Raw genomic sequence first — 288,358 nt, forward strand, 5'->3', positions numbered from 1 at the left:
AATAGGCAATTTGTCATAGAGATTAACCCTCCCCGGAAGTCCCGAAGGCCTGTCTGAAAAGCCAGGTCTTCAAGGCCTGGCGGAATACATTCAGGGAAGGGGCATGCGGAAGATCATACGGGAGGGAGTTCCAGAGAGTGGGGGCCACCACTGAGAATGCCCTCTCTCTAGTCCCCACCAACCTAGCTGTTTTAGTTGGCGGGACTGAGAGAAGGCCCTGTGTGGCTGATCTTGTCGGGCGGCATAATTGGTGGCGTTGGAGGCGCTCCATCAGATAAACTGGGCCGAGACCGTGTAGGGATTTAAAGGTTAATACCAACACCTTGAATTGGGCCCGGAAAACAACTGGAAGCCAGTGCAGGTCGAACAGCACTGGGGTGATATGCTCCCGGCGGCGACAGTTTGTAAGTAGTCGAGCCGCCGCATTTTGTATAAGTTGTAATTTCCGGACTGTTTTCAAGGGTAGCCCCACGTAGAGCGCATTACAGTAATCCAAACGAGAGGTGACCAGGGCATGTACCACCAATGGGAGCTGATGAACAGGAAGGTATGGTTGCAGTCTACGTATGAGGTGTAATTGATACCAAGCTGCCCGACTCACTGCCGAGATCTGAGCCTCCATGGACAGCTTGGAATCAAGAACAACCCCAAGGCTGCGGACCTGGTCCTTTAGGGGCAATCTCACCCCATCGAACATCAAGTCAATATCTCCCAACCTTCCTCTGTCCCCCATGAGTAGCACCTCGGTCTTATCGGGATTCAGCTTCAACCTGTTCCTTCCCATCCATCCACTCACGGATTCCAGGCACTTGGACATGGTCTCCACAGCCAACTCTGGTGAGGATTTAAATGAGAGATAGAGCTGAGTGTCATCCGCATATTGGTGACACTGCAGCCCAAATCTCCTAATGATTGTCCCCAGCGGCTTCATATAGATATTAAATAGCATGGGAGAGAGGATAGAGCCCTGTGGCACACCACAATTGAGAGGCCAAGGGTCTGAAACCTCTTCCCCCAATGCTACCTGTTGATGCCTATCGGAGAGAAAGGAACGGAACCACTACAGTACAGTGCCTCCTATTCCCAATCCCTCCAGGCGATGTAAAAGGATACTGTAGTCAACAGTATCAAAAGCCGCTGAGAGATCGAGGAGGACAAGAAAGGTGAATTCTCCCCTATCTAATGCCCTCCTCATATCATCCACCAGAGCGACCAAGGCTGTTTCAGTTCCATGTCCAGTCCTGAAACCCGATTGGTATGGATCCAAATAATCCGTTTCATCCAAGTGTGTCGACAGATGGACATTAAAAATGGAATACATACATACATTTATTTCTTTTTGAATAACTCTGTTAGGAATCTGGTATGCGTGCATTTTCTTTTTCTAAGCCACCAAGGAAAGCATAAAGCTAGAGAAATGAGTTCACATCAGGCTCCCTCTTTAAGAAAGATGTGGCCACTTATGCATTATTCATCACTTCATTTTAATGACTTGCCTAAGGCAAGGAAGTATCCTTGTTGAAAGATCTGCCTACAAGACCTTTGAGCATCACACTTACCGCAGCCACAGCAGCCACACATTTGATTAACCCCTCTTTATGCTAGGTGCTGCATAAGCACATATCAAAGCAAGCAAAGAAAAGATGATCAGAGGAGTTGCAAATCTAAGTGGAGAGCACCAGAAAAGGTAAGGAGGACAGAGTAATAAACTGGCGTGCTCAAGGTCATATATAGCAGTGTAGTTGCAGAACCAAGGTCAAATTCTAAGCACCATCATAGTAACCCAGTGCTAAATTAGCCTAGAAAATGTAAGCAAATTAAAAAACACAAGCCAAAACAAACATATTTCACAGCTAGTTTTCATTGACATATTTTTGAAAAATCACTCTGGGAATGCCAGCTGAAAGATGATGTAAAGCATGGGAAGCAGATTTGAGCCAGTGGCTACACACAAATACTAATTTAGTCTGCAATATTCTTTTAACAATTAGTAGACTCGAACAGTGGGCCTTGAGTGCGACAGACAACATCCAGTGGGGCCCCTTTGCAGCCACCTTACAGACGGGATTCCAATCAGCGCTGCCCCTAGAAACAGCTGCTCAGATTAATCTGTGAATTGATCTGTGAATCCCAACAAAATCTTGGTTGGTGACCCCTAGATCCAATGTTTCAGCATGCCTTGCAAGCCTGGTATTCTGTGTTTGTACAACAAAAGGCTCCCAATTCACACCGTTTTTATATATTGGCAGAAAGATCAGTTATACACCATCCAGGCCTGTGGTGCAAAATCAAGCTAAGTGAGTAGATTCAGTCCTTCAGGATATGCTGAGATTTGTTGATAGCAAATCCCTCAGTGACAACACGCTGTGGTCATCCATGTGTCTATATATATGCCAGAGGGTGTTTGCATCCTGTCCTGTTTTCTCAAAATTAAAAAATAAATAAATGCTGCTTGCAGCCTGATTGGATCTGGCAGGCTGTGGCTGCCCTCGCACTCAGGGTGGGAGGAGACTCTGGCCTGAGAATATGCCACGCTGCTTCCAGCGTGCAGGCAGGAGAGACTACCCTGCTGGAGAACAAGGTTGAAGGACAGGGATCACTTCTGCAATAGGGGAAGAATCTAAAAGGCTTCCTCAGTTTAGTTTTTACAAGGTTCTCCGACAAAAAACCATATTACCACATTTTCTGGAGATAACAAATCACAGACAAGCTGTCACACAAACAGCTGTATGTGTGCATGAGAGAGGGAGGATGAACTGGTTTTGATACAACCAGGAAGCTCTGAGGCAGAGATCCTCCTGAGCATCATTATGCTAAAAAACATGTTTACCCACCAACAAAGCGGGATATGCAACAAAGAGTTATCATGTTTCACTGGGTTGCAGCAAAGTAATGTTACTTTAAATGTGCACTGAGTTTCCAGGGTCACTGGCAACATTGTTAAGGTTAAACCCTCTCAAATGCTAAAACACATGAAACAAAAAGTCATGCCATCCAGGGTGAGGGCATAGGATGAAGAGGTGAAAGGTCAAAAGGCTGCTTTGGCGGCAGTCCTGTGCGCTTTACCTTGAGAGTAAGCCTCGCTGGGCTCACTCCAAAGATTTCCGAGTAAGCACACGTGGGAGCGGAGCGTCAAGCATCGCGTGCAACCCTAGGAATCCGGAGGACTGTGGCGAACGATTGCCCTCTGTGTTCCCCCTATTTACTCCACACCCTCCAGTATGAAGCTTGACATTTACCAGCCAGCACAGTGCTCAAAAATAAGGATATAAACATCATACCAAAAATGAAATACAACCAGTTATGCGGAGTACACAGGAAGGGGTTCGTTGCAATGCTCTTGAGGAGGAGGAGGACTCTCAGCTAGTTGCCCATATGGTCGAGGAGGAAACGGGGCTCCATTCAAACTTTGCTGCTGTTACAGGCAAGCCCCTTTTTATTTTTAAGGTGAAGATGTAGTAAAGATAAAGGGGCGTTTTCATCTCGAGATTCTCCCTTCTAGGGGAAGGGGGCATGATGCAACAGACCGAGAAAGGGGGGCGGGAGGAGAGAAAAAGAAGGACCTCTCGGATGCAGTTAGGCGAGGATACGTCCTCCACCCCCCTTCCCCAGTACTAACAGCGGAGTTCACTGTGGGCACCGATATTTAATCCTGCCGTTTCGCTCTGCTTTTCAGGAGGAGAGGGGGGGAAAGGACACTCGTGCTCTATGTGGGAGGCTAATCCCCGCCGCGTTGCAACCAAACGAGCCGCAAGCTCATGCAACAGAGGGAGCGGTCAGGGCAGGGTTGCAAACCCTGCTGCATTTGCAAATCATTTCTAATAACGCTCAGCGGAACGATTTCAGGCGCTCCTCCACCCGTTCTTGGGCTGAAGTAGGGAAGCTTGCAAGAAGACCTCCGCGGATGAGCTTCGCTACACCTCGACAGCCCATCTGGCATCACAGAGCAAAGCCACAGGGGGTTAAAAGAAACAAATAGCACTCACCGAGCTATTAGGGCGCTGGGGTGATTCTCTTTGCTCCGCCTCTGTCGGGAAATAGCCAGGAAAACACCGATCTCCCTGGGTATGTGCCTCACTCGCTCTCCCCTCCCTCTACTCTGGCTTTTCCTTTAAGTGGTACAAACCAGGATGTCCGTGCAGTTTCTTTGCCAGTTCCAGCTCGGCACCGCCGCCTCTGGCCGCTGAGTGCAATTGCTTCCACTTTCTCCGTCACTCTCTCGCCTCGACACAATAGTTTCCAGCCCCAGGAGGGCTCACGTGAAACCGCTCGCGTCAAAACTCTCCCTGGCTTACTCACTCCTCCCATCACCGGTGCATTGCTGTTGCTGTCAGAAGCAGGAGGAGGGCTGCTTACGTCGCAGCACACTCGCTCTCGGATGAAGTCAGATTCTACTCCCTCCCAAAATCACACAAACACATAAAAAACTCATCTGGAAGGGGCGGGGAGAGAGAGAACATAATTAAGTAGAAACTTTGGACTTCATCATCAGCTCTCTGAAAGAGCACTGTGCATAAACAACGTTTTTTTTAATTTCCCTGAACTGTTTTGTTATGTTTCGTTGAGGACGTTGACAAGGTGCTTGGACGGGTGCGAGCAACCACTTCTGTGTTGGATCCTTGCCCCTCTTGGCTAATAAAAGCCAGCAGGGATAGCAGCGCCAGTTGGGCCAGGGAAGTGATTAATGCCTCACTGCGTGAGGGAGTGGTCCCTGGCTGCCTGAAGGCGGCAGTAGTGAGACCACTTTTGAAGAAATCTTCCCTGGACCCAGAAAACCTTAGCAATTACAGGCCAGTAGCAAACGTCCCATTCTTGGGCAAGGTCCTTGAAAAAGTGGTTGCAGACCAGCTCCAGACACTCTTGGATGAGACCGATTATCTGGATCCATTTCAATCGGGTTTCAGGCCCGGTTTTGGCACGGAGATGGCCTTGGTCGCCCTGTATGATGACCTTTGTCGGGAGAAAGACAGGGGGAGTGTAACTCTGTTGGTTCTCCTTGACCTCTCAGCGGCTTTCAATACCATCGACCATGGTATTCTTCTGGGGAGACTTGCGGATTTGGGAGTTGGAGGTACTGCTTGGCAGTGGTTCTGCTCCTACCTGGCGGGTCGTCTCCAGAAGGTAGTGCTTGGGGAGCATCGCTCGGCACCCTGGGCTCTCCAATATGGAATTCCGCAGGGGTCAGTTCTGTCCCCCATGCTCTTTAACATCTATATGAAGCCGCTGGGTGCCGTCATCAGGAGTTTTGGAGTGCGTTGCCACCAGTATGCTGATGACACGCAGCTCTACTTCTCCTTTTCATCTTGTTCAGGTGAGGCTATCAAGGTGCTGAACCGATGTCTGGCTGCGATAATGGACTGGATGAGAGTGAATAAATTGAAGCTCAATCCAGACAAGACTGAGACGCTGTTAATAGCTGGTTCTTCTGACCAGATGGTGGATGTTCAACCTGTTCTGGATGGGGTTGCACTCCCCCTGAAGGAGCAGGTTCGTAGCTTGGGAGTTCTTTAAGAACCATCCCTGTCACTGGAGGCCCAGGTAGCCTCGGTGGCACGGAGTGCTTTCTACCAACTTCAGCTGGTGGCCCAGCTACGCCCCTATCTGGACAGGGAAAACCTTGCTTCAGTTGTTCATGCTCTGCTAACCTCTAAATTAGACTACTGCAATGCACTCTACGTGGGGCTGCCCTTGAAGACGGTTCGGAAACTACAGCTCGTGCAGAATGCAGTGGCCATACTGATAACTGGGACCAGGCGGTCCAAACATATAACACCGATTCTGGCCCGCTTGCACTGGTTGCCTGTATGTTTCCGGGCTCGATTCAAGGTGCTGGTTTCAACCTATAAAGCCTTGCACGGCACGGGGCCACAATACCTGATGGAATGTCTCTCCCAATACGAACCTACCCGTACACTCCGCTCAACATCGAAGGCCCTCCTCCAGGTGCCTACTCAGAGAGAAGCCCAGAAGGTGACAACAAGAAAAAGGGCCTTCTCAGTGGTGGCCCCCGAACTATGGAATATTCTTCCTGATAAGGTACGCCTGGCGCCAACATTACTATCTTTTCGGCGCCAGGTAAAAACCTTCCTCTTCTCCCAGGCATTTTAGTTTTAGTTTTTTAGCTTTTAGCATTTTAGTATTTTAGTATTTCAGCTTTTAATATTTAATATGCATTTGTATGTGTATACATATGCTTTAATTTTTGATGTCATTAATGTATGTTTAAATTGCTTGATATGTGGTTTTAATTGTATATCAGATGTTTTACTTGTTGTGAACCGCCCAGAGAGCTTCGGCTATGGGGCGGTATATAAATTGAATAAATAAATAAATAAATTTCCCTTGTAAATCAACTATGAAAGCAATAAGAAAAGAAAACGTACTTTGCAAACAGGTAGAGACAGATGAGAAATTCCCGTGGTACTGAAGGTTGCAATCACCTGCATGCTCATTTGGGACGAAGTCCCCTTGAAATCAATGGAAATAACTGCTGAGTAAATATGCTTAGGATTGGTTTGCATGTATCAACCTCAGCTCCTGAAGAATCCAAAGGTCAGTTAACAGTGCCATCTAACTGTGCCATTCTTAGGCAAGGCAGTTGAGCGGGTGGTGGCTAAACAGTTGCAAGCACACTTGGAAGAAGCGGATTATCTGGATCCATTTCAGTCGTGCTTCAGACCGGGACATGGGACTGAAACAGCCTTGGTCGCCTTGGTAGATGGTATGAGAAAGGTGTTGGATAAAGGTGAAGGCACCTTCCTTGTCCTCCTCGATCTCTCAGCGGCTTTTGATACCGTCGACCACGCTATCCTCTTGGATCGCCTGCAGAGGTTAGGTATTGGGGGCACTGTATTGCAGTGGTTCCATTCCTTCCTCTCTGGGAGATACCAAAGAGTAGCATTGGAGGAAGAGGTTTCAGATCCCTGGCCCCTCACTTGTGGGGTGCCACAGGGTTCTATCCTTTCTCCAATGCTCTTTAACGTCTATATAAAGCCGCTGGGAGCAATCATCAGGAGATTTGGGCTGCAAAGTCATCAGTATGTGGATGACACGCAGCTCTATCTCTCATTTAAATCTTCACCAAGGTTGGCTGTGGAAACCCTGTCCAAGTGTCTGGAGTCGGTGAGTGGCTGGATGGGAAGGAATAAGTTGAAGCTGAATCCTGACAAAACCGAGGTGCTGTTTGTGGGAGACAAGGGAAGGCTGGGAGATATAGACCTGGTGCTTAACGGGGTACGATTGCCCTTGAAAGACCAGGTCCGTAGCCTGGGGGTCATTCTTGACTCCCAGCTGTCTATGGAGGCTCAAGTGTCAGCTGTGAGCCGGGCAGCTCTGTATCAACTCTATCTGATACGGAGGCTATGCCCCTACCTTCCCAATCATCTGCTCCCACCGGTGGTACATGCCCTGATCACCACTCGCCTAGACTACTGCAATGCGCTCTACGTGGGGTTACCCTTGAAAACGGTTCGGAAATTACAGCTGGTACAGAATGCAGCGGCGCGTCTGATTGCAGGCAGCCACTGTAGAGATCACATCACTCCTGTGTTGAAGGAGTTGCATTGGTTACCGGTTGTGTACCGAACCCAATTCAAGGTGTTGGTTTTAACCTTTAAAACCCTATACGGTTGTGGCCCAGCCTATCTGAAGGAGCGCCTCCAGCATCGACAGGGATGCCGCTCAACAAGATCGACCTCAGAGGGCCTTCTCTGGGTCCCACCAGTCAAAATAGCTAGGCTGGTGAGGACTCGAGAGAGGGCCTTCTCAATAGTGGCCCCCACCCTCTGGAACTCTCTCCCAGGTGATATACGCCATGCCCCGTCTATAATGAGCTTCCGCAGGACCCTGAAGACTTGGCTTTTTAGGCGGGCATTTGAGATGGGCTAGTTTTTACTGTTTTCAAATTTTAATTGTTTTATATACTGTTTTATCTTGTATGTCACCCAGAGTGGCTGGACATCCAGCCAGATGGGCGACTAACAAATTTAATAATAAATAAATAAATAAAATGTCTACTCAGAAGTAAATCCTGTTGAATTCATTAGCGCTTACTCTGAGGTAAATGGTGTTAGGATTGCAGCCTAAATAGCATACTTTGGCCAGTGACCTTTATTTCTTTGATAGCTCTCCATTCCTCCCCCCCATCACAGAACCATTACTTCAATGACTGAAATTAAGACACACATCAGTTTTTATTGGATTGAAGATTAACTGCAGGTAAGTATTAGATACTCTGTTCATAGGGTTTTAGAGTATCTAACTTACCTGCAGTTAATTTTCAATCCAATAAAAATAATAATCCAATAAACAGAAGATTTATGTAATGTTCAAGTTGACAATGAGGACATTGAACTTGTCAAGGATTATCAGTACCTCAGCACAGTCATTAACCAAACTGGAGACAATAGTCAAGAAATCAGAAGAAGGCTAGGACTGGGGAGGGCAGCTGTCAGAGAACTAGAAAAGGTCCTCAAATGCAATGACATATCACTGAAAACCAAAGTCAGGATCATTCAGACCATGGTATTTTCAATCTCTATGTATGGATGTGAAAGCTGGACAGTGAAAAAGGTGGATAAGAGAAAAATCAACTCATTTGAAATGTGGTGTTAGAGGAGAGTTTTGTGCATACCATGGACTGTGAAAAAGACAAATGATTGGGTGTTAGAACAAATTAAACCAGAACTGTCACTAGAAGCTAAAATGATGAAACTGAGGTTATCATACTTTGGACACATCATGAGAAGACATGATTCACTAGAAAAGACAATGCTGGGAAAAACAGAAGGGAGTAGAAAAAGAGGAAGGCCAAACAAGAGATGGATTGATTCCATAAAGGAAGCCACAGACCTGAATTTACAAGGTCTGAACAGGGTGGTTCATGACAGATGCTCTTGGAGGTCGCTGATTCATAGGGTCGCCATAAGTCGTAATTGACGAAGGCACATAACAACAAGTATCAGAACTATGTGAAAAAGAAAGTGATACAGCTACAAAAATCAGAATTTGAACTCTGACCTTCTGCTTCATCTAACACAGGAAAGTAGTCACATTGTTAATGGGGCTGCTTTGGAATCCATAGATTTACTTGCTACTTCTGTTTTCTGGCTGTTTTGGAGACTATCATATTAGCCTTCTGGAAGGTGAAGGTCAAGGATGTGCCATCAGAAAAGGACTTTAGGGAGGGGGAATAGAGAAGCATGCCCACCAACCCAACCACTACATAATACTGGCCAATTTTGCTTCTGCTGTGTCATCCAATTAATGTGTTATCCAACAATTAATGTCTGCCTTGGATAATATAAGAGCTATCATGTTTTCCCTTTACTTCTTTTTTGTACCTTACAATGTATCTGTAAGTTTCAGTCAGCTCTAGCAACAAATTTGAACTGCTGCATTTTATGTTTGGAAGTGAGATAGGCCACATCTGTGCGCTAAATACGATATTAATTTTGGGGCCTGGTATTGCCGTCCACTGTAATTATTCTGTGGAGGAGTCTGCTCCATCTGAGAGTTCTAGTTTGTTTAATGCTACACCTTCCTGGATTGACAGAGCAACACCACCTCCAGTACCACCTTCCCTGACCTCACTGCAGAGTATGCATCCACAGATAACGGGATCCCACTGGTTTCTCTCCATTCCACCAGGTTTCCATTTTGTCCATTATTTCTGTGTTTTCCTTTAAAACCCAGCCCTGCCATCTTGGCTTGGAGGTGTCTAGCATTAGCATATAAACACCTGTCTGTTGTGTTCTTTCCCAAATGTCTCTGGCAGGTGCACGTCCCATCATTCTCCAGAGCTGGATTATTTATTATTCTATTTGTTAAATATACAACCCTAAAAGTTGCCTAAAAGCAGTGAAATACAAATATGAAGCCACATGAAAAACACATCATGAAAATACAGAAAACTGTTAAAAACAGCCACTTGAATAAATTGCAACATGTCTACAGTGGCCATAACAGGTCAGCTAATGGTCTGCCTGTGTGAAAAAAAAAATGTATTTGCCTGCTGGTGGAAGAACATCTGAGATGGAGCTAGATGGACCTTCCTTGGCAAGAACTTCCAGCAGAGCCTGGGGAGAACTACTAAGAAGGCCCCCTCTCAAGTTTCCACCAAACATGCTTCAGAACGTAGCAAGACAGAAAAAGGGTATCTCCAGAAGATCTTAAACCTAGGCAAGCTCACAGGGAATATGATCTTTCTGGTAACCTGTCTTCAAGTCATGGAGGGTGTGCCCAGAAACAAAGCACTAGCCAGTGATGCTGTTGCAGTTTGGAAGTCACATGCTCCCTATAGCTATAGTCCAGCTGCATCTGTACCAACTGATATTTTCCAGCATACTGCAGCAGCACTTTTACATCAGTTAAAGGGGAAAATGTAAACATAATGTCCTTAGCCGCATAAAAAGCAGTAAATTTTGTATCCTTTACTCAGTAAAAGCTGTGTACAACTGTCTGTAAATTCTACTGCCAGTGGGACTAATAACCTGTTCTGCTGTCGTGGCATGGAGAGAGAGAAAGAATTTTTCCCCTCCCACAATCCTATTGAAAATTTGCCCCATGCTGATATTAAACTTAGGAAAAAGCTTAATATTAGGAAAGAATCAATCATCATTGGGATCACAGGGGAGGGAAGAGTTAACCATCTGAGGAAGGGTTACCCAGCAAGGAAAAGAGGGTTGGGAGAGAACGAATGTGAAGTACCTCTGGTCCCACCCACTGCCCTTTTCCGGCCTCACCCACTGCTGACTGGGGGACATCTGAGAGTGGGGGAAAGGAGGCTAGACCAGCAGGGGGGGAAGTTAATCTTTATCTGGAGCTCCACCCCTTCCCCCCACTGCTTGGCTGATCAGTGGGAAGGTATGTTGTGGGCCACCTAAGAGAAGGCAGTGGGCAAGAAGCAGCCCAGGGATGCACATTGCACCCTTTTGAACTAAGATAGAAAACAAGGGCATGTTTCCTGGAGACTATGTATACTGACCAGAGAACGTGCGTATTGGTCAGAGTATGCACAAAATTCAGTCAATATACGTACATGTGCAGTTTTAATTCTTCACGAACAGATTATGTGCAAATTCTCTATGAGGCCTAGCAGATGTGCAGAAATGGGCAACTGCCATGCATATTAATCAACTTACATTGCCTCCAACATATACACAGCATCTCAAATGGTAACTTGGAGAGTAGCATTTCTCACAGCAACATACACACAATGGGAATTTCTCATAACTCAGATTTCAAAAGAGCATGGAGAGGCAAGGGAGGAACCACTGTTTCACCATGTGATTTGCCATTCATCAAATGCCTGTGACATCAAAGCACAGTCAACTTCCACAGCCTCACTTCCTGCGACTATCGTTGTGGTTTTCTAGGAATGTGTGTTAGCAGTCTGAGTGCTGGTAAAGAACAAAGATGTCTGGATTGTGCAGTAACATGCCATCTTTCCTAGATATGCCACAGCATCTGGAAAGCCCCTCACCTTGTGAAGAACAGAGGAGAAACAGGCCAAGGGGAAACAACAGTGCTACTTAGAATGTGGACGCTTTCCAAAAGCAGAGTCTAATCTGCTTTTCATCAATCTGACATTTTTAGATTGATAGGGAGATTCAAAAGCATCGAAATATTCATAAATATTAGTCTCATTTTGTTTGGTTTTGTTGACCATGAGCTAGCAAAAACTGAGGGCAGGGGAAAGGAAGGACTGACTTCTAAGCATTCAACAAGGTATCATGGATATGGTATCAAAATATTATTTTCAAAGACATAAACAAAATTCTGGACAAGACCATTCTAAACACCTTGCGTCTCTCACTGTTCAGCCCCCCCCGAAGATCAAAGTCATACAGACTCCAGCTTGAAAATGGTCTTTCTGTTTCAAAGGAAGCCTTACAAAGAGACCCACTTCCTCTTTCCCAAATAAGCCTGATTGCTCAGGGCAACATGTATGACAATTCCTTAAATGGCTGTGGGGAGTCATACACACTTGTGAGGGAGAGAAGCAAATATTTTGGCTGCTTTAATATATTTTAAAAAAGGTGAAAGAGCTGGGATTTGGGGGTGGAGCTATACAAATTGTAGATATGGATACAACAGCCTTGAACGTGTTGCCAGCATTCTCTCCTAATGAGTTATCTTCCTGTCTTCCTGCCATAAAGCATCCTTCTTGGCAGCAAAAGTGTGCAGGAACATGATAGGAATGGGCCTGCAGTTGTTTGGCAGCCTAGCAATCTCTGTTTCATCCTCCTGGAAAGAGGGAGTAGGAGTTTATCAGCCATCTAACTATTAATTCTGGATTGCATGGTATTTTGCTTGGGTACCGTCTCAGAACAGAAACATATTGTTGCGCACCTCCCCAATCTCCAAGCAATGAGATTTCCGGGTTCCCTGCACTTATCCAGGGTTTGGTTTCCTTTGGGAAGAAGGTCAGCGGAGACTGCGGTGTCTTTATGAAATATGGTTTATTTATTTACACACATTCCAACCTGAGCTTAGGATGGAGGGGTTCAAGGCATCAGCAGTCCAATTTCCAGCTTTTCCATCTGGGTTGCAGGAGACATCCCAAATGCCATGGTGCAGAGAGCCAGTTCCTCTGCCTGCCTCCAGTTCCCAGCAATTCTTGCTCACACTAAAAACACAAGCCTCTCCTAGCAGCCAGGAGGGGGAGAAGGCTCTCCTGAAGGGTTTCAATGACAAAAGGGTCTTCCTGGCCTATTCACCAGTTGCTGGGCAACTGATAGACCCATTATCCTACCTGGCCACTCTATTAGCTTAACAAAAGAAATTCATCTGGCCAGCAGAGCCAGCCCCAAGGCACAGGATTCCAAATCAGAGGCTGGAAGGGGACCCATAGGGACCATCCATTCCAACCCCAAACTCATAACACTATACAACTCCCTGCCCTTTCTCACCCTTTGGCAACTAGTAACTCCGTAACCCAAACCCCTTCCTCTATAATTCTAGTACAATGTTAAAAGGAGGGAAAGGGAGAGGGCCTGAACATGGACAGCATCATCCTGTGGGAGATCATTGTAACTCTTCCAGCTTTCTCCAGGTTGCCCAGATGCGATTCAGAAACGGAAGATTTGTATGAAGATGGAATTGTATATAAATTATTGCAAATATAACAGAAAGAAACAGCACCAGCTCACATTAATATTAAGAATGACCTCTCTCAATATAAGCAGCCCATATGTCCAAACAGATATCCAAATGAGACTGATGGTTATAAGATGTAGAAAGGGCAGTAAGACCTTCAGACCACAGAGTAATGGATGGGCGGTGTTTATCCTTCCAACCTTGAAGTATAAGTCTCTTTGCAACCATAACAGCATGGAATTGTGAACAGATGGTAAAAGAATTCAGGATACTAAACAAGATTTGCAACTTGTACATGTAAAACAATGTTCAGTTAAAAAGGCACATAAAGGCATGGAAGCAGGCTAAAGGAAATGGCAAATAATTTCCATTGACTCAGGAAGGAGCCCTGAAATGGGATTTTAAAAAAAAATATCCTCTGGATTGGAGGACAACGACGGTTGATGAGAAGTGGTCACTAGTAATCAGCTTTAGCCCCATTTCTGGGGATGGTATGTACAACAGTTGGTTGATACACCTATAATTGTGCAAGGAATCAGAGAACTGGAAAATCTCCCTACTTTCTCTTGTTTGGATTTAATTGCAGTTGTTATTGTCAACCAACAAATATTTGGAATTGAGCTGCAGGGTATATTTAGGATAGATAACACCATATGATGGGCAAGATTGAAATCTGCTTAAAATCTTTCAGGAAAATGCTGAGGAGAGTAAAAATTCATGCTGGTTGACTATGAGAGAAAATCATTCCTTTTTAGACCTTTCCCCTAGCACCTCTACACTGCTGACTCAGCTGCTCTCTTTACCACTTGCTGGTATAGTAGGAACATCGCCATTTGCAGGTGATAAATCACATTTCAAGTAATGTAGGAAAACACATTTCTGCTGAGTCTTGGCAATTATTTCTGCAGAAAGTAGGATTCTAGTTCAGTTGCTTGAGAACCATGTCTCTGTGTTATGTGCCTTCAAGTCTTATGGCGACCCTATGAATCAGCAACCTCCAATAGCATTTGTTATAAATCACCCTGTTCAGATCTTGTAAGTTCAGGTCTGTGGCTTCCTTGATGGAATCAATCCATCTCTTGTTTGGCCTTCCTCTTTTTCTACTCCTGTTTTTCCCAGCATTATTATCTTTTCTAATAAATCATGTCGTCTCATGATGTGTCCAAAGTATGATAACCTCAGTTTCATCATTTTAGCTTCCAGTGATAGTTCTGGTTTAATTTGTTCTAACACCCAATTATTTGTCTTTTTTGCAGTCCATGGTATCTGCAAAGCTCTCCTCCAACACCACATTTCAAATGAGTTGATTTTTCTCTTATCCACTTTTTTCACTGTCCAACTTTCACATCCATACATAGAGATTGGGACACCAAGAGTGTAGCATGCACTCTGTTTCCTTTGAATGAGGCAACTGGAGTCTGACATGTTTTATGGTATAAGGTGTATTTACATATAAACATAAAGATACAGATTAACTCCCACTGCTGTCCCAAATGCACTGCTCCCCATCAGATTTCCAGGAGAACTGCCAGCATCATCAGATCCTTACAGAGAACAACTCAGTTCTGACTCTTTTTTCACAGCCTCAGTTCTCACAGACCCAGCTGGATGACTTAACCTCCAGCCATGAGAGGGAAAAGAAGACATGCCCTCTCTTGCTTTACTGCAGATGTGGGAAGCCTTTGGCCTTCCAGATGTTGCTGAACTACAATTTCCATCAGCCCTGGCAAATGTGGCCAATGGCCAGGGATGATGGGAGTTGCAGTTCAGCTACATCTGAAGGACCAAAGCTTCCCCACACCTTCCATACTGGCTTTTATTTTATTTTTGATGCAATTTCCCTGGCAATGTATTGCCCCTAGTTTTCATAAGAACAAGGTATGCTTAACCACCTGGTCAGGGCAAAAAAAAGCTGCTTTGACCCTTTTAGCTGTTCTCCTCTTCTCAAGACCTCAAACTTACAGCTAGAAGCACAGGGTTGGAGAGACTTTGGGATGTAATTGACCTCAGTCTACAACAGTATGTTTGCTGGAGTAAGGAACGAATACTGATGAAAGAAAAATCATTTATAGAAGATGTTGTTAAAATACCAGGCTTTTCTTCTTTCCTTTTCAAAGGCCTACATCAGTACTTGTGTCATGTGCTTTCAAAACACAAACCTTTAAAACAGTTGCAAAAGTGCTCCATGCCATGTATGCATGTTATTAATTTTGGGAACATAGGAAGCTGCTGTATACCATGTCAGGCTATTTGTCCATCTAGTGCAACATGCTCTTATCTGATTAGCAGTGTTCTCCAGCACGGAGAGTTCTTTCCCATTGCCTGCTATCTGATCCTTTGACTCATGGATGGGGAACCTTTGGCCCTCCAGATGCTGGTGAACCATAACTTCCATCAACCCCAGCAAGTATGGCCAATGTTCAGGGATGATAGTTGTAATTCAGCAACATCTGGAGGGCAAAAGGTTCCCCATACCTGCTTTAACTGGAAATATTTTTATTTATTTATTATTTGATTTATATCCCACCCTTCCTCCCAGCAGGAGCCCAGAGGATATCAGAGACTGTATAGGGGATTTTCTGCACAGAAAGCATGTGCTCTGCCAATGAGCTATAGTCATCCCCCACCCCACTGCCCCAGATCATGGGTCCTATCCAACAGGTAAGCATCAGCTTTGTGTACTTTGATTGCTATAATGGACTCACACATACAGAGAGAGTTATGCACTTCTTTGTACTATTCAGTCTGCACTGCTTGTGCTTCTGAGGCTGTGTAAACATGCTAGTTGCCAGATTAAAGCGTTTCCATTAGCCACACCTGGAGGAAGAAGAGGTTGATTGCTGATCAATTGCAAAATCTATTTGAAGCTGAATTTTAAAAAACCGCAATGAAGCGGCTCCCACCAGGTTTTACAGTACACAGGGGCAGGGTTTCATTAATATTGTGCGCCCCCGTTCTCAGAAAAGAGAGGTGGAAACCGCACTGGAACCGGCAGAACATTGAGTGTGTCTCTGCCCTGCGTCCTAGTTTCAGCTTTGCTAGGAGGCACCTTAAAGCTGTACCAAAACCTGCAGAACTGGATTTGACCAGAGCCCATGATGAGGCAGAAAGAATGAACTAATGTATTATTTTTATTATTATGTATTAAAGTTATATCCCGCCTTTCCTACCAGTAGGAGCCCAGGGCGGCAAACAAAAACATTAAAACACTCTAAAACATCATAAAAACAGACATTAAAATATATTAAAACAAAACATGTTTAAAAACATTTAAACAAAACATATTTAAAAAGCTTTAAAAACACCTTAAAAAGCAATTCCAACACAGATGCAGACTGGATAAGGTTTCTACATAAAAGGCTTGTTGAAAGAGGAAGGTCTCCAATAGGTGCCAAAAAGATAATAGAGACGGTGCCTGTCTAATATTTAAAGGGGAGGGAATTCCAAAGGGTAGGTGGCACTACACTAAATGTCTGCTCCTTATGTTGTGCGGAACGGACCTCCTGATAAGATGGTATCTGCAGGAGGCCCTCACCTGCAGAGCATAGTGATTGACTGAGTAAGTAAGGAGTAAGATTATCTTTCAGGTATCCTGGTCCCAAGATGTATAGGGCTTTGTACACCAAAACCAGAACCTTGAACTTAGCTCAGTAGCTAATGGGCAGCCAGTGAAATACTTTCAGCAATGGGGTGACACGTTGGTGATACCCTGCCCCAGTGAGCAGCCTTACTGCCGCATTTTGCACCAGCTGCAGTTTCCAAACCAGCCTCAAGGGCAGCCACACATAGAGTGCATTACAGTAATCCAGACTGGAGATTACCAGTGCAAGGACAACAGTGGACAGGCTATCCCGGTCCAGAAAAGGCTGCAGCTTTCTTACCAGCTGAAGCTGGTAAAAGGCACTCCAAGCCACTGAGGTCACCTGGGCCTCTATTGACAAAGATGGATCCAGGAGCACCCCCAGACTGTGAGCCCGCTCTTTCAGAGGGAGTACAACCCCATTCAAAGCAGGCAACTGTCCTGCCCAGAGTGTGAGGCATGAGACCGAGACGAGGATGAAAGCAATTCTGGTTTTATTAGGGTAATTGAAACATCAAAGGCAGAATGCCTCATTAACTCGACTAAACTAACTCACTGCAATCCCTAACTAAGCTCCTAAGCATACTCTGCAGCATATGAAGGAAGTTGACTCAGCACCCCAGTCAGGGGGGTGCAATCTTAAACAGGAAAGATCTTCGCATGTAATCTCTCACTCCTTCGAAGAACCTCCCTCTGACTGGTGCGATTCTCATGACGTCTGGCACAGTGTGAAGGAGGGTGTGCCTCTGACGGCTCATCTGACAATACCAACTGGATAGGTGCAGGCTGGAGGTCAGGAGGCAGGGAAGCATTTGAAGTCAAGAGGGGGATCCAGGGGGGTTGGAATTGGCACATGCGCCAGAGATTCCCCAATGGTTCTGTTGGCGCATCTTCTTCAGCAGGAGGACTGTCCGTGGGAACTGGCACAGTGTCAAGCACACTCCCTCCCCCAGTGTCCTCGAAAGTCTCAAATTCCTCTGGCTCTGCCCCTTGCTGCTCTAGCTGAGGGGGCTGAAGCTCCTCCAGCCCCCTCCTTTGATTCCCCTGAAAGACCTGGGGCTCAACAGCAACTGACCAATTATCCGAACTCGGAAACCACCAACCCACAGCACCTGCGTCTTGCTAGGATTCAGACTTAATTAATTGGCCCTCATCCAGCCCACCACTAAGTCCAGATACCAGTCCAGGGCTTGCATGGCCTCTCCTGATTCAGAAGTTACAGAGAAATATAGCTGGGTATCATCAGTGTACTGCTGACCCCTCGCCCCAAATCTCCTGATGATCACTCCTAAGGGCTCCCTTATAGATGTTAAATAGCATTGGGGACAAGATGGTATCCTGTGGCACCTGGAACACAACTGCCAGGGGATCAAAAGACAATCACCTAATGCTATTCCCTGAAAACAACCCTGGAGGTAGGATCGGAACCACTGTAAAACAGTTCCTCTGATACCCATCTCACCAAGTTGGTTCAGAATGATACCATGGTCAATAGTATCAAAGCTGCCGAGAGATCAAGTAAGAATAACATGGTTGCACTCCCCTTATCCTTCTCCCGATAAAGGTCATCCATCAGGGTGACCAAAGCTGATTCAGTACCATAACCAGGCCTGAACCCGGACTGGAATGGGTCAAGATAATGTGTTTCATCCAAGAGTACTGGCAATTGCTGCACCACAACCTTCTCAGTCACCTTCCTTAAAAAGGAAGCATTTGTGATCAGGCAATAGTTGTCACAAACCAATATGTCCAGAGAGGTTTTTTTCAGGATTGGTTGAATCACCACTTCTTTCAGGGTGGCTGGAACCACTCCCTCCCACAACAACACATGGACCACACCCTGGATCCACTCAGTCAAACCCCCTCGGCAAGCATCAATAAGCCAAGAAGCGCAAGAGTTGAGAAGACATATTGCTGGCCACATTGTTGCAAACACTTTGTCCACGTCATTAGGCTGCATTAACTGAAACCAATCGCAAGAAGTTAAGCAGATGTTGCGCTGGACACCTCACTGGGGACTACAGTAGATGTGGATGGGGCATCAAGACTGCTATGGAGGTAAGCAACTTTACCCTCAAAGTGCCTTGCGAACAACTCACACTGGGCCTCTGAAGGGTCTAAAACTCCATTTCGTGGAGTTGATGTCAACAGACCCGACAATATGGAAAAGCTGCACTGGACAGTTACTTGAGGATGTATTGCACATGACATCTTGCCAATATTGCCTTGCACTCTCTGCCTTTTGAAATTATTATCCAACAGCACAACTTTAACCACATCTACTTAGAATTAAGTCCTATTGAATTCAGTTGAGTTTGCTCTTGGGTTAGTGGGATTAGGATGGCAGTCCAGATTGTTAAAAGCAGCTAGCTCTCAAAACCGCATGTATGAAAGAAGTTTCACTCCTTTTTTAATTTTTTTTTTTACAGGGAAGAATTCATGTTCAGCCAACAGCAGGCTGTTACCAAGGTTTCCTGTTCAAAGCAAAAATGAATTCTCTTTTTTTAGACAAGGGGGAGAGAGCATGCATGCTGGGAAGCCAGTCCAGACAAAAAGGAAGATGAAAATGAATGAATTTCATAAATTAAAAAAACCATAACCAGCAACTGTGTTTAAAATAATCAATGCAGTAGAAAAATACCAGTCTCCCCTCTGCCCTGCCATCACACCAGTGGACTCTCTGGATTTTGAAGAGCATGTTATCAATATCGGTGTGGAACAAGAAAGAATGCAGTGGACCCATTTTATTTTGCATTGGCTTTATGCTTAGAATGGCTTCTTCAAAAGTGACGTGTTTAAGGCATGTTTTGCTGTTAACTTCCCCATCTTTTCTTCTTCCCCATTTTACACATGGGGAACAAAAGTGGAGAGCATTCTCCATTGGCTCAGTGCACAGGGTGTTGGGCTGGAAAGCTGGAGCTCCATCAGGGAGAAAGTGGTAGAATGCTCCCACTCACCTTGTTGGGATGGTTTAAGCTCTGCATTTAGTGCACAGAGAAAGGAGCTATACTAGACTACAGGGATAGCCAATGAGATACCCTCCAGATGCTGTCGGACTCCTCAGTACTAGGCAGCATGACTAACAGTCAAGGATGATGGGTGTTGTAATCCAGCAACATTCAGAGGGCACCATGTTGGCTACCTCTGGCCTGCAAGGATACTCCAGCTCTTTGACCCTACAAGACTGTCATACGATGATCGCTAAAGTGAGTCCATAACCAGAACAACAGATGACAATAAGTAAAATGTTCAGCTGGGAAGGGAGCAGATCCTCATCTGTCAGGGGTAGGGATGGAAAGATCTGTCAGTTTCGGTTCTCTCCGTTTATCACTTTTCTAATGTTAAATTCAGTTCTCTACATATCTGCAGCAATCTGCAATTTTTTTTAAAAATCCTCATGAAAATTCCCCACCATTTTAGTGCGATTTTCTCCAAATAAACACATTTTGTAGGCAGTTTTGACAAAGGTACACATTTATGCACACCATTTCTCATCACATCATGCCTTTTGTATGTTATATATTCATTTTATGCACATTTCCCCCTAATATATGCATTTTATAAGTATTTTTTAGTTTGCGAACTGCATCCCAAAATTCTAATAAATGCAAATTTTGAAGGATGGCTGTCGGTTCTCATACTGTTTCAGAAATTGTGAATTTGATAAATTCTGCTTGAAATGTGAACTGAATCAAAATTCTCACCCATCCCTAGTCGGGGGTTAGGAACCTTTTGCCCGAGAGCCAAATTTGCCCCTCCAGTCTCTCTGTCTGGCCTACGGGACTCTTCCCCAGGCTACACTTCTTCCTCAGCCACATCCTTCTTCCCAAGCTCTTTGCACTCTCATTGAGTGGTTTTTTTTGGGGGGGGGATCTGTCTAGAATGAGTCACTAAACCCTGCTAACGTTTCTTGCCCTGGATGGGGGATAGAGATGGGACTATGTGTACAAACCTAGCCTACTATATAATGGTAAAATTTACATTTGTGGCCCACCCACCACTTGGATGCGGCCCCCAAGAGGGAATTATGGCCCTCAGTCTGAAAAAGGTTCTCCTGTCATTTGCAGAGATCATGCATACATGGATTTCTGAATTAAGGTCTCCGTATCTGTAGGGAACACACTCTACACAGCTCTGCCCCTGCCTGGAAAAGCCCTGACAATGCAAGAAAAGCCAACTACCACAACAGTAGAGAATTATTTGGGTTCCTGAGTAAATGAGGACATACATTATTTTCCTGTCAATACATCATTGTATGTATTACTTTATTCATAAAATTTCCATACTGCTTTTCAGCAGACCTTCCCGAAACGGCAACACAAACCCCTCATTTCAAAAAGCAGATTAAAATCTCACTATTAAAACAAGTATAAAGACGAAATATGATCATGATTAAAACATCCACAATCAACAGCAGTGAAACTTTAGTAGAGGGTTTTTGGAGCCATACTAACCCTGGAAGGGAAGGAACTATCCATCTTCCATCCTGGAGACCCTCAGTACTTCAAACAGTAGGGGTTGGCGTAGGACACTCTGTGGGTGGCCTTGAATCCACCAGATCCAAAGCCCCCTTGTTCCCGACCCACCTTGAGATTAGGCCACTGACTGACACCAGCCTGGAGCTGACATAGATGTGTTCCCTCCCATTGATGTCAGTAAGAGGAAAAATAGTAGTTTTCTTAAAAAAAGAATTGGGGGGGTAGGAAGATGCCACCCCAGGTTCAGCCCTGACCACAGTAAGCTGGCAGGGTTCCAGATGTGATGCTAGCTTCTCTGTGGATGTCTGACCTTCTCCCCCCCGACCATTCCAGAGCAATAAGTATAACCAAGTTACAGTTTTAAGCATCACAAAAACACCCAATTATTACTTGAACGTATAGCTGTGGCATGTAAACGATTAGATTTTTTGAAAAATCAGCCACAGGAATTTTGCATGCTCAGCTTCATCAGTTACAGTAGCAAAAGGGTTAATTAACACCCACCCATAGGTGTTATTTGGTAGTTTTTTCTTATGTGGCAATTTTGGAAGCAGTTGTCAATGCAGTTTAACCTGCAAGTTAGAGGAGATAGTCTAATCTGCGCTGGTCTTATCTGTGTGCTAAAATACTTTACATTCTTTATTGCATGCTGATTGATAGGGTTCTCTTGGCCAAGTAACTAGCCTGACTCAGGCAGGTTTCCATTTTCTTTGCATATGTATGAAGTTTGGAGCCGTGCTCTCCCACCTAGCGGACATAAGATTGTAGTACAATCCCAGCTTTTTGCCTTTAGATTTTCATGATTAACCTAAGTTAATTTAGTTCACATGCACTACCTATAGCCCTTCTGGACTGGGACAGCTTAGTAAGAGCTATCTATGCTCTGCTAATCTTGATTACTGTAATGTGCTCAATATTGAGCTACCCTGAGAAGACGATCTGGAAGCTGCAGCTAGGGCAGAACATGACCCCAGAGTAGTCAGCAGTGCCCCTGTTCACTATGCTCAGGATCATATAACACTGGTCCTGTGCAAACTGATTGGCTGCCTAGCCTAAATAAAGCTTGTGTTGCTAAGTTATGAAGCCCTGAATGATTTTGGTCCCAAGTACTTGAAGGAGCATCAGTCCTTGCCTTAAGATCTGCTGGGGAGGCTCTCCTTGCAATCCTGCCACTAAGCATAGTGCATAGGGCAACAGCACAGGGACAAGCCTTCTCAGTTGTGGCACCCCATCTGTGGAACTCTCTCCCTGTAGAGCAGGAGCGGAGAACCTGAGCATGAGGGCTTCATTCAGGACAGAGGCAAAAGTAGGTACAGCAACAAGTATAAATTTTACATTTGTACTGTAACTAGTTTCTACACACACTCACACAAACCTCTCTATCCTTCATCTAGGCAAGCAAGAAGCCTTATCAGAGTTCAAGGATATATTTGAGTCAGGCAAAAACACTCAAGGTGCAAAGGAAGGCAGGGGAGGGTAGGTGGCTTTGGGAGAGTCAAGGGTCAAATACAGAGGCATGTGGCCCTCCAGGCCTGAGGTGATCCATCTCTGGCCTAGAGGTACAGTTGGCTCCTTATTTAAGTTTAGGTGGGGCATGAAGAGACACTTTTTAAATCATGGTAGAGTGAAGCTGTTTGGCTTACAATCATTCTTGTTTTTATGCTTTTTAAAAAAAATGTTGATGTTTGTATTGAAAATGTTGCACTGTTATGATTTTGATTGAGAGCTGCCTTGAAAGGCAACATAAAAAAGGTTTAAATAAATAAAATAAATAATAGTGGCCAATGGAGATGTGCAAATTGAAACATCTTGGTGAGTGTATATAACTGAATTTAAGCATGTAGTAAAACATGAAAACCAAAGATACTCTGCATGTTATACACATATGCCATTTTACCACATTGGGTCCAGTTTAATTTCATGTGAACAACCTTGGCTTTCATTTTTTTTCTTTTAAATGATGAGACTTCAAGACTGAAAAGGGTCTGAGCATGCCCAGCTCATCAGTGCCTTGCAGAGCCCTTACCCTTTCTTTGTTGTTATATGCCTTCCAGTCGATTATGACTTATGGCAACCCTATGAACCTTTTTTTTTATTCATAGGGTTTTCAGAGGTGATTTACCATTGCCTTCCTCTAAGCCTACAGCACGCTGTATTCCCAGGCAGTCTCCCATCCAAGCACTAACCAGGCCCGACCCAGCTTAGCTTACAAGATCAAGGGCAGTATTGCTGTAGGCTACCCCTTCCTAAAAGTAACCAAAAGCATAACCAATTAGGTTAAAAAGACTCCAGTATATACAAATATGCTTTGCATATCTATGTAGGTGGCAGAATCCAGCTTTTCTTGGCACAGATGGCAAGTGTCCAGAATGATGGAACAGAAAGTGGGAAACTACTATGTAAAGTGAGATGATTGATGGGAATCCCAGTAAGTGTCTTCACAGTGGCAGTCAAATCACTACCCAGAAAGTTCAGGAGCTACCTTAAGCAGGACATAGTTACTTTACTGATATATAGATGGATGTGCAAGTCTCCGGTGTTAAACTGGAGCCAAGGATCACTAGTGCACAGAGGGACCACCCAACAGTTATAAGCACAGAAAAGGAAAGCAATACAATTAAGGTAGCCCAGTTGAGCCTCTTAACAAATGTGTTTGTGTGGGAGAGGTGTGTCCACATTCTGTCAAGAGTTCAGACCACCATGGAACACAAATATTCCAGGGCCCACAAAGAGTTTTATTTGCTGCCTTGGAGATATGTTTAGCCTAAAAGAAGAGTAAAAAGAAGCAGGTTGTGTAAATCTTTCCTGTCTGATTGCCTGGGCATGATTTTAACTCACCAGAGGTGACCTGGCAAATGACTACTTACACACGTTCTATGAAACACACCAATAATACAGGAACAAAATGGGGAGATGGGCAGCAGCTGCTGCTATCACCAAGGCCTAAATGAAGGGCTCAGGAGCTTAAACAGGCCAGAAGAAGCATGTCTGAGAGGGGAGGAAAGTGGCTTACTGGAGAGAAGCAGAAACCATCATCTCTTGGCTCTGCTAGTTGTCTAGTTGCAGGGAGGCAGAGGGAGCCCTGAGAGAAGACCTCCCAAGTTTCTCTAGTCCTATTGGTCTAGGATTTGGGAGGACCTAGCCACTGCGAGTGGCCTCAGGTTAGCTTAAGAAGGGGTCAGTAGCAGAGCCCCTGGATCTTTTGCTCCCCAAACACAGAAGCCTTGGAGAAAGTGCTATTGTGATGCACCAACTAGGAAGTGGCGATTGTACTGCTTGGGAAGGGTAGGGAGAGTTGGAAGCCTGATTCTCTATCAACTAGAAAACCTTAATAAATTGGCTTCTTTAGTTCTCATTTAGGCCTTGATTTGAACTTATTCCCCTGGGAAGATCATGGACCTTATAGCCTTTAATGTGCCTCTACCACAGAATGCCCCCCCCAAGCAGAAGAAAAACTGTCAGTGTTCAGGACCCCTCCCTCAAAAAACAAGAGGCAAAACACCAATAACCCCCCCAAAACCAAATAAAAATGGAGACAAAAAAGTAGGCAACACCCTCAAACAGCCAAACAAAAGCAGCCGTTCCTTCCAAACAAAGTCTAGGGTCAGGCAAAAACACACACCAAACATCCATCAAACAAAAAAGTAGAGCAAGCACTAGAGGCATTCTGGGGAAAAGGAGGTAAGAGGGTAGAGTGTCCAGACAGCCCTGACCCATCCATGGTAAAGAAGAGAACAAAGAAAAAAGCTGAAGGGGCAGGAGACCTTGCCAAGCACCAATCGGGATATTTGAGGACGTGGTGGTGCCCACAGACACCAAGTAGGGAGACCCCCAGTCTTAATGCCCTACTCTCTCTTTAGTGAACATCCCTACCTCTTTCATTATCTTGAATTTAACGAGTCACAAGGTCACAAATGGTTTTTTTTCTTATAAGAGTAGAGATGGACACAAAATAAATAAGTCACCAGACCAGCAAATGTAAGAGTCTAGAATGTCTCTGTGTCACTGATGTTTAGCAGGTCGTTCTTGTTCCAGCTGTCCCAAGTGAGCACAACCAAACATTAGTACTAAGAGCTAGAAGCAGGTTGGCCACAGCCCTCAGTATCAGCTCTTTCTGTGACCGGTAACACACCAATCCACCGTCCGTCCTTTGTCTGTCCCAGCATTTCCATTGTAGGCCACGGCAAGGCAAAGAAGACCTCTTGGTGGCAGCTACACCATGGCAATGGCAGAATCTTCAGTGCTGCTTTCCTGGTCTAGGCCCACCCTCCGGATGGACTCCCTGTACTTTTGTCTTCCCAGTGCAATAATGGCTGTGATCTCATCCGCTATGTCTTGGCGGCCGCTCTCCTTCATGGCACTGATCAGCTTGTCTACACAATCGGAGCTCTTTTCGTTTTGCTGAGCCCAAGAGAAGAGCATATGCAGGATCTGAGTATTGAGGTCTTCTCTGGGAAAAAAATTATATATGGATATATATGGGGGGAAAGCAGAGTAGCGTCACACACCCATCACTGGTAAGCCTTATTTACTTTAAACATTTATAGTATGCTGTTTTGTTTGCTCTAGACAGCTTACAATGGTTTTAAAAACACGAAGCAAATAACAATAAGACCATAGGATGTGTTTCATTAGCAACAGTTGCAAAAATAAGTTTCAGATTAAGCAGCAACACAGGTTCTCCTGAAGCCCACCAATGGCCTTCTCAAAACAGGGAAATCATTCTCATGACATGGCAACAACAATGCTGGCATTGTTTCTTATGCCTAATCTAGCAGCATCTGAGAAATCACATGCGCGTTAAAAATAAGTTCCAGTCCTTATACTCATGGGTGGGTGGGTTGGGGGGGGAAGAGGCCATGGAAACCCACAGCAACTGTGGTTATGAATTTTGCACTGAATAATACTTATAGTTCCTCATTTTTTTCACTCTTTGCCTCCACACAGCTATTACCAGCCACCCAAATATTTTGCAAATCCTGTATTTTTTCCAGCTGTTCACAGAGTTTTGGGGTGGACCCAATCAAACTTCTGCAAAAAAAAAAAAAAAAGCAAAGAAATACTTGCATGCATATAAGACCTGTAACAGTTTGCAGTTTTTCCTTACTTGCTAGGAGAAGTGCTCTTGTTCAGGGTGCCAGCCAGTCATGCCCTCCCTCCCAGACACAATAAGCTAGGCCGGGGTGGGGAAGCTGGTGTCTTCCAGATGTTGCTAGACTAACTCCCATCATCCCTGACCATTGGCCACACTGCCTGGAGCTGAGGAGAGTTGAAGACCAGCAACATCTGGAGTTTCTCACTCATGTTATATACTGTAAGGAGCTCAAGCAGATTATTCTACTCCCCCCCCACAAAAAAAGAATCAGTGCTTCATTTTTCTTTTTCAAGTGACACTCAATATTTTGAGGCTATAGAGCTTCCTCCATCATTAAGCTTTGGAGGTATTTTTGCATACTTAATTTAAAAAAAAAATTCTGGTACTTCTGCAACTCAGGGTTATCCCAAACTTGCCAATCCTTTTCTCTTGTTTCTGAGTGGCCCCATTTTGGCTAAACCCCATCAGCACTCACCCCCTGAATTTGCTATTGGGGGAGGCAAACTTCAGACACAATAATTGGGCTATTGTATAAACTGGGATTATTTAGCATAAAATCTTAAAACACTCCCTTCCCCCAAAGCCTTGTAGTTTACTGCTCACAGAGCAACAGTTCCCAGGGTTGTTTTTTTTTGTGGGGGGAGGGAGACACCTAGTCTGAGTTACCTGTGGAAACCTTGATGCTCGACGGTGTTCAGTCCCTGAACAAGCAGGCCTGGGATTGGGAGGAAGAAGGCAGCAGAAAGTTCCAACCTCATGGCTATAGCACTAACAATGCAATGGGTGGTGTGGATGCAACCTCTGTCACACTCCCTCTATTAATTACTAGCTTCCTCTCTCACCTGTTGTTGTATCGTATCCGCTCTATCTCCTGATAAGAGAACCCCAGGTTTAAGCCAATAGTTTGCCAATCAGCTCCAATGCGCCCAGCAATGACAAGTAGATTGGCTTGTGTTAAGTAGCCAGTTTCAGCGTTCCCCAAATTCAGAGGGGGGAGAGAAAAGCAATTTTGGGTTGGAGGCTGATCATTCTCCTGGGATTTCAATTTCTGGCAGAACAGAAGAAAAAAAAAATCTGTCTTTTACTCATGGTATGACCACATTACATAAAAGTGCAAGACTTCAGAGTCCCAGATTTACAGCACAGGTCAGCTCAAAACTACCCCCAGATAAGCATATGCAGGATTGAAGCCTTAATGTTATTAAGAAAACTATTGACTGCCAACTTTCCTGCCAAGTGAGTGACTGTTACCTTCTATATGGCATTGTGACTCATGGAAAAAACTCTTGCAGCTTTCTGTGTTTTGGATACTTTTGCCCTAAGAACCACAAGGGAGAGATTAAGATTGCAGTCCTATGTACACTTAACCTGGAAGCAAGTCTTACCAAAGTCTGAAGCAAGCCCCACCAAGTAGATGTGCGTAGGATTGTACTGTAAATGATTTGGAATGCATTATGGATACGGCATAGCACTAATGATACGTAGAATCACTCCTAGCTCTTCCAGTCCTATACATGTGGGGGTTCCTCCCCGAGTTCAGCAAGACTTGTGTCCAGGTACAGCTGCAAAAGACCGCAGTCTTAATCTCTCCCTTGCTGTTCCAATTCTGGAAAGAGGAAAATAGTAATCATTCTTTCCTCTCTTCATTACCAACCTGTTAGTTCTTCAGAGACTGCATAATGTGCTCTCCCACAGCTCTCCGAACGCTCAGCAGTTGTTTTGCAATTGGACAGTAATTCAATGGGACTTGACTACTACGTAAGTGTGCCTAAGCCATATATTTTATTTATTTATTATTTGGTTTATATCCCGCCCTTCCTCCCAGTAAGAGCCCAGGGTGGCAAAAATATGGCAGAAATGGGGAGCTTGTGGCCCTCCAGATGTTGCTGAACTACAACTCCCATCTTCACTAGGCGTTGGCCATGCTGGCTGGGGCTGATGGGAGTTGTAATTCCACACTATCTGGAAAGCCACAGGTTTGCCACCCCCTACCATTACATTAAGAATCTGCATAGGCATCCTCCCTCCCTGCTTATCTTATCTTAATCTATAAAAAATAATTCTACATCTCCTCCGATATACCCTCCGGCCTCCAGTAGCATTATCAAGTGGATTTAGGTGGGGAAGAGATGGGAAATATTTCTCATTTTAAAAATGTATTTACTTAAATAATATATCCCTGGAGACAAAGGGTTGCATATCCACCTAAACTTTACTCAGAATTGTTGCCGTTATGTGCCTTCAAGTCGATTACGACTTATGGCAACCCCATGAATCAGCAACCTCCAATAGCATCTGTTATAAACCACCCTGTTCAGGTCTGTGGCTTCCTTTATGGAATCAATCCATCGCTTGTTTGGTCTACCTCTTTTTCTACTCCCTTCTGTTTTTCCCACCATTCTTGTCTTTTCTAGTGAATCATGTCTTCTCATTATGTGCCCAAAGTATGATAACCTGTTTCATCATTTTAGCTTCTAATGATAGTTCTGGTTTAATTTGTTTTCATTCCCAATTACTTGTCTTTTTCACAGTCCATGGTATGTGCAAAGCTCTCCTCCAACACTACATTTCAAATGAGTGGATTTTTCTCTTATCCGCTTTTCTCACTGTCCAATTTTCACATACATACATAGAGATCAGGAATACCATGGTCTGAATGATCCTGACTTTAGTGATCAGTGATACATCTTTGCATTTGAGGACCTTTTCTATGTGTTTTCTGATAGCTGCCCTCCTCAGTCCTAGCCTTCTTCTAATTTCTTGACTATTGTCTCCATTATGGAGAATGACTGTGCCAAGGTACTGATAATCCTCAACAGGTTCAGTGTCCTCTTTGTCAACTTTAAAGTTACATAAATCTTCTGTTGTCATTACTTTAGTCTTCTTGATGTTCAGCTGCAGTCTTGCTTTTGTGCTTTCCTCTAACTTTCATCAGCATTCATTTCAAATCATTACTGGTTTCTGCTGGTAGTATGGTATCATCTGTATATCTTAAATTATTGATATTCCTCTAGTTTTCACACCTCCTTCATCTTGGTCTAATCCCGCTTTCTGTATGATATGTTCAGCGTATAGATTAAACAAATAGGGTGATAAAGTACACCCGTCTCATAGTCCTTCCTATTGGGAACCAATTGGTTTCTCCATATTCTGTCCTTATAGTAGCCTCTTGTCCAGAGTACAGGTTGTGCATCAGGACAATCAGATACTGTGGCACCCCCATTTCTTTTAAAGCATTCCATAATTTTTCATGATCTACACAATCTGTAATTTATAATGCACAGGGTGATTTTCTTCTAAAATCCCTTGGTCCTTTTGATTATCTAACATATGTTTGCTATATGATCTCTGGAACCTCTTCCTTTTCTAAATCCAGGTTGGACATCTAGCATTTCTCGCTCCATATATGGTAGGAGCCTTTGTTGTAGAATCTTGAGTATTACTTTACTTGAGTGGGATATTAAGGCAATTGTTCGATAATTACTGCATTCCCTGGGATTCCTTTTTTTTTTGGAATTGGGATATATATTGAATGCTTCCAGTTTGTGGGCCATTGTTTAGTTTCCATATCTGACGACACATTTTTGTCAAAATTGGGACAGATTCATTCTCAGTAGCTTGTAGCAACTCTATTGGTATGACATCTGTTCCTGGTGATTTGTTTCTTCCAAGTATTTTAACAGTAGCTTTCACCTCACATTCTAAAATTTCTGGTTCTTCATCATATGGTTCCTCTGTGAATGAATGTCATCTTTGCATTTCATTTATATAGTTCTGCAGTGTATTGCTTCAAACTTCCTTTTGTTTCATCTCAGTCAGTCAGTGCCTTCCCCTGTTGATTATTCAACATTCCTACTCTTGGTTTAAATTTCCCTTTAATTTCTCTAATCTTTTGGAATAAGGCTCTTGTTCTACCTTTTTGATGTCCTATTTCTATACAATAATTATTGTAATAGTTCTCTTTGTCCCTACGTACTAGTTGTTATTAGGGTTCTGAGCATGTTTCTGTCTCCTTTTCCTTTTCTTTAACCATTTTAAGAATTTCTTCAGTCATCCATTGAGGCCTTTCTCTCTTTTTAACTAGAGGTATTGTTGTCTTTTTGCATTCTTCCCTGATAATGTCTCTGACTTCAGTCCATAGTTCTTCTGGTTCTCTATCAACTAAGTTTAAAGCCTCAAATCTGTTCCTTATTTGGTCTTTATATGCTTCTGGGATGTTATTAAAATTGAATTTTGGTATTATGATTGCTTTGTTCTTCTTCTTTAGCTTTACTCTGATTTTCGATATTACCAGTTCATGATCTGCACCGCAGTCTGCTCTTGGCTTTGTTTTTGCAGGAAGTATGGAATTTCATCTTTTGCTACCAATTATATAATCAATTTGATTCCTATATTGACCATTTGGTGATGTCCACATGTAGTCTTCTGTTTGGTTGCTCAAAAAATTATTGGCTTCACAGAATTCAACATTCTCCTGCTTCATTTCTGTCTCCTAAGCCCCATTTCCCCACAATTTGTAGTTCTTCTCTGTTCCCTAATTGTGCATTCCAGTCCCCCATGATTATCAAAACATCTTTTTTTGGTGTGTGATCAATTTCTTACTGTACTTCTACGTAAAATCTCTCAAATTCCTCTTCTTCTGTGTTTGCCATTGGAACGTAGACTTGGATGATGGTTATGTTAATAGGTTTCCTGTTTAATCTCATTGATATCACTCAGACCTTGAGTTATAGCTCTAAATTGCTTTTGCTACATCACTTCTCACTATTAAAGCAACCCCCTGCTTCTTCTTAATTTCTCATTTCCTGAATAAAATATTTTGTAGTTGCCCAATTGAAAATGTACCATTCCCATCCAGTTTAATTCACTTATGCCAAGTACTGCACTGCTGGTGTGGTCCGTTTCTTGCTTGACAATTTCTAACTTTCCCTGGTTCATGCTTCTCACATTCCATGTTCCTATTGTGTACGTTGTACAACTCCGGACTCTCCTTTCACATCTGTGCACATCAGCCTCTGGGCTTCCTTTCGGCTTTCATTAATCACAGTGCTGCTCGCCCATTGTTCTTCCCCAGTAGCTCACTGAGTGCCATCTGACCTGGGGGTCTCATCTTCCAGCACTATCTCGTGTTGCATTTTGGATACTCTGTTCATAGGTTTTTTGTGCTAAGAGGTATTCAGAGGTGGTTCACCATTGCCTTCCTCTGAGTTTGGATGCACGTTAGTCTGGTGTCTCAGCTTTGACCATTCCGCCTTGGGTGCCCCTGCTAGGAGTCTAGCCTCTTGGTCTAGACTCCTGACGGCATTGCTCTTAGCTTCTTCAACACTCTCAAACCCTCACCACGTCAAGGTGTGCATCCTAGAGGTGTTTACTCAGAATAGACCCACTGAAATTAGACCCAAGTTAGTCATGGTCATTAATTTCAATGGGTCGACTTTGCATACAACTAGCATTGGATACAACCCCAAATCATTACAGTTACAGAGGTATGCAAATGATTTCAGTGAATGAGTATGTATATATAGTATGTATGCAATACTGGTAGTGAACTAATCATGTGGGTTTGTCTTTGTCACACAGACATAGACCACATTCATACCATACATTTATTCCACTTTAAATAGTCATGGCTTCACCTAAAGAGTCCTGGGAATTGTAGTTTCTGGTACTGAGAGTTGCTAGGAGATCTCTATTCCCCTCACAGAGCTACAATTCCTAGGAAAGAGGGATTAGCTGTTAAATCACTTTGAGAATTGTGGCTCTGCGAGAGGAATAGGGGGTCTCCTAACAACTCTCACCACCCTTCACAAACTACCCTTCCCAGGATTCTTTGGAAGAAGACATGACTATTTAAAGTGTGATAATAGTGGAATAAATGTACGGTGTGAATGTGGAAATACTCTTGCTGATGTCCAGCATTTTCCCTGCTGTGCTATAAAACAAAAAGAATTGAAGGCTGGGTTACAGGAGTCAATGATGCAAACTGAACCTTTAGTAGGGGATTTAGATGTACAGCCTGGTAGACAGCGTTATACTGAGTGGCCAACAAGGAACAGGCATCAGGAAATATGAGTGTATGTCCAAGACTAAACCTTTCTGTGCTGTGTCTTGCCACGTACCAGTACTGTAGGTAAATACAAAGGCCGTACAGTAGGGCCCCACTCATATGGTGGGTTACGTTCTGGACCCCCACCGAAAAGCAAAACATTGAAAAGTGGAAGTCATTGAATAGAATGGTGTGTGACGCCCAAAAACCGCCGTAAAAGCGGAACAAGCACCGTATGAGTGGAACTTTCGTTTAATTGCGTCTAATTGAGACTGCTGCATTAGCGAAGTGCGGTAAAGCAAGGCCCTACTCGTACAATCTAGAAGCTACCACTGAACTATAACACAACTCTAGAAAAACAGTTCTACATACTATTGGCTGGGGATGCTAGAGGGGTACAAATGTACCAATATAATGGAATACAATTATCTAGCTCCCAATACAGCCCTGTACTCGTCCTATTTTTTTTTTAAAAAAAAGATAGAAAGGAATTTCTCACTTTCCCTGCTGAATGATTTGGCAAAAGCTCTTTGTCCTGTTCTGCCACATTGCCAAATGCATTTTACTCCAGCAAGAAAGGCAACAGTCCTAATGTGCTCATTACATGGTCTTTTTCCCCCGTGGCTTCAATAGCAGACTGATATCCAGAGACTAAGCAGATATGCAGGACTGGATCCAGACTAATACGAGAACTCTGATCATACAGCTGTTCCTCCCACCCCCATGCACCCCCTTCTGGAACAGCAGGGCATGGTGGGAGTGGGGATCTAGTGGGAAAGGGAAAGTTAGCAGAATTGGAGGGGGTTGCCTTGTGCGGGTGAAAGTGTAAGACACCTTTGGATGCAAGCCAGTGTTTGCTTTCTGGCATTCATAATGGTAAAAACCTCACAAGCAGGGCCAGGAAACAGAATATGGCAGTCCTACTTACCACAGCTCTCTCTCCACTTAGAACACAGAAGCTGCCTTACAATGAGAGAAGACCATTGGTCCATCTAGCTCACACTGAGTGGCAGCAGTTCTCCAAGATTTCAGAAAGGAATCTCTCCAGCCCACCTGGAGAGGACATGGATTGAACCTGAGACCTTCTGCATGCAAAGCAGATGCTCTGCCTTTTAGCAACAACTCCTATCCCTAGTGTTTAGGCAACTTGTGTTTAGCAACTTACAGGCAGCCTGATAGGCAAAGTGGCCAGCCAATGGGAATTGGGGCCTTTCCTCCTCTTGGTAATCTCTTCAGGCACGTTCTCTGGAACAGCACCTCGGTAAAAGGAAACCTTGGGGGAGAAAAACACCACAAGACATGTACAGATAAATAACAACCAATTTGGCTGAGTGTTAATTTTCTGTCTCTTAACCCCCCCGCCGGTCATCCCAGATGCTATTCCTTCAAAGGCTTATTACGTAGTCCACACTCTAGATACAAGCAACAGTACATCACAAGCTCTAACACTTCACCTTGTTTGTGCTAGCATATCCATGCATGTGAAGGGCACTAACTAAGAACATAAGAAGAGCCTGCTGGATCAGGCCAGTGGCCCATCTAGTCCAGCATCCTGTTCTCACAGTGGCCAACCAGGTGCCTGGGGGAAGCCTGCAAGCAGGACCCGAGTGCAAGAACACTCTCCCCTCCTGAGGCTTCCCGCAACTGGTTTTCAGAAGCATGCTGCCTCTGACTAGGGTAGCAGAGCACAGCCATCACGGCTAGTAGCCATTGATAGCCCTGTCCTCCACAAATTTGTCTAATCTTCTTCTAAAGCAATCCAAGTTGGTGGCCATTACTGCCTCTTGTGGGAGCAAATTCCATAATTTAACTATTTGCTGTGTGAAGAAATAGTTAAGAACATAAGAAGAGCCTGCTGGATCAGGCCAGTGGCCCATTTAGTCCAGCATCCTGTTCTCACAGTGGCCAACCAGGTGCCTGAGGGAAGCCTGCAAGCAGGACCCGAGTGCAAGAACACTCTCCCCTCCTGAGGCTTCCGGCAACTGGTTTTCAGAAGCATGCTGCCTCTGACTAGGGTGGCAGAGCACAGCCATCATGGCTAGTAGCCATTGATAGCCCTGTCCTCCATGAATTTGTCTAATCTTCTTTTAAAGCCATCCAAGCTGGTAGCCATTACTGCATCTTGAGGGAGCAAATTCCATAGTTTAACTATGCACTGAGTAAAGAAGTACTTCCTTTTGTCTGTCCTGAATCTTCCAACATTCAGCTTCTTTGAACGTCCACGAGTTCTAGTATTATGAGAGAGGGAGAAGAACTTTTCTCTATCCACTTTCTCAATGCCATGCATAATTTTATACACTTCTATCATGTCTCCTCTGACCCGCCTTTTCACTAAACTAAAAAGCCCCATATGCTGCAACCTTTCCTTGTAAGGGAGTCGCTCCATCCCCTTGATCATTCTGGTTGCCCTCTTCTGAACCTTTTCCAACTCTATAATATCCTTTTTGAGAGGAGGCGACCAGAACTGTACACAGTATTCCAAATGCAGCCGCACCATAGATTAATACAATGGCATTATGATATCAGCTGTTTTATTTTCAATACCTTTCCTAATTATCCCTAGCATAGAATTTACCTTTTTCACAGCTACCACACACTGGGTCGACGTTTTCATCGTGCTGTCCACTACAACCCCGAGGCCTCTCTCCTGGTCAGTCACCGCCAGTTCAGACCCCATGAGCGTATATGCGAAATTCAGATTTTTTGCTCCAAGATGCATAATTTTACACTTGTTTATATTGAATTGCATTTGCCATTTTTCCACCCATTCACTCAGTTTGGAGAGGTCTTTTTGGAGCTCTTCACAATCCCTGTTTGTTTTAACAACCCTGAACAATTTAGTGTCGTCAGCAAACTTGGCCACTTCACTGCTCACTCCTAATTCTAGGTCATTAATGAACAAGTTGAAAAGTACAGGCCCCAATACCGATCCTTGAGGGACTCCACTTTCCACAGCCCTCCATTGGGAGAACTGTCCATTTATTCCTACTCTCTGCTTTCTGCTTCTTAACCAATTCCTTATCCACAAGAGGACCTCTCCTCTTATTCTATGACTGCTAAGCTTCCTCAGAAGTCTTTGGTGAGGTACCTTGTCAAAAGCTTTTTGAAAGTCTAAGTACACTATGTCCACTGGATCACCTCTATCTATATGCTTATTGACACTCTCAAAGAATTCTAATAGGTTACTGAGACAGGACTATCCCTTGCAGAAGCTCTGCTTCAGCAAGGCTTGTTCTTCTATGTGTTTAGTTAATCTAGCTTTAATAATACTTTCTACCAGTTTTCCAGGGACAGAAGTTAAGCTAACTGGCCTGTAATTTCCGGGATCCCCCCATGATCCCTTTTTGAAGATTGGCGTTACATTTGCCACTTTCCAGTCCTCAGGCACTGAGGAGGACCCGAGGGACAAGTTACATATTTTAGTTAGCAGATCAGCAATTTCCCATTTGAGTTCTTTGAGAACTCTCGGGTGGATGCCATCCGGGCCCGGTGATTTGTCAGTTTTTATATTGTCTATTAAGCCTAGAGCTTCCTCTCGTTACCACTATTTTTCTGTTCCTCAGAATCCCTTCCTGCAAATGTTAGTTCAGGTTCAGGGATCTGCTCTATATCTTCCACTGTGAAGACAGATGAAAAAAATTCATTTAGCTTCTCCGCAATCTCCTTATCGTTCTTTAGTACACCTTTGACTCCCTTATCATCCAAGAGTCCAATCCCCTTCCTAGATGGTCTCCTGCTTTGAATGTATTTAAAGACTTTTTTGTTGTTGGTTTTTATGTTTTTGGCAATGTACTCCTCAAATTCTTTTTTGGCATCCCTTATTGTTTTCTTGCATTTCTTTTGCCAGAGTTTGTGTTCCTTTTTATTTTCTTCATCTGGACAAGAGTTCCATTTTCTGAAGGAAGACTTTTTGCCTCTAAGAGCTTCCTTGACTTTGCTCGTTAACCATGCTGGCATCTTCTTGGCCCTGGCGGTATCTTTTCTGATCTGCGGTATGCACTCCAGTTGAGCTTCTAATATAGTTTTTTAAACAACTTCCAAGCATTTTCAAGTGATGTGACCCTCTGTATTTTGTTTTTCAGCTTTCTTTTTACCAATCCCCTCATTTTTGTGACATTTCCTCTTTTGAAGTCAAATGTGACTGTGTTGGATTTTCTTGGCAATTGGCCATTTACATGTATGTTTAATTTAATAGCACTATGGTCACTGCTCCCAATCGGTTCAACAACACTTACATCTCGCACAAGGTCCCGGTCCCCACTGAGGATTAAGTCCAGGGTTGCCGTCCCTCTGGTCGGTTCCATGACCAACCGGTCTGGGGCATAGTCATTTAGAATATCTAGAAATTTTGCTTCTTTGTCATGACTGACTGGAACACACATATGCGGCCAGTCTATGTCCGGGTAGTTGAAGTCACCCATTACTACCACATTTCCTAGTTTGGATGCTTCCTCAATTTCATATCTCATCTCAAGGTCTCCCTGAACATTTTGATCCAGGGGGATGATAGATTGTTCCCAGTATTAAATCCCTCCTGGGGCATGGTATCACCACCCACAATGATTCTGTGGAGGAGTCCGCCTCTTTTGGGGTTTCGAGCTTGCTGGATTCAATGCCTTCTTTCACGTATAGAGCGACTCCGCCACCAATACGTCCTTCCCTGTCCTTCCGATATAGTTGATATCCAGGGATAACCATATCCCACTGGTTTTCTCCATTCCACCAGGTCTCCGTTATGCTCACTATATCAATGCTCTTCTCTAAGACCAAGCACTCCAGTTCTCCCACCTTGGTTCGGAGACTCCTAGCATACAGACACTTGTAAGCAGTGTCTCAAGTATCTTTGGCACTTTTGGTTTGGCCTGTGGTAATTTTGCCCTTCTGAATTGATATCCTGTGCCCCTGCTCTCACAATGCCTACTTCTAGGCCTACCCCTTTTAAAATTTCATCATTTCTTTGGTCTTTATCCCAGGGGGGAGGTTTATTCCAAACCGGACCTTCCTCGGCTCCTGTCGGGTTTCCCCCCTCAGTCAGTTTAAAAGCTGCTCTGCCACCTTTTTAATTTTAAGTACCAGCAGTCTGGTTCCATTCTGGTTCAAGTGGATCCTGTCCCTTTTGTACAGGCCCAGCTTGTCCCAAAATGTTCCCCAGTGCCTAACAAATCCAAACCCCTCCTCCCGACACCATCATCTCATCCGAGCATTGAGACTACAAAGCTGTGCCTGTCTGGCTGGTCCTGCCCATGGAACCGGTAGCATTTCAGAGAAAGCCACCTTGGAGGTCCTGGCTTTCAGCATCCTACCTAGCAACCTAAATTTTGCTTCCAGGACCTCATGGCTGCATTTCCCCATGTCACTGGTGCCAACGTGCACCACAACCACTGACTCCTCCCCAGCACTGTCTACCAAACTATCTAAACGACGGACAATATCTGCAACCTTCACACCAGGCAGGCAAATCACCTTGCGGTCTGCATGCCCATCACACACCCCACTGTCTATGTTCCTAATGATCGAATCGCCCACTACAAGGATTCCTCCACCCCCCGGAGATATATCCTCGGCACGAGAGGATAGCTGCTCATCTCCCAAAGAATGGGTCCCTTCTAAGGGATTGTTTCCCTCTTCCTCGGCTGGATGCTCTCCTTCCCCGAGACTATCATTCTCCATGATAGCAGGAGAGCTATCATCCTTGGAGTGGGACACAGCTATAAGTGTCCCTGAAGACTTCATCCACACACCTCTCTGCCTCTCTCAGCTTTTCCAGGTCAGCCACCTTGGCCTCAAGGAAATGAAGTCGTTCCTGGACAGCCAGGAGCTCATTGCACCAAGAGCACACCCACGACTTCTGTCCAACAAGCAGATAGTCGTACATGCTGCAGGCAGTGCAAAACTACACCCCTTACGGATTACAAAGGAGTCATCCTATGTTCTCCTCAGTCAGTAAGCCAGGGCTGGCATATTCTTTCCTTCCCTCTGCTCTGGCTCACCAAAGCCACGGATTTGTATTCCAGAAAAGCCCACGATTCTATCCATGCAGAAAATTATGCAACTATATGAGCCAGTGTGGTGTAGTGGTTAAGGTACTGGATTACGACCTGGGAGACCAGCGTTCGAATCCCCAGACAGCCATGAAGTGCACTAGGTGACCTTGAGCCAGTCACTGCCTCTCAGCCTCATGAAAACCCTATTCATAGGGTCAACATAAGTCAGAATCGACTTGAAGGCAGTACATACATACATATATGTAACGTACACCTATGATCTTAGAACAAGTTACAAAAAGTCCACCCTTGACCCATTGGTTTGTGATAACTATCGCCCGGTCACAAATACCCCCTTTTTAGGGAAGGTGATTGAGAGCGTTGTGGCGCAACAATTTCAAGTAGTCTTGGATGAAACAGATTATCTTGACCCATTCCAATCTGGGTTCAGGCTTGGTTATGGGACTGAATTGGCCTTGGTTGCCCTGACCATTATCAGAAGGACAGGGGAGTGCAACCCTGTTATTCTTACGTGATCTCTTGGCGGCTTTTGATACCATTGACCATGGTATCATTCAGAGATGACTTCGTGAGATGGTATCAGGAGCTGTTTTACAGTGGTTCCAATCCTATCTCCAGGGTCGTTTTCAGAGAGTAGCATTGGGCAATTGTGTTTCAGCCCCCTGGCAGTTGTGCTGTGGGGTGCTGCAGTATCATCTTGTCCCCCATGGTGGTTAACATCTATATGAAGCCTTTGGGAGTGGTCATCAGGAGATCTGGGGTGAGATGTCAGCAGTATGCTGATGATATCCAGCTCTATTTCTCTGTAACATCTGAATCGAGAGAGGCTGTGCAAGCCATGGACCACTGTCTGGACTTGGAGGAGGGCCAATAATCTGACTCTGAATCTTAGCAAGATGGAGGCGCTGTGGGTTGCTGGCTCCCGTGTTCGGATAATTTGTCAGTTGCCTGCTTTGAATGGGGTTGTATTCCCTCTGAAAGAGCAGTTTTGTAGTCTGGGGGTGCTCCTAGATCCATCTTTGTTACTAGAGGCCCAGGTGACCTCAGTGGCTACGAGTGTCTTTTACTAGGTTTGGCTGGTAAGACAGCAGTGGCCGTTTCTGAACCGGAATAGCCTGATTACTGTCCATGCAGTGATAATCTCCAGGCTGGATTACTACAATGTGCTCTATATGGGGCTGCCCTTGAGGTTGATCCGGAAGCTGCAGCTGGTGCAAAATGCAGCAGTGAGACCGCTTACTGGGCCAGGGTATCGCCAACATCTTACCCTGCTGCTGAAAGAATTGCACTGGCTATTGGGCTAAGTTCAGGGTTCTGGTTTTAGTGTATAAAGCCCTATACAGATTGGGACCAGGATATCTGAAATACCCCTCATATACCCCGTCAATTACTACGCTCTGCAGGTGAGGGCCTCCTGCAGATACCATCTTATAAGGAGGTCCATTCCGCACAACATAGAAAGCAAACCTTTAGTGTAGTGGCACCTACCCTTTGGAATTCCCTCCCCTTAAATATTAGACAGGTGCCATCTGTGTTATCTTTTCAGCACCTACTGAAGACCTTGCTCTTTCAACTAGCCTTTTTAAGTAGAGACCTTATCCCAGTCTGCATCTGTGCTTTTTAATATATTTTTAACCTTTTTTTTTTTTAAAGATGTTTTTAAAGATGTTTTGTTTAAATATGGTTTAAGGATATTTTATTGTAATATATTTTAAAGTCCATTTTTATGATGTTTTAGGGTTTTTCGTGCTTTCATTTGCTGCCCTGGGCTCCTACTGGGAGGAAGGCTGGGATATAAATCTAATAAATAAAATAATAAAAAGATGTACTAAAATGTATGATCTGCCAACTTGCTCGGAAGAGCTTTCCTGGAAAATACAGCTAGCGAAATCTGCATGGCTTATTCTGGAACAAAGATTTGAGGTTTTACAGAAGTTTGATGTTTGGGCAAGTGAAAGTATTTTGGCATATCTAGGTATCCTGAAGAAAGGCCTCCTCAAGCATTGAAACCTTTTGCAAATACTGCCTGCACATTTTGAAATGTATCTCCACAACTTTTGCATTAAAAAATGAGACTCTGGCTTAGGTGCCAGATTCTATACTTTTCCACATACAGATAAGTACAACCCAGAGGAGTAGTGTGACTGAACCAATTAACTCTAATTTATTTTAGTAGGATTTATGCACGTGTATCTCTTGGATGTTGCCCATGGATTCTGAGAAGATAAATAACCCTGTTTACAGATTGTTGAATGATTAGGGAAAAACTACAGTGAAGAAAAATAAATTTATTAATATGAAGGAATGCATCCGTTTATTAAGCTACCTGTTAAAGATTTATATATCATGGGACACTTTGATGAGGGCTAGGAGGGGAAACCAACATACCTGCCCTTTTACAGATTTGCTTTTTCTGTCTACTTCAGAGGTGATGAAGACTTCCTTCACATTTTTCAAGTGAGAAAAAAAGTTGAATGAAATCCTTCCATCAGTGCAGTCTGGGCGGTCTAAGTTGGAGACAACGTACATAAAGTAACAGTGTGCATTAAACCATAGCACTGTAAAGACTAAAAGGGGTGGGGAGAAGAGAACTTTGCTGGGAAACGGTTAAGACCCCGGAAAATCAACTGCCAGCTGAAGATTGTAACACTGCAGTATATTGGACAATCATTTGACAGTATAAGGCAGCTTCATCCACATAGTCAGTGACAACAGCCTATTATTACTTTTCTGAATGTAAGATCTTGAAATCCCTGGTTCTTCACCACCTCCAGTCAGACTGTTGTGCCACATTTACATGTTTTGGCAGTAGACAGGGTTTGGTAAACAGACTGCACAAGAACAGTAGGGAGATGGCCACCTGGGCGAGAGCAAGTCTCAGTTATTGGATACCAACAAGTTTCTACTATCCGTTATCTTAAAATACGCAGGTAGGAAAGACAGATGCAGGATGTGTTGCATCACAGTCCCATTAGCAGGGTCAGACAACAGCAGCCCAGTGTTAGATGATAATCTAAACCAGTCTTTTCAATCCTAGTACTCTCCAGATTTTGTCGGGACTACAGTGCCCATCATCTCTGACCACTAGTCATGCTGACTGGGGCTGATGAGAGTCCAACAACATCGGAGCACATCAGGCTGGAGAAGGCTAAGCCAAATCAAGGGTCTTCAAAAGGAAGCTGCTGTAACTGATGACCAGCTGATCAGTGGTTATAGTGACCTTTGAACTTTGGCAGGTGTCAATCATTAGGCATCATTATGACTGGAATATTGATCTCACGCACCTGTCAAAATTGGCCTGTGGGGGAGATAAGGATTTGGCCCACTGACCAGATCCAGTTCACCACTCCAATCTAAATCATTAGTCAGCCAAAATAAGACAGAAGAACATAAGAAGAGCCTTCTGGATCAGGCCAGTGGCCCATTTAATCCAGCATCCTGTTCTCACACAGCAGCCAACCAGATGACCAAGGGAAGCCTGCAAGCAGGATCTGAGTGCAAGAGCACTCTCCCCACCTGCCGACTGGTTTTCAGGAGAACACTGCATCTGACTGTAACGGCAGAGTACAGCCATCATGGCCAGTAGCCACTGACAGCCTTATCCACCATGAATTTGTCTAATCCTCTTTTAAAGCCATCCAAATTGGTGGCCTCTTACGGAAGCATATTCCATAGTTTAACTATGCTCTGTGTGAAGAAGTGTGTTCTTTTGTCTATCCTGAATCTTCCAACGTTCAGCTTCATTGGATGTCCATGAGTTGTAGTGTCATGAGAGAGGGTGAAGAACGTTTCTCTATCCACTTTCTCCATGCCATGCATAATTTTATACACTTCCATCATGTAGTCTCTTACATGCCTCTCCTCTAAAGTAAAAAGCCCCCAATGCTGCAGCCTTTCCTCATAGGGGAGTTGCTCCATCCCACTGATAATTCTGGTTGCCCTTTTCTGCACCTTTTCTAGTTCTAAAATATCCTTTTTGAGGTAAGTCAATCAGATATTCCAAATGCGGCCAACACCATAGATTTATACAACGGCACTGATGAAATAAATGCATTTTTGTGAACATCATTTATTTATTTGATTTATATCCCACCTTTCCTCCCAGTAGGAGCCCACTGATAGATGGTCTTTGGCATGAAAGTTGTCCTCACTGACTAGACTCCACTGGTGAATGATTCCCCCACCTAGTTTTGGGTAGTTCCCCTCATCCACTATAGCCCAGCACAGAAGAACTTCACATCTGATACTGTGCAGACATTACTGCCTTCACTGCAGCCCCCTTTCACCATGCAATGGCCAGAAAAATTGTGTAGTCTTAAGACAGCTTTGTATATAAAGCCAGAAGGGGCTAGTCCACTTGGTTTCTGTGCTACATGCACAGGAAAAAAAGTCTCTTCTTCCACAACCTGCATGGAAATGCAGTGGTCTGGCCTATGGGGGTTGCATCATTCCCTCCTTCCGTTCCTCCCCCATCAGTCCACTTGGTAGAAGGCACTTAAAAAAAGAGAAGTCTTCTAAGCAGTTAGTAGCCTGTATTTCAATGCTACCTGTGAAGGGGGCAGCTTCCCCTCTTCAGTGGCCGGCACAAAAACTAAAAGGCACTACTATTAGGTTGGAAACACACTAGTCGCCAAAACAAAGCGTTTCCATTAGCCACACCTGGAGGGGGAATGGGTTGATCTGCCAAATAGTTGAAAAATCTTTCTGAAGCTGAGTTTAAAAAAACAACAGTCAAGTTGATCCCACCAGGTTTTACAATAAAAGGGGACTGGGTTTGATTACCCTTGTTTTCAGAAGACGAGAAAAAGAGAGAAGAAGATGCACTGGAACCAGCAGAACAGTGAGTGTGTTTCTACTCTTAGTCTTTTAGCAGGCTCGTAAAAAAAAAGTGCAGGCTGGTAACTGCTGTGGGCTTATTTATAAGGCTGACTTAGTACACAGCTTGTGGCTGCACTACCACTTTTGATCCCTGAAAAGCCGCCTTTCAGAAGCCCTGATTTGGCAGGCAAGAGCCAAGTCCATTTGTTGCTCAGGGGCATTTATACAAGCAGGCTCCCCTGCACTTTACCTGCTTCAACGCTGATGCCTTGTTCAAAGGCTGCAAAGAACTGCTCCCCTTCAAACATCTCCACCATGTCCGATGGCTCAGGCCCTCGGTATCTGTCATGGAGCCTTTTCAAAACAGGATCAACCTACAAGACATTCCAAGAAGGGTTAAACAGATTTTGTGGGGTTCACAGTGCCAGTTCATGTTATTACCCCGAGTGGTTTCAATGGGAGGATTCAGGTTTCCGAGGAAGAAGCCTCCTAAAAGCAGGAGCAGCTGGTGGTGCTCCAGGTCACTTGTGCTTTCTATGACAGCATGAGGCAGGCAAGCGGCAAGATCAGGGCTGGGTGGGCGTACTGGCAAGAGTCCCAGATTGGCTCCACTGGTGCATTGATGCAGCCCTGCCCTTGCTGCCACCCTGCTCTCTCTTGCTAGTGGCAGCCACAGCGTCACCAGGGTTGCAAGGGTAGCTTCACACCACCCCAGCTGTTCTTGCTATTTGCTTTGCTTCCGTAACCCTTACTATGAGGGCTCCTGCCAAAAAGGACACCAAAGCTGAGTTTGTTCATATATGCACCATGTTGCAGCAAATCAGAGATTGCCTCAGTGTATGTTTTCCCCCCCACCATGCTTGCTACTCTTTACTTCTGCTAAAACCTGCTGTAAATTAACGCACAAAACCAACCCCATGTAGGAACCAGGAGCAGTCTCTATTCACAACCAGCTGGTTCCCCCCTTCAAAGTCAGAAATCTCTCTCTAGCTTTCATGGATTATATAGATTGTGCTCCTGTTCCAGCCCTGCACAGCTTGAGGCCCACTCAGCTGAACACAGTCCACCAGCCATTTATCGTGGCCTGCCAGGTATTTATAGTGCTCATGTTTTTCAATCCAGACAAAGAGCAACACCAAGAGGCTTATTGATCCTCCTATTGACTAGAAGGTTGTGTTTCGTATGGCAGGTCACAGGTCTGGAACTGCATTTCCAGTGGCAACCAGGGACATGTCTTTCCTTGCAGGACACAAACTGTTGTGCACTACCGCATGTGTATGTACTCACACAAAACCAGGACAGTAAACACTTTACCTTGTGCTTTGGGACACACTGCAGCAAGACTTGTTCAGGATCTTTCTTCCTCTGTAGAGCTATGAAGTTCACCTGGTACAAGCGCAGCCTTTTATAAACATATTTGGCAAAGCCACCAATATACGTCTTGGTGGTGCACCATAACCAGTACCTGGGAAAGAGTAGGCATTTGCAAAACAATTTTAATTGGTTTGCCTCTTTAGCTTGCGAATGCATATATCTGCAAATATGAGTGGCATAACTGTATAATTCTGTTTCTTTACGCCAGAAAAAAATATGGACATCTACAAGTGCACTATGTCAAAGGAAAAGTGCATCAAAGATTCAGAAAACAGACCTTCCCGACCCCAATATCAATGATTTAGGAAAAGGAATATCAGGAATCTCATTCTTGAATACACATGGAAAATAGAGCCTGATCTTTCCACAAGATGCAACTCAAATACAACACTCTTCTTCCCCTTGGATTGCTGGCTCAGGAGATGTACAAACTGGGACTCAGAGAAAGAGATGGATTATGCTCTCAGGCCAACTCACCAGGAGAAGTGCGTGACTTCAAACAAAGCGTAGAGGTGGGTGAACTCCAGCACCACCTGATTGGTGATGTCATTCCAATGCTGAGCATTCCAGTCACTGTGCAACAGATGGACCCTGGAGCGATCCAAGGTAAGACCTGTGAACCAATGAAAAGATGTTCTCTGTAAACCTCAAGGATTAACTATTTTCAGTTCATAATCAGGATGGATGAGGTTTTGCTCCCATTATCAATAGGACATGTGAAACTGTGAAATGATTGGGGCAATATGACCAAATGTAAACACTGAGTTCTTTGCAGTTCAGTGCTATAGTGCAATTATACTTGCACAACTCAATTTCCTCAAAAGATTAACTGTTCCAACTCAAAAGTGCATTTAGTTGTACCGATATTCTGCACGTTTAATTCTCCTGTGAAATTCAGGTGTAGTAATTCTAAGGAAGTATTATAGTTCCATTAAAAACCTCTGTTGTGGAATTTCTAGATCAAACTGACCTGTGATTCCTGGAGGCAGCGGGAGCTGAATTTTTACAGGCTGAAGGAAGTCGACATTGGAATTCTGGGAGAGGCAGAGAAGGGGGCTAGCAAGAGTTTCAGGATCATCAGTGATCTCCTGTAGCTCCTCTGCAGATACAGGCAGCACCTGAACATTTTTTTTTTTAAAAAAAGGATCCATCAGGTAGCGTGTGGGCTTCCTACACAAGCAATAGACTTTTCAGGTCTCCCCTTCCCACAGCAATACTCAACCCCTTGAAGATGGCTCTGAAAGTGAAGGGACCCACCAAAGAGGGATCTGACACAATGTGGGGGGGCTGCAGCCAGAAGTGATACTGGGAAAGCTCTTTTAGATTCCAACCATTGGTGTTAATAGTTTTATCTCTAAAAGGGACCACCTTTATTGATTTGGACAAAGGGCCAAACGGTACTGGTCCTCAAGCCTGTCTCAATAATTTAAGTCAGAGAATCTGCAGTCCTCTCAGTCTTGGATTCTAGCTCCCATTAGTCCCAGCCAGCATGGCCAATAGGCAGGGGTGATGGGACTGGTAGTCAGAAACATCTAGAGGGCCATAGGTTCTTCACCCTCAATCTAAACACAGGCAGATATTAGCCCAGAAGCCTCTCTGGCTGGGCAAGATTATCAAGATCTTCTAGATGGCAAGAGGTGGCCGTGTTTGGCTCCTAAGTATTATTCTAATAAATTTAAATTAAATACAAATTAAAACAAAGTTATAACAAGTTTATGCAATTTTTCTAGTTCTGATTGTTTTGAACACCATTTAGTCTTTTAACAACAAACCCCAGGATCCTTTTTTTTAAAAAAAGGGAACATGAAAACGTTTAATCTATAAAATATGCACAAATCCATTTTTGTACACATGGTTTCAGTTCGCATGCGTTACTCTGAACCTTTTCGCTTTTGTAGAATGTGGATGTTTGGGTTGTGGTTTTTTTGCCATATGAAGGTATGGTGGTAAGAAGAGGATGGATAAGTGACAGCAGATAAAAGTATAATGTTATTTCTGAGGATGGGGGACAGGGAAAAGATGGAAGAGTATGCAGGAAGGGGATGGAGCTCATGAAGAAAGGACATGTAGTCATTGTAATGTATATACTATGTATTATAGTTATGATTTTGATGTATTTTGTAAAATGTGCTAATGAATAAAACAATAAAAAAGTTAAGAGTATGCAGTCATACAAGGCCAACACTGAGCCAACAGTGTGATGTGGCTGCAAAAAAGGCAAATGCTATATTAGGCTGCATTAACAGAAGTCTAGTTTCCAAATCACATGAAGTACTAGTTCCCCTCTATTCAGCACTGGTTAGGCCTCATCTTGAATACTGCGTCCAGTTCTGGTCTCCGCACTTCAAGAAGGATAATAAATAATAACAATAAATTTAATTTCTGTGTCGCCTATCTGGCCAAAGGCCACTCTAGGCGACGTACAAAACAGTTAAAACACAATGAGATAAAATACAATAATACAATAAAAAACAGTATGAGAATAATACAGCAGCAACAATATTAAAACAGGGTAGGAGGCATTTCAGTCACAGTAATTAACCCTCCCCGGAGATCCCAAAGGCCTGTTGAAAGAGCCAGGTCTTTAAGGCTTTACGGAATACATTTAGGGAAGAGGCGTGCCGGAGATCTTGTGGGAGGGAGTTCCAGAGAGTGGGGGCCGCCCCTGAGAATGCCCTCTCTCTTGTACCCGCCAATCTAGCTGTTTTTGTCGGCGGGATTGAGAGAAGGCCTTGAGTGGCTGATCTTGTCGGGCGGCATAATTGGTGGCGTTGAAGGCGCTCCGTAAGATAAACTGGGCCGAGACCGTATAGGGATTTAAAGGTTAATACCAACACCTTGAATTGGGCCCGGAAAACAACTGGAAGCCAGTGTAGATCGAACAACACTGGTGTGATGTGATCCCGGCGGCGACTATTCGGAAGTAGTCGAGCCGCCGCATTTTGTATAAGTTGTAATTTCCGGACCGTTTTCAAGGGTAACCCCACGTAGAACGCATTACAGTAGTCCAAACGAGAGGTGACCAGGGCGTGTACTACCAGGGGGAGCTGATGAGCAGGAAGGTAGGGTTGCAGCCTTCGTATGAGGTGTAGTTGATACCAGGCTGCCCAGCTCACCGCCGAAATCTGAGCCTCCATGGACAGCCTGGAGTCAAGTACAACCCCAAGGCTGCGGACCTGGTCCTTCAGGGGTAAACTCACCCCATTGAACTTCAGGTCAACATCTCCCAACCTTCTTTTGTCCCCCACAAGTAGCACCTCGATCTTATCGGGGTTCAGCTTCAGCTTGTTCCCATCCATCCACTCACGGATTCCAGGCACTTGGACAAGGTCTCCACAGCCAACACTGGTGAAGATTTAAACGAAAGATAGAGCTGAGTGTCATCTGCATATTGGTGACACTGCAGCCCAAATCTCCTGATGATTGTACCCAGCGGCTTCATATAAATATTAAATAGCATGGGAGAGAGGATAGAGCCCTGTGGCACACCACAATTGAGAGGCCAAGGGTCTGAAACCTCCTCCCCCAATGCTACTTGTTGGTACCTATCGGAGAGAAAGGAACGGAACCACTGTAATACAGTGCCTCCAATTCCCAATCCCTCCAGGCGATGTAAAAGGATACCGTGGTCGACAGTATCAAAAGCCGCTGAGAGATCGAGGAGGACAAGAAAGGTGAATTCTCCCCTATCTAATCAAATCATCTACCAGAGCGACCAAGGCTGTTTCAGTTCCGTGACCAGTCCTGAAACCCTATTGGTATGGATCCAAGTAATCCGTTTCATCCAAGTATGTTGACAACTGGTTGGCCACCACTCGCTCAATGACCTTGCCCAAAAATGGTAGGTTCGAAATTGGGCAGAAGTTATTGAAAACTTGGGGATCCAAGGAGGGCTTCTTCAGGATGGGCTTTACAATTGCCTCCTTGAAGGCTGATGGCATCACACCCTCTTTCAAGGAAGTGTTTACCACCGCCTTGATCCCCTCGCCCAATTTCTCTCTGCAGCTCATAAGGAGCCACGATGGGCAAGGATCAGTTAGACAAGTGGTAGGCTTAACAGATGAAAGCACCTTGTCCACATCCTCAGAAGGGAGAAGCTGAAACCAATCCCAACTTACCGGCATGCAACTGGCCAACTCTGGTTCATCCACTGTATCCACGGCGCACGGGATCGAGCTCCGTAAGTGTTCGATTTTGTCAGCGAAGTGCTTTGCTAATATATCACAGGAGGCCTTTGACTGTTCCAAGGGTTACTGAGCAACTGGACCGACCAGGCTTCGGACCACCTGGAACAGCCTCCTGGGACAGCACTCCGCAGACGCAATAGAGGCAGCAAAGAAAGCCTTCTTTCCTGCCTTTATTGCCACTTGGTAGGCAGCTACTGCTGGTCTAACCTGTGTCCGGACATCTTCGGAGCGAGATTTCAGCCACCGGCGCTCTAGTCGTCTCACCTCCTGTCTCAAACTACGCAACCGCGGTGTATACCATGGTGCTAGTTGAGTTCTATTCAGGGGGAGAGGACGTTTCGGAGCCACCCGGTCTAATGCCCTGGTGATCCCATCATTCCACTCCTTCACCAGGGTTTCGACCAGGCGACCTTCAGCAGGTTCCAATTCCCCTAGCGCAGTCAGGAATCCATCCGGATCCATCAGGCGCATGGGGCGGACCATTCTAATAGGTCCTTCACCCCTGCGGAGGGGGCATGGCATCGAGAAGTCCATGTTTACCAGGTAGTGATCTGACCATGACATAGGGGTGGAATGAACCACTCCCAACTTCAGACCACTTCTCTCCTCTCCCAGGACAAATACAAGGTCGAGAGCATGACCGGCTACATGGGTGGGCCCAGTATTACTAAGGTGCAGTTCCCAGGAAGCCATGGTTTCCAGGAAATCCCGAGGGGCTCCAGTGAGAGTGGCCTCGGCATGCACGTTAAAGTTACCCAGCACTAACAATTCTGGGGACAATGCCCGTACAGCCGAGACCACCTCCAGCACCTCGGCCAGGGAGTCTGCTGTGCAGCGGGGTGGGCGGTACACCAGCAGGATACCTAAACTGCCCTTCGGGCCCAACCTCCAGTACATACAATCAACAAATTGAGTCCTATGGAGAGGAGGTCTGGCAAAAACGAAGGACTCTCGGTAGATGACTGCCACGCCCCCTCCCCGCCTTCCTACCCTCGGCTGCTGTGCATAACGGAAACCTGGTGGACACATGGCCTCAAGAATGGGAGCAGAGGCTTCGTCCAACCAAGTTTCCGTAATGCATGCCAGGTCTGCCCGCCCATCCAAGATCGTATCATGAATGAGTGAGGTTTTCTGAGCCACAGACCTGGCATTACATAACAGCAGTCGAAGGTCGGTAGGAACCTTGCGTCCCCCAGTTTTCGTCTGGTTCTGAGCAGACCCGGAACATGGGATGGATATAATGCATCTATCCCGTGTTCCCCTATTCCGGCATGGTCTGCCAATAGCACCCTTCCAGCGCCTGCCGCCCAAACTTCCTATAACTTGGCCCCCCACTTCCCTCCCTGGCTTGCACATGCCTCTATCCCTATCTGCCAGTCAACAGGTCACCCACCCTAACAATTTTGTCCGGAGACCCGCCTCCGTACCCTGTAACAGCTGTAATTAGTTAAAATAAATTAATTTACATTAAACTAAATCAATATAATTCCCCCACTTTCACATTCACACATTCATACACACACACAACACACTCCCTTCTATTTGCCAACAGGCAGGCCTACTCCCTAAAAGCAATAAAAAATAAAAATACAAATAATAAAATAAAAATACAATACAATAAAAATAAAATAAAATAAATAAAAAGAAAGCAGCAGCAAGAGCAGCAGGCTCTCCTTTCCTGGGTGGCGATGTTCTCCTTCTCCCTGCAGGCACTGGGTCTCCCAGGCCACCTCAGCCAGCCGGCTTATGTATCCCTCCCAAGAGGGACAGGTGATGGCAGTTAGTCACAGCTGGCTGGGTACCTGGGACCTGGTCCTGCAGGAGGCACATCTGCCAGGCAGCAGTCCCACTGGGAAGGGTGGTGGAGGTGGTGTTCCAACAGCAGCAGCAACAGCAGGCTCTCCTTCCCTGGGTGGCGATGTTCTCCTTCTTCCTGCAGGCACTGGGTCTCCCAGGCCACCTCAGCCAGCCGGCTTATGTATCCCTCCCAAGAGGGACAGGTGATGGCAGTTAGTCACAGCTGGCTGGGTACCTGGGACCTGGTCCTGCAGGAGGCACGTCATGCAGACAAACTGGAACGGGTTCAGAGGAGGGCAACAAAGATGATCAGGGGACTGGAAACAAAGCCCTATGAGGAGAGACTGAAAGAACTGGGCGTGTTTAGCCTGGAGAAGAGAAGACTGAGGGGAGATATGATAGTACTCTTCAAGTACATGAAAGGTTGTCACATAGAGGAGGGCCGGGATCTCTTCTCGATCGTCCCAGAGTGCAGGACACGGAATAATGGGCTCAAGTTGCAGGAAGCCAGATTTCGACTGGACATCAGGAAAAACTTCCTAACTGTTAGAGCCATACAACAATGGAACCAATTACCTAGAGAGGTAGTGGGGTCTCCGACACTGGAGGCCTTCAAGAGGCAGCTGGACAGCCATCTGTTGGGAATGCTTTGATTTGGATTCCTGCATTGCACAGGGGGTTGGACTCGATGGCCTTATAGGTCCCTTCCAACTCTACTATTCTATGATTCTATAAGGCACACAAAACTTCCATGCCACCGGCAGTCTGTAGATACTATGAGTTTTACATTTGTCTCTGAAACCTAAGGACCATAATCTTAGTTTTTAAAAAACAAAAGCCAACTTTCTCAGGATTTTGCCGAAAGTGTCCAGAAACTTTTTCCCAATAAAAGCGTTTGATGGGAAATTCTGCACGTACAGAATTACTGAAGGTATTCAGGCCCAACAATTACTCTTGAGCCCACATCCCAAAAAGGACCTAAATGCTATCAGACATGGAACAGCGAGCCTGCAGGGTTGGCTGTTCCAAGACAAGAACTTATGAGCCACAACTATACAGAGCAAATTAGAGATTAAGAAATGCATTCAGGAGATGGCTTTTTGACTTTAAAACATCAGAACAACATTAAGGCATCTAAACTGTGCTGAACAGAACTTTTTAAAAAAAGTCTCCAACCTCTGAATATATTTACACCTTTCCATTTGTTGCTGGAGTGTTAGGGTTCTTGGTTTACCTGGAGCTTCACTGTCCTTGTCTCCTCAGTCACACCAGGAGGAAAGGTCACTTTGATGTTGGGATCCACAGTTGAAAAAAGTAGTGCCCCCTCTTGAGGGACTCTGCATTCATTCTCCACAAGTCGAGAGACAACTAAGAACCAGGAGAAGTGAGGGACGCTGCAGCATGCCAAATGTTTCTGTTAGAGGATGTGGAAGGACACACCTTTGTAACATGTGACAATATATAAAGGAACGGGGGGGTCGGCACTCAACATGAGTGTAGCACAGAACAAGGTCAAACAGCTTGCAGTGCTTTACACCAGCAGTCTACAAATATTGACAGCTTGGCTTGGTTCAGATATAACAAGGCCACTTCCAACAACCACCACAACTTGTTGGAGTAATAAGCTTGAGTGCTTCCTTCATCCTCATCTCACACATCCAACTGCAGAGAAGACTTCCTGGTTTCTTATACCAGAGTTCCTTGTAACACCTGAACTGGAAAACCCTGGCTTAAAAAACTAGGAAGTCTCCTCTGCAGTTGGGCATGTGAAAAGGGGGAAGAAAGAGATCAACCTTGCTGCTCATTACATCTGAACATGTCCAGTAAGTTTTTCATAGGTATACAGACATGCTGAACTTTCCTTTGAAAGCTCTGTCTTTGATGACTTAAATAACAGACATGCCAACAAAATAAAGTGTAATTCCTACTAGTACAACATTTATATCCCACCTTCCCTTCAAGGAGTTCTCAATGGCATATGTAGTTCTCTATCTCTCCATGTTATTCTCACAACAATCTTGTGAAGTAGGTTAGCCTAAGAGACAGTGACTGGCCGATGAGCTTCATGGCCAAGTTGTTGTTATGTGCCTTCAAGTTGATTACGACTAGTTTCTTGACTATTGTCTTCATTTTGGTTAATGACTGTGCCAAGGTATTGATAATCCTTGACAAGTTCAATGTCCTCATTGTCAACTTTAAAGTTACATAAATCTTCTGTTGTCACTACTTCAGTCTTCTTGATGTTCAGCTGTAGTCCTGTTTTTGTGCTTTCCTCTAACTTACAACAGCACTGTTTTCAAATCATTACTGGTTTCTGCTAGTAGTATGGTATCTTAAATTATTGATATTTCTCCCTCCAATTTTCACACCTCCTTCATCTTGGTCCAGTCCCACTGTCCATATGATATGTTCTGCATATAGATTAAACAAATGGGGTGATAAAATACACCCGTTTCACACGCTTTCCGCTTGGGAACCAATCGGTTTCTCCATATTCTGTCCTTACAGTAGCCTCTTGTCTAGAGTATAGGTTGAGCATCAGGACAATCAGATTCTGTGGCACCCCCATTTCTTTTAAAGCCTTCCATAGTTTTTCATGATCTACACAATCTGTAATCTATAAAGCACAGGGTGATTTCCTTCTGAAATTCTTTGGTCCGTTCCATTATCCAACATAAGTTGCAGTATGATCTCTTCCTTTTCTAAATCCAGCTTGGACATCTGGCATTTCTCACTCCATATATGGTAAGAGCCTTTGTTGTAGAATCTTGGGATTACTTTACTTGCATGGGATATTAAGGCAATAACGATAATTACTACATTCCCTGGCATCCCCTTTCTTTGGAATTGGGATATATATTGAACGCTTCCAGTCTGTGGGCCATTGTTTAGTTTTCCATATTTGTTGACACATTTTTGTCAAAATTGGGACAGATTCAGTCTCAGTAACTTGTAGCAACTCTATTGGTATGTCATCTGTTCCTGGCGATTTGTTTCTTCCAAATATTTTAAGAGCAGCTTTGACCTCACATTCTAAAACTTCTGGTTCTTCATTATATTGGCTTCCCTGGAACTAGTCCAACCACTACATGCTGGTTCTTTATGAAAGACTACCCAACCCAGATATAACTATGTAACACCAAGTAGAAGACTAACTTAGCATGCTTAAGAGCAGGACATTAAGATATGATTGACTGCGCATTACAGTCTTCAGAAACAACATGACAATACAGAGAAGAAAGCTGCTGCACGTGACAGCTCCATGCTTCCTTCAAACTTCTAGCAAGCACTCAACATCACTCGTTTGATGCAAGGAAGAATGCACCAACGAGCAAAGTAAATGGTATGTTTTACGACATAGTGCAGGTCCTGCTTGTGGGTTTCCCATGGGTATCTGATTAGCTACTGCGAGAACAGGACGCTGGACTAGGTGGATCACTGGTCTAATCTATTCTCTTATGTTATGATCTAGTTCTTCTCATCTTACCTTTGGCTTCCCCTTCCACTCCACTCTGGTTCTCAAGTCACTCCAGTTTTGCCCACTGAAGGTTCGAACTATGATCTCACGGTCATGCAGGTGCCGAGGAGAGGCATACGGCATCCAGATCACCACTTCCTAGCACACAAGACAGAGCAAGATGGTTTCCATGAGTGAACCATACAGAAGGCAAGCCCACCATAGCTCTGCAGTACACAGAGCAAGAGAAGGACCTCCAGGGCAAAGTGCCATTGGGGAAGATGTGGAGAGCCAGCAAAGAGAGTGATTTAATTTCTCTGTGGGAGGGCCACAGCATGGAAGCTTGCATATTGCACCATCAAGACTGGGAAAAACGCTGCAGTTCCTATGCAAGTGCTATAAGTAAGAGGTAAGTTTTATCTTATGATGAACTGAAAGAGGATGTATACACCCCTCCAACCTTCAGTCCTACAATGGTCTTGTAACTGGGTACGCTGCATGCAACAATGCTTGTGAGGCTAGCTCAGATTGTGCAATGCATATAGTAGCTATCATGCTAGAACACCATGGCTGTTTTTCAGGGGTCACAGCTAAACTGCCAGAGAGATGGGTCCGAGGTCTGCAGCCTCGGGGTGATCCTTGATTCCAAGCTGTCCATGGAGGCTCAGGTTTCATCGGTGTGCCGGGCAGCTTGGGGTCAATTGCATCTCATACGAAGACTGCAACCCTACCTTCCTGTCCACCAGCTCCCACTCGTAGTGCACGCTCTGGTCACCTCTCGTTTAGACTACTGCAATGCGCTCTACATGGGGTTGCCCTTGAAAACAGTCCGGAAACTACAGCTGGTACAAAATACGGCGGCTCGTCTACTTACGAACACCCGCCGTTATGATCATATTACCCCAGTGCTGTACAATCTACACTGGCTTCCAGTTATTTTCCAGGCTCAATTCAAGGTGTTGGTATTAACCTATAAATCCCTGTACGGTTTCGGCCCAGTATACCTGATGGAGCGCCTCCAACGTCATAAATTGTACTGCCCTACAAGATCTGCCACTCAGGGCCTCCTCTCAGTCCCATCAACTAAAGTGATTGGGTTGGTGAGGACTCGGGAGAGGGCCTTCTCTGTGGCGGCCCCCACGATTTGGAACTCCCTCCCAATAGATCTTCGACATGCCCCTTCCTTATATATATTTCGCCGAGGCCTGAAGACTTGGCTTTTCCATCAGGCCTTTATGAACTTGAGACTTCTAAGGTGAACTAGCTTCAGAATTGTATTACTGACAACTCTACTAAATATTGTAATTTTGCATTGTGCTGTACTGGTTATATTGTTTTTATTGTATCATATTTTACCATGTATTTTATCGTGCTTTATTGTACGCCGCCTAGAGTGGCCATTGGCCAGATAGGCGGCCTATAAATTAAAGTTTATTTATTAGTTTATTTAGCACAATTCACCTTTTTTAAAATGCCTGTAACTCATTAGTCACCCTCAGCCTTCAGGGTATAAATCTAGAACGAACAAACATGCCATGACTTACTGTAATGTTTTGAGATGTCAGTTATATTTGCATGCAAGTGTTTTATGTGCTTAATTGTTTCATTGTTCTTAAAATGGATTGCAGAAAGGAAGAGTTTATATTATTACATGAAATACAATTTCGGCAAAGTGGAAGAGGTCTGGTCAAGCTCATCAAAACTGGAAATCCATTTACCTTATTCCAACACTCTATGTATCTGGCAAGCAGAATTGCTGCCTTGGGGCATTTGTCTTGATGAAACCTGCATCCAATTAAGCTGAGCCTCTTTAGTAGCACCCTAAATGCCACAAATGGTTATTGGCAAACCCAGCTATTCTCACATTTAGCACACAGGTAATCCGTGGCTAATTTTTTCAGACTATCATCCAAGATGAAAGACTTCTGTGAATTAGCACAGTTCTAACCTAAATTCCTTTATGACATCACAAGCTCTTACCTCTTGGAAATCAATCCCGTGAGGCTGCAACTCCAGGACTTCACTCAGCAGGATGTCATGATGCTTCAGCTTCACCCACTGAGGATCAGGGGAGTGCTTTTGGAAGTGGATAGTGACTGAACTAGTGGTGGCACCCCGGGGGAAACAAAACTGCACACCGCAAGCTAGAAAAACTCTGCATCCTTCAGGGGTCACGGTAAAGCTTAGAAGATACAAACAGAAGCAGTGATGTTTTCACAAAAGTACAATTCTCTTCACTCCGAAGTTCAGAGGTGCAATACTTAAAATTCTAGATTGTCAGGATTCTAGATGCAGTTATAAGACTGTGTTTATATATAATATAAAGGAGAGGGCAATTTCATCACCTTCAGCTACATCTGGGTCTCATTTCTGAAATATTTTGAGGATAACTGAATGGCCATCAGCTATGGCCATTCCTGGACAGCTTGACCTCAGTCCCCCATTGGCAAAAAAGCTCCAAACAGATCACTGCACTGCACTGCACTTGGGGCTTCCCTCAGTCCCTTTTGGAAGGGCAGAATATAAGTTTAATAAAGGCTGCAGGCTGCAGTTGCCTGGCTATTATCTGGGGCAGGTGTGTGTGGGAAAATCACATTACCCCAATCCTCAAATCCTTACACTAGTTAACCATAACCTTTTAGGCTCAATTCAAGGTGCTGGTGTTAGTACATCAAGCCCTAAACAATTTGGGATCCCTGTACCCAAAAGTGAGTGCCTTCTTCAGTACTACCCTACCTATCTGTTCTGATCTGCTAGGGATGCTCTGCTGGTTATTCCAGTTTTATGGCACTCCCTACCAAATGGCATTCAGTCGTTCCCTACATCGGCCTCATTTAGAAACAAGGCAAAACCCTTTTTGTTTACCCAGACTTTGGAATGTCATCAGCCACATAGCTACTTTGTTGTTATATGTTATTTTTAAAAACATTGTGCCATATTGTTAGCCACTCTCTGCTCCCATTGGGATGATGGTTGGGATATAAGAATGTCAAAATAACATAAGTAACTTAGCTTATCCTTGCTATTCTCAGACATGCTCCCTTGCTTTTCTCTGTTTCAGGGCAGGCATGAAGAGCCCCCCCCCTTGCAGGCTTTAGGTGTGAGGGGGGCATTGGCCCCCAAATGCTCCCAACAGTAGACCCCCTTCAAGCTTATCTGGTGAGGCACTGGACAAGTAACAGAGGACCAGAGCAATGATGGTGCTCCAACTGTCACAAGGACAGACAGCAGCAATGAAAATGGTAAACCTGGCCACTGTTCGGCATTCAAAAGCACCAGAAGAATTTGTTTTTAACCAGGACCCATGGCAAGTGTTTACATGGGTCCTGCAAGCACCCTGGTAGCTGCCTGGAGATACTATGAGGTGGCGTGTGGGCTGTTTTCTTTCATGAGTTTTGCCATTAATAATTGTCCTGCAACCACGCAACTGAACAAGGCATCAGAGTATAATGTGGATATTATAACAATAGTGAGTTAAGAGGACACTGTGACATGATCAGCATAGCACCAAAAGACACCAGCCAAAAGAACTATGTGAAATACCTATCCTCACCAGCTTCAAGGAACAGTCTTCTTAATTTTTCTGAACTTGAGCTTGAGTCTGTAAGAAGTCAGAAAAAGTTCACGTGAATATAAACAAAAAGTGTTAGGTGCTTCTGTACAAATTCAGTCCAGTAGTCATCAACTCTTTCAGATCCAGGACCTATGTTTAACCCAAACATGCATTTTGGGGGCTCATTTCATAATTTTTTTTACCCTCTATTTGTATGGTGCTAGTGCTGCTGTTGTGATCCACCTTAGATCAGGCTGCAACCTGGTAGTCGGTCCTGACCCACCAGTTGAAGACCAATGGATTAGTCAGACATGTATGCCTTATTTCTGCAGGGCTGGCATCAGATATTTCACCACTTACAAGTGGAACATAATGCCTCCCACCAGAATTTCACAATAAACCCTATGAGAATGTGAAATTAAAACATTTCGACCCCTGCCTAGGGGCAATTTTCATTTAACAGCAATTGTGAATAAAGTCACCGAGTGAATGGACCTATTTGCTTAAAAAGTCACCCATTACACACCTGGCTTTGGACTGATCAGGGAAAACACTGGCTGCATTCTAAGTGGTTTCTCTTTGGGCTCTAAGATCTGTCTATCCTTCTCGGCATCCTTCACCCCCAATGTTTTGCTTTCAGTAAGGCCTAATTTCTGGCTGAATCTGAGCCCCCTTTTGTTGTTTCCTTCTGCAATTATAATCATGCAAGGGAAGAGTCACACCTGCTGGCCCCAATTGGCCTTCCAATGCACTTGGCAGGGCAGGGGTAGGGGAGAAGGCCTGAAGTGGGAAGCCTACTATACGCTCCCCATGATTTACTCCCTGATTACATGTGGTTCTGAATCACATGTGGAGCTCACATACATATAGTTACAGTGGGCTCCCTGCTTCAGACTTATCTCCCTCTTCCCCCTCCCCCATGCATTGATGGTGGGGGTGGGCCAGCAGGGGACACCGCAGAAGGGTGGAGTCTGCAGGCTTTTTCCGACCTGCAATTTTGATAATATGGAGTGAAATGATTCAAGAGGGCTCTGATGCCTGTGAAATCTAACTCGGCTTTGGTGGTTTTTCAGCCAGTCCTTAGTAATGTTAAGGGCTGTATTTTCAGTTTTGCCTGAACACATCTCACAAAAAACAGAGCCGCCTCCTGCATCAGCCACACAGCAGATACAACAACTTCTGACTGTCACCAGAGAGGACAGCCATTCAACAGACAAGTCAAGCAGAATAAAAACAATTAACCTGATTGCAGCGGCACCTCTGGTTCTCCTAGAGGATTACCATGGAGAAGCACAAAGGGGAAGCTCTGGATCTCTGGAGGGATGGTGCGTAGCCTATTGTTTTGCAGATCAAGCCTGGACAAGTTGGGAAGGCAGGCCAAGGATGCAGGAACTGTCACCAGGAGATTGCTGTGAAGATGTAGCTGCCACAGAGATTGCAAATTGCCTGCAAGCCAGGACAGGAATGGAAAAGGGAGTTCAACCTACCCTTAGTAAATCCCTATACGTAAACAACTCTCCCTCATTCACAATTTGCAAATCCCTTTCAATAAAAACATAACCTGCGATCTTCCTTAAATCCCCCACAATCAAATCAGATCTCAATTATACACACAGACAGCTATATTATATTACATTAATTATACCATACCATAAATGTTTCACTATAGAGAGGTGCTTACACTAGTCCAAAGGAATATGTCCGTATATGAGAAACACAACATAATTAAGAAAGGGAGAGGGGAGTCAGGCCTAATCTTTGTATGTATCTGGTGATGTAGCTGACCTCTCCCCCTCAAGAAGTGGAGAGACACACGTAGGGATGCATGTAGAGACCTCTGACTTTTGCAAGGCTAGAATACAGCTTACTGTACAAAGATTCACACCAGTTGCTCCACCCACTTTGCCTCTGGACTCGCTCACCAATGTCATGTCGTCCCTGGAATGTTGCCCAGAAGGGAATGCGGCTCCCAGGCTGAAAAAGCTTCTCCACTTTTGCTCTATAGTGTACTTACAACCTGATGTGTGGGTGCCATGATATTAGAAATAAACTGGCCACCAAAGGGCAGAAGAGCCTTTTGGTGGCAGTCCTGCAACTATCAAACATCACCAGTTAGAGACTCACCAGATCTGAACCAGCGGCTTTTTTTAAAGAAGAAGAAGGCCATAACAGCTTTTCAGTTTAGACAGAACTTTGGCTATCAATAGCATGCAAGTGTTGTTGTAAAGATTGTATCTTGTTTTACACTGAATGAGGGATGGGGTTCGCTCTTTGGTTCCGGTCCGTGTTTTGGTTTTTGCAACTGGCTTGTGGTGCCCCATCCACAACATCTCCTCCTCCACCACCACATTTTTTTTTGCTATTTCCCTAATGAAACTGCTAATGCTGTTGGTGATCTTTCTACTGATGGTTTCTTGGGTTTTCTATTTAAATTTAAATTAGGCAGATCCTTGCCTGTCAATTCTGCCTCTTCCCTCAGGTTACTGCAGTGCTGACCAAAGATGTTAATGGTGATTGTTATCACCTTATTGAGACACAACTTCAAAGGAATACAGATTGCAGCACTTCAGAGCAAAGCTGTTTAGTTTAATAATTATGTCAAATTAGCCACGGATTTGTTTTTAAAAAAAGCCGGTCACAAGCAGTAGTAAAACCCAATTCAAAGACATATAGGATTTACAGATTCTGACAGAATTCAGTAACAAATCCAAAAATGCAGAAATTCACCCCCATCTCTACATTTGCAGAAAAGCAGGCTATATAAGCTTAATTAAATATTTGCATTTTTTGTATACCTGTTTCTGTAAAAAATGACCTAATTTAAATAAACTTGTCCTTTATTCCTTTATGTAAATTATATTCAAAAAACTCTTTTAATTTCTTCTTACATTCTTGTACTACTTTGTCATTCTGTAATAAAGATTCATTTAGTCTCCATCTAAATCCAAGATTTTTTTAAAAAAAAGTTAATATCACAGGATTGTGGTCCGAAAAAGTTGAAAATATTGTTTGGGATACAAGTAAGGCATTTATGAGGGGATATTTTATTAAATGTAACTCTGAATTAAAAAAAAAGAAACAACAGAAAATGCAAATTTTGGAAGAAATAAAACAAAAAGAGGAAGAATTGAAAGAATCCAACTAAAGTTTCTATTGTAAATCAAATTAAAATGTTACAGAATCAAGTATCAATGCTGACAGTTAGAGAAATTGAAAGGAAACTAAATTTTGCTAAACGAAGGACTTTTGAATTTGCAAATAAACCGGGGAAATTGTTAGCATATAAATTAAGAAAAGAACGTCAAAAAATATTATTTTAAAGATACAAGAAGGAGATGAGATGCTGACAGATAATGTAAAAATCAAAAAGATTTTTCATCAATATTATTCAACATTGTACAAGTGTCAGGAAATCCCATCTGAAAAAATAGAAGAGTATACATCTAAACAGAATTTGCCTAAAATTACAGACTTTCAGAGACAAGCTATTAATGGCCCTATCACGTCAAGAGAGATATCTGAAGCTATAAACAAAATTAAATTAGGAAAGGCGCCAGGACCAGATGGGTTATCTGCAATGTACTATAAATGTTTGGAGGAAGAACTCTTGCTACCTTTACAGTATACAATGAATTCTATTTTGCAAGAGGGAAAGATACCGGATAGTTGGAAAAATGCTAACATAACATTAATACCTAAAGAGGAGCAAGATTTAACTAAAACAAAAAATTATCGGCCGACATCTCTATTGAATAATGACTATAAAATTTTTACAATGATCTTGGCAGAAAGAATGAAAATAATATTGCAACAATTTATCCAGGAAGATCAATCGGGGTTTTTACCTAAAAGACAATTACGTGACAACGTCAGGAATGTCTTGAATGTGTTGGAATATTTAGAACAACGAAATGATAAACAAGCAGCTTTGATTTTTTTAGATGCTGAGAAAGCATTTGATAATTTGAATTGGAAATTTATGTTTCAGGTTTTGGAGCAAATGGATTTTGGAGACAATTTTATAAAATGGATTAGATCGATTTATACATCTCAGAAGGCTCAGATAATTGTTAACGGAGATTTAATGGATTCATGTGAAATACAAAAGGGTACAAGACAGGGATGTCCATTATCTCCCCTTCTATTTATTCTGGTCTTAGAAGTGCTGCTTAGAGATATAAGGCAAGATAAAAGGATTTCGGGATTAAAGATAAAAAAAGAAGAATATAAATTGAGAGCATTTGCTGATGATTTGATAATTGTATTAGAAAACCCTTTGGAAGGAATTAATGTATTGATGGACAAATTAAAAGAATTTGGACCGTTAGCAGGATTTAAGATCAACAATCAAAAAACAAAGATGTTGGTGAAAAATTTAACTTTAAGGGAACAGAAAGAGTTAATGGACAAGACAGATTTTACAATAGAGAAAAAGTTGAAATATTTAGGTATCATTATGACAAATAAAAATTCAAAGTTGTTTCATAATAATTATGAAAAATTATGGACAGAGATTAAGAAAGATCTGCTAAGATGGGATAAACTACAATTGTCATTAATGGGTAGAATATCTGTGATAAAAATGAATGTATTACCGAGAATGATGTTTTTGTTTCAAACAATACCTGTAATATCCTCTGATTTACCTTTTAAACAATGGCAAAAAGATATCTCTAAATTTGTATGGCAAGGAAAAAAACCAAGAGTTAAATTTAAATTACTACAAGATGCCAAAGAAAGAGGAGGACTGGGATTACCAAATCTGAGACTTTATTTTGCTGCCTGCTGTTTAGTCTGGATAAAGGAATGGATTTTATTGAGGAATAAAAGACTATTGGATTTGGAGGGCCATAACCTGAAGTGGGGATGGCATGGATATCTATGGTATGACAAAGTAAAAGTAAATGTAGACTTTAATAATCATTTTATAAGACGTCCTCTGTTGAAAATATGGAATAGATATAAACCAAGGTTCTATTCGAAAATACCATTATGTGTCTCAAGTCAAGAAGCGTTTTACAGAAGAGAAATGGCTGGAAAAGAGAAATGGTTAACTTATCAAGAACTATTAGAAAATGTACATGGAGAATATATAATGAAAGAGAGAGAACAACTGATAAAGGAAGGATATAGTTCTCAATGGTTTGCCTATTTACAATTGTTAGAAAGATATAAAATGGACAAGAAAATGTATGGGTTTGAAATAAGTAAATCTGATTTTGAAATAGGTTTGTGTACAAATGATGAAAATATAATTGCGAAAATGTATAAACTCTTACTGAAAATGGATATGGAGGAAGAACAAGTAAAAGAGTGTATGGTAAAGTGGGCAAAATTTTTTGGTTATAACATACAAATGGATCAATGAGAAAATATGTGGAAAAAAGGCTTGAGATTTACATTATGCTATAATCTTAAAGAAAATTTCTATAAAATGATGTACCGTTGGTACATGACTCCAGAAAAGTTGTCAAAAATGTATAGTAATGTTTCTAATGTTTGTTGGAAATGTAAACAACAAGAAGGATCATTTTATCATATGTGGTGGCTGTGTAAAAAGGCAAAATCATTTTGGGCACAGATAGGTAGGATGATGCAAAAAATTCTAAAGATAAATATTCAGTCAAAACCAGAATTTTTTTTATTGGGTTTAATGGATAAACAAATAGAAAAGAAATATGGAAGAATAATATTATATATGATTACAGCAGCAAGATTATTATATGCACAAAAGTGGAAAATGGAATCAACACCAACAACGGAAGAATGGCTATTGAAATTAATGGACCTAGTAGAGATGGATAAATTGACATGTCTACTTAGAGAAAAATCGACAGACACATTTCTTAAGGAATGGAAGCCTCTCTTAGACTTTTTGTTGAAAGATCAAAATAAAATGATGATATTGGGATTTGACGATTAACTAAGATAGCCTATGGAGAAAAGTGATCCTGTATGTATATATTAAGGGACAGGTTTGATGTATATTATATACTTATAGCTGATCTACGACAAATCGGAAGTCAACTATTTTATTTTTATTTTTTGTTGTTGTATTGTTATGTTTTTTGACTTTGTTTTGTTTGTCTTTTGAAAAATTTGAATAAAAATTATTAAATAAATAAATAAATAAACTTGTCCTATGAAAGCAACCCCTACTAAGCTAAATGGGACTTAATTCCTAGTAACAGCACAGAAAACTGCAGCTGTACCATGTGATCTTAAGTATGTGTTTAGATTGCAGCTTTAATCTCCCCAGTCTCAAATTGCATCTTAAGGGCTACCAAGGTATTCAGACCCTTTCACATATATATATGTGAACATCTTACCAAGAGAGCTAGGGATTCCTGTTAATAGATTCCCTGAGAGATCCAGGTCTGTGCAACTGTGCAGGTTTCCAATCTCTTTGGGAAGTGATTCCAGTGCATTTTCAGAGAGGTCCAGTGTTTGCAGTGCTGCCAGCTTCCCTATGCTCTGTGGTAGACTTCGGAGCTGGTTCTTCATGGCAGAAAAGAAAGTGAGGTTGGTGAGCTGGCCAAAGTCCTCAGGCAGCCCCTGCAGGCTGTTGTGGCTCACCAAAAGGCTCCTGAGGCTGGCCAGCTTGGTGATGCAGGGAGGCAGAGCACTGAAGCTGTTGAAGCTGAGATCCAGATGTGCAAGACAGGTTAACTTCCCGAACTCTTGCGGCAAGAATGCCAGCAACCCTCTCTGGCAGGCACCAATTTCATCCCTGCTGTGCCCACCTGCAGGCCAGGAAAAGGCAAGAAGAGAAATACTCATTGCAAGGATCACCATTAATTAGCCTTGCGTAAGCGCATGGCTATCCTATGAAACAACATGGAAGACTAAATCAAGTTAACTGGAAAAATACAAGAAGTTTAAAGGTTTGGGTGCATGAAGGGACTAAAGGAATCAGATACTTCTGAAGTCAGGGATTGATCAATGGAAATGGGTCTGGTATTTCAGGGCTAAAACAGGAGCGGTTAAGATGCTACATTCACACAGAACCTCCCTTTTTGTCACCTTAGCTTTTAGTTCAATATATGTGGCTCTCCTATAACAAATAATAAAATAATCAGATCAAGAGGTTGTTGCTGCACATGAGGCACACACAGCTATTTTTGTTTATATCCAATGTAAACAAATTATTATAATGAAACCTAGTTTAATAGATTGGCCAGCTAATTTAATTTACTTGTATTAATGAAAGCTGGGGGGGGGGTTGGCTACAAATAATTGCAACACTTAAATAAAATAGAATTAGAAGATTTGAAACATCACACACACACACACTTACTACTAAACCGAGTGTCACATCAATTCCAATAGGCAGAGAGGTAGCTGGGTTAGTCTGATGTAAGCAAAAATGAGTCTTGTGGTACCTTAAAGACTAATTGATGCAGTGGACTCTAGTCTACAAAAGCTTATGTCATACTAAACTTCTCAGTCTTTATAAGGTACCATGCTACATTTTGTTGATTTTACCGGTTATCAATTTGGCCTTTTTCACATTTGTACAGAAATAACCATGCAAGCCTATGTAGGTATACTCAAAAGTAAGTACCACGAATGCAATGGAACTTGCTTTTGAATAAAAACAATTAGGATTTCAGGCCAAATGCTATCTCTGTTACAGATGGGGGGGGAGAACTATTAGGCAGAGGAAGGTGAAGACGCACAGTACATCAAGCCTCCTCTGTTGTGCTTTTGACAAAACATATTTTAAAATTCACACAAGACGTTCTCTCACCTTCCCCATTTCAATCCCAACACGGGGCAATGGGCCAGACCTTTGGATTTATGGGAAGGTGCTATGAGAATAAAGAGGCAGGTGAAGAGGAGGGAAACACAGGAAGAAAAGGGGGGAGGAAGACACTCCCTATTTTAAACTGTGTGTATAAAATCAGGGTATATATCCATCTAGTTTTTTTCAATACGCTACACACACAAACATGTCATCAGAGCAACTGTAATATAATCATTATGAGCAGCGAGGCTACTGTCCCGATTCATCATTTCCTGCCTTCTAGCAGATATGGGACTACCTGCATTTGCCAAACTGTCGTGTCTGCAAGCCCCATTCCCCAACTAAAGATCAGAAAGTAGTCTCATTTCAGTCCCTGTTAAAACAAACATCCATTCCAAGCTAACTACCAGAGAGAATCCAGCAGGAGACCTGACTTTTGATTCAACTGAAGAAAAAGGTTTCAAAAGCCCAATGCAGACTCCTTCAAGAGAAAACCCTGTTGAAAACAGTGTATACATCCTAGGAAAGACAAGCACACCCATTCTCAAATGAGGTGCGGAGGGCTGCATCAGTGCAGCCCCAATCCTTTGCATATTTCTTAAGAAGTAAATCCCACCATGCACAATTCCTGGGTAAGCATGTAGAGGATTGAAGCCCTAGACTGCACCCTGCACCTCCCTGGGAGTAAGTAAGCCCCACTGAACAGAGTGGAACTTCCTTGTGAGAAAAAAATGTGTATGATTGCGGAATCAGTCTGTCATGCACCTTTGCAAGGTGGTCCAATACCATTAACAGTGACCCAAGACCATTTCGATGGGCTTAGTTGCAAAAGGAAAACTAAAAGCTTATCTAGATAGAAAGAAGAAATACAATTGGAAAATGAAACAGTTGGATAAAAAGAAATGACGAACATGTGGTTTACCTTTGAGTACAAGGGATTTTAAGCCTTTCAGGGCTGGAACAGTGCTCAGTGTGGAAGTAATAAGGTCCTCATTGCAGCTCAGCCTCAAGAATTCCACCTGCTCCACTTCTTCTCTTCTGGTATCATACAGCTCAAGGAACTGGCGACAGCCCTCTGCGTAGACATCTAAGTTGAGCCTATTGCCAGCCAAGCAGGACCTAGCAGTTGCCTCAGCCTGCAAAGCACCTTCCCCCAAAGGGTCCCCAAGCTCCTGCGGCCCTGCCATCTTCTGGTGTCACATTGCCGGGGGCTGCGCATGTTTTGACTTGCCAGCCAAACAAGTGCTGGTGGCACAACAAATAATTAAAATGAAAGATGGAGGAGAGAGGCAGCCCCTGTGGAGAAAGGGAGGGAAAAGGACAAAATGTTGAAGAATCTGTGTACATTCACAATTTGCCTAGATGAAGAAAATAGAAGTTGTGCTTGATACATCAAATACAGTATAAAAGACTGTACTGTAACACATTGTCTAGCTGAGTGACATAATAATCGGGTGCAAAGACATTGTGGAGAAACTTGTTACATTTTGAGGTTTCTAGCTCTTTTATTTATTAGATATTTTACCCACTCTTTACCACAAGGTCTCGGGGCAGGTCACAACAATAAGATATACAACTATAAAATGAACAGCTATAATCACAAGACAAGTATAAAAACAATTAAAGATCTTGCAGTACTAAAATCCCCATCACCAACATGCAAGCAATACTATATATCGGTGAAGGGCGGGTAATAAATTCTAATAAAAATAATATACAAAGCCCTCTTTTACCAATGGGAAATTGATGGGATGACCAGCAGTGCAAAATGGAGATTTTTTTTACAGGTGCAGCTTTTCTCATGCCAACACAAAATGCTTCCCTTCTACACAACTATGAATCTACAGGAGACTGAAGCATTGTTCTCCAGTCACATTCCCTTAGGAGAGGTATGAGGAACCTTTGACCCTCCAGATGTTGCTGAACTACAACTACTATCAGCCCTGGCCACTGGCCAAGAATGCCAGGATGAGCATAGTACTTACACAGCTCAATCCTATGCACTTTTACTCAAAAGCAAGTCCCATAGAGCTCAATGGGACTTGCTCCTAAATCTGCATAGGACTGCAGCTCGAATACTTTTCCATGTTATTTCCCTCCTCAAGTATAACCTATCCTTATTATTCATCAGTCATTACAATCCTAAAAAAGAGGGAAATACTTATTTTGGCAAAAAGATTAGAAAATATTTTGAATTTATCTCCTCCAAGAGTGGTTGCACTATTCACTCTCTCTTTTTTACTTCCAATAATTTCCTCAGAGAGATTTTGACTCTAGTTGTGTGGAAGTGAGAAATTTAACAAATGTTGCAGTGCAGTGACCAACGAAGCTATACCTGTTGAACTTTTCCCTTATAATTTGCAGGGCATCTTTCAAGGGCAGGTGCTGGCACATCTAGAAATAAATCTAGATAGAGAAAAGTTTTTCTCCCTCTCTCATAATACTGGTGGACATTCAAAGAAGCTGAATGTTGGAAGATTCAGGACAGACAAAAGTAAGTACTTCTTTACTCAGTGCATAGTTAAACTATGGAATTTGCTCCCACAAGAGGCAGTAATGGCCACCAGCTTGGATGGCTTTAAAAGAAGATTAGACAAATTCATGGAGGACAGGGCTATCAATGGCTACTAGCCATGATGGCTGTGCTCTGCCACCCTAGTCAGAGGCAGCATGCTTCTGAAAACCAGTTGCCGGAAGCCTCAGGAGGGGAGAGTGTTCTTGCACTCAGGTCCTGCTTGCGGGCTTCCCCCAGGCACCTGGTTGGCCACTGTGCGAACAGGATGCTGGACTAGATGGGCCACTGGCCTGATCCAGGAGGCTCTTCTTATGTTCTTATCTCTCCCACTCCCTGCAGGATCTGAATTAGAGCCCAATTTGTGAATAAGCTGAATTTGTGAACCACAGAAAACCACATTCTAGTCTGAAAAGAAAGCCCCAAACTAGACTGCTTTTTAATTTGCTTGACAGCCCTTTCCAAGACTCTTGCTTGTTCACTAAATAACAATATCCTTCAGTAGCACGAATTTATACCCAATGACTATCTTCTCCATAGTAGGAACAGAAATTTGACAGGAGAGATGATCTACATGTTTTAATGTATATACACATTCTGATTTATCTAATTATATTCCCTGTTGTGACCTGAGATTCTGCAGGTACTGTATTTGGACTGCATTTTGCATTGATATTTTACTTTTGTTCTGGCTTGTGGCCAAGCAACTAGAAAGACCTGACCTCTATTTTCTCCCTATAACCACTCTCCCCCCTTCAGAAATCCTGTGTGCCTTTAAGAACTGCATTCCAAACTGAAAGTTTGGAAGTGACACTTTCCCCTTCACTAAATCCCCAGGCCATTGTGAATCACAGGCATATAGCTTGAGAAGTGGCCCTATTTAAAAAAGCTGCATGTACCCATTCCATTCCTGTTCTGCTTCTCCTAATGGAGGGACCCCCAAACTGTGGCCCATGGACCACCTGTGGTCTGTAAGCTTCATTCACAGCACCTGAACATGCAATTAAAATCACACAGCACCTAGCACATTACTACTACAACACCACGCAGAAAAATGATTAAGCGGTCCTCCAAGACCCTCAGCAATTTTCAAGTGGTCCATGAGGAGAAATGCCCTAACACTTTTAAAGACTATTCATCAGAAGTAAAGGGGGAATGGGAGCCTGTTATTGGACTCAAACTCCTATCAGCCCCAGCCAGCATAATCAGCTGTCAGGAATTATGGGAACTGTAGTGCAGCAACACCTGGGGAGCCACAGGTTCCCCATCCCAAAAGCACCTGAGAGGGGTAGAATGTTTGTTTCATTATAGCATTAAATAGGTTGGAGGAGATCTTGCAAATAATGTCAGGAGTTACATTAGCCCCACCAATGAACACTAGGTAGAGAAGCAACGTGAATGGTTTCCAAGAGGGTGCAGGGCACAGTTGTAAGACAAAGTTAATTGTAGCAAGTTTCAGGCCAAACGATGAAGACAAAAAACGCTGTCGTTATGCAGTGACAGTGCTTAACTCCCAAAACGAGAGGGAGTAAACTCAGGACAAATTTCCCCTAATCCCCGGGTGGATAAGGATTAGCTGCAATTTTTCAGTAAGGAGAAATAAGGCTGTCTATACATGCTCATTAGTACACATTTCCCAGGAAAGATCTCAGGCACTGAAAAGGTTTCAAAGCAAAGTACACACTTACTGCTAAAGAAGTCTGCATAAGATTGCGGTCTTGTGTTGCAATCCTAACCATACTTAACCAGGAAGTAATCCCCACTGAACTCAGCGGGGCTTGTTTTCGAGTATCCGCTTGTTAGCACCCCTAACAGTAGAAAAAAGCTGTATAATAAGTTTTCAGGAAAGGAGTAAAGAAATTGCCCGGATAAAGCCCGGCCCAGCAGATGCAAAACAGCCTTAAAACAAGTTTCGGCGCCATCCGGCCGGAGAGCTTGGAAAAGTTACTTTTTTGAACTACAGCTCCCATCAGCCTAATCCAGTGACCATGTTGCCTAGGGCTGATGGGAGTTGTAGTTCAAAAAAGTAACTTTTCCAAGCTCTAAACCTGCATCAGCCCACGCTTTCCCCCGTTTCCACACAAGAAAATAGTATAATCTGAGTCGGGCGAGCACAGCCTGTCTCTTGCCGGTCGTTTCGGTTACTCCGATCCACGCTTACTGGAAAGTTTATAAAGTTCACTCACTTCAGTGGCAGCGTCAATTCAAATAAGTGTGCTCAGGATCGCAGGCCCCGGGTCCGCTGGTTGATCTGCTAACGGCTTGCACCGTACGGATCCCCCGCTGTTTGCACATTGTCGCTGCAAAAACCAAATTCTCCCAGACGCTCCTTTCTCTTAAAGAGGCCGCTCCCTCCTGCCTCCCTCCACAACTTCCCGGGTTCCCCACCTTGGCCAGCTCAGAGTTACAGCGTTTCGCGTGGAGAGCTAAAGACAGCTGTAGTTTGCTGGGGACGACCTGGGAAACTGTGTCCATTGTGATCTGCTGTATCCTAACAAATGCACGGTGCTGCTCCTGCTGTGATCCTTAAGGGCTAGTTTTAGTACTGTGATTTGTAGACCAAAGAGAGTTCTTAGACCAAGTTCTTCTCTGAAACGTACATTTTCCTGGGTGCACAAAACATAATCAGAAATCCAGTTACACCACAGCATCAGTTCAAGTTACTTCCGGGGCTTTGAATATATCTTAAATAAGTACTGATGTGACATCTGTGCATTGCCAGCCACAAAACTGAGAAGAGCCACCTGAGCAGCATGAGACTTAAACTATTAGAATTAAAATAATCTATTTTTTCTTTCCCCCAAAGTCATTCATGTGAGCAGCTTTATCTTTAAGGAGACCTTGTTGTGCAACATTTATGCAAGCATAAATTTGCTTACTATTACTAAGACTGAGGCTCCAATTTGATGACAGTATGATTACCTAATCATAACAAAGCACACACTTTTCTTTACTTGTTTTGCAAATATAAAAGCTATATAGACAGAAACAAGTGGGACCTGCAGTAAAATGTTACAGTGTATGCTCAACCATAACAGAAGTATTCCTATTCAGCTTAGTTTAGCTGTTTAGCTAGCTAGACAGCCATGCTTTCCTTCATACAGCATATAACGTCTATCCCCCCCTTCTATGGCTTTGGGGTTTATTTATTTTTAATTTCTGCCTGCTTCAGAGTTCATTACCCAAGTATGCTAACACCTCCTTCTTGTTTCTCACAATGGCCCTTTTTTGCATCCATCCTATTGGCACTCAACCACACCAGTTGGCTATTAAAGGAAATTATATGCAAATGAAAGTCCTGATTCTGTAAACATGTATGTCAAGGTACAAACGTTTTGTATGCTGCATTAAGAGTGCACCCTAAACACTTAAAAGGGAGTAAGCCTCATTGAATACAGTGGGTCTTAATTCTGAATGCCCATGCATAGCATTGTGCTATAACTATCTATTCAATAAAATTATTGTGTATGTAGTCAGGAAATACCAAAAAGCTTTTTGTTCTTGCAAATAGTATCTTTTTTCTCTGATGTAAGCTTATGTTATGTTTAAAAACTATCCCAAGCCTCAGCCCAAATTTGCAGTATGTTATCAAACTGCAGTTTCCCAAAGATTATCAGAGGATGAAACTTGGTTGCAGATTTATTGTATGCGGCTAGAACAAATCTTTTTGATTATATCCTAGGCTTTCAGTGTTGTGGCTTTCATAACTGTTCCTGTTTTCATGCTATTGGTAAGTTTTCCCTCTGATTTATGCATGGAAGTCTTATTCTGTTGCCTAATGAGAAATTATCGGTCACCTGGGATAGAGGCACAGCATATGGTTTCCACCTTCTGTTCAGTATTAAATAAGATCTCTCTGGAGGATGCAGAATTAAGCACATAACAATTGCTTGCTTATTTATTTATTCATTCATCTTTTAGCTGTTTAGATTGTATGTACAGATCAACTTTTCTTTTTTAGATATGGCTGTCCACTTTCAATATAAAGAAGATAATTACCCAAACATGGATTTATGCATTTTGAAACATGAAGTCTTTTTATCTAATGAAGAATCTTTAGGAAAGAGTTTTTTAGCCCGTTATACTTTAATTTTATTGGCTCACACTTTTGGTTCTAGCATCATAACATTCCTAGTCAGAAACCCAGTTCACAGATAATGCTAAGCCAAACCATGTCTTAGTGCAAATGTGTAGAGATCTCCTGGAGAGATCATGGCCACTTTGCTCTTACTTCAGTCCTACTGCTGCTTCACTCCTGCGGACCAAGCCATGGCTTTGCTTGTGTTGTCCAAACCTGGGTTTGTAATTTGTCTCACTCCAAACCGTGGGCTGTAATAAAGTTGTTTTATAGTAGTACAGCAGCAGCAAGAAAAGGATCAAAGCTGCTGTTATCTCCTCTCAAAGCCTGCACACTCATATGTTCATGTTAAGCTGTGGTTTGCCTTAGTGTTACGTGAAAACTGAGCCAAAGGTAACAGGAAGCTAGTGTGATGTAACTCACTTCTAGTATGGCTGCTGCCTCTAGTGGCTCCTCTCACCATCTCCCTCCTTTCTGCTTCCTTCATGCATTGCTATTACATAAGAACCTAAGAGGAGCCTGCTGGATCAGGCCAGTGATCCATCTAGTCCAGCATTCTGTTCTCATAATGGCCAACAAATGGCTATGGGAAGCAAGCAAGTAAGACCTGAGCGCAATAGCACATTCCCCCTTCCCTGCTGTTTCCAGCAACTGGTATTCAGAAGCATTCTGCCTCCAACATTGGAGGCAGAGCATGGCCATTACTAGTAGCCATTGCTAGTCTTATCCTCTCTGAATTTGTCTAATCCTCTTTTAAAGCCACCTAAATTGGTGACCATTTGTGAAAGCAAATCCCATAGTTTAATTCTGTGCTGCATGAAGTAGTACTTTCTTTTATCTGTCCTGAATCTTCCAACATTCAGCTTCATTGGATATTCCCAAGTTCTAATGTTGAGAGGGATCACTAGCCATGATCAGAGAATGATGGGAGCTGGGAGTCCAACATCTGAAGGGCCACAGGTTCCCCATCCTTATCATTTTTTTAGTCTGATCCTATGCATGTTTTTTCAGAAGTAAATCTCACCGAGTAGGGAACAAAGGAAGCTGCCTTATAGTGAGTCCGAGCAAATCATTCATCCATCTAGCTCAGTATAGTCTATGTTGAATGGCAGCAGCTATTCAGGATTTCAGAGGGTGGACATTCCCAGCCCTCCTGGAGATGCTGAGGATTGAACTTGGGACCTTCTGCATACAACTCATATGCTCTACCACTGAGCTATGGCCCTGCACAGGCAGGGCTGCTTACGACAGGTAAAAAGGGTTAATTTCTTACAGGCCTGGGGCCACTGGAGGCCCCAGACTCTTAGCTTTCACTTAAAAATAAGTCCTCAAGTGCTCTGGATCAAGAGATGTACAGTACACCAAAATGTCAACTGCCCCCCAACTTCTGTTAAAAAAATGAGCTAGTAGCCAGCTGCTGTAATCCCCAACCTTTCAGGTTTTTCACCAATAAGTGAAGTTAGTGATTGATGAAGGATTTATTGATCTCCAGGCAATACTGTAGCTAGAACCCCTTGCAAGTTCTGAGAACAGCTGCCCTTTCCTGCTTGTCTCCGCATCACATGAGTTGAGTAAGCTTATAGCAGCATATGTACAGTAGGGCCCCAGTTTACGGCGGCTTTCAATTGGGAAATTCCCTGTTTTAAAGCCCATTTTGCCGTTTTGCAGCATTTTCGCGCTACATGACCCATTAAAGTCAATGGGTTCCGCTTTACGGCGATTTCCGCTTTACAGTGGGGGCCTGGTTCCTAACCCACCGTATAAGCAGGGCCCTACTGTACCTGTCCACACCCAGTTTTCTCTCTGCACACATCCAACACAAGGTCCAGAACAGAAGATCACCGCAGGATCTGGTAGGCATTCACAGTACACAATTTCAGTAATGATTATAATGAAAGTGCAATGCAGGTTTTTTAATTACTTGTAAAAAAATTGGCATATTAAACATTTTATGAAATATTTTTTGAACAGAAATAAAAAGAATACATGCATCTTATGATGCCATTATAATGCATTATCATTTTCTAAATATAAGGAGACAAAACAAGTTTACATTTTCCTCAGCTACTGAAGAAGGCAGTTTATTTGTCTAATTCACAGCCGGTTTTGAAAACCTTCCAAATATTAAGCTTTAATCTATACTCACTTTTCTGGGAGTAAAACTGCAATTCTAATCCCACATTTCTGAGAGTAAGCCCCACTGAATTCAATAGGACACTCTGAATAGACATGGTTAGGACTGTGCTGTAAATCAATGGGACTTTTAAGCAGACATAGCAAAGGATTATGTTGTAAATCTTTCCCCCTCCAATCCTATTTTTAAAACAATTAGACTTACTTAGGTAACACTGCTGTTGTGTGGCAGGAAATGAAAACCGATTTTAAAAAAAAGTTCTGCAATGACTAACTGGTTTTGACATAGATTATAATAGTGTAGTTTTACATCTTCAGTGTGTATGTATATGAAGTCTTTCCAATAACCCTGTGAGGTAGGTTAGGCCTGAGAGCTGGTTCACTCAAGCTGCATATGTTCAGAGTATTTGCCGGTTTTTGTTGTTGTTGGAATTTTGTTGTAAAATATCAGAACTGTGGAATGTTGCAGTTAAAGAAATGGGGGGGGGGTTCCTTTGTACACGTTTTTCCCTCTTCACTGCATGATTTGTGAATATGACATATATTTGCACCTCACATTTCTTCCTGGGTTCTCTCTCACTTTTATCCTTGCAACAACCTTGCAAGGTAGGTTAGCCTGAGATTTGATTCATTCAAGCTGCACAAGTTTTTGCTTTAGCTGCTCCTATCTTTTCAATGTTATTTTAATGTTTAAATGTTGTTTAATAATTATATGATCACGGTTTTTGAAATTTTGAACTCAATGGGACTTACTTCTGAGTAGATATATCTAGGATTTTACTACTGAGTTTGTGAAGCTCGCAGGGCAATCCTTCAATGAGGCTTGCCCCCCAGGTAAGCAGCCATAGGATCGCAGCCTTAAAGGGCTTCTTCTCTCAGGTACAGAAACCATAATACAATCTGAATTCACAGATGTATCAACAGTGCAGAATTCAAACCCCTTTCTTCCCCCACCCCGATCATATAAAACATATTCCTTTCTCCTTCCATAGCAAGCTCGCTGATGCCTCTAATCCTGATACAGCCAGCGTAGATGGTGTTGCCTTCCAATCAGTATTGCTGATGCCTCTAGTGACATGGCGGTTATGCAACCTGGTGTGAAACAGTTCACTTCCGTTTGTAGTGGTATCATAGAGTAGTTACTAATTATACGGCTCCTGATTGGTTATCCCTTCGGGCCAATACTAAATCCGCTTGTTGGAGAGTACAGGGAAGAACCCCGCATTGTAGGCTCCTCCCTTTCCTTTTTGCTATCGCCGTCGTAGAGAGCGCACGTCCCCTTTGCCCCACGAACATTTTAAAGTAAGTGGGATTGGGGGCTTCTTCATCGCTCCTCCTTTTCTGTTACAACAGATGCGTCTAGAACACACGTAGTTTCCTTCCCCTCCGTTGTGCCTGTATACATACCGGAGAGAAGGACTGGGCGATACCATGTGGGCCGGGGTGGAGGGGTGACATGGCGGCCATGTGCTTCCTTAACTAGAGAACAGAAGGCCCATTTGGGATGAGAGGAGCCTGTAATAGTGACGGTCTGTGAAGAAAAGGTGCAGTGGGCATATTGTAGCCCAGAAACTGTAAGGGGGAGGAGAGTGCTTTGGAAGCCCCCCCCCCAAGTAAAGGGCAAATAGAAATGGTGGGGAGCGGCCCCTCATTCTGATTTAAAACAATGTCGCTTATTTTAAGAAATTAGGATGCGGGAGAATGCCTTTTGACCTAATAAGCAATCTTAATGCGTTATCTTTTTTTCCTGGCTTGGCGATGGGAAGTTGAAACTTAAGGTTTAAATGGCATGTAGCTTTGTCCAACGTGAAGGTGAGAGTTTCTGAAACGAAGCAACTTCGTACATCACTGCATAAAGGCTTAGTATGGTTTGGACCATAATGAAGATGTGATGGCAGCACGTGGCTTCCATGAGGGTTTGTTTAGAAGTGAAATTTTGAACTGAGCAAAAAAAGTGCATAATTATTCTCTTTGCCCCTTGCCCTAATTGGACATTTAACTTGCAGATGAGAGAATGTATTGAGTGTTGTAATATAAGTGGCAGCCTTATGCCAAGTTGTGCTGTTTGTTCATGTAGCCCAACATAGTCTATTCTGACTGGCACTGGCACGCCAGTATCTCTGAAAAAAGCTTCACATCACCTACTACCAGATCCTTTTTAAATAACAGCAGTGATCTCAGGAATTGAACCTGGTACTTTCCATGATCTGCCAAGGAGTTATGGTCCCTCCTTATAATGCTTTGGAGTATATTCACTTGCAGTGCCCAACATGGAACACGTAAGGGTAGTTGTTAAGTAGAGATATGTTCAAAAGTTCAAGGGTAGGTGTGTGTCCTCCCCTGGAAGTTGAGGCAGTATAATTGATTTTTAAACCCACTTGTCTTATGTGTTATCTGTAGGGGAAGAAAACCCGTTGGTGTTCAAAAAAGTAAGCACAGACCAAATGTTTTAAATCCTGCCTTCCTTTTTTTTCAGAATGCGCTACGTTGCAGCTTACCTTCTTGCTGTCCTTGGGGGCAATGAGTCCCCAAGCTCAAAAGACTTAAAGAAAATCCTTGACAGTGTAGGCATTGAGACGGACGATGAACGTGTGAATAAGGTGAGCGCAAAGTGAAACTGATGGTCCCTGTCCAAGGAGAGATGGGGTTGGTTCTTCTGTCTGGCACAATGAAAGGCCACCCCCTTTCTCTGAGGTCTTGGGCTGAGGGTACCTTTGGCCTGTGGTAACTGCCAGTGGCAACCTGTTTTGTGGTCTTCAGGTTAAATGAAATATTTTAATGAGGGTAAAACCATTTTTTTCAATTCATACCACATGGAGTTTGTTTGATATGTTGAAATGACTGATATTTAACAATGACGTGTATGTGAAATTGGAAAATAAGTAGTGAGGCAAATCTTCCTAACATTTAGAACTGGACAAAAACATCTTTCAGCTCTACTGTGAAATTTTTCAAATGGCTAGTAGAACATTTTTTTTTCATTGTGCTTTATATAAAAAGTTTATTGGAATGCTTGACTCAAATGAGATTCCAGGTTAACATGTTATGAGATGCTTGGTAAGAGGTTACTTTATCCCCACTTGGAAGCTAATCTGCTTGACTCTAGTTAAGAAAAGTGCCTTGGGATCACTAGATTCTTTAAGCACAATTTCAGTAATGCGTATGAGGAGGTGGTAATCTCTTTCTGAGTTCATTGTAGCACAGTGCAGTTTCCCTGGAGCAGCTCTAGACATGACCACCTGTATTTTTTAAAGTGCTTTGAGCTGCCTGAGTTTGTTTTTTGGCCCTAGATCTTAGTTCTGCTCTGGGAAGAATTTTTTAGGTAACACTTTCAATTTGCTTCTCACAGGTCATTAGTGAGCTGAATGGAAAAAACATTGAAGATGTCATTGCCCAAGGTGAGTTAAGTATGAGAGTGGGGTTTGGAAGGGAGCATAACGAGTTCCTCTTTGGCATTTGCAGTGTATAGTCTGAGAACTTACTACTTCAGAGGTTTTTGAATATTTTAGTTTGCAGCACCCCAAGGCAAAGTGTGTTAGCTTTAGAACTCTCAGAAACCCTTTTTGTAGCCAAGTGGGTTATTAGGAGTGAAATTGCCAATGAAAATGTGTAATGTGGTTCATCCTTGAAATGCTCAACTGGCCAAACTTTATCACTCTGAATGGGGAATGGCCAGCTAGGGCATTATCAATAAATATATGTGGTATTAATGGAATATGCTGGGAAACGTAGTGGGTCCATCCTAATTCCCACAGGCTCATGCTGGTACTTGCTGGGTTTCGCTGGTGGACCACATTAATTTGGGGAAACCCTCGTAAAAACAGGTACTTGCTGGTTGCCTGTTCATGTAGAGGATGTTCTCAACAAATTGCTGCTAAAAGGAAGTAGTGATTTTTGAAAAGGAAACTAACGTTTAATTGCTGGTGCATGAGCTGAATAGTTTTCTTGAAGGAATATTTTCTGTCCTGCCAGTTTGCTCTACTGAAATGTTCGCTCTGCTGCCCTCTACCTTGCCTTCTTCAGTGATAAAATAATGAAGGTATCTGTCATAGCCCCAACTTCATTTTTTCTCTTCTGTCCCCCTCAAACTTATCTCACTTAGTAAGATCACCCTATTAGCTTCTAATCTTTCCCTGTGCTTCCTTAATCCTATCCCCTCTCACCTCCTGGTTTCAGCCTTCTCCCTGCATCTCAATACTTGGAATTTAAAGGTTGCATTTCAAGTATCTCTTGACATCCTGCTTTGCTGCTCGACTTTTTTGCCCTCTGCCTGTAGACTCCTGGAACGTGCTGTTTATTCCCATTGTTTCTCTCTTCCAACTTCTTTTCCCCACATAATCTAGCTTCTATACACCACTCAAACAGCTCTCACTTACACCATCTTTGATATTTATTAATTAAAATATTTATAAGCTGCACGTTTCATAAAGTATATCAAGGCGGTATTACAACATACAAAAGCATGAAAGAATTAAAAAAACAATAAAACATAGTTAAAACAATAAGAGCTGTATTGGTTGGAAAAGAAAATTCATATTAAAAGACCTGATTAAAAAAATCAGTTTTCAGGAGACACCTGAAAGAAGGGATGGTTCCTGCCAAACTTCTATTGGTAGAGAGTTCCACAGGGCAGGGCCTGCCACACTAAAGGCTTGGTTCCTGGTGGAGGCATCCGAACCTCAGAGGTGTGAGGAACCACTAAGAGTGCCCCATCAGAAGATGTCAGTAATCCAGATGGAACATAAGGTGCCAGCTGGTCCTTAAGGTATTTTGGGCCCAAGTTGTTTAGGGCTTTGTGAATGAACACAAGTGCCTTGAACCTGGTCCAGTAGCAAATTGGCAACCAGTGCAGCTCTTTCAGCAGAGGGGTAACATGTTGCCAGTAGTCTGCTCCTGTGAGCAGTCTGGCTGCTGCATTCTGCACTAGTTGCAGCTTCTGGACCAGATTCAAGGGCAACTCCACATAAAGCACATTACAATAATCGAGGCTACCAGTGCATGGACCACTGATCATCCCCTTCTCCAGACCTTAGGTACAACTGTTCTTTTCCTACTTGTCTTAATTCTCTCTCTCTCTCTTTGTCTCTCCCCCCCCCCGTTTCCATTGTGGCCAGTGCCTTCTTGACATGCTGAGAATCCTACAGGCTTGTTCTTTGGTCCCATGTTACATGTCTACCTGCACAACTTGTTGCCATAAATAGAGCATGTCCAAGCCTGCACTACCTATCTTCCCTCCTAAGCCTTGTCTGCTCTTTGTATCAGTCGCCTTTTGATCAGCAGTAAACACTTGGCTTTATTTCGGATTACTCTCTCTTCCCCCATATTCAAGCGCTGATTCAACTGTCTAATTCAGCACTGCAAAATGCTCTGGTTTAGCCTCCCAGCCTGATTTGAGCAAGGAAATCTTTGTAGATTTCCTTGTCACTGCAATCCTTTTCATTCTATCCAGAATTCACTGTCAAAGCAATTTGGTCTGCTTGGCCTTCCTCAAATCCCTGTTGTCTTTGCCTTTAAGGCTGCCCTATTCTCTTTGCATCCTGTCTTTCTGCCCTTATTTTTTGTTATGTCCCTGCCTGTGTTCTGCTAAAGAGGGTCTGCTCGCTTAAATGATAGCATTCATTCTCCCTTGATACCCTTTATACCTGGATCTCTCTCTGAATGCTTGCATGACGACACTATATGGTGACTTCTCCTCTCCCCTGCCTCCTTTCTGCCTTCACTGTCAAACATCCGGTTGGAACCTCCTTTCAGCAGGGACTTTTGTTGACTAAAATGTGCCATGTAAATTGCTGGTGCTGAATAACTAGTCATAGTAGCTAGAATTATATGGCTGTTATAGTAGCAGTTTTATCATTTATTATATGATGATGTTAATGCAGCTAGACTCCTGCAGGAGGACTGGTACAGCAAACTATCAGGGCTGGTTCATGTTTAATCGATGCCCTTTGTATTTGTTCTAAGTAAGTGTTTTAGTACACTTAAATGACTTCTTGGCTCTGACATGAAGCATACTGTTTCTGAGAATATGCTGAATGGTTATAAAACATGTTTACTCTTGTAGCTCCAGGAATACCATGTAATTTTTAGATTTGTATTCCTAGAAACAAAGAACAAGCTTTTTGCCCCTACTGACGTGCTTGAGTTCACAAGGGAAATGGTATATTGCAAACTTCCCTGAAACTGTTGGCATTAATTGGTACCAAGTCTTTAAATCTCCAAGGCCCGTCTGTCATGTAACTTGTGCAGTTGCATAGTACTCCTTTCCACAGTTCTAAGTTTGGCCTTGTGCTGCTAGTGGAGACAAATCAGTGCTACAGGCTGCATGGGGGGATGGGCATCACAGGTCTGACTTGCTTGGCCTATAAAGCTAGGCTTATGGAATATTGAGGTTTTTCTGGTGTGGACTTAGTGGTCAGTTTAAAATGTTCACTAGAGCTGTTTCTATTGCTTTTGGAACTGTTTTGGTAGCCTGTGGTACCTGATATATTGGAGGCCAGCAACTTGAGAACTTGGGACAAAACTGATTTCAAATCCTAGTCAGAAGTTCATCTTCCTCTTCCTGCCCTTATCAGAAATGGACTGGGGTGCATGGAGGATGGGGAAGGCTGTGGTACTGGGGAACAGTGCAGAGCTTGGTCTTTATTCTCTGGTTTCTTGTTAGCAAGGCACTCTCTGTGTGTTTGTGTGTGTGTGTATATATGGTTCATTTTCCTTGTTAATCTTCCCCAGGTAACAGCAAGCTTGCCAGCATGCCAGTTGGCGGGACTGTAGCAGTCTCTGCTGGAGTTTCCACTGCTCCTGCTGCAGGTGCTGCACCAGCTGCTGGTGAGTGTAATTGATCATGAAAAGGAGTGTTGAAGAGACAAACATCAAGCCACAAACAGGAGTACAAAAACTTGATAATCTCATGGAACACAGCAGCATGAAATTAACTGAACAACCCATATGCTAAGAGTATGTTTTGAGGAGAAAGCTCACTGCTGGATTAATTGGCCAAGTTCTATTAGCAATTGGTCTTGCAGTTTGTAAGGAAAACATTATTGAAAAGTAATGTTCTAGTTCAATGTTTAGACACATTTTTTCAGCTCTGTCACTCCATACTTGGCTGGATGTCAGTATCCATATCAAAGCAATCTTCTCTACTTTCTTTTCACTTCTCCTTACTGCTTTGTAGGTAGTGTTGGCATACTGTATGTAAAATGGGGTTACAAGGTGCAGTGAGACATACATTCAGCATGTGTGCTGAATATAATACAACTTGATGATGCACAATATCTGCCTTCAGCAGTTTATGCCATGGCTTTGTGTGGACTAACTCCTAATTGGTTGATCCTCACACCTCATCTTTAAGGCAATTGTATCTATAGCAGTGGTGGGGTACCTGTGGCCCTCCAGATGTTGCTGGGCTACAACTCCCATCATTCATTGCCATTGGCTATGCTGGCTGAGGCTGATGGGAGTTGGAATCCCACAATATCTGAGGGCCATATGCTCCCTGCTACTGGTCTATGGAATGAGCATGCAAGAATGCTCCTTTAAGAGTTGTCAGCTAAGTGTCTAAAATCTGCTTATGTTTTCAGCTGAGGAGAAGAAAGAAGAAAAGAAAGAAGAGTCTGAAGAATCTGATGATGATATGGGATTTGGGCTGTTTGATTAAACTTAAGGGCTAATCTGTAATAAACCTTTGTTAAAACATGGTTTTGGTGTGACCTACTTCATAGGCATGACTTCCTAGCTTTTCTCTATGTACAATGTTCTGAATCAGATGGTATTGCTTTAGAAGTGGCATCCTGTAGAACTCTTGTCATGGTTGCATTTCCCCTGTAAGCTGAACCTTTCCAGTCCTGGAATTAAGAGCTTGACTAGAAGGTGAAATGTTTGATGGTATTTAACTGTGTTAATCTCTTATTACAAAATACTTGGGGGGGGGTTTGGGGGGCAGGCAAGAGCTAAACATTTGGAAGATATATAGATGCAGGCAAAACCATTTATAAACCAGCAGATAGCTTTTTAAGCCATTACACCTTAAATGTTTCTTAGTTTGGTACATGATGCAGACATACCTGAGCTGCTGCCTAATACACAAATTTTGGTTCACTTGCAACTCTTTACAGAAGCTTAATAAGAGTAGATTACTTCAAAACATGCATCAGAATAAGAATTTTTAAGTGAAATTTTTGTAATTTTTTTTTAACCTTTTAGAACTATTAATACCGAATCATAGGCATATCAAAGAGCAATAGACAACTGAAGAGCCACCATGCTGGCTGATGAGACTTCGCTAAGCATTATTTATTTATTTAATTTGTATCCCGCCCTTCCTCCCAGCAGCAGCCCAGGGTGGCAAACAAAACGCTAAAAACACTTTCAAACATCATAAAAACAGATCTTAAAATACATTAAAACAAAACAGCATTAAAAACTTTAAAAAAAACTTTTAAAAGGTTAAAACATTAAAAAATATAAAAAAGCATTACCCATTTTGAGCAAAAGTTTTTTTTAAAAAAGTTCTGCACTTGTTACAATAGACTATATTCTTCTGTGGTAGTATGAAAGTAATTTATGTAATGTGCATACACTTCCTATTATGCCTGCCATTAACTCTTAAACACATCATACAGAAAATAGATATTTTGGCCCACCCAAAGTAACATAATCTCATTAATTGATGCAAGCAAATTGAATTTTGAATCCAGATTGGTGCTGTCTGCGACCTGGCCTTAATTCATGAAGCAAAATACTTATGCTATACTTCCACAAGTGATACTCTTACATATGCATACAAGCTGAAAATCATTTAGGTGTCAAGTGGCCCTGAATATTTCATGCAAGCTGCTCCAGGTAAATAGAAGACAATTTTTATTTATTTATTTATTTCATTTAATTTATAAACCGCCCGTAGCTAATAGCTCTCTGGGCGGTATACAAGGTTAAAATACAATATTACAATAAAATCAATAACAAATAGCAAGATTTTAAAACTAGAACATTAAACATGAACATTAAACGTTAACATTAAACATTAAAATGCCTGGGAGCATAGCCAGGTCTTAACCTGGCGCCTGAAAGAAAGTACCTAATTTTATTAGACATAGATTCCTTTTTTTATCATTAATTTTTATTCAAATTTTCAAAGACAAAAAAAACAAAACAATAATTAAACAATAAAATAAAATGTTGACTTCCGATTTGTCGCAGATCAGTTATAGGTCTACAACATATAACAATCCTGTCTCTTAAATTATATTATAAAATCACTTTCCTCCAGTAGTTAATCATCAAATCTCATAAACATTACTTTATTCTTTCCACAAAAAGTCAAAGAGAGGTTTCAATTCCTTGAGAGAGATATCTTTCAATTTTTCTCCAAATAAACATGTCGATTAATCCATCTTGTTCAAATCTGTTAGGTCCAATAATTTCAATAGCCATTCTTCCATTATCAATGTTAATTCCATCTTCAATAATCCTGTTCAATCCAGTAATTTCAGTAGCCATTCTTCCATTATCAGTATCCCATATTAATCTTGCTGTCATAGCCATAGTCATATAATAAGAGTCTGATGGGAATTTCCTTTATCACAAATATTTCCTTGCCATCAATTCTGAATATGTTGCTGAAATATTGTGTAAAGTCATATCTCTGTTCTTCTTTTTTACAAAATGCACTGGCTCATCTCTTGAGAATTTTTCCATTGTCACATATCTGTAGTCAATTCCATAGATTTTTTCTATGTCAAGCTCCATCACATCATTCCAGTCCAGAAAATTATCCAAGACATTGATAACTTTATCTCTAATATCTTCATTAATTTCTTCAGAGACAACGTTGAATTCCAAACAGTAAACTTTGTTTCTAATATCCATAAACTCCAGATCTTTTTCCAATTCCACATTTGTTCCAATCTCCAGGGCTTGTATCTTCCCTTTAATTTTTCTTTTCTCATCTCTAATCTCATCAATCTCCTCTCTCACAAGATCCCCTATTTCTTTAAGCTCCTGCGTCATTTTGCCTAATTCAATTTTCATCTCCTGTCTACCCTGTCTCAGGGTTTGTTTCGTTATCTCAATCTCATCCATTATTTTCTGAAACATAATTTCTTCCATGGTCTCAGCCACTTTCCTGATTGCCATTCTTAAAACCACGAAAACAAAAATTATTTCAGCCACAATTGGGTTAATATTCCAGGCTTGATGACATCACAGTGTAGACAGTACAGCCTGCCTTATCTCTTATTTATTCAGGAATACAAAACAAATTTAGTTCCCAGCTTCAAAACAGTTAGTGGCGTCATGAACAAGTAGATTCGTCAAAATGAAATAGACCAAAAAGAAAATAGTCCCGGACATATAATACTCCAAAGTTCATAAATCAAAAATTTTTTTTTTTTCCTCCTCGAAATAGAAATCCCTCTTCCGTTTGTATCTTTAGAATGCACTTCCAGGCCAGCTTTTTGCAATAAAAACAAAGATAAGCTTTTTCAATTTCTTTCCTCCTTAATTTCGTGAATAAAAGAGAAGAGTTATAACTCACCCAGAAATTCTTTATAGCTGATTCATTGACAAATCTCTTTTTGCTGCAACGATTTAAACCAAGTGAAAAAAAAATAGAAAGAAGGATGCTTGCCTGTTAAAGTCCATTTTTCTTTGAAGAAAAGATAAATGTGTCGCTTAATCAGTTAAAGCTTGTTGGAAGTCCGTCCAGCATTTGCTGGCTGAACCTTCTCTCATAAATTAATGAAATCCAGTCCTCCCAACAAAAACAGGCTTTTGTGGTTAATCTCTACGTTTCTCCCTGCCCGGGAGAAAATCTTTACCAGTCAAAAAGAACGTTCTGACTGGTTTTAAAACTGAAAAAGCTTCTTCTGAGACGAGAGCTCGTATCAAAAAGCAGGCACAAGCGAAGTCACCCTTCCCGGAAGTCATTAGACATAGCTTCCTAAAGCTATTTTCAACAGTGGTTTGTGGATTGTATATTTTCCTTCCTAGGGAATCTGTAAAATTTGAAATGTTTTCTCTACTGTAATATGCCTCAATGCACTTAATTGTGTTGGATTTAAAAAAAAATTGCTATAATTATGCATGCTGCAGTTTTTCAATATAAAAATACAACCTTGCTGCTCAGAACATGGAAAGTATTCTAGCCATTTTGATGGAAAGTTTGCATAAGAATTACACAAGTCCCTAGCAAACAGTCATCCTTAAAATTTGTTTTCCCCCAAATAAGGAAGCAACTTAGAGAAGTACAGTAATGTTTTCTTCCACATTCCTAACTTGCCAAATAATGTTATAATTTCTCATTGTAGCAAACAAACCTTAAAGTGACTCCATGCTGCACTGGAAAAAAAGGGTTGTGATTTCTGACATGCAAAGAATTTCATCTTCAACCTGTGGCATCTCCTGTTAAAGGATCTCCTAAAGGAGGTTTGGGAAGGGATTCTGCCGTGGCGAGCAGCAGTAGGTAGTACTGAACTAGATGGAGCAATGGTCTGATTTAGAAAAGCAACTACATAAGATTTAATACTATACAGCAGAGGTTCCCAAACTGGTCTGTGAGCTTCATTCAGGTAATCTGCAGCATGGCCATATTAAATACCCATATTTAAATTGTATTTTTATTGCTTTTATTTCTTGTATTATCTTGAATCTATGGAATGCAAATTGTTATACAATAAAAGCAACAAAAAGCAGTATACATATAATGAAACAATACAGCGCCTAAAATTGCTACAACAGCCCAAAAAATCATTACTTAGACCACCAAGACTGTTAGCAATTTTCAGGTGGTCTGTAGGGAAAAAAACATTTGGAAACCATTCCTATATAAGTAATAAAAACTAGTAAAAATTGCCCAATGAGTGTGCTTGGTAGGTGTCTCCCTGCCCCATCCCTCCCCTCTATGGACCAGTTTAAGGCCTGTCCCTCCCACACCCCTGTGGAGAGCTACAGGAGCCAGTGTGGTGTAGTAGTTAGAATGCTGGACTACAGTCTGGTTCAAATCCCTCTACTTGGGGAGACCCTGGGCAAGTCACTGCCTTTTAGCCTAGCCTACCTCACAGGCTTGTGAAGATGCAGGAGTAGACAAGTTTTTCTATCATAACACCAGAACATATGGATATCCAATGAAGCTGAATGCTGGAAGATTCAGGAGAGAGAAAAAAAGTACTACTTTACACAGTGCATAAGTATGGAACTTATTCCTGGAGGAGGCACTGATGGCCACTAACTTAGATGGCTTTAAAAGATTAGACATCCCAATAATAAGGGTATCAAAGGCTACTAGCCACACGCTGTGCTCTGCCCTCACAGATAGAGGCAGTATGCTTCTGAATGCCAGTTGCTGGAAACCAGGAGGAGAGTGCGCTGCTGTGCTCAGGTAGTGCTTGCAGGTTTCCCATAGGCATCTGGCCACTGAGAACAGGATGCTGGATTAGATGGGTCATTGGCCTGATCCAGAAGGCTCTTAAGTTCTTAAAATAAAAAGAGATCCATCTATACCAACTTGAGCTCCTTGGAGGAAAGGGGATAGAAAATAATGAACTAGCTATAAGCTCAAGTCTGGCCATAAAGATCAGGGCACTTCTGGCTGCACTGTGCTTAGAATACATACCAATTTTACACCTGCATCGATGGTTTACACAGGTGAGTGGGGGAGCAAAATCCAGGATGAATTCACTTCATTTAGCAAAGCACATTCAAAATATGCATAATGTGTATAGATGGCTTGCCAAGTTACAGATATATCTCAACCATTTTATGCTCTACTGTATTTTGTTCAAGTAGCTTCAGCTGCAACCCAGTGGGGGGAAAGCACCAAAGATCTCCATAAAATCTTCCATGTCCACGAAGCTGAGTAATCAGGATGTAGCTGACTTGGTCCACTTATCTCGGAAACAATTAGTATGTTTTAGTATGAAATGATATGAATATGGGTCATTTCTTAAAGACTTTTATAAAACTTTTTGAGAGTTGCATCCAGTAACACAACATGCTTAAGTTGGCTTCTTCAGTACATTGATAATGTACCTTGTTACAGTTTATATAAAATACAGCAATTGTATATTCAGCATATTAGATACATTGTTTTTCTACATGAAGCTACAGACTAATTGGCTGAGGAGAGATGCAAGGCACTGCACAAAGGAAACTGCTGCCATAAACTCATTAGAACATGAGGTTTAAAAATTGGCATAGAGAAACAAAACAGCTGTTAAGTGCTTTGGGCAAAGTGCAAAGGGAAACCTATAATGAACTATGGACTTAGTTCTTCTCTGGAATAAAAGATTCCAATTCACAATGAAGCTGGGATTTTTGCATCATGTTTGTAATAGGGTGAGAAAACACTGTGACCAAATGGTAATGTTTTCATATGCATGAAATGAGCTGTAGCTCTTTACATTATTTTCAATGAGTCTGGGCGTGAAGCGTGCTTCCACTGAGTAAGAAAGAGTTATTTTAAGCTCTGCCATCAGTTGCCAGATATTTAGCCCATGAATAAGCGTGTGACTTTGGGAATAATACACTGCGAGAGAGGCAGTAATGTAAATACTGCTGGCACAACCTTTAGAGAACACTGATGTAGTTTCTGACTGTGAAAGAACTAACCGGGAGTTAATCATTGGGGAGAACACACACACTCTGTTACTGTTTGCCAATACTTCCTCTTGCCTCATTAGAACAATGCCACAAGTGGTTTCTATTCATATTTCCTGTGCTCCTCTACAATCCCATGTAATAAAAGAAAAAAGTGAAATCTTCATACACGTACACAGGACAAAAAAATCCAGCACTGAGTTGTTTTAACAATAACAAGGATTTCAGAGGATCAGGGTTTAATCTGAGAGATTTACCAAAAGCCCTAGGTACATTAATTTAGTCCTCACATTAATTTGGTCTCGGTGTAAAGGGCAGGACCAAGAAAATGGGGTCGGAAGCTACAGCATACTGAATTATTACGGGAATCAGTTTTAGTGCTACAAGGTACCATTTCTCATCTACGCTTACAAAGATGGCCAGACAAAGGCAACAGCACATATCACAATCCATCTGCCATATCTAATCGCCTTCAAAAGTCAAGGCCTTTTGCTGAAAGAGCATTCATGCTGGTACAGCTACCAGTTCCATAAATTTTCTGCCTCCACTTTCTAACTAACCTGACTGAAAACAAAAAGGTGGTTAAAACACACTGAGAAGTAGAATAACCTGTGGCCCTCTAGATGTTGGGCTACAACTCCCATTAACTGAGATGGTTTCATCTGCTAATTTCTAGTTGCGATGCAACTTAAGACACATTCACATTGCTTCCCCTACCACTCACTAATGGGACAAACAGAATGGCTGAGGAATTATTTTCAAGCCTTCCTCTATTCCATGTAATGTTATAATGAAACAACATTCCCTCTACTCCTGACACAAGCTTTATTATATTAGGAATGGGGAACCTGGTTTCCACCAGATGTTGCTAGGCTACCACTCTTATCATCTCTAATTACTGGCCATGGTGGCTGGGGCTGATGGGAGCTGGAGTACAACAAAATGTGCAGGGCCACAGCTTAGCTACCCCAGATTTAAGTAGTCAGTGTTTAAGTCACCCATTAGTAACGGGACTGAGAAGCATACAATTTAAAAACAAATACAATCAAATTGTTTTTTGAATTGCACATCTTCTCCCTGATAGCTGATGTCCTAAATTCTCAAACATTTAAAAAAATATCTTGAAACACCAAACTCAGAAGGTACAATCGCATTCCTACAAAATGCTATGTGGGGAATACACTTGGGAGTAGAAAAGGAAAAGTCCACATCATGTAATTAATAGATCATCTATTCAAATTGCTTAATAGCAAATCTCTCTATGAAAGATCCAATTAGTATCAGTTCGTATAAACTGGATCATTGCCCAGCTGAATTATCATGTGATAATTTATTGAAAAGATTAGTGTTTATGCTGAATAATTAATAGAACTAATTTGGTGGGTAAGATCACAGTGGCTTTCAGTATTCTAATTTAAGCTGGAGGCTCTCCAAAGGTCAAGTCTGAGCATCTTTCAGAACTGCCAGGTATTCTTCCAATTTCAGTTGATGTAGATTAAGCTGGCATGGGTTGGTGTCCTCATGCAATCGTTTATGTTTTAGAGAAGCAGTTATTCTGTAGCTGATATTTGATTTTCACTTTAAACCTTCAGTTACTTCCCCCAAAATCTTGGAATGAGACTAATTAAAAGTATTTTAAAAATTGCTGTGGTGATATGCTAGCAAATGTGCACCTCTTGCTACCAGAATATGAGTTTCAGATCTGCCAAATTATGCCATTATAAAAAGTTATGCAATTCTTTATTGCATTACTTTGGCTAAACTAAATGTATTAATGCCATGATTGGGTCCACTTTCTCACAGGCAGGGAGTAAGGAAAGAATGCAAATTGGATCAGGGCATTACTAATGGGGTAGAAATGCCAAGATATGGAAGACATATCCCCCTTACTGCTAAGTAGTGCTTGTGACAGATAATAAGATTCCAGCCCCCAGACCACTGTCTGGAATATAGAGCAGTCTGGAGAACACAGGAACTGGACATTATTTACATTAGCCCCAAAAGTCCCAACTTAAAAGGGAAATGGTTAACACCTGAAGAAGTAATTTTGCACTCAGGCAACATCATGAGCATTTTGCTGCAATTAACAGCTGTTAATTTAATTAATTTTATTCTGCTTAGAGGTTTGATTAACATGGTAAACTCCAGGCTGGTAACCTCCAAACTGGATTACTGTAATGCACTCTATGTGGGGCTCCCCTTGTGGTTGGTTTGGAAACTGCAGCGGGTGCAAAATATGGTGGCACGACTGCTCACTGGGGCAGGGTATCACCATCATGTCACCACCCTGCTGAAAGAATTGCACTGGCTGCCCATTAGCTACCAGGCAAGTTCAAGGTTCTGGTTTTGGTGTACAAAGCCCTATACAGCTTGGGACCAGCCTTATATACCCAGTTGATCACTGCTTTCTGCAAGCGAGGGCCTCCTTATCAGGAGGTCCATTCCGCACAACATAGGGAGTGAACCTTTAGTGTTGTGGTACCTACCCTTTGGAATTCCTTCCCCTTAAATATTAGACAGGCACTATCTCCATTATCTTTTCGGCACATACTGAAGACCTTCCCTTTTCAATAAGCCTTATCCCAGCCTGCATCTATGTTGGAATTGCTTTTTAAGATGTTTTTAAAGCTTTTTTTTTTTTAGAAAAGATGTTTTAAAAATGTTCTGTTTTAATATGTTTTTAAAGATGTTTTGGGGATGTTTTAGAGTATTTTCAGTATTTTGTTTGCTGCCCTGGGCTCCTACTGGGAGAAAGGGCAGGATATAAATTTAATAAATAATAAAAATAACAACATACACAAGTGAAGAATTGCCTTTACATGGAAGTTACAGAAGTCCATTTCACTCTACTGCCAAGAAACAACACGAGGAAGGCTATGTATGACCCTAAAGGATAGATCCTAGCTTTTCCACTGAGCACTGAACAGCGGTTCTCTCTTGATAGATCCACCACCCTCAAAGGTGCAAAGAAGGACAGTCCAGGAGAGGGCTTTCTCTGTGACAGCCTCTGAATTGGGGAACTCCCCCCACAGATAGATGCACCTTCATTGTACAGATTTCGTCATATGCTGAACACACACCACTTTACCCTGGCCTGTGACAGTTAAGGTATTTTTGTTTTGGGAGACCAACCTCTTTTGCTGAATTGATACTGTTCTGTTCCGTTTGGTACAGTTTTATGTGTTTTATCCTAATAGTGTTATTTGTTTTTATAATTGTACATTTTACTGTTCCCCTCCCCACCCTGGCCCAGCCAGGACCTTATGGTGAAGAAATCTTATCAACAATCAATCTGTTAGCTATTAAGGTGTTAGCAACAAGGCACTTTTCTTACAAGGTTTTTGCTGAAACAGGCATGCAGAGCAATCCTATGTGTTGACTCTGACCTACCATATTGTAGGACACTCCCTAGTAGGTTTGCACCCAACCACGCTGGAGGAAAGTAGCGGTGCAGTCTGGCAATTTTAGACTCCGGGCTTACTGGTTTTATAGCCCCCCGCTTCATTCATTGACTTCAAAATGCAACAAGCCAACCCTACTGCTTTGGGGGGCCCTCCTACTGTGCTGAAGAGGGCCCTGGCCTTCTGCTCCAAAGTCCTGCCCTGAGGGCACTGCCCGGAAGAAAGGCTAACTTTTACTTCTCACAACAATCTCTTAACGCCTCAATCTCAGGTACATGTACTACTACTACTCCTGGGACTTGTTTGCAAAACAGCAGACACAAGGAGGATCTGCATATCAACCTGTTCTGAACCTCGTCCTCCAAATCGCAGACGCACTTGCAAACGCGACAGTTCTGCCGCCGTACACCACAAACATACCCTTTAACCTCCAGTGTGTACACACGCACACGCGTCATAATAATACGCTTGAGGCAAAAGCAATGCGAGACCTTCAAACTTGGCTCCCTTAGAACGACAGGATCTCCCTCAAAACAAGCGTATCTAGGTCGAAAGCTAGAGCAGCAGCTCCGAGGCGCGTTCCGCCGCGGTGCTCTGTGCATACCCCCTATTGGATGCCGCCTCGGAACGCCTCCGAGCTTTCTGAGAAATACGCCTCAGCGGGTGTTGCTGGACGCTGTTGGCGAAGCCCGCCTAGGTGCCCGCGCCTTTCTCCTCCCGAGGGCTTTTCCTGCCCTCCGACTCCGCCCTTCGGGGGGTGGTGTCGCCTCTGCGCAGCAGCCATTAGCCGCGGCTAGAGCCATCGGTTTGTGTCGTCGGATTGTGACACGACGGAGCTCCTCCCCGCTGCGGGCAGGCACCCGATATAACGCTTCCCTTCGAGCTGTCGCCTCTCAGGTGTAGGCAGCTGTAGTGAGGGCGAAGCGGAAGAAGCCCGGTGGTGGAGAGCGACGGTCAAGAGAAATTCCTTTCAAAAGGCCCGGCGCTGAAAAGAAGGCGGTGAGAGCGCAGCCGGGCGACAGAAAGTGCTCGGCGCGGTCAGATTTCTCGCGCTGCTCTAGGTTTCCTGCAAAGCGCTGGGAGTGCTGCTGTGAAGAGCCCCGCTCTTTCCATCTTCCGATCTTCTTGTCCCCCGCCTCGCCCCGCATCCCCAAGGGCGTGCGAGGAAGAGGAGGTGGTGGGGAGGCAATGTACCCGCTGGGTTCCACCTGGAATATCTCCTTCGCGGGCTGTGGGTTTTTAGGGGTGTACCACATCGGGGTCGCCAGCTGCCTCCGAGAGCACGCTCCTTTCCTGGTAGCGAATGCCAAAACCATTTATGGAGCCTCGGCCGGAGCCCTGACGGCTACAGCTCTCGTAACTGGAGCCTGCCTAGGTAAGGAAACCCGGGTCATCTCTCTTTTTGCTCCTCTTCTGCAGGGTTCGTGAAAAGTTAGAACAGCCCATTGTTGGAGGGGCAATTTCGGCCTCTGGCTCTTGACAGTCATATAGTTTTCCCTTTCCTACTGAAAGGGAAATCCATATAATAATCTGTTTCATAATATAATTCCCCTTCCAAATCCAATTGGTATGAGCTTTTCTTCACCTGTGACACACGCGCAAAACCGGAAAAAACAAATACTGGTTATTTGACCCAAGGCTAGCACTGAGTCAGACTTGAGTACTGTATGCAAAATATATGGCTGAGCGATGACTCCGTCCGATGCTATTGTTAGTGTGTCATTTGGGAGTGTGTAGGTTTATATTTTATTTAAAAGATGTGTAGGTTGCCTTTCAGCAGAGCTTCTAGAGTTGTTTACAAAAACAAGATAAAATACAAATAAATGTTGTATCTAATGTATTAATTATTTTTAAGTATAACATAAAACCCTGGGAAAATAAATTCCTTTACTTGGCACCAAAAAGATAACAATGTTGGCACCAGCTCAGGCCTCTGGGGAGGGAATTCTACAGAAGAGGTGCTGCTATTCCAAAGGCTGTCATTCCTTGGTTTTCACCTGCTTTACCTTACTTGGATGGTGGAAGAGATCCTCCAGATATGATCTCCATACATATACAAGTTGATATGGGAGTATATGTTTTTTCAGGTAATGGGCTCCTAAGCCATATGGGGTTTTGAAGTGTGCTTCAAAATTGACTGGAAACCAGCGAAGTTGTTTCTGTACTGGCAGGCTATGTTCTCACTGATCAGACCCAGACAATAACTGAAGTTTTCTGAACTGTCTTCAAAGGCAGCCCCATGTACAATGCATTACAATAATCAATCCAAGAGGGGTGTTTGTGTATGCATTTTGCACTGAAGTAACTCCCAAGTGTAAAAATGGACTCTCTCAGGATAGTCTCTGAAAGCTTTTTATAAAATACTCTTATAAAATATTCAATCATAGTGTTTAGGCTTCATGGAACCAGAGTCATACTTTCTATTATACCTTATATGTGTTGTTGTTCTGCTCAGTCTTGATTTTATTGTACACTGTTCTCTCCTGGGACCTAGAACACAATAAGGTTACATGCCTCTAAATTAGATCATCTGTTTGTTTTCAAGCCATACAGGCGCAAGCACACACACACACACACACTCTCTAAAAGGGAGGGTGGTGTGCAGTAGGGACACCACCTGTCCTTTAAAAAGATAATTATAATTTGTTTTTACCTTCAGAATTGTCTCTTATGGGATTTCTCATACAACTCCAAAGGCTTCTTAACTGTGTTTTTAAAAAGATTTCTAAGGCTCCAAACCTGTGTATACTTACTCACTGGGACTTAATTCTGAGTAAATTTGCTTAGGATTGGGCAGCAAGAATCCTTCCTGAAACATGAGCGTAGTCTGTGCTGAGCTGAGGGAAGCAAGATTTGGGTTGCCAGCTGTCATCTCTGGACCAGATGATCTCCAAGATCTCTTCCAACCCTAAACATTCTGTGATCATTTCCTACGTTGTTACTGTGATCTTGTGTTCTTAAGATATTAACAAACAGACATCCAACAGATGAAACACTGCATTTGCTTGTTGGGAAAATCTTTTTTAATTTGTCTTGCAGCGATTAAAGGCACAACAGCTGTGCCTGGATAGGGTGTGTGTGAAGCCTGGTTATTATAGCAGTATTTATTTATTTATTATTAGTATCCAGTCATAACACTGGCTATCCTAATTCTTGATGGGTTTTTCCCTCTTAGTAATTCCTGAGCTACTTGAGCTGCAATCCTATGTAGTCTTATCATCACAGTGACATAAAGTAATGTAATGCCAAGTCAGCACGCATAGGAGTGGGCTGTTAATATGAGGGCCAATCTAGACATGATATAGGAAATCTGGGTCCAGGTTCTCCCATTTTTAATTAATTTGTGAGTAGGGTGGGTGGGGAGAGAATCTGAATAGGACCCATGATGCAATGGGAAGAAGATTAAACTCTTTTCCCTACACAATTTTCTTAGATAAGTGCTTTATAACAAGTCACACTATTTGTCCATTCTGGCCCAGTTCTGTCTACTCTGACAACAGCAACTCTCAGACAGGAGCCATTCCCATCACCTATCTAATTCTTTTTAACTGGAGATGTTGAGGACTGAAACCAGGATCTTCTGTGGGTAAAGAATGTGATCTCCCACAGAACTATGGTACCTTCCCCAAAGCTGCTATTTCCTCAATTGCAGAAAACCCACGGGTACCCCTCTTAGCTGTATCTGTTTCCCAGTGTGGATAAAGACAACTAGGAAGGGAAGGGAACTGGGACTTGGAAAGAAAATAGCATGAGGGGGGAAGTTCAAGAAGTACTTATCCATCCCATACTTGGTTTACCCTTCAAATTACAACTTCAGTGACTGTATAAAAGAAAAGTCTCTAGAAAGAATTAAGGAAACTATATGTAACCTGTATCTAACTTCCTCAGTTATTTTTTGAGCACATAGACTCCTCGAACCATTGGCTTGGTTCATTGAAAATCAGTAAGAGTTTACATCCAAGTAAATGGCCTTAGGATCAAGACTAAAATCTAAGCCGCTGCTGACACGATGGTTTTGTTTTTGAAAAATTTTTCTGTGTGTAAATTAACATATCAAATGGGGACATGAAGATTGTCTACAACTAGAAAAGCTGCAACTTGCATTTATTGTCTAGCCATGAAAGTAGCAACTGTGAACTTCCGACTCTAAATGCTTCCACTGTTCATGTATGCCACTGATTACTGAAGTTAGCTTGTTATTGTAACATCTGTACCACCAGTCTGATAAGCTTGTCTGTATTTGAGACTTCTTTTTTCTTTTGTATGCAAACGACGACCTTGTTTGGATGCAACACTGGTTTACCATTATGTGGACAAGCCTTGGGATTGTGTGATTCCTCCTCAGGGCCAGCGCCAGAGAGCAGCTAGCTCCGGCCCTGGGAGAGGGCCCCTGAAGGGCCCCTCTTTAGGGTGAGAGGGTAGCTCTCCCATTCTACGATCTGTGGCAGTGTTGGCTCCCGACTCTGCTGCAGATTGCAGAGAGGGAGGTCCCAGGCAGGCCCCGTACAACCAGGCAGGCCCGTGACACCCATCTGCATGCCCCACCTCTCTCTCCCATTGCGGTGAATGCTGTGTGTGCTGCGCACCCGTACCTGCCATCAACAAAGATGGCGACTGAGGCTTCTCTAGGGGACTAATGCCCCTGCCACCATCTTGGCTGATGGCAGGCATGTGCTTGCATGTGTGCCATTAGCCCCTTAGGGAAGCCCCTGCCGCCATCTTGGTTGATGGCAGGCGTGCGTGCACAGCGCGCACAGCATTCACCACAGCAGGAGAGGTAGGTGGTACATGCGGGCGGATGCTGCGGGCCTGGGACAGGCTGGTGCCAGCCCTGTTCCTCCTCCGGTGCTGCTGTGAGGAGGAGAATTGGAATCTTACTTCTGTTTCCAATTAATCATATAGCATTATGCCTGCATCTGGACAAACTGTGGTTAGTTTTAAAAGTTTTAACAATGGCCTATTGAAAGAAGTTTAATTCATAAACCACAGTTTAGACTATGTGCAGTTTGTCTGGATCCAATTATAACACTGAGCTTAATTAACTGAAAACAGAAACAAAAACGTCCTATCTTGACCTCATTAGAAGGAGAGAATATGACTTCTAGCACTGTGTCTGAATGAAGCCAGTGACTGGGTATATCAGCCTCATCAGACTAGTTTTACAAGGATCTGGTTGTAAATGTGCATGTTTAACTATTATTCTCATTTAATAGAAGGATGAATGTAAGGAGGGTCAAGCATCTTTGCCAAGGACTCGTCCTTACTTGTTTCTGATGCATTGGGAAGTATTAGCACGGAATCACTACCTAGATTTTGCGGAGATGTTCGATAACTCCATTCCCACATAGTCCTTCCCCTGCTACATCTGAACTCTTTTCTCTGTCTTCCACAGTCACTGCTATGTTTTGGGAACACTTGATGCACTTGTCGCGTGTTTTGATGCAGTTAACTTCCAAGCAGCATGAAGCATTGCTCATCTATTATTATAAGGTGCTCTAGAATGCTGGGAGATGGTGTGGGATCCTTTTCCTTTTTTGTAAAGTGATATAAATGTGGAAGGAGAAATTTCATCATAGGTGGTATGCCCCACTTTCAGACTGGTCACTGGCTGCTGCCATTTTCCCATCCACCCCACTGTGCCTAATCTGGGGAGATTCATGGACGATAAGGCTATGTTCTGCCTCCACTGTCGGAGGCAGTGTGCTTCTGAATACCAGTTGCTGGAAATTGCAGGAGCAGTGAGTGCTGTTGCACTCGGCTTCTGTTTGTGGGCTTTCCATGGGCGTGTGGTTGAACCCAATGAGAACAGAATGCTGGATTAGATGGGGCATTGGCCTTCTTATGTTAACTGTGTGAAGGCAGAACTTCCATATCACTGGCTTCTACTGCATGTTTAGTTTGGCTTGTTCTAGTGCTTCTTGTTGAAGATATAATGTCTCAAGAGACCAATGTAAACACCCCCAATTTTCAGACTCTTCTAATGGCCAGAATGTCATAGGCTCCATGTGACCAAATGTTATTTTTCTATTTATTATGAAAAGTCCTATATCTTTGATATTGTTGCCAATTACTATGTGGATATTCAAAAGTATTTAGAAGGTGGATTTATTGAGATGCATAATGTATGAGGAGGGTTAGGCTGTGTTGAGATGAAACCTTATTGACAGCGAAGAAAGAAGATAATGGGATGATCGTATAATGCCTAAAAATTTAGTTGAGGGGGTTATTATTGAGGATTTCTTTGGCGGTGGGCTTTTCTTTTCACTCTTGGCATCTTTAACTAGGATGGAGATCATGATGATGACTAGTTTACCCAGAATCTGCTTGAAGGAAGCATGAAACTCACAATTTTCAGACTCTGTGAATTGGTCCCCAGTTGCAGCACAGTGGCTCCTGTGCTGCCGTTTGAGTGGGAGGGGATAAGAGCGACTAGCTATTTATCATTTATTTATGAAAATATTGTATACCGCTATTTTGTTAAAAACATCAAAGCAGTATACAACATGTTTTAAACAATAACAATCATAGAATAATTTTTTTAAAAAAAACAATAAAAGTAAAGGTCAATTGTTGCAAAATTGACACAGTTTAGGTTTTTCATAGCCTTGAGCAAGTTACTTAGCCTAACTACTGCCATTGTTTAATATGCAGCACCCATCCTGTTGGGTGCCACCTGTACATACAGTTCCTACTTACAGCAGTCTTCATCCTAAAATGTAGGGTGTGGTTATGGGGGTTTTCTGCCTGTCTTCCTTCTGAACTAAAGGAGTAAGAGGTAAAAGGGAACATTTCAAGGCATTTTACATCCAAAACCCCAGGAGGAGTGTGTTTGCATCAATTGATCTGCTGCCACTGGCATGGAAAACATAAGATGTTGCATCAGTCCTGAGCCAACTTTCCTTGTTAGGTGAGGCAGTCAAATTTCAAGCTGGGGCATTTGGGGAGTGCAGCTAAATTCCCTTCCTTCACTCACCAGTGGAGAGGATGTGAAGGCTGGAGAAAGGGAAAGGCAATGGCCTTCTCCCTTACTCCTCTTCCATCTAGAGTGTGTCAACTTAACCTTTACATAGCCCATTATGTAAGTTTACAGAAAATATAGTATGAACACCAGAAATTAAATGACTGGCATTTTTTTTTGTTTCATAAGAAAAAAGATGTTAAGGATACACTGAACAAGGGGATACCAAAAGGTGCAAAACAAACAAAATCATTTATGCAATAAGTAAGAATTTGAGTTGTCTCAGTAATACTAGACTCAAAAGCTTGACTTTGCTTATAGCCGTAGTCCTCTTTCACCTGTGGTCTATCCCTGTGTTCTGATTCTTCATGAACTGAACAACTTTGATAACGACAATGAGCTCATGAGCTTGGCTTTGATGTGGGATTAGGTATCTCAGTTTTAAATTCCATAAAAAAAAAACCTTGTCCATACTACAAGTTTAGGGAAGGGCAATGAGAAAATAAATACTTTAGGGTGTGTTTGTTAGCTCCTCCTTGAGAGTCCCTCCTTTTAGTCTTGTTCCTGATCTTTATATTTTCTTTCCTGTTGGATAATCAAGGGAAAACTGGTTGCTATATAAAGGATTAACTAAGTGATTGGAAACTAAATGTGGAAAGCATTTGGATTTTTTTTACTGGTTGCTAGGTTGACTTTTTTTCTGCCCAGAAACGCTGAAAAGGCCTCATGCTGAGCTGCACACACTGGTGAAAATCAGAATTAGGCCTGAGTTACTGCCTAGGTGGCCAGCCAGCCAACTAACTGTAGTGTGCATAGCAGTGTTTCTATTGCTCTTGGGCTGTTTTCATCCTTTGTCATCAATTATTCAAGAAAAAGAAATAAAAATAGCCACTATGATTGTGAGCATAGCGAGTGCTTTAAAAGGGTAAAGGTTAACTTAGGGTAGATGTTTTTCTCAGATCATCTTAAGACATCTCTTTCTTTCACTCTTTAGCAATAAGCACCCAATCTTGCTGTATACATTATAATAACTGCAGAATAAACAAACCATTACATCTTACTGCAGGCAAACAAATGTGAAAAATCCACCCTCAGTCAGGGAAAGTCTTACATGAACAGACTTTTGGGGGCTCTTCCAGGCTTGTTGTGCATTCACCCTGCCTTACTCATCAAATTTTTCAGAGGGTCCTGTTCTTTAATCGCTCCTCTTTTAAAAAACAATCTGCCATTATTTAAATTGTTTTGGTCTATGACCGTAATAAATATATTTGATATTTGATTTGATTATTTAAATTGAGTCTGTCTTTATCTGTCATGACAAATTAAAAAGGCAATTAAACAAATAAATCTGGGGGGGGCAAAGATCAGCTCTGTGTGCATGTGCACCCATTTGCCCCACCCTGGCTACAGGGCTGGATTGCATAGGTGTTCAGTGCAAGTGACAATGAAAAATCATGGACTTTCATACACTATATAGCAGTAAACCTGTGTTTGCCATGAGCGCATGCTTGCCAGTGAGCAGCAGTCAGTCCTGGCCAGGGCTGTGGAGTCGGAGTCGTGGAGTCGGAGTTGGAAGCAATTTTGGGTGGAGTCGGAGTCAGAGTCAGTAGAAATGTACCGACTCCGGCTTCAAAATAAATTTTGATTGACAATTTTTTAAAAAATATAAATTCAAAATGTCAAAGAAGCTTCCCATGAAGTTAGTTGTAGCTGAACATTTCACCATAACTCAAGATGGAAAACATTTTGTGTGTTGGTGTATGACACAGGACCAAGATGAAGACAAATGTTGTGATGCCAAGATCAGCACATATTCAGGCAGCAATAAAAATTCTCCTACGAGAGCTTCCAATTTAAAAAGACATTTACAGCCCTTTCCAGGGCTGTGGAGTCGGAAGCAATTTTGGGTGGAGTTGGAGTCGGACAGTAGAAAAATAGAGGAGTTGGAGTCGGAGTCGAAAGTTTGGCATACTGACTCCACAGCCCTGGTCCTGGCTCCCTGATTAGCATTTCCTGCATGTTTTACATGTGCTTGCAAATTTGCTGCTTACATTCATCTATAGAAATATGTACGCTTTATATATTTATATGCATTCTTCTAAACAGGGATAGCTAACCTTTTTGGGGCTAATGGCCATATTGACCCATAGCTAGCTCCCCTGGGAGCAGAAGTGGAAAAGTAGGCATGGCCAACTTTTATTTTTTTTCATTCAAAAGAAGTAGGGGGGTCATTTGTCATCAGAGCAGGGGACCCAAGGGAATGGTTTTTTTTTTGTTCTCATGACAAATTTTGAAGGGTTGGGGTATATGGATAACCCTGGGAGGGGGTGGCTGAATGTGGGCTGCAAGTTAACCACCCTGCTTTAAAAGCTTAGGTGTAGACTTAAAGCATTAAATGTGTGTTGACTCTTTGGTATAACTCATATGCATTGTAGGGCAGGAGGTTGTTCACAGCCAAGCCCTACTGAAGCCAAAACCATATTACTGAACGTTTGTTGTAAATTGATGATGAGATGCTCAATAGCTGGGGAGCAGTGCAGTAAGATATTTTTGAAATATGTGTTGGCTTTTAATTGTGTCATTTTAAAGTGAGTGATACTAATGAGAATGGGGAAGCTTGGTAAGAACTGTATCTATTTTAATCTTTGGTAGACAGATAATTCTGTCATGCAGATTGTACCTCGGTGCTTTAATTGTCAATTCAGTAAGTTATATTAAACATGCTGGTGATAAAGAATGAACATATTCTTGTACTTTATGCCTTGAAAGATTCCTTTTTTATTTCATTGGTGATTAAATTGCTCTGGTAACCTCGCGTCTGGACTACTGCAACGCGCTTTACGTAGGGCTACCTTTGAAGACGGTTCGGAAGCTACAGCTAGTGCAAAGTGCGGCAGCCAGACTGCTAACAAGAACCAAGTGGTCGGAGCATATAACACCTGTTCTGGCTCGCCTGCACTGGCTCCCAATATGCTTCCGGGCCAGATTCAAAGTGTTGGTACTAACCTATAAAGCCTTATACGGCGCGGGACCACGATACCTGTTGGAACGCCTCTCCCGATATGCACCGGCCCGTACACTACGGTCTACTACGAAGGCCCTCCTCCGGGTCCCGACCCATAGGGAGGCCCGGAGAGTGGTGACAGGATCTAGGGCCTTCTCAGTGGTGGCCCCTGAACTATGGAATAGTCTCCCCGAGGAGGTGTGCTTGGCGCCGACATTATCATCTTTTCGGCGCCAAGTTAAAACCTTCCTCTTCTCTGAGGCATTTTAATTTAAGTCGACTTAATTTTAAACTGTTGTATCTGATTTTAGAGTGTACAGTTTTTATATACTTTGTTCTATTAGATTGTGTAATTTTATTGTATTTTTTTGATGTTCACCGCCCAGAGAGCTATTGCTAGTCGGGCGGTATATAAGTTTAATTAATAAATAAATAAATAATAAATCAGTTTTAAACAAGAATAGTTTACAGCAGTCTTCACCAACCTGATGGCCTCCAGATGTTTTGGATTAGAACTCCCATCAGCCCCTGCCAGCATGCTAATGAGTTGTAGTCCAAAACGTCTGGAAGGCACCAGGTTGGTAAAGGCCATTTTATACACTGTTGCACCAGTAATCTAATCTTCATTTACTTGTTGCCCAGTTTCTATGCACTACCTAAGCTAGGAGACATATATGTGCATACATCCCATAGGTTCTGGACCCAACACCTTTTTAAAAAGCAAAAGACATCTGAAACATAAGAGCCTAATGAGATCTAAAGTGTAACTATACATTTTGATTTAAAGCAATGAGGACAGGAACCCAGGCTTGAGCTAATTAAAATTACTCCCCTTTATAAAGTGAGTTATACTAATGAGAATCAGGAAGCTTCCTTTAGTTAACTCATTAAACTGCTCATGTGGGAGGTATGTGTTGTTCCCCAAGGAGTAACAAGTCATACTGGTTATAGGATATAGTCTTGAAATGCTTTAAAGATGAATTTATATGCTTCTGAGCTCCAATTAAATTGGAAATATTGTTTGTGCATCTCTATTTTAATTGTGGCTCAGGGAAGAAAATCCATAATTAAACTGGAAGCACAAATTTTACTTAAAACAGAGGCCTTGTAGAGCCTCTGCTGTAGCCCTTGGTATTGCTCTGCGTGTTTTATTTAATAAAGTGTACTTTATCCTTGAATACAAAACAGCTAGGGAAAAGCCCTGGAAGTTGTTTTCAAAATTCACAAGTAGGTGATTGGATTCTTGCTATCTCCTTCTCAAAAATCTCTCTTGCAAAATCCATATGAGTTGCATTATATGGACATGACTTCTCATCGTCATGTTTTTGTGAAGGAAGCACACACTGGAATTTGCCCTTAGAAAGCTGTTTTTGAGAGAGAGAGAGAGATTAGGTGGGTGATCTGCCTTTGGAAGCCTTGCAGGTACTATCAGTAGAATTAGCATAGATATTGCTGGTAGTAAGTTCTTAAAATGTGGTCTTCATATCATTTACGTATTCAAGAAAATAGCAATCGTTTAATCATCATTAATTTTTATTGATTTGTTTTCCACTTGTAGAGTTTCAGGATGGGGAAAAACAACATTACAGCCTGTAAGCAATATTTAAAGACCAATTGCTAGAGTAGACAACATTGCTAATTCTGGTTTCTAGGAACAGTCCAGCACCTATGCAAATATTATCCTGTACGCTAAAACTTCAATGAATATTGACCAGGGAGCCACATTGATTTTCTCACTGGGAATGAGTTACCAGCTGTCTCCTCAACTGATACCTACATCTTTTCTCTGTGCAATGGAAAGGAAAATGAACTTTCAAATATCTGTGTGCTTTTGGATGTTGAACATGTGGCTTCAAAACCATATACCCTAAAGTACCATATTGTGGACCAACTCTCAGATACGTGCATTGCTACTTTTTTTTTTTAATGTAGCTTACCCAGAACTTGAATCCATAGCTGTAGAGAAAGATCTTATTTTCCTAACCAACCAGGCCTTTCCAGGTAGAATTACCTGTGAGAGTTGATGGTCTATCTCACAGAGCTTGGAAAAGTTACTTTTTTAAACTACAACTCCCATCAGCTTCAGCCAGCATGGCCACTGGATTGGGCTGATGGGAGCTGTAGTTCAAACAAATAACTTTTCCAAGCTCTGCTATCTCACCAGAGTTCAGTTTCTGCTCCCTTTGCCCCCCTTTTTTGAGCCTTCTGTGCTCTTTTTTCTTGCTGGGAAACTAGCAGCACATTTGCAGAAGTACCAGGGATACAGTGGTGGGTCAGAAGAATCCCTTTTGTGATGGATCACGTGTACAAACCCATATCTTTAAGGAAAAGGCAAGTAACTCTATTAACTACTACCAGAAATTGACATCAACAAGGAGTTATTTGAGGGAATCTCACTAGCTTTCTGAAGTATCGCTAATCTTTGGTACAATCAGCAAAACCATTAAATCATATGAGGACATTCTCAGTAGTGAGAATTCATGCACATATATCCTCTGCTTCTGCAGTCGAGAAGGTTGCATATTTGTTTGGTGTGATAAAGATGTTTGACATTCCACAGAGGTTTGCTTAAGATGATATAAGAAGGGTTTTATTAGTGTCTTCCTTAAGACCTTTTGTTCCAGCCTTGATCTAGGACTGATGCTGGCTACTTTGTGATCAGGCCTATCGTGTGATAAGGAAGCAAGTTTCCATGTGACTACAAAGAAAAGAACATGGCTTCACAGGAGACCTTCTTGCAAGAGTGGTGTCAGCAGTGCTTCTTTCCCGGTTAACTGAGGCTACTCAATAACAACCCCCTCCTTAAGAGGATATTATTGGCACCGTTAATGGAGCTCTCAAAGAGATGCAGTCCTAAATGTGTTTATTCAGAAATAACTCCCATTGAGTTCAATTGGGTCTAGTAAGTGTGTTAAGGATTGACTCCTTCATTAAAGGCCCTTTCTGAGTGTATGTGGAATGTAACCTCTAACATGGCCCTGTTGACTGTGAGCAGACCATGTCGTTCAGTCTTATATGAAATCAGAGTTTCATTTACAAAAAATATGTGCATTCTTCCTCTTGGGTTTTAGAAATATTGACAAATGAAGATGAAAGAGTGAAAGAAATACACTGGTAGTAAAGCACTAAGACAGAGATGGGGAACCTGTGGCCCTCCACATAATTGCTGAACTACCAATTCCCATCATCCCTGAGAACTGGCCCTGCTGATTTGGGCAGATGAGAGCTACAGGTTCCTCATCCATGCTCTTAGATATCAAGGAGTCTTTTGCAGTGTGGGCACTGTTCTCATGTATTTGTGGCTGGGAAGGAATTTTCCACCAGCTCATATTTTTAAATTTATAATTTTATTTTTTGCTTTCTTTTGTAGCATATGGTAATTTGTTCCTTGGCCCATCTTAGTGTGTTGTCTTTAGACTTAGTCATTACCCTGCAGGAAGCACTGACATGGTAAATGTTAGTTTAGATAATAACTGAATACAACACATTCATCTTTCCACTGAAAATGGTCCCCAATGTGGTTTTCTACAACAATAAAACCAACATATAACTAATAGCAGTATTCAAAGGTAAAATACAATGAAATGAAAAATCATAACACCTTCAAAAGCTGTGTCTGAAAAGTTTTTCCCTAAAAATACCAGTAGAGAGGATCTCTATTTAGACAAAGTTCCATTGTGCTAGAGCTGTCACTGAAAATGCACTCTCCCTGATCAAGAAAATCTTATAACTGTCAGTGGTGGCATCTGCAACAGCAACTGTCCATTCATCCTTGGGCAAAGGAGTGTTTCTGCAAAAGAAGGCACTCCCTAAGGTTTCCCAAGCAGTTTGGGGCTCTAAAGCCCCCAAACAGTACCTTGGGTGGTTCCGAAACAAACTAGTACACAGTGCAGATTAAATAAAGTCAGTGTCGTATGCACTGTGTGGCCTCTTGTGGAGAATAGCCAGGCTGCTGTGTTTTGTGCCAGTTGGAAGTTTCTGAATTTACTTTTCAAAAGTAGCCCCACATAAGTGCATTGCAGTAGAAGAGCTGAGAAGTTACCAGAATGTACATGATGGTGGCCAAATCCTTTTTCCTCCAAAAGGGGGCACAGCTGAAAATGGTACACCTAGCTATGACTGTTAGTTGGGGATCTAAAAATGTCAGAACCAGTAACATTCCTGAGCTGTTTTGGCTTATTACATGTTTTGTTTCAAACCCTTGACCAACTCCTCCGAGTGTCTTCATGTGGATGTTAAAAAGCTTGGGAGATGAAATGGAAGCCTGGAAGCCCACAGGACAATATCTACAGAGAAGATCAGTAGCCTTTATCACATTTTGCAACTGTCCCAAAAGTTAGGAGTGGACTGTAAGGCGTCCTTCCCTGGCTCTCCCTGTCAGGTTCCTACCTGCTCGTGGTTACTGCCTGTCTCTAGGCACCACCAGGGACTCCACCAGTCCGGACCGCTCTCTCTTATGATTTCTCTCCCCGCTCTAGCACAGATCTCAACAGATCCCCCTGCTAGGCAACCACCAGTAACGTCCCAATACTAGTATTCCCAGAGACTCTGAATACTGGTATTGTTATTCTCTTCACCGCTGCCACCATTTGTTACAGTTTCCCTTCAGCCTTGGTCATTACCTTACCCTCCCTTCTGGTCTGTGAAACCCCAGCCAAGGATCAGGCCTTTGGTAAACCAAATTAAGTATTTATTACAGATAACAAAGCTAACAAGATTAACAAGATTTCTTCTTAAGGCACATAAGCATATGGTTTTACTCAATACTAATCCGAACTCCACCTCCCTCCTTCTTCACACTCTCCTGGCAAACAACTCTCTAAACCCCACCAAGCAATCCACTCTTTCTCTTCTCCCCCCAGATTCCACAATTCACCACCTCACATTCCCCCAGATTTACCTGTCATCCTTTCATTTATACTGTCAGCCATTTTAAACATTCAGCCAATCATCAAGCATTCTATTGCCCATTCACTCCCCCTCCTCTTTCACTACTTACCATGTATACTCTAAACAACCAGCACTTACCATATATACACTAATATATAGGAACATCACATGGACCCATCATAGAGCAGTGTATTCTACTCTCGAACCATGTGGACTTGTCCAGAGGGATAATGGTACCAAATGGTTTTGATGGTACCAAAAGCTGCTGAGAGATCCTGGAGAAACAAGATTATACTGTCATCTCTCTCTCTCCCTGTGTAGGTTTCCTATCAAAGTGGTCAACGCAGTTTCTGTTCCAATCGCCAGACAGAAAACAAAATGATTAAAATGGATCATTTTCATCCAGGAGCGCCTGGAGTTGACGGTCCATCTCTTAATTACCTTGGCTAAGAATGGAACATTGGGAGTTGGACTGTGCTTTGCCAATATGTGAAATTTGCTAGATTCCTTCTTAATCAGCAGTGTTATGATGCTTCTTTAAAGACGGTTAAAATCAGCTGTTCTTACAATAATGCATTAATAATAATCAAGATGGGAGTTCACCAGTCTCTTTCAACAAGCTTTACATGTGTGCCCTGGCTTTTGTGTATTTTTGTTGTTCTGGGCAGAGAACATGCATTCTGTGGCTCTCCGTGTCACAAGTTATACTTAATACTTGTGTCTGGGAGAAGTGCTGTTTACAGTACATCATGTTAGGAACGGCTGTGCCTAATGTTCCTCATAATCAAACAAAGGAGATGATCATGTGATTCCAGAAAAGAACAATTGTTACAGGTAATTTGCTATTCAGCTTTCAGAGCCTTTGGATATTGGTTAAGGATATATTGGGAACAAGCTGGTTACTATTGAGTTTGTTCAACTATTTGAGCATTATGCAACTACCTTGAGTAATATTAAATTTCGGACCATTTTTTTGGTGAGAGACAGTAAATCCTTTTTATTATTATTATGAATGGGAGATCAGGGGATAGCAGCATGAGTTGCAGTGTTAAGGGGCCATCCCATTGAATTCTTACCTACTACATTAGTAGATCTTGCAACATTACATTATTTGATTGCTAGATGATAAACCTCTTTGTCTCACTATAACTTAGAGGTTCAGAACCTCAGAAGGTTCAAAACTTCTTAGAGGTGTTGTGACCACAAACCATATCATTTTTCACTCTCTAAAGAGTTACCTTGTAGTCTACGATTAGTACAGTCAAATTGTTACTAGAGTAAAGAAAGGGAGGGGGGAAGCTCAGCTCCAGTTGTGGGCTTGCTTGTGCTGTCTTTGTTCCTTGTATGACTCAATATGGATGCAGCATGCTTCAGGAAATGGGTAGTGTTGTATAGCCTCGCTCGCTTCCCAGATTTAGATTCTGTAACAGGGCATGAGTAATTTGATTTTCTTAATTGAAATGACTTCTCCAATCTCTGACCATTCCTCATTCTATTAAAGGACTAAAGGCTCTGAACCATTTATAAGGGCCAATTGCTTGGAAATGTCAACTGGTATAGAACACAACTGCAAGAACATTGACTGGGGTGAATTATAGCTCCAGTTTTGTAATGTCTACACTGGTTACCAGTTTTGTTTCTGGGCTCAGTTTAAACTCTTCTTGATGCCACCATTGGAATCAGAAACCTGTTTTCCAAATAAAATAAAATCTCCATTTGGATTCTGTGGCCACTGCTATGGTTTGGTGCATGCAGTCCCATTTCTGGTCAGATGAGCATATGTTAATGGGATTTCCTTGCACATTCTTCTTTGCATACAATGTAAGCCTGACTTGTGCAACTTCTCTACCAGGAGGAGACTTGTGGAAAGCTGAAGAATCCATGGGTAGTCTGCTGATGGGAAGGCTGCTTTTCTGCCATCAGATATTGCAGCACCAAGACTCCCATGAGGATGCAGTATGCCAATAGCTTAACCAAGTGTATCTGGAAAACTTTAGTCTTTGGACCACACATTGCTGCTGTTGCTCATGAATTATATTACCCAAGGGAGGACAGTCCATTGGAATAAATTCTTTATGACTTCATCATTGGCAGCTCGCCTTGAGCAACCCAACACTAGTGGGGCAAAGTTAAATGGTAAACTATAAGGCTTAATACGTAAGCATTATATGGAAGGGCAAAGAGGACAGAGTTACTGAGAATGGGAAAGCTGGTATATGAAGCAAACAAGCCAAGTTAATCCTTGGCTTACTAAGGGTACTTTTATGGAAGAGGATTTTGAAAGGGCATGAAGGACCTCCCTAGTGCTGGATCTACCCTCCCTAAGGTCTGAATTTTCAAGGCAGGCTCTTGTCCCCTCTTATTTTTATTTATTTATTTATATAATATCCCACCCTTCCTCCCAGTAGGAGCCCAGGGTGGCAAACAAAACATTAAAAACATTCTAAAACATCACAAAAACAGACTTTGAAATATATTAAAACAAAACATCTTTAAAAACTTATCTGGGCAGGTTGGATATCTTCTAATGGCTAGAACTCTCAAGTATGAGAATAACTCAAAGCTTGATGACATTTCAAAATTTCCCTCACCTCAGAGAGATTCTACTCGCCCTATATTGCCATGTTCCCTGAAAGTTCTAGTCCGTCTGTCTGTCTGTAAATAAAAATAAACCCTTAAGGATTATGGAAAGGAACACTGCAAACATGCTCAAGAGTTTTGATATATAATTAATTGAATGCTGAACTGGGCCTTACTGACTGAAAAGTGGTGCAGAAAGAGGAAAATGTCAGGCACATCTAGGAAGAGTCTTGCTGGAACAGACCAAAGGTCCATCTGGCCTGGCAGATTATCTCCAGGCAGCTGACAAGCAGAATATTAGGGCAATAGACATCTTCCACTGTTGCTCCCCAGCAACTGATATTATGTAGAACAAGTGGTGCCTGCAACAACGTTTTGCACTCCATGCCTTATGTACAGTGGAGGCAGATCAGTTTGCCACTTGACACACTGGATAATTTTAATCTTCCAGTAGAACAATGAGGAAAATTTATCTAAAACTGAGAGAGAATAGACCTTTCTGAATTTCTGGAAGCAGAAATTCTGCAGTACATTTTTTAAAAGCATGCATTTTCCACTTGCATGAACCCTGTACACTGGGCCAGTAACATAATTTTATCAGAAAGTGATGTATGACTCAACATTCTGGGTGTCTCCATTCTTCTGCAGGATGATGTGGCATGGCAAAAGGAAGGTTTCCCTTCCAGAGACAGGAATTCTGTCTCAGTAGCAAGGACTACACAGTCTGTTTGGAGTGTGTAGTTACTGAGAAATGAAGAGGATTGTGCTCTGTATAGGTGACTTACGAGGCAAGCTGTGGACATCAGGTTTGTGATATAAGCAGAGGTTAGGAATCCTTCATTTCTTAACGGCAGGAGAGGCATACTTATTACATTTCTATACCATCTTTCCTCTAATGAACGAGGAAGGCAGCGTATATGGTACTTCTCCTCGCCCCTTTATTCTCACAACAATCCTGTGTGAGATAGGTTAGGCTGAGAAGTAGGGCCTGACCCAAGATCAGCCAGTGAGAACTGTGGCTCACTGGGGAGGTGAAACTGGGCCTCCCCAGTACAAGTCCAACACCACACTGACTCTTCCTACAAGTCTGGCCATTGGGTAAAACCTATTCGCACTCCCCCTGGAATGGTGTTAATTTTAGTAATGGAACTTGGGAATGGGCACTGGATATGTAGATCCTTCCCTGTAACATAGTGTTCTTAAATCTAAAGACAGCTAAGACCATTGTGATTATTGGCTGCTTTTGAAGAAGCTGTGCAAAGCTAGAACATTTTACCCAAGGGAAATTGGTGCATACTTGGGGGGATTTCCCTATATCCCCCCATCATATAGAACAGGGGTACGGAACAGGATCAGGGTGGCTAGCCAGATCATTATCTCACCCATCCCTACCCCCTTTTCGATTGCCTGCCATCACAATGATGTCAGGTGACCCTTTTTTGCCCATACAGTTTGAAAAATCAAACCATACGGTTAAAAGCATAGCTTGCAAAGTGCTGTCAATCAGCTGATTGCAGTCCTGCAGAGTGGTTTGCAAGGGGCTTCACAAGACCTGACTATATTTCTTATTAAATGAATCTTTGTGTAAATTCTAACGCACAGTAGCATAAGTGTGCAGAAGCAGGAAGTGGGGCTCCAACATGGGGTTGCACCTTTTCACTCAGTGTGTTCCCCTGGTTGACTTGAATGTTTTCTACAGTTAGGTACCTTCCCCACTTCGATGTTACATTTTTGTGCTCCTAGGAATTATTTATTGCAGTTGGAAATCCCATCCTTCATGGGGTTCCGGATGATAAAGTAAAAAGCTCGCATCTTCACAACAGTATGGTGTTCCAGAGTTAGGTTAGAAAGAGAGAATAACTGGGCCACAAGCCCATCCAATGAGCATTGCAGCTAAGCAGAGATCTGAACCCTATATGCTTCAATATTCTATCTGTGACATTGTTGATTCATTCAATTAGGATTCATTCAAACCCTGCCAAGCTAGTCATGAAGCATGATGAGATATCGCACAGGACAAGAGAGGCTTCTGCTCCTCTCACCCACGTATGCGTGTCTTATACTACTTCCCTGCTTTAGAGGTCAACAGTAGAGATGCATGAAAAACAAATGTAGCTCCCTAATCCCACCATGTCTAGATAATGACAAAAGAGGGGAGGAGAGGGTGTGGTTGTAGAATGAAGGATTTCAGGAAAGTGAAAGTAAGGTAGCACAAATGTTCTTTATCCCCTCTTGGCGAGCTGGCTGTATAGAAAAAAAATTGGTGGAGATGTTAATTCTGCATTTCAGATGAAGCAGTCTGGTTTTCTCCTGTCTGTAATTAGAAAAGCTTTGGAGATAAGGGTGGAGTCTGTTAACTATGGGGGAGAAATGACCTTTGTTCTTGCAGCAATAAGCGCTCAAGAAGTGGTTTGGAGGAGCACCAGCATACTGTTTCTCAGCATAGCTTTGTCCCCACGCATCTGATAAAATAATATTGCATCTGAAAACCATTTTATCTTGGTCAAATGTTACATAAACGAACTTGCTGTTTCTGTGTTTCAAGACTTTTTCTTTTCTTGTAAAAATAAAAATATGACAGAAAAGGAACTGTCATCTGTTGTTTTTAAAGGTCATCTTTTTCTTTTTTCTTCAGAAACACAGTGAAGAAGGACAAATATTGGTAATGTAGGCAGCTGAACTGGGCTTCAGGCTATTGGCATTTGTCCAGTGGTAGAAGTATACTGGTGGTGGCCAACACTTTTTTTGGCAAGTGTTGCTATTGTCACTCCTATTTATATCCTACTTTTCCTCCAAGGAGTTCAAGGCATGACACGTGGTTCCTCCACGAGCACCCTTTCATGAGGTAGGTTAGGTTGAGAGTGAGTGTGATTGGCCCAAGGTCACCCAGGGAGAATTCGAACTTGGGTCTCCCCAGTTCTACTTGGAGACTCTTAGCTATTGGCCATGCTGGCTCTTGTGAGCACTGCAGTACACATGCATCTTTTCCCCAGCCCCTCTGCCTTGAATTTTGTCATCTTTCCTCCAGTCTTCTGAACTTGGGAGCAGACAACCATGTGCCCTTCTCTGAAGCAAGGTGCAGCTCACGCTGGGTGCAGGAGATAGTAAGGCGAGGCTCAGGTTGTGTTATGGAGACTCAGATCTCTTAGAGTTGCTTCAGCAACAAACAAACTGAGACTGAGTGCTGTATAGTGGCAGCAGCTGCATCCCAGTTGTTAGCCTCACCTACAGTGGGAGGTGCTTTGTCAGTTGAAGGACCCCAACCTGCTCCATTAGTCTTCTACTGCGGGGAAACATCTGGTCTCACTGAGGCTTTTGCAGTGGAGTCCCAGGATGGCAGTGCTGCACCCTTGAGTCAGAGGAGCACTACCCTCACAGGCTTATCTGGTGGAAGCACTTCTTGGCTTGGCCCTGTGTGCCCTTCTCCTTCTGGTGTAGTCTTCAACGTCATCCACTTAAGAAAGAGAATCTGACTCCAGGGTGATGACACCATGCAGTGCTAGAGAGGCAAGCAAGAGTGTAGGCCTGATACCCAAGCCAAGACACAAAACCACCTTAAACTTGTGCAGGGCTGCTGCAAACCCTCACTGTGTCTGTGCTGCTTTGGCACCTGCTCTCTCATGAAGCACAATGAAGCTAGATAGAAGCTTCAGGCCACAAATATTCTCTAGGCTTTTAGTTAGGTCACCTTAGCTGTTGGCCTGGTGTTCTGCTGTTATTCCTTGTACAAGAACTACAATTTTTCTCCATCACCTCTTCTATTAAAGGCACCCATTAGTGCACACAATACGTGTGTGTGTATGGTAACCTCTGTTTAAATTCAAACCTTTGAACTTTCTCTTCCCTTCTCTTCTTTTCCCACACTCCGCTTAGAACCAGTGGCTAGAGCTCAAATCCCTGCTCAGTTGTTGGGTAAACTTGAGCCAGTTTCTCTCTTAACAAACCTTGCAAAGTTGTCAGGATGAAGGTCTGCTGGCTGAGCTCCTTAGAGAAAGGGTAGGATAAAAATAAGGGTGACTGCTAGGAGGTGCCAAACCTGCAACTGAGGGTTGCTGAATTCATAGTTTGAACAGCAGATGTCAAGATGGTGACATTTCTGCTCTAAAGGACTCATCATGGGCTGACTTCTTATTTGCTAATTGTAAGATGCAAAACTCTGTTGCATCTTGATAATCCTGGTTGCTTTAAACTCTGTTTATAGCCACCCACTTCTGTCTTGCAAAAGAGAATGTTCAGGTGCAGAGTATCTTCTCATACATTGTTATTGAGACTCCAGTTTAAATTGAGGCTTTTCTTACATTCATGCGGTGCAGCATGTTAAGTATACAACACGCTTACCAACAACACACGCACCTTGCAACAACCCTTCAGGAAAGATTGCAGGTCTTTTTGTGGAATGGTTTACAGCAAGTCTGTAGCTGAAGGGAAGTTGTCAGTAAGCAAGTGCCTTCATTGTGTGCATGTTAACTGTATAAACTTATGGAACTGGGATCAGTTTGTACTTAATACTCTTGAATCACTTAATTATAAGTGATTACTTGTGCATGGACAGGGATTTTTCCTGGAAGTGAGGTGGTTTTTTATCTTGATCCGGTCATAAAGATGAACTGTTTGTTGTTGTTATTGATCATGGCAACACTGTGTTAAAGAATGCTGAGGGTTATAATTGGCCTTTGGGGATTTATGGTGCTTTATAAATGTAGCATTAGTGATTATTGATTGAATTGAGCAAATCTGATCTTTCTTGTTCCCCTTCCCAATAACAGTACATTTTATTGAAACAGCTCACCTAGATCCAAGTCAGAAATTGAAAAATTGCTTACAAAATGGAAAAAACATGTTCTTGAACATGCTGGGTTCAATAATCATGATTCTTCCAAACATTAACTATTGCTACTACACAGTAGTTGAAACTACTCCATGCTCTAAAGCAGTGGTTCCCAACCTGGGGGCCGGGACCCCCAGGGGCCCCGCGAAGTAATCCAGAGGGGGCCGTGAACAGTAAAGAAATGAATCATTTATTATTATTTTTTTTAAAAGTCTTCACTCCCTCGACACTGTCTGCTTTCCACTGGCGCTGCAGATGACACCTCCCCCTTGCTCCAAACGAGAGGGGAGGCCTTTTGCTGAAGCGCCAGAGCATCTTTCAGGCTCACTAAGGACAGGCATCTGCCTATAAAATACATGGCAGATGCCAAAGGAGGCTGAGGGTGGAGCTACCAGGAAGAAGAGGGGATTACTAGCACTGATCCCTGTCTCCTTGCACTGCCGCTACTGGCAACGCCCTTACTTAGAATGAGAGGAGAGGGCTTTTTGTGAAGCAAAAAGAAGCAAGGCTGCAAAGAAAGGCTGCTTTCCCCCTTCCTTCTTGGCAGCCAGCCTGCCTCCCTGGGGGGAGGGGGTCACAAAAAAAATTCAGCTTATAAAGTGGGTCCCGTGCTCATAAAGGTTGGGAACCACTGCTCTAAAGTGAAGAAGTTGCTGATAGATTTCTGTTCTCAAGGGGTCAAAGTGGGATCTTTTGCCTTCATGATGGTTTTCATCTTGCATGGCTGTGTAAGGTCAAACCGTTGCACTACTTGTGCAGTGTGTGTTTGCTGAGATTTCCATATTAAAAAACAGCAGGATAACATCCCATTCTTCAGGGCCATGTCTATATTGTACTAAAGCAATGCTACTGATATACAATGCTGAACACTGTAAATGGTGAATAAGGCTAATAATGAATAAGGCTAGCTTTAATTGCTCTAATCCCAATAAGGCCCCAAACAGAAGAATTCTGATGCCAGTCAGTGCTAAGCTCCACATGCCATTATTTACTTGGCTTGTGTTATACGGGCATTTCTGTTGCAGAAGGTTCACCACAGGAAAGAGTCTCCATAGCAAGCCCATTGAGCTTGTTTAGGCAGCACCAGAATTGCACCACATGGGAATGGGGAACTGCTTTCTTATGTTCCCCCCGCTCCCTCGTCCTGTAATGACAATGACATCAGTGCAAAATGGGAAGATGATACATGTTGCCTAAGTCTCCAGCTTGGGTCCCATGCCATTATTGCCTGCTCAGTCTCATGGGCTGGGCTACACTTGCCCAGAATCAGCCTGACTTTGGGGGTGAGGAGGCACAGCATCTGAAGCCTTTGGTTAGGGATTCTGAGATATGATTCCCTTGGCCCTAACAAAGACCCCCACCCAAGATTTTTCACATTTGAATAAAGCAACGGGAGCACACACAGGGTGAAACCTTGATGCCACAAATTGTTGGCATATTGCAATCTACCAAAAATGTTCAATTGTGTCTACCTTGGATTTTCCACATGTTAACTCCATGATGGAAAAATACATATCTAGGCAGCTGTGTTTGCATGATGCATTTGACAAAGAAAGATTAAATTGATTAAAAGGCACATGTTCCCCACTTTTATGGGTAGCTGCCCGGTTAAAAGTTGCTTTGCGCAAATGAACTTGTTCTTGCAGAAACTGGAAGCTTAAGAAACTTGAACCATGGCTCTTGGCCAGGTTTTCTAAGAACTCTCTTTCGCAGAAAGTGCTGTTTCTCAAATATTTGTGCAGGATCCTTTTTGATATAAAGTGACAGCTCATTGTTTAGGAAGGATGACCCATGTGCAATATTTAAAGAGCATGGCATTCACCATAGGCTGCTGCAGTTCAGGGCAGTCTCCTTGCCTCTTTTGTGCTGCATCCCAAACAAAGAGGAGGGTGCAGAAGATGTATGGACAACTGCCCTGCCACCACCCCAGAAGTACAGAAAAACCCCAAATGGGAAAACATCAGAAGAACAAATTGTGCTAATACACATTACAGACCATTTCTCAACACTCCTGAGGAAACAAGCCTTGGAGAGAGTCATGTGAGTGTCTTAAGGCCTGCAAGGGAGCTTTGTGTCCCACGTAACATTATAAGCTTCTGGGTTCTTTTCCCAACAATTTTAATTTCACAGTTTTTTTCTCTCTCTGTATGTTTGCTTTTCAGATTGTGGCAAAACGTTCTCAGGAGTTGCAGACTGTTGACAGCAACATTTCCAGCTGTCCCCCTGGAGATCATGTCTGCCATTTTTTTTGTAAATGAATTGAAGCAGCAAAGGAAGACGCATCCTCTCATGCTCTCCTGCTCCACTAGTGGCTTTGCCCACCCTTCTTTCCACTTGCCATAGTAGAAAGGGGGGCTCTCTGATATCACAGAAAGGAGGGCGGGCAAAAGGAACAGTGGAGGAGCAAGGCAGGAAGGGCAGCTACTGCTGCAGTGTCTGCTGAGGCTTCCAGAGCTTTTAAAGGGCTGGTAGGCAACCTTGGTCTACAGGGAAGGCACAAAGTTTTAGTTGTACATAGCAAACATTTCATAGTGGCCCAAAAGGCCACTGTATCCTTTTCCTGATACAAGCAGCTCAAAAGGGCGCTATTCCTCACTCCTTATCACTTGACTGTAAGAGGTAGGTATCATTGTAACTGCTCCCCTTTTAGTAGATTTTTAGTTACAGAGAAACGTCTGTGATATATATATCTGTCTTTAATAGCTGAAATTAGTGGCCACATGTTTGTTGCCCTTGTTACTGCTCCTTCCGTATCTCTGCCAAGACACCACTTTGCTATTTTACCATCTCCCCGAGGTGTGCTTGCAGTGAGGCCTTTGTGTTGGATCCCAAAGTCAAAGTTGCTCCACCTCTTTCTTTCCTCCCCCTCCACCCAGCCTCAGTTCTTATAGAGATAAACAGTTGATTCTCCTCAAAGGGCTAGCATCGCAAAGCAGTTCGTAAAAGTGGTATTTTTCAACAGTATTTGCAGGCTAATTAGGAAGTTGTAATTGCCACTTCTTCCTGGAAATGGCAAATGAATTCTAAATACCTGTTGCTTAACAATGATGACTGGCCTGAGCAGGGCTGCACTGCATCAGATTGTTTGTCCTGAAAGAACTGTGCTTGCTTTTTGCAATTTAAAAAAAAGGCATTTGAGGAGTCTTCCTATCTGGGACAGGAACCCTAGGGAAGTGTTGTTAATAGTGTGTGAATGTTGTATCTATGCTACTAGATCTACATGTTTCCATGGGGATTGTTTCCTCTTTCAGTGAAGCTAAATGCAATTAAATGGTGTTGTCTGTGAAGCTCACTGGGTGACCTTGGGCCAGTCACTGCCTCTCAGCCTCAGAAGAAGGCAATGGTAAACCACCTCTGGATACTGCTTACCATGAAAATGCTATTCGTAGGGTCGCCATAACTCGGAATCAACTTGAAGGCAGTCCATTTCCATTTCCATTTCATGATACCATATAGGAGCCAGAATCTTCTTTGTGGCTTGAATGACCACAATGGCTGGTGAAGTTGGAGACCCCTGGGGGGCAGGGGATGTGCCATTTTAGGTGGACAAATCAGACCCTAATAAATGTGTGACGTTAACTTTGGAAGTGTCTGTTTAGTGTTATCTAGCTCAATGTGGTATCCCCACTCCCCAGCCAAAATGAATTTTGGTTAGACTTTGCTGAGTGGAGTGGTAAGCTCAGAGCCTGGCTTCTTTTCTTGCTGAGTAGAATATAGCTGAAACTGCTTAGTTCCTGGTCTTTACTCCACACAAGGCTTGTTGGCTCCCTGTGGCTCAAAGGGACTACTGCGGTTTTAGGAAAGGGTTATTCTTGATAATGAATTGCCAGGATAGCTGGCTTTGGGAAGAGGACAGGAAAGCCTAGATCTCGGTTGGTAGGGCCAGACTGGCAGGCAAGTATGTGAACAGATTCTGTGCTATGTTTGTGATGTTCTGACGTCTTAAGTGCCTTTTAGAAAGTGGATAGGCTCTGACTTGAAGGTCATCCCCTTAATACAGAAGTGATATCTCATCTGATTGATGCTCAGAGCAATGTCCCTCTTCTACAGCTTTTACCAGCTTCAGTTGGTGAGACAGCTGCGGCTGTTCCTGGACTGAGGTAGCTTGTGGTCTTGGCATTGTTAACCCCACGGCTGGATTACTGCAATGTACTCTCTATTGGGCTCCCCTTGGGGTTAACCCAGAAGCCGTAGCTGGTGCAAAATGCAGCAGCTAGGTTGTTGACTAGGGTAACCCATTAACCACATATAACACCTTTGCTGAGGGTGCTGCACTGGCTCCCAGTCTGCTACTGGGAGCAGGTCAAGGTTTTGCTTTTATCATTTAAAGCTCTAAACAACTTGGGACCAGGTTACTTAAGGGGCTGTGTCACTCTGTAGATCCCTGCCCAGCAACTGCACTTCTCAGATTGGGTACTGCTGAGGGTATTGCATGCCCCAGAGGGTCACTTAGTCTGTTCTAGGAACTGGGCTTTTAGTGTTGCAGCTCCAGGCCTCTGGAATCAATTACCAGCTGAAATTAGACAGACGCGTGGCATTATGATGTTTAGAAGCTTACTGAAGATATTTTTAAGAAGGCTTTCCTTGAGGTGAGACCCAGTCATTTGTGGAATATTAATTGTACATCTGTAGGAATAGTTTTATTGGTTTTAGAGTTTGTAGAAATTGTTGATTTTCCCCCCAGAACTTGTGCCTTTTTATATTTCATTTTTATCTTGTACTCCACTTTGATGGCTTCAGACTATGATGCGGTTTATAAATTTAAATCGTCATCATCATCTAGTTATGCTTCTTCTGGTTGCTTCCAGATTATCTGTTGAGCATGCATTCATTCTCATTTATTTGTACAAATCTTGCAAACAAATTAAATCCCATCCACAAAATAGCAACAGTCTGGAAGATGACTTCATTTTAAATGTCATTACACACCCCTCTAGCTAGAACATATTTCATCATGTGTATACTCCAAATGCTGGCCAAAAAGTCCCTGTGATTACTTGGTTGGGCTCTCATAATATTTCACAGATACCTTTCTAGCTAGCAAGAAGTGTTAACTTTTTAAATTGTGTGCAGTGCATTGTGGGATTTATTTTCCAAGATGCGTGCACTCTGGAGAGGGACAGAGAAAAGATCCTGTCACAACCCGCTGCTGCTTAAGTACCATCTTCTTATGCTTCAGTGCAAATCCTTGCTCCAACCCATCTAACCAATCTCATCTTCTCAAAGATTGAGATTGTTTCCCCAGTTCTAACATCTGCAGTATTGTCCACAGTCATTCCTTAAAGTCAGTCTGTTCTGCTAAACTTTCAGCCCCAAAGTTAGCAAGAAATTGGGCAGGCATTGGAAACTGGAGGACACCGGAACTGCCGGATTGAGAAAATAGAACCTTTGGAAGGAAAGAAGCCCCTTCCCCAACTTCTGAAGTGTCCCTGCTACAGGGGTAAAAACCAAATCTGCAAAAAACAAAACAAAAATGAAAATGCCAGTGTTATGTGAGACCATGTGTTATGTTATGATCAGAACTAACATGGAATGTGTGAAAACAAGAAGACTGTAATGTAAAGCAAATTTCCAAGTGGTGGAGAGAGACAAAGCGCAACTAGTGTGTCATGGTAGCCTTGTAGTAAAATACCAGACAGCTGGCACAGTCCTGGCTGGAATAAGATGATGCACAACTGGAAGAAGCAGAAGGCAGCTCTGGAGGTAGAGTGTTGGATAAACCTGTGCATTCTCCACACTGTTTGGGAGCAGTTGATTCCCCAGATGAGCAGAGTAGGGTGACCTCCATAGAAAAAGGCATACAAGTTCTGTTCCAGTGTTCCACAGCTGTGGCTTCTCCCATCACAGTGTTACAATGGGAGAAAATTGTACTTGCTGAGTGATGGAATCTGTGCCTGTCTAGCCTGATGCCAGAGTAGCCATTTCTATCTGACATGGTCCCTCTTCCACCACATCTCCATCACCATGTTTGCTCCCCTTTGAGTTTGTCCATTTTAAAAATGTAGCTTGGCATACCTTGGAGATGAAGAGCTGGCTATACAGTAGGCCATTTTATGGCCCTCCTAGCATAGTGAGGCCTTGCTGTTGTGCAATGTCAATCTCCAGTATCTCAAACTACACCTTTTTTTGAAGGACAAGCATTTGTTCTGTACAGCTTCCCACACCCAGAATCCATTAGAGGTATAACTCCCATCTGTTCCTCTTTTCTTACTCACTGGGGCCAGCACCGACTTTCTCAGTCAAGGCTTGCCATTTTGCCAGTGCCAAGTTCAGGGTGTCTTCTGTCACATCATGCAAAACATACTCTTGGGTCCTTTCTCATGCTGCATGCCTTTATATTCTTTTTTTTTTATTCCCTCATCTGTAATTTTGAATGTAAAACTAACATTGTAGAAGTGTTTCATTAAAGATGTAGCTCTCCTCCATTTCCAGTATTTATAAACACACTCTCATAGAAAATATAAAAAGGTGGTGTACACCATAAAAACCCAGTACTATAATAGCAGTAAAAACATTCCATGTTAAGGTTCAGAAGAAACTCCCCTTGAGTTGAAAGGAGGTTTTTAGTGTCTGTTATGAAAGCACTCTCTTTGTTTACTTTTGTTGTGCAGATAAGTATTGCATTCTGATTAGACATGGAAAATGCAAATAGTGTGTTGAGAACACAGCCAGTTTTGGGGTTTTTCAAGCCCTTTGTGCCATGTTGGAATGTAGCAAACTGGAGAAAGAAAGTGGGAAGAGAACCATTTTCCCCCCAAGTAGGTGTGCATTCTGTACAATATAGCTTTGCATTCTTGTTAGAATGCTTTTAAGCCTCACATGTCAAAATGTCCTCTGTGTGTGGTGTGCTGGAATACCTAATGAAGCTGGAATGTCCCTGGCTTGAGCTAATGCCCTTTACTCTGAAATGGAGCTTCTCCAAGAAGAGCCATGGCTTATAGAATGAATGTTGTCATTAACTGCCCAGTCTCTTGCCTGTGGACAAATCTTATCTGCTGTTGATTTAAATTCCTTTGTTTTGTTAGTTAAATATTTTTACAGATCAAATTGAGCATTGCTGGGAAGAGAGATGGTGGTGCTTCTGATTATTTTGTTTCTCTCTCTCTCTTGGGAGATTGTGAGAAGTTAAGGGTTTTCCCCCAGTTGGAGGTCTGAGCCCCTGCGGGAGGGCATGTGAAAGAGAAGGAGGGGAGATGAGTTTGGTGGGAGCCAGGGCTGCATCTGTGTGGTGATCATGTAGCACTACAAATAAACATGATGGCCCCACACAATTTGGGGTGGGGATACCAGAAAGAGAGCCTCCTTCCATGCAGACCTGCCTGGCTGTTGAGATTTGCCAGGGAGGCTGTCTTGGCTATAATTTCTCTATTGAAAGCTGCTTATATGGTGACATAAGATAAAGCCTTCTCAGTGGTGGTAGCTTTGGGACTTCCTCTCTTCTGAGATACGGCTTACGGCACTTGATTTTCCAGCAGTGATGCTGGGTTTTCTGGATTTTTTCCAGAATTAAAATACAATTAGGGTAAATCGTATTGGAAAATTTTCTGATGCTCTGGAGTGATCTAATTTAGCATGTTATTTTTACTTGTAGTTAGTGGTTAAGGTGTTGGACTACGATCTGGGAGACCAGGGTTCAAATCCTCACACAGCCATGAAGCTCACTGGGTGAGCCTCTCAGCCTCAGAGGAAGGCAATGGTAAACCCCCTCTGAATACCGCTTACCATGAAAACCCAAGTCGGAATCAACTTAAGGCAGTACATTTACATTTAGTGAACAAACCTAAAAAATTTGAAATCACCAAGCTTGTTTAATAGTGTTTGCAATTGGCATCCGTTCATTGTTACATATGAACTTTGAAACAAAAAACTTTCTGTAGAAAATAAAGCCCCACATAGCTGATTCAGCTGGTGTGGAAAATCTGTCTATTTACCCAGGCCTTTGCTGGATATTACTGCCAGCACTGATGTGCTTTTATTATTTTTCTGGTTGTAATTATCTGCCTTCATTTATAAGGCAGTTTTCTTGATTTATTTTAATCGGAACCCACTCTGGAACTGCATCGCAGTGAACAGTGTATCAGAAATATTATTCATAAACAAACAAACATATAGATGGAAATAATAAAAATATATTGGGCAGGGGAGATGGAACATTGGGCATGCACACAAATTGAGAGCATCCATTCTTTATACTCTCAACCAGCCTTATGCTAGGAATTGGAAACAATTTTAACGATTTTTTTTACTATGATTCCTTAATGAGTTCTCTTCCCTCTGTTCTCCCACTTTAGTATGACTTCTCAAATTCCCATTGATAATCCACTGTAGCATTCCCAAAGCTCAATGTGCTGGCTGACTTTTTCTGCCAAGGTTTGTTTGTGTGTGTATTCATAGCATCTCAGGAGGTGACAACACATGCTCATTTATCTTCTCTGCTGACATCTCTGCTGGAGTCCATTCGCATAAATCCACTCCCTTTCTGGCAGTGCATCCAAGCTGGACTTCTCTTCTAGGAAGTTTGCTCTGTCCATGTCCTCCCTAAAGGTTATTTGGCACTGCCAAGTTGCCGAACTTTGGACTTGCTTAAAATGAGTAAAAGGCATATCTTATGCATAAAAACCAGGGCTGTGGAGTCGGAGTCATGGAGTCAGAGTTGGAAGCAATTTGGGGTGGAGTCGGAGTCGGTAGAAATGTCGGCTTCAAAATAAATTTTGATTGACAAATTTTAAAAAATATAAATTCACAATGTCAGGGAAGCTTCCCATGATGTCATCTATATTTGAGCATTTCACCATAACTCAAGATGGAAAACATTCTGTGTGTCAGTGTATGACACAGGACCCAGATGAAGACAAATGCTGTGATGCCAAGATCAGCGCATATTCAGGCAGCGATAAAAATGCTCCTACGAGAGCTTCCAATTTAAAAAGACATTTACAGCCCTTTCCAGGGCTGTGGAGTTGGAAGCAATTTTGGGTGGAGTCGGAGTTGGACAGTAGAAAAATAGAGGAGTCGGAGTCGAAGGTTTGGCGTACCGACTCCACAGCACTTATAAAAACTGTGCTGATGTATTTTGCAAGAACCCCCCTCCAGAAGACTTAAATGTCAAAACAGTTGAAGAGGAACTATTCCTTTCCTTTCTGGTTTGCCCTAATTTGGGGAAAGGATTGCCTTTCTTCCCCTGAAGCCCAGTGTTTAGGGTGCAAAGTGTCCAGTAGTAGCCAAGCTCCACAGGCCTGGGGAGTTAAATTATTACAGTCCCAGCCTCAGTGACATACTACCATGTCAGTGTTTCTAAATGTTACATGTGGTGCTGCCAACATGAGCCCAGCAGATGTAATAACCTAGGGGCTCTGTCACTGAAAACAGCTATGACTTTTTGGACTGCAAATATGGAGAAAATAAGCTTGGATAGATTGCAGTCTTGGAGATTGATTCTTCTCCCCAAAAATCCAGGGCAGCAAAGACAAAGTAGCACCATAGCTCTGTGCAGCCATTCTGACTAAAGAAACTCACCATGATTTATTTTGTGTCCCTCTTTCCCTTTTTATACCTGAAATTTAAAAAAGGTAGCTTTTAAAAGCAGCTCTTCACTGCTAGCCTTCTGTTCCGTTTTCATGTGGAGGAGGTATGTGTGTAATACTCAAACCCATAAATGCTAATAGTAAACTCAGTTCTCCAAGCGTGGATCCTTATGTAACCAAAGAGCGCTAGCATCCTTCTTATGCATGGAATCAGCAGGCTTTGGGGAACCCAAAGATTTGGAGAACAGCAACAAAACTTTAGAAAAGTTTAATGAGCCCCAAAAACAGCCCAGTGAGGACTGAACATGCTCAGTGACCATGGAATGCTGACTTCTTGGGGAGAGGGGATAGAATGAAGTATCCTGTAAGAAGACATAGCTGTGCCTATAAACAGAAGCACTCCATGTGCAGCATTATGTTGTCTTACGTATTTGGGCAGGGCAAGAATGGCTTGTTGGCAGCATCATGAAAAGCAGAATGCAATCCAGTGGGTTTTATATGCTCTTGGTGTTGATTTACGTAGTCTGCTAATGCTGGATATTGGGTGGATGCACCCAAACCTATTATTGTGAAAAGTGCTCCTATTATCTGGTTTAATTTCTGTTCTGCAGCATCAACACTCCTACGTTGCTGTGCACTGCAGTTCTGTACTGCTGCTTTGTTCTGACATCGGTGGTTCTTGTGGTTTTTATTTTGTGGCTTTAATTGTACATTGTACTTACTTAAATTAGATTTTTGTAACCTGCCCTGAGACTATTTGGTGAAGTTAGGGATGGGAGGATCTGTCAGTTTCAGTTCTCCATGTTTCTCATTTTTCCATTCTTTCATTCAATTCTTCACCTTCCTGCAACAATTTGCAAACTTTGTTTTTAAAAATCCTCATGAACATTTTCCAGCATTTTAGTGAGAATTTTCCTACTGAACACATTTTTGAATGCAGTTTTGACTAATGTACATTGTTTACAAGCAGTATCTCCTAATATAATGCATTTTGGTATGCTATTTTCATGTGTGTTCATTTTTATACACACTTTTCCCTAATATGCATATATGCAAAGATTGCTTAGATAGAGAACTGCATCACAAAAGTTGAGTAAGTGTGAATTTTGAAGGACGGTTATGTTTCGGTTCTCGTGGTGTTTCAGAAAGTGCGGGTTTGATATTTTTGTCTTTAAATACGAACTGAATTGAATTTCTCCCTCATCCCTACTAGAAGTACAAGTAATAAATAAATTAAAATACATCAGCAAATTGATTTAGTGTATGGTTCTGATTTAATGTATGGTTTGTTTGGTCTCTGAAACTTGCAAACTAAATCCATCACAAAACAAGACAGGAGGGATGCCAAGACAACCTCTCCATTACATGAATCCACAGAGGACAAGACTATCGGAGCCATCATAAGTAGTAGTCATTATTACCTCCAGAGGTTGTTCTTCGCTTAGGAGAAAAGCAGGGTCAGGAGGAACATAATAAAATAATACATAGTATGCAGACGTTACATAGAAGTTTTTCTTTTTCAAAATGCTGGAAGCAGCAGTGATCCATTGAAGCTAAATGATGGGACATTCAGGACAGACAAGAGGTACTTTCACACAGCACATAGTTGATCAAGGAATTTGCCACCACAATGTGAGGTGATGGCCACCAACCTGGGCAGCTTTAAAAGGGGATGAGACAAATTAATGGTCTATCGACATCTGCTAGTCATGATGGGTATGTGCCAATTGCTGGGGATCACTAGCAGGAAGAGTGCTGTTGTGCTCATGTTGTTCTCTGGGCTTCCAGTAGCCCACTGAGAACAGAATGCTGGGCTAGATGGGCCTTTTGTGTGATGCAGCAAGGCTCCTCTTATGCCTGTGGGCAGAGCTAATTTATATTAGCTGTGGTCACATAAAGGATCGCCACACATCCTGCACAGCCCCATTTTAATGTCTGTCCTTACCATGTGCCCACTGGTGAGCAAATGGTATACACTGCAGAAACGGACTACAAAACAAAAATGATCTCAGAACTAGCTAAGCTGGTAACGTTCAGATCAAGTATAGTGTTGATGTGCTTACTGTATGCAAGAGGCTTCTAGCTATGGTGTGTGTGTAGCTTGTATTAATTGCTAATTATGTCATTTGCTTTTTGACAGAGACCAGAAATAGAAGAATTAACATACTAAATTAGGGCATTCGTTCTGAGTAATCAAATAATGGAGATTTTTTTAGTGTCAGTGGTTAAGCATTTTTTTGGATGACAGTATTGTAATCCTAGTTCTCTTTATTTACATTGGATACCAACATTTAGATTTTGAAATGGATGTTTACATTTAAATATGCATTTAAAGTATATCTCATTTATTGAACCTGAAGGAGAGGCAAAACTTCTCAGCTGGCCTAGCTCAAAGCCACAGTACTTTACAGCATCCTTATCAATATGCACTCCTTTGTTTTCCATTACTTGGGCAAGTGTGCGAAATAAGTGAGCAAAAGTAGGGTGGTGGTTTCAGTTTATGATCCCTTATATTTTTAGTAGCAACACTACCTCGGTTAGATTCTCTGCATTTCAGAATGGCTGCTGTACCAGATGTGATGTTATCATGCTTGTCCCAATTCTTATTGAATAAAGCTTATGAGGATGGCAGATAGGTGAATTTAAAGCCTGACTGGTCAGGCTAAGTTGGTTGAGTTCTGGCCATTTGAATCTGGCTGCTTTTCCTCTCCACTACTATTTCTTTTCCTTTTCTTTAGTGAGTTTTTCTGGCTGGCATGCCCCAGAGGAACTTCGAAAATTGGCTTTTTGATTTTAAACCAAATCAGGTCTCTGACCCACTCCAGATCACTGGGGCAGTTTAGAATGAGTCAGCTGAGCTCTGCTTCCCACAACTGTAGTATTTCTGGAGGTGCATGATAGGGCAGTGGAACCATCACAGCAGGAAAAGAGTTGCTGCATTTTTTTACCCAGTTCACTCCTGTCCAGCATTACTCCAAAGGCTGAGTCAAAACCTATCTTGCGACCAATTTAAGTTTTCTCTGGGAAGAAAACCTGTCTGTCTTTGTGGGGATCAGTGTATGAAGCTGGTGACAGTATCTGTCAGATGTGATTTTTTTTTTACAGTATCTGACAAGCACTTAAGCCTGCGCTAGATCCTGGAAGGATGTATTTAATCACTAAAATAATGTATTTATTATAGTGATTAACAAAACAGATTAAAGTCTTACTGCAAAACATTTTGGGTTCCACCTTCTTCGGTTGCTCTGATGGAAGTCAAAGCATCCTATAGCCAAGCTGCCAGTTTTAGAACACAGAAGATGGAATATTCAGAAGTGCTGCATTTGCTGGAGCTGGGAGAGGCTGCAGCATCATTTAATTTATATCAGAGCAATGGAGGAAGGTGGAAGCCCAAACATTTAGCTATAAATTCAATTTATATTTTTATTTATTTACAGTAGGGCCCCGCTTTACAGCGCTTTGCTTTAAGGCGCTTCGCTAATGCGGCGGTCTCAATTAGACGCAATTAGACTAAAGCCCCACTCATCCAGCGCTTGTTCTGCTTTTACGGCATTTTTTGGGCGTCGCGCACCATTCTATTCAATGAGTTCTGCTTTTCAGCGGTTTTTGCTTTACGGCGGGGGTCCGGAACGTAATCTGCCGTATGAGTGGGGCCCTACTGTATTTATTTATTTATTTATTAGATTTATATCCTGCACCTTCCTCCAAAAGGGGAGAGCTACTTCTAGGCTTGTTAGTATGAATTATTGGGGGCCAACACTCAAAACAATCTTGGAATCCTAACTTGGTGCAGGATCTGCAATGCAGGATGCAACTGCTTCATCCCTAGCTGTCAAGCCTGTGCTTAAATACCTCCAGCAAAAAGAGCCCATCACCTTCCAAGACAGTCATAATTATGCACCATGTGAAGAACGTGGATAGAGAGGTCTCTCCCCCCCCCAAATAATCCTAAAATCTGGATTTATACAGTGAAGCTGAATGGTGGGATATTCAGGACAGACAAAAGGAAGTACCTCTTTACAGAGAGTACACAATTGAACTGTGGAATTTACTACCACAAGATGTAGTATTGGCTAGCAACAGTTTAGACAGATTCATGGAAGATGAAGGCTATTGATGGCTAGTAGTCATGATAACTGGGTTTCTGGATACCTCCACTATTGGAGGCAGAATGCATTCAATACCAGTTGCTGGGGAACATGAGTAGAGAGAGGGCTGTTGTACTCATGCCCTGCATGTGGGCTTCTCATAAGCTTCTAGTTGATTACTGTGAGAGCAGGGTGTTGGGTTGGAATGGTATTTGGTCTAATCCAGCAGGACTTTTGTTTATTTTTGATGCTTACCGTTCATCTACCACCAGTAAGGTGTTATAGAATCCTATTATCTTACATCTGAAATACCGAGCTCTCCAGAGATGCATTGGGCCATTTCAGATGCTTTGAAATATTCAATGTGAGCATCCTTCTAGATGCAGGTGCATAGCAGAAGAAATGTCTTACTCTCCACAACCAAACTGACATTTATCACTTCCTGGTGGTAATTTATGTGAGCTTGAATGCTACTCAACTAAGCAACTTGTGTATTTATGGATAGTAAATATGGTGAAGTAGGGCTTGTGGTACAATAACAAACAGACTAAATTGCATGTATTTGACTAATACTGATTTAATGATGGGATCATGTTTCAAGAAGTGAAACATAGTTAAGCTATGCAGTTCCTGCTGACTGCTTTATTAGATGGTATCTTATAGATATGCCACATACAAACTTGAAAGATCATTTCCCCAGTGCAGCTCTAGACTGTTAGAGCAGTAGAAGTTCCTGTACACCGTAAAAATACAATATTTGGAACATGGGTATGTACTGCAACAAACTGTTTAGGAGCTGTGCTTTGTTGTGGTGTGCAACTTATTTGGGGAACCATGTATTTCCCCCTTAATCATAAGACCACTTAATTGCATGACTCTTGCAGCTAATGGCACAAAGGGAACTGCCATACTCTGATTTTAAAACCACTATTAACATGACAGTGTTTGCTGGCAGAATAAAGCAGAGCTGAAACCAAATTCTAATTGCTCTCCACAAGTTTCATTTGTCTGTTTAAGCAATGCCACAGTTTTGTGATTCTAGAACTCGGTCGTGATGCCTTCATTTCAGAGGCATCTGCTGTCCTGTCTCTTTCAGTGTCTCTTAAGTCTGTGCGTAGTCTGCCAGCTTAGTATCATGCAGCAGCATCCCTCTAACTTGCATTGTCCTCTTGTGTCTTAGGTGAGGCTGGGGCAAATATCATTCATGTCTCTAAAGAAGCTCGGAAGAGGTTTCTCGGCCCCTTGCACCCATCCTTCAACTTAGTGAAAATCATCCGTGCCTGCCTGTATAAGACCTTACCAGAAAACGGGCATGAGCTGGCCAGTGGGCGCTTGGGTATCTCGCTGACACGAGTCTCAGATGGAGAGAATGTCATCTTATCGGAGTTCAGCTCCAAAGAAGAGCTTATCCAGGCAAGTAGTAACATAATGATTCCCTAGTAGCTTTGGGTGGGAAGTTGTAGGTTTCCACCCACCAGAGACTGGTAGCTATCATTTGTACCATCAGGCACTCTTTACCTGGAGTTCTGGACATATAAATCCTTCCCTGCACATTATTCAGGTTTCATAGGGTGTGTTTCTTTTCTTTCTCTCTCAGGCATGTGTCTGCAGCACGTTCATCCCAGTGTACTGCGGCCTCATCCCTCCAAGTCTTCAAGGAGTGGTGAGTAGGCCATTGCAGACTTCGCCTTCCAAAATTTGTTCAGTGCTAATGAAGGCCATTGGGGTGGGTGGGAAAGAAATAGCAAAGCTGTGACAAGGGGATTGGTTGAAATGGGATGTTAAGCCTGCTTCATCAGCACAAACACAATGGCCAGGATGCTGTGTTTCGTTGCCCTCCAGTCCCTCTGCTTCCACTGCGAGATGAACTGTTTCTGTGGTTTGTGCAGCTTGTAGCTGAGTGAGGATTGTTTGCTGCATGGGCATTTCCATGCAGGAGAAACAAGTGTTGGCCTGTGAGAAGGGGTGGCAGTTGGATTTTGGCAAATACAACCTTTGGCCCTCTAAATTTTAGAAGGGCTTTAATGTGCTCTTAACCCCTTTTAGACAGTAGGCATTTGGGAGGTCTGACACTTTCAGGGAATCTGAGTAAGGATAATTGATGTCCCTGTTTATAGGCAGTACTATCAATTGCCTCTGGAAATTGATGACCAAAATGTGCACGCTGTAGTCTTAATGTCATGAGTACCTGGATTCCAGGGACACATTAGGTTGGATATTAAGTAAAACGGGGTGGGGGGTGGGGGGATAATCTGGCTTGATGTTGAAGCCACAAAGTCTGTTAGTCATAACATGGAGCATAGAAGGATTTCTCTTCCCCACTTCCTCCTGCAGCTACAGAGTTGGTAGTTCATCTGTGTCTATGGCCGACTTGTGTTAACATGTAGTTGAGGCTGCCTGATTTCTGCAACTGTATTTTATTCAATGTCCAGCAAGGAAGGTAATAATACTGCTGATTTAAAAATAAAAACTAATGTGTATAGCACAGGGCAGTAATTGATGTCAGGGTCCCTGGATAATTATTGCATAAGTTTTCCTTTCTCTTGTTTTTCCTTCTGAATTCTTTCTCTCCAAGCATGGGATTATTTGTTTTCATGCAGTCACGTTCTGGGCATCAGGAGGTTTTCCAGCAGCAAATAAGTCAACATGTTAGCTAATGGTGCTGTAATGGAGGGCACTGCACACACAGTCTGTCAGTACAACAGCAGCCTCTCCTAGAACTTTTATGCTTTAGTGTCATTGGAACTGGAGGTTGCTCAACATCAGCCACCCAGGCCGAAGGACAAAAAATCTGGGGAGGACAGGCAAAACCCTCTGGTCCAGCTATCTCTGAGAAGCCCAGTGTGACCCAGATGTAACAACAATCCACAGCCTCCCCTCTTCTCTGCCAGCTTGGCTGCAGGAGCAGTTCAGAAGTCCGTTTTAAACTAACTGCAGTAAAACATTTTGTCTGAACCCAGACAATCTGTAGTTAAGATTAACTATGCTCTGTGGAAACAAACCAAGTTCGAACCATAATTTTATTAAGCTGGCTTGTTTCAACTAGCCATAATTTAATATTAACCACAATTTAGGGTTTTGAGGCTAAGCTAAACTGTGATTAATTGCAATTGAAAGTGAAAGATTCTGATATCTTTGCACCCATGCTGGAAGAGAAGGAGGAACTTCATGCAGCTGAAGCTCACTGCAACTTATTCCTGTAGCAAACCATGGATTACAATCATGTTGGCAGAAGCCAAGTAGGGCCTCTTGAAGATAGCTGCGCCAGAGACTTTTCCTTCCCTTCTTAGATTTATTGGTCTCTGGCCTGGTTGGGTGGTGGTGAGCAATCCCCTATTGCAATGGCACTAAACCAAACTGGGGGCGGAGGGTGAAATTCTGCCTCAGGGAGTGTACAACAGAGAGGAGTAGGGGGACATGCAGTTGAACTTCATTGCTGGGGTCTGGCTGTGAGCTTGTAGAGAAGGTCAGCATAAACAGTTTGTTCCTAACTGGAAAGTAGGTGAAAGGCCATGGATAGAAGGCTAGTTTTATTTACTTATTGCTCCTTGTTACATAATGATGTTAACAATAACAGCTGTGAGGGGGCTGTGCCTTGTTTCGGAGAAGTGTCTGCTTCATCACCTCTCTCTGGGATTATTTTAGTCTTGGATCAAAACTCAAAGCATTCCATCTTGCACCCTCCCCACTAGACTAAACATATTTAGCTCTGCCTTGGCATACGGATTAGGGTAGAGTCAACTGAGTCGTCCTCTGCGTAGCCAATCTCATTGAAACACAGAATCTCCCAAATACCTCCCAGCAAGAAGTCAGCAGTCTGAAGTAGGAAACCTTGTTGGGCCAGATACACCGAACTGTAACACAGTATTTGAGAAGTGCTTGCCTTCTAGCTCATGTAGGTGGGTAGTAGAGATGTTAATAGAAGATCAAGAAAACTTTACTAGTTGCAGTCACACTATAGATCTCATTTATTTAGATATTTTGATACTACTCTTTGTCATAAAGTCACAAGATGGTATACCGAAACATCAATATAAAATAATCTCAGTATAAACTGAAATAATGGAGGATAACATAAGGTAACAATGGGTACCTTACCCTGACCTCCAAAAATCTGGTGCAAGAGGTATATCTTTACCTACCTCTTGAAAGGTAAGACGCTTCTCAGTAGGGAGATAGCTCCAGTGTTTTGGAGCTACCACTGAAAAGACCTTACTACAGGCCCCTGTGCTTGTCCATTGCAGGGACCACCAAGAGGACCTTGTTAGCTGATCTTAAAGACTGGGCAATTTGGTATGGCAGAAGATGTTCTCTCATTTTAATGTCAACATAAGCACCTTGAACTGGGCTGTGAAGACAATTGGCGAACAATGTAGCTGTTTTAAAATGGGAGTGATATGTGAGAAGCCTGCTTCTCCCGCAAGCACTCTAATCACTGTATTTTGCATTAGTTGCAACTTCCAAACCATCTTCAAGGGCAGCCCCATTTAGAGTGCATTATTGGAGTCCATTCTGAAAGGTATTGGAGCCCGGATAATGGTGGCCGGGCTATCCCTACCTAGGAAAGCCTATCCCTATCATCTTCATGGAGGATAAAGCTATCAGCAGCTACTAGCCATGATGGCTGTGTTCTACCTTCACTATCAGAGGTAATACGCCCCTGAATATTGGTTGCTGGGAATCACAAGTGGGTAGAGTGCTGTTCCACTCAGGTCCTGCTTGCAGACTTCCCATGGGCATCTGGTTGGCCACTGGGAGAACAGGCCTAAACGGACCTTTGGTCTGATCCAGGAGGCTCATCTTATGAAAGAGCTCAAGGGAGTGCAGCCCCTTCCATAACAGGCTGTACTGCCAGCTCCTGGACTCGGGAGTCCCCACACAAAACACCTCTCTCTTATTTAGATCCAGCTTCAGTTTCTTGGCCCACATCCGTTACTGCCTCACAACAATAATTCAAGGCCTAGATTTCCTCTCCTGACACCAATGAAACAGATGGAGCTAGGTGTCATCGCATATTGATGGCACCTTGCCCCACATCACCTGATGACTGACCAAGTGGCTTCATATAGTTGTTAAAACGCATAGGCAACACTAATCGCTCAGTGGTTGGAAGACTTATCTATTCCTGCAGCATATGAAAAAGCTACCTTTAGCAGGTGACACAAAGAGAACAAACTCTCAGATATTTGGGTTCCGTACTTTGAATTGTGTGTGTGAAGTACATGCCCAGCAGGCTCCGCCAGAGCCTATCCTCCCCACTTTTCTTCCTCACTCCTCCATTGAATCCCCCCCTTATTTTTTTCTGATTGTATTTACTTTAACTCTATAATACTGCACCAAAGATTGCTATGATCCATTGCCAAGGTTTCGTTTTCCTTTTACTCTTTTTCTTAATTGGTTGCATTATTAAGGAAAAACAAAAAGCAATGAAAATATGAGTTCCGGGTGTGTGTGTGGGAAGGATGGCATGGGCAACAAGATCAAACCCTGCAGAACCCCACAGAACAACCCCATTCAATCTTGTCTATCCACACACTTCCCTCCCCACCCCATCCCTTCATACTTGCTCATACATCAAGATCATGCTTCCTTGCTGGGCACTGAAAAGGGGCATCTCTTTCTCAGCACCTAGCATGGAAATGCAGCAAGCTGCCTGCTGATGGGGAGCGAGCGAGAGCAAACTCTCTCTGTCCATGGGTAGCTGGAGTCTGCAGCCACACCCCATGTTTTTCTTTCTGGTTTTTAGCCATGAGTAGGGAACTTCTCATCTGTGGGCTTCATGCTGCCCCTCGGGGCCTCCCCATTCAGCCTACCAGCTTCCTTTCTTCCTTTCTTTCTCAAAGTACAGAACACTATATCTCTGGTAATTACACTAATTGTAGTTCAGTAATGCAAGAATTATCCAAGGATTCTTAATAATACGCACAGTTGCACTAAAGCTAGAAATGGTCCCTTTTGCTTCCAGTTGACCCCAAGGAAACCTCCTGAGTGCAGGTTCAGGCTCATATGACATGTTCTCACTATCAAAAATCACAATGGGGGAATGGATATATGAGGGACTAAAAACCTAAATTGTGTGAGTTCTTTTTTTTTTTTGTAATAATTTTTATTATTCAAATTTTCATAAAACAAACACAAACAAAATCAAACAACAAAAACAATACAAAAAAAAGAACTTGACTTCCGATTTGTTACAGATCAGCTATAAGTATATAATATATATGAAACCTGTCCCCTAAAACATACGAAATTCACTTTTTTCCATAGTCTATCTTAATTAATCGTCAAATCCCATTATCATCATTTCATTTTTTTCTTTCAACAAAAAGTCCAAAAGAGGCTTCCATTCCTTAAGAAATGTATCTGTCGTTTTTTCTCTGAGAAGGCATGTCAATTTGTCCATCTCAACTAAATCCATTAATTTCAATAGCCATTCTTCCATTGTTGGTATCGATTCCATTTTCCACTTTTGTGCATATAATAATCTTGCTGCCGTAATCATATATAATATTATTCTTCCATATTTCTTTTCCTTTTGTTTATCCATAAAACCCAATAAAAAAAATTCTGGCTTTGACTGAATATTTATCTTTAAGATTTTTTGCATCATCCTACCTATCTGTGCCCAAAATAATTTTGCCTGTTTACACGACCACCACATATGATAAAAAGATCCTTCTTGTTGTTTACATTTCCAACATACATTAGAAACATTACTATACATTTTTGACAACTTTTCTGGAGTCATGTACCAACGATACATCATTTTATAAAAATTTTCTTTAAGATTATAGCATAATGTAAATTTCAAACCTTTTTTCCACATATTTTCCCATTGATCCATTTGTATATTATAACCAAATTTTTTTGCCCACTTGACCATACATTCTTTTACTTGTTCTTCTTCCATGTCCATTTTCAATAAACATTTATACATTTTTGCAATTATACATTCATCATTTGTACACAAACCTATTTCAAAATTGTGTGAGTTCTTAATGTCTGCCTGCCAGCAATTGTTAACTGATGTTGTTGCTTTTTCAGTTGCCTATAAATGTTTGGAGATTTGGGAGGTGGGGAAACTGACTAGAAGCTGTATTTTTATATGTAGTATAAAACCTTTAGTGATTCCTCTTAATTCCCCTCCCAGAGGTATGTTGATGGAGGGATTTCTGACAATCTGCCACAGTATGAGCTGAAGAACACAATCACAGTGTCCCCTTTCTCGGGGGAGAGTGATATTTGTCCACGGGACAGTTCTACAAACATCCATGAGCTCCGGGTCACCAATACCAGCATTCAGTTCAATCTGCGCAACCTCTACCGCCTCTCAAAGGCCCTGTTTCCACCAGAGCCTCAGGTGAGAGCTGAGCATGATTCTGAGAGGAATGGATCTTTCCATTTTTGGAATTGATACTTGACCTTCCGTAGCTAGCAAAGCTTGCTTATAGCTTTTCACTTGACAGAACGTCAGGAAACCTGAATGTATATATTTCCAAATATAAATTACTGTAGTTGCTGCCCCTCACGGCATTTCAGCTCTTTTAGCTTGTATGCTTCTAACACAATGCTATGAATGTTTACTTGGAAGTAAGTCCTACTGCATTTGCTGAAGCTTACTCACAAGTAAGTGTGCGCAGGATTGCAACCAAAATGTCAATAGGGTATTGAAATCTATGAGAAGAGGAACTGCATGGTCATACTAACTCTCCTGACCCTGTATGAGATATCAAGGTGTTGCTGTTCAGGGGTGTAGTTGTGCAGGGTCTCAAAGGGTCTTAGATCCCTTACTTTTTTGGGAGCCAGGTCCCAGCAGGGTCCCTGTGTCTCTAGCATCCTATGAGCCAATCAGCATGAAAGGGGAGTGTGATAGCCACTGAGAAGAGAGACAAGCTTCCTTGTCCTCCCTTGCTGATTGGAGCCAATCAGAGTGAAAGGAGGTGAGTCAGCCACTGAGAAGACTCTTTTCAGTAGCTATCACACTCCTCTTTCATACTGATTAGCTCCTAGGGATGTCTGTTGTTGTGGGAGGAGACATTAAGAAGTCTAGAGAAGCAGAAAGCAGTAGTCAAACCTGGCCAGATTATTCTATAATCTTAGAAGGGGTGTGGCTGTGACTATCATGAAGAGACCCTGCACTTCTGAATTTGCCACTACACTACTGCTGTTGTTGTTTTTTAATAGAAATCTGCAAGTTCCAAGTCCTTAATGGAAATAAACTGAACATGATCAATCTTTTTGCAAAAGCTTAAAACCCCAAAACTGTATAGTTCTTAGCAATTCAGAATGAAAAGGTGGCTAATTCCTACATGTGCCTCTTCTTTACACATTCCATTAACTCTTCCCTCTTGATTGAAAAAATGGAAATGGACTGCCTTCAAGTTGATCCCGACTTATGGCGACCCTATGAATAGGGATTTCATGGTAAACTATATTCAGAGGGGTTTTTCCATTGCCTCCCTCTGAGGCTAGTCCTCCCCAGCCGGTTAGGGCCCGCTCAGCTTGCCACAGCTGCACAAGCCAGCCCCTTCCTTGTCCGCAACTGCCAGCTGGAGGGCAACTGGGCTCCTTGGGACTATGCAGCCAATGTAACCACATTTTTCTCTTCTCTCTCTGCAACATTTTGCATACAAAATTCTACTAGAAACTCTACTCCCCCCCCAAAAAAAAATCTAGGACAAACTGGAAAACTTAAATTTACACACTTGCAGACTTTGCTATGATAGCAGGTTTTCCCCCTGACTACAGAATTTGGAACTGCAGAACTATAGAAACCTACCTACTGTCCATAAAGCATCAGTGATGTTTATGCTGCCCATTTCTGACAGTCAGGCATATGGCATTTCATGAACAGTTACACAAGTTTCCATTTAGAAACAAGCAACAAAGTCACTGAAAGACATAGAGATTATAAAGCCAATGAACTTCATGGAACTTGGGCACCAGCTCCCATTCTTTAGAGGGTGTTGAGAGGCAACGTAATCTGGAGTGGCAGATATAATTTAAACTGTCTTGGTTTTTAAAATGTTACAGGACGATAAGCCTTCAAACCTTTTTTTTATTGTAATAGCATAACATGAAAACATCTGAAAGTATCTGACAAAAATATTAGATTTTGTTTGAAAGTGCTTCAGTTAATAACTTAATGAATGGCTAGAGGAAATCTAGTTGTCTAATAATAATATTCCAGTCAGACCACACCCAATTCTTTGGGCAGTAAGTAGTAATGTTCTGCTGACCAATTCTGTCTTTTCATAGGCACAATCCTTAAGATTTAATGATGGATTTGTACCATTTTGACATGGCCTTTGCTATCAGGGTGTGCACATGCATGTGCTGGTGGCACATCTTCAAACACTATCCCTTTGGTCTGCTGCCATTTTCTGCCCCCTCTCGTTGCTGCAGTAGAATGCACTGTTGGGGTAGGGGTGGTGATCATTGGAAAACTGGCACTTCTTGCCCATCCTCCTCTAATGCTTAGTCACAGCCATCTTTCATCCGAAATAAAAAGCTGTCCCTCATATCTGTGTGCAGGTTCTGCGGGATATGTGCAAGCAGGGATACAGGGATGCATTGCACTTCTTGAAGAAGAATGGTAAGCACTTAACAGCATTGCTATTTTTCCTCCATATTCTCTTGCTGAAGTAAATCTATGTAAAAAAAAATTTCTTCTCTGCTTTACTGGTTTCCTTGTGTATTGTTTGTACATAAAAAAGAGGGGCCATATTGCAATCCATTAATGCTTAATCCTCGGTTGTCTCATCTAGCCCATTGTTGCTATGCAGAAAATGTCATATGAATTGTCCCTTTTTATTAGAGCTAAGATCTAGTTTTAAGTATGCAAGCTTTCAGAATTCACAGAACTCTTTCACGGGGCAGAATGGAAAGGCACAATGGTACCTGTGCAACAAGGATATTCCAATAAAGATGCTTCCATTTAGCTGATATTTCCATTCCACATCATTGGAAAATAACTGAGTAACTTATGAAGCTTAACATATTCCTGCACAAATAGGACTTTGGCTAAATTAAAGCAAAATGTTAGCTATGGCAAGACAGTCTATTTCACATAACTTTGTATCTGTGCACATCTCTACAAGAGATAATGGCATTGGCCACAAACCACTGGTGTGTTATTCCTTAAACTTAATGGGAGATGTGTAAAGGTATGGCAATGCATAGTACACCTTTTAGTTTTAACTGTATTGAGTGTTGGTTGGTGTTCTAAAATGCCATATTTTCGAGTGGTAAGACCTGTTTCTCTAGTGCGCTGCCTGTTTTTCCATAGTAAGCTGATGCTGTGGCCAGAGCACATTGCCTGTGTCTATAGTGTCACCTTGTGGTGCACTGTTTGTAGCGCAGCAGTCTTGTCCACTGCATTTTTTCTTCTTGTCCTGACAGCTCATTTGTTAACTATTTACACTGTGGGAGCAATGCAGTTCAGGTCCTGTTTGTGGACCTCCCACAGACAATTGTTGGCTACTTATGAGAATAGGATACTGGGCTAGGTAGGCCTTTAGTCTGTTGCAGCCTGGCTCTTCTTGTGTTATATTATGCCATCCAGCAACTTCTCTGTTATCTAAAACATTTTTATCTTTCTCTTTGGCCAAAAATAATTAAAAAGAAAAAGTTCCCAGAGTGACTTACAAAGATCAGTGGTGGAGTGATGTAAGTCTCACGCCATTGGCGTGGCCAGGCTGGCTGAAGCAACAGGAGAGATGCTACAGCCCGGTGTCAGGAGTGGGTTGGATTGCACCCTTAATGATTTATTGTAATTGAAGATATTTTTGTTTTGTTGTCACTTGTGGATATTTTGTCACTATGATAATATGTGAAATGGATACTTGAATTTTGCCAGCTGTTTCTTTTTTGTTATATTTTGAATTATTATAGGATGATAGTGGGGTTTTTTTTGGTATATTTTGTCATTTCTATGGCTGTAAACCACCTGGAGTACAGTAATGTAGAAAGGTGGTATACAAATTAAAAATGAAATGAAAAAGGGGAAAAAATGAAACCCCACTATGCCCTGAGAGGGCAACTAGAGAGGAAATTGACTTGGTAACAGCCCAAGCTTTGTTATTGCAGGTGTAAGCAGCTCTTCTCATGATCTCTTACAGAACTCTGTAGCTATGGATAATAGCTCTGAAAGTCCAATGGTGCTCCATGGAATGTATAGTCATGTACAACCAGATCATGTGGTACAGATTTCCTAGAACCATATTGCTTCAGACTGCTGGGGAGGGGGCAGGGGATTGGACTTCTGAATGTTCCTCCATGCACACTGTTTTACAGGAAAGCACACACTTTTGTAGTACAATACTTGCAGTTATTAGACTGCATTCAGTATGTACAACGTATAAGCTACAATATTTCTTTTTAAAATTTCTAAACCACCCTTCATTCAAATTGATCTGAAGGTAGTGTACAATATAAGCAACACCTAATAAATAATAGTTCTATTGTTTTAAGATGACTGCTAAAAAAATCTACCAACAAATGTAACACTCCTTTTTTTAAATGCCTTGGTAAACAAAGTTTCAATCTGGTGCCAAAAAGGATTGTAATGTCTATAACCCTTGAGCCTCTCTAAGGAGCTATTTCGGGCTGCTTTAAAAGCCCTTTTCCCTTGCACTGGGGTGTGTACAGCTGCCTAATATGCCTTTTGTGACAATTTCCTATTCAGTGCTTACTGTACATAATGTCCCCCATAAAGAAGACTTTTTTTAGGCAGGTGACTTCTGGCTGTGCCACTTTCTCCAATGTGAGGAAAAATAATCAACAAACATAAAACATTTCCTCCACCCATCTTCCTTCCTCAGGTCTTCTCCATCGTCCAAGACCCATCCGCCCTCTGCTAGCCATTGAAAATGGTGCTGGGGAAAGAAACCAAGAAGAAGAAGAAGAAGAAGAAGAGGCAAAGGAAGAGGACCAGCTGAGAGAGAATGCTGCATTGGCAGAAGCTGAAGAACACATTTTTGAACACTTGCCTCCTAAATTGAATCAAGGTATAGTCTTTTATTGGAGAGACTACTATGTGACTATGTCTAGCCCGAGGTTCTCATCTTTAAACAGACTGGGTTGAGACTTTTATAATGCTCTTGGTTGGGTGAGGAACATGGTCCTTCAGGTACTGTTGGACTCCATCACCACCAGTTTCCTCACCCTTGACCTAGTTACTGTGGAATATGAACAAAGAAGAATGTTGAGAGGCTAAGGCAGTAACCCTGGGTGATATTCAGCTATGTTTTTGCCCTAGCTCACCAGCGCCAAGGGATTTCATCCCTCTCCTCCCGCCACATGTACCATGTTCTGTCCTTAAACCTGCTCTGGAGGGTTGAGGGAACCTCCAGAACAGATTTAGGGGCACACGGAAGAAGGGGAGGGGGAGATTATTCTGTTGCACAAGGGGAAATGGAACTGTCTGCTTAGCACTACGACGAATACAATCCTCTGATTCTGCGCATGCATGTACATTTTATTTTGGTCTGTGTGGATGATTTGATTTCCCTGGTACTAGTCAAACTACAATTTCCAGGCTCTGTGGAGGAAACTATGACAAATTGATTTAATTGTATAGTTCAAGTACAATTGGCCATATTCAAAGGACTCTGTGAATATATGAGATACACTGGGTAGGCAGTATGGCTTATGTAAAGTGACAGGACTAGCTCTTCAGCCTCCTGAGGACATACTGTGGGACTTTAGAAAATAGGAAATCTCAATTTCAGATGAATAGCACAAGTGTGCTTGGCAACCTTTCAAGTGTAGTTTGCACACATACATAGAAATTCTGAGGTTGGTGTGATCCAAAGGTAGGGTGTTGATTTTAAACTTGGATTCCAATTTTCCACTGGCCAGTAAAGTTGCAAGCTGGTTTCAAGAGTCAATAACTCTCAACTTCCATTCTTCTAAGGATGAATGAGAAGAACAGACTGCCTACTTTGATTCTTAGATTCTGGCTATAGGTGGTGGTGGGTTCCCTTTGGGACTTTTCTTTGTTTGAGCTTATGAGATAATGTTGTAGATGCACATAAGAGACTATGAAGTTGTTGGGGACGACCACTGGGGAAAGAATAGTGATTTGCAGCCAGCTCTGTGACTGATATGATCTTACCAACTAGAACTAACTGCTTGGTCCCAATGCTTAGTACTATATGTATGTTTGTGGCTACAGGGATGTGTGGAAAAGCCTTTAGTCTTTGAAGTAGTTTGGATGTTCAGTCATCACTTTTAAAATATTGGTGACTTAGGATTCCAATTCTCACTTCTACTATAGCATGTTAAATCCTCCCTTCAGTTCATACCTACACCTGAGGTGGGGAATTACAATTGTTGTAACTACTGAGTGTCCATACTGATTTTTTGAACTGCAGGGTCCCCAGGGCCCTACCAATAACATCTTGCTAATTCATGAAGCTCCACAGAATTAAAGGCTTCAAGGCATTCAAGTTCTATAATGAATGAGTATCTTTTAAAAGCAACATAGGACAAATGGAGTAGGATTTGTTTGGGGGAAAGAGGAGTAATAGAAATCCTTCTATTTCTCATGATCTGGGTAAAGGCTGATATTTGTATTCCTTGCCTTTTGGGCTTGATTCTTGGAGCCAAGGCTGTCCACAAGAAGGCTCAATTTTGGTCAGTAGTTTCTTCTCTAAAAATTGAGAGGGGGTGGTCTTTGGTTTTGCCATTGAATTGGTGACTGGAATAACCCTTTTCTTCATCTTCAGCCCTCTTGGAAGCTTGTGCTGAGAGGAGGGGACTGTTCACTGGCATTGCCAACCTGCTGCCTGTACGCCTGGCATCTACCTTGATGCTCCCATACACTCTTCCTTTAGAGTCTGCTGTCTCATTCACTGTCAGGTAGGCTCTAAATCCTGTTTCGAATACTCTTATGGGAAATGCTTGAGATTGGGATGTATATTGCTGTGGGACTTAAGAGGGTTCAGAACATATTGCTCAGTGCAGCCTTTCCCAACTAGTGGGCCACCAGATGTTGTTGGACCACAACTCCCATCAGCCTCAGCCAGCATTGCCAATGGTCAGGAAAGATGGGAATTGTGCTCCAACAACATCTGGTGGCCCACTAGTTGGGAAACACTGGGTTAGTGGGTCTTGGTTCCCATTAAAACGGGTAAAATCCATTCCAAGGAGGGAATTTCTTAAGAGCCAAGAACCTCTCCCATGATATTTAATAAAATGGAAAGCAGCCCTGAGGCATTAGTTGGAATTAGTGCAGAGTGCAGAACTCAGCATCCTGGGGGCTTTTAAAAAAAATAAACAAGAGATTGCGGTCCTCATGGCTTTAGAAAGGCCTGAAGCCTTGTAGGCAATTCCTCAGAAGAGAGAAAATGATGAACAGACTTTCCAGTGGTTGAGGGTGGGGTACAGCTTCCCATCCTTCCCACTGATCAGCAAATCCATGCAAAATCCAGCTACATTCAATGCAAGGTTTGGCGACCCCCGTGTTATAAGGAGCTTCCACTGTATATGTAAACATCACATTTGTACAGGGATAGTGCTATGGGGAAGTGGCTCTCTTGCAGTTCTGTGTGTGTGTGTGAGAGAGGGGGGGCAATATTTTGGATTAATTACCACACTGACACTTGCACATCCCTATTCAGATATTTCAATTTAAAGCACATCTTGTGCTTATTCATTGACATATGCTAATTTAAAAGTCTCTCAGACCACTTAAGATCTGCTTTTTGGGTTGCTGTAGTCTTTCATGGATGTTGTAAGGCTGTCGGTGGCTACTAGTCATGATGGCTATGTACTGCTTCCATGATTGGAGGTGGCTACCAATCACTGGGAAACAACAACAAACTTTTGCTGTCATGTCCTACTTCTGGGTTTCTTGGGGGTATCTGACAGGCCACAGTGGGGAACAGGATACTGAACTAGATAGGTCTCTGGCCTCTTCCAGGAAATGGGAGGCATGTTCTTTATGTGGACACTTGCCATTTACGCCATCAGCAGTCTTGTATTGTTTTTTTAAGAACAGTTTAGCGAAGCTATGAAGTGGCTGGCATTTGTTCATGTTTGCAGTATAGCAATGGCTGCTTCAGGTAACAGTTTTCCTGTGTGTCACCTGCTTCCTTCAGGTTGCTTGAATGGCTGCCAGATGTTCCAGAGGATATTAGGTGGATGAAAGAGCAGACAAGGAAAGTCTGTCACTATCTCATGAGAAGAGCCAAAAAGAAGCTAGGAAGTCATCTCTCAGCCAGGTAGGATGATTTGTTTGCTTTTCTGGCAGTATATTGCCACATTGGGAGTTGCCGTATGACCAGTGCCATATAACTGGTAAATTGAGAGACTTTGACCTCAAACCTGACCATGCTTACTCAGAAATCAGTTTCTTTGGACTCTCTTCCAAGTAAATGTGCATAAGATGGCAGTTCTAGAGGTGTCCTCTTAGTTTGCACAGCCCTTTATAAAATAAAGGTGTTTTCCCTGATCGTAGTTAGTATTGCTGTGCCCATGTAACCCGATAAATGGTTATGAAAGTGTAGGCAAATTCTATACAGTGCACATAATTTTCAAAGTCCATATTAAAACTGAACAACAGAAACCCAAGCTTGGTAATCACCAGTTTTCTTTTATTTTAGACAGTGAAATAATTTTATCAAGTGCCTAAAGTTCCTAGGTATTGTATGTACAGGAGGGCCCCGCTTTACGGTGTTCCGCTGATGTGGCGGCTTTCAATCGGGAAATTCCCCGTTTTAAAGCCGATTTTGCCGTTTTGCGACGTTTTCGCATCATTTTCACGCGATGCGGCCCATTATAGTCTATGGGGCCCTGCTTTATGGCGATTTCCGCTTTATGGCGGGGGCCTGGTCCCTAACCCGCCATATTAGCGGGGCCCTCCTGTATTTGAAAAGATCTTACAGGCTTACAATCTTGAAAGTAAAGAAAAGGCCTAATTTCCACATATGGAGTGTTCCAGACTTTTGGATTGTGTTTAAAACCAACATAAGTAACCTCTTAAAAGAATCTTTTTGGTAAGTCATTCCCTGGAGAGTAAGGGGAAATAGGATCCCTTTTGTTAGGTTGAAAATAATAGAAACTCAGGTTACATAGTGGTTTCCCTCCTCTGCCTTTGAGATAGCATCCAATCCCTTATTCACACAGTACATTTTTGTACACTGTCTACATAAATCTTCCTGAACTTTCCTGGGTACATGCTCACATGCAGAAAAGGAACTCAGAATGAGTAAGTAGAAGCTAGGTAAAACATCAGCAGATCCTGCGACTGCAGGACTTCCAATTCACATATTAATTTCTGAAGACAGTTGTGCACCCAAAGAATGTCAACAGGATGATTTCAGCAAACAAAGGTGTTATACGAATCAGCTTTCAGTTTCAGAACTGTTATTCAGTGCTACTTAACATTTTGCAATAGGGTGTTTTTTAAAGTGACTGCTTGCATTTATCACTTGACAATGAATGGCTACAATTCCAGTGGGTGGCTGATGCATTTTGTTGGTGTATCCCGCAATTCAGTTCCACTTGGTGGTGCAGGTTTTTGTCATGACAGAGTAGAACGCATTCTGTCAGTGGAGAATCTCATTCACTGAGCAGCCCGTTCTATGTGGCTTGTATTGTTCTCACATGTACACCTGACTCACTTTCTCAGACTCAGTGAAACTCAGCAGTATGACGATCGCCAGCCTGGGGACTCTGGAGGCTCAAAGTTTCCTCTGAACCTAAGTCAGCTCACGTGGCACTTTCTGCTTATGGGCCAATGACGGCACTAGCAAGGGGCAGGACTAGGATAGCCAGGGTGTCAAAGGTCAGTATTGAGATACACAGGGAGAACATAAGAACCACTTGCCTGCACCTTGCCATGACTCTAGCCTGTCCTCCTGGCTTTTTGTATGCCATCGTAGCATCACAGTGGCATCTTATACTGCTAAAGGGAGATTATAATGGGATGTGTATTATCTTTTTTCCTCTTCTTCCCCCTCTCTTGTTTTCATCTTTCTTTATATCAACAGTGGAAGCCTCAGTGTGGCAAGCACTACAAGTAAATACTGCATGACAAACAAACTAAAAATCTCCCCCCCTTTTCCTCTCCTCAGGCTGTACTACCACCTGGAACTCAGAAAGACCCAAAGCTTGCCTCTCCCCTTGAGTGTTGGCTATGGGGAGGCACTGCCCAAGTGGCTGCGAAATAACCTCTCCCTGACGGACGTTATGACAAAATGGGAAGAGTACCAGCGTCAGCTGATGCTGGGGCTGTTCTGTATCAACGTGGACCTGCAGGCTTCCATCTTCCCGTCGGAAGGGCTGCAGATGAGACACCCACCAGCAAGCTGCACACAAGAGAGCCTCCAGCTCTTCTGAGATGATCATCACACTTTGGGCAAGGGGGAGGGTGGGCAGCAGCTGCATCTCAAGAGCATCCTAATGGCGCTCTGGTAATACCCACTAAGGGATTTCTTTTTTTCCCCATTCGCAGAGAGAAAGAATTGATATCAAAATAGCCAATCATGCCACTGCTAAGCTGGTGACTGCACAGTGTTCAAACCCATAGAAGTGTGTTGGGTGTTACGTATGCTCTTGGAGATTATGGTGTATAAATACTCAGTGACTGCAACACAGGTGGTTGGTCTCTTCTTGGTTGAACTGAAAAGAGTTCCACTTGGGCCACCTCTAGAAGGCCTAATCTTGACCTTGTTGTTTGTGATAAGAGGACTGGGACACAATCAGAACTCTGACATTTCTTTGTTTTTAACCTCCTTTCTTTTAAATCAGTATTGTAAAAGTGTGTTTGTTTTCATAGAGTTGAGTCTTCCATGGATCATTTTTGTCTGTGCTATAGAACACTGAAAAGCAGGCAGGTTAGAATGGCTGACTGCCAAATCGTGTCTTGTGTTTGAGACAGCCCTTGGTTTTCAACCCTCAATAGAGGCACCTTTTTAACTCCTGCCCCAAATGTATGTCGGTGCTGCTGCTCTTAATATAGGTGTTAGGAGTTCATAATTATAAAACAGCTCTTATAACACTAGGGTTCCTTGTTCTTCTCAGTCTTACCCTCTTTGGACAGAGGAGAAATATTAGAAGCTCTGAAATGTGCTTACTAAAAGTATGCTTGAGCTATATTACTCTTTTTTTTTAATGCCCCATACAGTTTGGATGCTCTGTTTCTTCTCTCCCCCCCCAATTTTTTTTATTATCTGTCTTGATTCTTCAGATACTCAATTATAGGGGGGGTGTAAAGAAGGGTGGAGGAGGATGGCAAGAGCTAAGACAGCCTAGTGTATGTTTTTAAAATGGTTTGTGCCTCACCTGATAGCTGGAGCTGGGCATATGAGTAGGGATTTTATTCTACTCGCAAAAGGAAAATGAAGCTGTTGCAAATTGGAGGTCAAAATTGATGCTGGCCCAAATGGATATATGTTGTCTGTGGAATCCATCTCCACTTGTGCCAGTGGTGTATTTGATCTCTTTTGAAAGGAGCTGGCAGCCTTAACAGAATTATGGCTGTCTGTGGTGGTTAGTAAGAAGGATCAGGAGTTGGAAGTCCCAAAATGGATGACAGTACAGTGTGAACAGGAGAAAAAGAGCTGGCTCATAAGTTAGAAGTGCAAAAAGTGAATGTCCATCATTCTTTGTATCCTGCTAAGGTAGAGGAACCTTGAGCCTCCAGGTGATGTTGTTGGACTCCAGTGGCCCCAGCAAGCACGGCCAGTAGTCAGAAATGATGAGTGCTGTAGTCCAGCAACATCTGGTGTGCCACAAGTCCACCACCACAATTTTTCTCAATGTTAGTTCAGTGGTTCTTGGTTCCCCTTCTACTAAGGTAATGAAACATAGAGATTCATGCCTTGTAGGGTAACCTGCAGGTCAGGTGTGGGGAGCCTTTGACCCTCTAGAAGTTGTTGAACTACAACTCCCACCAGCCCTAGCAAGCATGGCTAATGGTTAGCAACATCTGCAGGGCCAAATGTTCCCCACACCTGCTGAAGTTTCTTCCCTCTCCCCAGTTCATATAGCCAGAAGGGTATTTAGTTTCTTGGAGGGTTTTGAAGCTTTCTGAGTCAGAGCTGGTATGTGTTCCCAATGCTTTTGCTATGTTCTCTACTTTCTGGTGTTGTCCGCAGCAGTATGTGTTCAGGATTAAGCACTCCATGTAGCAGCACAAAACCCATCTGCGTATGGAATCCCTCTTTCCATAGCCTCTTATCAAATGTGATGCACCTACTACTAATTGTCACCAGCACTGAACTTTTATCTCGTGTTTCACTGCTGTTTCCTTGTCCATGCTACTGTGTAGCCTGGAAAAGATGTCCTGTGTTGGCAAAGCAGCACCATCCTCTATCATATAGCAATACTGTTTTCTCTGGTTTGTTTTTCCATTGGGATTTGGGTATATATAAAATATTTTTTTCTTCCCTGCTGTGATTTGTACTATAAAAGCACAATTGTATTTGCTCTACAGGGACAAATGTTTTGGTGCATTTGTACTGTGGGGAAGAAGGTTAACTTCCTTCCTACTCAAACCAAACTAACATCTTTGTTCCTCTTGTTGTGCAAACAATCTGTTGAATGCCAAAGATAGCCCAATGGATGTGGGGAGGAGGGGGAGAGATGACTTAGTACGTATCAGTAAAGAAATGTTAATAGTGATGGAATTTCAAGTGCTGCTGGAGAACAAAGGGGTGGATATACTTTGGTAGACATACTCGGTGTATATATATCCAGAATGAACATTGAATAGATTTGTGTTTCAAAGCAGACAAATGGTGGCGTTTTTGCACTGATGAACTGCATGTGACTCTTTATTAGCAAAGGCCCATGAGGTATACCTGCTTGCTTTTTTTCTTTTTCAGAATGATTGAAAGTGGCTAAAGTTAGGACACTATTACCCTGTAGTGCAAAAACCTTCTAGTGGCCAAATGCTTCCAAGCTGGAAGGCCAACAACAGCATTTTTAGAAATGTTTCCTCTGCAGAACTTCTGGAGTGATGGAGCTGTAAAGAGATTTTGAGAATGGGCTGTTCTGTGAAAACAGGCTTGACGCTGAAAGAAAAATCTTTCAAGCCTTACTTGTTGGCTCACATAGCACAAGCACCTGCCTTTTTCCCCTTTGTGCCAACCTTCTTAACTGTTTCTTAAAAATAGTTTAGAAAAGTGGAGTCCTTAAAGTGTGAAGCCTTTGTGACTGGGCAGGATGGGAGTGGTGAACCTTTGGCAATAGCCAATTTAATAGTCACTCTTCTATACTTTATGTAAACACACTGGGTGGCAAGGAATTCGCTGTTCTCTGCAAACATTTGCTTTGGAGCTCTAGAAGCAAATCGCAAAAGATCTACATGGCACCCAGAGAATCTTTTATCCTGGTCTCTCAGATCACATTGAATTTCTATTCATGAGAACTGAACTTCAGGGGAATTGTTGCACTGTTCTGTGCCTTTTTAATTTTATGTTGGATGAGAAAACAAAGTAGCTAGCAACTATTTTTAAATGCCCTTGGCATTTTAACAGAAATATGTCTGCGGGACCTGGCCCAAAAACAGAACTTCTGTTTGGAGGAATAAAAGGCTCTTAAATTGATTATACTTCTACCTATCGCATACAAAGGTTTGTTTGACTCCCTGCATTATAGCTGAGGGAGAAAAGAAGCACAAGCAGATGAGGATGTTCATAGTAAAACAAAACAAACAAACAAACAAAAAACCACCCAGCCACCATTCCTCATTCATGAAATAATAGCAAGCATTTGTAAGCAGAAGTCTTCTGATGAGAAGTCCCTGATAGATATCCAAGTACAACCACTGAAATGTCCATGGATTTCAGTGGGTCTCCTCAGAGTATGACTAGCATTGACTGTCACCCAGAATCTCTCCCCCCCCAAAGTATGTCTTGGCAAAAATGAGAAGTGCTTGTATATCAAGAGTGTTCTCACCCACATGAAGGATAGTAATAGCTAGAGGTTTGCTGCAGTTCAAGTGAACTATTGTCTGACTTGCCTTAAGTGTCTTGATTTTGAAATATCCAAGAAAACATTGCTTTCCTTTTGTCATCCCAAGCTCAGTCATGCACTAATTTCCCCCTATAATAATGTAAATGTCACTTCTTGCCTGTAAGTAAACAGTAAACCTGTATTTGTGTGTGTACATGTATAACCAACTACTAAGTTATTCAACACTGTGTCATTTTAAAAATATCTTGCACAACAATTTAGATTTTTCCAGCAAGTTGCTGCTTATGGCACAATGATTGTACTGCTCAGTTTCTGTTTTGTTGCTAATATGCTGCGTTTTAATTTAAGCGGCCTCTTTTGTAGCAGTCCATCTAATCAGATGGGACAATAACCAGGGTTACAAAAGTTGCTTGTTTTATGGAATACACCTCAAAATATATTTTCTGGTTTAGTTTTTTTAAAAAATTAATTACTTGTACTAAATACAGATCTTATTGCCAAAAATTAGTATTTCAACACACACTGGCTGTTTGAAAGGAAAAGAGGTCCACTATGTTTTTTAATCCTAAACTTGAAATGTTAAATGTTCGAATGTTATGGTCTAGAGTAATTTCTAATAACTTACCAAACCTGTAATAACTTACCAAACTTCTTGTTACAAAAGTAACAAGAAGCTATGCATAACAGCTAAGTGCCAGTAGGGAGAGGCTAACCCCTCCCCCTTGGTTTGGAAAAGGATTTGGTATGTCAGATTTGGAGAGTCTTTCAGATAAAGGCTGGTGTAGGTGCGAGCTTTGTGACTTGGCACATAACTTTAATATGATTTGCTCAAACTGAAGCATGGCATCTGATTATACCAGAACTCAATGGAGCAGTAGCTTGGCTTGACCAGTTTCATACACCTACTGGTGTAGCATTGTTCTCAAGTTTCCACAGTGCCTTTTAAGAAAACACGCCAAGCATTCCAGCACTTGCTGCTGCTGTCCTCATGACACCCATTCCTCTCCTTTTCCCTTATCGTCCAGCTTTCTTTCAATCAGTAGAAGCTTCTGGGTTGGCAACACTGCCACAGAAGGAGCAGTTGCTGTGACAAATAACTGGTGCCCTCTGTTCCCCTGATGCACAACCAGCCTTTCCTGCAATCTACAGGAAATCCAAAATGCCAAATAAAAAATTAAGATTTGAACTTGTTTACAAAATAACTATTTTTGTATTTGCCTAGAGTTTTCTCAAATAAAACAAATTTTTTTGGGAGGGGGGCTGCTCTGATGCTTTTGTGCACTTCTTTGGGGCAGCCTGTGGTAATCAATTTTAGCACTTGCTAATGAGTGAATGTGTTTTTGTCTGAAGTCCAAACAGCAACAAGATTAGTTGGGGAAACTATTTTATATACATGGTGACCATTATTAGGGAGCATAATAGTCATTGCTTGAAAAGTCCAGTGTTAAAATTTATGCTTTGCTTACCCCACCCATTTTACTGGAAATGTGTTAAGTATTTATTTTGAAAGGATATACTCCCTAATAAAATACTTTCTAAACATATTGAACTGGTGTGTGTGTGTGTTTAGAAAAATGTATCTGGTATCCTACTCATCAGTTATGAAGTCAGAAGATGATCCAGGAAAGCCACCACGTGTTCTGCAGTCAGATTCTGTGGTGACTTAATACACAAGCAGAGAAGTAAGCAGAGAACCTTCCAACTGGCCTCTCATTCAGAGTAGTGAAACTCTGAAATACTGTCTTTTAAATAAGAAAGTGGTGCAGGGCTTTGTCTGCCCTGTGTGATTTTCCTTGGTTTGTGTTGGCCAACTTGATGCACTCTTTATTTAACATGATTTTTCCAGCCTCACCATGTTGTGACTATACAGGCCAGAAACGCTTACTTTAGCACAGAGTCACACTGTGTTCAGAAGGTCCCAGGTTCAATCCCTGGCATTTCCAGGTAGAGCTAGGAAAGGCCCTAGTGAACCACTACTACTCAGTACAGACAACAGTGACCTAGATGGTCTGACTCGATATAAGACAACTTCCTATGTTAACCCAAGCCGCCACATTTGCAATACTGTGCAAATGAAAAAAACCTAATTTAGGAAAAGCAACATGAAAGTTGGCATAAAAGGAAGTAAAATAAAATTGTGCTGTCTTGAACTTGATTCTAAAGGTTGGAGCAGCCTTTCCCAACCAGTGTGCCTCCAGATGTTGTTGGACCACAATTCCCATCTTTCCTGACCATTGGCAATGCTGGCTGAGGCTGATGGGAGTTGTGGTCCAACAACATCTGGAGGCACACTGGTTGGGAAAGGCTGGTTTAGAGAAAAGAAAGTTTGATTCCCAAGGTTCTCAAAAGTTGAATGGGTGGCACACATTCTTTCAACAAAGCAAAACAAACATCTAATAGGTTGTCCACATAGGAAGCATTGTACGAAAGTTCACTGATTCCTCAATATCCCAAATCATGCCTATAGTCACATGGAGAATATAAATGTCTGGCAATGATTCCCACAAGTATGGCAGTTTCAAATAATTGTATTTGCATAATTGGTAAGTCTACTCAGGTTGTTGCATATGTAGATGACTTGTGAACCAGCTGTCTTAGTTCATTCCATCATTAAGCACACTGTAATCCAACACTAATGCAAGGTCAGATTGCCAGAAGCGTTATCGAACAGAAAAAGGACGTGGTGACCTCATGCATCACATGGTTCAGAACCAATCAAAAGCATTTGTTATCTAGAAGTAGCTTCAGGCAACATCTGGCCTAATGGTAAATGAATAGATGTGCTTATGTATAATTGTTTTTATTTGGCTACGACCTGTGTTTGATTGCCTTATTAATAAATTTGAAATTTGTATATGTGCAACAGCACAAAAATCACAATTTTGAAAAATATAATAACTGCTTATTAAGGAAGAGAGGGGATCTACCATGGGAAATTGAACCTAATACTATAGTAGTAGATGGCAGTTCTATCACTATGGATTTGTGGGAGGAAAGTTTTGTGGGAAGTAGCAGGGGCAGGTGGCATGTTAAAAAGAATAAAGGATTATGAATACAAGGCGGCAGAGAATGACTTGGTAGCAGATCATGTATTAATAATGCTTTAGCCACACTATGGCCTTATCTGTACTGTACATTTAAAGCATAACATTACCACTTTAAATAGTCATGGCTTCCCCCAAAGAATCCTGGGAACTGTAGTTTAAAGATGTTGAAAGTTGTTAGGAAACAGCCTCCCCATTTTCCTCATAGACCTATAATTTCTAAAGTGGTTTAACAACCAATCCCTGTTCCCAGGGGAACATCAATATTGAGCTTATATTCATTTATGACAAGTAGCATTTTGACTGCAAGTATGAAGACATTTTACAAATGTCTGCACAAATCATTCACAAAAATTATCAGAAGTTGGGTTTATGGAAGAAAATTTTCAAGTTTTCATGGTAACTTTTAACACCAGTTGTGTTTGGGCTTAACTCTAGCACTTCATTGAGGTGATCAGAACTGCAAGACAGAACAGAGTTTTAAAAGATTAATCCACGAAAGTTTATGCCACAGTAAAATTCATTAGTCTTAAGGTGCCAAAGGATTCTTTCTTGTTTTTGCTACTGCATCTGCAGGTGAACAGAGCTGCTTCTCTAGAAATTGTTACAAATCAAGGAGTAAATAGGCGACACCAAGATCCTCTTCACTCTTCTCTGTCCCCTTCATTGCTTCCTTGTACGTTGCCTTTAGAAGTACCGGGCGGTCACAGGGGGAGGGGGGGCAGGGCTAGCCCTGGCGCGGTGAGCGGGCTCCAAGAGCATCCTTCTCTCTGCCTGGAATCCTGTCGGATATTCTGTTCGATCAAGCCCGGCAGTTCGCCACCGCCGCGGCTATTTTGCGCGCGTCCTCCCTGCCGTGTTGGACAAAGCAATAAATTGACACGGACGGGCTGGTATTTCCAGGGTAGTCCGCGCGATTGGCAACTAGTGCCTTCCCACTCCGAGAATCCCTCCAGGGCCCTTTCAGCCCCTCCCCTTTCCTGGGATAAAGAGCTCGTCCGGAGGAGAGTGGAAATCTCCCGGCCACTTTCGCGCGTGGTCTTCCACGCGTGCGTGCAAGAAGGCCAGGCTGGGGCTACAGGTCGTCTTGTGAGGGCATCTCTTGCCACGCTTCTAGAGTACCATCTTAGACCTGCATTACCCAGGGGGAAGCCAAGATGAAGTTCAGCGGGGCTTACTTCCAGGTAACCACGTATGGGAGAGATCGCAGCCTTATTTAGGAAGCTCGCGGCAGGCCCTGCAGGAGAGGTCAGCGGCGTGGCTAGCCGCAGCCGCAGGGCGTTTGGAACCGGCTGTGATTGGCCGCAAGGGCGGCGCGCTTCCTTTCGGCTCTGCAAGTGCAGCAGCCCACTGTAGCTTCGTAGGCGAAGCTGGCGCTGGCTCCGCCTCGGCCCTCCGCACCTGCTGCGAACACATTGCGCGCCAGGGGGAAAAAGTTCAAGCGACGAGTGGAGAGTTTTTCTCGTTCCTTTCCCTGGCCCCGGCGAGTCCGGCTTCTTCGGGCATTTCCGGGTTGGGCGAAGAAGCCGTCCCTCTCTCTCTCCCACCGCTTTGATCCGCACTGATAAGACTGCTGGCTTTCATTCCAGGAAAGGAGAAGGAATCCTTTTCGTTCCCTTTCTTCCTTCTCCTACAGTTGGCCCTCCGGCTCAGAGGGATCAGGTAAAGCCGGGAGCGATCAGAAACTTTTCCTTTGCTGTAAAAACGGTTATTGTAGAATCTTGTGGCACCTTCAAGACTAGCATTTCGCTCTCGCTCGCTCTGCCCGGGTCATCGATCTTAAACGTGTCCCAAGAAGCTTTGGCGCGTTTGCTGCGGCTCGCCTGCTCCACGCCCCCCCCCGGAACGTTTCCCGCCCCCCCTTTTCCTTGGCTTACCACAAGGTAGGTGGAAGGAGATGTGCCCAAAACAGTGGCCGATAATGATCGCCGAATGAATGCATCGGTATGATGATTTCTTCCAAAAGGGTCTAAGAGAGAAGTTGGGCTTTTTTTTTAAGAGGGGGCTTCTTTTTGAGGTCTCTGGAGGGAAGATGACTTAAGCGGCTCAAATGTGTTTTAATCACTTAAGTTAATTAAGCGATTGATAGGAAATCCCATGAAAACGTTATGGTATTGGCCCTTTATTAATTGCATGGCTTTTGTCCCCAGTGAGATTTCCAGAGAGTTAGCCATGCCAGTCTCTGCTGTAGCAGCAAACACAATAAAGAGAGGCTTGTGGCATCGTAGTGTTTAATAAAGGTGAACACATTTATAATGATATAATGCCGCCCTAGGCTCCTACTGGGCAGGATACAAATCTAAATAAATAAATAAGTAATATGTTTTTGTGGGCTTAAATGTGCTTTTTCAGATGCATGATACTCTCAGGAGAGAATGTGGTGATGACTTCATTTTATTTATACCCAACTTTTAAAACTCAAAATTAACCAGGTGATTCTTTAGCAATGCCCTCCTGGACTTGCAGTCTTTTAAAAAAAAACTCTGTCATATTTCTTGTGCGGTGCTGGGCAGAAATTTTAGCAGGTAAATTGTGGCAGTTGAATGCTGAGAAAAATCTGCTGCTGTGGAATTCCTGGTTGGTTGTTCACTACGGTTGTTGCCTTTCAAGAATAGCCTGAGACATGAAACTTGGCAGGAGATGCTTTTCCTGGTGTGGGGAGAAGCATGGTGGGAAACGGGTCACCTTTGTATTCAGTGTGTATTCGGTTGCTCTTAAGAGGCATAAGAGCAAGACCAGTGTTTTATTTTAAGTGACAGTCCTAAGGATATTGATAACTCTAATGTTATGACCCTCCATCCCATGTTGTTACATTTTCCTCCTGTAAGAGGCTCTTTATTCTTTGTCTGTCTGTAGTGCAACTGCTATTTAACAGGTGCAGTTTCCACACTCACTATAGTGTTTAATTTCTACTGGATACGCGAACCTGGACAATGACCAGGTTAACGTCCTCTGGTACAGCTACTCTGTCAGTAGTAACTTATGATATGTTTAGGTGTACTGTGAGGAATTAGTAATTCTTATCTTGGTGTCCTCAGCACCATAGGAGTCATTTTCAATTGTCATAACAGTTGTAGTATTTTTGTGACTGGATCTTTGACACAAAGTGCTTGCCTATGGGAGGCTGTTATGTAACTCCCAATTGCAAATGGAAAAATGGAACCTTTGACAAATGCTACTCTTTGAGCAGGGATTTGAGGAAAGCGCTCTTTCAACTCAAACAGGCCCCCCTGGCTTTGTATTATATAGCTGCCAGTAGGTAGGTTTAAATCTCTTGTAGCTTTATTTATTTCTAAAATTCTTTATATGCTGGCTTTGCAAAATACTAGGGCAGCGTACAAGCTTTGTTATTATTATGGCTGTAGAAACCCAACGGCTGCATGATTGGTGTCAGGAACAAGGGTAATTAGACCCAGAAGGAACAAGGCATTAAGGTAATTGGATAGATGGGGCAGTCTAAACGGGAGTGGTGTCCATGAAGTGGCAGCATGAATGCTCTGGTGGTACAGAAAGAAGCTCTAAATTTCCGGGAGCCAAGGTGCAGCTTTAAAAAGAAGTCTTACCCAAAGGAATCTTGATATCATAATTTCCAGAGAGCAGCCATGTTAATTTGTTGCAAGAAGAACATCAACTTTATTTATTTACATTTCTGTCCTGACCTTCCTCCTACAGGAGCCCTTAAAGATGGACATATTTATAGCATAAACGTTTGTGGACTGGTATTCGTACAACAATATACAGGTTGCAAACCCTTGTGGGCATTTCATCCTGAACTAATGAACATCCTGTGCTGATTGATTTAGATGAGTGTGTGTGTGTGTGTGATCACTTCCAGACTGTCACTGTTTTTGGGTGGGATTCAATCATATATCAGCAAACTCAGGCTGCACTGTTATAGTTGATTGCAAGCTCTTAGGCATCAAATCTGCTCCCCTCCTCCCCTGTTGGACCTTTGTCAGGGAAATGCACTGAAAAGGCTGGGATAATGTTTGCTTGAGGCAGTGTCTGCTAACCTCCACAGAAACCAATTGGAATGAATGTTCAATAAATAGCCATCGTAGTCTAACCTCTCTGCAAACATTGTGCAAATATGTCAGGATGAATGCTCATTAAACAGGTCATTTGGAAGCAACCAGGTTGTCATAGTAGAGCAGTTTGAGAAAGCTTTGAACCTCAAAAGAGATAGCTGACAGTGTTTAGGAAGGTTCCCTAATTGGAGCCTCAAGCTCCCTCCTGCATGGGGCTATGCTTGGGGCAGAGAATGCTTCTGGGTCTTGAGGACAATTGAGGATGATGAGTCCTAGCAGCAGCCTCAAGGAGCCAGCTGCTTATGTACTCCATGACTGAGCTTGGGATCCAAAATGGATCCTGAGAGTCTTGGGCCAATGTACCTAGTCAGTCACAGATTAGCAAAATCACACCACCACCACCACAGGCCAACAATGGCTGCCTAAAAATGTACCTGTATTGCTTCTGTCTTACATGCTCCTATTAAGACTTTAAGAAGTCTGAGGCTGAATATTCATTTGCGTGTCCTCCTTCCTCCTCAGAGCACTCTGTCTCAATATCCTTTTTTCTTGGTTGCAGGATACCAATTGTCACTTTTTAAATGTGAGACCTTAGCAGTAGAGGTTCAGCTGGAACCATCCCTTCTTGCTTTCAGGTGTCTCCTGAAAACTGAACTTTTTAAACAGGCCTCTTAATATGAATTTTCTTGCAGTACTTCTGGATAGTTTTAATTATTGTTTTTAACAATGTTTTTATTGTTTTTTAATTCTATCATGTTTTTGCATTTTGTAATGCCTCCTTGATAATACTTTTATGAAAAGTGCAGCTTATTTTAATAAATAAATAAATTACCCTCATTGCTTCAAAACTGAAATGGACTGCCTTCATATGGCGACCCTATGAATAGGGTTTTCATGGTAAGTGGTATTCAGAGGGGGTTTACCATTGCCTCCCTCTGAGGCTAGTCCTCCCCAGCTGGCTAGGGCCTGCTCAGCTTGCCACAGCTGCACAAGCCTGCCGCTTCCTTGTCCGCAACTGCCAGCTGGGGGGCAACTGGGTTCCTTGGGACTATGCAGCTTGGCCACAGCTACACAGGTGGCAGGGCACATAACCCCTGAGCCACTCACTGTGAGGTAATCTTTAGCTGGCCCTTGACACCCAGGAGACAGACTCTGGACTCCCAGCCAGGCTCTCCTCCCCATTGTGCTATACCAGGTGTTCATTGCTTCAACCCTCTCCTAAAAAGGGGCCCTGCTGTCTTATACTAAGGTTCCTGGCTTTCACAGCATTTCCACGGAGTGTAATCCAGAACTGCTGCACCTCCTAGGAATTGTAAATCTTCCCCACTCTTATCAATAAGCCACTAATTACTATGATCAAACTTTGAAAAACATTTTATGTGGGGTTTGGGGCAGAGGAACAATGGCAACTTATAGGTTTTGTGCATGCCCTGATACATGTCTATCCATCCTCCAGAAGCCTTTTAGAATCTGTTTCAAGAAAGAAAGAAAAGTTTATTTTCCTTGCAGTTACAGGGATGAAAACATGACAGCAAAGTTATCTAATGACTCAAAAACTCAAGGGAAATGAGAAGTTTGTTTTCAGATCTCACAGTTTTTACAGCATCTCATGATTTTGAGGGTCTGAATCATGATTTTAAAACATATAAAACTGCCAATTCCAGAGGCCTTGGTCCTGTTTAATTCCTTTTGGCAGATGTGATTAGTCTAGTTATATGCACATAAAATATTATTTTGTTTATATACTGCTTAATGCCAATATTTGCAGCTCTGTGGTTCACAGTGTGTTTCCAGTGTGGCCTTTTGAATTTCAGCAAATTCCGTGGCCCTATCTTATTAACCTTTCCCATCCTAGTGCCCTCCAGATATTTTGGACTACAGCTCACATAAGCCCCAGCCAGCATGCCTGCACTGGCTAGGACTAATGGGGGCTGTAGCCCAGAACATATGCAGAGCGCAAGGATGGAGAAAGCTAGTTATAAGTAGAAAAGGACTTAGAGTTTTTCATTTTTCTTCAGCTCAGTGTTAGTTTTTACTTGTCTGTAGTAACATTTGGGAGGGGGATTCTTAACAAGTGATTACAGGACAATGCAGGTTTGTAAAATTTTGAAGCCAAAGGATGGAAAAACCAGTGTGTCAGTTAAGTTGAATTCCTATTCACATGGGATGTATTATCAAGAACAGAAACTCCTTGTGCTGTTTAAATGTATAGTAGGAGACATCAGTCCTTTGGGACAATGTTATTATTTATGTAGCACAATTTTAGACATTTGCTAAAAAGTAAGTCCTGTTAAGTTGGTGCTTTGGGTGTGAAAGTTGAAGAATGGGATAGAAATAATAAACTGTTATTCTATGTATTCAATATCATTTGCTTCCCATAAAGTGTGCTCTGGTTGCAGCTTTAACCAAGCTGTAAATAACATTTATGACCCAATCCAACTCAAAGTTAAGCCTACTTAAAAATATTGTCTTCAGTGGGCATGACAAACTTTGTGTTGGATTATGAAGACCTTGGTGTGTAGTTGACATTGCAGAGCTGGTGAAAGCACTTCAAAATCCATGTCACAGGGGTGGAATGGTAGCTTACCTTTGAATCCCAGTGCCCTTAAGGTAAATTTATTTGAACTGATGTGCATTTCCAGGAAGAAACTTAGTAGTGGGATGGTATTCAGTGCTAGTCCTACTCAGAGTAGACCCATTGAAATTAAGAGAAATGATTAATAGACATGATTAACTTAGGTTCATTTCAGTGTATCTACTGTGAGTAGGACTTAATTGAATAATAGCCCTAGGAGTGTAATGCTCACATTGGGAAAATGAGGCCTTGCATTTGCAGTGCTATTTTTGTTTTTATCTCCTTTGTGTTCCAAGTATCATCTTGCAGTATTGACTGATGCATGTCCATACACATTGTCTTTCTCTTTATGTGTTTGGCCAGGGCTATGGAGTCGGAGTCGTGGAGTTGGAGTTGGAGTCGGAAGCAATTTTGGGTGGAGTCGGAGTCGGTAGAAATGCACTGACTCCGACTCCGGCTTCAAAATAAATTTTGATTGACAAATTTTTTAAAATATAAATTCAAAATGTCAAAGAAGCTTCCCATGAAGTCAGCTGTAGTTGAGCATTTCACCATAACTCAAGATGGAAAACATTTTGTGTGTCAGTGTATGACACAGGACCCAGATGAAGACAAATGCTGTGATGCCAAGATCAGCGCATATTCAGGCAGCGATAAAAATGCTCCTATGAGAGCTTCCAATTTAAAAAGACATTTATAGCCCTTTCCAGGGCTGTGGAGTTGGAAGCAATTTCGGGTGGAGTCCGAATTGGAGTCAGAGTCAGACAGTAGAAAAATAGAGGAGTCGGAGTCGAAGGTTTGGCGTACCGACTTCACAGCTCTGTGTTTGGCCAGATGTGCTGAGAGAGAGGCTAAAAATGTGTTAGTAGCCGCACCTATCTGCAATAATAGTTTGAGAGTAAATGTTTGCTTTTAGGAGTTATTAATTGTTTTTAGAAGGCTGTTTTTAATTGTTTTAAGAATTTTGTTTTACATTGGCATGTTTGCCACTCTGAGCTCCTTAGAGGAAGGTGTAGGATATAATTTTAATTAATCAATGAAATGCTGCTGTAAACCTTATTGGATCTCCTTGTTTGGAGATATGTAATATTTTACTACATGCAAAGAGCTTTTTACATGGAGAGACATTAACAAAGTATGAACCCCAGTCTCCAGTGGTGGAGTCCGACTGCGAATTGCTGCGTAGCTCTCTCAACCTCTCTGGATGAAATCACAGACGCATGACAGCCCTTAATTATCTCATGGAACATCAACGGCTGGCTCAACAAGAAAGGTGATACCGAGTTTTTGGAATTTTTAAGTAATTTCAAAATTATCTGTCTACAGGAAACTTGGATTACTTCAGTTGACAACTTCATCTTTCCTGGTTATCACCCCTTTTTGAGTCCTGCACTTAAATCTTTGGGGGGAGGCCGCCCTAAGGGGGGCCTAATAACTTTAATTTCAAATTCTTGGTTACTACTGGTTGATAATTTACCCTTAGTCTTCCCCCAATCAATCTTAGCCCTTCGGATTAGAGCCCCTAAGGCTGAAGCTCTGATTTGTATCAATGTTTACATTCCCCCTTTTTGTGTATCAACCTTGGAAACAACTAATGTGTGGAATAAGTTAGAAGAATCTCTCAACCTCTATAGTAAGCAATTTCCCAATGACCGTCTTTTACTCTGCGGCGACTTTAACGCCAGAATTGGGAACTCTTGGCTATACAACATTGGTACATCTAATTGGATGCCAGCACATCAAAATGATAACAATAATAGAATTTCTCAAGACCAAAAGTCTAACAACCAGGGCTCATCCTTATTAGAATTGGTCTCCTCATATCCCTTAGAAATACTTAACGGCTCTAAAATAGATTCTTCCTATGGTTCCTTTACCTACCGCTCCCATGCGGGGGCAAGCTTAATTGATTACATGATTGTATCACAATCCCTGCTACCAATTATTTCTGACTTCAAGGTCTTGTGCAGAGTAGAAAGTGATCATTTTCCCCTTCAACTAACCATTAACTTTTCAAACTCTTCTATCAACACACTTTCCACGCAGAGTAATCCTGGGCAATTGAAAAGAGTCCACTGGTCAGACCACCTGAGGGAGAACTTAGCAATCCAATTGGAAAATAGCTCATACCAATCAATTCACCAGAAGATATTAGAGGGCACTTTGGACCCAATTCTGGCTTTTCATAACATTCTCTCTATGCTTAGTCCAATCATGTCAAAAAAAATCTCGAACCCTAATAGACTTCGTTACCCCTCTACGTGGTTTGATTCTGAGTGTAGAGCAGCGAAAAGGAAACTCAGGTCACGTTTGCGGTTATCCAATAAATATCCAAATGTTCAATCTTTTGCCTCAGCTTTTAAATCATCAAAGATAGTATATAGGCACCTCCTGAGACAAAAGAAACTTGATTTTGCAATATCCCAATGGCAGAAGTTAGCCAACGCAATATCCCTAAAACAAGATCGTACATTTTGGAACTTGGTAAATAAGGGAATGGGCTCAATTAAACATATGAAATCTCAACAAATTCCATATTTTGTTTGGCACGCCCACTTTTGCAGCCTATATTCCTCTGCACCATTCTCCCATCCTGTTTGTCTGGATTTGGACATTAAAAATCTCCCACAGTGGCCCCCAGTATCATCTGATGAAATCAGATCATTAATTGACTCATTGAAAAATGGAAAATCACCTGGGGAAGATCGTCTTCCTCCCGAAATATTCAAAAACTTCTCTGACTGGTGGGCCCCCATTCTGGCACATCTGTTTTCAAGAATCAACGAATCAGGCATTATACCAGATGGATGGAGACGAAACATCATTGTTCCAATTTACAAAAGGAGCGACCCTTTTAATCCCTCTAATTATCGCCCCATAAGCTTATTAAATGTGGCGTTAAAACTGTATAGTAAATTTCTCCTTCTAAAACTGGAACAATGAGCAAATTCAAATAACATTATACCTGCTGAACAAATTGGCTTCAAGAAAGGGTCTTCTCCGATCGACCACGGCCTAACTCTTTACCTTATGGCAAATCAGGCCATAATTGACCCTACAAAACATCTCTATGTGGCATTTGTCGATCTGGCCGCAGCGTTTGATTCAGTAGACAGGGGCAAACTTTGGACAAAACTATATAACATGAATATAGATCACCGACTATTGTATTTAATAAGGGCCCTATATGCAGACACTTTCGCCCAGGTTAGATTAAACAATTGCGGTGCAATGACAAACCCGATATCAGTGGCGAGGGGTGTTAAACAGGGGTGTCCTCTTGCATCCCTATTATTTAACCTATTTTTAACAGCCATAATATCGGACCTGTCTGGTCCACAATTTCCCCCCCCCTATTGGAAATAGAAAGATATCTACACTATTTTACGCAGATGACATGGCCCTTCTTTCGTTAGTCCCAGTAGGTTTAAAAAAATTAATGAGACGTCTTCATGAGCTTTGTGTAATTGAGGGGCTAAAAATAAACTATAAAAAAACTAAAGTTCTAGTATTTGGGCGAAGATATGTGAATCATCGTTGGTCAATGGATAATCACCAATTAGAACAGACCCGGGTATTTAAGTATTTGGGAGTGATTTTTTCAGATACTCTGTCCTGGAAAACCCATTTGCAATATACTAAACAATCAGCGATAAAAACAGTGGGAGCCATTTTAAAATTTCACCGCTCAACCGGGGGTAATTTGGTCACCCCCGCCCTAAAAATTTTTGAGGCTAAAGTAATTCCTCAGGTTCTTTATGGCGCTTTGATATGGGGGTGGGATACTAAAGCAATTTCATCTTTGGAGACAATTCAAACGGACTTTCTCAGGCGCTTACTGAACTTACCCCCAGGAACCTCATCTGCAATGCTCCGCGCGGAAACAGGCCTCCCCCCGCTGACCACGCATATCCATCTAGCTCTTCTGAGGTTTATGAGATCTACTGTACACTTACAAAATAAAGACCTGTTAAACTTATATTTAACCCACTCTTCTACTCAGAAATCCTGGGGAGCTAGACTAGAAAATTTATTACATAGGTACCATCTTACTATCCATCAATTCAATACCATTGGCTCAGATAAGAAACTTCGGGAAGCTGTCATCCACCATAGTCAGTATCTAGATCGTCTATATCTACTTAACAGCAGGTCCGCCCCATGGTATTGGAGATTTAAAACCGATCACAGTCGCTCCCCATATCTAACCACATACATGCCCAGTAACCTTAGATTCGCATTCACCTCACTTAGATTCTTCTCCTTACCTAATGCGGAACGGGAAGGGAGAATAGCTAAGGTTCCTAAGGAACAAAGATACTGCATTTGTGGGTATCAAGGGGTGGAGGATCTTCCACATATCTTACTGGATTGCCCAATTTATCATAATCCCAGAATGAATCTCACATCGAGGTGGCCAGACCTTAACGAGTCGGCACAATTGCCGATAAAGTATTATTCCTAATGTCCGATTGGAACGATGAGGTGACACACCACGTAGCTATATTCGCATCTGCAGCTAGGAAATTAAGAGCCGGTTTACTTTCAGAGCTCAACTCGAAATGAAATTTCTAAAAGGCCTTATCGATGCCGACAGTATTTTAACTTTGCCATCTCAGTAATTAAAGTTTATTTAGGAACTAGCCATATGGCCCTAAGATGAACATATTGATTTTATATTGTTTTAACAATTTGCTACTTGCTAATGTTTTAACTTGTCTTATCTTGTATTTTGTTATGGATTGTATACCTTGTGTTGGCCTGTGGCCCTGCAATAAAGATGATGATGATGGTGGTGGTGGAGTCCTCCAAAACTTCTGCTGTTTCATTCTGTGTAATGTGTAGAATGAGTCTAAGCCTATTCATTGTGTGTACATAGATCCTGGGTGACTTATTGAAAGCAGTGAATGGGGAAGTCTTAAAAAGAAAAAGTTGCTTACAGGCCAGAAATATCTGGAAGAGTCAAGTAAATCAAGTTCTATGTTTCCTTTCCTAAGTGCATGTGGCTTGGCTCATGTGCTTGAGTTGTATTCATCTTTCTGCGGTCCTCCTAGCTCTGTTACATATATATTCCTGTACTGCAGTCCTATACCTGCTTGCCTGAGACCAAGTCTTGTTGAACTCAATGGGATTTATTTCTGAGTAGTCTTGTATAGGATTGTGCTGTCAGCCTCACAAACTGTCATAGGTATTGGTCATGAGAAAGAAAGATCCTATATGGGTATATTTTAAAGACCTAGGCCTGGGTAGCAAATAATGCTAAGCTATGGTTTATTTAACAAACCACAAATTGTCCTACAGAGAGTCAAAACCATGGCTTGTTTCTCCAAAGTTTGGCTTTTGCGAGATTCATATGCCACCAACAACCCATGGCATCAGGCCATAGTTTGTTGGCAGTGAACAAACCATAGTTAAGCTGCTATGCAGGGTTTGGATAATCAAACAAACCATTGTTTAATAAACCATGGGTGAGTGTTATGTATAAACACTTCTCCTCTGTAGCTTAAAAAAAGGAAAGCATGCAAAATATATATAGTGCAACAAAGAGGTGCAAAGCATGATTATAATTATTACTCTGTTTACTTGTGAATTAACCTGTGGTCAGATTTTCACCATTGTTTCGGGAAATATATAAGTATGAATGGGAAACTTGATTTAAATAAAAGACTTAAATCAGCCTTCTTGATGATTCAAATCAATCTAGCCCAGTTTGTAGAGACTGGGCTTTAGGTGCCGTTAAGGGAGAAAGAAAATCACACACACAACTGGAGGACCAGCTTCAAAGTCCTGCAGTGAGTATTTGAGACTGTTCTTTCTGCCCCATTAAGCACTCCATATCTTGTCACTGCATCAGTCCTTTGAGTTCTTGGTGACATCATGAACATTCCTTCTGTGTGTGTTGTTCATTTTGACTGCATGATCCTGTGCACCAAAGATAAAGCCCACAAAGTGCCAGTGCCACATAAAACTCAACTGACTTTTTGAATGTGTATAATAACAATTCTCAGTCAACACCACTCTGTTGCATCAGTTCTTTGCTGGGGTGTCTGCTTCCATTGTGCATGTGGCCCTCCACTGGATTGGGCAACTTCATGAAAGAGGGTAGAGAAGTGAACAAAAAAGTATTGACAGAGGAGCCCTTGTGTGCATTGGAGCCCAAATGGCCTCTGGATTGGTGCACATGTGACTCTGACTGGCAGTTGTCATAAGTTCTTTTTTCGGTTACTGATCTCTGAAAGTCTTTATCATTTTACTGTGTCAGATTTGGGTTCTCCTGTTCTGCAGTCTGGCTAGGGCAGCGTTTCCCAACTAGTGGGCCACCAGATGTTGTTGGACCACAATTCCCATCTTTCCTGACCATTGGCAATGCTGGCTGAGGCTGATGGGAGTTGTTGTCCAACAACCTCTGGTGGCCCACTAATTGGGAAAGGCTGGGCTAGGACAATAATATGTGAATCTGCAAATGCGAGGTGTTCGTAACAGCTGTTATAGCAGGTCATATAGAATCGATGGGTTCATGGTTCATGTCGTGTCTGACATGACTCATGGGTGGTGGAAGATTGTGCAGTAAAACACTTTAATGGATGCTCTGAGGAAGGGTGTTGCCAAGTTGAGCTAAAAAATGCAACAGGTTTTGGGTTGGGCTGGCTAGATGGACTTATGGTCTAATTTGATATAAGACAGATTTGTATGTATGTCCATATATTGTAGCTTTTGTTAATGCTTGTTGCTTTTTTCTTTTTAAAGACTAAAAGCCACAGCTTCATAACCATAGCAAATACTTCCTTGTAGAGAAACCTGGGAATTCTTAATTTTGTGAGATGAGAACTCTGTTAGAGATCAGTGCCCTACACCCCCATGCTTCCTAGTGGAACATGGATATAGGAGACTTAGCCCTTAGACTTTCACAGGCTATTTATAGCTATGTATAACTGAGGAATTAGAGTGATTACTTAGTTGCTGAAGAGGAAATAAAGCATTCACTTGGTTGTGCAGTGTGTTAAAGATACACATGAGAAACCACTTCTGGGCTGCTGTCCATGTGGTGTTGTTTTCTTAGTGTTTACTACGATAGTTTTTCAACTCCCATCTGGCTTAATGAATCTCTTTGATATGAACAGGGGTAGATTATGACAGGAGTATGACAGTGGGCACAACTGAGGCCCAGGGGGCATATCAAAGTCACTGCCTCTTTTGCCATGCTAGTAGCCTTCTGTTGGGTATGTTGCAATGGGAACAGCCATCCATGGTAAACAAAAGGCCTTATTCTGTGGCCTGCTCCACCTTTGGTCTCCTGCACACAGCACCTCCTGCATACTTAGCATGCTAACAGTGCTGTGGAAATAGAATAATGAAAGCATTTCTTGGGAACCGATCCTGTCTATTATTTGAAGTTGAAAGTGAGCATCAAAGTACAGATAATTCAATTTCCTGTCAGAGACCTTTTTGATGTAACTGTCATATTTTTTCCTGGTTACATTAATAGAAATGACGAAGGGTGAGAGCATATTCTTTTCAACATGAAATGGAAGCAGATGGGTTTCTTGATAAAGAGAAGAGAGAAACAAAGCACATCTTCTATCCTCCAATAGTTCAAGGAAAACTAGCCAAACTCCATTTAAGAAGAGATTACATTTGCCTGTGTGGTCTATTTTGAGTTGCTGAGATTCATACATTTGCATGCATCTCTTTAAACCCATATTTCCTGCATGGCTTTGTGATCTGTACTCCCTTCTCCCTGACACTCCACATTCTCAATTAAACGGTGCCTTTTCAGCAGTACATGAGTGAGAGTGATGACATCACAGCTTGGATTAACTTTGAATAGTCCATCTGAAAAACTGGAGTGCAAGGCCCTCTACAAATATGATCACCCATTCTACCTATCGTGGCTTATTTTTACCTATTGGAGGAACATTCTGCCTGGGCAGAGTGCCACAAGAAGTCCATAAGCATGCCTGGAAGAAAGGGTAGGGACTTGGGATATTTGAGTTATCTCAGGTGACACTGAGAATACTACAGTTTCAGAGAATCTGGTTTTGGGGCAGGAAGTTAGATTAAATGACTCATAGGAATCCTACCAGTTCCATGCTCTTGGAGACTATTCACTGTGATGTTGGGAATCTAAGCCTAGTTCACTCAAACAGTGGTAGTAAAATTGCTCCTTGACTGCACCACTTCAGACTGTGGGAGGAAACTGGTTAACATGGGTAACCCCCACTGTCTGGGGCTCTCACACTATCCCTGGCATTTATACAAGGAGTGTGAGCCCTCAGACACTTAATTGTAAGATAAATCTTCTTGCACCGTCTAATAGTCTAGTTTTACAGCAGCTGCTGGTAATGGATGCAAATTTGGCCAGACCACAGTGCCAAGCGGTGTGCTTTGCCTATTGTATGCCTCTCAGTGAAAAATAGTTTGGAATCATGCAAAACCAAAGGATAAGACATTAATTCGGTGAGCACTGGAAACAAATGAGTCTTGGTTTATTTATTTATTTTTACTCTGGAGGATGCATTTGTAGTCCTATATATCTGCATACACTGGGAGTAGGACCAAGCAATGTTTGTTCTTCTCAGCTGTTTTGAGATCTCTAGCTCCCTTTTGACTTAGCAATATCTGATTTACCTTTGCTCTTTTCATGTTGGCATACTTGCACGTTCCATAAATGGTACTGCATCAGTCTTGAGTGATCCTAAAAGTCTTTTTAAAAATCCATTCAGATTCCAGCTAGAATCTTGCAGCAACTAATAAGGAAAGAGGAAACGAAATCCCCAGGCAGCCAAGGCACTCCTCTACACATATATTTTTCCTGGTATCGGTATGTCAAAGTTTGTTTTTGCTGGGTAAATATTATCTTAGAGGGCTGGTTTGCAGACCCATCGGTGATCAGCTGGGGAAATAAAGGGCATTAAACAATGCCATATAACTCTTGGTGGTCTTGTCGAGGGTCCCTAGTGTGGTGTCCTTTCTCATGGCCCTGTGATAAAGCCTCGTGCTCCTTGATAATTGCTGAGGTGGCCAAGGGCAACTTTGCCTTGGCTTCTAGCCCTGAATGTCTGTTTTTCAAAACAAACTGGATCCGACTTTGACATTTCCAACAGGCTGGGATGGCTGTTTGTTCCCTCCGTTTCTGAGTTAGTGGAAAGCAGTGGAGAACAAGCATATGGCAACAGGTAGTTACAGGACACTGAAGGGGGATTGTTGTCATTGTTTATTGACACAACTGTAGGAACATGTGCAAAACTGTCCTTGCCAAATACAAAATGACACACAAGTTCTAAAAGCAGTTGGATTGGTACTTCCCCCCACCCCCACCCATGCTTCCTTGTTCCTTTGGTCTTTCCTGAGTATCAGTATAACTCCTCTACCACCACCATGAAGCCAAAGGATATATCAACTTGTTAAGATTACATGGAAGCTGAGGTTTAACTATTTTTAAATCCCTTCATTCCTAGAATATCTGATCTGACTAGAATAAAGGAACTAGGAGCAACAAGGAATAGTTCTATAGAGCTCTATCTTTATATACAAGGAACAGTCGCTTACCTGAAACGCTTTGCTGCTGAGATTTTATCACTGAGATTAGTCTTGCTTAAATCCTCACGTTATTAGTATAATTTGTTTGGTAATTTTGCATTTTATTTGCAAATTTTTAGTTTATGGTTTGTATGTTTAGTTCTATCTGTGTGTAATCTCACATTTGAGTTGTGAAATTTCAAAGGTTTTTGTATTTTTTTTAAAAAAAATATTTTAAAAGTTTGTTGAAAACTAAAAAAAAGAATCTGATCAGAAAAGTTGACAGAACTCCGTATTTGGGTGGATGACAATGTTTTAGCCTCGAGCCACAGGTGTGACTTTTCTAGGAACAGTAGGAGTTAGTGCTGGGGTAAATGTCACCATTACCTCTGACTATGTATGTGCAAATAAGTTATTAGAGTTAAGGATGCTGAGCAGGGATATTCATAGAGCGGGCCATTTCACACTTTGCCATTTTTAGCAGTACACCTATGAAGTTGTAAGTCCACACCAATGTGAAAAGTGCATGCTGGTGTATGTGATGTCCCTATAGTTTGAAAACTCTAAATATGGTAAGTATGGGTTTATTATGGTAAGTACGGGTTTATTAAGCGATATATGGTAAGTGACTGAGTGAGAGGGGGGAGTACATGGGCTAGAATGCTGGAGAAGGATGATGATTGGCTGAGTGTTTGAATGGCTGAAGGTATAAATGAGAGGATGACAGGGGGAGTTGTTGGAGAGAGGGAGTGGAGTTCTGGGGGGAGGAGAGTTGTTGAGAGGAGTGATTGGCAGAGTTCTGAGGGAGGTTTGGATTATATTTGGCTGGTATTTAGACAGACTATATATGACTGGAAACATAAAAAGTGACACTAAATGAAACCACATGCTAGTTAAACATTCCTAAAGCAATCTTGTTATTTCCTGGTGTTATCAAATAAATACTTTTATTGGTTTACCAAAAGCCTGATCCTTGGCTGGGGATACACAGACCAGAAGGGAGGGCAGGGTAATTACTAAGGCTAGAGGGAAACAGTATCAAATAAATGGTGACAGCGGTGAAGGGAGATATTGTAACATCGTCAAGTATCCAGAGCAACCCAGGATTGTATGCTTTATAGACAAAGATACAAGGGGGTTGTGGATGGCAAGGGCACCCAGACACAAAGTAACAATAAGCCATAGGGAGACTAAGGTGAAGTCTATAGCAGTATTGTTTACAGGGAGTGGCTGGTGGTGCTGCCTAGCAGTGGGATCTTGTGAGATTTGTGCTAGAGCGTGTGAGAGAACAAATAAAAACCAAGATCCTGACAGGTGGTGGCCCTGGTGGGAGTATCACAGGTAGAGCCAGCTGCGGGATCATCACAGTGTACAGGTACACTAGTCAGAGCTATGTGTTGTGATTAGTTGGGGCTCCATGTTGAGCAAACATAGTCCTAAGCAATACACATGTCATTTTCAGTAGGTAGCCACAGCTGAAAACCTATAAGATAAACTTCAGAAATAATCTTCACATTTCATTTCTCTTTTCAAAAAGCCATTTTACTTTTTTCTCGATGAGTTGTATCAAGGATTTCCACATTTGGTGCAGTAATCTGACAGAAAAAGCGCAACGTGTTTTTTTTATTATTAATTAAATTTATTTTCCATCCTTCCTCCTGAAGGAGTCCGGGGCACCAAATGTAACAAAGCAATTTTACAGTAATAAAAAGAAAAACATTCTAAACCTCAATCACAGTTTTAAAAAGTTCTGCCATCGATATCCAGGTTGCCAGGAATAGTCTCCTTCAGCCATCAAACATATGTTTCCAGCATGTTTTAACCAATGTGCTTGGCTTTATTCATGTCTCTGTAAAGGAGTCAAGAATATCAAGGTTTCAGATGAGCTGCCCTCTATGTGTCCCACACTGTTGTTCAATAAGATGTCACTTTTTTGTTTTTACTCTTCTTCAGGTAGTTGGTAGTGAGTTAACACCATAAGCTTGTTTAGTTGTTCAGAGTGGGTAGACTATTCCTGCACTTAGGATCCAAATCAGTATCTTAACTTCTTGAACTTTCCTTTTGAATGCAACCCTCCTTCTGGTTCATGGAGCTGAATGTTAGAATCCAAGCCATTTATCAGGGATGAATTATGGCTGTTGTTGTTTAGTTCTTGAGAGAGGGGCTACTGGACTTCCATCTTGAAAACATTTTTCCTAGTCTAACAGCAGTGGGATCACCTCACTCCCAATTCTGCCCTCCAAACCAACCTTTGTTATTCAACCTGTGGGGGGTAGGGTTTCCATATCTGGTGTGGAATGCCTGTTGTTAACAAGCAATGAGAAATGGTTTGCAAAAATTGATCACTAGCAGTTAGAGGCTGTTCCTGCGAAGTTTGAAGGCATTTTGTCTTAGACCACGTGTTCTAATTGGCATGTGCATATCCTATATATTCCAAGCTATTTTTTCTGCATGGCATATTTAAAAAATTTCAGGCAGAAATGCCAACAGACTCTATATTTGTTTTGATGATGCAGAGAGCCAGGAAAAAAAATGAAGATATTCCAGAGATCGTAAAAAGGATTCCAACAGCCCTAGGCCCACAATCTCGTTTCCCATTCTCCCTCATCAGTGGGAAAGCCAGTGAATTGGGTGGTGATGTACTAAGCACACAGAACTGGGAGTGAGATCAGTGGTAATGTATAACATATGTGCTCAAGAACTAAAGCAACTCTTAAAAGAAAAAAAATCCCTCCAGAAGCATCGAGTGCTCTGGTTTTTATCTTTATTGTTAAACACTCAGCGTTTGAGACCCATACTCAGTCCTTTCTATGGGCAGGAACAGGAAAACATTCTTTGTATGTGGTATAAACCCAGAGGAGTCATAGCTTAGTGGTAGAATGTGTCCTTTGCGTGCAAAAAGTCTAGGATTCAATCTCTGGCATCTGCAAACAGTGTTGGGAAAGCTCCTTGTCTGAAACCGCAGAGAACTGTGGTCAGTCAGTGTACACCAGGCATGGAGATCCTGTGGCCCTTCAGTTGTTGTTGGTCTACAGCTCCCATCAGGGCTGTGGAGTCGGTACGCCAAACCTTCGACTCCGACTCCTCTATTTTTCTAATGTCTGACTCCGACTCCACCCAAAATTGCTTCCAACTCCACAGCCCTGGAAAGCGCTGTAAATGTCTTTTTAAATTGGAAGCTCTCATAGGAGCATTTTTATCGCTGCCTGAATATGCGCTGATCTTGGCATCACAGCATTTGTCTTCATCTGGGTCCTGTGTCATACACTGACACACAAAATGTTTTCCATCTTGAGTTGTGGTGAAATGCTCAACTACAGCTGACTTCATGGGAAGCTTCTTTGACATTTTGAATTTATATTTTTAAAAATTTGTCAATCAAAATTTATTTTGAAGCTGGAGTCGGTACATTTCTACCAACTCCGACTCCACCCAAAATTGTTTCTGACTCTGACTCCACAGCCTTGGCTCCCATAATCCCCGAGTGTTGGACATGCTGGCTGGGGCTGATGGCAGTTAGAGCCCAACCACATCTGGAGGAGCACTGGCTCCTCATCCCTGGTGTGGACAATACTAAGTTAGATGGACCAAAGGTCTGATATGCTATAAAGGCAACATTGTGTTCCTATCAGTGAGCATAGGCTGGAAAAGAGGCATTATCCAGTCATGGTTGCTGCAATGGAGCCAGATGGCATCTGATCTGGTCTGAGTGTTCAAGGCAGGGGTTCACTGTATATGTTTGTGATCAAGCATCCTATAAAGGGAAAAGGAGTTAATCCTCAGAGATGAGAAAGAGGCAATGGATAAGCAGGCCTCACCTGTGCACCCCTGCCTGTGTTTTGTTACTGAACTGTGTTAAAAGATTAATCTTTCCAGAAGCCTTATAATCCCCTGAAAGGGCAAGGCTGATACAGCAGCAAGCACAGTGTGCTTAAAGAGAGAGAGCATTGTTTCAAAACCCTCCCTCCTGCTTTTAATTTCCACAAACTATTGATGACCTTTTGAAATCCATCTTTCTGGAAAGCTATGAATAGCAAGCAAACGGTTCTTTAACTGTTGGTCCTCCCTTCTCTTTCTCTCTCTGCCTTAGTCCTTCCACCTATACACACACATACACAAAGGCCAGAAAGCTGTCCATTTTGAAAATTGCTTTGAAATATTAATTTGACTTGATCAGGGAACATCTGCCTTAGCAGACCTTAGTTTTCATGTTCCCCCACAGCTCCTCCAGCCTCATGCGACTCATAGTGGATGTTGTGGATGTTTTCCTGGGCCTTTTGACAGGAAAACTCTCTGCGAAGCAGATTTGATTAATTATTGTGCTGATAAGCATATAGCGTGCTGAGTAAAAACATCTCCCCCTCTTCCAGAGGCAGTAGTGGGGGATTATGAGCCTTTGCAGAGGCAGTAAAACGTCACACTGTGCATGTTGCAATTGCCAGGCGCCTATCCTTGGATGTTTCTTAACTCTGTTCCCATTGAACTCTCAATTTAGATCTGTTGCCTGCGGTCACCCTCAGAAACAGATTTAGATGCTGAATAGATTTTTTTAATAAAAAAAACAATATGTTCGACCCACCTGCTTATTATGGTACACAAGATGGCTTATCTAAGTATCGATATAATACAAAATAAAAAAACCTCAGCATTTCTCCAGAGACTGCTTGGTGCCAGCACTGGAAAGGCCTCCTCCCAGACATGCACCCACCTTATCTTAGATGGCATAGATACCTGAAAGACGACCTCTGGAGTGGAACAAGGGTCCTGGGCAGACTCACAGATATGAAGCAACCACAAGGAGAGGGCTTGTGAGGTGTAGTCACTTAATAAAGTGAGCTGTGAGCTTGATGTTCAGCCTGCAGTCCAAATCGCTCCACATGAACTCACGGGGGAACCTTGAGCAAGTCACTGTCACTCCAGCTTCAGTTCTTACCTCTATTATATGGTGTCAATAATACTGGCCAGCCTTTAACAGGTGTTTGCACGTGAAGACATTCCAGCATTTAAGCAAAGGCGCTTATACTCGGGACTCGTACCAGAGCTCAGTCTTGGGACATATCAAGCCAGCATAGATGAAAGTGCCCCTGAGAGAGTATAGAATACTTTTCATTTGCCACTGAAGAAGTACAAAGTCTCTGCCTACTGGGGATTACATCAGAGAGGGTTGTTATCAGACCATCCTAAGCCCAGTATCTCTCTCTTTCTAGAAATCAAGCACTACAATGAAATCAAATTTACAATTGTATTAATTTTCTGATGGGAGAGCAGGTTGTGTCAGTTCTGGGCCTTAACACTACTATGTGGCATTTTGGCTCAAATCTGTGCTGGATACATTTTTCCTACAATGCCTGTGACAGTTCAAGCTACCAAGTGGTGGGAATCAAGTGGAACTGTCTTGTCTAAAGGTGTTCAGTAAATAATGACCTCTGCAGTCATCCGTCCCTTGATATGATGTTACTCCAAATGTCGTACAATAAAGTGAGCAAACAGTCTCATTGATGTCTATATACTACTTCCATGTATGTGCTGACTTTCCTGGTTTTTGGATTAAGACAAGTCCTTAGAAGGTGTCTCTGTCCAGAACTTTATCTGTCCAGAACTGCTGTGTCCCAAGCTTTGATATAATAACTTGGGGGAAAGCTTTGTTTTGTCCACAGGCTCCACAATTCTGGTCACCGCTGGTAAAAGAATATTATTACTTGCTTTTAAATTCTGGCAGAATACCACTGTCTGAAAGTAACTAGGTTGGATTGTTAATTGGTCTGTAAGCATGTCTAGGAACCTGGCATTCTCCTTTGCTTTCCCTTACTCCTCAAACTGCCTCCCCAAACAACTATGAAGTAATACCCCTCTCGCTTCCAACCAGTTTTAAACATTCACCAAGTTTGCTGATGATTTCACTGAATTATTTAGGGGTGGTAAAAACAAAAAAGAGCCAAGAGCTCCAGAAGCATCTTTTCAAACTGAGATAATAGGCATTAAAATATCATTATGGTTCAGTGTAAGCAAAAAAAAATCTGACTTCACATATACACTAATGGGGTCTCAGCTAGTAGTGACTGACCAGGAGAGTAATCTTATGGTTGTGATGGATAGCTCGATGGAGACAACAAGCCAAAGTGTGCCTGCTGTGGAAAAGGTGAACTCCACGTTGGGGATAATTAGGAAAAGAACCAAAATTAAAACTTCTAATATCCCAGTACCTAAATCTGCAATGCAACTGCACCTGGAATACTGTGTAACAGTTCTGGTCTCCACACCTTTCAGATAATGAAGAACGGGAAAAGTGCAACAAAAATTATCAAGAGGCTTGGGCAACTCCCCTATGAAGAAGGGGTCAATGTTCAGGACTCTTTAGCTTAGAAAAACAACAACTGGGTGAGGGGGGACACAACATGGTACAGGTGGATAAAATTATATACAATGTGGAGAAAGTGGAGAGGGAAAAGTGCTTCTCCCTCATAATGCTAGAATGCGAGGGTCCTCTTAACAAAACTGAGTGGTGGGAGGTACGGGACAGACAAAGGGAAATACAACTTTGCCCAGCACATGGTTAAACTATGGAGCTGACTACCATGAGAAGTAGTGATGGCCACAGACTTGGATGGCATTAAAAAGTTATTAGACAAATTGATGAGGCATAGGGCTGCTATAAGTGGCTATGAATCACGATGCTACTACCTACAACACAACAGCAGTGTGCTTCCAGAGGTGTAGTCGTCCGGGGTCTCAGGGGTCTTAGACCCCTTCCTTTTTTGGAAGGAGGGTCCCAGCAGGGTCCCTAAGTCTCCAGCATCCTACAAGCCAATCAGAGGGAAAGGAGGTGAGTCAGCCACTGAAAAGTCTCTTTTCAGTAGCTATAGCTCCCCCCATTCATGCATATTGGCTCCTAGGGACATGTGTTGTTGTGGGAGAAGGCATTAACGAGGATCTCATTCTCAGCCCAGCAGCAAAAAAGGGGGTTATGGCTGTGTCTATCATGAAGGGATCCTGCACTTCTGAATTTGCCACTTCACTGCTGCGTGCTTCTGAGTATCGGATGCTGCGGGACACTAGTGGGATCACATCTGCTTGGCTAGTCTTCTTCCACTTCCCATTTAGCAACATTTAGGTTGTCATCCCGTTGCAGCAGGGTTCTTAGGTTCCTGCTTATGTAACTTGGTAAAATGCTTGGTAAACTTTGGCGGCATTGCTTAAATAATAGTTCCCTCTTCACCTTTTATAGCCCATGAGATGTGGTACATGCATGGAGTAGCAGGATGTCTTTTATTATTTGTCACGTTGATATATGGAGTAAATAAGGACTAGTTTAATGTTATCTGGGCCTGGCAGGTTATACTTCTGCTTTGTTTCACCGACTGATCATCAGTAAACATTGTGGGTTGTGTGAGCACATTCTGTTACCTTATCTTGAGTGCTAATCCTCTTGTGCTGAGCATACACCACTAAGGCTTCACACAGGTCTTTCCTGTTTTCTTTAAAAAGGGATCTTAAAAGTAAACTCGATGGACCAGAAGGAGAAACAAAAGGCTTGAGTATTACATATGGCTGTGGCACCTCTGGACAATTTTATGTACAGTAGCCTTACAGTTATGTGACTTTATCATTTTATCTTCCACCCTCCCTCCACATACGCACAATTAGTATGTATTCCTATTCCTATAAGCTTCATAATTACTTGATGAATTCTGTGATTTTCTCTCTCTCTCTCTCTTCATAGGCCTTTCTGCATTAAAGATGAGGAAATCTGCCCCATTTCTGAAAAAAATATTCGTGTTCGTAGTTCCCCAGCTCATAAAGAGCTTGCAAAACATCCAGTTGGTCTCTATGAATTTTGACAGCAAATCATTTGTGATCTGACATTCTAAGTCACATGGAGATAAAAGGTTACAGAGAAGGCTTTGAAACATTTGAGGATTACCTTACACACACACTGTGCTTTATTTCTATGCAATATGGTGATCCCAACCCTGACCCATGGATGATCCTAGCCCATGGAAGAGATCTACTTTTTCACAAGACAAGTTATTGTCCCCAATCTTCCCTGTATAATTGACATTCATTCTAATGGGCATTGGTTTGGGCTATATGAAACAGGAAGGTTTCTGGTTTGTATAATTAATAAGTAATAAACTGTAGTTGCCCCATGCTTAGTTTGGAAGCTGCACCTAGTGCAGAATGCAACAGCTAGGTTGCTGAGTGGGGTACAGTATTTTACTGTATTCTGATATTGCTGCCCTGGGCTCCTGCTGGGAGGAAGGGCGGGATAAAAATCCAATAATAATAATAAATAAATAAATAAACAAACTGTGTATTGCCTAGATTTTAGCTGTGATTTTATAATCATATCCTTTCTTGTAAACTGCTTGGATATTTTTTAATGTTAAGTTGTATATAAATTGTATAAGTAATGTCAGATGTGCTGGCTGTAATGCTAAATGCCTAACCTTTTTTGTCTTCCAGCATGTACACTTCATACAGGATTTGTGGACATAGATATTTGATGATTATCTACATCTAGGCAGAGAAGCCTGCAAAATAAAAGTGCCGCAGAATGTGTGTGTAAGTAGCTCTATCCCCAGAATGATCAGAAAATAGTGTATTCCTTCAGTGGGACTAGCATACAAAATATCCTGTGAGGTATTATTTATACTGAAGAAACTATGGTATAACTATTCTGGTGTGATTAGAGATTGATATACCTTGATACATACAATTGATAATGAGGAAAGAAAGAAACACTCATATACACGTGCATGACTCTCCTTATTGACATGCAGACAGCGCAAACCTTTGCATGTTTACTCAGAAGTACGTTCCATGTAAGTATGTACAGTAGGGCCCCACTTATACAGCGGGTTAGGGACCAGGCCCCCGCCGTAAAGCGGAACCCATTGACCATAATGGGTCGCATCGCGTGAAAATGACACGAAAATGCTGCAAAAGCGACTTTAAAATGGGGAATTTCCCCTAATTGAAAGCCGCCGCATCAGCGGAACTCCGGAAAACAGAACTCCGTAAACCGGGGCCCTACTGTATAGGATTATAGCCTTGCTGTGTGTTGCTGTGGTAGCGCGTCTGTACTAGAGTGTGGAACTCTTAAGAAGCAGTCCAAAGAACGCACTTGTCTATCTGTACCAATGTACCACTTAAATTATCATTTTCTTCCAAACAATTGTATGGCTTGTAGCTTGGTAAGGGTATTGAGAATTCTTTTGAAGATGCTAAGCTTCTCTTTATAGAACTGCAGTTCCCAGGGTTCTCTAAGGAAAGAGAATGACTGTTAAAATTGCTTTAAGCAAGTGTGGGGAACCTTTGGCCCTCCAGATGTTGCTGAACTGCAACTCCCATCAGCCCCAGCAAGCATGGCCAATGGCCAGGGATGATGGGAGTTGTAGGTCAGCAACATCTGGAGGGCCAAAGGTTCCCCACACCTGCCTTTAAGGATGTGGTGTAGATAGGCCCTAAGTGTTTCATGCCCTAAGATCCTAAGCACTTCATGGAATAAGTAACAAGTGGCTTCCAATTAGCCACATCAGGACATGAGGGCAACTTCAGGAATTTACCTTGTGTTTCCCTGAATTGGAACCAGTGGTGCCTCAAGCACAATATGTTGGCTAATAAAAACTCCATAGTGTGTGTCTGTACCAATGGTGGCTAACCTTTTTTTTTTTTTTTTGCCTGAGGCCTGGTATTCACCATTGCTCAACCCTCTTGAAGGTGCATGCTGGCAGTGGATACATGTCTGCAGTCGGCTACCTCCACACTTTTGAACACGTACACACACCAGAACACACACCTGGCCAATCAGCTTGCTTTTCTTTCATCAAGTGGCAAATCTGATAATGGGGAGTGGACAGTTTGCATCCCTGTCGGGGTTCTGGCTGGACCCAAAGGGTTAAACCTCTCTGCTTACCCTAACATGGTGTCTACTTCATATTTCTTTTCTTCACCATTGCCAAAATCGGTAAGATCGGGGGGGGGAGAAAAATTGCTTGGGGCGTTAACTCAATCCCCTGGGGTGGGAGTTGGCTGCTCCTGATTTAGCAATGGCTTGGCTCTTCCCTGTCCCATCTCTCCTAATTAGATTCTGTGGTGATCTCATCTCGATGAGTGTTTTTCTTCTCTTGGCAACCCACAGCTGCCAGAAGAGAATTTTCATTTCACAGCAATACATAGCAAGCATAGGCAGGAGAGAATGTGGGTAGGCCTCTCCCTGCAATGGTCAAGGGCACTCAGTCCTGTTCTTTCAAGAATGCTGTCAGCTGTGTTGTGCTTTTGAGATGCAAGTTTCTGAGGAAATTGTATGTTTTATCCCATTGTAAACAGAAGTCTCTTTCTCTTCTCTTTATTGTCCTTCAGTAACAGAAATGGGGTAATCCCACTACGTTTGTTCCATATTCAAGGAGACACACAGGAACATGATGGCAGCCTTTCGCTCAATGGCATGGTTCGCACTTAATAAATCCATGTGAGCAGTGTGCTGGTGCATGCAGCTAATACAGTGCTCACTTCACTCCTCCTCTGTTTCTGCTGCCATGCTATAGACAGAACAAACCAGAGACTGGCTTATTATGACATCTGAACCTGCCCTCATGGTTCATTGCTCTTCATACAAACCATGAGTCTTAAACCAAGAACAAACTTTGGCTTACCGCTCACAATTGGAGACAGCTCAACAAGCCAGACGTTCAGTATTTGCTGGTGGTGTGGAAGCAGAGGGGCAGGGAAGGCTTGAAGCGAGCACTGCATTAGCTGCATCCACCAGCATACACTCCGTTGCATTAAGCCATAGTTTACATGTGAACCAGGCCAATGTATTTTTAAAAAATATTTGTATTAGATTTTATTTATATACAAAAACAAAAATAAATGATTGCCGTGTTAAAATAAAATTATAAATGCTACTACCAGCCACTTAACTCCTGGTTGTTGCGCTTAATACAATAATACATATATATTAAATTGAGTAAGCTTATTTACAAGGTTTATAGCTAAATCACATCTGTCCTTTTTAATTTACAAGATAATATGGGTGGGGAGATGATGTGTTCAACAAAAATCCACAATTAAATTATAGGGATGGGTCAGAGAAAGCAACTGTTTTCAGAACCTTATTTTGTTCTTCATTTTTGTTATGGTTTCCATACATTCAAGGCTGTTGAAGACAGGAGATGATGCATATCTTTCTGATTTGTGTGCAAACTAAAAGCAGGTAAAAGTCCCTTGGTTTACCCATGTCAGGGACTCCCAGACTGTGGTTCATGGACCACCGGTGATACGTAAATGTCATTCAGGTGGTCTTCAGCGTGTCTGTGAAGAACACTTATAACTTGATTCTATGGAATTCATCTTGTCATACAGTAAAATACAATCTAAGCAATAAAAATACAACTAAAAATCACATAGCATCTAGCATAGCTCAATACAATTGCTACAGCAGTAAGAAAAATCATTAAGTGGTCCGCCAAGACCCGCAGCAATTTTTTAAATAAATATTTTAAAGTTTTCAAGTCAGAACAATATATGAAAGACAAAAACAAGTAACCCCATTGACCCCACAGTGGGACCACATCAGTAAAACAAACCATTACACCACAGCTGTTCATGTGATGACCCTCAGCAATTTTCAAGTAGTCGGGGGGGTAGTTTGGGAACCACTGACCTATGTCTCTCATTAATCTAACATGTTTTTTTTGCCACTGCAATTTTCCCTACATTCCTATACCATAGTGCTATACTTAATTCTTCCAGAGATTTCCATTTTTGTGCTATAGATGCTGTTAAAAGAGATATAAGCAACTCTGTAGATTTCACATGTAAATTGGGACCCAGAAACAAAGATAATTGCATTTATTGAGGTGTAAAGTTAATGGGTCCTTTCAAAATCAAAGAAATGCTTTATATTTGCAGTTAGATGCACTCCAAACCAAGTGAGGAAAGCGCTGCTTGAAGTAATGGAAAGACCTGGGGAAGAACTCTCTGAAAATTCCCATGAGGAGGACAAGGAAGAGGATGGTAGAGCCTCTGGTGTTTCTTCTACTGTCTGCTTGAATGATGTGGAAAACATGCAGGTGGAGATGCTGGAGAAGGCCAGGGAACTCTTCGGACTCTGTGACAAGGAGGAAAAGGGCTTTATAACCAAGCTTGACATGCAAGTAAGTAGAAGAGCTGACTCTGCCATCTCCTTTTCAGAGGGAAAATTGCTACCCATGACCAATGTTCTGCCATGTGTAAAATTTGTTTCCCTTCGATTGCACTAGAGATCAAATTGATCAGCGTCTTGCTGTTCTCAAGACTCTCCCTCTCTTCTCTCACCCACCCACCCCATACTAAACATTACATACTTTTGAGAACTTCTGTTGACACATCAGGAGGAGAGGGGTGTTGGAAACTTCCTCTGCCTGTACTTGCATTTCTTGCCTGTCTTAGGGTGATGGAATGCCAGGAAGGACAAGGGCTCCTGTATCTTTTAACAGCAGTGTGGAAGAGGGAATTCTGGCAGGTGCAACATGAAAACGTTATGAAAGTTGCTGCTGCCAAAAACTTCCCTATTCCACATAGTTAGAGGTGTAAGAGTTCCTTTTCCCTCTTGCCCCTTCTCAGTCTATTGTCTCTCCTTCAGAAGCCCCACTCATACTGCGCTTGTTCCGCTTTTACGGTGTTTTTCGGCTGTCGGGCACCATTTTATTGACGGAGTTCCATTTTTTGGCGGGTTTCGCTTTTAGACGGAGGTCTGGAACGTAACCCGCCATATGAGTGGGGCCCTACTGTATTACTCTGTTCCTTATTCTAAGATTGGGCTGTTGCCTTCCTACAGAGATCTGTGTGAGCTCTCAGAAAGCTCCCTTGCCCATTGACCTGAGTTTGGCAAGGGTGAAGAATTAAGGTTGCAAGGGTGCACAGCAACCTCTGGGCCAGTCTGTATGTTCAGCAAAAGCTCTCTCTGTCCTGTTCCCCCCCCCCCCGCATGTCCAGATTATAAACTAGAATATCACAAAGAAAAACTCTGGATTAGCCTTTTCTCTGATGTGCTAGTTTTCTGTATGCAGGCTTGGCCCAAGGCATTTTGCTGCCCGAGGTGAAAGACAAGGTGGTGGGGCCCCTCCCCCTCCCATATACAGAAGGTGACTGGAGTGGGAGCTGAATCTTATTTCAACACTTGTGCTTGGGGTAGCATCCTCCACTGCACCTGAAGGAGCAAGCCAGGTTTGGAGGGGAGCAGGAGCAGCCACATGGCAATAGAGGAGAATGGCTGGGGGCACAGGAGGAACAACCAGGGAATGCCACTGCTGCTGCCCAGCATTTGCTGCCTGAGGCAGTTCCCTCATTCCGCCTTAGTAGCAGGGCCGGTCCTGGTAAAAAAAATGTGTTTTTTTAACATGGTTGAACAACTGATCATGCACACGTGCATTTTGAAGCAGTACAGTCTTTGAACAGCTGTATTATGGGACTATTCTGAATGGGAAGACTGGGGTTCTTCCATGAGAATGCATCTCAGAAGGGAACTTGGCCACAAGGCATTTCCACGTCTTTAACTGTCCCTCTGGTCTGGTCAGCAGAGGTGTCTCTTCCCTTTGGCCCCTTACCTGACAGGAGTTTCTCCCTTCTCAGGGTAGCCCTAGACTAGTTGCCAGCAGCCCACGCCCTAGGCGAACCATGCAATTGGTGCCCCAACCCCAAGGGCAAGTCTAGGCGGAGGTTTTTTTTGTAATCTGGGAAACATTTTGTCCCTATGTTTCATGTAATGTTTTTTAAGCATATTTATTTAAACAGAGGCATAATTATTCATTTGTTTGTCCATCTGTCTGTCCACCCAATGTTTCTGAGATCAGATAAAATAAGAGACACAAATTTTCAGAATAGATTTGTACACAACAGCTAGGTGATATTTCAGTCTAATTTCAGATAAAAATGTATTTAAAATGTTGATTATAATTTTTACCACACTGGGGGGTTTGCCCCATGTGCCAACCCGCCCCCCCCACACACAGAGGGAGTCCCTAACAAGTTGTTTTCTCCTTCCCTTCCCTTTAGACCTTCTCCTGTGAAGAAGAGGGAGGCGGCCAACTGAGGCAAGTAACACAGGAACAGTGGGGAGTGGCCAGGGTGCTGCTTCAGCAATCATCTTGGTCTCTTCCCACTTCCGTCCTCCTTGCCTTCTGTTGGTGAGACTGTTGGAGGGGGGGAGCAGAATGGTTGATGAGGAGCCACCCTGGACTATCCTGTCTATTCCTCCATGGCTCACCCAGACTACCTCTCTCTCCCATCTTGCTTGCTCGACTGCCTGCCCACTGTCATAAGAACATAAGAAGAGCCTGCTGGATCAGGCCAGTGGCCCATCTAGTCCAGCATCCTGTTCTCACAGTGGCCAACCAGATGCCTGGGGGAAGCCCGCAAGCCTGTCATCTGACCTCGCTTGCCTTGTACCCTTGGCACACTTGCCTCACACCCAGCACCTCCTCCCGATCCCATAGAATGCTGCTGCCACACTGTGTGTTGGCTTACAAAAATATTATGTGTATAGAAATCCAAAATCATGTATTATGCTATCTATGGACCCTACCACAAAAGGGCTGCCATAGGTATGGCAGGGCCAGTCACAAAAAGGGTGCCATGGGGGGTTGAACAATCCCAATATTTACTATTTCAAGCAAAACATTCATTTCACAGAAGGCCTAAAAACAAGCAACTTGCCCATGCTGTCATGACAAAAGGACACTACCACCAGTAGAGTTTGTTTTGTGATTTTTTCCCCATTAGATTTATGGTGCTCAGGTTAGTGGGATTCTGAAAGAAAAGAGCTGGCAACAATGCCGACGTTCATGTGGCCCTTCCATGTGTGAGCCTCCCCTCATATGTGGGGCCTGGGACAATTGCCTTTTGTGCCCTCCCCTATAAGGCTCTGGTTAAAGCTGTTATTTTTCTTACTTTTCTTTTATGGACTACCTTATTTATTATAATTACCATTCATATTCTCTCTGTATGTGCACAGGAATTGAAATAAAGTCAGATTCGTTATTTCCGTCCCACTAGCAGTAGACATCACAAGGATTCTCACTAGCTACCCCTGCTCTCTTCCCTTTGTGCCCCCTCCCATTGGTCCCACAGCGCACAAGGGAAAAGGAGAGGGGGGATTGCTCTGTCAGGCAAGCAGGAATGTTTGTGCTGACAGAGCAGTCTTGCTAGTGCTACACAGAATTGAAATAATGACATCTTTGTTATTTTATTTATAGTTTTTGTTTGTATTTTTTTCCTCGCGTTTGGCACACACACACCCAACTCGGCACCACAGGCAACTGCCCAGTTCACCTGTACGGATGGGCCACCTCTGCTCCCTTCCTCAGGTCACCGTTGGTTTGCTCCGCATGCACCATCTAGGATGGCCGAGATTAAGAATTTGCTTAATCTTCGCATTTAGTAACAGTGGAGGCAGCTGGGAAAGTGGGATAAGAGGAAGTTTTTCTCATGATTATGATTGTCATTTCCTTTTTCCTTTTTTCCGCAGCGGCTACAAAGTGAACTCCCTCTCACTACTGAACAGCTGGAAGCTGTTTTTGACAGCCTAGAGCAAGACAATAATGGGTATCTCACACCCATCGAATTCAGTATGGGATTAGGTAAGAGAAACGACGGAGCGTGAAGGTCAGTGTGTATATGAAACAATGACTACCGATTAACTTGTACGTGGGTAATGCGTAGAACGTAAGTGGCTCCCCTCCTTGGACTCCTGGCAGTCTTGTATTAGGCAGTCAAAGCAGTGAACTGTGGAGAGTTTGAGGAATTCAGATAGTAAAGGGACCAGATTCAAGTTCATGCAATCCTTATTTTTGCTGGATATAAACTAAGCAAGGACTGTTTTGAAAATGGTGTGTGCCTTCTGTGGCTGTCTTTGTCTCACATATTGTCGAGCCTACCTGCAAAATGCAGTTCTCAGAGTGGTGAATTCCTATATACCATACCAAATTTCATGCTTGCAGTGCATGATTGTGGAATGCACACACACCCTGCTGGTGAGCGATGCTGAGGTGGGACTATCTCATGCTCCTCTCTCTCTCCCCTGCTCCCAACCCCCAAGGAGGCTTCTTCCAGCGCTTCTAGTTTAGTGCTTAAAGTACACTGCTCTCATGTGGACGTTGCACGGCAACGATCACAGAGAGATTCACCTGCGGCAAACTACAGCCCAAGCTGCTTTGCCAAGAATGAGCTGTGGGGAGGAGAGCAGAGGCTTTTCTGGCTTTTCTGTGGCCCTGTGCTGATTAGAGAAAGCCAAGTTCCTTTTTCTTCTTAAGAAAACAGCTTTAAGTCAACAGTTCCATGAATCTGATGTGAAGAGAGCTTTGATCCATAATCAGGAATGGGGAATTAGGCAAGAAGGCAATGACGGGCTCTTATTTGAACTGGAACACAGTCATGTTATGGTATGTTTTGTACAAACTGTTAAATGTCTTGGTGTCCTAAAGCTAGGCAGGCAACATCAGGACTTGACCTAGCCAAGATTGACAATGTGCAACTGTGCCAGTTCCTGGTCAAGTCCTGAATGGTTAACTCTTAAATGGACTCTTGCTTAATGGATCAAACCAGTGATGTGATTTTAAAACCTTGGGAGGGAAATAAATGTTTGTTCTGCTTATCCTTTGTATGGCCAGCCAATTGCAACCAGTAATAAAGCTGTCTTGTTAAACTGCGCTGTTTTGGATACAAGGGGGAAGTCAGCCCTGTGTTCTGATGCAAACAAATTGAAATTGTTTTGGGGAGAAGCCTGGAGCAATACTCATACCCTTCGTAGCAGCTTCCATGCACTTGGAGTCTAAGGCTTCAATGCTATACCCACTTACAATGCCAGATTTACTCGCAAGCTAAACTTAGAGCCTCAGATTATGGGGCCTGTAAATACTTTTTTTTTTACTGAATGTCAAGACTTTGATCTAAAAAAAAATGATGAGAGAAACAATGCATGTTGTAGTGCTCCTTCTATTTAGTAAGTATTAAACTGTGTGCGTAACTGCTCTTGTGTGGTTGTACATTAAAAGTTTCTAGATATGCTAAGTAAGAAATGATGAGGTATTTTCATTTAACAGTGTTTTGTATGCAAATAAGTTTATTATGAGATATATTTTAGTTTATTAGTTTTTAGTTGCATCTGTGCCTATGTACTGGTACATATGCAAATATTTTTTAAACTTTGTTATTTCTATTTTCATTGTCCTTCCTGTTAGAATAACGCACAGATTTTTTTTGGTAATGCTATATGGTCTCTTAAACTTGGCATAGTTTAGGGCCCTCATCGTGTCTTAATCCAGCCCTGTCCACTTACCTGGGAGTAAGCCCCATTAAATTCAATAGACATGTATAGGATTTCACAGTAAATGACTTGTTTAAGATCCAGGACTCAGTCCTAGAATCTGTTCTGAATGAAACAACCTTTGAATATTTGAAATAACAAAAGTGACATGGAATAAGGAAAAGTGCCTTTGAGCATGTAAAAGGTTTCCTTCTTTCACCACAGAATAACAGCTCAGTGGTTGAATTAAAGGTAGACTTAAGGGGTTCCAGTTCCTTTACCTTTTATGGTTACCCTGATTTAGCTAAAATTAGGAGGAGTCTGATAGGGTTTGTGGATTTCACTAAGGGCCTCCTACCTCTTCCCCCATAATTTGACGCAGCCCATAACTGGGATTAGAGGGCATTGTTTCCATGTCAGAAAGCGGAGCTTCACAACCATCTGTCTGTCTCTCTCAGAAATTAGCTAAAATTTGAGAAATAATCCAGTGTCAGAGGCACTGAATATCAATTGCTGAGGGGCACAAGTGGGGAGAGTGCTGTTGCATCCATGTTCTGCTTATGAGGTTCCCACTGGCATCTAGTTGGCTACTGTGAGAAGAGAATGCTGAACTTGTTGGCCTTTGGTCTAATCTAGCAGGGCTTTTGCGTTCTTAAATTTGGAGCGGGGCAAGAAATCTGGTTTGTTTAGGTTCTGTCCCTGTGCTATAAGCTGATCTCACCATCTTTTTTTCTTTCTCTCTGCCAGGGAAGTTCATAGGAATTAAGCAGTACCAAAGCTCTGGAAGTGCCAGACATGAGGAGACTTTTGAGTCAGGCTGGTCAGATGATTTGGACCAGGCAGATGATGAGGAGAAGAGGTTTTGCTCCATGCTAGAGCAGCTTGAAGCATCCCAGGTCTTTGAAGAGTAAGTTAGAACTCTCCAACCTGTGCTTGTTTTGCATTATGAAACAATTATGATTGCTGTTACCATCTTTAGGGAACTTGTTTTTCAAAAGCTTGCTTTGACCCTTTCTGTGATGTCCTCTTTGTTAAAATGCATGTGCATCCATTTTCCTGGCCTTTTCCACCAGAATGGGGTGGGAGGGGCTGTGGCCCTCCTGATATTGTTGGACTACAACTGCCATCATCCCTGGTCATTGGCCATTCCAGAGGGCGAGAGCCCTAGCTAGTATTCATACCATACTTCATTGCCCAACCATTTCTTATTTCATGTAGGCCAATTGGTACTAATGTGACTCTGTATCCAAAATGTTTATTATTTATTTATTTTTAAAATCCTTATTTAAATTTGTTTATTTTCAGCTGCCCTTTAGGGCCATGCTTCCAACATATAAAACAATATGTAAAAATCAAAACCTATCACGGTATCATAAAACAGTAGAAGTCCAACAGCAATACATTTATCAATAACAATCGTAGCTTAGTAGAAAACTATTTTGAATCAGATTTAAAACTACGGAGCCATATCTGTTAAAGAAAGGCAACACAAAACAAATGGATTTTTAAAGCCCATTGAAGGATTGCATTGATGGGACCATATATATCTTAGCTGAGATAGGCTTTCACAAATGAGTGGAGAAGGCCCTGCTCATTGTGCCTGCCAACGTAATTGCTCTCACTGGTAGGCATACAAACATGGTCTCTGAGGTTGACCTCTTAGTGTGGACAGGTCCTTCAAATAACCTAGTCCCAAACCATTTGAGGCTTTAAAGTTCAGTGCCAGCACTTTGAATTGGAGGATTATAAATTCCATGGTAACCAGGGCAACTGTTACCATTTTGGTGCATCATGCTCTGATCAGCCTCCCTCTAGCAGCGTTTAGTACCAGTTGAAGTTTCTGAACCATCTTCAGAGGCACCCCATGCAGAGCTCATCACAGTAGTCTAACCTGTATATCACTAGTGTGGGTAGGGGTAGAATAGTGGAAGGGGGAGGATTTGGGTTAGGAACATAATGAGGCACAGACAAAATCACACTGGGGGGAGATATCCTCCAACAGTGTGCCTGTTCAGAAGAACCTTGAGTTCTTAAGACATGAATTGCTTACTTACTCACCTCTTATTGCCTGGATTTCCCCATCACAGGAGGGGATGAATAGGAGGTTCAACTGTAAAACACTTTAAATAAGTTATTTACAGCCTGTTTGGTGCAAGGACTACACTTATCTATCAATCTCAAGCTGATACAGAGACTTTATTGTTTGTCTTTGCTGCAGTCAGAGCGAGGTTCAGGAGCTTTGGGCTCAACTCCGGAAAGAAAGACCAGAACTCTTGAGCAGTTTTGAAGAATTCCTCTTCCGCATTTCCTCGTTCATCAGGGACATACACCATGAGAAGGAATCCATGGAGCAGGCATTAAAACGGTAAGAACCTTCCAGACTGCATGGTAAAGAACACCACAGTTTGTTTCACTTGTCAGAAGACTGTAACCATTGGCTTCTCTCAGCATGCCAACAGGAATGGGCAGAAACTGGGAATAAGGTGGAAAGGATGTCTCCTTGGGGTTTGTGGATTCAAAAGATATAGGTGGAAGTGTCCAAATGCTTTCGGTGGGTAGCATTTTCTGTGCTAAATACTGGTAACAGGCAATTCCTGCCACAACAGAGGAATGGCTGGATTAAAATATGGGGATACGCTGAGGTCAAAATAGACTGATTACTTATGAGTCAAAGAAGACAAACATTTAACGATTTATTTGAAATGATTTTTCTGTTATTTTGTTTAACTCGAATCCAAGTCAAATGGTAATTGTCTCAATTTATAATAAGACACAGTGAATAAAACCTGTTACTTTATGCATGTTTTCTTCCTCTATGCATTCACTTCTGCAGCAAACATAGTTTAAGGTCTGTCCTGAAGCAGCATATGCAGTCTGGTTGGAAAGTTTCCCTTAGAAAATATTACCATGTGTAGCAATTCAAACCTCTCTGGCACCCCCTAGTGCCAGAGGGTTTTCATATCATACTCAAGTTCTGAAAAGTGAGCAGGCGCATCTCATGTTAGCTGGAATCTGTGTATTTTCTCTGAAAGGGGAATTCCCCTCCTCCAACTTTGTCTTTACACTATGTCTACTTTTCACACTTCATCCTTCTTGCTTTTAGGAGGGAGACAGACCATGACCGAGAAATTAGGTGCCTCTATGAAGAAATGGAGCAACAAATTAAAGCAGAAAGGGAACGGATGTTGTGCCAGGTAAATGCCATCCCTTCACCCTCAGGATGCATGAGCTGGACACTTAGCTCATTTGCTAAATCAATGAGCCATATCCTTGATTACACCTCTAATGTTTGCAAAGTGCTGGAGCCTTATTTTTATCCTGGACATAGGAGTTAAAACAACAACAACAACACCCATTCATCTGCTTTTTACAGGAGTCAATGAGGCATGAGAAGAGCAGCTTGCTTCAGAAAGAGCTGCTGAGCAAGGAACAAGAATTTGAGAAAATGCTGTACCGTCAGAAAGAGGTGACTTGGTGGGATGGATCCTTGTTCCTCTTTCCTGCAGCTGACGAAGAGGGAACTGACTTCACTGTTAAGATATCTGTGGAATCCAGCAAGAGAAATTCACATTTCATGCGTGCAGAGTTGATGCCAGTGTGCATCAGAGTCCCATCCCCATCTACATCACATTGCCCATATGGCTCCCATTGAAGTGCCTGGCTGTGTCTTTTTACACAGAAGTCATTAGTTGTTGCAGATGCACAGGGCTAGAGCTGGATTAGGGCAGTAGTGTCTGAAATGCCACCTCACTACCAGCTTCTGCTGGTTCCTGTTGGGGTTCCAAGAGAAGCCAGTGCCACAGCCCTCGTGTTAGTGAGATGGGCTATGCTGCATTCTCTACCATTCAGTAACATGCAGTCTAGAAACTGCTTGAGCAGTGACTGACGGTTTCACTTTCGCAAATCATGGGAAGTTGAAGTCCTCAAGTGATGAATTATATATGTGGGAGTGCTCCAATACATAAACTATTTAGTGAAGGGAAATTCTCCTCACTGTGTTTTCCTTTGGCATCAGCAAGAGTAAAAATTAATTGGAGTAGATTAATAAGTAGGCATGACAAACTCAAAGCTTGCATGCATTAACTGTTGGGGAAATAACACCCTGCAATATGGGGGGGGGGAAATGTAGAGGGGCTCCTTGTCCCCAGCATAGGCCCTGCCTATGATTATTTATCTCTCTAGCCTTGTTACTCACTGACTTAAGGAACACGGAAGAACTTCCTTGATATCACACGAACATAAGAATCCTGCTGGATCAGCCCAGAGACCTTTCTAGTCCAGCATCCTGTTTCCCACAGTGGCCAGCCAAATGCCTCTGAAAAGCCCACAAGCAAGGCGCATGTATTCCCTAGCAACTGATGCTCAGGCACACATGCTGCTTCTGATCCTGAAGGCAGTACTGAGCTATCATGATTAGCAGCTATTGATAGCCTTGTCTTCCATGAATGTGTCTAATCCCCTTTTAAAGCCAATCAAGCTGGCTGCCATCACATTATGTAGGGGTGAATTCTATAGCTTACCTAAGCACTGTGTGAAGAAGTACTTCTTTTTTGTCTGTCTTGAATCTCCTGTTACTCACCTTCATTGGATGGTGTTGGATTCATGTATTATGAGGGAGAGAAAAATTATCTTCACTTTGTCCATGCCATACGTTATTTTATTCAACTCTAGCTTGTCCCTCCTTCACTCTCCTTTTTTCTCCCTAAGCTAAAAAGCCCCCAAACGTTGTAACCTTTTCTTGTAGAGGAGTTGCTCCAGCCCATCAATAATTTTGGGTGCCTTTTTTTGTACCTTGAGATTCATCTACATCGTCTTGACACAGCAAGCGTTACAAAATTGTTCCTGTCATCTGAGTCAATTGTGCTGTGCCAGGTTTCTTCCAGGATGAACCTTCATTTATTAGGGCCAATTTAGCTTGCTGTCCTGCTTGCAAAATGCACTCTGTCCTCCTTTAACCTCCAAGGCCCACAACCTTGGAATGATTCCAGCACCATTCATGTTTTAGCTCCAGCCAGATGACTCCACCTTCACCAACGCAAGGAAGGCCATCTGCTCTGTTTGCGCATGATGTTTATCGTGCAGTTACATCCTCTTATAGGAATGTAGTTGAGAGATAACATGGCATAGTTTGCATAACTCTTGTGTCAGTATATTTGCTCTGAGTTGTTTAAAAATTGAAGAGCATTTAGGGTAAAACATCAGAGAAGAGATTAACTAATCTGTAATGAGAGCTTTCTCAATTCATTTTGTGACTGGGTTCTTCTGGGGCACTTAGCCCCTTTTCTGTCTTTATTGGGGGGGCTGGAGGAGGGGGAAAAAGCTTATGTGCCTTGTTGGTTAGAGCAGGTGTGGAGAACCTTTGACCTCCAGATGTTGCTGAACTACAGTTCCCATAAATTGTATCCCATCTGGCCATAGACCATACTTGCTGGGGCTGATGGGAGTTGTAGTACAGCAACATCTGGAAGGCCAAAGGTTCCCCATTCCTGGGTTAGAGAACTGGATTTGAACCAGCTTAAAATCCTGTCTTGGTACCTGGTGGCCTGGGGCTATTTATCTTTCAGCCATCGTTCCCCACCACTACTGGAGGATTTTGATTGCAGGATTGTTCAGTCTAAAGGTTACAGTTTGCATGCTAGATATGTTATCTAAATTATAACATTGGTTTCTGGAAGCTGTGATGTTTAGCTGGAGTAAATCTGTTTTGGCTTTGCTAACTTCAAGATGAGGACTTGCAGATGAGGGTCTTTGCTCCTAAATGCTACCTGCTTCAAGGCCTCGGATTATTTTGGTCAGCTCCAAGTTTGAAATGAAGCACAGGAGGCTTAAGGTGATCTCTTGGGGGGGACACTCTAACTGGAGCCTTTTGCATCCTGTAAGTAATGGTGATCCAACGTGCTTGTGTTGTGCCTGTGAAACAGGTGTTTTCCTTTGGTCTCTCTTAATGTCACAGAAATGCTTGGTAGACTAGGATTGGAAAAGCACAGGTGGTTGGGCAGAAGAGAGGAAGGTCAAGAGTAGATGGAGCCAAAGCCAATGACAGCTGGAGCCAGCTAATTCTAAGTTTTTCCCCATCATTCTCCTTGCTGAATTGTACAAGGGTAAAACTGAGACTAAGGAGGAGAACTCTTGACAGCCGCTGCCTTCTGGATTGGTTGTAAGAAGGCAGGCTGGTTGAGGGCAGACAGAGGCTGGTGGGGCAGTGCCCTGTTTGCCCTAACAGATCAGCCTCCACTGCACTGCAGATAATTAGCATTTGTATTGCAAGGTCCATGGATGACGTTAGCCAAATTAAACTGTGTGTGAGCTTTCAAATGATGATTTCTCAGACTAGTTACGCGTGTTGGTTATAGTTTGTGATAAGTGCAGCTAGCTTGTAGTGGCCTGTTATAGCTGACAAATGTGAGGCAGAAGACAAAAGAGCACTCCGTATTAAAGGATTTTTTTTTAAAGTCCACCTTTAAAATCTTTCAGTGCCACATGTAGGTTAGGACAGGTGAAGGGAGTCTCTGGCCCTCCAGGTGTTGCTGAATTACAACTCTCCTGAGCCCTAAGAAGCATGGCCAATGGCCAAGGATGTTGGGAATTGTAGTTCAGCAACTTCTGGAGGGCCTAAGGTTCCCCATCTGGGTGAGGACCACAAAAGACCACATTAACTGAATAGAAATACAACTTGGTTGGGGGGAGCGTGGAGTTGCTTCACTGCTACTATTTTGATTTGTAGGTTGCTTTATATTCATCAGCATGATCTCTTTTTTACACAGTCCCCTAAAATAGGTTACTATATTCCAGTTTTGCAGATTTGGAGCTGAGAAGTCTGAAAGTCAGTTGCCAAAGTCTTCACAGTAAAACTGATGCTCTTAATTCAAAGTCCAGCTCTCTGGTTACGAGTTTACCATTGGAAATACTGATTATTCATATGAATTTCATTGGTAACTATGGAATCCCATAATCCGTGAGAGCCATTATAAAGAACAAGCCTTTCATAATAAACTGATATTTAAATGGGATCCTGGCAAATTTACCTCTTACTAAAGGCTTTCAATGCATTTACTATCCTGCATTGGTAAAATGCACATGCAAATGTAGTAATCTGGGTTTTGAGATGGAATAGAGTTCTGATTTCCCTACTCCTGGCTTTGAATTGCACTTGGCTTTTTGTGCTGAGTAATGTACACATGTCATAGAAAGGCTGTGATAGACCACACGGATGGTTACTTGTTTTGTGTCTCCTAGCCAGGAGCTGTTGGTCACAGCAGGGTCTGTGTTGGTCACAGGGGCTGTTGGTCACAGCTATCATATTGTTCTTGAATTGAATGCATTGCAGTTAAAACCAGATGTATTGGTGTGGTTTGTTTCCAGTTTAATTAAGTTTTTTTATCTCGCCTCCCATACAGCTCAAGACTGCTTTCAGGCACTGGCTACTAATTCCTTTGTATTTTTGGTATTTCAAACAGGTTCATTTTTATTTCTTAGAGTTTGTTTGCTGTTTTTAAGCTGGAACATCAGTTACAGTCCCAGAACTCAGAGCAGCTGGAGATGCGGGTGCAAAATGAGAGGCTACAGATTCTAAATGAAAATCTCCTGGATCAACTGGAGAGAAGCAAATGGGAGCTGGAAGTAGCCCGAGGTCACCTTCAGCAGCTGCAGAAAGAAGCTCAGCTGGAACAGGAACAGAAAGACAGGCATGTTGGGGTGGGGCTATAGAAATGTGCCAGTTGCTTTTGCAACATAGGGCCGGTTTGCTCCAATTAGCTAGTCGATGTAAATACTGAATGTAGAAATTAATAGTAACTATTTGCGGCTTTAGCAAATTGCCTGATCTGTAAGCACAAAAATCTTCTAGCTTACAGAGATAAGTAAAAGCATGGGAAAATACATGCTGTTCTCCTTCCTCTGCTGCAGTCTTACTTAATTTGTGGCCTTGAGCTGGTAATATGTTTCCTTTCCTCTTTCCTGGGGTAGGGATATAACAAGGCATCGATTTCCATTCTGCTCTGTACTCATTGTATGTAGCACTGTTTCAGTTTTGCTGCAGTTCGGCTTTCAACAAAAACTATATTATTCATCTCTCCATCTGGTGTGGCAAAATTTTGTGTAATTACATTGTCATTACATTATTCCACATAATTAATTCAGCGCAAAGGAAACACAATGCAAATTTGGGGTGGAGGGACATTGTCAATTATGTATCATTTGCAGACTGAAAACAATAACAGCAAATATTGATGGTGTTCACTGGATTGATTTCTGTTCCAGACATTGGACAAATAAGTGAGCATTAGCAATTTTTGTTCCCATTTCTGTCAGAATTCTCTGACATCCCTAGGGGTAGTCAATGTCATGCTTTCCAGATGTGGTTAGACTCCAACTCCCATCAGCCCCAGCTAACGTGGCTAATAGCCAGGGATTATGGAAAATGCAGCAATATCTGGAAGGTACCACATTGGCTGTCCCTGCTCTATGTAAACTAGTGATGAACATCTTTTCTTGGTTACTAGAAGACCGTGAAGGAATTGACTTGGATAGCAAGCTCTATAGCACTTCAATTTAAAAAGTCAATCCAAATCTTGTATTGTCAAAACTCATGGCTCCTAACAGTTTTAGAACAATCGATGCAGCAAATGTTATTAACGCTGATCTCCGTAGCAATCAATCTGTTCACAAATTTATGATGTCACTGCAAATTGGGCAACCTTTTGCTTTATTAGATTGTAAAGCTACTTTCTAATACTGATTTGGTCAAAAACATGTCTTCAATCAGAAACTGGGATATGAATTTGGATCTAATGTCTGCATAACAATAGCATCCCAACAAGTAGATCATCTATCACCTTTTCCACAGAGATACAAGGCCCCAACTGGTATGGTGTTTGAAAAAAATATCTAGAGACGTAATATTCATAGTCTGCATATATTCAACAAAAATAACACAAGCTAGCCTGATGGCTCATTTTTAACAGGAAAGGCTGCTTTGGGGAGGGAGCCATTGGGACCAGAGCTGTGATGACTGTGAAAAGAGTACATTTAATTTGGTCTCCAGCTGGGAATTTTGCTTAGAAGCCAAGAGTCTGACGTTTCGCATCAGCAGGTCACTCCCCCGTCGGTTCCTAACCCAGCCTTCATTTAATTAGCCCATCCTCCACACCTTAGTGATGCCAACAGCTTTAGCATTTTGACCATATTGTCAGTGCTTGCAGGGGACAAAACCTGTAATCCTTAATACGTTAAGCCCCCTTTCCCTTGCCTTTTAAATGCAGAGATGTATTCAGAGTCTCTAAGAATATGCAGAAAGAAAAACAAAGCCTCCTGAGACAACTGGAACTGCTCAGGTAAGGGGGAGCATCTTGAAATACTCTTTATCTATCTTGAAGGCTTGTTCATGTGTATAAGGAAGTATGAAATACTCTGGAATTAGAAAGCCCCTGGGTGTTTGCTTATTTATTAGATTTATATCCCGCCCTTCCTCCCAGTAGGAGCCCAGGGCGGCAAACAAAAGCATTAAAAACACTTTAAAATGTCATAGAAACAGACTTTAAAATATATTAAAACAAAACATTCTTAAAAACATTAAAACAAAACATTTTTAAAAAGCTTTAAAAACATCTTAAAAAAAAAACTTTAACAACATATTAAAAAACAATTCTGACACAGATGCCGACTGTGTGGGTGTTGGGCAACTTCGGGGAAGAACAAAATTAGGCAATTGATAGTGAGATCTATGATTCCCGCTGTTAAAAAAAAGGGGGGGGGAAAGGAATGACTGTGATTTGGATTGTAACTGCAATGCTGGGGGGGGAGTTAACCCTTTTGGAAGGGGATTTTCCTTTTTTGGGAGAGAATGGTACAGGGAAAAGAGAGCTTCAGGAGAGATTTTCATTAGAGGGACATGGCGAGTCGGCTCCAGAAGGTGGTGCTTGGGGAACATTGCTCGGCACCCTGGACTCTCCGGTATGGGGTTCCGCAGGGGTCAGTTCTGTCCTCCATGCTGTTCAACATCTACATGAAACCATTGGGTGTGGTCATCTGGAGCTTTGGAGTGCATTGCCATCAGTATGCTGATGACATGCAGCTCTATTTCTCCTTTTCATCTTCTTCAGGTGAGGCTGTCAATGTGCTGAACCAGTGCCTTGCTGCAACAATGGACTGGATGAGGGCTAATAAACTGAGGCTCTATCCAGACAAGGCTGAGATGTTGTTAGTGGGTGATTCTTGTGACTGGTTGGTGGATGTCCGACCTGTCCTAGATGGGGTTGCACTCCCCCTGAAGAAGCAGATTTGTAGCTTGGGGGTTTTCCTAGAACCATCTCTGTCACTTGAGGCTCAGGTAGCCTCGGTGGCACGGAGTGCCTTCTACCAACTTCGGTCGGTGGCCCAGCTACGTCCCTATCTGGAGAGGGATAACCTGGCTTCAGTTGTCCATGCTCTGGTAACCTCCAAGTTAGATTACTGCAATGCGCTCTATGTGGTGCTACCTTTGAAGACAGTTTGGAAACTGCAGCTTGTGCAAAATGCAGCAGCCAGATTGGTAACAGGGACCAGACGGTTCGAACATATAAAATCGATTCTGGCCCGCTTGCATTGGCTGCCTGTATGTTTCCAAGCTCAATTCAAGGTGCTGGTTTTAACCTATAAAGCCTTACACAGCTTGGGACCACAATACCTGATGGAACGCCTCTCCCGACACGAACCCACCTGTACATTACGCTCAACATTCAAGGTCCTTCTCTGGGTGCCTACTCTGAGGGAAGCTTGGAGGCTGGCAACAAGAGAGAGGGCCTTCTCAATGGTGGCCCCCAAATTCTGGAATGATCTCCTTGACAAGGTGCACCTGGCGCCAACACTGTTATCTTTTCAGCGCCAGGTTAAGACTTTCCTCTTCTCCCAGGCATTTTAGCATGTGTTTTTAAATTTTTAAAAAATGTGTTTTTAAATTTGTATATTTGATTTAATGTTTTAATTGTTGTAAACTGCCCAGAGAGCTTCGGCTACAGGGCAGTATACAAATGGAATGAATCAATCAACCAATCAATCAATCAATAACCTGTGGAAGATTCAGTCAGGGGGACTCCTGACATTACATCTAGCTTGGCCCTTAATATCTTGCTATTCTGTGCTGATATTGCAGTTGTGTCTTTGCACAAGAGAAAACACTGAGTATACGATGCCTGGTCTCAGTGAAACAGAAGAAGGGTTGTTTGCCCAGGAGAACTAACCTGAGGGTGGGAGACTGGGGTGGGGTGGCAGAATACTAGGAAACATGTTGATTTACAAGTTCATGCCCCAGGGACATAACTGCATTAAGAAGAACAATATAATTCAACCTTGTAACTGAGGAATGATGGTTCATTATGTAAACTCTTAGAGTTGAGTTGTGGGAAGGCAGAGTCCACTCTCAAGTGTTATTCTTTGGTCCAGGCTATTCATTATCCCAGGACCAGATCTGTGACCAGCACCCAGGCTGTGTGGTCGCTCTTCTGCATCATTAGCCACTAGGGTGAGGCATCGCCCATGTGAGTTGGGCTGAGCTAAACTATGCAAGCAAGGCCAGGTGAAAATGCGGGATTTTGCTTGCCTGGTTTCATTTGGCCAGACCCACATGACTGCCACTTCACACAGACAGCTGCTGTAGAGGGCAGCATTTTAGGTGACTCAGGTGCCTGGTGGCAGTAGAGATGCTGAAGTAACGTCTGAGTAGCAGTACCAAAATAAGGTTTGCGATGAAGATTCAGGCTATAGAAATCTGCTGTGAAACCTGAATGGGATTTATGGTTGCAAGAGGAGTAGTCTGTCACCTTTCTTCCTGCTCTCTAAGGATTGTTAGTTTCCTGCCGTAGGCTGGTATGGGAAGAGTGGGCAAGCATGTGTAATTTGGGTAAAGCTGCTGATACAACTCTGCCTCTGTGTGTCTCTTCCCTTTGGAGCAGGGAGATGAACAAGAAGCTGCGAGACGAGAGAGACGCCTTTGAAGCCAAGAAGCTGGTTAGTCTGAGAAAGAAAATTCTGATCCCCAGCCACCTTCCCTTTGCTGCCGCCTGCTGCTGCTGCTGCTGCTGCTGTTATCACCTGGCATCATTTCATCTACATGGGGGACATTGACTGAGCAACCTTGTCCCTAATAGTGCCTGCATACGGACAATATCTCTAACCTTAGAGCTGTGCATTTTTAAACCCAGGCAATTCCAAAGGACTGCCTCCTTCTGACTCTCCAGGAAAGAGTCTACAATTGGGTATCCTTGGCCCTGGAGGGGAGAAAGAATCTTCTACACATCTTAAGCTTTGTGCACTAAGGCTGGCATACAGAGGAGCCACACCTGAATCTCCATGTTTAAGGCTGAATCATCATCAGCTAGCTTGGGGAATGTCCAATAGGGTCTACTTTCTTCCTGTCCCTGTTCTGCAGGGTAGATGGGAATTCATCTCTGAAAGTGCCATGCCTCATTCCAGCCTATTCTTCTCTTATATCATCCTTCTAGGCTTCCATAGTCAGGTAGGCCATAATTAACAGACTGAAAATAGGATGTCTTTCTGTCCATTTCTGCCTTTACATTAGCCTACTCCTGGGCATTATGTATGTAGTAGGAAAGATGTCATGTCCACAAAACATCTCTCTTAATACATTCCATTTTAAACCCATGAGACATCCAACCAAAATGTGAAGATGAGCCCAAAGATACCTTTGTTTCCACTGTGAGATGTGTCCTCTTGCTGCTGTTCCGTCTGTTCACAAATAGGAATGAAGTATACAGAAAAGTTTGTTGATCAACCATAGGTGACAGGAATGTTTTTGTGAAATTTGAATAGGGATTTATTGAAGCTGCTATATAAGTTTTTGTGCTAAAAAGGGGAAGTTTCCAGTGTAATGTTTTAGTCTTTTGAGTGTGATTGTGTAATGTTTGACTGCCCCACCTCTCATCTTCATGATTTTCAGGTCTGTGGCTCCATCTCTCGATAAATTGGATAGGGGGATGTACATGTGACTGCATTTGGATTGTCTTGGTATGATCATTCTCCCAGGCTTATTGTCATCTGGCCATTCCAAGTTGCTGCCAAAATCTTGTGGCCTATTAAATAGGAGCATGTCCAGACACGGGATTCATCAAGCAAGCAGGAGCTTCAGTAAAATCATTGCCAGCATGAAAATCCATAGAAAATCGTGATTATTGTCACATTCTGTTCACTCTCTTGTAACCCTTTACCACTTGCTCAGTAGGCAATCTGGAAATGAGCCTGGAAAATGATGACAGTTATTTTTGCATTCTATAGGGTGATCCCTTCTCCATGTGACCACACCATACAAGGTGAAGACAACTTTGGAAAGGAACAGGGTGCTTTACTATCAATGCTCCTGAGGCTGGGGAACAGTCTGTCCAATGGTGCTCATAGCTGCTCTGTTCTTACAATTTTTTGGAGAGGATGCAAAATCAAAAGACCTCTTGTCACGGAATGGGCGTTGTGGCCTTGTGTTGCTGCTGCTGCTGCTGTTTGATTATAATATTAGATTGTATCTAGAGGAAGGTAGCCAAGCCTTAGTCTCATTGAAATCAACGGGTTGTAAATTGGTCATGACTTAAGTTCTGTTGATTTCAATTAAACTAACATATGGCTAACTTCTGACCTATTTTTTTTTTGGTTGGTATTCAGTGCTAGTCCTATTCAGAGCTGACCCATTGAAGGTAATTGGCATGTCTAACTTAGCTTCATTTATTTCAGTGGGTCTGCTCTGAGCAGGACTTAGTTGAATACAACCCATTGTCTTTTTAATTTGTGTGTTTTGCTGGTTTTTAGTAAGTGATGTGCATTCTAATGGAAGCTTTCTTGAGCTTTGGGGAGGTAGGATACAAATGTTTAATAAAGAATAAATAATTAAATAATACATTGTACATAGAATCTACCTTAGCTGACCTGAAAAATCCATGCAGAAATCTAGCTCCAGTCATGTTTGTGTGTTTTTAAGCTAGCTAGTCTCTCTTGTAGTTGCTTTACCATGTTGTAAGTATTCTAATAATTCAAGAGTATGGCCATAGTCGTCTGTAGTAGCAAAATAGTTAAAATACTGTGTTACCTTAAGCTAAAGTATACAAGAACATGAAAACAAGTTTAAAAGTTGAGAGATCATTATGATAAGAGTTAGCATAGCTCAATTCGTGTGTGTGCCTATCATTTGTTTAGCCAAATTACAGTGGAATCCTATGCATGTTTACTCAAAGATAGGTCCCACTATGTCCATTGGGGCTTACTCTCATGTAAGCGTGCATAGAATTGTAGCCTTAATGGATCTCATGGAAGAGTTTTTTTGCATACACCACAGTATAAATCTATAAAGGGCTACAGCACCTTCTGTTTTGTTCATGGCATCATGTGCATTTCAAGCATTGTTGGCTGCTATTTCTGGACAGATTAAGCTGCATTACCATTCAATGCAGCATAAGCAACAGAGAGAAATGGCACTTTCTGTCTGTTTCAGTTGCAGTTCAGAAAACAATGCAATGCCTTCTCAGGTCTCACTTGGAGCTTTTAAGCTTTTTTTAAAAGTACATCCCTTCCTGCATCAAAGATGCTTTTAAAACTGAGTGGGGTCACTTTGAAGGCAGTTTACAGTGCGGGGGGGGACACTTCATAGGGCACAAATTGGTCTGTCTTCACATGTAAGGTACCTGCTGGATTGTCCCTTTGACAGTCCTCTCTCTTCTCAAGTGAAATATGGGCTGCAGGAAAGTTACGATGGCTTTTGTTGTCTGATTCTCTCTGAAAAGTAAATATTAATGGGATGGAGGATGGAGGTTCCACTGGATGTTGGGACGAAAGGCATCGTCCAATCTTCATGCAGCTTGCATCTGATGTGGGAATATATATATATATAAAGCAACAACACTGTGGACTGTGCTTGCATATAGGCAGGTTGCATGGCTTTACTACAGAGCAATCCAAATACCAGGAAGCTAGCAGAGGGGAAGCCAGTGGAGAAGGAGCCAGTGGAAATCTCCATGGGATTCTCCTCCCACTGAGCAGCCACTGGCCCAGCTGAACACTGGCTCTGACAAACAGGCCTCCCAGGAGAAAGCGCTCCTCGTAGGCCATAATGGGGAATAATTGAATTTATTTTACTGTGCTGGCCTTTTGGCCGGAGGCATTTGTGGGGGGATTGGGACCTGGGGAGGGCTCTGAACAAGAGGTGATTCTTGCAGCTCTTCCTCTGCCACGCCCCCAGAATGGCTTCTTTTGGGGGCTTCTGCCAGCCCTCATTCCACTGGGCTGGCTGTCTCCGGCAGACCCATGACAGCACCAGGAGGCTCCAGCTGCGCCACAGCTCAGCTGTGGGGAGGCCTGCTGCTGGCAGAGGCTGGTGGAGCCCAGTACAGCCGCTGGCGCAGCTGGGGATCCATGGCATCCAGCTCACCCCAGCCCGACAGAAAGGTGAGTTGGATTGCGCCCTACGCCTTAGAATTAGCACATCAGACTCTTGAGGTGAAATGCAAGTCTTCAGTTAATGGGAGAATTCAAAAGATCCTTATCTGTTCGTATTTTTAAAACTCTCCCTCTTTTTTCCTTAACCAATTCATGTACTAATTGAAGCTATGTCAGAAGGATTGGAAAGAAGGAAGCTGTGTTCTAAATTTTCTAGAAAAATGTGTTGTGTTCTGTTCCCCCCCCCTCTCTCTCTCTCGTTCGTGTGTGTGTGTGTGTGTGTGTCTATCTGTCTGTCTCCCTATTACAGTACAGGACCCCCTTTGTAACTTCAAACTTTTTTGCAACCCCCGACATGCTAATTCCTGTAATGTTAGTCTCTGTTGAAAAAAATATGTAATGAAGTGCTAAATAATGTCACTTTTTATTCATCACAAAAACAAATATGATGATGACAGTTATTACCTGCCCTTCACCAGAAGGTCATAGGGCAGGTTGCAGCAATATAAACAACCTTTAACAAATTTTGAAGGAAATTAAAGGAAGGAAATAAAAGTAAACCACCCAGAGAGGTGAACAGAGCCTGGTTCATGCCAGAGTATTTGGACTCTGGTTTTAAGGGTTCCACCTGTGTACAGAGATGCCTCCTTTTCAGCACTCAGCTCAGGAAGCTCCATATGACAATAATAATATGTCTAACAGACAGAATGTCAACAGGCGAAGCTTTCCCCATAATTGTATTTCCATCTAGAAAAGACTTCATTTAATTTCTGTTTGATCTCTGCATGCAACATAGCTGTTAAAGGCACAGGAGCCCTGCTCTTTCCCCAATGCCAACCCTAAACCATGCAAAGAACTTGAGTAAAAACAACAAAATTTGGGCAACTTAACATATTTTAAAATACATAAAAATATAACAAACACATCTTTATGAAAACACACTCAAAGATTTGATAAACAACAAAAGTACACTGACAATGTGTAATTTCACATTTTAAAAATTTACCCTTCATTTTTTCCCTCAGCCTAACCACCCTCATATGGCTGTTGCTCCACTGAATTCTATAGGACTTACTTCTGAGTAGACCTGGTTAGGATTGCAGCCTTAGTCCTTGTATTATAGACATAAGGTTTTACTTCCTTTAACCAGTAAAGCTCCATGTCTCCCTTCAAAACGTAAAAGCTTCACAGAATCTTAGTCTGGTCTAATTACTGGAAGCTAACCTGTAGCCCTTCAGATGCTGCTGACCATTAGCCATGCTGGCTAGGGCTTGGTGGGAGTTGGAATCCACTTTGAGTGCCACAGGTTCACCAGCCCTGCTCCATGGTATCTGAGCATCTCACAGTCTGTAATGTATAATCTTACAGAGCCTCCACCCTGTGCAGAGCACAGTTTAACTGTCATTTACAGTGTATTTACAAATATGGAAAAGAAAACAATGGCCCATAGACTGGAAGCATTCAATATACATCCCAATTCCAAAGAAAGGGGATCCCAGGGAATGCAGTAATTATAGAACTATTGCCTTAATATCCCATGCAAGTAAAGTAATGCTCAAGATTCTACAACAAAGGCTCTTACCATAAATGGAGCGAGAAATGCCAGATGTCCAGACTGGATTTAGAAAGGGAAGAGGACCAGAGATCATATTGCAAACATACATTGGATAATGGAACGGACCAAAGAATTTCAGAAGAAAATCACCCTGTGCTTTATAGATTACAGCAAAGACTGTGTAGATCATGAAAAACTATGGAATGCTTTAAAAGAAATGGGGGTGCCACAGCATGTGATTTATACTCTGCACAAGAGGCTACTGTAAGGACACAATATGGACAAACCGACTGGTTCCCAATCAGAAAGGGTGTGAGACGGGTGTATTTTATCACCCTATTTGTTTAATCTATACACAGAACATATCATACGGAAAGCGGGATTGGACCAAGATGGAGGTGTGAAAATTGGAGGAAGAAATATCAATTTAAGATATGCAGATGATACCATACTATTAGCAGAAACCAGTAATGATTTGAAAAGAATGCTGATGAAAGTTAAAGAGGAAAGCACAAAAGCAGGACTACAGCTGAATGTCAAAAAGACTAAAGTAATGACAACAGAAGATTTATGTAACTTTAAAGTTGACAATGAGGATATTGAACTTGTCAAGGATTATCAATACCTTGGCACAGTCATTAACCAAATGGAGACAATAGTCAAGAAATTAGAAGAAGGCTAGGACTGGGGAGGGCCACTATGAGAGAACTAGAAAAGATCCTCAAATGCAAAGATGTATCACTGAACACTAAAGTCAGGATCATTCAGACCATGGTATTCCCAATCTCTATGTATGGATGTGAAAGTTGGACAGTGAAAAAAGCTGATAAGAGAAAAATAAACTCATTTGAAATGTGGTGTTGGAGGAGAGCTTTGTACATACCATGGACTGCGAAAAAGACAAATAATTGGGTGTTAGAACAAATTAAACCAGAACTGTCACTAGAAGCTAAAATGATGAAACTGAGGTTATCATACTTTGGACACATAATGAGAAGAAATGATTCATTAGAAAAGATAATAACGCTTGGAAAAACAGAAGGGAGCAGAATAAGAGGAATGCCAAACAAGAGATGGATTGATTCCATCAAGGAAGCCAGACCTGAACTTACAAGATCTGTACAGGGTGGCTCATGACAGATGCTTTTGGAGGTCACTGATTCCTAGGGTCGACATAAGTCATAATCGACTTGAAGGCACATAACAACAACAACAAGCCCCATTAAATATGTAGAGACTTGCTTCTGCATATACATGTATGCATGGTACTGTAAGTTAACTATACAGTGGATTTTTGATGAGTGCCCAGGTGTGTATCCATGGGGGGATGCTCCAAGACTCTCTCCTGTTACTTTCTTTGGCAGGCAGACGCCTCCCCAGATCCCTCTGTCCCCTCTCCTGATCCCTCTGTCTCTATACCCGGAGCTAATCAGCTTGATTGGTTTTCCCTCGCTGCTGCTGACCAAAGAGGGGAAAGAGGCACTGGAGTTTCAATAAGCCCAGCTGGCCCCTTCTCTTGATGCACTCACTGGAGTGCTGTGTGAATCAGCTCTCTGTGGTGTGGGAACTGACATGCCAGTTGTAAGAAAGGAAGGGGAGGCAGAAGCAGCTGCTGGCATATGTGGAGCAGCTTGCGAGTTGGTGGTGCACAGACAACCCATTAATTAACTTTTAAATTAATAAATTTTCTCTTGGCTTTTTGCAACCCCCCTGATATGACTGTGCAACCCCCCTGGGGATCCCAACTTTCAGGCTGGGAACCACTACCCTATTCTAAGGCTCAGCAACCGTCCTGCTTTGCTGCGTCACCACTGCCTGCCTCACCAATTACACCATTTCAGGCTCAGCAGCGGAGAATGAGAAGAAGGGAAGTGGCAGGCAGCAGGAGAGCAGGACTGCTGCTGAGGAGCTGTCCTGTCCTGTCCTGAGTGTTCCCCTGTGGTTCACCTGGGCAACCTCCCTCCCCCCTTCCTCCTCCTCCTCGGAGCAGGGTTAATCCTGCTTAGTGCTCGGTTTGGATGCATATGAGAGCTCCCTGCAGGAAACTTTCTTGTGCACCTGAACCTGGTGCTAAGTCGGATTGCCGTCTGCCCTGCATCCGATGATGCGAAGGTAGAGTGATCCTGCTTGGTCTGGGTGCACAACAGAGGTTCCTACGGGGATCTCATGCACACACTCGAACCCAGTGCTAAGCTTGAGAGTCTTGGGCAGGTCTAAAGGGGTAGAGGCTTGGTCAGGAATGTGAGGTAGTGGGGTTTTGGTGAGGAGGTGGAGGTAGGTGAGGTTGGCATTCCTTTGCACCTCCAACATCAGGGAGGCAAAGGAAAAGGGAGAAGGATCGCAAACGGTTGAAAGTATCAGCATGGGGCGGGCTTTGCAACCCTTCCTGCGTTTCCCCTTTCAACCTCTGACGTTAGTATTTTGACAAATGGGCAGGGCAACCCTCCTGGCGATCATGTGACATCACATTATGTCATGTGATTGACATGTGGGTTGCTCCACACACCTGTCAAAGTTGGCCCACAGGCTGGGAGTCAAAAAGGTTCCCACCCCTGGTCCGATGAGTCGGGGTGCAGTTGGTGAGGTCAAGGGGGTCGGGGATTGGCAAGGTATGGGGGGGTTGGTAGGGGGTTGGTGAGCCATGCGAGCAGGGGTGGAGCTTCATGTGTATGTTTGTGTGTATATGACACACACACACATACAGAGAGGGAGAGAGTTGACTTGCTCATGCTTCTTCTCTGTTACAAGAATGCACAGTAGAATTTTATATGGGAAGCAAAAGGTGTGCATCTGTCTTACGCTGCTGCAAGGCTGCTTCTGTCAACAATGAGTATCAGCATGGAGGAAGTGTGGAAGGAAAAATATCTTCTAATCCAGCAACAAGACTCATGACTTGCAAAGGCCTCTGTCTGAAAATCTCTTGGTAACAGACGCTATATTTATCTTTCTTTTTTTGCCACGATTGCATTGCTTGTCTCAGTTTGTTGAATCTATTTCTGTTTGTTTATTTATCAGAGCAAGTAGTAGTAGTAGGTAGCTCTTCCAAGCCTTCTTAAAGAGCATCTGCGGGGTCTTTATTTTCCAGAAGACAGAGAAGAGTGCTGACTCCAGTGAACACTTTGGGTATATGACATAATGTAGCTCTGATGAGCTTTCGGTTTTAAAGTCTGAAGGCGCTTCTTAGCCTGATGTTTCTGTTGTTTGGTTTGCATCTGTGCTGTTTCTTAGCCAGAGATTCTTGACTGCTGGTCAGGTCCAATCTCCTTTCACTGTGATGTAATGATGGTCCAATCAGCTTTCCAGAATGTTTGGCTTAACAATACTGCATTCTGTAGAACAGTGGTTCCCAAGCGTTTCTCCCCGCTCAGAACTTTTGAAAATTGCCAGTTGTCTTGGTGGACCACTTAATTCTTTTTCTGTCTGATTTAGTTATTCTAATATGCTGTGCTAGGTGCTGTATGATTTTAATTGTCGTTTTAGTGTTTTTTATGACGATTTTCATTGCATAGAATTGAAAATGTAACACATTAAATACAATATGAGAAATAAACAAAGCAATAAAAATACAACTAAAAATCAGTATGGATATTTGATACGATATGCTGCAAAGCACCTGAATGACACTCACAGATCATTGGTGGTCCATGGGCCATGGTTTCGGAACCCCTACTGTAGAACATATCTAGCTTGTTATTGCTGGCAGCTTTATGACAGTTTGCCGGTGCTGCAGGATATGTTTCTAAGTCTGCTTCAGTGTATAATAAGATCTTGAAATAGTGAGGTATTAAATCTTTTAAATATTAAGGGACTATTTAAAGCTATGAATAAATGTGAGCACTGGGAACAATTTGGCACTGAATGTGAAGGCTAAACTAGATGAAATGTTAAGGATGATCTGATTGAATCTCTTGTTCTAAGGCTGCAGTTCTGTGGAAACAACTGGGAGTAAGCTCCATTGGCCACAGTAGTATATACTTCTCAGTAAACACATGTAGGGTTGTAATGCATGTTTTCCATAAGAAGGCAAGCAGCAGCTGTTGTGGAGGATGGCAAAGTACATTGGGGAAATGGCACGTGGAGAAAGGGTTAGCATCCCCTCTCCCATTGCTCCAATTCTGATCTAATTAGCTTGCAGGTACTTCTAAAAACATTTTTAAAGAGACAGGATATCCTGTTATGGATCTTCAACATTTAAGCGTTAAACTGACATTAGTTAAATTCTAAAGATCTCTGGATGTTAACTTATTTAAGGACTGGCAAGGGCAAATATGGAATCTTGCTCTCATGGAGAAGTTAACTTGGCAGTTAATGGATAGAAGGATTCAGAACAAATCAGACAAATTCTCAGAAACCTGGTTTATTTTTATACAGTATGTTGTTTCTCTTGAAAACAGGTATCTTTCTCCACAGAATCAGGAGGATCTTTAGATGGACTCTTTTAGACATTTGTTGAAGTAATACTGGCTCTTCTCTCCTGATTTATTGTTGTGTGTATAGTTTTTAGGTTACCTGTGAAAATATAAAATCAATAAAAAGTCATTTAAAATAGGAAGTATACCATTTATTCTAAGGATAAAAATATATTTAGAAATGTGTACATTGAGATAAAATACACATTTAAATATTTTGTGATATTTGAATATGAATTTTCATATAGACCTTTTTAAATTTGCAGATTAATCCTGAAATGGACTAGAACCAATTTTTCAATCACACATGAAAATTACCACAAACCAGAAATAGGTTGATCTGTGCATTCCTAGCTGGATGTCCCATTGTACCCAGCTGATTCTTCCAATGAACTAAAATTTAAATCCCCAATTGTCATTAACATAAGTCACTACCTTAAAAATCCTAAAACTAGTTTATAGAGAATTAAAATACAGTGCCTAGAATGATCTTATTTATTTTGCCTAAATTGAACTGCTCTTGTAATTTGTAAATTTAGATTATGTGAGCTCTACACTGTAAATGAAAACTGAGTTTCCCCAGGAGTTTTACCAAGTCCTCACAAGATTTGGACAGGTTGCATGCAATATAATCCATACAACCTGGTCCTTTGTGTCCCTTATGGTAAACCCAAATCTAGTTTCCAGAAGTCTAGAGTCCAGTCTTTCAGTACACACCATTAATTCATTGATCTTGTTACATGTATCTCCAGTATGTGTTTGCTGCAAACATTGTGATGACAGAACACTGCAGGAATCATGCTGTTGGAATGTGAGCCTATAATCCAGACTTCCATAATAAAACGCCATGCACTCTGTTATCACCTCATCAAATATTTAATGGTTATCATATCATTGCAATGCATTGTTTCTATATCCTCTGTTTTTAAATGCCAAAGTTACACTGAGACAATAAAAACTGGCAGGAACCCGAGAAATAGCCAGTAGACCATTGTCTGTCTTTTGTGCTCATGTTCCATTGCATAAAGTATGTTTCTTTTGTATGACAGCTTATTCAGAGGACCAATCAGATATTTGGGTTCTGAGTCTGCCCGAGGCACACAAAAAACCCATTTGAATGAAACAACTATAACCTTTCTGAATAATATTTTTATTCCAGCAACAGTTTTCAGCACATAAATGTGCATTTATCATTAATCTGCTGTGTGTGATCCACACAGCTTTGGAGAGAGGGTGCTTTTGTTGCATTGCTGTTACATCTCTGGTATGCATTTTAAACCTGGGAAACTGTACTTTCAGCTTGAGTATGCCTTTATTGTTGGAATTACTTAGTGGATTGTTGTTGCAAGTACATACTGGATGTTGCCCCTGATGGTTATGTGTGATGACACACATGCACACACACCCTTATGCCATTTGATGAACGTATTTGTTTTGCCTTTCCTTTTTTTTATTTTACATTACATTTCTTTTATGCATGGCAATGTTTGGGTTTTTTTTAATTATAAGCTGTTTGGAGGGATCTTGTGGTTGAAAGACACCCTATAACTGTATAAATAACAAAACAAACTGTAAAACCCTTTAAAGGGTCAGCAGCTTTAAAGGGTCAGCAGCTACAAAATGGCAGTGAGACAGCTCCTGGGATGATTTAGACTGTGTGGGTACCTATCCCCAAAAGTTATTTTTTAAATTTCTTAATTACTTAGAAGATGAATGCCAACTTGCTCTCTCTAATTTTCAGGCACCTGGAAGCAAAAGGCCTCTGTTGAAGAAGGGGTCAGTGATAGGCAAATACCTAGTGGAGGAGAAGCCAGTCAAACGGTCAGAGAGGAATATGTTGTGTTGTATCTCACTGCATGCTGTCAGTCCGTGGTCGCCACAGTCATTCTGTTGAGTCAGACTGTTCTCCCCGTTCCTCCTCTTCACCTGAACCACAGTTGGGCAGTGCAGTAGGGTAGGCAATGGATGTTCTCAGCAAATTGTCCTTTGATGAGCATGGGGCAGTGGGGCACTGGTGGTCTGATAAGGCTGTGTTGGTGGATGGAGGGGGTGATTTTGTTCACAACAGGAGATTCAACACATATGTACCCTGCTGTTTCCTACATAGCATGCCTTTTAGGGAGAAGGGGCATAGCACCAAAGATTATATACAAATGTAGTAGCTCTCAAAACCAGTTCACACATTTCTGGCCCATGTGAGCAGCTGTGGCCTCCTGTGGGACTGTGCCTGTGTGGGCAAAGGTAATATATGAACCGAGCATGACTAGAGAGACAGTTTAGATGATTAAGATAGTTGGCCTTATCCACACCTGCTCATATTGCTTGTTCATTTGTTTTGTTTTGTTCATGCATTCATTTCTGTCGGCTCTGATGCTTCTTTGAGCCCCACCCATAATACTGCCATTCTCAGTGCTCCATCTCGATGGGGGGGTGAGTGGAGCCGCAACAGGTAAAACTAATTTAAAAGCTAGCATGCATTTGCAGTGTAGATATGCCTTAAGGATCCTGGTTTCCATAGATATGCCTGCTGTTCCTCCTTCTCCCATTTTAAAGCTGTTGTTTTCCTGTACTTCATTGCTGACATTACATGAACATTTGGATAGGTTTTCTGTCAGTGCTGATGTTGATTCTGTTGATCCTTCCGGATATTTCTTTCCATTGTTTGTGGGCCTGGGCACAGGCAGCTTGTTCCTGGAGATTTTCCTCTTGTCCTGCCAAAAGATATTTATTTGGAAGAGACCACCAAGAAAAATGGTAAATTCTTCCCAAGCAACACAGCCAGTTTGAAGCAGGGAAGAGGAAATAATTCATCTCTGGAAGAATATGGAGTTCTTAGGAAAACAACAGAGAGGCAGAAAATATCAGGAAATGATGGGAAGCCAACGTCTCTGAAGGCCAACTTAGTCCAGAGAAAGAAGATAGACAAACCTGCTTTTCATTTGTCTCCAAGAGGATGGCCCATTGGCGATGAAACTGGAGTGAGTCTAGCTATCTGGGGGCATTTTCTAGCCTCATGTCTTGTCTTTTATTCCATCTTGAATAGTTTGTGGCTTGCTTATCTGATAGTATCCTGTCCTGACCTCAAGCAGAAGTCCACACGTCATGCTGGGTACTCAGCAAGGGCAGGTTGAAGTTCCAGAACCTTGGAGAGCTCCAAGTGAACAACTTGCTGGGGGGGGGAGTTGGAGCTTAACTGGGGCCTTTTAACTTTTATACTCCAAGTTACCCCTCTTAGCTTCCACTCTTTGCCTGTCTACCTACTTATCTGCTGTGACTTCTTAAAGGGAGGAGCCCCTGGCCTAGAGATGAGCCTTTCTACACCTCTCAGTGGATTCTCCCCTGGTGTACTCTCTTTGCCATTCAGAAGGTATTGTGAAGGGGGATATGCTTGGCTCCTTGGGTGAATCAGGTTCCCAGGAATGTCCATGAGGTTCCTTGCTTAGGGGCTGCAGGTTCACAACCATCACTCCAGGGATCAACATTGGGATATATCGATATCAGTTGTATAGCAGCCACAGCTTCAGTTGACTCATTTGCCCATCTTGTCTGAGCCTTGGCTATCGCCTGGGGTCAGGGACATGACAATTAGAGCTGCCCACAGTAATATACTGTATTCTTATATTATCCTTTCTAATGCTGAAGTGGTATCTAACTGGATAACGGGGGGGGGGGGAGAGAAACTTCAGCAAAACCTTTTGAAGCTTCATTTGCCTCTTGAACTATTCAGAACCAAATGCTTTAAAACAGGTGGATTTTACTTGAGTTGATATCAGATGTTTGCTTCCTACCAGCTGGTAAAGACTGAAAATTGTTTCAACTAGCTCTGACAAACAGGTGAATATTACAGGCCACATACAGATATCTCATACCCAGGGAGATATAAGGAGGAGGGCATCACTTCACTGTGGGGGAGAAATGAATGGCTGAATCAGGAGATTCCATATTTATTTGTGGGATCTCCTGATCAAAGTATTAAAGGTTAAGTTTCTGGATTATATGAGCTTGAGGATTACTCCTGTTCTTTATCCACATGCATTCTAGACTGCCAGGGGGAGTAAAATCAAGCTGAGGCTATGTTCAGTGTGACTGGTCGAGCAGACATGAACATAGGTGTAAATTTGCTAATATTAGTCTTTCCGTCGTGGTGTTGTTGTTGTTCCTGTTCCATATAAATATGCTCAAAGCAACAAAATGCAAATTGATTCATCATTACCCTCGCAATCAAATATGGGCAAATCAATTAAAAACATAGCAGTTCACAGATAACTCGATTGGATTATTTGTTGGATTGGATTGTTTGTTTTGAATTGATTTACCTATATTTCATTATCGTAATGATGTTCCTTGCCATATTTTAAGCACAATTTGTACCCCAGTTTTACAAACTCTTCTTTATTTCCTTCTTCCCTTGATAACGGCATCTGTACCCAGGTATCTGAACCAACTGGTTCTTCTGACTGTGTCTTCAAAGTGGTGTTTCTTGGTAATACTGGAGTTGGCAAGAGCACCTTCATTCATCGCTTCTGCTACAATAGGTTCCTGGCTAAGATCAGCTCAACTATTGGTAACTGAAAGACTTCCAAAGTGCAGAAATGAGGGCATAAGGAAAGTTAAGAAGTATTTAAGTGCCATGTGCTCAACATAGTTTAGAGCAAGAATATTTGTGAATGAAATATCCCCTTTTCAGTGCTAGTGTAAACTTGGTAATTTTCACCTCAAATATTCCATGCTGTATATTCCTTTAGCAATGTAATTTTTAAAGTTACTTATGTTAATATTGCAACGAGGGTTTGTGCTTTGTAAATGAGGACAAGCTAAGTTGCTAACCTTTGACGAATTCAGATGTCAACTGGCCAGCAAGAGGCGACATACATGTATGTGTGCGTGTGAGCTCTTTAAGGCACTCTCTGGGTGTATGTAGCCTGTTCTTCCACCAGTCCTCTTGACCAATCTCCTTTGCTGCTGTGGCCACAGGGCTCAAATGTTGCTCTGTAGCAGGCAGGAGGGATGATGGATGAGAGGGTTGGGGAAGGGATTGGGGCAGAAGCAAATGTTAGTAGCATTCTGGCTTGGTGTCTTTGAACACAAGTGGTGAAAGACATGCTGTGAGGCTGATCGGGCATGAGTAAAACATAACTGTGCCTACTGTGTGGCGGTGAGGGCGGCAAAGAAGGCCCACTTCTCTGCCTCCATCACATCCTCAAGTAGCCGTCCAGTGGAGCTTTTCCATATTGTCAGGGGTCTTTTGACATCTGTTAGCTCTGCACTGAGTCAGCAGTGCCGGTGGGGGCTGGAAATTCCTGGGTCGTTAGCAGGGAAGGAAAGTCCTTAGCCGGCAGTCCGGTTGTAAATCTGCCAGGCCAACGAGGAGGGAACCTGATAAGGGCCAGGCCGGTCTGAAGCTTACTTGCCAAGTCAGAAGTCCAGAAGCGAGGTCAGTAGAGGTCCAGGATCAATTGCCAAGGGGTCAGTCCAAGAGATGCTGCAGGGAAACTAGGTATACACGAAGCCACGCCTGACGTTGCAGTCAGCAACAAGCTGAGGCCAATGTGTGCCTTATAAGGAGCAGGTTTGACAGCAGGTGTGAGCCCTCTGTTGGCATGAGGCCTAGTAGTTTTCCATCAAGTCTGAAAGTTTTGAAAGTTAAGAGGAGTTATGTCTTTGCCCAGTCTGGGAATGGACAGTGAAGGCCGTTGTTATGGTAACCATCAAGATATAGACTGGGAAAGTTCTAACAGAGTCTGTGAGTTGTGTCCTTCTGCATCATGCCTCTGACCTGAGAGGCTGTCTTACTTTTGCTTTCGGAGAGAAATGTGCTGTAGAGCTAGAGGGGGGGGGGAAACTGCTGAAAAGCCTTAATGTCTTAATAAAGACTCTTAACATGCTCTAATGCTCTGAAGAAGTTTCTTGCTCAACTTAACTCCAACGTAATGTATGCTGTTTCACGCAACAACGCACACACGCCAACACCCTCAGCATTTGGGCCTTAAGGGGACAGGCCTGCCTCTCTTCTGCCTGACCTTCTGCTGTCTACATTCTGCAGGTGAGGGGGGAGTATCCTGTTCACTGTCTGCGTCTGGCTGCAGGGCCTCCGCTGTATCTGGGGTGCTCTGCAGCTGAGGGGGAGAAGGAGCTGGATTCTCAGGAGGCTCCTCCGTGTCTCCTTCTGGGTCTGCTGCTCCTGGGTCTGCTGCTGTTACTCCCGAGTTGTCCTCATCTGAGGAGTCCTCTGACAGGGCCATGACAACATCAGCTCAAGGAAATGGAGTCTTAGACCCTTCGGAGGCCCACTGTGAATTGTTTGCAAGGCAATTTGAGGGTAAAGTTGCTCGCCTCCATAGCAGTCTTGATGCCCCATCCACATCTACTGTAGTCCCCAATGAGGTGTCCAGTGCAACGTCTGCAGCAACTTCTTGGGAATGGTTTCAGTTGATGCGGCCTGATGATGTGGACAAGGTGCTTGCGATGATGTGGCCAGCAACGTGTCCTCTCAACCCTTGCCCTTCTTGGCTTATTAAAGCTCGCCGAGGGGGTTTGACCGAGTGGATCCAGGGTGTGGTCAATGCATCATTACGAGAGGGAGTGGTTCCAGCCACCTTGAAAGAGGCGGTGATTCGACCACTCCTGAAAAAGCCCACCCTGGACCCATTGGTTTGTGACAACTACCGACCGGTTGCAAATACCCCCTTCTTAGGGAAGGTGATTGAGAGGGTTGTGGTGCAGCAACTGCAAGTACTCTTGGATGAAACAGATTATCTTGACCCATCCCAGTATGGGTTGAGGCCTGGTTATGGGACTGAATCAGCCTTGGTCGCCCTGATGGATGATGATGATGATAATAATAAATTTATTTCTAAGCTGCCTATCTGGCCGAATTAACGGCCACTCTAGGCGGCGTACATAATAGGATAGGATAAATACAATATAAAATACAACATACAAGCAAAAACATCAACTGTAATTAATCTAAAAACCACCCACAATTGCAACAAGATAAAACTAGTCCGCCCCAAGAATCCTGTAAGCCCGTCTGAATAACCAGGTTTTCAAGGCTTGGCGGAAACTTGGCAGGGAGGGGGCATGGCGGAGATCATAGGGCAGAGAGTTCCAGAGGGTGGGGGCCACAATCGAGAATGCCCTCTCTCTGGTCCGCACCAGCCTAGCTGTTTTAACTGGTGGGACCGAGAGAAGGTCTTGTGAGGCTGATCTCGTCGGGCGGCATATTTGGTGATGCTGGAGGCGCTCCTTCAGATAAACTGGGCCGAAACCGTAAAGGGCTTTAAAGGTTAATACCAACACCTTGAATTGGGCCCGGTAAACAACTGGTAACCAGTGTAGGTCTTCTAACAGCGGAGTGATGTGATCACGGAGACGGCTGTTCTTAATCAAACGTGCCGCCGCGTTCTGTACCAGCTGTAATTTCCGGACCATTTTCAAGGGTAACCCAACGTAGAGCGCATTACAGTAGTCTAAGCGAGAGGAGACCAGGGCATGTACCACCTGGGGGAGCAGATGGAGAGGAAGGTAGGGTCACAGCCTCTGTATTAGATGCAATTGATACCAAGCTGCCTGGCTCACTGCCAAAATCTGAGCCTCCATGGACAGCTAGGAGTCAAGAATGACCCCGAGGCTGCGGACCTGGTCCTTCAGGGGCAATCTTACCCCATTAAACACCAGGTCTATATCTCCTAACCTTCTCTTGTCTCCCACGAGCAGCACCTCGGTCTTGTCGGGGTTTAGTTTCAGCCTATTACCTCCCATCCATTCACTTACGGACTCCAGGCACTTGGAAATGGTATCCACATCCAACTCTGGTGAGGATTTAAACGAGAGATAGAGCTGAGTGTCATCCGCATATTGGTGACACTGCAGCCCAAATCTCCTGATGATGGCACCCAGCGGCTTTACATAGATGTTAAATAGCATGGGGGAGAGGATAGAACCCTGTGGCACACCACAATTGAGAGGCCAAGGGTCTGAAACCTCATCTCCCAATGCTACCCGTTGATGCCTGTCTGAGAGATAGGAACGGAACCACCGTAAAACAGTGCCCCCTATTCCCATTCCCTCTAGGCGATCTAACAAGATACCGTGGTCGACGGTATCGAAAGCCGCTGAGAGATCCAGGAGGATGAGGAATGCATGTTCTCCCCTATCCAACGCCCTCCTCAAATCATCCACCAGAGCGACCAAGGCTGTTTCAGTTCCATGTCCAGTCCTGAAGCCCGACTGGAATGGATATAGATAATCTGCTTCATCCAAGTGTGTCTGTAATTGTTTGGCTACCACTCTCTCAATCACCTTGCCCAAGAATGGTAAATTAGAGACTGGGCGAAAGTTGTTCAACTCTTGAGGATCCAAGGAGGGCTTTTTCAGAATGGGCTTTATGACCGCCTCCTTGAGAGCTGAAGGCATTACACCTTCTCCCAAGGAGGCATTCACCACTACCTTGATCCCTTCTCCCAGTCTCTCTTTGCAGCTCATAATGAGCCACATGGGGCAAGGATCACGCAGACAAGTGGTCGGCTTCACAGTCGAGAGCACCTTGTCCACTTCCTCACAGGGAAGAGGCTGAAACCGATCCCACCAGACCGGAATGCCACTGGCCGACTCTGGCCCACTTCCTGTATCCACGGCACGCGGAATCGTGCTCTTCAGACGCTCAATTTTATCAGCGAAGTATTTAGCAAATATATCACAGGAGGCTTTAGAATGTTCCATGGGTTCCTGTGCAACTGGACCGACCAGGCTACGGACCACTTGGAACAACCTCCTGGGACAGCACTTTGCGGATGCAATAGAGGCAGCAAAGAAATCCCTCTTTGTTGCCTTTGTTGCCACTTGGTAGGCAGCTATTGCTGCTCTCACCAGTGTCCGATTCTCATCGGAGCGCGATTTCCGCCACCGGATGACCTTTAACAGGAGAAGGACGGGGGAGTGCAACCCTGTTGTTCTTACTTGATCTCTAGGTGGCTTTTGATACCATTAACCATGGTATCCTTCTGGGCCGACTTGGTCAGATAGGTATTGGAGGCACTGTTTTACAGTAATTCCGATCCTATCTCCAAGGTCGTTTTCAGAAAATAGCATTGGGTGATTGTCTTTCGGCCCCCTGGCAGCTGTGCTGTGGGGTGCCGCAGGGTACCATCTTCTCCCCCATGCTGTTTAACATCTATATGAAGCCCTTGGGAGCAGTCATCAGGAGCTTTGGGGCGAGGTGTCAGCAGTATGCTGATGATACCCAGCTCTATTTCTCCATAACATCTGAATCAGGAGAGGCCCTTGACTGCTGCCTGGACTCGGTGGTGGGCTGGATGAGGGCTAATAAACTGAGTCTGAATCCTAGCAAGATGGAGGTGCTGTGGGTTGGTGGTTCCCGAGTTTGGATAATTGGTCAGTTGCCTGCTTTGGATGGGGTCGTACTCCCTCTGAAAGAGCAGGTCCATAGCCTGGGGGTGCTCCATCTTTGTCGCTAGAGGCCCAGGTGACCTCAGTGGCTAGGAGTGCCTTTTACCAGCTTTGGCTGGTGAGACAGCTGTGACCGTTTCTGGACTGGGATAGCCTGACCACTGTTGCACTGGTAACCTCTAGGCTGGATTACTGTAATGTGCTCTACGTGGGGCTGCCCTTGAGGTTGGTCCGGAAGCTGCAGCTGGTGCAAAATGTGGCAGCGAGACTGCTCACTGGGGCAGGGTATCGCCAATGTGTCACCCCGCTGATGAAAGAATTGCACTGGCTGCCCATTTGCTACCGGGCCAAGTTCAAGGTTCTGGTTTTGGCATACAAAGCCCTATGCAGCTCAGGACCAGGATACCTGAAAGACTGTCTTAACCCTTATATGCCCAGTCGATCATTGCGCTCTGCAGGTGAGGGCCTCCTGCAGATACCATCTTATCAGGAGGTCCGTTCTGCACAATATAGGAAACGGACCTTTAGTGTGGCAGCACCTACCCTGTGGAATTCCCTCCCTTTGAATATTAGGCAGGCGCCATCTCTGCTATCTTTTCGGCGCCATTTGAAGACTTTCCTCTTTCAACAAACCTTTTAAGTTGAGACCTATCCCAGTCTGCATCTGTGTCAGAATTGTTTAATAAGTTTTTTAATAATGTTTTTAACCCTTTTTTAACGTTATTTTTAAAAATGTTTTTAATGCTGTTTTGTTTTAATGTGTTTTAGGATCTGTTTTTATGATGTTTTAAAGTGTTTTAGTGCTTTGTTTGCCGCCCTGGGCTCCTGCTGGGAGGAAGGGCAGGATACAAATTAAATAAATAAACATTTAAAGATGTAAACCTGAAATCCCTACTAATTGATGCCTATGGAAAGACTTTACACTTTAGATTGTGGTAACATTTCACATGTCATGAGTGCCTTCCAAGGAGACAAAACACAGCACAACTGATTTCTGTTTCATTCTGCATAGATTTTTAACAAGGGAGTCATCAACATGATAAAAGCAATCACAATCCTGGGAAATCAGATGTTGGTCTTCCAACCAATGTCTCAGTATTTTTCATCCCTACCTTAATCCATATTATTTAAAAGCTCTTCTGTAAACATCTGGCTGTCCACCAGCCATCAAACTAGACTCTTTCCTTAATGGGGGTACATATTATATGGTGATAAATCTGGGTTTGCTACTGTGTGTACACTCAACAAGAAGATGCAGCAAAACTTGGCTCTTTTGAAGTATTAAAAAACCTAGTATTTTTAATATGTAATATTTTTAGGTATAAGTGTGAAGCATCTCAGATATAGACTTACGGGTTAACCACACTATGCATTTAAAGCACTTTATTTCACCCACAAAATCCTGGGAAATTGTCACAGGTGCTGTTTGTTAAGGAGACCCCTTAACAAACTACAGTTCCCAGGATTCTTTGGGGAAAAGCAAGTGCTTTAAATGCATAGTGTGGATGGAGCCTTAGAAACCATATGCAGAACGAGTGAAACAGACCTAATGGGTAAAGACAATAGTTGTCTTGTTGTCATTCTTCTGTTGGATAACATTGGTACCTCAATGGGAATTAGATTGCAAGTAAAATTTAGCAAGACAAAGTATCCTCAATGTTCTTGAAGGTCAAACCTGAATTTTATCAAATAGGTATAGGGTAGAAGTATCCTTCCAGTGGCAGACTCTTAACTGACACTTGTTGATTAAAGTTACCTTCTGCCTTTTTCTCTTTTTGCAGGAATATAAAGCTGTCTTCTATGAGTGCAGTGCAATGACTGGCTATAACATTATGGAGCCTATGCTGCATATGGTGAGGTCTGTACAAACCACTCCCATAAAACTTGAAAAGTAACAGAAGCCACTTTGGTTCCTCATCCAGTTGTGGTGAAGTTGCTAGACTCGGTTCTGGATGAAGGCCATATTATGATAGAGGCCAAATTATGATGGATGATAGCAGAGTAATGGTTCTTATAAGTTCAGGTCTGTGGCTTTCTTTATGGAATCTTGTTTGATCTTCCTCTTTTTCTACTCCCTTCTGTTTTTCCCAGCATTATGGTCTTTTCTAGTGAATCATGTCTTTTCATTATGTGTCCAAAGTATGATAACTTCAGTTTCATCACTTTAGCTTCTAGTGATAGTTCTGGTTAAATTTGTTCTAACACCCAATTATTTGTATTTTTTGCGGTCCATGGTATACGCAAAGCTCTCCTCCAACACCACATTTCAAATGATTTTTCTCTTATCCACTTTTTTCACTGTCCAACTTTCACATCCATACATAGAGATTGGGAATACCATGGTCTGAATGATCCTGACTTTAGTGTTCAGTAACACATCTTTGCATTTGAGGACCTTTTCTAGTTCTCTCATAGCTGCCCTCCCCAGTCCTAGCCTTCTTCTAATTTCTTGACTATTGTCTCCATTTTGGTTAATGACTGTGCCAAGGTATTGATAATGCTTGAAAAGTTCAATGTCCTTGTTGTCATCTTTAAAGGTACATAAATCTTCTGTTGTCATTACTTTAGTCTTTTTGACGTTCTGCTGTAGTCCAGCTTTTGTGCTTTCCTCTTTAACTTTCATCAGCATGCGTTCCAAATCATTACTGGTTTCTGCAGTAGTATGGTATCGTCTGCATATCTTAAATTATTGATATTTCTCCCTCCCATTTTCACACCTCCTTCATCTTGCTCTAATCCCGCTTTCCGTATGATATGTTCTGTGTATAGATTAAACAAATAGAGTGATAAGATACACCCGTCTCATACCCTTTCCAATTGGGAACCAATCAGTTTCTCTATATTCTGTCCTTACAGTAACCTCTTCTCCAGAGTATAGGTTGCGCATCAGGACATTCAGATACTGTGGCACCCATATTTCTTTTAAAGCATTCCATAGTTTTTCATGATCTACACAGCCAAAGGCTTTGCTGTAATCTATAAAGCACAGGGTGATTTTCTTCTGAAATTCCTTGCTCCATTCCATTATCCAATGTATGTTTGCAATATGATCTCTGGTACCTCTTCCTTTTCTAAATCCTGTTTGGACATCTGGCATTTCTCGCTCCATATATGGTAAGAGCCTTTGTTGTAGAATCTTGAGCATTACTTTACTTGCATGGGATATTAAGGCAATAGTTCTATAATTACTGCATTCCCTGGGATCCCCTTTCTTTGGAATTGGGATGTATATTGAATGCTTCCAGTCTATGGGCCATTGTTTTCTTTTCCATATTTGTAAATACACTGTAAATGACAGTTAAACTGTGCTCTGCACAGGGTGGAGGCTCTGTAAGATTATACATTACAGACTGTGAGATGCTCAGATACCATGGAGCAGGGCTGGTGAACCTGTGGCACTCAAAGTGGATTCCAACTCCCACCAAGCCCTAGCCAGCATGGCTAATGGTCAGCAGCATCTGAAGGGCTACAGGTTAGCCATCCCTGCCAATGAGCATAATCACCACCACAATCTCATAAGGCAGAATGTTAGCACTTTGTTTTAGTGTTTGGGGAATGTTAAGACAGAAGAGTGTATGGCTGTTGTAAAATTATATAAGCAACACCTCCAATAGGTGGCACTGTTCCATATCCTTAGTGCTTTGCTAAGGTTCTATATCTTTCTAAAAAAGCAGATCTGTGCTGGAGACCTGTCCTGTTGGTTTAACTTGCAGATCCCTAATAAAACCTGTATCTCTGAGCAAATATACAATAATTCATGTCAGCTTATTAAAGAATACTTGAATTCAAGAAGATGCAGAGTCCAAACTACATATGCATACTGGATGTGTACCCCATTGAGGCAGGGTATAAATGTAATAAATAAATAAATAAGTGTGCAAAAGATGTACTTTGATTTGAATGTGACAGTATAATTACCTTGACTTTTTTGGACCAGGATACCTTAAGGCACCTTGGAAGTCTGTGAAGTAGAGGGCTCAGTTTGGCTTTGTGGATTGCCAGTGTGACACTAGAGTAACCATCCTTTCATTCTAAGATAGCGTGTGCTACTCCATTCCCAATATGGGATTGGTGTCATAATTTGCCTCCCCTTCCCCTTTTGATGCTGAGCCACTAATGTGCGCGTGTGTTGCAGTCTGCTGACAGTGCATGAGGACAAGCTCAGGAATGCAGCATTATCAGCTTATCTATACAATTATACATGTATAAGTTGTTGTAACAGACTCATGTAATAATACAGATTCCTACTTGACTGAAGTAGCACCAACTTCTTACTATAGTCTAACTACACCAAAGACATCCATTCCTGCCTCCTTCTCCCACACCCCTCACAGTTCTGCATGAAGCAGGTTGTGATGCCCTTCCCTGGCTCTCCCTGTCAGGTTCCTACCTGCGCGTGGCTACTGCCTTTCACTAGGCACCACCAGGGACTCCACCAGTCCGGACTGTCCTTTTTTATGGTTTCTCTCTCCGCTCTAGCACAGATCTCAATAGATCCCCCTGCTAGGCAGCACCACCAGTCACGTTCTACAACCAATGTTCCCAGAGACCTTGCCTGAGTCTCTCTATCCAGTTACATTCGTGACTGCGTGCCTATGCTGTTCCCAACCCCCTTGTATCAATGCAGATAACTCATAACTCGGGGTTGCTCTGGATACTTATAATGTTATCTTCTCCTCTTCACCGCTGCCACCATTTGTTACTGTTTCCCTTCAGCCTTGGTCATTACCTTACCCTCCCTTCTGGTCTGTGAAACCCCAGCCAAGGATCAGGCCTTCGGTAAACCAAATAGTATTTATTAAATAACAGAGATAACAAGATAACTTTGATAATGATCTACAAGCTTATGGTTTCATCTATTACTGTGATATTTGACTTATTACTAATCCGAACTCCACCTCCCTCTTTCTCCACACTCTCCTGACATACACCAACTCACACCCACCTCCCAACTCCACCAAAACAACCCACCAACGTCCACCTAACACCTCTCAAACAACCCACCAACGTCCACCTAACACCTCTCAAACAACCCACCAACGTCCACCCAGATTCAACTGTCATCCTTCCATTTATACTCTCAGCCATTCAAACACTCAGCCAATCATCCAGCATTCTACTGCTCATTTACTCCCCCCTCCTCTTTCATTCCACTTACCATGTATCTTCTATACAAACAGCACTTACCATATATACATTAATACAGGAACATCACACAGGTTGCTTCAGCTTGCTGTATGGCAGGGCTAGCCCTGGATCCCTTTAACTGGAGATGCTAAGAACTGAACCTGGAACCTGCTGCATGCAAAGTATGTGCTTTCCTTCTACAATCGGCCCTCACTATGAGCGTTCCAGCAAGCTGGAGTAAGGTAATGCCTTACATGACAGGTGTGCTTTTTAAAAAGTATGCTTAAACTGGTCCCTTTTGTCTTTTGGAGTTGTATGAGTTTTGTACTGTATTCCTCTATTTTGTTTGGTTGTTCTAGTGCTTTATACATTTTGGGATATGTAATTTGTACTGTAGCCTGCCCTGAGATCTTATGGTGAAAGGTGGGTTAGAAATGTATTTAATAATAATACATTTTTGAAGAAAAAGCAGATGCAGGGCCCTAATCCAGGGCTTCTGCAGGAAACAGCACCTTCAGGGACAAATGAAGTGGGAGGATTTTTCAGCTATAAATGGGTACAAACCCCCAGTTAGGCTCAGGAGCATGTCCCTGATTGGGGTTCTGCAGTTTCTTCAAAATAAAAATTGTTAGTTTGAGCATGTATTTTAATAAGCTTGTTTATTGCAGTGTGTAGTTTGGTCCTGAGTCTGGCATCTTAGACAGCTATCCTAACGCCACATGACTTGCTTGGCCTTTTGTCGTGGAGCGAGGTTTGGTCTGCAAGAGTTAAACCATTTGGCCACTCATATTCACATAGGGTCTCTTCCATTTTCACATAGAAAATGTGTGTTGGGGGTTTATTAACATCAGGTGCTTGATATAAAAACAATAGAAAAGGTTTGTTCAATCAAGATTGCCCTTAGTAAAAGTACACTCATGTACTGCATCTGTTAATTAGCTGGCCAATGCTAGGATATCTGTGCTAGCTATGCCTGTTTTTTTGTGAATGGTTTCCTGCCCCACTACAGATGTTAATGCAGTCATCCTAGTAATTATCACGAGTCTGCTAGATGTGCCTAAATAATATATATTTAAGCTCTAATTATCACCGACTGTATTTTTTTTTGCATCTCATTGCCATTCCACTTGCACCATACATTTCCACCCTTTTACATCTCTAACAACTAAGACTTCATGCATCTGACAAAGTGAGCTTTAATCCACAAAAGTTTATTCTAGTGATGGGGAACCTCTGGCTCCCCAGATGTTACTGGCTCCAACTCCCATCATCTCAGTCAGCATGGCCAATGGTCAGGGATGAGGATGATGATTTATTAAATTTATATCCCGCCCTTCTTCACAAAAGCCAGGAATTAAACTCCGACGACTTCTAGAGGGCTACTGATTCCCCACTCTGGCTTATACCATATAATAAATTTGTAGTCTTTTTAAGGTACCATAAGATTCTTGGCTTGCTCATAAAGGTAGGCTCCCCAATATTATGGAGGAATGATGAACAGCAATGAAAGAATGGAAATGGATACATAACAAACAGAGCAGGAGTAATATCACTTTACTTAGTTGCTACCAAGGCTTGACCTAAGCTAAGAGAATGCTATAGATCTAAACAAAATGGACCTACAGATTTAGCTAAATTAGCACTTTCAGGAAGAGCTTTGACTTTTGTTTGGGGGGGGGAGATGAAACATTTCAGTTAATGCTGTGTTGGGATAAACATGCAAAAATCCAATTTCTTTTTAAAGATAACTGGGTGGAAAATGGAACGCTCTTTCATGGGCTGTTTGCTGTAACGCTGTTCTCTGGAGAATGGTGGGGAGATAATTTTTCTGTCTACGTAGAAAAAAATGCCCATGAGACTATAATCTATTCTTGACATGCTGCATAGAGAAAAACTGTATTTTTTAAAGACAAAACTTTCTGCCAGTGTATGAAAATGAGCAGTGGGAACACACTGTGTATAATTCTTATGCTCCCATTAGAGCAGTGGTTCTTAACCTTTTCCACTGCCAGCACCCCTTGGATTCCCAAAATATGCTTTCGCACCCACTGAAAAAATACTGTTCATTTTTTATTTATTTTTATTTTATTTTAATGTGTGTTTTAGCCTAACTTAGCTAAGATAAATGACAGTTTTCCAAAATCTTTGGTTGGGCCTTGCACCCCTAGAAAAAATGTCTCGTACCCCTGGGGGTGCATGCACCCCAGGTTAAGAACCAGTTCATTAGAGTGTTATTCAAGAAACCCTTGTTCTTCTGAACAATGTACCAAGCCGTGCACTGCAAGCTCCTTGCCACTCTTTGTCTCTGGCTCTGTAGTATGTACATCTTTTTCTGTGAAGCTTGAAATGGTGAGAAGCTTGCCTTTGGAGCCTCTCGCCATACATCGGGGTGAAGAATCTCTTGCCCACAAGGCCATTTAAGCCAAACCATACCCACCCACCCTTTACCTGATGTCATGGGTGGGACAGCTAAAAACCTAGCTCAGTCGAAAGGGGGTTTGTAGACATCACAATCAGCTGATCAGTTGTGCCTGCAAAGCATTCCGCCGGATAGTGCTTTGAAAGGGACTGTGCAAGACCTTACACTCAACTTGGTCCACGGAGTAGGGGTGGGGGTGGGAGATAAATGTCTGGCCCACTGGCTGGATCTGGTTCCCCAACCCTTCCCTAGAGAAAGGATAGCCAGATGCCAACACACTGGTATATTGTAGCATGGGTGATTCAAAGTTGGAAGTGACTACAAAGCCTTTGGAGAACAGGTTTCTGCAAACTATAGTTTTTGTATACTTCTGCTCCTTTCATCAGCCCCAGCCATCACATTTTATTTAAAATATTTATATCCTGCCTCTTAAACATATCGATTTATGAGGTGGCTACTGTTTCAGTACTGTGATAGCCTGACCACTGTTGTCCATGCACTGGTAATCTGCCTTACTGTAATATGCTCTATGTGGGGTTGCCCTTGAGGTCGGTCAGGAAGCTGCAGGTGGTGCAAAATGCAGCAGTGAGACTGCTCACTGGGGCAGGGTATTGCCAAGATGTCACTCCGTTGCTGAAAGAATTGCGCTGGCTGCCCATTAGCTACTGGGCCAAGTTCAAGGTTCTAGTTTTTGTGTACAAAGCCCTATACAGCTTGGAGCCAGCATACCTGAAAGACCTTCTTAACTCTTATATACCCAGTCAATCACTGCGCTCTGCAGGTGAGGGCCTCCTGCAGATACCATCTTACCAGGAGGTCTCTTCTGCACAACACAGGAAGCAGACCTTTACTGTAATGGCACCTACTATTTGGAATTCCCTCCCCTTATATATTAGATAGGCGCCATTTCTGTTATCTTTTTTGTGCCTATTGAAGACCTTCCTCTTTCACAAGTGTTGGGTATGGAAATATTACTGACTTGATATAAAGTAGATATCTGTTTATTTCCCGATGACCTGACCCTAAACATTCCAGCGGCTAAGTGAATAAAAGCCTGATTGAACTGGAAATGTTCTCCCCTCCCATTTCCTTGTGCATATCTATACTCAATGTCTTGTATGATGTTACCAACTGTATCACAAAAGAATGCCTGTGCTTCATTTACATGGTTGTAGACCTTGACACGCATACTCTTACAAATGTAGAAAATGTAACCTGAGTGTATTCTTAGTTTAATGATCCCACTTGTAACCGAACCTCCCCTGCTCCTATCTATCCTTTGTTCCTCTGACTCTGAGTGCTTATCTCAAGGTCGTATAAACTATGCAAGCCTATGTCTGAAAGAAGGCAAGATGTTCCTGGCTTTGTTATCCTAAGCACCCCTTTCCCCATATCTAAGATGTTACTATGTCTAGCAATGTTTTTCTATTCTTTATGACATCTGCTCCCCGTTTTGTAACCGTTGGGGAATCTATATAAATCTTGTGTGTATCAATAAACGGGGTTCCCACTTCTGAAAGGCAATTCGCTCGCAGGTCTTGGGACCCCTTTGCAAAGGTAATATCGTGTATTATTTCCTGGCCTCTGGCAATAGATTTTTGCTCTCAACTCTGCACCTTCCCGGGTGTATGTGAGCTGAGTAGACAGTGACAGCTTGCGTGTTGGGTTTGGACCTAACACAAGCCTTTTAAGTAGAGACCTTATCCCAATCTGTGTCTGTGTTGGAATTGCTTTTTAATATGGTTTTTAGAGCTTTTAAAAAAATGTTTTTAAAGATGTTTTGTTTTAATATGTTTTTAATGGTTGTTTTATTTTAATATATTTTAAAGTTTTTTTAAATATGTTTTAAAGTGCTTTTAATGCTTTTGTTTGCTGCCCTGGGCTCCTACTGGGAGAAAGGGCTGGATATGTATCTATTAAATAAATAATAAGCATTAGAAGAACATTTTTGTTATTTTTACAGAAGTATCATTCATATTTGTAGTGATGCCCATTCATCCAGGCCAAATTAGCTGTGTTACCTACAGGATTTAAAAAATGCAAATAGCATCAGTTGGGGGGGGTAATTTCTTCTTAATCTAGTCAAATAGCACCTTCAGAGGAGAGTTTTGCAGCAGGGGAGAAAGGCTTAATTAAAATTTCCTTCCGTGCCTGCTGTGATCCTGATCATTACCAACCACCACAACTGCTGCTATTTACCATTTAAAAACTTGCACATTAAATGCAAATATTACTATTATTATTAATACCACCACTACTACATTTCTATCTCACCTTTTCTTCCAGGAGCCCAAGGTGGTGTACAAACATGGATCTCCTTCTCCCTGTTTTATCCTCACAACAACCATGTAGGTTAGGCTGAGAGTCAGTGATTGGCCCGAAGTCTCCCAGAGAGCTTCATGGCCAAGCAGGGATTTGAACCCTAGCCTCCCAGGTCCCAGTCAGACACTCTAACCACTACACCACACTGACTCTCCAATGATGCACTGAAGTCATATCTAGTTTGGCCTTCATGTTTTGTTTACAGGAATGCACTGAAAATACATTCCCTCTGGACAATACTAAATATAAAAATGATGACTCACTTCCCATTCTAAAAAGAGATGCTTCTAGCAGGGAAATGTATTTTCCATGACTCACATCCCACCAAGCCTTGTGCCTGACAGTATTGTTATAGGAGACATTTCACTGAAGTGGGAGAGTCAGTGAAACAACACATAGGCTCAGTAGGCATTAGTGATGCATTAAAATACAATTCTACCAGTAGATCAGCTGTTATTGGAAGCCAGAGAATTAAGGACTAAAATGGAGCAGGTATTGGTATGTGTATGTGTATTGGAATGGAAATGGACTGCCTTCAAGTTGACCCCGACTTATGGCTATCCTATGAATAGGGTTTTCATGGTAAGCAGTATTCAGAGGGGGTTTACCCTTGCCTCCCTCTGAGGTTGAGAGGCAGTGACTGGCCCAAGGTCACCCAGTGAGCTTCATGGCTGTGTGGGGATTCAAACCCTGGTCCACCAGGCCATAGTCCAGCACCTTAACCACTACATCACACTGGCTCTCTTATGTCATCCAAAATTACAGTTTATAACTACAGGCCAAGTTATATTCCATAGTTTGTTGCTTATTCTTCCTCAGCTTGGTGCTTTCCAGGTGTCTCAGACTACAACTGCCATCAGCTCCAGCTGTGCTGAATTTTTTAAATGTGAAAATAATGTTAGGAATATTTTATTCCCTAGGCCCCAAGAGTTGTCAAGAAACCTACATTATTGCCAGAACTAGTGCCGCAATGAATCCTGGAACTTAGAGAGGGTGGGAGGGACATAAGACTCTAAGTTTCGTTTTTCTCTCGTGAGAAGAAACACTCAAAGGCGCCTCTCAGACTATAACATCTCTGTAAAAATGAGATAAAATGTATCCCCTCTAGATGTTGTTATTTCTCTCTGTTTTAAATCACTATACACATCCTGTAACATTGTAGCTAATTCAGCACAAAGCAAGAAACATTCTCAAAACATCCTACTAGAATTGTATCTGTAAGATTTACGTCATACTGCTGAGTGAGTAACTTTCACAGGCACTTTAGTAACATCTTTATCTCTTTTGGTGTCAATCTAAACCTTTCCCTCGCCTTTCTTAAATTCTTATCTCAAAATAAGTTTCCTTTGATTGACAAGTGTACAAGCTTTATCAATCTCTCGCTTTTTAAGAATCATAAGAAATGTAACAAGGATAAACAGATGCGCTTGCTTATCTTTTTAAGACTGTAATACTGTATTCCCTTTGTTATAATATTATACCTTGTTTTGCTTTATGAAAACCTATATAAATGATGCTTTAACTAATAAATGACGCTCTCTGCCCTGACAGACTCCTGTCTGCGCAGTTCAGAGATCCCTTCTTGATCAAGCAGTTTTGTGTGTTGCTTTATGTTTGGTATCTGGCTGAACCACTAACAGGTAAATTAATTGCTAAAGCTTGCACTCCTATTCAGGGCGAAGGGGTGCGTTAGCTCGCCCTTTGGGAAAGGGGAGGGAGCTTAAATTTGAACCCAACAATAATAATTAAAAAAATAACACCCTCTGGGGTGGTTTTGGCCCAGGAAGAAGGTATTCTCTGTGGAACTCCCTATGTGTGATGTTGTGATTTTGGGTTGCTTTTAGCTGTTTTGAATGATGTATTTTAAAACTGTTGTAACCCACCCTGGGACCTTTGGGTGAAGGGCAGGTAATTATTTTAAATAATAAGCACATAAAATGTTAGGTAATATATGTACATATTATGTATTTTATGTACAATACCCACTACGACTCTAGGGGGGAATTGAACATAAAATAAATAAAATGTATATTAAATATGTAAAATGCCCACTGACAGTGATAGCACATCATCAGGACTTATCACTCCAACAGGGACTTGCCGGAGCCTTGTATGCTAGCTAGCTAGCTAGCCACTCTTAGGCTAGTAGCCCACAAACCAGTTGCATGGAAAACCATAAGAGAGCTGGAATATGGCAATACACTGATTACAGAGTGAACCACTGCCCAATCCCTGCATTAGTCCAGAAAGATCAGATCAGGTGCGTCCACTTTGGAATCACGGATAGTCTTTTCTCCCCCTTAAAGTCCCAAGTTCAGTCTCTGCCCTGGCATCTTCAGGTAGGGCTGAGAGACCCTCCTGTCTGAAACCCTGGAGAGTGGCAGTTGGCATAGACCAATGTTCTTCATCCCCAAATGTTGTTGGACTACAACTGCCATCATCTCCAGCCAGCTTAATCCACAATTATGGATGATGGGATTTGTAGTCCAGCATCATCTGAGGACCCAAGGTTGAAGAACACTGGTGTAGACAATGCTGAACTAGATGAACCAGTAGTCTGACTTCCCTGCTTGAAGTCGTAAATAACAGCATAAATAGAGAGATCAAACCCTGCACCAGGTCCAGATGCCAAATCTGTCCCTACATCTAGTCAGGCAACCATGTTTCAGGACTGAATAATATCAGCCACAACATAAAGAGTACATTCACCTGCTCATCTTCCTGTGTGATATATGCTTTCTTCAGCTAGCAATACCCTTTTTCATTGAACCTTGAACAAAGAGTCCAGTCACTATTGTTGAGTAATCTTTCAGGCCCCAGGTATAAGGTTTACCTGCGAGCACACAAGCAGCAACTATGAACCAAAGTTGCAAAGAACTCTGGGACCTGACTTATGTTTCATTTCGCACGAAGCCAAATGGCTTGGTGCCTCTGTGTCTGCTGAGCTGCTAAAGAATGTTAATCAGTCAACTGTCCTTGAATGTTTTACACTCCTGCCACTTCCCCCTCCTTCCCCCTATTTCTTCCTGCCTTTCAATAATAAAGGAATCGCTCTGTGTGCATGTTTTATTTCATATGACTTAAAAGAAACCTCTGCAACTGGTTTTTAACAGTACCATTGAAAGGATATTGTTAATCAATAGAGATGACCCTCAAGTGTCTAGCCCAAACACCTCTTGTATGTAGTTCTTTGTTTATGACCCCAAAAGTGTTACTTTTCCATACATTCCACTTGTTATCTCAAGGACTGGCCTATCGAAGTGGTTTGGGTTTCAAAGAAGAACATCCTGACTTTTTGATATGTAGCGTACAACTGTTATCCTCCTTTTGTTTTATTACACTGTTGCTTTATTGCTGTTTGATGCATAGAAAAAGTATATATTCAAACCCCAGAAAATAAACGGGCGCTCTCATTCTTGCCAGGCTGTTGTGCCCGTGTGAGTCTGAAAGCCCTTTTTGATCAAGAAGTTGGTCTGTGTCTTTATTTGATATCTGGGATTCTCACAAAATACTCATTGGGATTCCTCAGCTCGCACACCTGACCCGGGTGTACTGAGGTGAGCGGCTGGCAATCTTTTGCTGGTTTAAATTATTCTCATCACTATGAAAATAATAAATGGACACAAATCAGACATCAGAACTGACAATATTCAGCAACAAACAAGGGGATACAGGCTACTACTCTTAAGGTAGCCATCCTTGCATAAAGGAAACTTCAAACGAAGGATCCGGTGTGAGTGAAATTGCTGAGTTACAACTTATAAAGAAGTTCAAGTTTATTCATTTGGGTCTGAATAGAGACAATGGTTTCCTGTTCCTCTACAGATGTTAATTTACTCAGAATTGTTAAGCTGATTGACCTATTGCTGCTGTTCTGAAGGCTCACTTAACTGCTTATTTCAAGCCCTAACTGGAATGTCACAGAGTGTACTGTTTGCATTTCATTGCCCTTTGACTCCAACATCTGACAGACTTTTCTAGTCCATGAAAACCTGTCTTTAAGGTATCATAAGATGCTTTGTTGTTTTTGCTTCAAGAGACTGATATGACTACCCCTCTGGGAAATTTAGCCAGTTTGTGAATGAAGCTTTTTATTTACAGAAGAAAGTCAAGCAACCCCACCCCTGATGTGACACAGTCTAGGTAAGACTTTGCTGCCTAACCCATATACACTGATGTAAACGTATTCCTTACAGTGGGTAGGATCTTCATAGAAGGAGAAGGGGATATCGTATTTTCTCAGTGACAACATAGTGTGGCTTATCATTTACTAGGAAAGGCAACGCCTGCAGCAACAGACGGACAACCAGGAGAAAAATTAATTGGATCCCCCCCAACTTATGACTAAGACCGACATATTTTACTGCACTTGTAATCAATGGTGACTGTCTGGGGCAATTTTGCAGGGCGAAGAATTTCCCAACTTTGCTCTAGGTCTTTGGGTGGGTGCTTTAAAGCTGCAGCCTCCAGTAAATTCGTTTAATAGTTGTATGGTCCCTTCTCTGTTGGCCTTTAGAAAATCCCTAAATACTTGGAAAAAAACTTTCCATCAGCATCCATGTAATTTTATGGTTGTGTTATCTTTATCAGCTGCAGTTACTTTAATGTTGTTAATGGTTTACCGTTTTAAATGTTAGGATTGTAATGTTGCGTTATAGTGCTTTGTTATAAAGATGGGCTAGAAATCCATTAAAAAAAAAAAAAGAACAACATGCCCTTGGAGAACTCAATTTTAAAAATCCTCTTCCAGCCAGAAAATCCTCCCCCAGAAACCGACTCCGTGTCTTCCTCCCGCGCATTCAAGCCTTCTCTGCCTCGCTTCAGGGAAGGGTAATGACCTCGTTCTCCCACTAGGCGTCCCCGCATCAGTGGAGAGAAAGATCAGAGTTTATTCAAACAGTTAAAAATATTGAAGCAGCCGCCGGGGCCAAGGACTGGGAGGGGTCTCTGGAGTAGTAATAGGGGCTGGGTTGCATTCTCACTGCTGCGCTTTTGGGAAAAGGGATTCGCGTCCGCATCAACAGCAGAAAAGACCACCCGGATCGCGAGGAAAAGGTATTGGGGGTGGCAGCTCATGTACGCTGGAGGTTTCTGTCGCGTAAGGGAAGAACGGCAGGCAATGGCCAGAGAAAAGAAAAAAAGCGGAGGCGGGAGGGGGCGGTGGCGACGGAAATGCACCTGGAGTGGCGGTAACAAAGGCAATCCTCTCTTCTGGCCGGGAAACTGAGCTGGGAAACCATGAGCCCTTCCAGGTTGTTGCTTCACACTTCTGAATCTTCCTCCAGTTTCGTGAGGAGGAAGAGGAGAAAAACAAATCTGGCGGTGTGAGGCCCGCAAAGTTAGCAAAAGTGGCTTTTAAAAGCGCGTGTGCGTGAGAAAGAGAGTGAGGCATTGCAGGCTTTTCTTCCGCTTTCCGTGAGTCTTTGGAACCCAGCGTGCCTTTTGCTTATAATAGGAGGAGGAGGGGCGGTTCAGGGGCGCTAAATAGGGACCCCTCGGTTTGGGCCAGGCTTTGGGGGGAGGGGGAGAGAAGGTGAGATGTAGATGGCGCAGGGAGGTTAGCTTTGTTTTGACCGCAGTAGGAGTGAACTCAACCTTCTTGTACGGGGTGTGGGTGGGGAGTTACTTTTGCTTTGAAAATCGGCATGGGTGGTCAAATTCCTCTCTCCAGACTTTATTATTTTATTTATTTAACATATTTCTTAACCGCTGTTCATCCTGCGAATCCAAGGTGGAGTGACAACAATTCACACCACATAGATGCAGTATTACAAACACACACACAGAGAACAAACGGCAAGATAAAAGGCAAGCTAAAAATATAAAGCAAAAACAGTTCTCATTAAATTTTCCACCCAAGGTGATGTTTTCCAGCTCTTTCTTTAATGTGAAACTAGGAAGAGTACAGTTGGCTCATATACACAGTTGTTTTGTTTTAAAATCGTAACTCACTTTTCTGCTTACACCTGGGCAGTCACAATAATTTGAAAAATATATACATGAAATAGATAAATTTATGTGCAACAGAATTCTGCACCATAATCCATTCCAATCTGTTTAATCTGGACCCTTTCTTCTTTCGGACAGCAATGTAATAGTGAAGAAAAGGCGGAAACTATTCTAAAAGTATGTGGATGATGGGAGAATATTTTGTTAGACTTGACTTTGTAGGCATACCTTCAAAGAGTTAATTGCCTGTGTTGTGTGTTTTTCTTTTCATCCGGTATGTGGATTAAGGGCTCAGCCATTTAGAATCCAAGTCTTAGGTCAACAAGGTTGGGACAAAAAGTCAGCTGTAAATGATTTTGCCTTGGTGGAATAACACTGGCTACAGAAGACAGATTTTAGAGACTTGAAGGTAGTATGACACAGCCATTATTGCCTGCCATACATACACTGGGCACGTTTTATAGAGCATCAAGAACTTGAAAAACCTGTTGGACTAGAATACATAGCAGGACAGAAAACATGTATTCCAGATAGATGGCTATGTATGCCACTTTCAAATCTGCTTAAAACTTCATTTTGTTTGTTTGTTTTAATCTGCAGGTCATGTTTACTGTCCAGCTTTTTAAAAAGATACACATGGAATTTTGAAAAGTCAAACTGATAACAAACTAAAGAAAAACTGAATAGATTAGTGTGATTTATTGGATAGATAACATTAGGAATTTCTTATGGCCTTCAAGTGTTTCTCAGTGATGAAAGTTTTGTTTCAAAACACATCACCATTAATTTTACACCAAAATTGCTTGACATTCATGAATATGTATGGAATTTTTGCAAGGACTCCATACAATTTGTCTCTGTGTAACTCTGCCTCCCCCCCCCCACTGCCTTGGCTTCTGAAGGCAGTTTCACACATGATGCAGAAGCATGAGTGAGTCACATTTCCATTGTAACATGAAGAGAGAAGTTGCCTATCCTCTCCTGAGCTGAAACCAATGGGATATGGCTCTTGTGCGAGGTGAAAAGCAAGTTGCCCCTCCACGTGTAGCTGTGGAAGCAGACAATGATGAAACGCCTGTTCATTTGCTCCAATTATGTTTCTGGGGAATGTAAAGGTAAAGGTGTCCCCGCACTTATAGTGTGAGTCGTTTCCGACTCTTAGGGTGACGTCTTGCGACGTTTACTAGGCAGACTGTATATATGGGGTGGGATTGCCAGTTCCTTCCCCGGCCTTTCTTTACCCCCCAGCGTATGCCGGGTACTCATTTTACCGACCATGGATGGATGGAAGGCTGAGTGGACCTCAACCCCTTTTACTGGAGATTTGACTTCCTCCTTCCGTTGGAATCGAACTCCGGCTGTGAGCAGAGCTTCGGCTGTGATACCGCCGCTTACCACTCTGCGCCACAGAGGATCTACTTTTGGGGAATGTATTCCACTATAATTAACAAAAAATATAGTGTTTGTGAATGGTACTATAGAACACAGATGAGGAACCTGTGACCTTTCAGATTGTTGGACTCCAACCCCCATCAGTCCCAGCTAACATGGCCAACGGTCAGAATGATAGGCATTGTAGTCCAACAATATCTGGAGGATAACAGGTTCTTTACCTCTGGTGTAGCCTTTCAAGAAAGCGCTTTGAGCTACAGAAGTAACTAATGCTGCTGCCCTTTATTCATGTGAACACATCCTCAGTTATCCTTTGACATTCTAGTAAAAGGAGCCTTTCTTGCAATTCTGCATTACACCACAGTGCCAGGCTGGCTCATAAAAAGAGAACAGCCAAAAAGCTGCACACCTCTTAATGAGCGAATGTATTATAAAATCTTACATTGTCCCTGATGGGCATGGGCTTCTTGCAGTTGCATAATTTGTTTCTGCCCTCGGTTGAGGAGGGCATGTGTTTTGTTTGTATGCAGGCCATGTTGGAGGAAAGGGGAGGGTGGTGGCCTAGCAAGAAAAGAGGCCAATGGTGTGACTCAAGCAACTATGAGGGGAAAATGAAAAAAGTAAGTGGAAGACTAAAAAGGGCAGTCAGACCTGTAGGCAGTTCTGGGCAACTGTATCTAGGATCTTAGAACAAACAACGCCGAAAGGAGGGTGCAGCGGAATTTGCTGGCATTGGCTGTAAAAGGGCTAGAACTGAGTCTTAAAGGAGCAAAGTCCATTTTTTTAAAAACAATGCAAACCATAAGGATGTAATATTTACCTATGTTTGGTATAAAATAATAGAGGCAGTTCTGGAACTGACATTATAACAAGGGTCTGAAGGTGGGGAATATCTGGAGAACATGATCATTTCAGGGCTCCAACATAAATCACATAGCGAAAGGAATAATTATGTTACACTGTTTTATTTATTTCTAAAGGTTAGATGAATTACGTTGTTTTGATGACCCAGGGTTCTGTGAGTTTGGGAGAATCATGTGCAGCCTCGATACCATGCAGAGTTAGGTGTGCCTGAAGCCATTGCATTAAATGGGTTTAAGCAAGCCTAACTCTGAACACAATTTGTCTTAAAGCGCAAACCTACCCTCTTTTACCTGGGAGCAACACCCACTTAGACTTGCTTCTAAGTAAATGTGCATAGGATTTCCATGATCTAGACCTAATGGGACCATTCGCCTGCATAAAATGTGGATTGTAATACATAGAAAGAGCACTTTCCTAGGCTGGGAATGTCTGCAAAAAGCTAGCCTGAAGGATCTGCCTCAAGTAGCAAAGTAGAAGGACAATTTAAAGGACATTTTTTTCTCTCATTCTCAGGTCCTCAACTCTGTAGATTCACTTCTGTAGGTCCTCCTGTTTTATGCCATTCTCAGTTCCTTGCTTCCGTAGATTCAGCTGCTTATGGCAATACCAGAAAGTGGGTTGTGATTCAGAATATTGTTAGGCTGATGCATCAAATGAGTCCACAAAAGTGACTAGCCCACACTTATTTTTACTAGTCGCCTAGACCCACTTTAATGCCTGTGTTAGTGGCAGTTGATGGCCTGAAAGAATTGAAAGGACAAACAAGTTGCATTTACAGAAACATCAGTGTTTCAGGTGATTCTGAGATACCCTAGTTGACTGGTAAGTTACAGGCTTGATATACATTGTGAACAGGTTTCCTTAAATAGTTACTTTAGGCTGATTTAAGGGGCTGATTGAGGGCAGAGGAATGCAGCAAGAGGCTTAAGGCAGGGAGACAAACAAATATTTACCACTGTGGGATCCTGAACTTATCTTGGATTCCAAGACTCAATACCTATTATAACTCAGACCCTGCAGTGTTGTTGTCAGCCTTTCATTCACTCAAGTTAAACTTAATAATAATAATGGGGCAGCAGTAGAATGTAGGCAGGCAGAGAACGTGTCAGTGGTGTTTTTTAAAAATATGAATACATCCTGTATGTTTTCAGGAAAAAGGCTGCCTGCCATTTTGTATATTCATTTTGAATATATAATTGCTTTTGGCAAAGAAAGCATGTGTTTAAATGAAACAGCTATTTGGGGTTGTTGGTTTTTTTTAGTCCTAATGTTGAGTAAGAGAATCGGGCATTCTTGATGTAGTAAACACACACCTGGTGCCAGTATTTCTAGCATGCCATTTGCCAAGCTGCATCGTCAAAGTGCACAGAGTGTTGTGGATGGGGAATCCCAGGAGCAGGGCCTGCGTCCCATGTTTATTTCAGTGACAGTTCTAGGCCTATTTTTGGATGTGAAAATGTCCACAAGCCGAAACTGACTTTTAAAAAAAAAAAGGCACACAGAGGTATGTTCTGTGTATGGATTCCCTCTGGAATCTGCTGTCCCATGCAATCTGTTTCATATCATTTCACGGTTCACACCAGCTCTGCTCAGTGAAATACCATGTCTGAACCAGTCGCATTATTTCCTTTTGTTCCTAACATAAACATGCTGCCTTAGGACTGTGGAGTACAGCTCCCATGGACAGCTCTGGGAGTGGCCTTGAAATAGCATATGGGCCTCCTACAATGAAAACAAAGCCAGTATTAATTGCCATTTGGGAGGAGCCACTCCTTCAGGGCAGACTGGACTTTGCTGCTAGCCACACAGATGGATGCTTTTCAGTAACATCCTGAAAAGAGGCCAGTGCAGCAGACACTGTTCAATATTGCACGCTGTGAAAAAGGCCCACAGTCCCCAGGGTTTTATGAACTTTAAACCTACAAGAGCCCAAGCCTATCCCTTCCATTAACATGTTGCAAAGGTCTCTTTGCTAGTTCTTTCCTCTTTTTTTGCACCAACACCGATCAGGCGAACTTTACATCGTTGAATCCCATCTCTTGAAAGATTCTGTATCAAATATTGTGTTGTCTTGAGTTTTTTCTATGACTGTGTTATGACATGATATAGAATTGTATTCTTTACAGCTTTATCTTTTGAAAAAGTATTCATGCCACTTTTTTTTTTTTATAATCCCTCTGTCCACAGAGTCACAGAGTTTCAATGTACATAAGCACAGGAAAGCATTTTGTTTTCTTGGAGAATTGGGATGCAAGGACAGCTGGAATGCCTGAGTATTTTGAACTGTGTACTGAAGAGCAGCTTTTATTAAAGTGGCTGAGATTCCCCACCTATAAGATATCTCAATTCCATCATGAGAAATGTAGAGTTTTGTATTTTGCAGAGCAGACATTAATTTCAATTCTGTTGAGCGTACTACTCTAGAGTACTAAAGCCTAGTTCGTATGTCCCAGTAAGTCAAATTCTGGCTTAGGGGGACCACATGAATGTGCGAGCTCCTGGAGGGAAGGTCACATCTGCTTTGCTCTTCCCCGGTTCTTTTTACTCTCACACTGAGCTAAGCCAAGATTTAGCATAGCCTGTCATTAGAACCCAGGCTTGTGGTTAAGCTTTCTCCTCACTAACCCCAATCTGTAACCAAAGCTTGTGGTTAGTGAGGAGGGAGCTTAACCACAAGCCTGGATTCAGATGACACATTAAGCCCTCTCCTTGGGCCAAGCCTCTTAGCAGACCCACTTCACATCCTGGCTGAAATACATGCATGAACTTGGATAATGGTTCTGGCTTGCCTGGGTGGAGGATAGGGAGGTGTGTGTGTAGAAACTAGCCTACTCTGCAAAGGTAAAATTGACATTCATTGCTTTGTCCACCTTTGCCTCTGGCCCTTCCCATCACTGGCATATGGCCCTTGGGAGGTTTTCCAGAAGTGAATGCACCCCTTGGGCTGAACAAGGTTCCCAACCCCTGTGCTAACCCTAACCTTGGCTTAACTCAGCACTGTGTGAAAGTAAAAAAGACTAGGGTGGAGTATCCAACTTTAGTCATACTTGGAGTAGACCCATTTAAACTGATGTAAATAACTAACTTAGGCCCATTAATTTCAATGGGCCTGCTCTGAGTATGAGTAATGTTGGATACAACCCATTATCACCAAATACTGGAAATCTAAGAGACCATCTTTTGTGTACCAGAAGAGTGGAGGAAGGCTTTGAAGGGAGTCAAAATGGATAATTGGATCAGTTTGGTGTATCTCTGGGGGCAGGGGGAATCTGATTGCGACACAATGGTAAGTAGATGGTACTTTTTGCCATGTATTGGAATGCTTAAGACACATATCCTTCTTTAAATAGGCACACACTCTTTTTCTGTCTGCTAACGTGCATGATATTTTGTATATGTAATTTAGCTTTAGTTTCCCCTTGTATGAGTATTTTAATGGCGGGATAAAACTGTATGCCATTCTCTTCATCTGTATGCTTTCGCTTCCTTTGCTGTAGAGCAGTGGTTCTTAACCTTTTGGGGTGATGCACCTCTTTTAAGAATCTGATGGAAGCTGCGGACCCCCATAAATAAATAAATGCAATTTGTTTTATTGCATTGTAATTCCCCCCCCCCGTTCACAGGCCCCCTGTGAAGCCCATCCATGGACCGCTGGGTGAGAACCCATGCCATAGAGCAGTGGTGGCTACCTTGTGTCCTTGTGTCTTTCCAGATATTACTGAACTACAACTTCCATCAGCCTCACCCAGCATGGCCAGTGGTCACCGATGATGGGAGTTGTCATTCAGCAACATCTTGAGGGCCACAGGTTAGCCACCCATGCTGTAGGATTTGCTGTGGAAATTGAACCTGGATTGACTATGTAGTATTTAAGAGGAACGTGCTTTTTCACAGCTTAGTGGTGGAGTTCGGGTACCCAGTGCCTTCCCTTCAGTATTGGTATCTGGCCAATCAGTAGCTGCCTTTTCAAATTGTCCTTGCCTTTCTATTGATGGGCTACCCACTGATTCCCTCTGATGTATGCAGGTGGCTCTTCAGAACAGCTGAGCAGTGATTTTGATGGGTCCTCACAAAATGTATGTAGTGCTGGGAAGGTGGGAATAAAGGGAGAAGGAAGCACTTGCGTTTTAAGCAACAAAGGGTGTTAATTTTGGTTCTCTGGAGGATTCCTTTCAAGATCTGATTTAGTTGGTGGTTGGGGCTGTTATAGAAAAATAGCAGGGAGTGGAGCTTGAGTAAGAAGCATCCCAGCACTGGCAGTGCAATCTTGCACATCTTTATTCAGAAGTCAGTCCCACTCAGTTCAACACTGTTCACTCAGGAGTAAGTGTGCATGAAATTGCAGGCTTAGTGTTGGACAGTGCAGGTTTTTTTTAAAAAACTGCTGCTGAGCACTTCTTTTTCTCTTTCACTGAAAAGGATCTGAATGAGGCTTCCTATTTATTAATAGTGACAAATGTGCTTGGATTTCATATGGAAGGCAAGGGAACTTGACTAAATCTGTCCAGGGCTTGCTGTGATGTAAAGGAACAGAAATGTGGGTAGGAAAGGGTCCATGGCTGTGCTGTAGGTTAGTGGCACAACCTGAAATCAAGTCTGAATCATTTTCTAGCCCACATGGATGATAATACATAAATGAATTCGCTGCTGTTGATAATGTGTCTTCTGGATATTGGGGTGTGTGCATGTAATGTTTCTCTTGAAAATAACAAGGATGCTGCAACTACTAGCTTAGTTTGATGAACCCAGGCAGCTAATTTCCAAAAGTTTCTGCCACATTTATCTGAAATATTTATACCCTGCCTTCCCATCATTAGATACTCAAAGTGGCTTGTGTAAAAATACCAAATCATTAAAAAAGTTGATCTATTAAAAATGCATTTTAAAAAGTTGACAGAGCTAAACAAACAAAGACTAAATCAGATAAAGGGACCAATTGATAGACAGCAATCATTAGGAAAATGCCTGAGAAAAACCTTTTTTGAAAACATATACTTGCCATATAAATGAGAGTAGAGATGTGCTAACCAAATTTCTTTGGGAAGAGCATTCCAAAGGCGAGGTGGCACAGTTGAGAAGGTCCCAATTCCTGTCACCAACCACCTCAACTCTGAAGATGTATGTGTGGGGGTGCTTAAGCCATGGCCTCACAAACTGCCGCAAGAAAATCTCCATCCCTGTTAAACATTCTTAATTACAAAACAAACCAGTCAGAATAATGTGTATTATGCAAAGATTTCCTGTCTTCCCCTTCCAGTTAAGAGTCACCTTCTTATTTCTTTCTTTCTTGTCACTTTGTCCTTTTTACTCATCCACTATAAGTCTTCCAAGATTTCTCTTCCATTCCTCTGCATTTTTCTAAGTTGTCCCTTTCTCATTGGCATCTCCTCCCTTCCCCTGATAATCTGCCTCGCTCCATTTATCAATATTTTCAAGTAGTGTTCATAGAGAAATCTTTTGCTCAGACCTCAGTTGTGTCATTCACTTCCTTTACTCCTTTTTTGTTTCCCAGCCACTTTCCTTGTGTGACATCTCTCTCCTTAAATTGTTAGCCTGCAAGCTGGAGCTCTCCACATGACAATTATCTATTTTCAGTATGTAATCATTAATGCCCTTTATTTTGTCATAGCATAGCTGCATTCCCTCTAGGGAAAGCTCTCATATTGTTTAGAAAAGTGTATGAGCTCCTCAGTGTAAAAAGAAACAAACAAAACCTCTAAGAGGTATTCATAAAACAGTGATCAGTAATACACAGATAACATCAGAAAAGTTTAAATAAAAATATACATAACTAAATGATGTGTCTGGAGAGGCTTGCTGAATTTCTTTTAGCAGGTTCTAAAAGTGTATAGCGAAGGTGCCTGCCTAATGTTAATAGGCAGGGCATTTCAGTGCATAGGTGCTGCCACACTGAAAGATTGTCTCCTAAGAGACTCTTGGGTGGGTGAATGCATGGGTAAGTGGGGCTGGAGTTATACAATCATAGAATGGTAGAGTTGGATGGGGTCTATAAGGCCATTGAGTGCATCCCCCTGTGCAAGCATACCTGACAGGTGGCTGTCCAGCTGCCACTTGAAGGTCTCCAGTGTTGGAGAGCCCACCACCTCCCTAGGTAATTGGCTTCATTGTCGTACTGCTGTAACAGGAAGTTTTTCCTGATGTTTAGCCAAATCTGGCTTCCTGCACCTTGAGCCTGTTGTTCTGTGTCCTGCATTCTGGGACGATCGAGAAGAGATCCTTGCCCTCCTCTGTGGACATCCTGGTGGTGGGTGGGGTTGAAGTCAAAAGTGGGCAGGGCCAGAATGGGAAGTAAGCCACCTGTTTTCTTTCTGCCATCCTCTTCTTTCTCCCTAACTTTCTCTTTTCTTTCCGTTTATCTCTCTTTCCTTCCCTACAGAAAGTATTCCACCCCCCGCAGCAATTAGGCTTAGAAAAAAATGGTCCCATCCATGAGAACTTATTCCCTGGCTTTCACAATTCTTTTGTTTCAGAATGCACAGCAGGTTATTTTAACTTGCTTTTAACCTTTTTCCTAACGTAGGTGGTTGATATTGTATTCCCTCCCAGCAACAGCAGCAGTGCACAGTTAGGGGATCAGTAGCAAGAAATTAGCTTTCCTAATGAAAGTGAGTGCACTGAGGGCTTGTGTTTAGCAAAGTTAGGCCAGACTGAAAAGTGCTCTCTTCTAGAGCCTCAGTCTTGACACTTCATTGAAAGATGCTAGTCCTTTCTTTTTTTATCGTTCCTCTTTTCATCTCAGTAGCTATTGAAGTGGCTCCTGTAAATCAATGGTGCAAAGTGCATTTAGAATGAAAGGAGCTTTATTTAAGATGATGTTGTTCCATCAGTGGTGTTTCCATCAATCATCCCCTTAGGGAGCTGTCTCAGAGGCTGCCTTCCCAGTATAAACACAACAAAGCTGTTCTCTATGAGATGATACTATTTAATACACAGAGTATTTGTTGTCTAACACATAGAAAACACATAGGGTTTATCTCAAGTTGTCTTTTAACAACAACATCCAACAGTTTTCTTCTCATTAGCTGGACACTTCCCTGTTGTTGTTGTTGATAATAACACATTTATATCCCACCTTTCCTCCAAGGAGCTCAAGATGATGTACATGGTTCTTCTCTGTCTCCATTTTATCCTCACAACAATCCTGTGAGGTAGGTTAGGCTTAGCTTTATGGCTGAGTGGGGATTTGAACCCTGGTCTTCTGGGGCTTAGTCCAACACTCTAACCACTACACCACGCTGGCTCTCAAGTATGTTTAGTTGAGGCAAGAGATATGTCTCTTAAACTTCTGTGAATTGTGAAATAAAATCCTTTCTACTGGTGGATTGTATTTTCACTTAGCTATGTGTTTAAAATAGAGATCTGCAACTGGAAGACCCAGGGCCACATCTGGGCAGCTGAGGAGTACAGTCAAGGCTACAGCACAGTGGCATAGCATCTGCTTTCAATGCAGAAGGTCCCAGCTTCAGTCCCCCCCATTGCCAGGTGGGGCTGGGAAGGACTCTTGTCTGAAATCCTGGAGAGCCATTGCCAGTCAGTGTAGACAATACTGAGCTAGATGGACAAATGGTCTGACGCAGTACAGTATAAGGCAGCTTCCGGTGTTCCTATCAGACATATATTGATTACCCCAGCATTCCAAGGAATAGGATCCAAATTATCAGGGCTCCCTTTCAGCCTAGACCATCTCTGTGACTCAGAAACGGAATTACATGGCAGACACATGCATGCCCTAGGCTTTGCCATCTGCACTTTAACAAATTGCTCATTAACTCCAACCATGCTCACTGTATATCCTGGCATGTCATTCTGACATTTCAGTAAGTGCACTTTAGGGTTTACATTTACTCCTTTGACAACAATGGGGTTGTATTCAGCTAAGTCCTATTAAGAGCAGACCTACTGAAATTAATGAATCCAAGTTAGTCATGTCCGTTAACTTCAGTGGGTTTACTCTGAGAAGAACTAGCATTGACTACCACCCAATGTTTTTGCAGTACATCTTCCATCAGAGCCAATCTATGGGATAAAGGAAGAGATTCTCTTTGCTTTCCTCGGGAGATTATTAGGGTGCCTTTGTTTTCAAGAGCAGTTTTTTGAATCCTGCTACCTGTGTCTCTAGCGTTGGGGAGCAGATTTATCCTCCCTTGACACAGTGCAACCACCAAAACGCTGTTGTCTGGTCTTTTCTTTAAGGAGTACTAAATTGAAATCCCCAAATCTAGTATGCCCTCAAAACACAAAGATGTTGTACTGTTTTGTGCCACAAACTCCAGGTTTTGTGCTGCCATGTCTTAGTAGGTATTATTGTCAAAAGCTACGCTAAACTCATGGGATTTTGGCTCAAAACTAGCACAAAACATTGGCACAAGTTCTGAGGTAACCTCCCCCACCCCAAAATCAAATATTGTGTTAACTATGACTCCCGATTGGATATATCAGTACCGACTAAGATATGGAGGCACGGAAGTCAGGATTTTGTGACACAAAAATGGTGCACAACTTTGACATTGGTTTTGAGGTAATACCATTTTGGGGATTGTGTGTTTGTGGTGTTCACACTCCTATTCATTTAGACCTCTCAGGCCCAGAAAAGACACTGAAAATGAATTCTAACCCTGCGTTCTTTTTAACATGTCACTCTTGACACTTATTGGATTCATGCAGAGCTGGTCTATGCTAAGGGCTAGTCCTGACAATTTGAATCCTGGTCCTGGTAATGCTGTGATGGCCACAGCAATGGAGTGTCATGATGACTGTATTTATTTCTGGTTTATAGAACCTGGAAAATGGTTTCCAGACAATTTCCCATTTTAAAGAGCAAAGCCCTGTATTTTTGCTTTTTTTTTTTATGCCTTCCATTGCAACATAGGCATAACAAATGTGAAGAATTCCTTCTCCCTAACTGGATCTTCCTCTCTAACAGGTACAAGGTTGATCTCTGATTGTGTGTGTGTGAAGTTTCCAATCTACAGTACTTAGTGCACAGTTAAGCTCCCTATCTGATACAATGTTCCCAGATAGCAAGCATGCATGCTAGGCTTTGATCGTCATACAAGAATCAAGTGGTTTGTGTCTGGTTTCTTTATTTGCCACAAGTGCATCAATAAGGGAGAAGTTAACTTACGTTGATTCAGGTGTTCTATTTGTGCCTGTCATGTGGCACCAGACTTCTCTTACTGGAAGCAAAGACCTGGTGTTAAACCTTGAAAGAACATTTTTGCTGTTCATAGATCAAATTGGGTACACCTTGCTGGTGTCATCAAGAGCAGTTTGACAAGTTAAAAAAAAGTAATTGAAACCAACAAAAGAGTCCTGTGGCACCTTAAAGACGAACAGATTAATTGTGGGATAAGGCTTGTCATACCAGGTCTGTAGCGTAGGGGTACTCCTGGATTCATCTTTGTCACTAGAGGCCCAAGTATCCTCTGTAGGGAGTATCTTTTACCAACTTTGTCTGGTTCATCAGCTATGGCTGTTCCTGGACAAGGATAGCCTGTCCTCTGTAGTCCATGCGCTGGTAACCTCGAGGCTGGATTACTGCAATGCACTCTATGTGGGGCTGCCCTTGGTTCTGGTTTGGAAGCTCCAGCTGGTGCAAAATGCGGTGGCCAGATTGCTGATGGGAGCACATGGCTGACAGCGTGCGACACCACTTTTAAAACATCTGCTCTGGCTGCCCATATGCTACCAAGCCAGGTTCAAGGTCCTTGTATTAATTTACAAAGCCCTGAACAACTTAGGTCGAGGGTATCTTAGGGACCGCTTGAACCCTCATACTCCAGCTCAATCACTGAGATCATCTGCAGGAGCAGCTTTGGTCGTCTCCCCAAGTTGACGAGGCTCATTTAACATAGACACGAAATTGAGCTTTCTGTGTCATTGCTCAGTTCTCTGGAATGCTCTGCCAACAGAATTTCAGCAGGCACCTTCTGTTTTAACTTTTAAATGTCTGCTTAAAACCTTACTGTTCCAGCAGGTTTATGCAGGCAATTAAGAACATGCTTTTTTTTTTTTTTTTTGCAACAATTGACCTTTGTTTCTATTGTATTTTTAAGGTTTTTTGTTCTATGGTTGTTGTGTTAAACATGCTGTAAACCATGTTATGTTTTTAATGAAATTTGTTATTATATGCCTTCAAGTCAATTACGACTTATGGCGACCGGATGAATCTTTTATATATATATATATTCATAGGGTTTTCATGGTAAGAGGTATTCCAAAGTGGTTTACCATTGCCTTCCTCTAAGGCTATGGCAGCCAGTATTCCCAGGCAGTCTCCCATCCAAGTACTAAGCAGTCCTGACCCTGCTTAGCTTCCAAGATCAGACGAGATTAGGTGTGTTCAGGGTAGTATGGATGTAGTTTTAAAGAAATTTGTTGTTGTTGTATGCCTTCAAGTCGCTTATGGCAATCCAATTAATCCTTTTTTGGTTGTATTCATAGGCTTTTCATAGTGGTATAAAATATTTTTATAAATAAATAATAAATTAATATGCACGAACAAGGACCAAAAGGACCAGGGATTGTATTCAACTAAGTCCAACTCAGAGTAGACCCATTGAAGTTAACAGATATGATTAACTTAGGTTTATTAATTTCAATGGGTCTACTCTAAGTTAATCATGTCTTTTAACTTCAATGGGTCTACTCTGAGTAGGGCTTGCATTTTATACCACCTAGGAGTCTTTATCTTGATTTTCCATGGATCTCATTTTACGAAATCTCTGCAGGAAACAGGGACAGTCAATTCTCAAGTGGAGCAAAACATGAGCCAGTTTTATCTCTTTTTTGTCATCTTCTTTTGACTGAAGGCAGATTTCCATGACCTTCCCCCCCCCACACACACACATACCTCACTGTTGGCTTCTTCAAATAGTTTACAAAGCCCACATGGGCTGAAAAGGAAGCCCAAATAATGTTTGTGTGAATCAGTCTGGTATTTGAGAGGAGGGAAGAGTAGTTAGTGGTTGTTATAGTAGTAAGTGAGCAGTGTTATTTTTACACTTTGCTGCATAATAGTCAATGAGTGGAACTGGTAACAGCTTTGTTATTAGCTTTATGTTCTCATTTGAATCCGTGGATTACCAAGATGTTTGGAACCACATGATTCTTGCCTTTGCAAATAGTTATTTTTGTCTACTGCTATCTGCTGTAGACCTTTTCTTAGTCATATAGAGTTTGCTCAATGCTCATTATAAATATCTGACGTTATGTATGATTCATGCTCTGACTAACAGTTACATGACATTTTTTAAAGGATTTTTTGGATTTTTAATGTTGCTATGCTAAACAAAGAAGTTCAGAGACTAGGTAAATATATATTTAGAATTGTTGTTTATCATTGTCCCTTGTCACTGTGTTTTTTGAGATCCTGGATACTATACAGAGTATTAGTTCGTTGTTGTCATTTTGTTATTGTCATTTTGAAGGTTTTGATGTTTCTTAAATTACTGGTTTAAAAGGTTATATTCTTGAGTTTTTTATAAGGAAATGTAAGGTACTAATGTGTTGAATAAAGAATAAATAGACATATTTTCTTGAATATTGTCATCCTGTTATCTTTCTTAATACCTCCTAATAAAGTGATACATTGAAATGCGTTAGGCATATTTTCCAACAAATCTTTCCAGTTCAGCCACAGTTTTGAGGGTTTGGCCTGGTTCATACATAACATGAAACCTTTTTGGGCCCAGGGACACATTAAGAAATCTGTTGTGAGCATCACAAGATACCCATTTCACAGAAGAAAAACTGATGATGCTCAGAACCCCCCCCCCATCAGCAGGCAAAACACAGACACCTCTGTCCAAACCAAGTAAAACACAGACAAAACATGAAGGCAATGCCACCCCCATAGGCAAATTGCCTAACCCTGCACCAGTCAGGACCTTGGGTTTCTGAGCATACCATGGGTCCATGTTGGGGACCTCAGTGGTATGCCATTTATTATTGTTTGATTGATTGTCTGAATGCTGCCCAACAGCTTAAGTTTGGTTTGTTTATTGCCAACAAACCAGAATCTGAAGCCATGGTTTGTTGATGGCTTAGAAACTGTCATTTGTTTTAATGATAGCTTGGTGTTATATGCAAACCCAGCCCTTTCCCTTAACCAGTTTGTTTGGCCATGTCCGCCCCCCCCAAATGCTCATCAAGCTACAAAAGCAGAAGGCAAGAGCAACTGGAAAATAAATCAAACTTTGGAGAAATAAGCCATTTTTTATCATAATCTGTGAGGCAACCCATGGTTTGTTAAATAAACCATGGTTTAGCATGAAGTTGTGAACCAGGTGAAACTGCCTCCTTATGTGGATGAGGGTTGTTTCCTGTGGGGAGAAGACCCACATCTCAATGATGGAGTACCTATTTTGCATGAACAAGAAGCTTATTCACAAGCATCTCCAAAGCCAGGAAAGATGTATGTCTGAGACTTTAGTGAGGTACTGCCAGAGTAGAGAGAACTGGACTAGATTGACTTGATACATGATAGCCACTTAGTTTATATAAATTCAAATTATTCTGTTTCTTCTCATGGGGTGAATTTTGTTGTTAACCTAGTGCCCAACTGGGCCATTTCAGAAGGGCTAGCGCAAGGGAAGTACCATAGAGGTAACTGATTTGATTCCACATCCAGATCCTTCAAAGGCTAGGCTGTAACCTTCTAGGGGAATTTTAGCAAGATGATAAATTGACCAGAGGTTGATCTGAGTCCCACTAAAGAGAGAGTGCTAAATTTCTCTATGAATGTTTAATAATACAGTGATGGGCAATGTGTTAAGCTCTCTGAGGCTAGAAGACTATACTTTCACACTCTGTGTGTGCTCTCTTTTTGTCCTGCTTCTTGTCTTCTAAATGGCTACTGAAACATAAGGGTTGCTTGGCCTTTGTTTTCTAAGCTCCTGTTTTGTGTTTAGATCTAACCTCAGGGTAGGTTTAGAAGAAATAGCTTCAGGGGCTGCTTTCTTTGTTCCTGTACAAGTAGAGTCAAGTATTTCAGGCAAGGTGTGCGTGACTCAACAAAGGTATATAGTCTATAATTATATGACTGTGAGCATACGGCTTTCCAGAGTAGATGCATGCTTGCTATTACACTGAATTCTGTTTCCGCAGATAGTTGTTTGAAAACCCCCATGAGACATTCTTTATCCCAACACATTACATTGTTCAGAACATGAAAGTATTCCAAACACAATATTCATTTGGGATTTTTCAGGATATCTTTTTCAGGATATCTTTTTCAGGATATCTTTTGTCCCAGGCAATTTTGAGTGTGTGTATGTACAGAAAAGAAAGTGAGTGTAAGTGGCTGAAATTTGGGGACATTGTTTACTTCCACGCAGGTGACAATAGGAGGACCACATTTTATAGGTCTGTTTCTGTGTAAATCATGGAAAGGAAAGTGCACCCCGGTTTGATTTAATCCCATTTATGTAGGAGAAGGTAGTATTAAGAATAATTGCACTAACTCTGCTACAGAGGTAAATCTTCCTCTTTTCCTTGCTCAGTTGGTGAATTGAGGACCCCAAAAGTATGTTGGGAGAACTGAGGAACATGAGTAACTCTGATAAACTAGTTGGTAATCTTTCTATGTGTATACATTTCTAAATAATATGATGTTGCCTGCAGGATTTTTGTAATCTTGCTAATAATGCACATCTTGAGATGTGTATAAACAGCTCCAGAGAATTCTGCATGTTGTGTTTTGCATGATCTTGTGCTGCTAAACTGATAACTCAGCCCTTCGTATGGTGAATAAGAACAGAATGTCTTGGAATGAAACGCAGGCTACCTAGATAGAGGGGTGGGACACCTTTCTGAACAACCCAAATCTCTAATGCTGCATGAGTCTCTGGAAGGTACTACACTCTGCTTTTTTGTTTAAGGTACTAGTATGGTTTGCAGTGAGTGGGTTGATCTCTTGGTGAATGGATTAGCCCTACCTCTTGGCATGAGGTTGGATTAGCTGACCTTTGTGAACTCTTTCAGCTCTACAATTCCTTTTCTCCACAAGCCAGAAGTTGCAGATACAAGTGCTGTGCTGAGGTTCACACAAAAAATCCTGCCTTCTAGTCCTCATGGATCAGTCCCTTCTTAAGTGAGGGCACTGCTGTTTTTCAGACTGAGCATAAATTTGATCTGAGGATGAACCACCCCACTCCGTGAATTTCCTTTCTCTGTAAATTGGGGGCTAAAATTGCTCACTAGACCCAGATTGGAATGTGTCAGTTGCAACTAATGCCCCTGGTGTTTTGCAGCCCTGCTTAAGGTACAATGACATTTATTTTCTATGGCTTCTAGAGGAGAATATTTCTATGGCTTCTAGAGGAGAATATGAGCATATACGGTATCCATTAACACAGCTTTAGGTGATGTGCAAGTTGAGTGTTCGGTCGGTTGTCCCCACTGCGATATGTGCCAGTTTAACAACAGGAGGTGGCAGCCCCTTTACAGGTTCATTGCTGGGATGAGTTGATCTGACCAAGCTGTTGTACTGAGACTTGCTTTTGCAAAGATCTGTGGAGTAAGTCAACCCTGTGATAGCTTCACTTTGTGCTTAACTGATAACTTGTCCCACAGGTGCTGCTGGTTTTCCCACTTTCTGCAACTTTACAGATGCAAGGTCAGCACACATGTTGGATTTGAGGTTTGGGTGTTCAGTGAAGTGTTCCTAGCTGAGTCCTCTATAGGGATCCACTCAACCTGCATTCTTAACCTATCAAGTTTGCTATGTGAATTAAGGGGGTGTGGGGTGGGCCAGGGCTAGGATTTGATTGAAAAGACAAAAATTATATTAAGCTTGCAATCTCCTGTGGTCAGACTGAGAGCAATGTGCCTGAAACTAAAGGGATCTTTGCCTCCTTTCTTCTGATATGCTGTGACTTGTGGTGGGTTGCTAACTTCTGCTGTTGTTTGGATCAGTAATGTACATGCTGAGCAGGATTATATGTCCTCCAGAATTCTATGGTAGTGCAGAATTTTCTACTGAGTTTTTCAATTTTCAACAACCTGAAAACACTCTTTTCTTAAAAGGAAATTTCCAGCCTTTTAAAAAATGTGTAGGAAATAACATGGCGAGTCTCACAAGTTCAAAGGGGTGGCACTGAGTGGGATTTCCAATGGGTGGGTTAAGCTTTTATGCAAGGCACTTCTTGCAGAAACAGAATAAAGTATGGCAAAAAACAATATGTATACTTGCTTAATGTGCACAATTCATACAGGTGGCAGAATCCAAATGTCCTTGGCTTGGAATGCAGGAGAGTGTAACACAAAATTTTGGGGTGGGGAGGTTAGTGCTGTGTATATGCACCTCTGGAGCTAGATAGTCTGTTCCTTTGAGATGCATTGACTTTGCATTTCCACAGGACTGGGGACACCAGACTAAACAGTAGTCTGTTCTTGCTGATGGCAGTGAAAAAAATATGTTTGCAGTAAAGCAGAATGATTTGCATAGCCTGTTTAATTTCCAGCAATACTTTTCTTGGGTTGTCAATTTAAATGCAAGAACAGTCTTGTTGTGCTATGAGGTGCTATTCCTGGCCAGGACTACTGGAGACAGCAATGATTGTTCTGTGAGTCACTGGCCGTCAATCCTCCATAAATCACCCTGCTACATAAACCTCCTGCTGCTCTCTGTCTGCAACGCTAAAATCAATGAGAGAGCCCTCTTTTAGTACCTCTTCACAGTCTTGCTTGTTTTAAAAGCAGAGCTGTGCTAGATGATCAGACTACTACTAGCCTCATGCTTCAAGAAACTCATGCAAGAGGGGGTAAGGATAATGATATTTATTTATTTATTTATTTTATTTAAAACATTTCTATGCCGCTCTATCTTCGAAGAAGCTCAGAGCAGCGAACAATTCTGTGATAAAAAATACAATGTAAAAACAACAGTAGCAGCTAAGAATACCCATTTAAAACAACGTTAGATAATAAGCCCTATACAATAAAATGATCCTAATCATCTCATAGGTAAAAGATTTCCTAATCCTTAATCTGGGTTAAAAGCAAGATGAAAAAGATATGTTTTAACCTGGCGACGAAATGCAGGGAGTGAAGAGGTTAACCGTGCCTCTATAGGCAGGGAGTTCCAGAGTCTCGGGGTGATAACTGAGAACGCCCTGTCTCTGGTTCCTACCAGATGAACTTGGGTGGAAGAGGGTATCTTAAGGAGGAAGTTATCAGAAGACCTCAGAAAACGGGGAGGGTTATAAAAAGACAGCCGGTCGGATAGATAGACAGGGCCCAAGCCGTAAAGGGCTTTAAATGTCAACATCAGCACCTTGAATTGAGTCCGGAAGCAGATCGGCAACCAGTGCAGATGTTGCAACAGAGGAGTTGTGTGAGCACAAATATCGGCTCCTGTTAGCATTCTTACAGCTGCACGTTGGACCAGTTTAAGCTTCCGAACTGTCTTCAAAGGCAGCCCCACGTAGAGTGCGTTGCAGTAGTCGAGCCGGGATGTAACTAAGGCATGAGTTACCCTCATCAAATCAGATAACTCTAAAAACGGGCGCAGTTGGCGGACCAGTCTTAGCTGGGCAAAAGCGCTCCTGGACACAGCAGCAACCTGTGCTTCCAGGTTCAAAGCCGAGTCCAGAAGCACACCCAAACTGCGGACTTGGGTCTTCAGGGGGAGTGTAACCCCGTCTAACACAGGTACATTCCACGTTTCCAGGTTAGCCTTGTGACTGACAAGGAGCATTTCTGTCTTGTCTGGATTTAATTTCAACTTGTTCTTCTTCATCCAATCCGTCACTGAGGACAGACACTGGTTTAGGGGACGAACGGCTTCCTTGGCTTCAGGGGGAAAGGAGAAGTAAAGCTGAGTATCATCAGCGTATTGGTGGTAACGAACTCCAAACCTCCAGATGACCTCACCTAGTGGCTTCATATAAATGTTAAATAACAATGGAGACAGGATGGAACCCTGTGGAACACCACAGGTCAGCGGCCAGGGGGCTGAACAAGAGTCTCCAATTAATACCTTTTGAGATCGACCTTCCAGGAATGAGCGGAGCCAGCAAAGCACAGTACCCCCACGCCCCATCCCCGAGAGGCGATTAATAAGGATACCATGGTCGATGGTGTCAAAGGCTGCCGAGAGATCCAGGAGAATCAACAGGGACACACTCCCCCTGTCTAATTCCCTTCGAAGGTCATCCACCAAGGCGACCAAAGCCGTTTCGGTCCCGTGGCCAGGTCTGAACCCAGATTGGAATGGGTCAAGGTAATCCGTTTCCATTAGGAAGCGTTGAAGTTGACTAGACACCACCCGTTCCACGATTTTACTTAGAAAAGGTAAGTTGGATACTGGTCGATAATTGCCCAAGCATGATGGGTCTAAGGAGGATTTCTTCAAGAGCAGTCTCACGATGGCCTCTTTCAGACATCCCGGTAGGGAGCCTTGTTGGAGTGAGGCGTTAACTACTCCACAGACCCATTGAGCCAGACCTCCTTTGGCTTGTTTAATAATCCATGAAGGGCAAGGGTCAAGTGGGCAGGTAGTAGGTCTCATTCCTCCAAGGAGGTTGTCTATATCTTCAGGTTGAACAAGTTGAAAGGAATCCATTTTAATTAGACAGACAGAGGCCGAAGGTACATCCATAGAGACTGCATTGAAATTGGCTTCTAAGTCGGAGCGGATCTGATCGATCTTATTCGCAAAATAAAAGGCAAACTCTTGACAGCGATTTGGGGAAAAATCCCTGTTATCCCCAGGGTCAGCTGGGTTAAGCAAGTTTCTAACCACACGGAATAATTCAGCCGGCTGGTTAATGGCTGATGAGATGGAAGCTGTAAAAAAGGCCTTTTGAGTAGATAGTCTAATAGTTGAATAAATTTTTGAAAATTCTTTAACGACAAGTCGATCAGATTTGCTTCGAGTTTTCCGCCAACGTCGCTCTAGCCCCCGACGAGTGCGTTTCATCACCATCAGTTCATTTGAGAACCATAAGGCTGGTTTTCTTCTGGAACACACGAGGGGACGCTCGGGAGCGATTGTGTCGATCGCCCTGGTCAGAGAACTGTTCCAGAGATTGACCAGAGTATCGACGGAATCGTTTACTTGGGAGACAGGGAATTCCCCAAGGGCTGATAGGAAACCATCAGGATCCATCAGTCTCCTGGGGCGGACCATTTTAATAGGTCCCTTCTCCCCCCGGTGGGTATGAGTCGCAGTTAGCCTAAAGCTGACTAGGTGATGGTCTGTCCATGACAACGGAGTTATCAAGGGATCTACCACTCCTAGAACCTTGTCGTCCTGTCCCGCATAAAAAACAAGATCGAGGGTGTGACCCGCTGTATGAGTAGGGCCTGTTATTAGTTGAAATAGGCCCATAGTAGACATTGCTGCTATAAAGTCTCGGGCCTCTCCATGAAGTGAAGACTCTGCGTGGATGTTGAAATCACCCAGAATCAACATCCTGGGAGATTCCAATAACAGGTCGGAGATCAATTTGGATAGTCCAGATAGAGGGACTGCTGGGCAGCGGGGAGGTCGATACACCAGTAAAATTGTTATTTTGGTCCGCCCACCGAGTTTCAAATAAAGACACTCTAATCGTGGAATTTGCGGAAGAGGGTACTTAGGAATGGAGTCACGAAAGACCACTGATATCCTGTGTAGTCTTAAGGCATTAGTATAAGAGCATGTGATAAAGGGGATTGACCAATATTCCAGTTTGTTATGCATTAATCAGAACTCAGAAACTTCAAAATCCAATTATTATATATGCACAGAAATCTAGTCAGGCTATCAATATCTTTTAAGCATTATGGATTAGAGCTATGTATACCTAATAGCTGCCGCTCACTGAGATGAAATAATTGGAATGTGGTTAATTTATAGATGAGTGCGGCTTTAAAATGGGAATATAATGTTTTAAAACAGCTGGGTGGCATTTACTTTTGGGTGTTGTGTTCCACTGTTAGCATCCCCTCCGCCACATATGATGATGCCAACTTCTTCTAGAGGTGATACTGTCCGTGCAAGGGCTAAACAGATTCATGTCCTAGGATGGTGCTGTCCATTATGGATGTGGCTACTACTAGACTGCTCTTGAATCAGAGCAGCAAACCACATTGCTTCCCAACATGCCTTCCCAGAGGAGAACAGAACTGGACTCTTAACACGTTATAGAAGGAGAGGGAAGAGGGCAAATAGCAGGACTGCTGTAAAATTGGGCAGCAAAATTGTGCTTGTGAAAAACCTTCTTTTCTGGATCTCTCACAACAAATGCTGACCTTGGGTCAGTTAGTAACACCTCTGACTTCCAGGTCAGTTCAGGAAATCAACATAGTTTTGTACAGGATGGTGGCAAGTCTTATTCCTAGAAGTAACAGTATGCTTTCCTGTACCGTATCTTATCATGCAGTGTTCATAGAGTGGATATTAGTTTCAGGTATGATGAAGTCTGATTATTGTAGTACTTTATAGAAGGCTTCTCAAGAATGAACTTGCAGCTGCTTCTCTTCTAACCACACATGAGGCCCTGTCAGACCAAAGGCCTATCAAGTCCAACATTCTGTTCCCACAGTTGCCAACCAGATCCCTATTGGAAGCCCACAAGCAGGATATGAGCACAATAGCACTCTCCTTCTCATGTTACCAGCAGCCGGTTCTCAGAGGCCTACTGCCTCTGATACTAGAGGTAGTACATAACCATCATGGCTAGTAGCCATTGATAGACTTACCCTCCATGAATTTGTCTAAATCTCCTTTGAAAGCCGTCCAAGATGGTGGCCATTGATATGTGCTGTATGAAGATGTTCTTACTTTTGTCTGTCCTGAATCTGCCACCATTCATCTTCACTGAAAGACCCTGGGTTCTAGCATTATGAACAGTCTAGAAATGTTACATCTTTGTTGTGACCAGAACAACATCAAGAGAGCCACAGGTCCCATATCCCAGGTCCAGTGAAACTGACCATAAGTATTTCAGTTCTGTTATCTCTTCTTCTTATGCTGCCTGTTCATACGTTTTCAGAATTAAACACAAATGTTCTCACAGGTGTAAATGTACTGTACTGCCTTCAAGTCGATTCCGACTTATGGCGACCCTATGAATAGGGTTTTCATGAGGCTGAGAGGCAGTGACTGGCCCAAGGTCACCCAGTGAGCTTCATGGCTATGTGGGGAGTCGAACCCTGGTCTCCCAGGTCCTAGTCCAACACCTTAACCACTACACCACACTGGCTCACAGGTCTTTAACATGTGGGAACTTTACACAGCTTTCATTCCAGGATTACTAGACTAGTTTCCTCTAATGACCCCTGGGAACTGTAGTGCTAAGTGGGTACTCTCTAACAGAGAGTACTTAACAACCTTGTAAACTATAGTTCCCAGGATTCTGTTGTGGGGTGGGAGGACCATGACAGGAAACTGAGTTTATGCTTGTGGCACAGGTGTCTTCTTTAGTGCTTGATATAATCTGCTCTATAGATAAACAAAAGTTGCTGGTGTGGGGTTTTTTTGTCCCGGGGACAGTAAATCTCTAATTTTTTACAAACACTATATCCAGAGGCAAAATGGATGTGAGTGGGATCGTTGAGGACAAATGAATGCATCTGAAGTTCTTTTCTGTGTTTTGCCAGAGCTGTATGGTAATTTTTCGTGATGACAGAGCTGTCAGGAAGCCAAGAAAGAGGTCTTACCGTTCTTTCCCTGATACTATCTTGGATCTATGCTGTCATCTCTAAACCTCTCCCTTTGCTTGTGAATGTTGTTTGCTGCCAACAATGCTGTCACATGTACTGACAGAAAAAGCAAATCTTTTATTGTATAATTGGGCAAAAGGGACAGATTGAGATGGATCAGCTTTGGAGATTCCTTTCTGCCTCCCCCCATCATGTACCATTTCCTAAGGGGATGACACAGCTTCCAAATGGGAGAGAGGAGAAAAGGTGGAAATTTGTACCAAACTGATTGCACAGTAAATCCAAGGATGGATTGCTGTTTCTCACTCTTTACTACCAGGGGAAACAGAGCAAGACCATTTCTCATACATTTGTGCTCTGACTTTTGGCACTATCCAAGGCGCTGGTGCTGGGCTATAACAGGATAGGTGAACCTGTGGCCCTCCAGATGTTGTTGGATTCCAATTCCCATCAACCACACTCAGCATGGCCAGTGGTCAGGGGTGATGGGAACCCAACAATATCTGGAGGGCTGCAGGTTCCTTATTCCTGGCTTATAAAATCCTCCATAGCCTGGATCTAGAGTACCTTGCCCATATGATCACATACCCACTACTATCAATAAGGCGTCATAGATTGGAGGGGAGGAGTGCTGGAACCTTCTATGCAATTGCATATAGTGATCTTAACAGTAGACCTAATAGAAAAAGGACCTTAGCTCCATGGTAGATCATCTGTTTTACATGTAGAAGATTCCAGGTTCAATCCCCAATATCTCCAAGTTGAGCTGGGAATGTTCCCTGTCTGAAACTCTGGACAGCTGTTCCTATGATCTGCCCTGGAACTGACAGAGTGGGCCTGTGGTATCAAGTCTTGCTTCTTTCCAGATGAATATCTTAAGGTATATCTCAGCGATCCCTATTAAGAGTGATTGCTGAAGACAGAAGAAAGAAAGTTGGATGATAGTTGCATATTGGTGGAAAAGGGAGAAATTAATTAGGAGTTGACCTTTCTTTTTCTTGATGCTTTTCTACAGTTCTGCTAAATTAAGACAATGCGTGAATACACTGAAAATAAGGAAACATGTGGGACCATCTGTCTCAAATATCTGCTCTTCATCTTCAACTTCTTCTTCTGGGTAAGGAGCCAGTTTTAACCATTTTGTGTACCTCACTAATTTGTGGTGTGAATTTGGCATATCCTGTGGCAAAAGGATAATTGGCACACACTTTTATTTCTTTTCCATGTGCTTTAAAGATAACAATGAGCCTCCCGCAAAATGAGCAGATGCAAAGAGAAAACTTTTCAGGCAACTTAACAGCCACTTTATGAAAAGCACTGCCCATTAAGACTCCACCGCTTCAGAATGCAGGTTGAGAATATAATGTCCAAACTCTTTACCTATCAGGCACAGAAACCTAGCACACTGAGGTGAATGCTAGGTTAGAATAGCTCCTTGATATGGTAGCTTTCTGAAGATGGGGAGTTTGTGATGTAGCCATAGGAGAGCATTCAACTGGGCAATCTCCAAACTGCATTCTAAAGTGGTAAGTTCCAGGTTGGCTGAATGATGTGTTCTTTTCCCTGAACACATACACTGGCCTTTATTTATTCTGTTCTTCCCATAGCTTACATTTGACCAGGAGACATCTTTGAAATAGGCTTTTTCATTACAGCTGTTGGATGAGTTCATTCGTTCTTTTTGCTTGAAGGCTTGATGCTTGCTAGAGGTGACATGAAGAAAGACTGGGGAAAGTGGTTCCTAACACTTTATTTCAGAGATGGGGAGCCCTCCAGATGTTGCTGGACTCTCAACTCCCATCTACCCGACCACGCTGGGTTAATGGTCAAGGATGATAGGAGTTGTCATCCACCAACATCTGGAGAGGCAGAAGTTCTCCATTGCTGCTTTTATTTCTACAGAAGAGGCTTTGTCTTTGGTTACAAACACGCTGTAGGAGTCTCACAACAATGTGTAGAATAAACTCAAATATATAAAGATAGTATCTATATTACACTAATACAAAAGATCAACAACATGGAAATACTGTCCCATGCCACCAGGCTGCTTATGGCATTTGAATAAAGCGCCCTTGACAAAGGCCCCGTTTCTGCGCTTTATAAAAATTTATCTCTGCATGTTGTAGGCTCCTATGAAGATTTAAAGAAATGTTGGGAGGAGCATGTGGGTGAAAGCATTGATGAAGAAGATATGTCGGGTCTGTAGGGAAAATTGCTACTAAAATCAGTCTCTGTCAAGGTTCATGAGAACACTACAAAACTAATTCATCACTGGTATATGTATCCTCAGCAGCTTAGGAGAATTTTGGTGTCCTGCTAGATTGGGGTGAAGAACCTATGTCCCTCCAGATGTTGCTGAACTACATCATCCCTGGCCATTGGCCATGCTTGCTTGGGCTGATGGGAGTTGTAGTTCAGCACCATCTGGAGGAACAAAAGTTCCTCACCCCTGCACTAGACAATAGTGTTCATGTAAAAGAAGAGATTATCTCAGCTACGCTTTCTTCATTACCTGCCTTTTTCTCTAAGCTGGCAGGTGGAGCCGTGATGGCAGTGGGCATCTGGACCCTGGCTGAAAAGAGCGATTACATTAGCCTCCTGCAGTCCAATACGTACATGGCAACAGCCTACATCCTGGTGGTGGCAGGTGTTGTTGTCATGATCACCGGCATCTTGGGCTGCTGTGCTACGTTCAGAGAGCAGCGGAATCTCCTGAGAGTGGTAGGCATTCCTTGAATAAAAAGAAAGTACTTGGGGTATGGAATGACACGGAGAGCAATCCTAAATCAGAGCAGGGCAAGATGGGTTAAGCAACAAAAGCCTGAGACTCTGGAAAGCCACTGCCACCGAGTGTTGACAATACTGAACTAGATGGACCAATGGTTTGACTTGGTATAAGGCAGCTTCCTCTTTTCCTATGGGATCCTTCACATGGTACTCTTTCTGACAAGGGTATTAATGCCTGTGTTGCAGAAAGTGTGTAAAAGAGTAGTGTAGGAAGGGCAGAGTGAAACTCAGTTTTGTTCCGACTATATGTGGTCTTGGAGAGAAATTCTTTTCTGACAATGCAGCATAATGTATGAAGTAGCCCTCTTTAGTCAGATATGGCTGTGTGCATGACAAAGGACACTGTACGGTTAGGACAAAGGAAACATTATGGTATTTCTGAAGTGCTTCTCATGGCTTGTGATGCTAGTGGAGCTGATATGGCCTATAGACCATACCAGTCCATTTTGGTGCATGCACAATAGCTCACTGTATTAAAGAGGTCTCTCTTTTTGTCTCTGTCTTTCAAAGCCAGGAATTACAGTCAAAAAATTTGGTACAGCCCTTTTATTGTTGTTTTGCCACAGAAGACTAATGATTGTCTCTTGGAAACAAAAGACCCTTTTGTTGTCATCTCCCCTCCTCTGAGTGTCTGGTTGTGACAGATCTATTGTCGCCTGTCACTTGGCCTCCGGTTTATTTAAGCAATACACACAACAAACACTTTGTGGCCAGCCAGGCTGTGTTGGCTTGAAGGCTTCTGCCAACTCTGAGCTCAAACCCATATCCCAGCCTTTGCCAACCTGATGCCCTTCAGCTGTGTTGGACAACAACTCCCATCAGCCCCAGCCAGCATGATGAGAGTTGTAGTCCAAAACAGCTAGGGGACACCAGGTTGTTGAAGGCTGTCATCTCCCAAAAATCTTTGCAAAAAGCATAAGGAGCTATCATGCACCAGGAAATCCCAGTTTATTTCAATGTCGTAATCTTGATGTTCAGTATAGAATGTCATATGAAAGAATAGTTTTGTGGATCATCATGGTAAATGAAAGTCTGAGAGGGGATGTGTCTGTTGTGTTATTTTATAGTCATAATGATTCAAAGCCAGAAGACACTCCTTTATAATAATGGCCATAAGTAGGTGACCCATTGTTTATCAAGGGCTTCTCTCTCTCTCCAGCTGAGACCAGAGTTTCCCACTTTCTCCCCCCCCTTGTAGTATTAGGTGGTGCCATAACAGAAGACAGGGTATCAGGCATGGAGTACTTGTGGCCTCCATAAAACTTTATTTTGAAGATATTCCAGTAGATGATTCACATGGGATATTTAACTGATCTTCCTTTGGAGTTGTGGAATATTGTTTCTCCTCCCCTCACCCAGCTTACTTTGACTAATAGCAGCCCTGATAGATTATCCCATGCCCCCCCAGCAACATCACCCCCAGTTATAGCTTGCTTCAGTCATCTGCAGCGGTTTGCTCTGCAGACACTTTTGTGTGGTTGCATCATGTTCATGCCTTGTGGTACACTGTGGCGGGATTATCTGGGTAGGAAATGGGTGGTAGAGAACAGAGAGAGATGGCTAGTGTCTCATTCCCTTCCAGCAATGTTAGGGCTTCTATTCTAAATACTACTCTTATCAAATTGTGTTTGGGGTTGCCAAATCAAAATTGGGGGAAACAATAAAAGGGCTCTTATGGAGGAAATGTGCATCTCTATATCTTTGATGTCCTACAGCTGTGCCATTTTGAAACAAGACCTTTCTGTCATCCCTGATCATATTGCCAGCTGAGAAAGGAATTGTATAATTTCAGTGATGTGGTTGTCAGGGGGCGGGGAGACAAGTTTCCTTTCAAATGAGATAATGCGAGGACACAATCACAGGAAAGAACAAGTTGCCAGCTCATTGGTTGATTGTTTCCTTTCCCTATAATATACAAGCCTAACGGAGGGATGATGTCAGTAGCATTGCCTAGCCTGTCTCCTACAAAAGAAAAGTGATCCCTTGGGTTAAGGTGTGTTTCTATTCAATTTCAGTCTCCCATTTGGTTAGCCACCTTTCTGCTAGGTTACTCATTCTCATGGTATGAAAGGATATCTTGTCCAAGCATGCAGTTGGTTTTGAGGCTCCAACAGACCTTGTGGGGTGTGAATGGCTGAGCTTGTGTGTTCCCAGACTGAAGGCTGGCTGGCAGAGAAATCCTACTACCTTATTTTTATTTTGTTAAATAACATTTATACTGTGACCTTCAATAGTATATATTTCCAGGGAAACTGGCAGAGTAATAAATTGTACACACAATAAAATCAAAGATTGAAAGACAACTATTTAAAGAGCATAAAAACATCAGTCTTGTAAAAAAAATTCTAAAGACCACATAAATCAACATAGGTATTTATAAAATCCTGGAAAAATAAAAAGGTCTTTATCTGGTGCTGGAAATACTCTGGGAGTGCACTGTATATATGGGGCACCACAGCTGAGTGACCCATCACCACCTGCCTTACTTCCAATGCAGGAGATCTGGAGAGTGGCCTCTGTGCATGTCGTAAGTCAGGGGTTGCTTGTGTGAGGCTGCAGAGGCCTTCCCAGGGGCCCCTCTCCTAGCTGAAATTAGACTTGAAAGAAGCATTCTATTATAGTCATTGTACTGTTGAAGCTTCCTATTAGTTTGAGAGTAGGTGGTTGCTTTTAGAGTTTTTAACCGTTTTTAGAAGGCTGTTTTTAGAAGTGTGTGTGTGTATTTGCCGCTCTAGGTTCCCTTGCAGGAAGGCGTGGGACATAAATTTAATGAATGAATAAATATAAATAAGTCAAGAGAATAGGTGGTGGTGTGTGTGGTGCCCATGAGCATTTTCCAAATGTGCCCATGGCCCAAAATGACTGGCGACCCCTTTCCAAAGTGTTCAGACAGGTTGATGTGGTAGAAGGTTGACCTTTTGGTGCCCAGGTCCCAAACCATGTTGGGCTTTAAAGATAAGCAGCACTACTTTGAATTGTCCTTGGAACCAAGCCAGATGCCAGTGGCGCTCTTTCAAAACAATGGCAAGATGTGTTACTTATGCCCAATCCCAGTCTGCAGTATAGCTTCTGAAGTTTCCGAGCACTTTTCAAAGACAGCCCCACATATAACATATTGCAGTAGTCTAATCTGGAAGTTAACAGTACATAGATAACTCTGGCCAAGTTATCCTGGCCTTAGCGAGTAGAAGGCTCTTTATTCCATAGTGGCTTTTTGAGCCTCCCGTGACAAGGCTAGATGAATGAACACCCCCAGACTATGAATCTGATCCTTTAGGGAGAGTACAACCCCATCCATAGCAGGTTGAACACCAGCCCACAGAAGAACCACCCACCAACAGAAACTCCACCTTATCAGGTTGGAGCTGTCTTTCTTGCTCAGCCTCTGAATTTTAGAGAGGTTAAAAAAGAAGATCTGGTCCAGGAGATAACTGAACATTTTCCATAACTGCAGAGCAGGACAATTATCTACACTGATGAATTTGTGCAGTTTCTCTCTGGGAAGTTCAGGCCTTTGGGCTTTAAATATTTTTCCTTCTTGGCTTTACCTTCTCTAAACTGCCCCATAAAAGTTCATCCAGAAAAACAAAAAAGAAAAACTAGACTACCAAAAACATGCAACACTGTCATTGCGTATGGCAAAATACAATAATGGAGGTGGCTGATACTTGTATACAAAAAGTTCCCAACGAAATACATTTAATATTTCTCCATTTATATACATTTATTTATTTATTTATTTAAAAAGTTTATATCCCGCTTCAGTTCCAAGGAATTCTAAGCGGCAAACAATAGCATAATAAAACAACATAGTACAGTATAACATACCAAACAAGTTATAAAACATTATAAGAAATATACAGTATATCACACATTACAATTCAAAAGCTAACCGAAATAAAAAGGTCTTAACTTGGCGATGGAAACTAAACAGAGAAACTAAACATTCTGAGTCTATAGTTGGCTGTGCATATAACAACTCAAACTAGTTATGATAAGCTCAGTGATGTAATACATTGTGGGTTCTGGAAGATACAGAATCGAAGTCTAGCTCATGTTCTGGGTTGGTTGTCAATTTGAAAGGCTTGTCTTAGGGGTCTCTGAGGAGCTTGGGCCAGGAAACCCTTCTACAATGCACACATGGCTTTCTTCTTTTGAAACAACTGCCTTGACAGTTCAAGTCGAAAGTTCCTGAAGCTGTTCCTCTGCTGCTGCAGGCATGTTATTGACTTCTGTCCACTTGGGAGAGCCCTCTCTTTGAGAAGCCCAAAATCCTCTGTGCCTTAATCAACGAAGCATTCCACTGTCACCTAACAAGCTTGTGATGAGTTCCTAATGATGTCAGTTTAAAGGGATTGCATTTCAAGACAAGTGGCATTGGCCAGAGAGAAGCAGGAATCACAGCTGCAAAAACTATTGGGGAGGGACCAAAGTTCAGTAGCACATGCTTTGCATGCAGAATGTTCACAGCTCAATCCCTAGAATGCTCAAGGCTCAATTTCCTGTCACAAGAATCTTGGATAACAGGGCTAGGAAAGACTTCTCCTTGTTGCAGGGGAGATCCATTGCCAATTGGAATAGACAAGACTTGGCTAGATGGGCCTGACTCAACACAAGGTAGCTTCATGTGTTAATTATGTTGGTTTTTGCAGCTGCATCTAATGACCCCAACTTAATATCTCTAGCTGTGCCATTGGATCACAGCCACTATCTTTTCCCATTCTGTGCTACCGATTCTCTGCATTAGCACCCACCTCTGCTTGTTTTGTTGAAGACATTTTTATGGGGAAAGTGGATCCGTTTGAGCATTTCCCTCATAGATTTATATAGATTCCAGGGCTGCCTTTCACCTGTGACATTATGCTCTAAGCTATTTTAACAACCTTGCCTTTTGCTTTTTTCAGTATTTTATATTGCTGTTGTGCATCTTCCTGCTTGAGATAATTGCTGGAATCCTGGCCTACATCTACTACCAGCAGGTAAGCAATTATTATTAACTAGCAAAGAGCTCCTCAGTATGACAGATGGTATTTTCCTGTCCAGTTGCATGTTGCTCCGTACAGGTCTCCTCCCAGTGTATTTCATCAAAAACATACACACATCTTCCCCTTCTGCTCTGCACAGTCCCGTCAGTCTGTTGTGGTTTTGCTGCATGCCCCCATGCCTAATCCAAGCCAGCACTATAGTGACAATGGTGGCAATGTCACAGGTGAGCAAAGCCTGCCAAGGGCAAAGGCTCCAGTCCACTGTCCTTATAAATTAGTATGTTGCAGATGTGACTGTGTGTGTGTGTGAGAGAGAGAGAGAGAGAGACAGAGTGTGTGTGAGAGTGTGTGTGTGTGTGTGTGAGTGTGTGTGAGTCATAGAATAGGAGGCCCATACTGTGCAAACGTTGGGAGTTCAGTTTGAAGGTACAATGTGAACCCATCATTTCCTGCTTTTTTCTTTCAGTATTCTCCAATGTATAAGGATGTATTTCATTTTAAAACCTATTTAGGTACAGTTGTATACAACATTGGCCCAATAAAGCTAGCTCTGTGGTGTAGCAAATTTTCATTTATTTATTTGATTCCATTTATGAATTGCTCCCCCTAAAATATCTTGATTTAGCAATAAAAACATCAACAATAAAAACAGTTAAAAATAATTCCATATGTAAAAACAATTTAAACATTTTCATATGCAAAAAAAATATTGTGTCCAATACAGATACAGACTGATAAATTTTTAGTAAGCCTAGAACATGGTGTTGACTAAAATTGAATGTAGGGTGATATCAGAGCTTGGAAAAGTTACTTTTTTGAACTACAACTCTCATCAGCCCCAGCCAGCATGGCCACTGGATTGGGCTGATGGGAGTTGTAGTTCAAAAAAAGTAACTTTTCCAAGCTCTGGGTGATATGCAGTGTTGGTCATCGGAATAGACCCATGGAAATCAGTGGACTTAAGTGACAAGTCCACTGATTTCAGTGGGTCTGCTCTGAGTATGGCTCAGTTAGATATTGCCCAATGATTTATATCAGTCTGATTTAAAACAACAACCTGGAATGGTCTTTGCCTGTGAATGCTCATCTTGTTGTGTGTTTGCCAATTTAATACTGCATGAAGTTGATTAGCTTTGACTTGATCCAGAACCAGTGTCATGATGTGTGAAAGTATCCTCTAGCAAAGCATCCAGCTAGCTGCTGCACTTGTGCTTGGAATACAAATGTTCCTGTATGATGTCTTTCTCCCTTTTCCTTTGTAGTATAGAATGGACCAACTAACAACTGATTGCTTCTACTCAAGTGCTGTAGCCTAAAGCTTCTTTTCTTAGTAGCAAATAGCTATTGTATAAAAAGCTCAATGGGGAAATACGAGGTCTAGAACAGATGGTACCTGGACTTTCTTAAGATCATCAGTATTTTGTTAAACAATTGTAAGGTCAGCATTCAACTCTAAGTATACAACTCTGGTGGCCCACAAACAGCAGGAAGATGGATGTGTGATAGAACACCTTAACTGAGATATGTTCACGTACCCTTTTACAAATGGGATTTGTTCATTTTAACAAAATTTGATCTCCTGGGTTTCACCTTGGGTCTTCATAAGCTGCAACCAGCTTGTATAGATCAGCCTGGGGCCCTCAACATCGGTTTTGAATATGGGAGAGAGTGAGCATGGCATGCTGGGGTTTGTAGTCTTGGGAGGGACACCACTGTTTGTGTGAATGCTCTTTGTCTTGCAAGCCAGCGTTTTTCTGTATGGCACCCCTCCCTTGCAAGCCTCCTTTCCTCTTATTTCTAAGGCACTCTGTCTGTTTTGATACTTCCTTTTATTTCTCCCTTGCTGCCACATTCTCCCCTTATGTGTATAAACTATGTGTGTTTGCTTTTGCTGCCACTATTCCACGCTGCAGTTCTTCCCTATGAACCCACAGGTAATTGCTTTTGTTTTTCCTGTAAGGCATCTGTTAATTGATGCCTTAATTTTGCCTTTGGTGCCAGCAAGCCTTTTCCTTTTGTATTTGTGCTAATTATTCATCTCTGAGGTGTTGCATCTTTTGGGTTCAAATCAAAGGACTTATTTTACACTCAAGTTGTGTACTAGTCACCCTTTGACATGTTACCCTCTTATGCAAGTGGAGTTTAAGGACTCGCTGCTCTACTTTAATGCAGAAATCCTTGCTTTGTTTTCTGGGGCATTTGCTCCCCTCCCCAAGTACCTCTGTGGTAGAGCCTTTTCTCTATATGTTAACGGGTCCCAGATTGAATTCCTGACATTTGCAGTTAAAAGATCTCCACTGGTAGGGCTGAGAGAGATCTCTACAGAGCTACTACTGTAGCTAATCAGGTCTGACAGGTACCTGGCTAGATGAGCCATAGTACTGTATAGCTGCTTGCTTCTTTCCATACATACATTGTAGTAAGAGTATAACGGAACAACCCATCTCATTCACCAGCAGTGAAGTATATGCATGAGAGAACATAGCTCATGGTGATGACAGCAGAACTGTAATTTTGAAAGCATGTTGACAGCCCGTCCCACAAACTCAGTCAAACCGAAGTGCTTGGGCCTAAGCCAGCTTCGTTCCAGGAAGGTTCAGTTCAAGCTATTTGTGTTAGCTAATTCGTGTAGTAGGTTGCCTGTTTTGTAGAAAATATTAGAAAGTAGGCCTAGACAGAGCTGGGCAGGCTTCAGGCTTATGGGTTGTAATTTGTTTTTTGGAAGACTCCAACTGGAGCCAGATGCAAAATAGTGGTGGTGGCAGAGGGTTGATGGTTGAGACAGAACATGCTCAACCTAGGAATGCTTTTAGTAGCAGAACTGAGCTCACAGTCCAGTCATACACAAATCCATTCCTGGTTCCCCTCCCTCAGCTGCATTATTATTATTATTATTATTATTATTATTATTTGTCCATCTGGCTGGTTATCCAGCCACTCTGGGCGACGTACAAAATAAAACATTAAAAATCTGAAGCAATAATAGTAAAACCTAGCCCACCCCAAAAGCCTGCCTAAAGAGCCAGGCCTTCAAGGTTCGGCGGAAACTCATCATAGAAGGGGCATGGCGGAGATCATTTGGGAGGGAGTTCCACAGGGTGGGGGCCACAATTGAAAAAGTCCTCTCTCTTCACTCAGCAGTCTAATTCAGAAGGGGGGGGAGCCTTTTTGTTGTTTCTGTTGTTAAATAATTGGGAGTCAGAATCCTTGCTGATTACTGCAAATCACTCAGATCTACCAGTAGATTTTATTCTACCTTCTGCCCTCTCCTGGTCTAGACAGTCTAGCAGTAGATAAAAGAGGGGAAATGCTCATGGTATTTGCTGCATTTATTTAGAACGTGGAGATTCTAGAGCAAGTGTGGGGAACCTGTAGTCTGCCAGATGTTGTTGGACTCCAACTCCCATCTGTCCCAGCCTGTATGGCCAAAGTCCAGGGATGGTTGGAGCTGGAGCCCTGCAACATCTGGAGGACCACAAGTTCCCCAACTCTGCTCTCAGGCAATCCATTTGCCTAAAGCACTGCAACTCTCCTTCTCACCTTTGTTTGCTCAACTTCTAGCTTGTAAAATTGGACCAAGGATCTACTGAGACTTTGTAGGTGCAGCTGTGCATTGCATAAAAGTACTCTTGGATTGGTAGCAATTATTACATTGGGAGCTGTGTTGAACGATGATACCCATATTTTCTTTCTATCCACCATTACCTTTGTCCCATTCTGTATAGCTGAATATGGAGCTGAAGCAAAACCTGAAGGACACAATGACCCAGAAGTACCGGAAGCCAGGAGAAGAGTCTGTGACAAGTGCGGTGGACAAACTACAGCAGGAGGTACGCCTAGGAAATGGGGATTTAAATGAGGAATAAGATTGTTTTTAAAAAACATATGTGGACTATGGAGGAAATATCCCAACAACGATGCAGAACTGTCTCTCTTCTTCCCTAATTTTGACAGTGGCATCTATGACATGCTTTCTCTGGACCCACATCTTGCCTACACCACCAGTTGCCAAGCTGGAGCCCTCCAGATATTTTGAACTACAATTCCCATCAGTGCCATGCTGGCTGGGGCTCATGGGAGCTGTAGTCCTAAACAGCAGCTGGATGACACCAGCTTGATGAAGGCTGGTCTATGCAGTTGCTGTGTGGCTTTCACAGCTGGGTTAAAGAGCTACATGTTTGTAAATGCATCAAGAAAGTGTATTCCTTTGCAGTCGCCTTCTTTTGTCACCCCTCCTATGCACATGGACCATTTTATGAAGTGAATTGAGGTCTGTGTGTGCACATGCACACATAACACATTCATACATGAGAGGTCTCCTCTCACGTATTCCTTTTTGGTGACAGATGCTATCTCCCAAATGGATTATGAAAGGATACTTGCATATAAATATATACATACAGGCCTTCACTCATCCAGTGCAGAGGAGGGGGGCTCAAGACTCTCTTTGTTTCTAGCAGTGTGTGAATGGGGATACAGAGGACAATATGAACTAACCCTAAGAGATCTGGAGTTTCTGGAGATACAGATTGTCTGAATTTTACTTCACATTTACAATGTACTTGACCACACAGATAAGTTCATTGGATACCCTGCTTGAACTGTCCAAGTGTATATAATTTTTCCATGCCCTCAACTCTGTATAGATTGTTTTCCCCTGCCTCCTCCTTTGGTTGGCGTCCCTGAAAGAGCTGGTCAAGAGGTGCTGTTCCGGGCACATATATTATTAGCATTTTGCTGCCTCTTGGCTTCATTCCTAAGTCCCAAAGTCCCAAGAGAGAAGCACAAGTGCAGCTGGTTAAAATAAGCAAGTGGCCATATTTAGCAGTTGAGCCTCTGAGGCATCATTTTGTTTCTTCCTGCTCCCCGAGCTATGTAATGACTTTATTACAAGAGAAATGGGAGAACATGGACAGATCTTCATTTGGAGCAAATAAGATAATCTTTCTGAATGTGGACGGCAATGAAGTCCCTGCTTCCTATTTGTCACATTCCCCCCCTCCCAAAGCCAGTCACAGAGATGCATGATGGGAAATGTGGTTTACAAAGGAGCCCAGAGAAAGGGCTGGGATTCTATCTTCCATCAACCAGAGCAGGCAAGTTTCAGGTTATTCCATCATGCAACACTCTGTGGTACTAGAGGATTATGTCCAAAGTACCCAGATTTTTTCAGTTTGGAAAACTGGGGCAGGCGTGTTCTCCATTTGGGATGCATTCTGGATAATTCATATTCCTTCAGTCGGCACACTCAGCTATGTAGCTCCAAGGCTACAGAAAATTATTTGAGCCTCGCCTTAATTCAGAAAGAAGGTAAGACCTTGGCCATCTTTGTTTTTAGCTGCCAGTGGAGAGGAATAGTTGATTTTTGTTTCTGCTTTTCAGTTAGTAAAACCATTTCATAACAGCAATATTTTTTAAGGTTATCTGACTTTTAAAATATTGATATGTTAGATAGTTTTATGTATACCGCCATGAGCCATAGACTCACTTGGCATTCTAACTTTGAAAATCTACATCAGCATCATAAAAACTATTCAGCTTTACCTGAAAAACTTATTATCAATTTATCACCTGCCCTTCATCCCTAAGGTCCCAGGGCAAATTACAACAATTGAAAATACAATATTAGAACAGTCTAAACCAAACCACAGTCACAAGAATAGGGTGGGCCCCAAAAACATACATCTCAGCTCTCCATGCGCAGTCTGAATGGATCTCCTGCTGGGCAACATTGCAGCTGGTGTGGAAATCATGAAATGTGTCCAATGTGTACAGTGAAAGGAGAAAGTAATGCATGAAAAACTAGCTCTGCGTAATTCAGTTTTTGCCTGCACTGTTTGTTGTTCATTCATAGCCAGAACCTAGACATGGTTACTCAGAAATACAGTGCCTTGCAAAAGTAATCAGACCCCTGACCAATGCTCTCATGTTACTGAATTACAAATGGTACATTGTAATTGCGTCCTGTATGATATTTTATTTTGAAACACTGAAACTGAAAATCAATTATTGTAAGGTGACATTGATTTTATGTTGGGAAATGTTTGTCAGAAACATAAAAAACTGAAACTTGTTGCTTGCATAAGTATTCAACCCCTGTGCTGTGGAAGGTCCCAGTTTGCGCAGATGAAAGAAATTGCCCTATCGAGGACACAGTTATCTTACCATTGGCCTCCACCTGTGAACCATTAAAGTTGCTGTCACATTGTCAGGATAAAACCCCCACTGTTGAAGGATCATTTGTTAGGCTGTGAATCTGAAGGTAAATGAAGACCAAAGAGCATTCTATGGAAGTGAGAGATAATGTAATACAAATGCATAGATTAGGAAAAGGGTACAAACTAATATCCAAGTGTTTGGATAGCCCAGTGAGCACTGTTGGATCAATAACCAGGAAGTGGAAGCTGCATCACACCACCCAGGCACTGCCAAGAAAGGCCATCCCTCAAAACTCAGCACTCGAACAAGAAGGAGATTTGTGAGAGAAGCCACAGAGAGGCCAACAATCACTTGGGAGGAGCTACAGAGTTCAGTGGCTGGGAGTGGAGTAATGGTGCACCAGTCAACCATATCAAGAGCTCTGCCTAACAGTGGCCTGTATGGGAGGGAGAAAGAAGCCGTTACTCAAAAAGTAGCATCTGAAAGCACATCTGGAGTTTGCCAGAAAGCATGAGAGTGCCCCAGCTGCGATGTGGGAAAAGGTTTTGTGGTCAGATGAGACCATGACAGAGCTTTTTGGCCAAAACTCAAAGAGCTATGTGTGGCGCAAACCTAACACTGCCCATGCCTCAAGACACACCATCCCTACAGTGAAGTATGGTGGTGGCGGCAGCGTCACACTGTGGGCATGCTTCTCATCAGCAGGGACTGGGCATCTTGTTAAAATTGGAGGAAGAATGGATGGAGCAAACTACAGGGAAATACTGTAAGAGAACCTGCTTCAGTCCACTAAAAAACTGAAGCTTAGAAGGAAATTCATTTTTCAGCAGGACAATGATCCCAAGCACAAGGCCAAAGCAACACTGGAGTGGCTCAAGAACAAAAAGGTGAATGTCCCACAGCGGCCCAGTCAAAGTCCTAATCTCAATCTCCCTGTGGCGCTCTTTGAAAATTGCGGTCCACAAGCGATGTCCAACCAACCTGAACGACCTGGAGCAAATCTGTCAAGAAGAATGGGACCAAATTCCTCTGACGCTGTATGCAAAGCTGGTACATACCTACCCCCAAAGACTTAAAGCTGTTATTGCAGCAAAAGGTGGCTCTACCAAATATTAATGTGTGGGGGTTGAATACTTATGCAAGCAACATGTTTCAGTTTTTTATGTTTCTTACATACATTTCCCAACATAAAACCAATGTCACCTTACAATAACTGATTTTGAGTTTCAGTGTTTCAAAATAAAATATCATACAGAATGAAATTACAATGTACGATTTGTAAATCAGTAATATGAGAGCATTGGTCAGGGGTCTGACTATGTTTGCAAGGCACTATACATCCCGTTGTGTTCTGAAGAAAATGGGATGGGGAGACCCACTGAAATTAACAGACATAACTAACTTAGGTTCATTAATTTCAGTGAGTCTACTCTGAGTAGAGATGTAAGGGCCCAGAAACCCCCTTTTTCTTACCCCCCAAGCCTTTTTTTTTTCAAAAAAATTGAAACATTTTGGGCTATGACATGTAAAAGGGTATAGAAGCTTGTTTCAATCTGGGCAAACCTTCAGTTTTTCAAACTCCATGGTAAATATGGAGAAGCAGAAACTGATAGTGATAGCTCAGAAAATTATATGACTGATTATATTTCATGTAGTATTCATTGAGTCTTGGTGCTCACTTCTTTTCGTCAGCTCTTTTTATGGAAATTTGTGCTTTATATCTGCTTGATGCTGTGAAGGACTGGAGGAGACAATAGTTTTCAGAATATGTAATGTTTCTTTTTTTACTAAAATGTTGATGGTTTCTCCTGTTTTTATTGTTTTTTGCCTGCTCCTCATAAACTGGCACAATCAAAGAGAAGCTGGGTTCCTTACAGATCACCAGCTTGTAACTCCATTTGTAACAAAAAATTAAAAAGTAAATGCAATTTGTAATAGTCTGAATAAACTGTACTTTTAATATACCAAACATATGATAAGTTCATGGGAAAGCAAGTTATAAATAATATATTTTGTGTTCCTGAAGTAGCAAAGCAACTTTTGATCTATAAAGGATGCTAAAAATATAAGTATTGTATATTTTTCATTTCCCCCAAGATTGGGGGGGGGGGTTCCTGGGGGGAGGAAAAATGGGAAAAACAGTTTTTTCCCATGGCTTCAAAATTTCTGGACATTTTACATCTCCAGCTCTGAGTAGGTCATAGCTGAAAGCAAGTGGTAACTTCCAAACATTTGTGCACAGGCTTGTGGTCTGAGTAATTTATGTGCACACTTACCTGGGAATAATCCCTACTGAATTTAGTGTGATGTCTTAAGAGGTTCAACTTGCATAGCTTCTGGCTGCATGCCACTGAACTGGAAACCTAGGATGTTTCTGTGCAGACATGACATAAGAAAGAAAAATGCAAGGAAGGGTGGAGACTCCTTTGGACAGTAGCAGATAGGAAGCATATGAATTGTGCAATGTGTCTGGAGGGAATGAGCTCAGCTGCGATTCTTCTACACCATGCTGAATATCTGCGCTGCTTGCAGAGAATGTAGCTTGATACATTGAGAACAACAAGAGTATCCTCTTCATTGACTGCCAAAAAAGCACTGCGATGTCTGTAGGCCAGCTTTCACATATTCCATAACTGTATAGTAAGCAGCAATAACATCACCATGTATAGTTTTGTTCGAGCATGGCTTTATATTTAAGGAACACTAAAAACAACGCCTGTAGGCAGCTGTGATTATATTACCTGATAGAAATGCCTGCTAAGCCCAACTTGGAGTTGCTGTTGGGAAGAAATCACACAGCCCTCCAGCCCTAATGTTTTGTTGTCTGGTGGCCTGCATGCTGCTTCAGAGTGTCACAAGTTGTGCTGGTCTAGGCTGTCAAAGATATATCGATGACTTGAGTGTTGGTAACATCTTTTGGCAAACTTGTCTCACCCATACTGTGCTTTTGTGTGTATGTGTGTTTAGTTTAAGTGCTGTGGCAGCCATAATGCTTCAGACTGGAGTGACAGTGAATGGATCAAATCTCCTGAAGCAGCAAATAGGAAGTTCCCAGACAGCTGCTGCAAGACAATAACGGACAAATGTGGCCAAAGAGATCATCCTTCAAATATCTACAAAGAGGTAAAAATCAAACCTGAGCCATCTCTCTCTCACGTGCATGCCAGATGGTGCTTTTGCTCTGAGACCCCTTTTATCAGCAGTAATTGCGCACAAGCCACCAGCTATAAGATTATTATTTTTTTTAAAAATCTAACAAACTCTGCCTCCATTCATGTTATACTGCTTTGTGTAAACATACACAAATAGGTATTTATATTCCTCACCAGGCATGTGAGACAGAGACACTTTGCCACCATCTTTTTTTTTTAGAATTTTCAGTGTGAAGGGACAAAGAGACACCCTATTGTACAACAGATTCGGACATGGTAACCCCAAACTCTGTGTGTGTGTGTATATATATATTTTACAAAAGTTTGTCCCCTTATACTCAGAATGTCTTTAGAAGTTTATTTAACCACAGAATTCCAGTTTCCGAACTGTCAGTTGATGCTTTTAGCCTACATAGTGTTCTGCCAAAAGGTGATGGCAACGAAGCAATTATTATTCAACAGGACTCAGAAGAGGATTAAATGATATGATGGGAGCATGAATAACTTCTGCAACTGAGTTTGTTTTAGTCAGGCAGAGACAGACTAGGCCCTGTGCCTCGGGGTGTGATTGCTGACTGCTTAGGCCAGGTGATTTCTCTCTCTCCTCCCAGCTTCTTTTCCAAAGTGTGCTAGGACTGACTTGTTGGTGAAAAAAGAGGCTCTCTTGAAGGAAGATTCCACCATTTTGTATTCCCATCCATTGTCTTCTCCTTTCTCTGTGGTCTTCCTCCTGTGTCTTGTTTCTAAACTGTAAGCCTCTTGGGACAGAGGCTTGTTCTCACATGTAAATCTCCACAGATGTGCCATTTACATGGATTACGTTATATAAATAAATGTGTTAAATAATATTTCCAAATACTTGGAAAGAATGGCAGAGTTTTTCCACTCTGTGACATTTCCCTCCAGTCTGGTTTTTGAGCTTGACCTACCCATGACAGGCTGCTGAAAAGGAAATGTGGAAAGAATAACTTGGGGTATCTACATAACCAATTTAAATTCGTTTCACAACAGTCATCCCTTCTCCCTAGGGAATCCTGAGAACTATATTTCTGTGCGGAGGGACAAGAGATCTTTAACAAAGGATTTTCAGCATTGTCTCCCAAACTAGGACTCTTTGGGGGAAGGCATGGCAGTTAAATTAGTACAATATTGTTATAATTGCTTTCTGTTGATATTCCCTTCCACTTTTGTCCTCGCAAGAAGTACCCTCTGAGGTAGGTGAGGCTTGAGGTATGGAGACTGGCTCAAGGCCATTCCGTGAGCTTTGTGGCTTAACAGGGATTTAAACTTGATCTCCTCAGCACTTTCTCTCTTTCCTGGCTCTTAGCCTCAGCTTAAAACCATGAGTCCTGTATCCGCGTGCCGCCTTCCTTGAGCAACCACCACAAAGTGAGCAGACATTTGTGCCATAAAGTGATTGTGACATTTGTATTTATGGGGACAAATTACCACCAGCATATAACACCTTGTTTGAGGGATTTGTACCGGTGACAAGTCTGCTACTGGGCCAAGTTCAAGGTGTTGGTAGTAACATATAAGTCCCTGTACAGTTGTGGACCAGGTTATTTGAGAGACCACCTTAACTCTTATGTATGCACTAGCTCACTATTTTGCAGGAGGGTCTCTCCTTCAAGTCCCAAAAATGTCAGAAGCCCACTCCACAGTAACGCAGAGCAGGGCTTTCAGTGTGGATGCCCCTGTGCTGTGGAACAGCGTCCCTGTTGAGACTCAAGAGGTGCCACTCTCTGTACTTTATGGAAACAATTCAAGACACTTTTGTTTCAACAAGCTTTTTCCAGCTGGATGAAAAGCCTTACATGTCTGTTCTGTGTTGTTTTTAAAGTATTTTCAACCTTTTTATGATGTTTGTAAATTGATTGATACACGTGTAAAGGGCAATTAATAAATTATCACCATCATCATACATGTTTTTAAAAATTATTTATTATTATTTATTTAATGAATTTATATCCCACCCCTCGTCCTGAAGGAGCCCAGGGTGGCTTGGATCACAACCCAGCTAATCCTATCGTTGCTCCTGTGTCTGCAGTGACTTGGCAGGACAGAGAAATGGGAAGTCAGTCGGCCAAAGACTATATTTTAAAGATGGAAATACGCAGCAACTGAGCTTCCCTGACTTTGTGCTACACTTCGTCTTTTTGTGGTGCCTACTGTTGCAGGTTTAAAGATGGCTACCGGTGCTCCACACATTCAATCCAGTAGCCCTGATTGGACTTTGTAGGAAGCCTCTATTCAGGCCACATGGGTAACTTACGTTATGGTGAGGCATTAGGCTGACTAGGAGATTCTTGCAAGGCTGAATGTTTGTTCATCTGTACTAGTCCACTTTATTTATTTGCTGTGTTCACATGCAAATCTCACACATCATAAGGACACATGAATTAACTGTGAAATTATGTTGACACTTTTTATTTCTTCTCCAGGGTGGCTGCATCACTAAACTGGAAATCTTCATCCAGGAGCACCTGAAAATTATTGGAGCAGTGGGGATTGGCATTGCTTGTGTACAGGTCTGTGCTAGTAATATGGAAGATTGATATATGCATGTTCAGGGCTTGGGAGACCAAGCTATAGTTCCTGTCTCAGGTTTACTGTTATGAGAGCTGTTGGCAACTGGCAGCCTGCAAGTAAAGTCTGGCCCATGAATACCCATCATCTAGTTTACCACTAATCTGAAAGCTGCTATAGAACAAAATAAAACCTGCAGGAAACATATGGCTAATCAATTATGGAAGTCCTTGTTTTAGGAATTATCCTAAAAGGTGCATACTTGCTCAGCAGTGGCTAGAGAGCAGTGTGGGAGAGCACTGTTGCTCCAATGGTTGGTTTTAGATTGTCATGGTGCCCACTCTAGCTCTTACTTGCTCTGCAACGGCAAAAAAGGAAGTCAGTTTCCCTTTGCCATTGTCTCAGTCAGAGATAATAGCTTTGCAGGATGCAGATGATCCTGTGTGGAAACATGAGTCATGTAAAAGCAGTTGGATTTAAGCAGCTGTGCAGTACCAAAGGATTCTAGAGGCTTCTTAGGGCCTGCTCTGAATATGGGTAGTGATTTGGTATTCCATCTCTATGCCCTGAGCAATCTCCTGGTCATAGAAACAGCTGTCAGCTCTGACCTTGTTTTTCTACTACACAGACATAGTAAGCTCAGCTCTCGTCTCACGTTGCACTATATACGTGTGGGAGTGTTCCCATCCATGTCTGTCTCTTTTTAAGATGGCGTGTTCTCTGTATCCACATGATTTGATTGTGAATTCCTGAAGCCAATGTGTCGGTTCAGCACAATATATTTACTGGCCCTGCTAATGAGTTTTCAAAAGTTGCTAGCCTACTCAAAAAATTAGTTGCCTGCCTCCCTGCACTTACCTGTGTTAGTCATTTGTGGTACATTGATGGCCTCAAGGGTTGGCTTACTTTCAGCTTTCAAAAAGCTTCACTGGCTAGAAGACAGCTCCTAATCAATACAAACAGCGAGAGACTATTTACAGACTATTTACATACTTGATATAAACCTTAGACACTGGCATGTGACCTTCTGAAGGTTGCCCAGAAGGAATGGGGCCCTCAGCTTGAAAAACATTCTCCATCCCTGTCCTCAAGGGATCAACAAGGTACAATGGAAGCCATCTGTGGTGTGTTGTTTTAACGTGACTTGTCCACTCATAATTCTAGATTCCACTATGAATTCTCCCCTATTATTTTAAAGTTGTGATTTCCCTAAACCTGTACGTAAATGCTAGATAATCGGTGTGCTTTTTTTAAAAAAAAAAAATCTTAAAATTGGGGTGAGTGGAGGTGCTTCTAAATGTTTGGGGTTGCCAACCCTAGATACGGATGACTCAGTAAAAAAAATTGCACTGTTAGAGAAGGGATGTAAAAATAGAAATCTCTCCATAATGTAGTGAGAAGGCACCCTCTAGTGGTGATAGATCCCAACAGCAGCTCAGACTGAGCACTGTACTTTTTGAATAATGGCTTTTTATTAAATTTCAGAGCAATACTGGAATAACCTACAATGACTCTAATACCATGGGAGTTCTGAAATAATATAGTAATTTTCCATAGCTGGATCTCTCTCTCTTTCCTTCACATTTCAAATAATTTTGAGAATGTTTTCTGTTTCTAGTAGCCAAAGATAAAACGTGCTGTAATCTTTGTCTCAAATCCCGTGCATTTGTCCCTTTCTCTGATGCTCTTACAGATGTCATTGTAAAGTGCCGTTCACTCAGAACTGCTCTTTTTCAATGGATGTATATGCGCTTGGGTGAGAAAACAGCTGTTACCAGCTATAGAAAGAGATGCCCCTGCTTGTAGCCTCACCGGTGTGGCAAAGTGGTTAGAGTGTTGGACTGTGACCTGGGAGAACCCAGGGTTCTCCACTCAGCCATAAGAAGCTTGCTGGATGACTTTGGGCCAGTCACTGCCTTTCAGCCTAACCTACCTCACAGGGTGGTTGTGGGGATAAAATGGAGAGGGGGAGAAACATGTGCACCACCTTGAGCTCTTTGGAGGAAAGGCAGGGTATAAATGCAATAATAAAATAGAATAAATAAATTACAGGTGAACTGTCCCACTGGGACATAGGAAGCTTTTTTATACCAAGTCAGACTGTTGGTCCATCTAGCTACACTGACTAGCAGCAGCTCTCCAAGGTTTTAGGCAGGGTTCTCTGCAAGCCATATTTAGAGATGCAGGGGATTGAATCTGGGACCTTCTGCATGTAAAGCAGATTGTCTGCCACTTAGCTATGGCCCACTGAGCTTGCCTAGGCATCAAGCTTTCTTTCTAGTAGGTTGCGGGCCAACAAAAACTTGCAAACTCTGTCCTCTGCACCCACCTTGGGTGTTCAACCCTTCTGACTATAAAATACTATATGGCTCAAGTGATCCATTTGAGAAGAGTGAAGAGGTCCTGAGAGTTCTGGCTGGATACAGAACCTGCCCCCATGCCTTTCCTGTTATTTACTCATGTTCTGTTTTTGCATCCTAGATATTTGGAATGATCTTCACTTGCTGCTTGTATAGGAGTTTGAAATCGGAGCCTTACTAGGAACTGAAAGATGACCCCACCTGCTTGACTCCACCACGTTCCATTCTGTTGTCCTACCCTTTGTCTAGCAGCGCAGAAAAATCAACTTTGCAAGGACTTTTGCTGCTTAATGAAACTTATTCCTGGATCACTCAGTGCCTCTGTCAGAGAGAGATATCAGTCATCCTCCTCAAGGCAGTAGGGGAGGCCCAGTGCTTGCCCAGTCATTTCTTTGTGGTCGAAAGTAATGGAGTTTGTAGAATTCTTATCTGCGGAAAACTTTGACAAGCCCAGGCCCAGCATTCAATCTGAAAGAGAGATCACCAAAACCGCCAAGGGCCCAGCCCTTCCCTGTTTCCCTTTCAGCTCTTCTAATCAAGACACCATCTCTCTGATATCTGAGGGGCTGACAACTGGCCCGCAAGGATGCAAGAGGTTTATACAGGCTGGGAGATCAAAATCCTGCACCCAGAAGAAATGCCTTTCTGGACACATGGAAATTCTGATGTAATGGCTCTTTTCCCATCCAACAGAATATCTGTGTCTGCCAGCTGCTGCCTCTGCTGGGTAATCCCTTCTCCTGATCTCCTTGAGGATGTGCCTGAGAGATGATGGACTGGGTTACCCACAGAGTTGGCTTCTTCATCCTCAGGGCCTCCCTCTGAAGAAGAGAGAAGTCTTGTGCCTTTCAAGCCAGGTGTTAGAGGACATTCTTTTGTTCTGTTAATTGGAAGCCTTGGTCTGTTTAAAAACAACAGCAAACAATTCTGAGCTTTTTGCATCTAGAATGCTCTCAAGATAGCACCACTTTGTGGAATGAAGCAGGCCCCCTTCATATGAATGAGATCCTCTCCCAGAATGATGCATCATTTAGTTAGGGAGAAAATACTTTTACTTGCTTTTGTATCAATCTTTAAAGTCCAATTAACCAGCCAGATACTAACTGGCTGAAAAGAGACTCAGAATTCAGCTCTCCTATTCCCTTCTCTCGTTAATTTACTGAGTATACTTTGTACAAAAATGATTTTAATTGGCAGTAAGGCATAAAGCAACTTGAACTATTTGGCGCAAGGAGAGAAAGTGATTGGTATGTTTTGTATCCACAGCGATTGCAGAGGAGACTGTCCTAGTAATGGCTTCCAACACTGATTTGCTAGCTTTCCCAAGAGTTTGCCCGTACTAAAGGTTTTCATAGAACATGTCCCCATTTTAGAAACAGAAAAGCATCCTGTCCAGATCCTCTTTGTATTGCTTATATCCAAGTATTTCTTGTCTATTCTTACATTTACCCATTTCATCACTGCCTCATATTTTGATTTCAGTATTGGAGCTTTTCAGTTTATCACCCCTTCCCACACTTCATCTGTATGTCCAATGTGGTAACAGCAGCAGATGTTGTTGCACAACAGCTCCTGTCATTCCTGGCCATTGGTCATGCTAGCTGGGGCTGATGGGAGTTGGTATCCAAGATCTGGATCCCCATCCTTGTCCTGTACCTTTTGAGAATCTGCTGAGTAGATTGTGTGGCTGTTTGTGTTTTACCATCCTATAGGTTCTGTTGAAGCTCTTGCATTGCATCTCTGTAACCCATTCTTCACTGTCCCTTTCACAGACCTGGTTGGAGGCAAGAGAAATCACATGGTCGATCCCCAACCTGGTGCCCTGCAGATACTGGACTCCCAACTTCCATCACTTCTGACCTTTGGCCATACTGGCTGGTGGGAGCTGAAGTGCAGCGACATCTGGAGGGCACGAGGCTGGGGAAAAGATGGCCTAAGGCATTTGTGTTTTCTTTCCACCTGAAGGCCACAAAATGCAGATCTCAACCATAACTTCAAATCTGATCGTACCCTCCAGCTATGTCCACAGCTGGCTAGATGTGACTTTCTCCAGGTGAAGTGGAGACTGAAGAGTACATGGTTGAAATCTAGATGAGATTGCCATTTTTAGCCCTGTGGGCCCTGGTAGGCAAGCACTTAACATAAACACACTCTCCAAGAATGTCCATGGCTCGTGTTGCCCCTTCACAGTTGCAATGAAAACAGGGAAGTATCCTCTTGGCTTCTTTGGTCAGGAGGGTCCCAGATGGTGAAGAATTCAGAAGGTAGCTAGGAAGGTAAAAACGTATCATCAGCCTGCAGTAAACATGCTGGAGAAATATTTTGGGCTATTTTCACTGTAAAGGTGGATGAATATCTAAATTATTGCAGGATAAATGGCTAAATTATTTCTTTATACCTTTTTGGTGTTTCCCACACTACCCTGAGAAATTGATTATTAACTAAAACAGAAATTACTGACTATGATTGTTTGAAACAGTATTTGACTACTGAAGTGTGTGTATGGCTAGCTTTCTCTTTGCCCTCAGCTGGGGAACCATATTGTGCCACAGTAAGAGGACCAGGTGTTGCCAGTCAGCATTCTGTGCCTGCTCTTCTGTTTTTCCTCATAGAATAACCGTGCTTTAAATACAGTTTGTGTTGCTGGCCAATAAAGCTAATGTGTCTCTTTTGTCCTGTGTAATGCCAAAGCGATAACATACAGTACGTGGCAGAGGGGTAGCAAATCACTTCTTTGTTGAAAGGGTGAATGAGCCAGGGGGTGTGAGAGTTTGTCATCCATTCTCTTTCCAATATTCATGGATCCCTGAGCCATTCCTAAGTGAGGTCAATACAGAGACCGTGGGTGGCAGTGTGCCTGCCAGTACCTCCTATGTTGTGAAAGGTCTCTGTAAAGATCCCCTGAAATATCTACAATGCACTAGAGACTGTTTGGTCTTCCTGTTCAGTTCCTGTTTATTCTGGCTCAGTAGTCTCTTCTACCGTGAACATACCACCCCTTGAAATGTGGGCATGCTTATTGGATGCCAGGATTGGACACCCACCCTTCTCACTCATTCTGAACAGAGTAGAGGTGCAAAGACCAATGGTGGTTGATGTAGACACCCTTTTTCCCATTGATGAGGGTGTATGGCTGTACTATTCTGTGGTCCTGTTTCTTTTTCTGCTGTTCTAGATGTGGCAGTCATTTTGTGTTATGCTGCACCCACATGGCAGCCATTTTGTGGCTAGCACCCATGGCACTTTTTAAAAATTCCATATGTGCCCACTGGCCCCAAAAGGTTGGTGACCCGCCTTCTTGTTGCAATGGAAGCAGTCCATAGTGCTACCCAGACTGAAAAGCACTAGAAGCACACCAGCAATTCAACCTGATGCGTGAGCCCCAATTTCACATGTGGGTTGGTAGCTTCTGAGACTGGAGATGTAGCCTATCCCTGGTTTTATACAGATAAAGATAGGTAGATATTAAAATAACAAAAAAAGATGAAAACCTCTACATTATTGCAGCCAAGCGGGACTAGGGGTAGCCAGATGTGCAAACAGGACAAGGGCTCTTGCACCTTTTGTTGGAAAGAAAAGAATTTCAGCAGATGTAGCTTGTCAAGCAAAGAATTCCTGCTAAAAGTCTACCAGTTCAATTTATGGGCGGCTTAAGTCTCACATCTACCAAATGTTATTCCGCCTTCCCCTTAACACCCAAGTCTAGCATCTGTTTTACCCAATTCTCTGTTTGGGGGCAGTTTTAGATTTCCAGAATCACAATACAATTCATGTGACAATTAAACCAGCAGTGTAGGGGACCCATGCTTTAGCTGCCAGTTCTGTACACACTTACTGGGGTGGGGTGTAAGCCCACGTGAACTCAGTGGGACAATTCTGAGTAGACACGGGATTGCATTCTTAGTAGGTTTTTTTAAATAGGCCCTCATCTAACAGGTTTTCCTTCAACTAGCAGAAGTGGAGAAGATGAAGGTGATGTGACATTTCAGTTTTATGCCAAAAATGTATTTAGACAGGAACAGTAAGTAGCCACTGTCCTATAAAGCAGGGGTTCCCAAACTGGTTCCCAGACCACAAGTGGTCTGGGGTGTATCCAGGGCTGTGAAGTCGGAGTTGAAGGTTTGGTGTACCGAGTCCACAGCCCTGGGTGTATCCACATTAAATATTCATGCAGTTTTTAAATTTATTTTTATTTCCTATTTTATTGTATCATAATTTGAATTCTATGGAATTCAAATTGTAATACAATAAAATGTGATATAAGAAATAAAAGAAGCAATATAAATGCAATGAAAAACTACCGCATCTAGCACAACACATTACAACTGCTGTCGCGGGCAGAAACGTGGTCTGCCAAGGCCCTCGGCAATTTTCAAGTGGACCATGGGGGAAAATGTTTGAGAACCGCTGCAATAAAGAGTTCCGTTACAGTTTTCATTGATTTTTTTTAAAAATTCCCAGTTTTTTTGAAGGCCACAAATATGAAGACACAGACAGTATCCAATAGGAGCCTGGAATGCTCGTGCAACCACAATTCACACAGCAGCTGTGTGGCAGTAGATAATTTATACATCCTAAAGAAAGCAACACAATTTTGCAGTTTGGTTTCTGAGGAAGATTACATTTCTACAGTCAAAATAGATTGTGTGTGCACTGCATGCTGTCAATGAGAACCAACTGAATATGTGTACACGTGCATCTGCTCAAACAACAGGGAGCAGATCTGGAAAACCAATTTTTCTATTAATTCCTTTCCCATATCTGAACACTAGGTGGTGTCTGACATTACACAAATATATATTTAAATAGCATATAGCATGCTACAGGCTAAGAGCAAGGTGCATTGTTTTTGTTTTCCTTACAGTGAACTCTGAATGTGCCTTGTGCCCTGCAGTTTTAATTACAAAATTGTCCATGACACAAGTTGAATGACTCTCTTTCCTGCAGTGGAAAGCAAATGAGGCGGCCTCTCTGACCACCTCATCTGCCAAGATATATGTACATGTAAGTATGTCTTCTTAAAGACCCCACTCCATCAATGGTGCATTGTCAACACAAAAAAACCAGTCTAGTGCCACCCAGTGTCATTAATGTGTTGGACCACTTGGAGCCATGTTACAGCTCCCTTTGTCTAGTTAAGGGTGGGGAAGGAGTGGCCCATGATGTTGATGCCAACTCCCATCAGCTCTAGTTGGAACAAGCCAGTGGTCTGCAATTGATGAGGGCTTTGGTCCAATGACATCTCATGGGACACATGTTCCCAATACCTGCTTTAACGGATCTGCAGCAGTGGCTTACCTACCTTAATTTTGAAAATGGATGTTTGCATACAGGATTTGCAACTTTTGACTTTGGGTATGTATTTTTGAACCCAACAAATGTACTAATAACAATCTTAAATATGGCACAGGATGTGCTTCACATCCGCATGAGATGGGTCAGAATTGTTTTCCTTACACATGGTTGGGGAAGTGAGGCTGAACAACAGTACCCTGCTCAAAGGTGCTCACAGTTGAGAATCTGGCCTTCCCAGATTAAAAAAACTATCCAGAGGGTCAAACTGTCATTGTAGCTATAAGTGTCAGATGGCAAGTTCCATTGGCAATTAAAAATATGGGTTAAAACTGTACAGAGGAGAAGGTCACCTTATGAAGTCTGTGTCCTCTTTGGTTCAGGTCACCTGTGCCCAGATGCCCTGCAACCTCCTTGAGCGCTTTTGCCTGGCTGGAATGTGTCCCTGAAGTGTGATGATGCCTCTTGCTTTGCCTGGATGCAGGATGTGGGATGTGACTTTTGCTAGGCTAGAATGTTGCCTACTGTGGAAAGAAAAGAGTTGCATCCGTAGGTCCACCCCTTTTTCTCCTCTGGCACTGCCCACCATAGCATCCCCTCCCCCAAAGATTGCTCAGAAGGGAATGTGGTCCTTGAGGGGAAAAGGTTCCCCACCCCTGCCTTAAATGCTCATTACATTTGTTGCTAATACTGGCCCAACTGTGCTTATGCTAATGCCAATAGGTATTGGTAGCAGTGGGAAAGATTTAAAGTGCTTTCCACTAACCAACAAAAAACTAGCACCAGGGATGACCATGGCCTCATTTCCTGACAAACTACAATAACATGGGCTCAGGTGGCATAACACTGGTCTTAGGGCAATATACCTGACCATGTGCCACCAACTGTAAAGAAATAAAAACCAAAGGTGACTCCTTCCTCCCACTGATTGTTGAAACACTTTCAGCAAATTTTCCCCTTCAGTCAGTGATAACCCTCTCCTAACTCTGGTTAATAACCCTGATGCTCTTCCACTTGTGGTAATTAACAAAACCAGCTGTTAAGTCAAATCATTTTGTTGGTATTGCAGCCCTGGCTCTCTAATGCCAAAGAACTATAGCTGGCACTTCCCCTCTGACATATACACTTAAAAAACAAAATGCTCTACTGGCATGTATTCAGCAGATGCAGCTCTAAGCATGGCAGTGCAGTGATGGCTTTTCAAAAAGGAAAAAAGTGGCTATCCTACAAGGGACAGAAAAGAGAGGCAGGCTCTGGTGCTTGGTAGGTTTATTAAGGCTCAACGCATTTAGGAGTAATCCTTCCTCAGGAGCTACAAACATTAAAACAAACTAAAATCACTGATGTGGAAACAACATCGTGGTCTGAGACTTATAAAAACATATGGCAAAACACTTAAAGACCACATTCCATATAACATACTTCACATATGTAGTAAAAAATTGTCATAACATTAAAACTTGCATCTCTTACATCTGTGTAAAGCAGCTCAAACAAATTCTTTATCCAGAATTTTATTTATTTTATTTTATTTTATTCAATTTCTATACCGCCCCATAGCCGAAGCTCTCTGGGCGGTTCACAACAGTAAAACTTCAATATACAATAAGCACAAAGAAAACTATTTAAACATACTAAACTACGAAAATACTAGTATACTAAAATGCTAAATTAAAATGCTAAAAAGTTAAAACATAGATGTTAAAATGTTAAAAATGTTAAAATGTTAAAATGCCTGGGAGAAGAGGAAGGTTTTAACCTGGCGCCGAAAAGATAGTAATGTTGGCGCCAGGCGTACCTCAACAGGGAGATCATTCCACAGTTCTGGGGCCACCACTGAGAAGGCCCTTTTTCTTGTTGCCATCCTCCGAGCTTCCCTCTGAGTAGGCACCCGGAGGAGGCCTTCGATGTTGAACAAAGTGTACGGGTAGGTTCATATCGGGAGAGGCGTTCCAACAGGTATTGTGGTCCCAAGCCATGTAAGGCTTTATAGGTTAAAACCAGCACCTTGAATCGAGCCCGGAAACATATAGGCAGCCAGTACAAGCGGGCCAGAATCGGTGTTATATGTTCGGACCGCCTGGTCCCTGTTAACAATCTGGCTGCTGCATTTTGCACGAGCTGCAGTTTCCGAACCGTCTTCAAAGGCAGCCCCACGTAGAGCGCATTACAGTAATCTAATTTAGAGGTTACCAGAGCATGAACAACTGAAGCGAGGTTGTCTCTGTCCAGATAGGGGCATAGCTGGGCCACCAACCAAAGTTGGTAGAAAGCGTTCCGTGCCACCGAGGCTACCTGAGCCTCAAGTGACAGAGATGGATCTAAAAGAATGCCCAAACTACGAACCTGCTCCTTCAGGGGGAGTGCAACCCCATCCAGGACAGGATAAACATCCACCATCTGGTCAGAAGAACCACCCACTAACAGCATTTCAGTCTTGTCTGGATTGAGCTTCAGTTTATTAGCTCTCATCCAGTCCATTGTCGCGACCAGGCACCGGTTCAGCACATTGACAGCCTCACCTGAAAAAGATGAAAAAGAGAAGTAGAGTTGCGTGTCATCAGCGTACTGGTGACAATGCACTCCAAAACTCCTGATGACCGCACCCAGTGGCTTCATGTAGATGTTAAAAAGCATGGGGGATAGAACTGACCCCTGCGGAACTCCATACTGGAGAGCCCAGGGTGCCGAGCAGTACTCCCCATGCACTACCCTCTGGAGACAACCCGCCAAGTAGGAGCAGAACCACTGCCAAGCAGTACCTCCAACTCCCAAATCAGCGAGTCTCCCCAGAAGAATACCATGGTCGATGGTATTGAAAGCCGCTGAGAGGTCAAGGAGAACCAACAGAGTTACACTCCCCCTGTCTTTCTCCCGACAAAGGTCATCATACAGGGCTACCGGCCTGTAGTTATTAAAATTTTCCGGATCCAGGGAAGATTTCTTCAGAAGTGGTCTCACCACCGCCTCTTTTAGGCATTCAGGGACCACTCCCTCTCGTAATGAGGCATTAATCACTTCCCTGGCCCAGCCGGCTGTTCCATCCCTGCTAGCTTTTATTAGCCAAGAGGGGCAAGGATCCAATACAGAAGTGGTTGCACGCACCCGTCCAAGCACCTTGTCAACGTCCTCAAGCTGTACGAACTGAAATTCATCCAAAAAATCAGGACAAGACTGTGTTTTGGATACCTCATTTGATTCAACTGTGATAACATTGGAGTCCAAGTCCCGGCGGATGCAAAAGATTTTTTCCTGGAAGTGTCTAGCAAATGCATTGCAGCGGGCCTCAGATGGTTCGACCATGTCCCTAGGACCAGAATGTAATAGTCCTTGGACAATTTTGAAAAGCTCCGCTGGGTGGAGAACTGCGCAGGCAGAGAAAAGGAAGCAGATCTCCATTGGTCAGTACAGGGTCTTATCTTTGTTGTATTTGGGGAGGGCGAGAGAGTTTCATGTTGCAGCTGGCTAGCAATAGCATTTGCTTTGTTTGAGCTGCTTTACACAGATGTAAGAGATGCAAGTTTTAATGTTATGACAATTTTTTACTACGTATGTGAAGTATGTTATATGGGATGTGGTCTTTAAGTGTTTTGCCATATGTTTTTGTAAGTCTCAGACCACAATGTTGTTTCCACATCAGTGATTTTAGTTTGTTTTAATGTTTGTAGCTCCTGAGGAAGGATTACTCCGAAACGCATTGAGCCTTAATAAACCTACCAAGCACCAGAACCTGCCTCTCTTTTCTGTCCATTGCGTGGTGCTTTATCCTACAAGGGAACAAGACCCAGGCTGCAGTGGCTGTTGGCATGGTCTGGTTTCTTATGCTTCTGACCTTCCAATGGTGGGAGAGATTCAAAGCCCTCTGAGAGGCATAATGCTTCCTTGGGGGCTGGTCTCATTTGACACAAAGTGCTCTGAAAGCCTGGAAGCAGAGCAAGTCTCTCTTACATATTGTTGTGCAGTATGAGCTGGACACAAAATGAGAGGATGCTGGGGAGGACCTGATGGATGCAAAGATGGAGGACCGGGTGCATGCTGTGGAAGGATGAAGTGAGAACAAATCCCCACAGGGCCCTGTGGTGGTGCTTAGTTCATGCTTAAGCTCAAGTTCATGCTTAACATGCAGCCTCCTGAGCAATGAAGCAGACAGAGTTGGTGGCCCTGTGGTAGTGGGCTCCCCTCAATCCTTTTCCTGGTCCTTTAAAATGCTAATGTCCTCTGTAATCATATAAGGTGCACTTTGGGATATTATCTTCAGCAGTCATAGCTATGATGTCATAAGAAATATTGCCAGCAAAGGCGTTTCTAACACTGACTGACAGAATGCTGTATTTGTTGCAGCTACTCCACAAAGACAAGAAAAGTAGATCTGGTGTAGCACAGTAAAAAGCAGGAGCTGAAAGCTCCTACTTATCATCTTGTTGCACGCCTCCCCAATCTCCGAGCGGTGAGATTCCAGGGGTCCCTGTGCTTGTCCAGGGTTTGGTTGCCTTTGGAAAGAAGGTCAGCGGAGACTGTGGTGTCTTTATGAAGTATGGTCTATTTATTTATACACATTCCAACCTGAGCTTAGGATGGAGGGGTTCAAGGCATCAGCAGTCCAATATCCAGCTTTTCCATCAGTGTTACAGGAGGCATCCTAAAGCCATCGTGCAGAGAGACAGCCTCTCTGCCTGCCTCCAGTTCCCAGCCATTCTACAGACACACTCAACACACACTAAAAACACAAACCCTCTCCTAGCCACCAGGGGAGGGGGGAAGGCTCTCCTGAAGAGTTTCAATGACAAAAGGATATTCTAGCCCATTCACCAGTTGCTGGGCACCTGATAGACCCATTAACAACCTGGCCACTCTATTAACGAAAGAAACTCATCTGACCAGCAGAGCCAGCCCCTCACCCCAAGACACAGGATTCCAAATCAGAGGCTGGAAGGGGACTCGCAGGGATCATCCATTCCAACCCCCAAACTCACAACACTATTATACAGCCATGAGAGTGGCTGTATACTATAGTCAGCATGGTTTTTTCGCATTCCCGCAATGTTAAATTGAAAATACCCCATGCCATTCTGATGCTTCCCAGGAGCTAATTTCAAAACAAAACCTTACAAAACTTATAGTCCTGAACTCAGAAATGCTTGCTTAACAACCTTCTAAATGTTCATGATGATACACAAAACAGTCAGAGAGAATCGAGAGTTCAAAGTGTAAAAAGAAAGAAAAAAATCCAGACCCCTGTTGAACTTTTTTGTCAGTGTTCATAATCTGTTGAAATTAATTAAAAATCAGCTATGTTCACAGAGTCCCTGTAATCATATTCCTTTTTTTTTTTTTAATTATTCAAATTTTTCAAAAGACAAACAAAACAAGTCAAACAACAAAAACATAACAATACAACAAAAGAAAAAAATAGTTGACTTCCGATTTGTCGCAGATCAGCTATAAGTATATAATATATATCAAACCTGTCCCTTAATATATACATACAGGATCACTTTTCTCCATAGGTTATCTTAGTTAATCGTCAAATCCCAATATCATCATTTTATTTTGATCTTTCAACAAAAAGTCTAAGAGAGGCTTCCATTCCTTAAGAAATGTGTCTGTCGATTTTTCTCTAAGTAAGCATGTCAATTTATCCATCTCTACTAAGTCCATTAATTTCAATAGCCATTCTTCCGTTGTTGGTGTTGATTCCATTTTCCACTTTTGTGCATATAATAATCTTGCTGCCGTAATCATATATAATATTATTCTTCCATATTTCTTTTCTATTTGTTTATCCATAAAACCCAATAAAAAAAATTCTGGTTTTGACTGAATATTTATCTTCAGAATTTTTTGCATCATCCTACCTATCTGTGCCCAAAATGATTTTGCCTTTTTACACAACCACCACATATGCAGCTTTGCTTACCTGCGCGAAGCTCTGGGGAGCAGGAGCACAATTGCGGCTGAGGGTGAAGCCGCAGTAGCCATTTGGAAGAAGGGAACATCGCGCGTCGCATTGGGATGACGCGCGACGTTCCACACAGAGGGGGCGGAGCTAAGGGGCTATTTAAGCCCACTCAGCCCCCTCTGACTTCCTCTTGGCTTGCGACGACAGGAGAGGACGGATCGACGAGGGACAGTTCTAGTTTGCTTGCGGTGGCCATTTTCTTCGGCCGTGTGGCCGGTGCCATTTTGGAGGCGCCGAGTGTGGTCTGTTGGGGCCTCAGTAGGCCCGATTCAGCTAGTGGAGATAGCGGGAAGGCAGGACTGGGCCCGGATTGCAGCCACTCAGGCTGTGCAGGGCTTTTGGAGCCCGTCTTTCTCCCGCAGCCACACAGCACGCGAGTGCCGAGGCCTTAGAAGCTCTTCTTCACAGGCCTAGTGGTGGAGCTGGCACAACAGGCCTTAGAGGCTTTGAGTGCTGCCAGCTCTGGCCCTGAGGCAGGCAGCCCGGCCTAACCAGCGCAGCCTGACACGGTGCCTGCCTGCCTGCCTCCCCCACCCCTCATTATAGTTACACAAGCACTCCAGCAAGCCAAGTTTGTCAGGGAGACCACTTGCTAACACTAAATTGTTTAATAACATATTTCTAATGGGATTGTTAATTCCCCTGCAGTGGGTTCAGTCACTCTATTGAGGCATATCATGCCCCCCAAGAAAGGTATAGGGGGTCCCAAAGGGAAGGGGAAGGCCAGCAGGCTTCCACCCAAGCGCCCCCCCCCCCAGTGGCAATGTCTTCGGAAGAAGATGAGGCGCAGCCTTGGGCAGCCATTCTAGCACGGTTAGACGTGCTAGAGAAGCAGAGAGCTGGTCCACCAGGGCAGGGTCGCATTCAGGCAGAAGGGGGAGAGTTACCCTCAATAGAAGGGACGGCTGCAAGTACTACAGCCATGTCCAGACCCAGAAGGGCCAAGGCACGGGGTAGGCACACATATGGTCAACAAGCGAATAACGGTGCTAATGTTGCTGCATTAATCCTAGCCAGATTGGATGCGCTAGAGGCAGGACCCAGTTCGGCTCCAGCAGCAGTTGGGGGGGTAGAGGCTTCTCCCCCCCAACTGGCATCATCTGAACCAGCGGCAGCAGCACAGGTCCCCACTGACTCACAGTCCCGGGCCGAGGATGGCGGAGATTCAGAGGTTCCCAGGCCGAGAAGTGGGACAGGTGAGTCACCTGCACCCACATTTACAGATGCACTTACACCTATGCAATCAATGGGGTGGCCGGGGTGGAGCTGGCTGCCTTGGGGGCCATGGGCCTCAGTACAGGGCGGACAATCCTCCACTCCGGTCCATGCTGCATCACAAGGCAGACAAGGAATTGCTGCTACCCAGGGAGACAGACCACCTCCTCTACAAATGGCTTGCCAACAAGT

At 42.6% G+C, this 288,358-nt stretch overlaps 6 protein-coding genes and 1 pseudogene across 24 annotated transcripts in view; 4 read left to right on the forward strand and 3 right to left on the reverse strand.

Annotated features, from left to right (window-relative positions):
* The window catches only part of SLC25A22 (solute carrier family 25 member 22), a 133,602-nt gene extending 129,261 nt beyond the window's left edge, over positions 1-4,341 (reverse strand). Inside the window, exon 1 of the mRNA XM_061610023.1 lies at positions 3,987-4,341. The gene's annotated coding sequence lies outside the window, so the exon portion shown is untranslated. The remainder of the gene's footprint in view (positions 1-3,986) is intronic.
* Positions 4,342-20,183: 15,842 nt separating this feature from the next.
* PIDD1 (p53-induced death domain protein 1) lies at positions 20,184-72,174 on the reverse strand. 10 transcript variants are annotated; one of them, XM_061610039.1, is made up of 18 exons: positions 70,930-70,986; positions 69,934-70,353; positions 66,158-66,531; positions 63,818-64,231; positions 58,731-58,934; positions 57,479-57,536; positions 55,916-56,117; positions 53,966-54,094; positions 51,713-51,892; positions 45,465-45,612; positions 44,972-45,107; positions 44,435-44,585; positions 43,371-43,494; positions 40,691-40,809; positions 33,463-33,570; positions 27,094-27,299; positions 26,918-26,966; positions 25,376-25,606 (listed from the first exon to the last, which is right to left on the reverse strand). In XM_061610039.1, the coding sequence occupies exons 3-18, from the start codon at positions 66,420-66,422 to the stop codon at positions 25,478-25,480; spliced, it is 2,622 nt and encodes an 873-aa protein (XP_061466023.1). In that variant the 5' UTR covers positions 66,423-66,531; positions 69,934-70,353; positions 70,930-70,986; the 3' UTR covers positions 25,376-25,477. The 10 variants fall into 10 exon arrangements, with proteins under 10 accessions (XP_061466029.1, XP_061466021.1, XP_061466020.1 ...); XM_061610042.1 differs by lacking the exon at positions 25,376-25,606 and adding an exon at positions 26,068-26,187; XM_061610037.1 differs by lacking the exons at positions 26,918-26,966; positions 70,930-70,986 and adding an exon at positions 71,979-72,174 and having other exon boundaries at positions 20,185-25,606.
* Positions 72,175-75,149: 2,975 nt separating this feature from the next.
* RPLP2 (ribosomal protein lateral stalk subunit P2) lies at positions 75,150-81,655 on the forward strand. The gene is made up of 5 exons (XM_061610046.1): positions 75,150-75,260; positions 76,435-76,558; positions 77,308-77,356; positions 80,688-80,783; positions 81,539-81,655. Exons 2-5 carry the CDS (start codon positions 76,436-76,438, stop codon positions 81,613-81,615), a joined length of 345 nt encoding a protein of 114 aa, XP_061466030.1. The 5' UTR covers positions 75,150-75,260; position 76,435; the 3' UTR covers positions 81,616-81,655.
* A 10,204-nt stretch (positions 81,656-91,859) lies between these two features.
* Positions 91,860-149,293, forward strand: PNPLA2 (patatin like phospholipase domain containing 2). Its single transcript, XM_061610047.1, has 9 exons — positions 91,860-92,327; positions 128,005-128,237; positions 128,422-128,487; positions 133,975-134,184; positions 136,359-136,419; positions 138,647-138,832; positions 140,555-140,687; positions 141,929-142,051; positions 143,906-149,293. Exons 1-9 carry the CDS (start codon positions 92,141-92,143, stop codon positions 144,168-144,170), a joined length of 1,464 nt encoding a protein of 487 aa, XP_061466031.1. The 5' UTR covers positions 91,860-92,140; the 3' UTR covers positions 144,171-149,293.
* Positions 149,294-151,589: 2,296 nt separating this feature from the next.
* On the forward strand, positions 151,590-197,535 carry CRACR2B (calcium release activated channel regulator 2B). 9 transcript variants are annotated; one of them, XM_061610049.1, is made up of 11 exons: positions 151,786-152,679; positions 175,382-175,480; positions 178,832-179,076; positions 182,427-182,538; positions 184,950-185,109; positions 186,421-186,567; positions 187,306-187,396; positions 187,576-187,668; positions 191,679-191,887; positions 193,463-193,534; positions 196,130-197,535. In XM_061610049.1, the coding sequence occupies exons 3-11, from the start codon at positions 178,876-178,878 to the stop codon at positions 196,299-196,301; spliced, it is 1,257 nt and encodes a 418-aa protein (XP_061466033.1). In that variant the 5' UTR covers positions 151,786-152,679; positions 175,382-175,480; positions 178,832-178,875; the 3' UTR covers positions 196,302-197,535. The 9 variants fall into 8 exon arrangements, with proteins under 9 accessions (XP_061466038.1, XP_061466040.1, XP_061466033.1 ...); XM_061610048.1 differs by having other exon boundaries at positions 151,786-152,458; XM_061610052.1 differs by having other exon boundaries at positions 151,786-151,980.
* A 32,188-nt stretch (positions 197,536-229,723) lies between these two features.
* CD151 (CD151 molecule (Raph blood group)) lies at positions 229,724-278,371 on the forward strand. 2 transcript variants are annotated; one of them, XM_061610057.1, is made up of 8 exons: positions 229,724-229,905; positions 254,744-254,845; positions 256,258-256,449; positions 261,420-261,494; positions 265,226-265,330; positions 270,627-270,782; positions 273,256-273,342; positions 275,822-278,371. In XM_061610057.1, exons 2-8 carry the CDS (start codon positions 254,762-254,764, stop codon positions 275,879-275,881), a joined length of 759 nt encoding a protein of 252 aa, XP_061466041.1. In that variant the 5' UTR covers positions 229,724-229,905; positions 254,744-254,761; the 3' UTR covers positions 275,882-278,371. The 2 variants fall into 2 exon arrangements, with proteins under 2 accessions (XP_061466041.1, XP_061466042.1); XM_061610058.1 differs by lacking the exon at positions 229,724-229,905 and adding an exon at positions 230,037-230,265.
* Positions 243,322-243,440, reverse strand: LOC133378579 (5S ribosomal RNA; annotated as a pseudogene).
* Positions 278,372-288,358: the final 9,987 nt, after the last annotated feature.

This window comes from Rhineura floridana, chromosome 2, assembly GCF_030035675.1.
Source record: "Rhineura floridana isolate rRhiFlo1 chromosome 2, rRhiFlo1.hap2, whole genome shotgun sequence".
NCBI classification, from domain to species: domain Eukaryota; kingdom Metazoa; phylum Chordata; class Lepidosauria; order Squamata; family Rhineuridae; genus Rhineura; species Rhineura floridana.

What these genes read in the sequence shown, in the direction of transcription:
- PIDD1 (XM_061610037.1), bottom strand. Translation starts at nt 66,422, where the DNA reads ATGGCAGGGCCGCAGGAGCTTGGGGACCCTTTGGGGGAAGGTGCTTTG. An exon ending in AGAGGTGCCGCTGCAATCAG is followed by an intron (nt 57,537 to 58,730) that starts GTTAATTGTTTT and finishes GACTTCTTACAG; the next exon opens with ACTCAAGCTCAAGTTCAGAA. An exon ending in GAAGTCACGCACTTCTCCTG is followed by an intron (nt 44,586 to 44,971) that starts GTGAGTTGGCCT and finishes ACTCTTTCCCAG; the next exon opens with GTACTGGTTATGGTGCACCA.
- RPLP2 (XM_061610046.1), top strand. Translation starts at nt 76,436, where the DNA reads ATGCGCTACGTTGCAGCTTACCTTCTTGCTGTCCTTGGGGGCAATGAG. An exon ending in ACGATGAACGTGTGAATAAG is followed by an intron (nt 76,559 to 77,307) that starts GTGAGCGCAAAG and finishes TGCTTCTCACAG; the next exon opens with GTCATTAGTGAGCTGAATGG. An exon ending in AGGTGCTGCACCAGCTGCTG is followed by an intron (nt 80,784 to 81,538) that starts GTGAGTGTAATT and finishes TTATGTTTTCAG; the next exon opens with CTGAGGAGAAGAAAGAAGAA.
- PNPLA2 (XM_061610047.1), top strand. Translation starts at nt 92,141, where the DNA reads ATGTACCCGCTGGGTTCCACCTGGAATATCTCCTTCGCGGGCTGTGGG. An exon ending in CTCCAAGTCTTCAAGGAGTG is followed by an intron (nt 128,488 to 133,974) that starts GTGAGTAGGCCA and finishes TTCCCCTCCCAG; the next exon opens with AGGTATGTTGATGGAGGGAT. An exon ending in GGAAGTCATCTCTCAGCCAG is followed by an intron (nt 142,052 to 143,905) that starts GTAGGATGATTT and finishes TCCTCTCCTCAG; the next exon opens with GCTGTACTACCACCTGGAAC.
- CRACR2B (XM_061610049.1), top strand. Translation starts at nt 178,876, where the DNA reads ATGGAAAGACCTGGGGAAGAACTCTCTGAAAATTCCCATGAGGAGGAC. An exon ending in TAACCAAGCTTGACATGCAA is followed by an intron (nt 179,077 to 182,426) that starts GTAAGTAGAAGA and finishes TTTTTTCCGCAG; the next exon opens with CGGCTACAAAGTGAACTCCC. An exon ending in AGACAACTGGAACTGCTCAG is followed by an intron (nt 193,535 to 196,129) that starts GTAAGGGGGAGC and finishes CCTTTGGAGCAG; the next exon opens with GGAGATGAACAAGAAGCTGC.
- CD151 (XM_061610057.1), top strand. Translation starts at nt 254,762, where the DNA reads ATGCGTGAATACACTGAAAATAAGGAAACATGTGGGACCATCTGTCTC. An exon ending in CCTACATCTACTACCAGCAG is followed by an intron (nt 261,495 to 265,225) that starts GTAAGCAATTAT and finishes CATTCTGTATAG; the next exon opens with CTGAATATGGAGCTGAAGCA. An exon ending in TTGGCATTGCTTGTGTACAG is followed by an intron (nt 273,343 to 275,821) that starts GTCTGTGCTAGT and finishes TTTGCATCCTAG; the next exon opens with ATATTTGGAATGATCTTCAC.